We start from the raw sequence: 226,829 nt of genomic DNA on the forward strand, positions 1-226,829 counted from the left end.
ATTCACAATTGTAAAAGTTTGTGCCATCATTTGGTAATTGTTTTTTCTGTATTCTGAAGAATTAGGTTGATATATTTTACAAATTCATCACTACTATGGTCATAACCACTCACTCATAAGACCCCTAAGAGCTTTCAGGAGATGAGCCATTGATTCCCTGGTGGCACAATGCACAACTGCACAGCCACAATGCAGGAGGAGGAGAGTCACGCAGCAAAGATAATCCACTTTCATGGGCCAGAAAAAGCCTTTTGGATCACAACATACAATTCAAAAAGAAGATTTAGGTAGAATTGGATGACTGTGTTTGCTAAAAACCCGGGGATGCACAGCACATCGACACGAATAAAACCTATGATAACGCGCATACAGACGGGGGAAAAAAGCCATGCTGAAACATGCTCTCCTTCGCCTCCCTGCACATTTCCACATCTTATAGCCATTTTCAGTCTATTCACATCCATCTCCTGAACATATTCCAGTGTACGCCTGCTCCCTTTAAAGTCCCTGAGTGATAAACAGTCACCCTCCAGAGGGACTCCATGTTATAACGTCGCAAAGGAGAAGATGTCAACCAGCAGACACCTTTATATGTTATCTGTCTTTATCACAACTCCCTGGGAACTGAGTTGTCATTCTTTTCACTCAGTTACAGGCAGTCACAACACAGACACATGCACACAATACTCTGCAGGAGCACGCCGGGTGAAAATACAACTTTACAATAGGATGAGATACAAGTGTGCACTTAAAAACATACAAGGCCGAACACGCCGTTTTTAAAACTGTGCTGTGATGTGTTTATTATCCCCAGCTTGAAATTCTCCTTGGCTGCTTTTCTGTGAGACTTTGGCTTTTTCATTTGAGCAACAAAGAAACCTTTACGGGGAGCTGTCTCATTCAAGGAAGATGAAATTAAAATGAATAGCGCAGTAATGATAGGCAAGGTCTCTGGCTGTTTTTCCCCTTCAGTTGCCATCCTTGTGTTTCTTTTCAATCTGTCGCATTTCAAAAGATTCACTGCAGAGATTTGATCTTTTAACCTCCACTGAAATCCCAGAAAAGCAAATTAAAAGAATGAACTAGCACCGGATTCTTTGCATGTTAACAGAAATCAATAGCTTTTATTTTGCAACTATACAGTAGACGGTCTGTGCACATAAACCCCTTTGCATTTAGTGCCAAGACATTACATCAACAGCGTGGAGCCCAGAGGACCAGCCTTCTGGATCTGCCACATCCACTTTAGGTGCAGGTAATTAGATAAGACACTTAATGACAACATGTTGAATAGATGAGATGGGAACCACATGGGCACTGTGTGCAGTCTGCCCTCTAATCCGGCCTATTTATTACCATTTTCAGAAGATGCCGCCATCTCAAGAAACACACAAGGGGCTATTAAATGTTTGTCTGCCTCCCTCTCTCATCTCTGGCTACAAGTGCAGTAGTGAATCTAATAAAAGCAAAAGCTACAAAGCCTCAGCTTTAATCTCGCACAAATTAGCCCAACAAACTGCAAAAAGCCGCACTAACCGCTAATAACTACAATCCTCTTTGGTGATGCTGAGAAAAAGTACAATAAGGGGAGAAAGTCACATCTGGGGATCGGATTGCTTACTTTATCATACAGCCATTTGCCTGTTTTGTGAGGGCAGTAAATCACCTCTAATTGAGTCTTGTGTGCAGCATGTGTTTGGAGACTGTAACCCCAACCCCTTTAAACCCCGCTGTGGCTTGATATTGAATCAAAAAAAGAAACAAAACACCTCTATACATCAGAGCGCTCAATAAATGATATGGCCCCTACAAGGGAAGCTGCCTGTATGTATTAGAGAATCAATTTTCAGCTATTATGAAGGATACTAATTAAGCCTGCCGAATTGATGAAACCCATGAAAGAGCTATTTGGATATGTTTCCTGCGCCATACTGCATCAAAGGATGTGGCATATGAAGGCAAACAGATCAAGTAATGATTTCTATATGAGGTGTTATGAAACTGTCACCATTTGCATTTCTATTTCGGTCCGCTCTCCGGCATGTCTCCATGACTGTCGCAGCTTAACAGCTTCAGTGGGATGCTACCTCATCACACAGGAGGGGCAGGTCACCCTAACATCGTTAGATCCGTGGTGGAAGGGTCATATGAGACTGTCGACAGGGAAAAGCTTAGTCCCATTTGCCGGTAAATACGCTGAGTCAATCATACACTTTTGAATTTGATTAGATTTTTCTTTTTTGGGGGAAAGTTTAGAGAGCTGCAATCTATGCCGACAGAAAAAAAGACGACTCTCATTCATCATATAAGATAGAAAAATAAAAGGTGAAAGTGCTCTTATTACCGTTTTTTTTTTTTTTTTCTCTCTTCGGCTGCAGTAATGGTTGTATAATTCAAATTCAGCATCACCTGGGAAGAGGGTAAAAGTCATCAACTGGGACTAAATGGATGGTTGAAAGATGAAGGACGCCACTCACATTCAGTGCAAAAGACTTGAAAAGAGATGTGGGTTATGATGTCTCTCCATGAAAGGCTGCCTCCATGAAAACTAAGCTCCATCCACGAAGGAAGACTGCTGGATGTGTCATATTAAAGATAAAATGTTTACACTCAAACTGATGAATTAAAATGATATGATGATTACTGCATGTTGTTGAAGTTGAACATGTTTACAACCTGTGTGATGGCTAAGATCAGTGTTACACAACATATTACACAACATATTACTTTCTTTCTTTCTTTCTTTCTTTTTTTTTTTTTTTTAAATTTGATTGCAATAAATACCTTTAAAATAAAATTCACTTATGTGGCTCACATGCAGCATACAATCTGCAATGTAACTAATTACTAAATTTAACAACAACAACAACAACAACAACAACCATAAAGTCATAAGTAAAATGTACATTATTTGACTACAAAATGTAGTGTAGTGGAAGTATAAAATAGCAAAAAACGAACAATTCAAGTATATCAAAATTGTGGTTAATTACAGTACTTGAGTAGATATACTTCGTTACATTCTATAACTGGTTACACATTTACAAAACTTACCATAGTTACCTTGGCATACGTAGGTTGCACCGCCCGGCGGGGACGGCAGGTAGCTCAAACCGAACGCTCACACGGTGGAGCCGCGGTTCCAGCAGGTGTACGACGGTGACGCGACCTGAGGAGAAGGGGGCGTGTTTTCTGTCAAAACACACGCAGCCAAAACCCCAACGTAGCAGTCAAAAAGTAAATTAAAAGGCTAATTATAGAGCATGAAGTTCCCAAAGTGAAGAGCTGGATTATATATATTTTTTGCATTGTTGTCGCCGAGGAACGGGGAGGAGAAGGAGAGCAGCTAGCAAGAAGAACGGTAAGTTTAGCATCAGTAACGGTCACACGGGTGTGTTTGTGGGGAGTATCTGCCACAACGAACTATGTTATCCACTCACTGTTGTTATGAAGACATTTCCAGACAACTCAAATAATCGTCCACGACGCTGGAACAGAAATATTTAACTGTGTAGCACAGGAAATATACATTGTCCAACCGTTGACAAAGCTGAGACAGCAACTTCCGTACAAAGATGGCTGACAGTAGTGACGTAGCTGATTCATCTCCATCTCATCTTAAATACATATTCACTGTTGATTTAAAACTGTAAGGGCACTGTATGGCATGTATGGCACTCACTTGTTTGATTGATTATATTTGATTATATTAAGGCTTAAAGTCATACATAATCATGGGTGTGGCTGCTTTGACGGACAGCTAGTGAGCTTTCTGCTAAGCTAATTTGAGTCACAGATGATGACCTCTAACCTGTGTTTTTGACTTTTGATGCGATTTTTAATGCAGTTCTCAGGAAAATGATAATGTTTTGCTGTGCAGATTATTGGAGGCACAGACGCTAGAGTTAACAAGCAACCCTGTTAGTGTTAACAAACAGACAGTTACTGGAACTGGAGACAAACGCTGTCGGACAGCTGTGGGTAGCACCCAGTCTGGAGCCTCTGGAGGAATAAACAACTGGAGTTGAGGAGAGCACAGATGTTGTTGTTGTTTTTTTTTTTGTTTAAAAAACAACTGGGATTGACAAGTGGACTGACCTTTTGCTTTTACTTCTCAATCTGTCAACAGCAACAAGCAGCCAAACAAAGGCGCGGCGGAGAGGAGATGGGTCACAGAAAAGACACTGCGGGATAACAGACAGATCAGCCATCTCTGGTGAGTTCTGACTTTAATCAGAGACAAACTGAACACAAACACACAGATACATACGCCCTGTTGCTGCTCAGTTTCTGGCGGCTGATGCACAGTAAGACCTTCTGTCTGTTTTGGGCTGATAAACCCACAAATTAACCCAAGCTAGGTGGGCTTGTTTAACTAATTAGGCTTGCTTCAGCTCTACCTCTTTGCCCCTTTTCACTTAGCTGGGACTGATGTGAAATCAGGTACTGCTGAGATGGTGGCTGCTGGTACCACACACTTTGAGCTTCATTCTGGCTCTTCAGAAACCTATGTGTGATATCACAGTGGCTCTTACAGTCAGTTACTCCATATTGCCCACCATCTGATAATAGGTAGTATGTTGCAGATTTGTCGGGATGGAATAGGCTGAACCTTTTTTTTAAGGATGGACTCAGATAGTAACTTGTATTCAGCATTGCAGTTAGTTCAGCATTACTCTGTAAAACATCATACTAATACCTTTGCATTAGTCTTTGCAACTAGGGCTACAAATTTGCAGCGATGCAATTTTTGCTTCGACTAAAACTCTCTCTCATGCGTATCAGCAACTCTTAACATTAGTTGAGAGGGCGGAAAAACAAATTTTAATGTAGCTGAATAAATGTTTTATTTTGTGCTAGTTGACATCAAAGCACCGTACTACTACATACCACCACAAAAGCCCTAGTGACTGCCACCACAGGGAACGGTTTAAGTGGTAATAAACCCTTTCAGATAGCTTAATTTTCTGAAACATTCTTGCTCCAGAGACCTTCCTAACCAAAAAGAAAAGAGGCATTATTCAAGGTTACATCACTTGTACAATTTCCTCTTTTGTTGTTGAAGAGGTTTGCATCAAGGCCGACAAGCAGCTTTTTGTCCTCTTTTTTAAAAAATATACACACCAAGTCAAATCAGCTATATCAGATGGATGTGATCGACAGCGTTTCAGCTGGTGTGAAAAAATTCAAGTTCCCACAGATTGCTGTGCTGTGTTCTATGTTCCCATTTTTCATGATTTATCACAGCGCCTTTGCTGTGTTCCCCTGCCAAACACTTTTGAGCCACACGATCCAGTTATGATCAGTTGTTGTTTCACATTTGGTGGAACAAAACAAACAGTAAGACTTTTACACATCGAACATGGAACACAAGCCTGCTGTTGGTTGCTGCAGGCCTGTTGAAAGACAGGACAAGGCCAGAGCAGGGCATGAATCAAGGCTGTGTAACTGGCTAGAGCTCATATGGTGGGTGTCTGGAATATTAAACTGGGCTGACTTGAACTCAGTAAGACCCAGAGCTCAGCAGACATGAGCACACTGTTTGGCCATGATCTGTAAGACATTGTCATTTTAACAGACAGTGAGGAGATCTGTCTCCTGGATGAACACAAAGCTTTGGGGATGCTTGCAGCTTCCAAGACAAGCAACAAACAGATCTGAGGAAGACAGAGATTAAACTGTGCAGCAGGAGAATCACAAGAACTCAGATGCAATGGTTAAAGGACAGCAGTATCTTACCACTCTGTGTATGTGAGCACCAACAGTTATGCAACTAAGTACTGGATGATCATGTTAGCATTTGGGTTATTCGATTCTATTCCAAGCCTTGCAGGGATTACTGATGGGCCTATCATATATTTGGCAACATCATTTTAGAGGAATTATCTAATATTGGCTGTGTCATTAAATAAGCGAGTAGGATGAGAGAGAAGTGGCACAGTTGTGTGTGTTTTATATGCAAAGTAGTGAGACAGATGACAGCATGCATGTGTACAGTGAATTATTATATGCATTGTGTCTAAAATGTAACTTAACTGTTGACTTTTAATAGTGGATGAATATAGTCATGAAGAACAAAACAAGATTTGCACCTTTGATTCATGATTGATCAGGGAGCCTAGCAGTTCACTCACATGCACAAATGCACACTTAAAGACCCAGACAGACACTGCACATAAATACGTAATTTTCATCTGACCCAGGTTTTGTTAATGCATCACACGTAAACACATTTCTGTAAAGCACATTAACCTTTTGAAGGCAGATAGAGAGAAATTTGAAAGAAAAAGCTACATCCATCCTTGTCAGAAATAATCAGCATTTTCAAAGCAGAGGGGTGATTCAAGCACATGTACCTGAGCTTCTTTGCACATGGCTACTCACTTTCATTATCTGGCAAAAAGAGCTGGAAATGTTAATCTGTGTTTCAGCTAATGCAGGATTTATGCCTTCCTGCACACTGATTTTCGTACAAACATACTGATTAGTTAACTAAAATGTTAACACAGTGTCCATATTCTTACTCTGTCACGATGTTTGATTTTTATATTTTGCTGTGTCCACTGTCAACATGCAGTAGGTATTAATAATTCAGGAACACTTGCGTCAAAGGAAACTGGGCCATTTATAGCTACAAATGGCTTTATATTTGTATCTGATGGGATAAAAGGATGCTCCTCTCAGCATTGAAGCAGGAGAAAGTGCAGAGGGTAACAGAACAGAAATCAGCAGACTTGTAGTACTGAGATGAGATATGGCGTATAAATAATACACAAGGCAAGAAAAAACAGTGAATTCATGATTAATAAGAAACCAAAACTCAGAGCTGTAACCAGCTGCAGCTGTGGCAGGTACACAGTAGCAGCAAAGACCAGAGGAAAGGGAGTGAGAGCCTTTATACTTGGGTGTGGTTTGTGCTTACTATGTTTGCAACAATATTTTACAATATATATAAACATGTAAGGAAATACTGCAGTTTCACAGTATACAGTATTCCATAAATATGATTTTAGTGATCGTAAATATCATGATTAGTTAGAGTTAACAACCCTTAAAGGAATGAAAATAGAAGGGATTTCTGGGCATTGAACAATACTATCTGATAATGTCACCAAATACTCTGTTCCGACTCAAATGAAGCTAGATAGAAACTTCAAATATATATATATTTTAAAAACACTGATATGGTTGAATTCAATACTGTCAATGAGCAAATGCACAAGGTGTGAAAACTGTCCTTCGTCTTTGCAAACTCTATCCAACTATCTCATGTCTCACTGACATGTAAGAAAAACACCTAATATTATAGAAATTAACATGAAGAATGAAAATGGCTACTGTTAGCATGCACTGCTGTTAAGCTAATATGTTGGTATTGGCTGCATGTTCTCTTCCATTCTCGTGTGACTAGCTTTCGAATGAATTTGTGTTGCTTTGCGTCCTTGTGTGCACAGGTAAAATGCCTGCAGGCCGGCAGGTATTTCGTTGAGAAGAGAGGTAGCCTGTCAGATTGTTTCATACAGGATTTTTTAAAAAACTTTTATTACCTTTGCCAAGAAAGTAATGTTTTCACTGGTGTCTGATGTTTGTCAGCAGGATTAAACAAAAACTACTGAATGGAATGGATTTCCATGAATCTTGGTGGACCGTCTCAGGCCCAGAATGGTTCTCATTAACTTTTGGTGCAGATCCAGAAAAATGATGGATCTAGAATTTTTCCTCACCTTTGTTAACATTGAGTGGGGTGTTTTTTGGTGATTGAAGGAATAATAAAAGGATCTTGATGGGAAAAAAGGTGTGTGTGAGAACAAAAGGGCACTGTTGGGGTATTGAGGTATTTGCTCTACTGGGTGCCATTCTAGTTTGTCAGGTTGTTGTAGGGATGTCAAGAGATTTTCCTCAAATATTATCAAAAATGCTCCTAGAATACCTTAACGACCCTTAAATATAAACAGCAGAGTGTTTGATTATTATTACTATTGATCGATTTCACTCCTGTGTTGTCTGGTCATGCTGACAATGTCACACAATTCTCACCCACTCACACTCAATTTTCCAGCAGGCCAGTTGCTATGCCAGTTATCGGACCCCACCATGTAATTCAGTCGACAGACCTGAGGCCGTCTGGACCTGCTCATTCTGCAGGGAACTATGGCCGATAGTAGACTTCAATTAACTTTAACACTGTAGCTAAATCTCACCCAATATAGCTGTCAGACTATTATCCTTTAGAGATATGGGGCAATGTTTCATAATGGGAAGTTAGCAAAACACAAAATCCACTAGTTGCAGAAAGAGGGCAGGAAAGTACTTCTTTTAAACATTTTAAATGTAAGTCGAGTTGCATGTCTTCTTTAGAGGAGTCAATCAAGTTGCCAACCAGATTGGGTGTAAAGCCTTTGTAGACTGACATACCCCTCAGGAGCCCAGTCCATCATCTGCTGATCTGTCTCTGAATCTGCACTAGTCCCTCCCTCTCATTAAGGAAATGAAAGCCTTAATTGGAAATTGTGTTAATTCTCTGACATGTTTGAAACTCCATCTCACCTTCATTTCCTCTGAACTGCAGATGCACTTGACAAATTTGGGGCTTCATCTCCACTGATCCATATCCCGGCTAAATGCTTTCATTTTCACCCACTTTCCACTATTCATGCCACATTATGAGCTCAATGATTAATGCCTACAAAAATTACAATCATGCTGGTTCACCAAAACTAATATGTGGTGGATAATTGGTATCAGTAGTGGCGAGCTGAGCTTACAGTCATGCTTAAATAAGAATTTTGCTCTGAACTAAACATTATCTTGGAGATGACTAGCACAGTGGCATAATGAATTACTGCTCCATTCATGGACACTAACACATCATTAATATTAATACATCTACACAGATGAGCCTGGGCCAACTTCAAAAACTCTTTTTCAATATTATTCAAGCCCCTCAGCTGACAAAGCCCCCATTTCTTTTGACCCTTGATGACTAAAAATGAAACATAAAACAGTGTCATCATGCTTTGAGCTGTGTTCTTTGTCAAAGCCACAGAATGAAAAACAGTCTGACAAGCTCCCTCAAAAGGACAAGACAAAAGAGTGAGGCCAACCCTTGTACTGTTAGGTAGGCACCTAATAACTACAATTACACACATCAGGCAATAAGTATGATACATTTGTCTGTAGTGTGGTGCATCTGAACGATCAAGCTGCATGTAATACTAATATGGTCTTCACAATGAGCTCATAAGAAAACACATTCTGTGGCTATTATCAGTCCAAAATATGATCCTGCCTGAACAGTATGTCAGGAAGAAAGCATTATGCATGCGTAGAAGGAGTTAAATAATAACGCGTCCAACTGTTGTTGTGCGTCTTGCATTTGGAAGCAGGAAGATGCCAGTCGCTGATGGCAGTGGTAGATGCATCTGTTGTAATATCGGACTCTAATTATAGTAAAATAGATGATATGGTTTGGAAGATGCTCAGTTAAGAGGACCATTGCTGACAGTACTGGAGATGTAATGTCAGTTTTGAATGTTAGCCTTTAAACATACAGATGACTACAGATCAGTGCTGGTTGTGTTTTGTGCTTTTCAGCAGTGCAAAAGAAACACAGTTATTCCTGGTGTATCGATAATGTAATAATTGAGCATTATATCCATTTCAAATATTCAAAATCAATTTCAGTATTTTTGACAATACTAGTTTGAGGTTTTTTTTTACAAACCATTATACTGATTGTCCAAAAGGGAGCCGTGAAAATGTATTTATTTTTAAAACGCAAAGTGTTAACCTCAGTTAACCTTGATTAATCCGCCAATTATTTTGTCAATTAAATGTTGAATGAAAAAAAGGTAATATAATGTCATAATATAATGGCTGAACCAAATGTTGTATTTGAACAATATAATGCAAATATTCAGTTTACGGTGGTTGATAGAAGGCAACTAATCTTTATATTGGTGAAGCAGAAACCACAGAACAACAGTGTGTGGAGGAAGCGTGGCCTTAATCGTGTGGCCACTTGAAACCAATATGGTACTAAATGACATCAAACCACCAGGTGTACTTACAAGCTTGTATGAAACAATGGCACAAGTAGATCTACATTAATCATGAGCGGTCGCATCTCAATCAGTGTGTTTATAAGAGGATGTAATACCCCAAATTGTCTCTCTTTGCTTCTCTGTGTTTCTCTGCAAAGCATGTGTGAATGTAGTATACTGGAAGGATAGGGAGAGGACAGATTGTTTATCAATTATGGATGTCGGCATTCTCTTGTACTGATTTAAAAAGATAAAAAATAAAAAATACTAAAATGGTTTCCAAATATACTTCAATCAGGAGAGACTGGTGTTAACAGATTATTTTGTTTTTTACAGCAGATGAATTGTAATAATGAGCCTTGTTAGAAAGTCTTTGGCACTTAGATGCTACAGGGAGATTTTCTGGATCAAGTATTGAAATTCTGAAACATATCGGTACTGACTATTTCAAATGGTTTCAGTACTCATTTTTTGGCAGACTTGTTACTGCAGTACTAGCTGTGTTTTTTCACTCTCTTCATAGACAGCAAGTTGACACATGCACCAATGTGTTTCCCACATTGCCCCACTTCCTCTAAAAGTGAATTAACTTAGATAATGCTGTGTTTAACAAACAGTACACAAGCTTTGTTATATTATCTTTTAATAGAAATTGAACATTTCTTTCCCTCAATTTTATCCCCATGGTATGGAATATGATATGGAAAATGCAGTTTTGTAACAACACTACATTTAAGTCTCTGTGTGGGAAACACTGTTGATAGACTTTCATCAGCTTTGGTTGTTATGTACCAATGAATACAACAACTCCCATGATCCCTTGCTGCTGACATGTTTTGTTTTGTTTGTTTTGATTGAGAGATCAGTAGAGAAGACGTACCGTTCTTTTAAGTTATTTTTGGCTACTTGCCTATACTGTATGTGTGCAGGACAAGTGGCCCCACCAAAGGCGAAGTAGAAAAACGTTTGTCCACACAGATGTTCACCTTACTTGCTGTCATACAACCCCAAAATCTGTGTGGCTGTTTAGCATTTGAATGATGAGATACGATAAAAGGAGTTTAGAGAGGGCTGATGATTATGTGTGGCTTTGAAGCGGTTGTTGTGTGATCGTGTGCAGATGAGAGCGTGGGAGGTGTCGTGTGTGTGTGTGTGTGTGTGTGTGTGTGTGTGTGTGTGTGTGTGTGTGTGTGTGTGTGTGTGTGTGTGTGTGTGTGTGTGTGTGTCTGGAAGTGTTTGCTGATGAGGGTGACATTTGTACGCACAGTGAGAGGTTTAACCACCAGCATCTGGGGCTTCTTTCCCTGTACCTTCAAACATCAACCAGGAAAAGGAAGAATCCAGCTCTGCCCGACATGGTTTAGTATGTGTGTGTCAAAGTGAAGACATTGCTTTCCACACACTCCACAGGATTTCAGCACTCTGCACATACACAGTGGATTCATCACCTTAGCAACCAGTCGATTTGAAAGATGATGAATCATGCCAAAGACTGCTAATTTCTTTGCAGTTGTCAAACATGAACAATGGGCGGTAAGATGGAGTCACAGAAACGTCACCATTGACTGAATGTTATGTGTGTGCGTCTTTGTGAACTTGAAAGACTACCATAAAGAGACAAAGAGACAGAGAGGAAGAGAGGCAAAATCAGGCTAATTGGAGGGTAGTGATAGAGCGAAAGAAGAGAGAGAGACATACTGCTTGCTGTAACTTCTTACTGACCAGGGAAATTATGTAAGCTGCCCATGAGCCTGCTTGATTTCTTTTTTTTCTTTTTCTCATCATACAAATATGTATTTTTAAAGCAAATGAGAGGTAGAAATGTTCTTGTACTCTGCCACATGAAGGTTTCTGCTTCTGTACATTTGATTGCACACCAGGGATCAATCGCTGTGCACAAATGCAAATTTAAGTCCAGAAGCAGAAATCCATTTCAGATGCCTGACAAACCAGCCTGAGAAACATGCTATCCCTAGCCCTACACATATCAGATGCGAATGGATGGTGCTAATGCAGCATTATTTGATTTCCTTCAGGTCTTTGGTGAATGAAGCTGTAACAGCCCCTCTGACCTCGTCTTCTCTGCATTTTAGGGTGACTAAATGGGCCTAGATGCTATTCCTGACAAATAGCAGTCTTTGAAAAGAGGGGAGAATGTGAGAAGTCCATCTGACATACATTACTGCCTGCTGAGAGTGCTGACACATCCCCCTCGACACAATAATAGCAGAGATGGTGTAAAAGACATCGATTTAGTTAAAGAAACATCGACACACATCAGCAGCAACTGCACCCGGATTTAAGAGAGGCTCTGCTGCTACACATAATGAATTAAAAAAAGTGTCAGCTTGGCAGTGTCGAACACTGGTGCTAATAATTCAGCAACAAAATGCAAATATTGCTTCAGATGATTTGTGTACAATCAATAATAATTCAGACTGTGAACGATTTCATGTCAAGCAGTAGACTGAAGCTTAACAGCTCCCACTGCTGGTAAACATCCTGAAAGCATGTGCAGCACCAGATTTCAACTAAAATGCCCTTTTATATGCAGCCTTAATTGATTTAGAGGAGGAGGGAGGGTCTTATTTTTTTCCCTGTTAAAAGGTTTTTTTCTCTCAGTATTCTCTCAGTTTTTTCTCACTCAGATCAAGGCACTAAGGACAGAGGGTGTCGCTCACTGTAAAGATTATAAACACAGGAAAAGCTCTGCCCTCCACCTGTTGGTGTATTCTCTTCATGCCTCTCTTCTACCGATACAGATAGAAAAAATGTAGTGAAATGCTGGTATGATGTTGACACAACTGTAATTTTCAGTTCTCTTAGCAGGGAACCGCACATGTGTTGTTGTAAAAATAGTCATGACTTGTAGTCGCTAGATGGGCAGCTGCTGCAGCCTCGCTTGACACATGCATGAGACGCTCTGGTCACGCCGGCAATGTGTGGACGCTCTAACCTGTTAGCATGGAAGCTGAAATGAAAAGCATGCCATGTGTTCAGCTGTAACTGTAATGTAAATTGTTAAATCCATGGTGCTGTTTGGTTGCCAAAACAGGGTAATTCATAGTTCTTAAATCCTCAGTGATATTTATTCTGTCAGTGCAATTATGTCATTTTAGCAAAAAGGTTTTTGTTGAACTGTAAAATATCCTGCCTCCATTGCATATCTTTGGCTCTTAACTGATTAATAGTTCAACAAAATGTGTCATATCAGTCTCATGTTATATGGTTATTACCTGACTTATCTGACATGCCTGGAAGTGGAGTGGATGTTTGTGGACAGTGCTGCCAAACCAGTGACTGCAGTGTGAAACCACAGGAAATTTCTTGAAGAGGGGCCGTGGTGCTTCAAAACTTGTCAACATGACACCACTGAATCTTTTTCAGGAGACCTTTAGACAGGCGAGTTTGTAGCAACTTACAATGACATTTTTGATTGGCGGTCGGGCCATTTGTGGTTGTGTTTGTGGACCAAAGCCTGTATTTTTAGCCAAAACATAATCTTCTCCTAACTAATTGTTATTTCTGCTTAAACCAAATCAGATCTTAAGCATAACTTTATGACAAAAGAAAAAAATTAAAATGTAACCTATAGAAATGTAAAGTTGTAACATAAACAAACTTAAAGCCTTAACTTTCCCGTAGTTTCTTAGAAATTTACATTACAAACATTTATTCTGGTGATTGAGCGGCTTTGTGTGATAACATTTGAAGGATCATTGCAAAAAATGTGGGGACATCAGCCAATATATTTTTAACTGCCTAATATCAGTAGTGGCATCAACCTGAAAAAATGTGTATTTGTTCTGCTCTACTATAATATTCTCTAAACTGTATTCTATAAATGTCAATTTTATACTATATTGTTACTTTACATTATATATAGTGTCACCATTATGAGGAAATGAACCTTTACTGACCACACCTCATTCAGCTGATGATAATTCTGCAGTCCTAATATAAAGTTGCCATACAGAAGCCATATCAGGAGGATGTTAGAGGAGGAGGGTGTTCCCATTCTGCCATCCCCCTCTTCTATATGTAACCAAAACCATGATCAACGGGTAAGGATTAGGGTATGTTTGATTTTGAAATAGTGTCAGGAATGTTATTTTAATCAATTAAGTGCTTAATGGATTTGATAAATAGCAGCAAGGACTATTTTAAGCTCTGAGTTTTTCTGACAGTGAAACTACAAAAATGAATCTTGACATCCTTGACCATAGCTGATGTTATTTTTGCTCTTACGGATCTGATGATGTATAACCCTCAGTGTGAAATGTATGTGGGAGCTGGTGGTGTGGAATGTGCCATGTCCCGGTCACAGTGTTCCCTCCTCTCTACCGGTCACTCAGCAAGAGAGTTCCTGTGGGCAGAGTGAGAGAGCATCACACTCTGCCCACACATTTGTCCTCTCAAAACCACAGTCATCTTCATTTGCACAAAACAAGAAAAAAAGCTGAAGTCAGGCAGTGAATCTGTGGCTGTTTGAACAAGTTTTATTTGTAAAGTGTAATACAAACGGTTCAGACAGAGTGAGACAGAGCTGATGATGGAGTTCTAACACCTAAATACAAGAAGAAGATAGAGTTTAGTAACAACACGGTAGGCTAGTCTTTGGAATGTAAAATGTGATGTCAGCACTAGTCTTGTTGATAAAATTCTGAATCGTGTGTCCTCCAGATAATGTCTACCGGACACATTAGCACACCTCCAGGCAGTAACAGTACCTCTCCTTGTGCTTAAATGTGTCTCCCTTTGGAGAGAAAGCCATGCACTATTCATGAGGATAAGGCTGAATCTTGGTGTATTATTCAGTGGGGAGGTCCTTGTGCGAGACCTCTATAAACTCCAGGTGGATACTTTCTATACACTACCAATTGTCCATATTCAGGATTTTAGAGAAGAGGAGTTTGGTGTAGATCAGCCAGTTCAACAATCAACAAAACCATAGCCACAGAAGAAATGCTCAGAAAAACTTTGTGACACAGTGGGTGATTAAAGTAGCTTATTCATTATGTTCATAACTGCATTTGAAGTCTTACTAAAACTACAGAACTCTTATCAGCGGTCCCAACTAGGCACCTCTTTTTTAATCGGGGTCCCATACCAAAAAGGTTGAGATCTACTGTCATAAAATGTCTTTTTGTATAGATTATCGTATTTTAGTGTAAAAACTTCAAACTAGCTATGGCTCTCAGATAAATGCAGTGTGGTAAAAAGTGTAATATATCTCCCTGCATTGTAGAGTACAAATAGAGTGCAAGCATGAAGTAGCAGAAGATTGGAATACTCATACAAAATGATGAGTACTTTGTATGATCTGCCTGTAGCAATGAAAATATCTTTAATTATCTTTAATTGCACTTCTTTTGGCTTCCTGACGAGGGCAGCAAAACACCTTAAGATCTGCCAGAACACAGTGGAGAGACTTAAGAGCTCAGCAACAGGTCTGTGCTGATCTCCTCCTTGATGTGTAATCCTCCAGCATTTGCATAAATATCTGGTGTAGAGATTGTATCACTCTTGTGTCTTCTCCTGGCTCCAGGGGGTTTTGTCTATGACTAGGTTTTTGCAGTTTGATTAGTTTAGCTAAAGAAGTATATCACACAATAGTAAAGTACTTTACTACTACACTGGTATACCTATGGACAGTGTGATTTATTGTACATCAACTACCAGACTGGGATTGTCTATGTCTAAGATTAAACAGACATGAATCTGTGTGTGAAGAAAGAAAAAAAAATGTAAGAAGAGGGCTGCAACTAATGACTATTTTAATTACGTTTTATGCTGCAGTATATTTTCTCAATTGATACATCAATTATTTAAACATAATTAATATGCCAATTACAAGTACCCAAATTGGCATTTCCAAATTGTTTTTGTCCAACCGACTGACCAAAACCTATCTATGAAAATACTTAATTTTCTGTAATATATAACAATGAATATTGGCACATTTGTGAAGCTAAAATGAGCAAATGTTTTGCTCAGAAAGCTACAATTAATTGAATGATTATAATGATTGATTGATGTGCAAAATTGACATTTTTCCACTCATTGATTATTGACTGTAGGCTTGAGACTCGAGTGACTAAAGTCTGATCCAATGATTTGATTTTATTTGATTTGCTCCTAGTGTGCAGTGTGTGTGTGTGTGTGTGTGTGTGTGTGTGTGTGTGTGTGTGTGTGTGTATACTTACAATACTTACAAGAATATTGAAAACTAACCCTTCATTCCTCATATAGGGATCAGTATTGTTTCCTGCTGTCCACCACGACCTCAGAAACTCTAGCTAATGGTTTCCTTTCCTTCAATCATGCAGCTTAACACCTGCAGTCAACGCAAATCATTTCTGCCGTGCTCACTTTAATTGTAGCTAAAATGTAAGTAATTCATGTCTGTGTAATTTGTTCAGTTAACTGGCTCACATGCTTGGTCCTCTGCTGCTGTACATTGGTTTTATTATTAGTCATATAGTCAGAGTCTTTTCTTCTCCACCAGAGAGCACAGTTTCCTCAGAAAGCAAACATTCTCTTTGAATCCTTAGACATTTGAAGTTATGACACCAATAGTTTTCAGTGCAGCACACCTTTCCTCACCAAAATGTAAATAACACTAGTCTTTAATGACAGGTTTAGTGGCCTAATGATATCCTTAATAATCCAAGACTTTTATTACTGTATTTAAAGGATTGCTTTAACATGGATCAAGGGGTCCTGCAGCCTTAAACAGGATAATCATGCGTAAAAGATGGATTGACTGATGGTAATATATCCCAAAAATCAGCTGGGTTTGAGTCCCTGCACAGTTTTAATTAAAAAAAAAAAAAAACTGAACATGTTAATTGTTAATGAAATAAATTGTTATTTGAAGTCTTATGTCAGATTTAAGGACAGCCACCTAAATACATTTTAGTCAGTATTCAATGAACTGATGCATCAACAAATAAGTATGCATACTAAATACAAAAATATTCCTATGAAATAAATCCTGAAGTAAATAAATGGGGTAAGAAATATATAGTTAAACTCAAATGTAAATATGTAAAAGAGTTAAACCAGTTAAGAAAATCTTTTCCACAATAGTGGACTTGTTTATGATAATACTTTTACAAAGCATGTAAGCATACATAACTATGAGCTGAGTAAATTCCAATAAAAACTGACACCTTGAATGAATACTGACACCATGATAGGCTGTCTAAGAGGTCTAGTTGCCTCCACACATTATGCTGTAAGTAATTCATGGTTTGTCACAGTTCATGCAGTTCAGTTCTACTGAAAGTCTACCCATTCATATTCAGCAGTACTATTAATTAAATAAACAAATAAACTAGAGGAAAGTAAAATTAGAAGATTTTGAATTTGATGACAACAACACCCTGCTGAATGACCCTCTGTGACATGAAAGCCATTACAGGTCTTCGAGAGTAGCACATCCATAAGCCTCAAATCTCTTTAATACAACACCTATTACGAAAGTGCTGAGCTCTTTACCAGCAGCTAAGATGGTCCAACACTCAGCAACACCACTGCCTCTGCTCTACATTCAATGAAGTACAGAGAACTGACTGGTTGCCATTCTATTGCTGGTGTCTTTGTAATGAGACTCCTGTGCAAGAGCTTTTTCAACCTATGTTAAGTATTTTTGTGGTGATAGGAGGCCACTATTGTTGCACTGGCACTTATTTTAATTTATTTATATTTGCTTTACTATAGGTTTCAGCACTTTCAGATAAATCCTGTAATACATTACTATGATTTTACAGTACAATTATTGTACTAATGTATGTCTCAAACAGTTTTTGAGTAGAGCTGTGATCACTAGTCCATTTATTTGACTTATAGAAGAAAACAATAGGCAGATTAATTCACAATGAAAATAAGTGTTGTAATTCCAGCTCCACTCAAGAGTAATTTGTCGTCAGGACGTTTGCTATAAGTTTGTTTTGCTATAATGAGTGATTTTGACTTTTAATTGAGTCTAAAATCACAAATTTACCAGATTTTCTTCACAAATTAGAATTAGACTAAAATTATGTCAAATGACTAAGTACACTGACTTAATTACTGTGCATATTTGAGGTATTGCATATTTCTGTTTTTTTTCCCTCCTCTTCTACTGAAGGCAAATACTTTACTTTTTGCTTACTACACTTGCATGATAACTCTAGCTACTACTTACTTTACAGATCACATTCTGCACCAGAGCCAATAAAAAAAAAAGGATTTATTTAATCAGGTGTCGGATAAAAACACTGATTCCAAAAATTCACAAAAATGCTAAATATATAACCCGATAACTGGTAATATAGAATACAATAAATACATATATAAATACATGTAAAATTAACTCTTATACACTTGATACTTGAATGCATTTTCTGCTTTGCATTTACTCAGTACAATTTATACGGGGGACTTTCACTTTTGCTAAATACCGATTTTAACATAATAGATAGTCACCACTAATGATGCTATAGCTTAAATTCACATCTGCCTCCATCTGCTTGTCTGTGTTAATAGAGTTAGGGGCACCTGGAAGAAAGTCAGAAATACGAAGAGAGTTGCAAAGTATACACAGCAAGTTTCACTCTCACTAGTGTTCATATACTTTGGAATAAAAAAAAAAATTCTTGTATACTTATTTTGCATGCGGTTCCGTGTTGTAATAATGCTTTAAAATAAGCAGTTATTGCATATCCCTATGAAAGGCATGAGCAGGTGTAACCTTAATATCTTGATGAGTGATCAGTTATGTTTGCAGTGGTGGCTGGATTAGATATTAACTGTGGCCTAAATCACTTTGTGCTGACGGATTTGGAAAGTGATAATCCAAGGTGTGCCTTTAAAAGCCAGACCTGAGTTCATTAGTAGCAAGGTCCTCTCCATCACTCTCCTCAGCAGCCAGAAGAAACACCACCGAAGGGCTGATCGCAACCGCAAGCTACAACCATGAACGGCACGGAGGGACCGTTTTTTTATGTCCCTATGGTTAATACCACCGGCATTGTACGGAGTCCTTATGAATACCCTCAGTACTACCTTGTCAGCCCAGCAGCTTATGCTGCCCTGGGTGCCTACATGTTCTTCCTCATCCTTATTGGCTTCCCCATCAACTTCCTCACTCTGTATGTCACCATTGAACACAAGAAGCTGCGCACCCCTCTAAACTACATCCTGCTGAACCTTGCGGTGGCTGACCTTTTCATGGTGTTTGGAGGATTCACCACAACGATGTACACCTCTATGCACGGCTACTTCGTCCTTGGACGCCTTGGCTGCAATCTGGAAGGATTCTTTGCTACTCTTGGTGGTGAAATTGCCCTCTGGTCACTGGTTGTTCTGGCTATTGAAAGGTGGGTGGTTGTCTGCAAGCCCATCAGCAACTTCCGTTTCGGGGAGAATCATGCCATCATGGGCTTGGCCTTCACCTGGCTAATGGCCCTGGCTTGTGCCGCCCCCCCTCTCGTCGGCTGGTCTCGTTACATCCCTGAGGGAATGCAGTGCTCATGTGGAATTGACTACTACACACGTGCTGAAGGTTTCAACAATGAGTCCTTTGTCATCTACATGTTCATCTGCCACTTCACGATTCCACTGCTGGTCGTGTTCTTCTGCTATGGCCGTCTGCTCTGTGCTGTCAAGGAGGCTGCTGCTGCCCAGCAGGAGTCTGAGACCACCCAGAGGGCTGAGAGGGAAGTCACCCGCATGGTCATCATGATGGTCGTTGCATTCCTGGTATGTTGGGTTCCCTATGCCGGTGTAGCCTGGTGGATCTTCACACATCAAGGCTCAGAGTTCGGCCCAATCTTCATGACCCTCCCGGCCTTCTTTGCCAAGAGCTCATCCATCTACAATCCAATGATCTACATCTGCTTGAACAAGCAGTTCCGCCACTGCATGATCACCACCTTGTGCTGCGGGAAGAATCCCTTTGAAGAGGAGGAGGGAGCATCTACTGCCTCCAAGACCGAGGCCTCCTCTGTCTCCTCCAGCTCTGTATCTCCTGCATAAAAAGGGCCGTCAACACAGGCTCCATGATCCATTATCCAAGAAGAAGATTTCTGCTCCCCCCGGGAAACGACTGAAGGCTAATGTCTACAGAAATAACTTCCTTTTTGTATTTTTACAAATGAGTTGGTTCAACCTAAAGACAGTTGCAGGAAAGGTCAGGCCATTACAGAGTTTTTCCTGTATGTACAGAATATCCAACTTAACTATCTGAGATTTTTTTTTTCCAAAGAGGAAAGGGAAGAAATGTTAATCTTTTACAGTTGGATCCTATATGATACTGGCTTATTTTTGAATGTAGAGGCATGTAATCAAGGCAACGTAAAATAAAACGCACTTTGCAAATGAATCATCCTGTTTATGTGTTACTTACAATTTGGTGGCAAAGTTCATATGACTGTAGTATATTTAATCAAATGAATAAATGTGAATGACCTATTCAGAATGCATTTATGTCTTGAGTCAATTTCTACTTATCCATTATTTAAGTGACTGCTACTCTTTTGCTTCAGTACTTGATGATAAAGTAACTTAATACAAAACAGAAACTTAAGTGTTTGAATTACTTTTGTAGAGGCACCTGTGTTGCTACTTTAATCTCATTTCAATCACAGGTCACCTTGGATTTAGAACTTGGAATACCTGAGGGATTATGACATTATTAATCAGGGATGAATATCCACATGACATAACACTAACTCTATCTGATGACTAATATTAATCACATTAATTAAAGGTTAGCAAAGACAGAGACTTACTGGATAACACAAATTGGTATTACCAAGAGACACCTTGATGCAAAGGTTATGGAGACAATACTCCTCACTTGTGTTTCTTATACCTACAATTTATTCAGTGTTTGTACATTACTTAATTGCTAGGTAGGGGGACTTGAAGCAAAGTATTAGCAGTTATCATTGCTAATTAAGTGCTGCACATCAATTATTAGGTTGTGTTCAGCTGTGTAGTACTACACTGTAGTATGTTGCAAATTATTTCTTAAAAAATCCATATAGGCTTACACCTAACAAATGCAAAGTGTCAACTAGAAGAAATACTGGGACAGCTTGACAACATTTCTTAATAGATTTTAAATAATCTTGTTTTGCAGCTGTTAGAATAATAATAAAAACAACATTTAGAGCAATAGTTTTTTGTTAGATACACTCATTCGGTAATTCTCTATAACTCTACAGACCCACTTAAGAGCTAGGCAGGTTTACTGTAGCTTTTTGTTCTTCAAAGACATTAGGATGAGTATTACCAGTTTAAAAAAATACAGAAAATTAATTGACAATGTGAATTCCTCCTCCTCAGTTCTTGGTTTTGTGGCATGCTGCGCTAGAGAAACACAAATGCCTCAGGATCTCTCCCATAATGACCTTCATTGGTAGCTATAGCAATGGTAGATCTTTTGTGGAATACCGATAAACTCACCAAGCAGTCTGAAGTCAAGCTCAAGATGAAAGCTTAAGGGAAAAACAACATCAGTCACTCACTGCTTTTATTAAACACCAAAAAGAAAAGTGTTTCTTGCTTTGGTTGTATAATTATAATAAGGGTATTTGTAGAATATTGGAAGTGCAAGGTTATTAATTTTTGTTCACACGGACATGATACCATTTGTTTTTTTGTAAATTAACACCAATTATAATGTTACGGTACCTTTGCTGTTGCCAGGAGATACGGGGAGTAATAGTTCAGTGACACAACTATTTTGAAAATAATTGATTTAATAATTCAATAATTTATAGATAAATTAATAGATATGCTTATGAAATAAATAAACATGCCTTTGAATTATATCCTGACATGAATGAATGTGTCATTATGAAATAAATGTCCCCTGAAATGAAATATTTGAAAACTTTGACTCTTTAATATATTTACTTTTTTTTTTTTTTCAGGGTTTACTTCATAGGCATAAGTCTTTATTTGATATGCATATTTATTTGTTGATGTATTTATTAATTAATTGAATATTGACTAAAATTCTGAACTTAGGATGCGAGCAATAGATATTAAATAGTTTGCTAAAGTAGTGGATAAATGGTTGGAAGGCCCATATTTTGCTACAGCATGTGGTAGTTGTATGAATGCAGACTTGATCAAACTAAATTGAACTTTATTTGTAACTTTGGTTAGAAAACCTGAAACAATTAGCTTTAGTCCGAGATGTCGCTCCTGGGTAGATATCAAGAATGCTAACAAAACAACATGGTACATAAAATAAGCACAGTGGAAATGTCAGATAGGTTGGACCACTGTGTCCTACTACATATTTTTAAATGTTACAATTGTGGCTGAAAATGACCACAAAAAATAAACAAGTTTTATTTTCTCAGATCTCTGAATGCAAACTAACCACCACTTGTCTACTTGGAAGTGAATGCTGTGGTAAGCGTGACATCACAATTATGACTCTGTAGCTAGCTCCTTTGGTATGTCTCACAATTAAATAACAGAGTTTGAAATGTATGTAAATTGAACACATTTGGAAAATTAATGTTGGTGTTGATGAGGAGGTACTTGAGTTCATCAGAGTGGGCTGTGGGGGTACATCTTTAGAAAGGTTGCGAATTGCTGCAGGAGAATGTAAATGAATGCCCTTGACAGTTACGCAATTTTCAAGTGTTCATATTCATTAATTTGTTAGTTTTTACTATAGAATTATGTTCTATCAATTAAGATGCATTATGTCAGTGGCATGATCACCAAACTGGCTGCAACTTTCCAGCAGTAGAAAAACAATACATTGATTATTCTTTGTTGTAGTGTGTGGGGTGATATAGTCTAGCTTGTACTACCTTATTCCATTATTTGTTCTGCACCATTAAGTGCAGTACAAACAGGATGAAGTGCTAAGAAGAAAAGGAATGTATTATTGTTGACAGCCCATACTACTAGTTTGCTTTTACAGTGTTTTTATGTTACAATTGTGTATTTGATTAGTGTGTAATTATAAGTCAATTTTCCTCCAGTGACTTTAGTAAGCCTTTAAAGCTGCATATAAAAACATGGTCTTACTATGACTGACACACCAGAGTGATTTGATCAAAACGAATGTACAAAAGCCTCTCCAGAGACATTACTGCAAGAACGGCTGTGCAGAAATATGAAATCCTTTTGAATTTGTATGGAAAACTTTATTTGATAATAAAAATAGCATTCACAGACTTCTTTTGATAGCTACATATACATCGTAATCCATCTCAAGGAAAGAAGCTGGATAAGTCCACATCTACTTGTACTTAGACTAATGTTATGTATAGCTTCATGGGTCAAATAAAGCTATGAACAATGTAGTATTTATATATGCATAGTTTTATAAAAAAGATTGGCCCATATACATGTACTGCTTTTATCAACACAGAGACAGCATTATGTCCGGAGCACATTGCAAGAACTAATGCTTGAAGAACACAGACTGCATACAAGTGCTTTATAATACAAAGGCAGGCTAACCATCGAGAGAGATTCAAACCATCAAACAGTTTCCGATTGACCAAATACAGTCTTTCATTTTTAAAATGTCTTTACATACCTGATCCAGAGTAAATCAACATATTTCCCATAAATCATCAGGTCCATTTCAGAGATATAAACACAATATCACATTCCTCACTGCTGAGGTTTTTCATAAATTTCTCTTTTGTACAAGAAAAAGGCAACATTTTATTCCTTGACAGGTTCCTAATAGTTACATTGGGAAAAATCTTTACAGGTCATGGCCAACTGGTTAACTTCTTAAATGTGTTTTTTTTCTTTTCTTCTTCTTCTTTTTTGTTAATACAGTACCATGGCGACAACAGTGATCAAACAATGCATTTGTTGTGGTTTATCCAATATACTTTTAGTTCTCTAATGAAACAAAAAACAGAGAATACACACAAAAACACATTATAAAGCAGCAGTCAGACTCCAGTGGCGTGACAGCATGGCTCAGCATGGCAGATTGGTCGTCTCCTGTACCGGGACTCTCCATTTATTACCAGCAAAACAAACCACATCAGCTCTTTGTGTCAGGACCGAGGAGGTGGTCAGTGCGCAAATGTGGGAATCATCAACATGAGGACAGGGCTGGCAATTACTGTGGGATTACAGTGCATGTTCCTTAACGATAATTTTCGCTCAGACCTATCAGATAAAGTTGTTAAACTACACTTAGATTTACACATGCAGCTTGCACAGGGATAATTTACACATTTGTTTGTTTTAAAGTTTTTTGGCATATTTAATAAATCATATTTTATGGCAGCTTCAAGCTGGTATTCTGGCATAAAGCAGACTCTGCTGAATTGAAATTTTAATGAGCAAGAAATTTAGATAACTTATTCCCACAACAGAGAATCTACTAGAACAGTAGTTCAAAGTGAGTCATGTTCCTTCACTGCTACATCAGTACACACTGAGGAACAAAGGGCCCGAGTATTCAAGTTATTTTTATGACCCTACTGCAAGGAAGTAGGTAATGACACCGTGGCGAATTTCACATCATTTCATATATTTTTTTTCCATAATTACGGGAGTGTGTGGGTGTATTCAGGCAAATGAGGGTGGACTGCCACACAATTCAAGGATGCAACACAAGTAAGAGTACAGCATGCTTCTCCCAGGTACAGTGTGCACTTTCACCTTGGTCCTTCAAAATTTTATGAAGCTTGCTCAGGATAAGTTGCCAAATTAAAAATAAATAGTGAACAAATGCAAAAAAGTCATATATTATTAATATAATTATCACTCTTCTTTTACCATCAGATCATAAATTTAGATATTTGTCTTAAGTCCAACGTGACTTTCACAGAGAGAACCATCAGTGTCTTGTGCTATAGTTTGTTCAGTAAAGCAATTCAGGAATGGAAAAGACATCTAAAAACAAGTTGAAAACAAGCTTAGTAATTAGAAGTTACCACAACTGGAAGAATGTTTCATACCTCTGAGGGAACAAATATTTAGATTCAGCAATGCCTACAAAAAGCAATATCACTGATTTTATATGCAGGCACATACAATACCTTAACTATAGTACAACAACTTCTGTTATGTTCAAAATAACTATAACAATGACAAAACAACCAGTATGAACTGATAGAAGGATTGTACTCCTGCTGTTTTATGAATCTCTGGATGGGATCAAAAGTAGTTAAGTCAAATAATCAATCAATAAACCAGTCGACCAAATAAAGCACAAGAGTTAGTATCCTCAGAAGTCCAATTCCAGTGTATGGTACATAGTTTGCACAGATAGAGGAGAGAGTGGCGAGGGGGATCTCTGCTCTGCTCTAGATGCTGAGGTCTTTGGGGCTCTCTTTGTACAGCCGTCTTTTGGGCTCAGGGAGCTGGTTTGGGATGTGGCCTACTGCGTTATTGTTATGGCCTGTGTTGTTGTAGGCAGCATTGTTGTGTGCAGCGTTGTTCTTCATCATGCTGTAGTAGTCCTTCAGTCTGGGTGCTGCTGCATAGTTCAGCTCGTCCCGGCTGTAGGTGCTGTCGGGGGAAGAGTCCCGCTCCATTCGGTATCTTCTCTCCGGTGTCCCGTTCATCCGAAATCCTTCCTCCCTCCTCTCTGAGGAAGAGTCTCTCAGGAGGTTGCCGTTCTTTGTGGCTCTATCATATGTACGGCCCCTGGAAAGAGACAAGGAATCCCCGTTGTTGTTGGCGCGCTCGGGGGTTGCGGCCTCCCTGACTCGCCCAGGTGTCTGTGAGTCCTTGAGGAGCCTCCGCTCGTAGAGCTTGCGTTCAGGGGTGACTGAGAGGAACCCTCCATCATCATGCTCCCTCTCAGGCGTACGGTCCCGATGCGCTCGCTCTGCCCGGCGGTCCATCGACTTGGCCCGCCGACGATCAGGAGATGAGGCGCGCTTTCGGGTTGGTGAGCGGTCAAGTGAGCCGCGGCGCTGCTGACGAGACCTCCCGTCCAAAGTAGAACTGCTGCTTGAGAGCTCTCGTCCCCTCAGTTTTTCTGCAGCTGCAGCCTTTTTCCCCGAGCTGTCTTTCCTCAGAGTCTTTAGGAGTTTAGAGATGCCGCTCTCCGACTCGGACTTCTTGACTTTGCGGCCTCGGCTCTTCTTGTTGCCACTGCTACTGTTACTGTCGTCTAGAGACTGCTGATTAGGGGTACTTTGACTGTAATTGTTATTCCAGGTGTGATGATGGTGGGGGTTAAATTGCCGGCCTTGGTAGTCCATCTGATTTGACCCAGCCCTGTCCCTGTTCCTGTCCCTGTCTCGGCCACGCGCAGCCTCCTCCTGGCGTGATGGTTTGTGAAGGTCTGGTGGATAACTGGACTCCAATGAAGTGTGATATCTGCTGTTAGGTGGCAGCGTTCTCACTTCCGGAGTGTTTTGTGCCCCGGGTGTGGGAGGGTGCCCGTCACTGCTGCCGTCTGCAGGGGAGGAGAAAGGAGAAGAAGCTTGTTGACTAGAATCACATTGTCGGATTGAGGTTGAGGAATATTTTTACATCAATAACTTGACATTTACTATGACTTTCCACATTGGTTCATGTGAGGTCTTGCATTGACATGACATAAAGTCAATGCAGAGATTTATCATGCAAACATGTGCTCTGTCATATGCTGTATTTACTTCCCTAAAAGCAGTCAAACTGTGATGTATAACATTAATTTTACATCTGTACACATAAAAAGTGTGTGAAGTGTTGAATCACTTCAACATGTTTCTTTAAAGGGCTGCGGGTTGAGACACAAGGAGATGTCAGCAACAACAGCAGGTGCAAAAACGTCGGCAAGTGTAGGGGCAGGATTATCAGTGACACAGCAGGCACCTAGGAAATCATTCAAAACAAAATAGCGAAGAGGTCAATGTGCATCTTTTGGTAGAACAAACGAAAAACAAGAGTGTTTGGCTGCAGGTCTGCCAAATTAGAGACAGGTTGCTATGGCAGCAGCATGTGATGGAGCAGTGGCATTAAATTAGTCCAAGTAAAAATATCTGGTGTGGGGCTAGTGGAGGGGGAGGGTTTGTACATGTACAGATTCACAGAAGTTAATTAAGCAAAGTTTATTTCAGGCAATGACAAGACAAAGCATGCACACTATGTAAAGTCACCCGCGCGCAAACACACACAAAGTGGGACTCAGGTAGGGATGAGCTGGAAGGAAGGGTGGACAAAACTGAAAGGAAAAATATGACAGGGAGAGTGGATTGGGACAGACTTTTGGCTACAAACCGTGGTCTGATTTTGGCCCATTAGGTAGAAACAGGGCTCTCCCATCTTGTCATTCCTCATCGTACCAACAGCGAGATGAGGAGCCATCATCGCTGGAGAGAGGAGGAAGAGCCCAGCAACAAGAGACAATCAGAGAGAAAGAAGGAGGAATAGAGAGGAAGACAAATAAAACAGACAAGAGGCTGTTTTACAGAGCATCTTAATAGAGAGAAGAAGGGGTGTGTTGCGAGAAACAAGAAAATATCACACTTTATACAGAATCAAAAATCCATCGGAGAGGGGAAGGAATAAAATGTCAGAATTAAACCTTACACGAAGCTGAAAATAATACTGAGAGATAGAACAATATGACTCAAAGCGTGATAATCCAACAGCAGAGCATACAGCTCTGGAACATTACATCATCTGTAAAACATCAATGCTACTGATCCTATAGAGTGTAAATCACTAAACAAGCTTTTGTATCAACCATTCATTCATTAATCAGTAACATATGAAAGCTCTACCTTGGACCAAACTATGATAGGTCGTTTTAAATGAATGGATCAGAAGTGCCTTTCTGTTAAATGTTTAGAGTAATAACATTCATGAAAGTGTCCCAGAGAAGCACTAAGTAGATAAGAAGCTTTATTTTAGTGTGCAGTGTATACAGCTGGAACAATAATAAGATTTCAATTGCCGGCAGTAGAAGTGTTATTTACAGGAAGAGGAGAAAAATCACTGCAACATGATAACCTACCATATTCAGGTACAGATCCATCTCCCCGTTTGAGGACGAGCCGCGCCCTACGACCACCGTTCTTGATCAGTTCAATGGCACGTGAATGCTTCATGTTCTTTGTGCTCTCACCATTAATCTCCAGGATCTCATCTCCCACCTAAAAACAGAGAGCATATTATTGTTACCACTGGCTAATGATAGTGTGCAAAGAGGAAATACTGCCTGTCAAGATGCAAAGGAGAGAAAAAGACAAAAATATCTCTCTGTAACCTCAAATATGACTTCTAATGGATTCTTACCCTCATCTTGCCATTTCTGACAGCAGCTCCATCCTCTGCTAGTCTCAAAACATACAGGTCCATGTTGTACTCGCGTCCTCCTCTCAGGCTGAAGCCAAAACCTTTACTGTCACGCTCTAGGTCCACAGAGTAGAACTCAGCATCCTGTGAGACAGAGGACAGATAAAGAGATTCATCAGAGAAGAGCAGTGACAACCCATGGTGAAAACGGGAGTCAAAGGTGAGTCTAGACTTCAGGACTAATCAAGCCATGTCCTACAAAAAACTCACAAAATGTCAATGGCAGTACAATACCCTGGAATGCATGAATAATTAATGCTACATGGGCCTGTGAGCAGGGTACAGATCACTAAGCAAGGGCACCACAAGGGCTGGACTAAGCTCAAACTTAACACACTAATCAAAAGTTCCCTCCCAATAGAACGATGGTCTCTCCCCAAGTCATTTTCTCTGGCACTCACAGGTTCAAAGCCTAATTCATAATCAAACTACTCATTTGAATGCTACAATGTACAGATACCTTTAGAACATCACGTTCAAGCTAAAAAAAAGAGGTCAACCCAAGTAGTGCTGTCACGTACTGGAATTTCTGACTTTGATACAATACCTTGGAAAATATCAATATTCAATACCATGTTTGATACCATAAGAAAAAAAATAACTGCAGCTGTAGCTGTATAACTTCTTTGGGATTAGGGTTTTATGAACCTCATGATGATGTACACTGGACATTTATCCAACTTTTTCCAAGCTACAACCTGGCAAACCCCCCTCTCTCCATCATGCAAGCCTGTGTTGTGATACTCAACTAATTTCAGCACAGAAAACCTGAGTGGAAGGCATTTTTGAAAGCCTCTGTATGTGCAGCTCCCAGTAACTTCTAAAATAATCTCTGGGTTTCAACGTTTTATCCCTCTCCAGTGTACTTTTAGACATCTGCTGTATTTTTACCGTTTCTTGTGTTTTCTGCCTTTAGCTGTGTCAGTATTTGTGTTAAGTTACTACTGGTGAAAACCAAACACTTCCAGATTTTGCATCTGCATGATAAAACCATTTAAAAATCTACGGGGGACTTTTATCGTGAAGACTTTTGTTTATAACAGAATTAGAAGAGCTTTGTTGGTGGCTATTATTTGATAGTACTTAGGAGAGGAAGACTATGTACAGCTGATCCTTTAACTACTCAAGATGTCATTAGTAACAGACACACTTTCAAGTGGATAGTCCTGTTGTAATGGGAATAACAATCACTGGGCTGATGCGCTAAGTCGGACCAAGTCAAGCTGGGCCAGCACATGTGTATGAAAAAGCTTTTGTCGAAAGGTTGAATTAGCTTCAGAAACCTTTTCCTACACACCTCTCCAGTGTTGCATTTTGGGGGATCTGTGTCAGACAATATCTGTGACATTTGGAAATGAACAATCTGACATTTACGCCCACTTAATGTCGTGATTGGCCAAAATTCAGCTTTGCATTCTATTTCTGTCACTTTTCATGTGCAACACTATAAATGCCTTCCAGCTGAGAAAATAAGAAAATGTGTGCCATGTTTTGGCAACCCTGATAGTAAAAAACGGCTTTGTATAGACCTATGATCTGTAGCTTTCCTTTGTTTATTGCTATTGTATGTGTTATGATGTGTGACTAAATGATGATGTAAAACCTAGTTGGTCATCAGCTGTGGAGTGAAAGAAGATCTATTCATACCTGTGAGGTCTGAGTTTGTGTAGGTGGAGGCGGAGGGGCTCCTTTCGACTTTGAGTTATTCCTTCAAAGCACAGAAATCCACATGAATACAAACTGTGTGGTATTAAAGGCATTCATAAAAGGCAGTTGCATTCATACATATTTATAAAATAAATACATCATCACGTACCGGGGCTCTGTGTGAGGTGTATGTGTGGTGGTGATGGTAGCTATCTTCTCTGCATTAGTCAGCAGAGAAGCATTGGAAGATTCTGGAAGGAAAGACAGGAATCATAAATTAGGGAAAAGAAACAACTAAACTAAAATAAAGTGACTGCTTTTGTTAAATGCATTGGCTAACAGCCGTGTTTTTCAAATGACTCCAAGGAGAACAAAATGTTGCTGTCCAGAAGAATCCACTAAACCGCCCACAGGCTACTCTATTCGACCTGATGCTAACTGCCTGTGATGTTGTCATTTGCCATTTGCTCATGGACAACACTGGCCCCAACTGCACGGAAGAGAAAAAGCAGTAAAGAGAAAAAATAACTCATCTGCTTTTTCAGGACAAGACAACTGCCTTTTCTTGTCTGTCTTTAATTCCACTTCATCACCAGCAACACTAACACTACTTTGCACTGGCAGGAGTTCAGTTCTGTCCATGTTTAGCAAGAACATCAGCCTGACTCATTTGTCTCAGGATTCTTTCTCACCCTCCAATCATTACTTGAAGAAATATGACCTCCTCATCGTCAACTCTCCTAACAGTTTTCTGTACTCATACATCTTTCACAGTATGGATGCTATCATTCCCATATTATAAGGCCATGTAATGATTGCTACTATCAGACTTTTCCATATTCAAGCACACACACTTGCCTGTGAGTGAAATGTGTGAGAGTTTGTTCCCAACTTAATTAATGGATAGTGGATCGAGGGTAGTACAGCAGAGCTCTGCTCAGGGATTCCATTGGTTGACCAGTGGTTCAGCCAGTAATAAGCTCCCTTTACAGTGCTTGACATATATAACCAAAATATGGAGCTTTGGGTCTCAAACTGCTTGTACTGCGATATTATGCAGTTCTCATTCCTTTCCTAAACTAAACTGAAGTGATTAACACTAGCAGGAAGCACTTGATTAAATGTAAGCAGTGTTTTTAATCCTTTCAAACTGACAAAATTTTGCACATGGTAAGGGGAAAATAAAAAGAGAAAGAAGACTGTTGTAGTTTCTGGGGGCAACTTCGCCTTACTCCTACATAGTGACTCAATCTCTGATATACCAAGGTTCACACCCTGATGAAAAAAGCTCCTGCCTGTATGGAGAAGCGGTGCCCTTTCCTTCCCACCACATCCATGAATAAGTCACATCATGCTGCATTATGAAACGACCATGTGAGGGGCTGTGAGCCAAAAGCCTTACCATCACCCGGTATGATCCTGAGCGAGACGGTGTTCCCAGCTTCCTTGATCAGGTTGACGATGTCCGAATGTGACTTGTTGGTGATGGAGCAGCAGTTAACAGCCAATATTCGGTCCCCTACTTTCAGCTTCCCGCAGCGGTCCGCCGGGCTGCCCTCGATGATGCGTCCTATTTTGTGGGGCATGGCCACACAAGCATTTCCGGCTTTTGCATTTACATACATGTTTGTTGTGTTGTGGGTGTTAGAAATGATGCATGGTGATGATTTGATTGTGTTGATTGGATATGTTGATTTAGATTTTATTTAAAAAAATAAAAAAGTGGAAAGCCAGGAAGGAAACAGAGAAAGAGATGAAAAGAAAGGTTAATTATCAAAATCATCACATCCCAATCCACCAAAATTGAATGTTCATCCCAAGCTAACGTGTAGCAGTTAGTATGCCAAATATTACAGTAGATAATGTTAAAACCAATGTATGCAAAATGGCCTCTGCCACCTATTTCATTTTATCTTTCTAATAAATAGACTGTTGATATGCCACTGGTCAGAGCCTAAAGTAGTTAAATGCTTAACAGCCACTGTTACAGGATCCCTACACTGGTCACACTACACTGGTCACAGGATCATGACTACACCTCCCTGCCAAGGATCAGTGAGTACACAATTGTTGCTGCACTGTAAGATATTCACGTAATTGAGCTGTGGGATCTTGACCGGTTCCTACAGAAAAGTCGTCCATAGTCATAGTCAAAGCAATAGTCATGTGGTCATTGCACTGCAAGCAACACGAGCTGCACCTGAGTGACAGTGTTCCACACTGCACATCTTGTTTACACAGAAGCTTTGAACACACCCAGGGGACCTCCTCCGGTTCTCCTCCCCCTCCCCCTGTCGCACTCCCTTTTTCTCTGCTCCTCCCTATGCTCCCCCTTCCATCCAGTATTTTTGCATCATCCATATTTATTACATCACCTTCTTTGCAGCTACCCTCCCAATGTCGTGACTAAAGGATGCACTTGTCACTCTATCTGAATAATGAGATGTGGGACATGACAGGGTGTGGCATATGCGCAGGATTTAATAGCCATTCTACTAAGCACAGCACCAACCCCAGGTCACAGTGGTAGGGGATGAGAGGGGGGATGGGCAGTGCTGGACTGGAGATAAAAATTAGTATCCATGATGTTTTGGAGATTGCATGAGCTGAAGCAGCTTTGTTCTTCCCAGGAGTGACAAACATCCAGCACTCCTGGAAGAATGCTCAGGGTATATTTCTTTTTTTTTTAGTAACACACATCCCTCTGTCACATTTCACCTCATGTCCCACATAGTTGGAATCCATTAGGAGAGTGAGCACAGGAAGCTACAGCATGATCCCAGATCAGCGCATGAAGGCACAAAGTCCATTCATCTTGATGTCCCAAGAGGAATAGTGATGCGATAGAACAGGCAGGCACAGCAAGGCAGAAGCAAAAACAGGAACATCAAAAGACTAGAAGATGCGTAGACAAGGTTGTTGTCGACTAGCACTGTCACCGATGTCACTATAAATAACACGTTAATTCTTGCATCACATTTTGCAGAGCAACACCATTAGCCCCTGGGATCAATGAAATTTTCCCTGGGCAGTCAGTGTGGCTAACGTCTCATCCATTCTTGTGTTTTTCCTGTGACACACCACAGTACATCATCATAATGGCTCAGTATACAAGAGACCTTGGCGTGACATTGGTGTTGGCAATTCATCAGTTGGAGGTTAATACCAAGTTTGTTCGAGGAGGACATCTACAATTCCTCATCAATGCCTGGGCAACCTTAATAAATGCGATTAGGCTGTTTTGCAGTGATACGTAAATGGTATAGACAGCTATGGAGTGTGCTGAGTGGACTTCAATTACATGCTGAATGAATTGGCGAGGGCAGCTGTGAGGCATGAATCTATGATGATGGTGCTGGTGATAAAGTCGGAGCAAGCCTGATCCAGCCTGAGTGCGAGTTGCACATGAAGTGATTTCTTTATCAGGAAAATGCTTAAAAAGAATGACATTTAGTTTAATCTAAAAACACTTAACACTATTAAAAAGTCTTCTATTTAATTTATGAAAGTCAAGTCGTAATTGAGTTTTAAAAGTGTTGGTGTCAGGAGACACCTATACATTTAAAGTGGGGTTGTTTCCACAGTATCTTGAGATGCAGAATGCTGTTCAGTCTTTTTGTGGGGTTTCAGCTAGCAAAATCAAGCCTCCATTAAGTAAAATATAATTATTAGAAATGTTGTTTGATACTATTGGAATGTATTACAAAAAAACAATATGATAATTCCTGGCCATATCATCTCTACTGGTTTTCCACCGTATTTTCACACTTTGGACAGTACAGTTGTGAAACAGGTGTCAAGTTCAATCTGTTTGGCACTAAAAAGGTCTTAAAAGCTTGGCGCACCCTACAGAGACGCTATGAAAGTTTAATAGTTTTACTGTCAGTGCCGTCTATTAACCTTTGAAGAATACTGCTTTGAAATCCAAGTATTGCTCTGTTTTGGAAGTTGTTTGTGCTCCTGCTCACAGTCAGAGAGTAAATTCAACAGAAAAAATAATGATCTTCAGAAAAACGTTTCTAACTTTAGACGAAGATTACAATTGCCCAAACGATCCAACTGTTGAGTCTGATTAAAATCTAAATTGACCCACTTTAAAGTCAAACGGCTTGGTAAACAGAGTAAATTCAGATGTCAAACAGAGTAGAAGTCCCTGTCAGTCTTAACTAGCTCCGGCTCAGTCAGCTTACTTACCAAAAGTGGTGCCGGCATCAGGCCTGGAAACAGATGACACAATGACGAAACCAAAGCCCTCGTTTTCTCCACGCTGGATCTCCACATCGTACGGCTGCAGGGAGGCGGGCACCACCGCGCTGCCACTGCCACCCCCACCGCCGCTGCCTATACCGCTGGTAGATCCGCTGCCAGAGCTGACGGTGTTGAGGGAGTTCTGGCTCCCCTGAGGGGTCCGCTTGCCTTCCGTCAGGCTTGGTGCCTGAGTACTGCTGTGGTGGGAGGAGGCTGGTGAAGGGGGGACGTCACCTTCCCCTTTTGACACTGTGGATGAGGAGGAAGCAAGCACATTGGTTAGACTCTTCATGTCACGCACCTTTACAAGGTTTTAAATAGTTTGTGTGCAGAAGAGCGAGCAGTGTTCATTCTGTTTATATAACATTAATGTGACACATGCTCGGGTATGTTAAACTCTCATCACCTCCATATCCGGAGCTCTTGCGTCTGACAGTCAGGTTGACATGGCCCTGTTTGGCGGCTTGCTGCATCAGCTGCACCACCAGCTGGTGAGACTTGCCCACCACCGCCGTGCCATCCACACAGATGAGCTCATCGCCCGACCGCAGGCGCCCGTCCTCATCTGCTGCCCCATACTTCACTATGTGCCCTATGTAGATCTGGGAAAGGCAAGCACACAAAATGCATGATGTAACGGACTACTGATTTTTGTTTAAATGATGCTGTAATTCATTCAACTGAACGGAGGAGCTTTATAATAATGATACAGTGCTGAGGATAATTAAGAGTCATTAAGCTGCAGTGAATTAAACCAGCAGCCAAGAGAAAGTGCAATGAGTCACTGCAACTTAACCCCTTCTTAATTTAAATTAATCTGTTAAACACAAGCCCTCGGGAAGAGCGCCAGACAATTTCACGTAGCGGCCAAACTGTGTAATAACAATGACACACGAAAAGACTTTTTGCTGTAATGTAAGCTTACATTGTGAAAGGCCTTACCATCAGAATTTGATCTATTAGGCCTGATAAGATTTTGAAAGTTGAGAAGAGCTGCACTATCAAAATATTTTATCACCATTCAGGCTAGCTGAGGGCTAAACCGAGAGTTAGCTGACTCATCTGGCAGAAGTGTCTATGGAGAACATACTTGTAATTTTACACTCGGCTGTCAAACTTTTTTTGGGCTTGATACACCACTGAACAGCTCTCATGGGAATGAGCAGGGCTCCGCCTCTGATGCAGTATCCAGTTCTCATTATATGTCCATGGTTGAACATAACAGCGTGTCAGAGTCTACTGTTGCATCACTTCAAGGTGTTTGTGGCTGAGAAACCAAGAAGGCCAGTGTAGCCTACTGGGGCTATGGAGAAGCTTGTGTGCTGTAGGAGCTGTGTGGGAGTGTACACAAAGCTCTGACAGAAACAAGCAACAAACTACCACCCAGCATTTTTTTTGGCACGAACAACAAGTACCAACTCCTGTGGGGTAGACCTGAAGCCTGCTGCCATTATATTTCCCTCTATTCCTCAATATCTGCTCTCCACTCTCCCTCTTGCACCCTCCTTTAAAGACAGATATATGGCGCACAACCAGAGGGATTGAGGATAAGGCCTTTGCCTCTCTTAACAAGCTGTCTATATGATCCTCCGGAGACGAACAGCTTCGGATAGAGTGATGTGTTACGACTCTCAGCTACTCTGGTTTCAAGGCAGACTAATGCAGAAAAGCAGGAGGAAAGACAGAGAAAACTAAAAATATTTTGAGCTGGGGCATTCTAAGAAACGGACAAAGCATTCAGAGATTTCAAATTGAGAGCATTACATGATTGTGTCCCTGTTTTAATTCATTAACTTATGATGGGATTCAGAGGCAGAGGGTTACTTACAGGCTCTCCGGGTTCATTTCCTCCCAAGATACGAAAGCCAAAGCCTGTGTCCTTCCGCCAAAGGAAGATGTCCTGCTCCTGGCAGTCTGGCACTGAAAAACACAAGAGAAACAGTAAGAGGACTCCATGAAGATCAACCACCTAATATGCCAAAGACCTGCAGGCTCCACTTAGTCTTGCCTGATTAGCATCTTTGTAGGCTACTCTCTGAATGCTTGTTGCCTTAATCAACAATGTGTGTGTCCCCCCTTTTTTTTTTTTTTTTTTTTACAATTACCAAAAATCCACCTCAAGTTGTATATTCACTGATCAATAAGGTGTTTTCTATTAGTGTCAGAATGAGAGCAGGCAGGATCAACAGCTGCTCCTTCCCCTGCCTCCTTGTTCTCATGTGTGGACAACAAACTAGGCTGCCAAGTCTCACGCTGTGACCTTCTCATACTCACAGACCTGCAGTCTGAAAAAGGTACTCAGTGGCGATACCTATTATTAGCCCCCATTTATACCTGAACCTCCCTCACACACATGGATGTACAGCCTCACTTTCTGGCTTTTTTTTCTCCTCCTTTCCATCACACACGCACACACATGCACAGATCCTTGCACATTTGCATCCTGCCATGGACAGAGCAGACTGTGGAGGAGGACACAGGCAATTTGGTGTCAGTCTGTTCAGCCCACAGGGCCAGTCCGTACAGGCGGCACAGGCCATTTCTCCATGCACTGCCTGCTGTCTACACGGCTGCCGCGTTAGGCCAGTAGTGAACCCATTAGCTCCAGCTCTCTGATTTCCCCGTTTATGTGCTTGGTGTAAGTTTAACTGCTTTGGCTAAAATTGTAATTAACCCTCCGCTGAGTGATCAAAGCTCAGTGTAAACTAACAGAAAGAGGTAAGGCTGTGTGAAACAGATAACACTGCCGTAATGTCGAGGGGAGCAGAATTCCCAAAAGCTCCTCTTTCAGTCACACTGTCCTGCCACTGAAATATTCTGCACTCAATTGATGCATGTGTTAACTGGTGTGTAAGCAGCATGCACATGAATAACTATAGGTGGGGTGATCAAAAAATAATACCACAATCAATATAAAGGAAGTCACAATGCATGATTTAAATTGCAATCTTTTTTTTTCTCAATCTTTGAGTGCCCTCTAATGCCAGTCTTGAAATGCCAGTCTTGAAATAGCCTATACTTTTCACTTTGCACCATTTAAACACAGAACTTTGACAAGAATTTTGTTGGCACAGGCTCTACATCTGCCATACTACTAGCCATAACACATGCTGCCTTGGAATCTGCCTTTGTCAATCCAAGAGGTATTTCACTGCTGAAAAGAAGACCCTTTCATTATACCGGTCTGTCTTTGCATTGGGTTCCCAACCACTAAAAACCCAGTAGGAACTGGGTAGACACAAATGTTCAAATTGGTGCTATATGGGCAGAGAAAAAGGGCTGTGGTATTCCCTTTTGCTCAAAAGTTGGAGAACGACCAGAATGCACTGCACGGCATGGGACAAATAAACACTCCCAACTGTTTTGAAACAAGGAAACAGCAATATGGCCGGGTAGTAGCAAATAATATTGTTTCACAGCTAAATAGTACATTAAAATGTGCCTTGCTCAAAACCGTGGTCAGTATTTGGTCAGCACTGCCTCGAGTATTTTCACCGTCCATTTTAACAATACTGTCCACAAACTTTCACTGATGCCCCTAAACACTACACTGAAATATGTTTCTGAGAACAGCTTATTTCAGACGATGCGAGTCGCCTCACTCATTCCAAGAAAGAGTCTCTATACTACCAAAATTGCAGCGATACAAAGCTAGGAGAAGATTGTTTTTCTGTTATAAAGAAGAAATACAGAAATGTGTCAAATCAGCATGGACATGTAGTTTGCTAGGATTACTCTATTGGTAAGTGTATGTAGCACAGTAAGTAAGTGGAAGGACATTTAATGCTTTTCACCAAAAAAAGATCGATCACAGTTTAAACAGATCACACACTTGTAGACAATGACAGACTGAAGATAGAGAGTCTGGGCCTCTTTTTTCTGTCTTTGTCTCCTTCTCTTTTTCTTGTTTCATTGTGTCTCCCGTCTTTCCCCCCCTCCGCCGACTCAAAAAGGGGCTGCAGCTCCTTCAGGGGTTATCAAACAGATATACCAATCAGCCGCAGCTTAAAGCAGCCCTCTCTGGGCCCAGTTAATATTTAATCAGCAGCAGTCCTAGATTCTACAGGCAGCCGTGATTATTAACCACCAGCGCTGCGAAACACGGCGTGTCCATGTCTGGCTGGCAACAAACACAACATGAGACAAGCTAACACGACGGCCCTGCCACCTCTCTACAATCACAAAATAGTCGTTTTACAACACTGAGATGTATTTGATGACATATACAATCTATTCTCCCTTTGAATATTACCTACAGTTCAAGTACAGGAGGTCTGTACAGATGTAATTCAGCCAGAGCAATCGAGTGAACCCGCTATTTTGAGGATTCTTTTCTATTTTCGCAGACTCCTCTGTTAGAAACAGAAAGAAGCGGTTTGACACCCTTACAGTGTTTCCCCATGAATAATGTAAGAATAAGCCCTGACTGCAAATGATATTGAGGATTCTCACAGAGAGGCTGCCTACTCTCTTGTGTTCCGGTTTTGGCTTTTGGATTGTCTGTTTTACCGTGACTGAACAGGGCGTAAGAAAAGCTGTTTGGCTGCTGCTGAGGTTAATTTGGTCAGTTTTTAAACATGATTTAAAAGGCTAAGGTCGCCCTGAATGATATGCAGGAAAAACGACACACACGCAAACACACTCACACACGCGATCAAACCACTCATCAGCTAGCACTTGTGTGTTTTCAAGGACACTTCCCTCTTGGAGGCACCTTTTGTCACCAGGATCAGTTGTGACTCAGTGAGCGCGCAGTTGTTTAGCAAACACACAAAAATGCATTAGTGGACACAAACACACATAGACAGAGATGGGCCCTGTGGGGAACACACTGTATTCTTTGCTTTGCAGTTTGAAGAAATACATTCGTGAGTGCACTCTAAACAAAGCATTCAGAGATGTTTCCAGGGTCCAACTGTAACACTGGACAAAATTAAACACTAACAATCCTCCCATCATTTTTTAAAATGCTTTACAGAAAAGCAGGAGAAATAAAACATGTCAAAGAAAAAGATTTTTATTTTTATTTTTAATCTGGAATCAAGTGTCTCTGGCTAGATGACCTCCTAACAGAAGGTTTAAATGTTGATAACATACAGCTTGGGAATACAACTCGTCGGCTGTTTAAACTGTAAAGTCAGCAAAGCTTTAAAATTCCTAAAAATGAGTTAGAGTTCTACTCACATCGGCTCTCGTACATGCTCCTGGACTGCGCCCAAATCTTAAAGGGGTCTGGCTTCTTCTGCAGGGTGAGGGTGCCATCTGCAGGGTCCTGAGGGGGCAGGCCTGGCAGAGGCTGGGTGGGGGCAGCAGGAGTGGGAGCCACAGCCTCACTGGGCATGACAGAGGGTGGGTGGCTGGGAGAATCGGTGTGGGTGCTGCGATGGCTGCACACGCTGTGCTGGGAGCTGCTCTGGCTGTCTTTCCTTTCTAACTGATGCTGGGTGGACAGAAAACAGAGAGAGAGAGAGTGAGAGGTGTACGTATTAAAGGGACGGGGGTGGATATAAGCAGGAGACGGAGGTAGAGGTCAGAGAAAGGAGAAAAAAGTGAGAGTGATAAGTGAGTCAGTGATGAGAGTGAGATACAGGGGAGAAGAGATGAGGGAGAAAGGTGTTGATGGAGGACAAAGCGGTAGAAAAATGCGTCCAAGGTCATCTTTTTTAGACATTGCAGTAGAACATCTCTTAGTAAAAACGTTAGCTGGAGTGTGAGGAGAAATGACTTGGTTTCCATGGTTGCGAGACAAAGACAGATGGAAATGTGAGGGAAATTTAATGAACAAAGATATTACCTTTTATGAATCTTTGTTTATTGCACAGAGTCCCTTGCTTGGAAGTTGTGCATAGAATCAAGGTTGGTCCCAATTAAAACATTAATGTGTAAAATCTCAACAGCAGAGAAGAAGGTTGGTGGATGGGAGAGAGGTACTGTGAGTGCTTTGTTGCTACTCGGTCACTAATTTTTTTGGCCTGTCACTTCTGAAATCTATGTAGATTGTTTTAGGATGGTAAACTGGTACCTGGTGGTAGAAATATGGAATATATCACATCTTCGTGTAACTTTACTCCCTAAGTAATATGTCCATAATGATGGCTTTACCTTTACCTACAGGCAACATAAATGCTGCATTTGGCAGGAGACAGTTTCATTCCCTGGCTGCAATGAATGCAACATCATCCGATAAATGGCGTTCTCAATTGAGACAGAAAGGATAGCAAACGTATCATGTTTGGCACAGTGTCCCAACTGTTTCGGTGTTGTACGTGCAAGGGCACATTCCTGGTAGATTACTTTGTAATGTGAACACCATTTTTCTGCTGTTTTCTCAATGATTGTCACAAGAAATGATGGAACGACTGCTGTTGTGATTTTCACTTTTCCGGTTGTTTTGGCACCTGATGAGCCTTTAAATTTCTGGATCTGTCACTCAAACTGTATTTAATTTTTTTCTCACTAGTGCTTTTAGCAACACATGCCCACCCAACCTCCTTGTATTGTTTTAATACAGGGCTGTGTCTGATCTGAACAGCTGCTTAGACAACATATACGACCATTATTTTTTTTTTTTACAGCAGGTTATTGTACTGCTCGGCACCTTATGGTTTTCTGCAATCTTTGTATTCTGATTCTCTAACCAGAGCATGTACATGTCACCATGTGCAGATGCACATTACAAAACATTTTCCAGCTTTATGATGAATGAGCCTTCCAGAGAAAATGCAATTACTGACACTGAAAAGGCGCCAAAATGACAACTGGATCATTTTTTATCTGATATGAATAATAAACAAGTGCATTAAATGGTAGAAAAGCCACGGCACAGTCTCTCCCTCATCACACTGTACGAGATGAGGGTCAGATTTTTCAGCAATGCTTCCTAATGGGGACAACAGCCATGCAAAATTGACTTCGTATTTGATCACTTGAGACTTGCTTAATGTGCTGAGACAGCACAGTCTCTATCGCATATGTGAGTTTACTGTGAGCATTTATTTAGACTCTGAACTGGAGGCAAAATGGTTGTTCTGGGCTGACACGACGTCGCATGCAGCGTGACATTTCACTGACATAACACAGAGGGGGGAAAAGTGGCTTTTCCTCACTGGAAAACTAATCCAAAGTGACAGTCAGGCAGTGCCACTATTGGTCCCACCCGACCCCCTTACAGCTCCCATCTCTCCTCCATCCTCTGTGCCATGTGACCTGAATAGGTAACACCCACAGCCCAGACTGAAACCATTTCAAACTAATCCTAATTCTAACATCCAGTCAGCTGAGGGGAGGGTTTTAAATGTCAGTCGAGGGAGGCTGGCCGACGTTTTCTTCTATTCAAGTGGTGGGAATTGAACCCATCACTGACCTTGGGTGAGCTTGTCCGGAGGAAACACCATTCTGCTATAACTCGACAGCTCTCCAGGGGTGAATTAGGGTGACAGTAATTTAAAGCTGCAGGGGCATCTTTTCTGAGGTTGCATTGATTTTTTTTTATCAGGTAGAGATAAGTCGTAAAAATGGGGAGGCGTTTGCTTTTTAAACTCCCGAATAACTGCACTGTCCCTTCAGGGACCCTCGTCCACACAGCTGGTCTTTCTGCCTCTTTTTACCCTCTTTCCCCTTCCTCTCTTATCCATCACAACTACGAGTCACATTGCAATCTGTTGCAATCTCTCCTCCAGCTTCCCCAATCCCCCTCTGCTTTGTTTCCAGCTCACTCTCTCGTCATTGCCCCCTTCTCCCTCTCTGTTAGCCTCTGTATCTGTGGGCTATCATTGTGATTCACTGTTGAGGGACAAACCATCTCCTCACTGGTCCTCCCTTCCCATATCCACATCCATTTTTCCTATCTTTGTCTCGTGCATGTCTCCCCTCTTCCCTTGGCTGTGGCTGTCTGCCCTCCCCAACAGCTGGTCACTGTTACACTGTTCTGCCTAGGCTATGCTTAATCAGTCACAGGATGGCAGCGTGGCAGGAGAGGAGGGATGTAGAGAGAAACACGGAGGATAAAACAAAGAGAAATGACATCACTGAGGCAGGAAAACAAGAGAACAACAATAAAAAAAACAGTCAAAGTGGCAGAGTGAGACAGAAGTGAAGAGAAATGGTGGCAGCAGATAAAACGTGAAGATGTATGAAGCTCGGGATGCACAACCGTAGAGCAGGAGTTTGATATGACATCTCTGTTTCTTTTGGTCTTTAAATAGCGCTCCGTTCACTCAGCAGAGAAAACATGCACACACACAAAAGAGTACTCACCACCAGCTTTGGACTCCTCTTGGCTGGCACCACTCCTGCAAAACATCGGCAGAGAGACAGAGAGAGCATTAATGACCTGCTGTGCTCTTCCCTTGTCCCCTCTGATAAAAAAAAAAAAAAAAAAAAAAACTCCCCAGGACGAATGAATGGACCCTGGTTCCTGCTGCAGAGCAGAGCGCAACTGGCCCAGCTGTCTCTCTCTCTCACTCTCTCTCTCTCCTCCTCCTTCTCCTCCTCCTCTTCCTCCTCCTCTCTGTTGCTTTCTCTCTCTGAGCAACACACTGCGCTAGGCTGCTTGCTAATCCAAGTGATCTCCTCCCCCCTGTGCTGTATCCCGCTCCACTCGGCGCTCTCACCCGTGCTATTAGAAGAGGAGCAACTGATCTATCTGCATTACACAGGCTGACTTATGCTGCAGCGGCTCCGGACTGCCGGTCCGAGCTACAGGTCCCCACAAGCAGCCCTGGACCCCCTCCTTCTAGTCCGCTTGCCAGCTGTCTCTAACCATGAGCTCTCCAGCAGAATCTCAACTATTACCCACTGAGAACGGAGCTCAGCAGCTCAAGCGTCATATCAAAGGAAAGCCTGAGCTTCTGCCTTACTATGCACATCTTCTGAGCAACTACAGAGCTGTTTCCTCTCCTCTCCACTCCCTCTGCTTTGCTCAAGGCTTACATTGAGAGGCTGATCTTCTCTCTCTGCCTCTTTCTTCCTTTTTTCCCTCCCCTTCCTCATCCTCCATGCAACATGACTTGTTCTCACTCTGTCTGCCTCGATCTCTCTCTCTCTCTCTCTCTCTGTCTCTCTCTCTCTTTCTCTCACACCAGTTAACTTACTGTAGAGAGTCACCAAGAAGATCAATCTCATTTGTGCTAATGAAATATTAATACTAGGAGCTGGTCGTCAGGGGAGGAGGATTCACAGCATACCAGTGTAGGGAATAATCTAGATTCCCACTTCAACCGCTTTATCTTCACATCCATCACAGCGCCAACATTTGATTCATCACGTTGGTTCCTCTACCTCGAGCATATTAACACCAACCTATTCAGATTTCACTTGATTGTTTACCCTGCGCACTGCTTTCCAAGAAAACGCCTTTCCCTCCCCGATGCTTCTTTTCCTGTGACTTACTATACAGCTCAGTATGTTTAGATAAAAATAGACAAATGAAGGCATGAATGACATGAGTCAGAGTAGAGTTGCAGTTGCCAAGGCAATCAAGTAGTTCTGTATGCAGTCGCAGCAGTCTAATTTGTTAAATATGAGAAGTGAGCGGCAGCCCATTTACATTAATGCCAGACCTTTGATCAAATACAGAGCCATTCACTGTCATTGTGTACCAAACATCTGGTATCAAGAGTGCACAGAGAGAAAAAAACACAACTGGAACTATAAATAGAACGACATAAAGACATGCAATAACATGCGAGCATCCATCTTAGCCTCTTTCTGCTGCATTGGCAAAAAAATCATTAAATGTTAAAACTCTCTGTTGCTGCAAAGCCCCTCTCTCTACACGATTCATAATTTATCCTCGCTATTTTCCCCTCCCTCTCTCTCCCTCTCTCCTCTTCCTCAGATTATGGGGTGCCAGTTACTTGAGCAACTGGAACATCTCGGCCGCTGACGAACGTTGGTGTGTGTTTTGTGTGAGTCTGACCCCAGAATGACACACACACACAGGAGAAGGTCAGATGTCAATAATAAGTGTTTCTCCATTACAACAGCAGGTTATATGACCCAGGAGCCCTAAATTACACGGTGTAGAAGGTCAATAAAAAGCTTCCACTTTGAAACAACCTCTGAAAATCTTCAAACTGGCAACGAGGTCGACATGATTACCTTCAAGTGTATAGAAATTGGATCTAACTACGGCCATATGGCTAATAAATATGGGCCTGGAAGTGGAGGAGAATAAAGATTCAAGGGAATGGACATAGTTCGACCCACACTCTACATTTCATCCACCGCGTCAGCTAGAACAGCTGAAACAAATGCCGCACGGTGTGAACGCATCTTCATGCATGATGCAGTCGTTAACACTTCCACTGGCATTGTGATGCTGATGCATACGTGCGATTCAGAGCTGATTGAATCTGGCTGAATGTAACATTTATGAGCAGCTGAAGCTTGGCGAAAAAGAAATATGGGAATCGCATGTTCCTGCACACACGCAACTGTGTGGAGGCATCCATGAATTCATGCATGCCGTTCAGATGTACTGCCAGCACGGTCGGATATGAAAGAAGGTGAGCTTTTATTTATGCACAGCACACGGACATTGAAGAGAATGCAGGTACACACAGACACACAGAGCATTTACATTATGCTCCTGAGCCATAATCCTGATATTTTTTACTTTGCTGAAGCTGCTGAATGATGGTAAAGCTGCGCTCAGTACTCCACAACAGAACTCTGCTGGATTTAAAAAGACTGAGTTGATCACTGAGGATGCAAGATTGGCTTAATATAGAGGTCTGATTTTATTATATCCGAGGCAACCTTCTTCCGGAATGATTAAGACTGTGTCCATTATCATTCAAATGAGACGGGAAGTAAACAAATTGGGAGTGAAAGCGAGTGCCGTCAGTTGTTTGGTGACCTTAACTGGCTCTAAGCATCAGTGTTGGTGGAGGCTCATTTACTTCTTTTACAGCAGACAGTGAATTATGACTATAATATCTATCAGAATTACACAGAAATGTGCTCATGAGGGAATTACTAAAAACAGGAAGCCTTAAAGACATGTTCATATTATCAACTGGCAATAAGAGCTTTAGTTTTTTCTGTTTAGTAGCCTCTAAAATGTGTGTGTGCTGGTGATAAAGAAATGGGTCAGGCAGTGCTTTGTCTTGATTAGCTTTCAAAAAATGTCCTTCAAGGCTTTCAAAAAAGAAACTTCTCACACAGAGATTGAGTTTTTGAGATTGAATATTTTTCAGTCTCCTGCTCAGTGAAATAAAGAACAATGTGAGGTTGGCTTGCTTGCGTGGCTTCAAAAGTGTATATGTGTGCGACGGGGGGATTTTTTATTTTTTTTTTTCATCCTGGAGCAACAGCTCTGAAAAAGCACGAGCTTTTACAAGCTGAATACGCAGCGTGATGAGTGGCCCACTGTTTCAATATGCTGTGGAAGCTGTGGCCTTGGTGGGTCTTTGCAGAGCCCACACAGCGAGAGAATGGCCCTTCCTCCACATTTTCTACATATATTGTTAGACGGTGTGCAACATGAGTAATGTTCTCTTTTGTTGAGCTGAACCCATAAACATTTGTCCTCGTTCTACTTCTAAGATTGTCCTATTATCCGCAAGTCCTCTTCATCTACTCTAAATTACATTGTCCCACTCCTCCTCCTCCTCGTCTGCTACCATCATATTTCATTCCTGTACCTTAATTTCCTCTACATTTTATATCCCTTCTCTCTGTCTTTTCATTTTCTCTCTTCTTTCTCTCCGTCTCTCCGGGGACAGGAGCGCTGTGCACGATTGTCATGGCAACAACGATGGGAAGACAAGATGGGGGAGTCATAGCTGGCCTGGCCTCCTTTACAGGGGAAGATCCTGTGTGTCAAAACACACCAGATGTTGTCTTTAAAATTTTATTGGTTTAATACAATTTCCAAGACTAGATAGTAGATAGTTTGAACAGGTAGATAATCGTGAAGAGCACTGCAAAAATTACAGAAAGATAAAAATGGATCCTGCGCCTTCACACTTGCATTTCACACATTTGTGAAGTGTTGTTAGATGCAGCCGTTTACAATGAATTAAAAAAACATCCATCTGGCTTGTCAAGCTTCTTTTTTTCTTTTTAACAACTTTCACCACACAGTTCTTTAGCAGGTACTACCTCCGTTACTACACCAACCTGTTCTACCTCTTGTCTTTTTTTCAATCTCGCAAATCACACGTTGCCTTTCTCCCCTCTCCTCAAGGCTCGACGACCACAGACTCGAAACGAAGAGACCATTTGCTGCGAGTTCCAGACGCCAAAATGTGTCTCTGTTCGTTTCAGACACACTGCTCTGCCATTGCATCGAGCATTAAGGTAACATGCACCACAGCCTTCTGCAAATGCTCTGTGACAAAACACATTTGAATTTTTTACTTGTGAAGCTGTGTACGTATCTGAGATTAGCCACAAGCAAACTACACTGACACTGCTCAGTTCAGAGCAATGCTGCCTCCTGGGATGAACTGTTGAGCTGTTGTTGTGTTTCAAAAGATGTTTTCTTTTTTTCCTTATCCAAAACAAGAAGGCAACCCAGGCCCTTCAAGTAAAAGAAAATGGAACAGGAAAGGAAATGTTTAAAAGCCTTTTTGTATAATGGGTAGATCAATAAAAGACAAACCACTGGAAAAGCCAACATGTTTTTAGTCAAGGCTCTAATCTGCATGGTGTGGATACACCAATGGCTCCGTAACATAACAGGTTGAAAAGAATGAAACAAAAAAATAAACTAAGATGGAATGACACAGGGAAAGAAAATTTTACATATACACTAAATGCTGAAAGTAGACATCCAGGGGATAACACAGCGGGTTGTGAATAAAGACGGGATCTTATACAGAAACATGTCAAATATGTATATTCACTGAGACCAAGATATTTTGATGCATCCACTCTTAAATCCCAAAAATGAATCAGACCAAATGACTTCCTCCTATTGGCTGCTACAATAGGTGTAGCCACACCGTGTTGTTTTCTTGTTTGGAGCCCCGATGAAGACCTAGTGGTTGAAAGATATTTACTCTTTAAATGATTTGCTTTTTTAAATGACTTTTACATATTCCCTTCCTGGTTTAAAAGTGCTTGAGTGCCTGCATGGCATTGTTTTCTATTTTTCAGGTACGAGATATTTTTCTTTTCTACGCAGACGACTCAGTTTGAACCTTTGAAGTTTAAGCTACTTTATTTTTGTCAGCGCCACCGACCGATTCACTTTGATGTCGTGCTAACAAAAACAGTCACTTCAAAGTAGTAAACTGCTGTAAATGAAATGCGACAAGCTTTGCATAAAACATGCATTTTAGATGAACGAGATGGATATACCTTGAAATAACATCATGGAAAAAAAACCAGCATTAAATTGTATGTAAGCAGACGCATGATCTAACCGGAAGTCATTGTAAATACACAATGTGAGTTGGTCTATAAAGATTGACTATAACACCGAATATTTTGCATGAATACAGCCTCTGTGACACTTCTGCAAATTAGATACGAAATCAGAAAAATAACAGTTGCTGGGGGAGACGAAAGCCAAGTGTCGTGTTTGAGAGAAATCAATCCCTGTGGAGAATCCTTGTGTGATGTTCAGTTTGTTTGACCTTGTGCTGTGAGCCCTCCTTTAAAAACTGCCTCTGCTGACTCTGAGTCAGACAGCGGAGATTGATGAGTCACAGATGAGCAGATTAAGGCTTCTTCTCCTCTAGCTGAAGTCCACCTTGTTCCTCCTCCTCCTCCTCCTCTCCTCCTACATCTCTAAAACCAATCCCCTCGTACACTCTCCCCTCGCTGAACTTCCAGTGCTGTTCAGCAAATCTCACACTCTCTCCGCTAATCCTCCACCTCCACTTTCTCAAAACATGATCCCTGGTCCTCCTATTTCTCATCCTCAACTCGCTCTCTTCTTATCTGCTTTACCTTGCTCCTCGTAGCTCCCATAATTGTTGTTTGTGAATGATTATGCGCTAGCTGCAAGCGATCACTTGAAAGGTCACCGCATCATTCTCAGACAGAAAGCAGAGCACGCAAGAACTGTTATTGTCGAGTGCAGCTGCAACTAGCTATTATTTTGTGGGTTGATTAATCTGTGATGTCTAGTATAGGATTGATCAAGTAAATTAAAAAAAATCAAAATCACAGTCTTTGAACTACATCCTCCGTCCTTCGTCCTTAGACCCTCAAATCGAGCCAGGATAAACTGAATGGTAGAAAAGTTAAATATGTCTGCAAATAATAAAACTGTCCATCACAATCCCCCAGAAAGCAAGGTCATGTCTTCAAATCGCTTTTTTTGTGTGCCTAATGGTCCATTAGACACACAGACATGAAGGGAGACATTCACTGTACAAAGATATTAGATGAAAAAGAAGCAGATCTTCTTAATTGATAAGTTGGAATCTTAATATTTGTTCTACGTGTCACAATTCAATGTCACAGATAACCGCTGCACACAGTCCTTTCTGAAATAATGTCCCATAGTAGACAGACGACCAGAGATTTTACCACATTTTGCTCGGGACTGTCAGCTGTCATCTCCAAAATCGCAAAATGTGAACTCGACATCTCAGCAAATTATAAAGCATATTACATCAGACTCCTCTCCCATTTTGCATTTGCATCTTTTATACCAGATCCACATCTAAGGGCTGTGTATCAAACCTTAATACAGTGAGTCAGTTGTCTGCTGTTGCTGAAAGCTTGCTTACACTTCTTTACTTTTTCTTTGATCAGACAATTTTTTCCATTTAAACCATAATCCTGCCCATTTAGAATTTTCTGTCAGCTAGATAATCATACAGCCACTGGTGTTTGGAGGACATTTAACATTTTAGAAATGTAAAATGAAAGCCTACTTTTCGAATTCCAAGCAATACTACATCTAACTATTAAGACAGCAGTGACGGTAATCTAAATATTGACTCCTGGCTGCCTGTGTGTTTATGTAGTTTCTGTAGTTTTTCTCATCAGTTGGCCATTCACCTGACCTCATAATGATGACAGGCTGGTGTCAAAGCTAAAAGAGATGATCTGTGCCGTTGTCAGCCTGCCCCAGTGACTTCCTGTGGCCTCCATTGCACTCATCCTCCCCTTTATTTCCTCTCTGTCTTGCTCTTGCTCTATTTGTACATCTCCCTCTATGCTCTGGTAGCAGGAATACTGCCCCGTATCCATATCATTCTCTCTCTCTGCCGAGACACACTGTCACAGGCCCATAACGATGCTGACATTTAACACAATAAGGAGTGTTATTCCAGCAGCAGTGCACAAGGTCAACTCATTAGAGGGCATAATTGATGTTGGGTGCATATTCCAACCTGCCGCTAATAGAGATCTGGGTCAGCTGGCGTAGACTGCAATTTAACAACAATAAGGACCAGACACAAATGAGGGACCTCGAACGTCATTCATTGTCAGCGTGGATACTTCACACTCAGGCAAACAATTTGTTTTGTTTTGACATATCAATGAGAAAAACATCATTCCAGTGGCATGTGTGGCAACCAGAGAATGCACAAACATATAAGACAACAGAATACTCTCACTTGTTGATTGCAGATACAGTATTTTCAAAATAAAGTCACACCCTTCACAGTGACAATTATCACATGGACGAAATAAGATGATAGCATAATGTGGACAGTGACAAAGTCTCTGAGGCCCAATTCAGCAGCATCCGTATTCATAGCAGATACGAGTCCCTGACCTAATGTGCTTCTCCTCCACTCCCCTCTCATTCATCCATCTCGCCTCTTTACCCAGCCTCCCACTCCTTCCCACACTCAGCTGCTCATCGACTGCCATGCTAACTCAGCCCATCGTCTCTGCGCCTCTCCTTGTTTCAGCCCATCCAGCCCGAGCGTTTTCATCCCGTCGCCCACTCTCTTCCTCACTTTTCTCTCCTGCTTTCTCATTGTGTCACTCTCTCCATGCCAACTATTCAAGCTGTTGTCTCTTCTGCAGACAACAGGGCATTCTTTTGTGCGCTTAATCACATATCCTTTCACGTCAAAACTTCACTTCCTGCATCTGTTTATCCGCCCCTGCTGACAAATGTTTGACATCAAGATGTAATACATACCTCTCTGAACCAGCATGGTGACCTCACTGCCTCGGGGACATTTGCTCAGTAGGTCCACCACTTGATTGTGGCTCATATTCTGGACGTTTCTCTTGTTGACCTCCATCAGAATATCTCCCTCCTTTAGACCACGGCAGCGTGGATAGTCCACTATCTGCTTTACCCTCTGCCCTCCTCCGGTTAAGCTGTCGGCAATGGTGAAGCCGAATCCCTTGTCGCCCTTCTCCATGTGGATGGTGATCAGCTCGGGTTGGGTGGCTATGGACGAGGCCAGTGTGACCACATCACTGGAGTAGCCGTGTGAGCTGTTAGACGTCACGTCAGCTGAGGGGCTGTGAGACCGCGGCTCCCTCATGCCGTTTACGGGTCCGGCCTGGTTGGAAGGTGAATCAAACGTCTCCTGTCCGTTAACGATGATAGGCTCCTTGTCTAAAATCGCCACTGAGGTCACCAGGCTGGTGTTAGGGTCATCGGGGTCAAAGGGCAGCGGGTAGCCCCGGCATAAGGCCAGGTCCACCATGGAACCGATGGGGATGGATTGGAAGATCTTCACCACCTGGGCGTGGGTGTAGCCCAGCACAATGGTGTCATTCACACTGACTATCACATCACCTGCACGAGGGAAAGTGACACATTAGTGATGCCATCATTTACACAGTTAACAGCTATTTACTGGGGTTTGAAGTGAATAAATCCGGGTTTTTTCACACTGTAGGTGTTATTTGTTATTACTCTTTAGATGTGTGAAATGAAGCAGGAACACTGCTGACAAAATGTGTGCTGGGATATGATTTAACCCCCTGTAATCTTGATGCATGGCCGAGTTCTAATGTCACCCTCAAAGCCTGATCGCTAAGGTTGTCACAGTTCTTCAAAACTATTAATCGATTTGACTTTTGATTCTAGGGTCATGATTCAATCTGATATTCAGCTCAAACATCTTTTTTCACTATGGGCAGCTATGCTATGGTGTTGCATGAAAACATATTTTTTAAAGTTTACACTCCTTCCAAACAAATCAGTAAAGAGTCACTGGTAAATTTGTCAGTTAAGTTCAGTTTAGTTCTTCCCCCATGGGTAAAATATCTCATATACCATATCACAAACTAATCAATAAAGGATCTCTGATACCATCAGCTGTTGCACAATTCAGTTGATCATCTTCGTGCATTGGTGTTTTTTTTCTTTCTCTGGACGTGCACAAGTAGGCGGAGTGGAGAGAAAAAATAAAAAGGAATAAAAGTCATGATTTCTCTGCCTCTGCTGCTGGAGTCTCTATTTAAATGCAATCTTTTTTCAACTCTCCACTCCATTCATTATAATATAAGAGAGAATTGCAGATCCTGATTTCAGTAACTGAAAATGGAAGCTTATTTTGATTTAAACTGTTAGAATCAAAGCCGTGACACCCATACTAAACACTGACCCTCACAGATATAAAAACATCTTCATAGATTTAAGATATAGCCAGAGGTAGAGATACCGCCTTCTTCTTTTCTATGCATACTCATCAGAACCTGGCGCCTGCATTACTGATGGTTTGGTCTGACTTTGGACTTTCGTAGCGGCTCATGCAGTCTTGAGAAGTCTGGTAACCTCACTTCTTTCTAACTCCACAACCCCCAGTTTTTTTTTATTAGTCTTCGGTCCTGCCCTACTCGGCCTGAAATGACATCACTATAGGCATTTTATCAGACTTCACACAGCTCCCTCTGGAGCCACAAAAGACTCAATATAACATTTTTTTTTTTTCATATTTTCAGAAGTACTTTCTTTGATATGTAAAATTGGTGGAGTTCCCCCTTTGATGGACGTCCCCTGTGACATCACCATAACTGTGTGAGTTCAGGAGGGTGTGAGGGCTTCGAGCGCTGTAGGAGGAGCTGGGACAGCACTTTGTAAAATCACATTACCTGGACAGAGACATTTCTATGCACAGTGAAGTGCAGGTGGCAGATATTTCTGGCTTTATGTAGATCAATGAACGGAATGTTGATTGTTTGCTTTTTATTTATAAGCAAAAACGTATAGTTGGTAAAAATCAATATAAATGGTAATCAGTTTCAAGACAAACAAGTACACTTACAGTATGGAGTGCTGGTTTGCAGTGTGTGCTTATAATCAAGTTTTCTGCATGTTTTCTGGTGCAGTTCCCTTTTTTTTTTTTTTTTTTACTTTTTCAACATCAGCGTTTTACATAATGTTTTTTTTCCTGAAGCAGGGTCTGCAGAGTTGCAGACTTACAGTATGGTAAATGTGCATGAAGGTCCTATAAATGTATCCAGAGAGCCCTTATGCACTTCCTGAATTCACGGTGGGAAAGCCCCGAGCCCTTATGGACTCTTTCTGGAGACTGAGTGCATATGAGGGGACTCTGGAACTGGGCCAATAAGCAGCACAAGAAGTGGATGTGTGTGTGTGTGTGTGTTGTTATATGAAAACAGTGCCCCCTGTGGATGGTGGTTCTGTACTGCACCTGTCTCCATCTTGCCATCCACTGCTGCAGGCCCATCCAGCACCAGACTTTTGATCTGTAGAAACTCATCCGGCTCGTCGCCTCCGACCACAGTGAAGCCGAAGCCACGACGGCTCTTTTTCAGCTTTGTGTTGATGAAGGTTCCTTTGAGCTCTGCTGGGTTTCTCGTGAAGAAAGGCTTTCCTCCTGCAGAGTGTCGGAGAAACAACTCTAAGCCTTGTGTCCAGTCACATATTCTACACTGAACATTCCTAAATAGTCTAAGACATGGTGGTTATTTTTTCTCTAAGATCAGGATCATACTTTAGCTTTCAAGAAAGAAAACATTTTTTAATAAACAAAATCCAAATCAGATCACTTATGTTGTATCTTGTGATATATCTTGGGCCGATATCACGAGACATGACAGAAAGAAAAAAAATCAAGCAGTAGTAGAGACGGAGATTTACGTTTGACTCCTGCAGGGCCGGGAGGTAGAGTTGGTGGGACCTGCGGGTCCCTGTAGGTCTCCAGGTGGTTTGGAGCATAGTTTGCTAACGGAGCTGCTGCTGAGGAGTGCTCCTCTATCCACTCTGCACGGACACAATCACACAAGCACATTAATGGAAACGGGCTCCACACAAAAGATGTATTTCCATGCCACACACATGCAAACGAATAAACACTTAACAGCAAGACACATACAGACACAGGGCAAATATTTAAGCTGATTTTACACATGTTGCCATTTGACTCTCCTCCATTGTAAATTTGTAAAGCTTATTTTAGCAGCTTCCACCATTGTTATATGTTGAAAGGAAGATACTCAGTGTCAGTGTTTTTTCAAGTGTGTTTGATTTCAGCAATAGTGTTGCAAAACATAAGTGACAATCTCACGCTTAGTGCTGTCAAAAAATATCGATCATGCATCATGAAAGAAATGCCTATTTATGAATGTAGTCACTCCTATCATAATCCTTTGTCTTACATATATAATCAAGCAACTCTGTAAATGTTCAGAGGGCTTTAAAGGTGTAATTTGTAGAAGTTTGGCCAGAATTTGAAACTAGCTCCAAAAACAAATGGGACAGCATATTCCCAGATTTACTGACAACTGCAGTTCTTTGCTAGCTATCCTTGGCTTTTGCTAGCTACTGTTATTTAATTGGCACATGGCTCAGTTAGCCGTGGAGCCAGCGGCCCCAGAGTTAGTCTGGACTAGGAACACGGCTGGGCACCGAAGTGAGACTGAACACAGCCTCCAAGACCGACTGAGGTCAGTCTGACAACAGGGGAGACAGTACAGAGGTGATTTACAGAAGCTCTTCAGTGATGACAAGACACGGCAGGCAGGTACGAGAGAGGCGAACGGCGGGAGAGAAGCGGCAGAGAGTGGGTGAAAGCGGCGTGTAGAACTAGAATACTTTCAACATCTTACTCTGTGAATTGAGGATTAATTTTGACCAACCCAGAGGTGATTGTGGAAAGACAAACCAAGACTGTTATATTTAGTTAATGTCAAGTTTGGAATGATGTGTGTTTTATGATGAATCAATGAGGAAATGAAGCTTGTTTTAGCTCAGTAAAAGAGAGAGACTTGAATTCAGAATGTTTATGGTTGTATTTCTCTTGTTTTAGTAGGAAAATAGAATGGTAAGTATATAGTATTTTACACATCCAGCTGGCATTGATCTAGCAGCTAAAACTACAGAGGCTATTAGATTATCGCGTCTTGTGGTATTATTAGATGGGACGGGCTGGGGCTAGCTGGTTAATATATTAACTATAGTCTCCATCATCTCCACAACACCATACATAGACATCTTTCAACTCTCTGTTGATAATGTTTTACATGTTTAAAACTAAAATTCTGGCCATATATTACAAATCGTGTCACAAATTACAAACTGTGAAATTCCCATGGATTCAGTTAGTAAGCTGAGGGCAACAACTTGAGCCCTGTTTTTATTCACTCTTCGCAAATTGGCTCTATAAAAAGTCTGCCGAATTAGCTATGAGGAGTTCCTGTTTGCTAAGTATCGAGGGATGCACACACAACTATCACTGGATTACTTTAATACTGCAGGAAACTTGAAAACATGATGATTCTCAGGCAAGTTCTGGCCTCATAAGGAGAATATTTTTGGGAGAATTTCAAAGCAGATTAATGGATGTTTATCCGCGATGGACACGGAGCATGATACCGTCCTTTGAGAGTAGAAGTCACACTGAATCTAAAAATATGTTGATCAGTTTTCGTGTGACGCATATTGCAGCAACTGGGGCGCCGAGGGTTTTAAAGTACTTTAATAGCCCCCATTAACTGTTCATCTCAGATGCTGCAGCTTCCTCATCCCTTCCTCGTCTTTTCATTGCAAAGCAAAATTAAATGATAAAATACACAATGATGTACAGCATTTATGATTTGAAAATTGTATAAATTAAAAACCTAAACACCAAAGACGTCACCGAGGCTTGGGCCAGCTCTGTTTTAGGGAATCAAGATTGTCACATTTTTGTGATGTCAAATCATGGAAGAGAGAATAGCAGTCTGGCCCAATCCTGGTACAGCACTGGACGAACAAGAAGGACATGACGCTCACAGACATGAAGAAAGAAAGAAATGGTGCCGTGCCAGGGCAGGAAACGAACCTCGAATATACCGCTCACCTTCTGGAGGCTGCGGCTGCTGCTGCTGCTGCTGCTCCAGGATTTTTCGACGCCGCGCCTCCAACACTGGGTTCTCATACTGAGTCTTCCTGTTTATATGACTGAGGCAGACAGACAGGGAGAGGAGAGGAGACAGGTCAGGATTGATTAGAAAATGAGAAGAAGTGAGTTATGGTAAGTCAAAGCTCCATCAAATGTGCTCTTATCAATGTGAGGTTTCATCCTCAGATTCACTGAACAGATTTGAAAGATGATCTTTCATTTAGGGTGTCTACAGATCCTTAAAAGGTGTTTGCAGTCATTGGATAGTGTTAAATTTTTATCTATGAGGTCTTAATTGCCAAAATATATTTTTCTTCTTCCAATATTCATTTTGGGGGCCAGATGTATTAACAAAGTGTAAGCGAAAAATCGTTGCGTATGCCTTTTTCTCACACATAAACTTGTACTTACAGGAAGAATTAGTGATGAGAATGTGTGCATGTAGAGCGGTATCTTTCTGTTTCCTCTTTGAAACCATGACCTCTCATTGTGATTATCTTATGTAATTTATTCTATGGAATGTCACGTTTTTTTTATCTGGCCCCTTAGTTTGTATTAAAGGTTGAATTGAAGTGAATTGAAAACCTTCCTCTACATGGGATCACATATATACTATGTAAACTTATACTTAATACAATGCTTGAATAATGTAAAAAAGATCATTTTGGTCAAAAACAATCTTGGAAAAAGTCTTAAAAAGCTTTTAGCGTGTTCCACGTAGACACTGTGTAATTAGAAGAAACCCTATTTTTCTTTGTGTCCCTGAGGTGATGAACTTACTCTACATAGTACACCCCGTACACTGGGTCTTCTATCCTTTCCCATCCTGGGGGCAGCTCTGAAAAACAGAACACACACAACATTAAACACAGAACAACAACGATTTGAACTTGGTCATTAGCAGAGCTGAGTGAGAGTGCTGTCGGGTTGACTCCAAACATTTAGTGTCTTACACTGCAGTTACAGTAGATATGTTTCATATGTATTTCCAAAGTTTAGTTGATATCATATCTCTCTCTCTCTAATGTCACATTTCTGATTATGGCAACAGAGGGTCAAAGTGAATTTTAAATGGTAAATGGACTGTAAATGGCATTTCTATAGCGCTATTCCAGTCTACTGGCTACTCTAAGTGCTTTCCAACACAGTTTTAATGTTTTTCTTCACAGTTTTGTGGAAGAGTTTGGATCCGTTTTATTGTGTTATCATTCCCTTTCTGGCATGTCAGTGTGCTGCTTTAGAATTCTCGTAAATTCTCTCCTCTTAAAACTTAACAACTGTATCTAATCACAGTACCTTTGTGGCCTGTAATGCTCCCTTTAATAATGTTCGCACATTTTTTCAAGCCCCAAACTGGCTCCTTAATTAACAGTCCACTCACATGTCAGGCCTGCGTTCCTATCAGTAGGTGTTCTCATAAACTAATTTATGACCTGGATCATCTCCTGCTGCCTACAACCACTTTGTTTTGGCCCCTTATGTCTAAATAAATGTGAAAACAAAGAGGCTGCAAACTTCAAACAAGTCTTCATTAGAATCCGCTTAAACACACTCTTCAAACTGTAAACACACACGGAACCACTATGAACAGACGAGGGCTATCAAACTGACACATTCCCACTGAATTGTTGGCCTCCTCCTCACCGCATTTGATAGCAGACAGAGGCATTACCTCCTCGTGTTACTGCGGGGCCTCTCCGAAGTCCAGTAAACACTTTCATCGAAGAGGCTGGATTTCACAATCAATAATCACAGATCGTCTGCATCGGAGCAGCCAGCAGTAATGAAAGCTTACAGCCAGACATGCGAGGCCTTGTTGGGGCTGAACTCTAGGTCCATTACAGGGCGAGAATCAGCAACAACAAAACAATTCTAATTTTCATGCTGTGAACTGTGAGAGCGAGGAGTATTATTGGTATTTGCTTCTTCAGAGGTAAACTGAATTATCCAAGAAAAAGACTTTAGATGCAGATATCGGAATCAACAACATCTAACTAAACCACAGACTAATACATGTGAGGGATCGACACTGCGAGGCCCCATTACAGGCTGAAATTCTAGAAAAGCGAGCAAGAAATGCATGAAACAAACAAACAAATGAACATGTTTACATCAGATGGATTTATTTACCATTTCTAAACGTAGTTTGTTTCTGTTGTGCAGGAATCTGTGGAGTCTCTCTGTGGAGTTTCTCAGTAAACAGACACAGATTTGTATACGTTTACAGCTCTCTGTGTGTATCCTTGGGGTCTAAGAAACATATTGAATCCATCGCTGCCCTGTTTCTGTAGATTTTATGAAACCTGCACTGTATACTCGCACTCTCCTTCGTCTCCTTCTCCTCTTTTTCAGTCATATCGCTGTTTGCGCAGATTACCGCCAACAACTATCGATATGCGCCGCCGCTCTCCGCAGGTGGCACAATCATCTATCATGTCAAACACTCTGCTTGTAGCATGCAGAGCACGAGCTGGTAGAGCAGAAAATACAAACATTATAACACTACTATACAGCTCTGGCCGCGCTCAGAAGCTCAATTAATTCCTTGCAGATATCTTTTATCCTGCGGCCTCCTGACAGAATCCAGAAGCTTGGATTTCGGACATTGTTGTCAGAAGAAAATCCATTTCAGAGATGGATGGTTCATAACTGTCATGTAACCTCATAAAAATTGTCAGCTTACATTTTGTTTTAAAAAAGCAAAAATCTAGCAGTCTTACCAAGATCGGCCTCCTGTTCCTCCGCATGTATCAAGTCTTCTCCAAGTTGGAAGCAGGATGAAACAAAGAAAACCAAATGAAGAGCAGAAGAGGAAGGTGGATAGCAGAGTAGAGGCGGGTCGGGGATGGAGGAAATCAAGGTGTAAATAAAGAATGAAATGAAAGTTTGGAGAAAAAGGCAAATAGGGAAACACCTTAGTTTCAAAACTGACAACAACAACATCCAAAACACACCTGAGCAACGTAGAGAGGCGCAGCATGCCACTCTGTATTTCAACCACATGATGGTGCAATTTAGCAATCTGTGTTTTGAAGTGTGAGCTGTCATGACTTGAGCAAACCTTCACATGTATGTGGGAATGATTTGTCAATTTCTTCAGTGATGCTAGTTGTGCAAGAAAACTAAATCAGCTATACACAGTACGGCCTGTCACACCAAACCGACAAATCTTCTGATCAAAACTGTCAAAACTGGGATGAAGACAAAGTTCTTTCAGCAAAAAAAGATCTGCACACACTGTTCACCTCTGCATTGATAGATTTTACAAAAATACTCACATTCACACGTTCATTATTATTGTTTTTGTTAAAAAAACACAGGGTCTTACAATAAGGGCTTGACCCATGTCTTGTGTGTACAGTACTGAAAAGCCAGTGTTTATAGCTGAGGGGGCTCTTGATGCATGTGACTGTGGACCATAATTCAGTTCTTGGCTGTATTTGAGCTGAATCTCACTTGGAGAATGGGAAGTCTTGAGAAAGGTCTTTGTGACCAAACAGTTGACTGTTTAATAAAATCTATGTATCAATCACTCAGTCATGGCTGTTTCACTCCGAGGTGGAATAAAAGCCATCAACGGTTTGTTTCCACCGTACATGAATTTGGGCCCGATTCTGCTCCAGGTGTAACGTTCTGCCCTCCACCTATCTCCATCATGTATGTCTCAGTTGAGGATGAATAGGCTTCTGATCGTTTCCAGTCTCCAAATTTGTCGGATTCTCCTGAGAAATGTGTTAAAAACACTTGGACTTTCTGGAGAATTGGAGGGAAAGTATACATCTATCAATGCAGGGTTGAAAAGTGTGCAGGAATTCACTCTGCTTCACTGGAAGTCGATCTTTTATGTGCGTTGCCTTCGGCTCATCAAGGACCTAGTTGTTGAAACATGTTGGCTTTTTTAATGGTTTAGCCACTATTTTAATATTTCCTTCCTCTTCTTCCATATGGAGTACCTGGATTACCTTCTGGTTCTAAAGTACAGTTCACTTTTTCCAAGATTACCTGTCATATTCTGGAACTACAGTGGATTACATGGCGCTACCAGACCTCTTCACCATCTAATAAGACATGTTTTATAAATATGCTACTGAGAAACTGAAGGAGGGAATACCAGTCAGCACTCGGTACACAAGAGGAGCACTAACCAACCTTCTGATTCCTAAACCACAACCCAGAAGCGTGACTGTACTCTTTTATCATAGTAATGATGTGTAGCCTCTTACCATCGTCATCACACTCTTCAAGAGGCCTGGAGGCTTTGTCTCTACACCGAGGATCCAGCCATGATGTGGTCTTTGTGTTGTGGCTGAAGGGAAACAAACAAGACAACAGAACAATTCAATACAGGCCATCAAACCGACACATAAAAGCACAGCAGGGGTGCATGAATGCATCAACAAGAACGAGAAAGTAAACCGCGTCAGCAAGTTTACAGAGGACAGCAGGCATCTGCTGCGAAGAGAAATGACAATAACAAAGCGACACAGGCGAGAGAACAACAATAAACAAGCAGACTTTTCCCTCTATTGTTAAACAAGAAAATAACTGTAATTCAGTGATAGCAGAAATGAACATACAAGCTCTGAAAATGCACAGCCATGTCCGGGTGGTGTGCCTTTGTCGTGCTGCAGAGAGGACAGAGAGGTGGAGGTAGTCAGGTGATCAGGATGTGATCTCCTTTAGAGATCGGGACATGCAGGGATTAACAGGAAAGCAGTGGCACCCAGGGGGCTGGGCAGGTTGGCTGGGGAGAGGCCTAAAAACCAAATCATGGGGGAAGACAAGCCACTGGACGAACAAAAGGGATAATAGTGCAGGTAAAACACCAACTACAGTATGAGCTGCGGTGAGAAATGCATATACAGGCAGTGCAAAGAGTGTGTGCAGCAGATCCAACTGTAATATGTTGCAGGTTGTTGATACATACTCTATGAAGTACAGCTCTCCGCTCTCAGTGTAGGCCATCTCCCAGTTATCGGGCAGCGGTCCCAGCGGGTCCTCCGGGGAGACCTGCGGTTCCGCGAGGGTCTGCTGCCCACTTTCTGAGGTGGAGGTGGCCGCATTGTTCAGACCGCAGGATGGAGCATTGTCACGTGCGGGGTACGGCCGGAGGATGCCGCCGCGGCTCTCGTCCTGCTCGTTAGGGTTACCTGTGCACAACAAAGGAGAGGGGAAGAGACTACGCACTAAGGATCCTGGGTCACACAACGGGCACAACACAGAACGACAAAAAAACACCAGAAAAGAACAAAAAGTTTATGTCGCAGTGCATGCAAGAAAAAGAGCAGATGCAATAAGAAGACACGCTCACTGTTTACCACATATCATGCAACTTTAACCACACCAAACTACTTCCCCTTCCCCCTATCTGAAGTTTGGCTCCCACCCATTTCCAGTGTACTGAAAGGGCCCCAGGAATATGCTAATTCTTGAACTCTCTTTTTACCCCCACCCTGTTTTAAATATCTGCCCATAAGCCTCTTTCTCCTCAAGCTAGCCATCCCAACCCCCCATTCCCACTGGCTCCCCAGTCCTGGCCCACTGTTCTCCACTGTTTCCGTGGGCTTTTCAGGGTTGATCAAATGCTAATTCAACACTCTGGCAGCCTGGCAGGGGGACACAGAGAGGGCATACATTCATTCACAGCACCGAGAAAAAGAGAGAGGGAAAAAAAAAAAAAACACCGTCTTGCACTCAGTGGAATGAAGAAAAGGTGGGAAACACTGAAGCTTTGGGATAAAAAAAAAATCTCATACTCTCACCTATTTTCTTTTTAGGTATATACTACAGGATGGATTCACATTCAGATGACAACTCTGCAGAGATGTGTTGCAGTGAAAAAAAAAAAAAACTATTATCACCTGAGGCAGGAATATTAACACCTGATGCTCACAGGCTGGAAGGGAATTCAATGAGCAAGAACAAGAGAAAAGTGAAAGATGTAGATACAAGTTAGAAAAGATGTGAGGCCTGCAGCGCCGAGAGAAGAAAGATGCATCTCGTGAGTGTGGCCTGTAATCTACTTCCTGCTCCACTGCACCCCTCCTCACAGGCAGATGGCAGTGTTTGGAGGCTCACAGGAAAAAAAAAAAAAAAAAAGGAGTAAGCATCACAAAGACATGATGTAACCGCCAGACACCCAGCACCGTACAGCAGGCGAGAGGATCATAAACATACACACTAATCTTGGGCACACACTCCCAAACAAGCGACCACTAGAGAGGAAACGAGATGGAGAACACTCAACATGCACGGACAGAGAGAGCTCCTGAAAACTTCTGCAAACACAGAGGCTGGAGAGGTGCAGCTACACCCTCACCTGTAAAACTGTTGTTCATTTCCGTGGCCTGGTCGTCATCGTCGTCGTCAGCAGGCACTACTCGGGCGTTTTGCATGTCATTGTAGGACTTGGTGCGCTTTGGGGTGGACTGCTGGGAGCCTGCATCACTGAGAATCACTGTCCCAATGATGGGCTGCCTTGGCGGCTTGGGGGTCCCATAATAGTTACCTAGGCAACAAGAAGGACATTAGCATGCTTGAGAGAGAGAGAGACACAGAAGGAGGGTAGAAGGAGAGGCCGAGACAGAGAGAGAGGAAGCGGGCATAAAAACAGGCAGTGGATCCACGAAAACCTCCTAATCTTACGCTGACAGAGAAGCCGTATCACAATGTGACCACGAATCGTGGAAATAAGCAGCTGGTGGGAAAGCGAAACGCTTCTAGTTTGGGTTTGAGGCCACAGAGCCGGATTGTCTGGACTCTGAAAGCACACTGAGCAAAAACAAAAGACCAGCTTACATCACCCAGCTTTCATTTAACAGCTTTTTCTGACCGACGCTGTTTTGGTCTTTGGTGCAAACAAATGATTTATCGAATTTCCCAGATAACAAATCATGTACCCATATATTCTTCGTAAATGTGAGCAAAAGAGGCGACTTTGTAATGGCAATGGCAACATTAAAGGAACAGTTGAGGGTTTTGGGAAATATGTTTGAGTTCAATAAGTGGATTGACACCTCCATTCACGTTTGTGAGTTCAATATGAAGCTAGAACAGCGATCAGTTAGCATAGTTTAGCATAAAGGATGGAAACAGCTAACCCAGCTATATGTATAGGGTTAACAAAACACACCTACCAATCTCTCTAAATGTTATGTCTGATTCATTTAATATAGTGATCAAATATCGCTTTTTCAACATCGATACTAACACTGATTATTAGTAATCGAGCAGACTGCTTACTGATATTTGGAACCAACATACATTTGCAGTAAAATCTAATATTTTGGTGTCAACTTGTGGTACTTGAATATTGTACTTGCACTCTTCAATAATTTGATAACTTTAATACGTTATTTTGTCGATTCAACCCTAACCCTCAATATGTATAAGTCATAACGGCAAAAATGTTATTTCTTCACATTCTGTTGATCATTTTAGTTCATTTTTTAATGTTCTCAACTAAAATTCATAAAAAAAACATTTTGCTCCTTTAAGACTGGAAACAGTGGAGAACAGCCTGCATGTCTGTCCAAAACCAAACAAGATATGATAAAGGGCCACTATGTCATATTGGAGAATACATTCAAACTTTGAATTCCAAAATTTAAATTTTCATTACATCAGTGAGGTTACGATACAAACTCAGAAATATTTATTTTTCCATAATTAATAAATTAAGGAGAATATGGTCCCCAGGAAACAGTTTGCAGCCAGAGAAGTGGCAGGGTCCGCCAGATACAATATAGTTTAGCCTATAGCACAGGCATAAAAAGAAAAATATGATTTTTTGTTTTTATTGAAATTTCTCTCCCAAAACTTTAAATAGTATAAAAGTAAGAATTCAATAATTCTGTATTGCAACAGTAATCACAGTTATAGAGTGTTTGCTCAGTAACCCATGTCTCCCTTCACATAGCTTATGCAGTAACAGAGACAGAAATTGTTCTGTTATCCCTGCCCACTTTATTCAATCAGGACAGGGAACTCCATTTCGGCTTGATGAGCTTTTCCTTTAACGCTTTGAATTTAAAGCTATGGATGTTGTTGCGTGTCATCTCCCATCTTTTCCTGTCAAATCTCTGCTTTTTGCAATTAAATATCAGAGATTTCTCACAAATGAAGGAGAGGAAAGGATATATGATAAATATGCTTCTATAGTCACGCTGTATATCCATTAAGCTCCAGCGATATTTATGAATCAATAATCCTGTCTTCCCCTGGTTGTCTGGATGGCCACAGACTCCTGTGGACAGGTATTTGACATTGTCTGCGTGAAAGGGAGGAACGTGCCAACACACAGCGGAACCGGTGCCAAGCAGATTAATGTCGTAACATTCTCTCCCGGCCGCATGCACACAATCACTCTCAGACACACACACACACACACATGCGCACACACACACAAATTAGACTTAGCCCCTGCGTAACACACACACGCACACACACACAGACACACACAGGCTCACAAACAAACACACAATGCACAAACACACATCCACCCACTCGTGTTTACACACACAGGTTTGTGTCAGCATGAGACTTAGCGCTGCACAACACTGTCCTAATCAGAGTGAGAGGGGCAGATGTGGAGTGACCCGCTGTCTCCTGGATGCATCCCCCCCCCACCCGCCATCATGCACCGTCTAATCGGAATCAACTGAGTGCACGGTCTTACAGCATCGTAGCAAAAAATAAATGCTGATCGCTGTCATGCTCGTTGTATCTGTGCAGAATTGGGACACCTGCGCCGTCATGAGTGTCACTTGTGATCATTTTCATTATCGTCGCCCTCACCGTCATACGTTCCTATTTCCAGTAGTGTGCCGCTCTCCTCAAGTTCTAGGAAGTCCTCCACAGACAGGAAATTGTAATCCACCCCTGGCACCTCTCCGTCTCGAGGGGAGCGGGTTGTACCTAAGGACAGAACAGCAGACAAATAAAGTTTAGCTGGCTGCCAATAACTTGTTAAAATTCAAGCCACGTGCTTACAGTGTGAAGGTGAAATCATATTTTTCCCTCCAGGCGAAGCAACATGTTTAATATGCCTCTCTCACACACACACACACACGAAAGTCTTTCATTAGTGTTAAAATGCAGTCAACATCCAAACATTGATTCAGCTTTTTGAGATGATGACCAGCCGTGTCGAAGGGTTTCCAAAGCGGAGAGTTCGGAAAAATCAAGAGGGTGTGATTGTAATTCAGCGCGGTGATTGGAGGCGAAGTGTCTGGTGAGTGGCTGTGAATATTATGTCAGGAAATTGAATCTCGAGCTACATCTCTGCCTCACGGGAAACTGCCTGCCTGCTAAGTCAGAAGATGAAATAGAGGTCACCTCAAGAAACGGACCTGATACTGTTATCAATCCATCAAACGTCTTCCACTTTGGAAGTGTAAAAATGCACAGACATAATAGTATGAAAGTTGTTTCACTGGAGCCGTTATTGATTGTCAAGGCTGCATTGTGCCCGTTACAGCCGCAATGCTGAACAGCTACACTTACTGCATTCTTAGGTGTTGTTAGGTTTAAGAGCAGTACAATAAAAGCTTTTCTTTCAGAGACAATATAAACCACGACTGATTCTTTTGTGTCACGGTGCCAGAGAAAACATGAGACAGATGAACTCTCAGTCAACTCTTTGAACTCAAATTCTGTTCAAATGTAAAACAACTTTAAAACATGTTGCCTTTGCTGCCTTGAGCCCGATCTCCTGCTGAAAGTTAATGATTACTGGTCTGGCATGTTTCTTCATGGTGGTGGGAAGACTTTGTTGTGGGAATCTGACACCTAACAATAGACAGGAGCCATTTTATCTCTGTCTTTAGAAATAGGAGATGAGATGACAGGCTGGATGGTTAACAGTAGTTGTAACCCATCTGTGATCAGGAGGAGATGTATAGACATGCACATATGGGTCCTCCTTTTGGGTCGCAGTGATGGTAAACAGTCATAAAGTTACTTCTTATTCGAAATGAAACAACTACTTTTCAGCTAGCTGCTCTTCTAGGCTCTGCAAAATAACAACCCCCACGATGATAACTGAAGCCAACATGATAGTAGCCAAAATCCGCAGTTCCTCCAATGGCCACTTGATTCTGGCTCCAAAAGTAAGTAAATCTCCATTGATCCTCATACTAAAATGCACAACCTTAAGGCAGAAATAAACATGTTTACAGCCTGGTACAAAAAACTGTTTTGGTCTCTAATGCTCATTTTCCCTCTTGTGACATCTGTATGGGGAGGGAATTTTTATATGACTCACTTGTTTAAGGCTTAAAGTTATGCATAATTCAGGGCATGGGCGCTCTGAGTGACAAATAGCTTTTAGCTGTTTTGCTTGCTGTCGGCTCCTCTCAGCTCTGTACACTCCACCTATTTGACCAATTTTCGGATAAGCCAAGAGTTCCCTGTAGGCACGGCCAGGATGGCAATGGCTGGAGCCACCACACCGAGCTTCAAAATGGCTTCTCAGACATCTGTGCATGACATCGATGAGACTACAGCCATGTTATATACAATCTAGAAGCCGAACTTGTGCACATCCTTATCTTGTACACGAAGAATCGGGCAAGCAAATGAACCCTGCCCAGACAGAAGATGACGGTAATGCATGTAAAGGCAGTTGTGTTCCCCCTGGTTCTAGCTTTTAGCCATGCTACGAGTATGCCAGTGAATGACCCATCGTACTCTGATCCGTGGGTCTCGTGCTGTCCATAGAGGGTTTAGCATGCAGGGCCTACAGTGGTCCACATCCACAGGTTAAAAAAACCCACATAAAATAACAAATATTTGCTTTCATTAATAACCACAATGAGAGGCCTTGCATTATGGTGTGTACACAAGGCCAAATTGAGTGAATACAAGTGAAACATGACCTTACACTCTGTTGTGTTTTGGGTTATGTGTGCCGCTGGCCACAGCAGCGTGTCTGGTTCTGATCCTGTGCTAACATTTCGCTCCAGCCTGCTGCGTCTTTTTCCGGCACCACCTGCAATCCGCACCACCAGAGCCTAAACACACTACCCCTCGATCAAATAAATGGCAGGACTGGTGTTGTTACAGCTACGCCTGATTTTGTCTAAATAAGGTCTTAGTGTAGTGCAACTTAAACATTTTACAAAGACACAAACTGATGAGTCAAAGGATCATCAGAGTGCTCCTGATCGGACATGAATGTAACAGATTTCACGGCAGTACATCCGCTAGCTGTCGAGGCATTTGGGGCAAAACTGTACATGACTGTTGGGTCTGAGGGAAAAACAGATTACCAGAGTCATTATGATTCGGCCTCTGGGAACCATGAATGTCAGCACAACCTTTTGTGCCAATCCATCAAGAAATTGTGAAAACCTTGACCTTCTGGTGGCACTGCAGGAAAAGTCAGGGGAGCAACCAAGAAATTATGATTCAGTAATTAATAATTTATAAATAATTATGTCTACCAAAGTGACCGACCCAGCAAAGAGACACATACATTCATTTTCGAAAGCTTAAAAAAAAATCATCATTTTTGGAAGCAGATATCCACTACAACCACTTGAACATCATCACTGTCTTCTATTCCAGACGAGTGAGAACGCTCATGTTTGACACAAGACTCCTGGCTTGTTCAAGTGTTTACCCGAGCCTCTCCGAATATGCAAGCTCACACTCCATCCCTCAGGGTACATCCAGCCCACAAACACCTGATAATAAGCACGTCTTCACGGTGCACTGCCGAGTCCAACACCTCCACTGCACCGCAAAGGCAACGCTTTATCGCTTTTTTCTTCCTGCCATTTTGGAAATGACCCTCGAGATAAATGGGTAAGGAGGAGGCGATTTAATTGACAGGACATGGTGCAACAAAACAAAATCGCTCACACCAAGGAAAGAAATGATACATCATCCAACTGGGCGCTTACAGCAGCAGCAGCGCACCAGCAAAGTGCTGCTTTGTATTCACCTCAGCGGAGGGGGATGAGATGAAAGTGAATTTGTCTGGGAGTTTGAGTCATAGGACTGGGTGGTCCCATGGTGGGAGATGTTTCTGAGGCACGGTGCGCTCTAATGACGCTGTCTGTTGAGCAGGGAATGGAGCTGTTATTCCAGGCTATTCCCCACAGTGGACGACTCTGATAGGAAGACTAATTCTGGTATGCCTATATTACAGAATATTGAAGGCTGAACCCTGCCTCATTACAACAGAGCTTTCAACTTCTGTTACGTGTTACGTCATTATCTGTTTGGCATAAAACAAGTTCAGCTATCAGAGAGCTACTTTGCCACCACTTGACAATTAAACTTCCTCCTGAAGCCTGACAGTCGGCGCTTCTGGGTTACGTAACTTCATTTTCTGTTTGTACTCAGTGAAATCCTGCATAATTTAAATGAAATATTTTCAGAACAGTGGGTCACGCTGTGACGTACTTAATGACGCCACAGCCGCGGATGTCAAGATGCAAAGTTTTTTCCAGGGTGTCCTGACATAAGGGGAACCACTAACAGGGTCGCACTGTCTTTATTTCTGGAGAGTGACTCACTGTGTTGAACTCCAGTCACGATACACCAGCGTAATGTTTCTCAAATCAAAAAGTGTTGAATACTTGTGAAAAAAACCCCCCAAAACATTTATTATTGAAGTAAACAATGAGTAATTACTAAAGCTCTACGCTGATATTGTAAAACCACAAGCTGGTGGGCAGAAAAATTCTTCCGTTGACCCCCGAGTGTCTTAATCCTAATCCAGTGCAGCATCTAATCCTTCTGAAGATGGAAAAACAAAACAGAACAGGAATTCAACCTTCTGTCATTCAGTGAGTGTCAGTAGTTTAACACTGGACAATATCAAAAGTAAAACTGACAACAAAAGAAGGCTTGGGCGATATCCCAAATTTTATATCACGTTATTATTTATTTTATTTGTATGTTATGTTGATTAGCAGTATGCAGTTTATGAATAAATGAAGGCGTAAGAGGCGAATATGCTGCTGTACGTGTTTACTGCTCCCTTTGCAGCAACAAATATGATAGTTTTAAATAACAAATAAGAACTTTAAAGCTAGAACTTTAGTACAAAGGAAGGCTTGCAAACATAATGGAATGGCCTGAAGACATTGGTTGGCAAAAACAAGACTTTTGCCGAAGTCACCTTGGACATTTTAATATAAAATCATATAATATAATCAGCAGATCACGCCTTAATTCTTCTATATCAAAGAGATGACAAACAGACTTATCAAATAATACATTGTTCAGTCTAACTCGATGATAAAATTTGATTCATTTCTTCAGATGTTAAAGAAGTAATGACGTCTTTTGAGAAAAGACTGACTCAATTACTAAACTAAGGACATTTTATTATGTTTGGGAGATAATTCCTTTTGAGTACCCGGCAGCTTGTCTTCAGTTGGACTCACAAGAGAGCAAGTCTGAATGCTCTCAGTGTGCGACAGCGAGGTCAGGCTCTTCTCCTTACTATCGCTGTGGAGAGCCTCTATTTTCTCTGGCCGGAGAAACAATGACTGGGCCATGTTCAGTCCTGACCCTGGCTCTGATGAACTTCCACTGACTCTCATCAATGGGCTCCATTCTTTTCAGTGCCAGTGTGCGCATGTGAGTGGAAAAATGAAACGCAAAACCACATTTGGAAACGTCTTCAGTTTTTAAAAATACCACCAAAGGCAGCCGGAGATTCATCGTTGTTCTGGGACAAGTCGGGTGCTTATTCATCCAGAGAGGCAGTATGAAAAATGCATTGCATTCATTTTTATTTTAAACTGTGTTGTACAACCGGTATAAAGCTTTCATAAAGGGCTGCAGAAGGTAGAGCACAATAATAACCTAAATAAATGCAATTCAATGCAACCCAAACCACTAAAAAAATAACAAAAACGAGAGCAATATCTCTGTCACTGCAAAAATAAATAAATAAAATAAACACAAACGTTTTCATTTGGTTTCTGCTTCCTTTATTTCTTATTCTGTGGTTTCCCCAGGTGAAAATATCAAATGCTTCATAAAGCTAACATCTTCTAAAAACAACTGTAATAATTAATCGTGACTGAAAGATCTTTTGACTGACTGAGCATTAGCGGGAAACCAAATGTGATGGTTTCTTTGAACTGCGGGTGCAATGAAGATCTCCGTGTTCTGCTGTCGACTTTGTTTTGCTTTTAGAGGATCAAATATGACAGGCCCGGGCCGACTTCTACAGGCATCAAACATGCTCTCGAAAAGCCACTTCTGCACACTGCATTTCAAGTTTAATGGCGTCAGTGTGATTATTCACTAAAGGAGAGGAGCTGTATCTCTCTCTCTCTCTCTCTGTTGATGGCATTATAATTCAGCACCAACACTTGCTTAAATATACCTCACTGAGAAAGATCTTGCACACTCTTTTTAAAGCTGATGACTTGAGTGGCTCAGGACTTTTTAGGCAGAAGTTGCACGCTCACCTCAGGTGTTTAGCACCCAGAGCAATTTCAATTTTCTTGTGAGAGACAGAAAAAGTGCTTCATGTACCGATCTCGCACGTACAATTCATAAATAACACAACAAACAATACACAGAGAGTGGTGTTATGTAACTGCGATAGGCTCAGACCGTCTTTATGACAGCGTGTAACAGATAGAGAGGCTTCATGCACATTTAAAAGAGGAGGAGGCTGAAGTCTATACAGGAGCGCCTGCCTCAGTGAGCCAAACATACCGATCTTACCCAGCCTGAAGCTGCCACAGGGACACACAGCTGAGAATGTGTTCAAGTATTTATCTGCCAAATGTTACCGTCATGACTGCATTTGGTCAAAAATGATGAGAGGAGTCTTACAGGCAGAATATTTATCGCATTTAACTCATGTTATACACTGACAGTAGCATTTTTTGACCATGGGTTTACAGCTGTGAGACAATGGTCCAGTGTGTAGGATTTAGGGTGATCTCATTGCAGAAATGGAAACCAATTTTGATAATTGTGAATAATAATAAGCACATAATTCATGTAAAATCACTTGGAAGAACCTCTTTTCACCTCAGATTAAGCATTTTATAGAGAAATGTTTCTAAAAAAAGCCCGGAGTGGACACCAAACACTGGATCTAGAGAGGGCTTGCCACATTTTTCGTGAGTAGAGGGGTGTTCAGTTGGTTGCAATTTGCATTCGCAACACTGGATGCCACGAAATCCTGCACACTAGACCATCATTAGGACATGCTACTACTCTTCTTGATTACATAACAACGATGAGACCTGATTTTATTTTTACTTTGTAGCAGAGGTTAAAGAAACGTTTGCATAGAGCCCAGCTAACTGTTTACCTTTAGTCTTTGTGCTAAATTTGTATAAATTGTTTTCATATTTAACACACAGCCATTAGAGAGGTAATGATCTTCTCATCTCACTCTCAATGAGAGAGCAAATATCTCCCAGAAGGTCAAACTAGTCTTTCATCGGGCCTCTGTGCCACATCAGTTAGTTCTGTTTATTTTTGATAATCTTACAGTTACTGTGCTACTAATGATGCCTGTGAATGTTAGCGACGCATTTTACATTTCTCTGACCTGTTCTTTAACGATGGCAGCTTCAGACTGTTTGTACCTCAATAACTAATTCATGTGAAATGGTAATTGTGATGGTGAAAGTAAACAGTAAAGCAGGGCTGCACAATGAATTGAGATGTTACCCAAATTGCACTATCCATATCGCGGAAGCTGCAATATTTGATAGAGGTAGACTGAGTGACAAAACTGCATTATAATGACGCACTGTAGTGCTGCAGAGATCCATGTTTGTTCAGTACAGAACCAAGCAAATGTCACATTGTGTTTTTAATTAGTGAAAATGATATTTCCAAGGAATCTTGAATCATATCATGGCAAATATCAATACTAATAGTGTACAGATTTATCCTCTCAGTGCCAGTTTAATCATTGACAAGTGGGGATGATTACCATAACAACAGTGACGGTCGACGGGCAGAACCAGTGGTATTCTAGCAAATGAATAACACAACACCAGTGCAGGATTCTCAACTGTGAGAATGATCACAGTGAATGACTTCTCCAAAAATGTTCTGGCTTTTGAAAAATAGTAGAATCATTTACACACAGTGTGCTGATTCAAAAGGTGTGGAAAGTCCTGAATGACACACTTCTGGAGTGGCAGCTGTGTGAATTGTGCACAAACATGAACCCGCAGAGACTGAGAGTCTACAGCCACACTCAGGGCTCTGTGAGGCTACATGCTAATGTGCTGATTGTTTACCATTTCAGTCATCTTACTTTAGCATGTTAGCACACTAACACAAAACTAATTAAATTGATCCTGAGGAGAAAAATCAATGTCTGCCACCCATTTCGTGGCAATCCATCCAGTAGTTGTTGAGACATCTCATTTCAAGCTGCAAACATCAACCTCACTTTGGTGCTGGAGGTAAAATCAGAGGATCAGCACAGTCATTAGGATTATTCCTCTGAAATAGGAACGACTGGGGGATGGATTGCCATGACGTTTGGTGCAGACATTCATGGACCCCAGACTGGACCGAGCACTGCAATATAAAAAGAGATAAAAACACTGGGCTACTGCGGTTTAATTGGATGATTTTACCTAGAAAGTAGATTTTAGACGCCTTCGAGATCCATCAAGATCTAGAATAATCAGATCACCCACCCCGAATGTAATCTCTGGCTGTGTTAGGCTGTTGCAGGAAATGCTGCAAACCACTCAGCTGGACTGGATCCATAATATGCTTTTGAAAAGAAAAAGAATAAATCACCCGTGTTATACCCACAGCTCCTCTTTGTTACCCATCATTTTTTTATTGTGTAATGAATAAATATAATTCTCACTGTCCGCTCAGCTTAGCTTAAGAGCATCTTCTGTCCCTCCCACCACCTCTCTTGATGTCTTCTTTGCATCTCCTGCTTTTCCCCGAACGCTCTGTGCCTCACCGTTACATCCTCCTCTTCTTTCTTCATCTTCATTCTTCACTACACGGAAGTTTAACTTCTCTATTTCTGTCTTTTTTCTGCTTTTTTGAAAATATTCATAGGTTTTAGTGGGCGGACGCAGCGGTAGTTCTTTTCTAAGTGTGATGAAGTGTCCACCACAGCGCGGATGTTTCCCCGCTAAGCACACAACATCCAATCAGCATCCATCTCCCTCTTAACAACAACGTCAATCAGCAGCTCCAGTCCGTCCCCATGGGGATGAAGAAGGGAGGAACGCACGGGGCTGTGGTGAACGGCAGCATCTGCCAAATGGTGGAACGGCAGGAAGGAGGAAGATGGAGAGAGCGGAGGAGGACGAGGGTGGCGCACACATGACACGGAAACAATCACCTAATGGGCGCGCGAGATCCCTCGTACAACAAACGGCTCACCACTTCTCCCTCATTCTCACCTCTCGCCGTCTGGAAAAAACCCCCAAAAAACCCCAACAACCGCCACACCGCCGAGAAGCCAAACACAAACACACAACACAGCACCTCTGGCTCGTTGTGCGGCACACTCTCCTCACCGGTTCTCCTCACATCTCTACTTTCATCTTGTCTAGGCATCGTGTTATTGAGTGCTCCCTCTCGTACAAGGATGAAGCTGGGTGTGTGTGTGTGTGTGTGTGTGTGCGTGTGAGAGAGAAGTATTGATCTAAGCACTGCTAAAAGGATAAAGGAGTCCGAGCAAGCCTGTCCGAGCTTCTGTCACGTCATCAACATTGTCTCCATGTCTCTTTTCGCTGCACTGGTAACGCTCTCTCTGCACGACGCAAAACACGTCAGTGCTGTGACCGAAACGCCATGAACCCGTTCACTGATTGGCACAAAATTAATTTATAACCAAGCCAAAAATGCCCAACATTGACAGGTATCTGCTTTTTAAAATACTTATTTTTTTTCCTGCTTTTATCTGTTTTAAAGCAAGGTAGCAGGTAGTAATTATTCTTGTTGTTGCTTAACCTATTAATCATTTTGTCAAGTGATCAATTCACCGAGTCTTCAAAGCATCACAACAATGGCTGTCACAGTTTTTCCACAAGCCTAAGACGACTTTTCAAATGGCTTTCTTGTCTAAAACCCAGAGATATTTTATTTGCAATTATATAACAAAGAGGAAAAAAAACAAAAAACAATGATGAATTCCAAGATGCACTTTTCAGAGTAGTTGCAACACTACAGCATTCAGGAAGTGAACCCAATAATATTATCCGACCTAAAAGAAAACCACTGCCGTGACCCTGCTTTAGTCTGTTTTGGAATGAAATGTACAGCAAACACACGCATGGATTACGGTATGAGCATCCCCGCTGACAGCCACAACCACAGAGTGGGCTAGAAAGACAGATAGAGCAGAGACACATGTGTGTAAACACATATATAGTGTATTTAGAGTGTGGACTATAAATAGCAGGTTGTGGAAGCCAGTTTCTGTCCTCACTGGCAGTTCATAAAAAGCTCCGGAGCAGGGGACATGTGTCCCTGAAGTGGCCTGTTTGAGTGCCTGCTATGACCCACATCCCGTCTCCTAATACTGGGCCAGTCACTCCACTGCTACCCAACACGCATCATAAACTGCAGGGGCATCCGAGCTGTCCTAAGTCATTAATTACAGACCTAGGAGTTGGAAACCTTGGAGAAATGTTATCGACTCACAGTAGGCACGTGTTTGAATCACGACGGACACTGAAATTGTGTGTTTTTAGGTCCCAGTTGTCACGGCACAACGTGAATGTCATTCCACATACAATTGTCTTAAAGGATACTAAGATTGTGTACGAGAAGCTGATTAACCTCACCTGAAGAGACCGACTGGAGTGAAGTGCCAGGGAAACTACAAAACCTATAACTATATATCAGACAGTGAAGGCCTTTATCTGTGAGCAACAGTTGCTTTAATGGATGGCGGCCTGCTTCAGCTGTAACAATTACAACAACGTCCTAATGCTCAAATCATATCAAAAACTGAAGTGTCCATGGTCTCTACTGATTCCATAAAAAAACACATATTTCTTCTCTTCAAAAAAATCATTGAGTTTTAGTTTGCTTCTCGAAATGATTCAGAAAACCGCTTTGGACGAGGCTTTCTGTACAGAAGATGTTTGATTATCTCACATTGAAGTGCACCTGCATGTACAGTAAATAGAAAATCTTCTGAGAGGAGATTGCAAGTCCTGGTGAAAGAACATTTAAAGGGCATTTTATCTGGCTTCAGAGAAAAGCAGACTCCAAGGCCATCTGGCTACTGAATCTTTTACAATGCACAGGGCTCAACTTTCACTGTTTTGCAGCCAGAGATTTATATTTTCCTTCTTCTGCTGCTCCACATCTTCAAAACTACTGACTGAAAATAGATTGACTGAAATGCTACCATACTGAGTGTTTACACCAAGTTCAAGGGAAAAGAGAGAGATTGGGTTTATTTTTATTGAAAAGGCCAAGCACTGCTTTTTACTGTACACTGTATTTATTTTATTTTCATTGTTGCATGGAATTATTAAAAAAGTTATTCTGCAGCCCTTTGTGGTGGGCTGATGCAGGCTGTGTTAGTTTCCACTCTGAAGCTGTTATCTGTGGAGGCTGACTAAATATTTCATTCATGTAGCTGAGTGAATGTTTGTATCGTCTAAAAGTGTCCCGAGCCCGCCAGGGATGTCCACACGTAACATGTACCGCACATGCATGGGAAGGCTAAAGGATTAAAAATGTGATCTGGTGCTAAATCGTAATGTTTGAGCTGAAAATGGAAAGACGGGTGTTGAGTAGGTGTTGAGTGCATCTGAAATTACATTGCATACAGTAAGGCTTCAGGCGAAAGGACATTTCATCATGTACAGTGTTTGTTTTAGCAATGCTAGCAGTGGGATTCAAGGAAGAGAAATGATATTGGAAATCCAGATTGACAGATATCAGCTGCTGGATGAAATGTATTGAGCCACAATGAGGTTCACATTCGTGGTTTATAGTGAACCATCTCAACTGCTGTTCGACAGATCGCATTAGTCTTTTGCTAAGTAGGAAATGTTAGCACGCTAACTCACTAAAGCAATATGATCGCGGCTGTAAACGCTCAATCCCACAACACCACTTGCCACTACCACTTAGCTCTAACCCTCTGTTTTGCGCACTCGTTCCCAGGAGCAGAGTGTCCTGACAGTCCCACATTGTGATGCATTTTAATGTTGCATTTCCCCCCTTTTGACGGCATACAACGCCTGAAATCTAACTCAAGTCCAGCACCTAAGTTACTGCACTTGGTTCCCGCTCTTCTCATAGCAGTGCAGACTGGCATGGCAGGAGCGTGGTTTGCTAATGTTAGCCTATAAAGCAGCCTATAAAGCACCAGTAGTGGCCTCGGTAATGCAGCAGTGTGACGGCTTGATTGCTGGTGTGAAGCTGTGAACAAAAATCAAGCGTCCATGCTTTTATTCTATCTTCATCATTGCCATTGTCAGTCAAGAGGAATCACCATAACTGACAACGCCATGTTGGAATTGTCCCGCAGCATCTTCTTACATTAACACCTTTAACGACTGATGACGTATGAGGGCATTGTAAGGTTGTCTCAAATTTACAGGGGGGAGATTTTAACCAATAGGAAAGAAGAGAGGAGAAGCAGGGGTAAATCCTTACTGGTATTTACAGTATGTATGTATTTATTACATTAAACACAATTGGTATTGATTATTGGGTTTATAAAAGTGTCTTTTGTTAACTCACTTTTTTGAATTACATTGAACAAAAAACCTTACAAAAACCTTAACCTGAAATTTATTTCTATCATTAACACTCACCTGAAAAAGAACCTGATCTCAAACACTGTATTTCTGAAGACTGTGTTTCACACTATTGTTTCACCTGACACATTTTCTGCTGAAGACTCTTGAGAGAGCTGGACTGCTATTGTGTACAATTTGAAGCACGCCTGAGGTTGCATGAGGTTGAAAATACAGATTATGTCATGCAGACGCTGCCAAGCGGAAATTAACTCTTGTTTGAACTATATGTTTTCTCCTCTGTGTTTCAACTTTTATGAAATTTGCTCTGACTCATTTTATTGTTTTGTTTGAACAAACAAAGTTGTAGGATGTCGGGCTAAGGCTGATGTCTATCTCTACATCCTCCGCAGTTCAGTTCGGTTCACTGTTCACCTCGAGCAAAGGACCCTGAACACCTCCCCGTCCACACCCATATGACCTCATGCTTCACTGTGCTCAGATCTTTACTGCTACCGCCACACGCCGTCAGAGGCACGAACTGCTCGTGATTATGTCCAAAATAAAAGGCAGTGAAAGAAAAAAAACAAAAACAAAAAAAAACAGACAAACCATCCACTGATACAAACACACCACCACAACCACACACACAGATCCAGGTGAAAAAACGTCCTCTGGTGTATTAACAATAGGCAGTGGGGGCTGACGGTGACATCTGATAGCCTCAATCGCCTTCCTGCTGTTGATGGTCTGGGGAGCTTCCACTCATTGTCTGACACACACACACACACACACACACACACACACACTTGTAGACACACACAGGGACACAGCCAAACATCTGCTGTTTTAACCCCTGCTGCCTGCGAGTGTAAGCGTGGCCGGGGGGGGCGACCAAGCAACTGACCTGAGAGTGAGATTAGACTGACGGTGGGGCTGAAACTGTGCATGACAACAGATGATTTTATCTGAATTAATTACAAATAAATAGAGCCTCTCTATCTAATACACACAATACAAAGGTTTGGATTATATCTTAAACTTGTCACATCCAAACAAAATCTCACCACTCGATTCCTTCCCCTCCACAACACAAGAAGCCATGGCGACAGCGTGAAGTGGAACGTGTTTCCAGGATAAACACGCGCTCGGTGTTGATGGGAGAGTGTGTGTTATGAAAACAGAGCCTGAGAGGTTGACGCGAGGAGAAAATTACGCGCATATCTCGGAGCAGACGGAGCGAGGGGAGGGGCAGAGAGAGCCAACAGTCACAAAGGGAGTTAGCGGGGAACTCTCTTGGGCCTGTAAGCCAATTACTGGAGCTGCATTGATTGAGGCAGCACTTTAAGGCCTCATCTACACAAGTAGTCCCTTAATACACTGGTCAGATGATGGGAGCGTCTCACCACAAACTATGGATACATGTCCATTTGCGTCCATTACGGTGTCGACCGGACAAATCTCTTTAGAGACGCTAATAGGACTAAATGCAGAATATTAGAAAACATCTAGTCTTGAACTTATTCTAATTAAAAGTTGCGTCCCTCCGTCGTCGTGCTCCTGACGTGGACAGGTACTGGACCTGTTTCCTCAGTCCTGATCAGCCGATCCGGAGACCAAGGTGAGTATTAACGTCCCGAGCGCCGTGGCTGTGTTCAATCAGCACTTCCATCCCCCATTAAAGGGATTGCTGGCCCATAATGATTTATGAAGGGGAACGGAGAGCGAATCAATGTAGCGGAGGCCCTCAGATTAATGATTAAGCAAATACCAGGCCCACTCCCGATCCTATCAGGGGCCGAGGTGCTGCTAAGAGCACGCCATGCTGTAGTAGGTTCAATTAACTACTACGAGGTTGAGGAAGCTTCAGCAAAAGAGCTTTAGTGCCTCCCACAATGAAACTCTTGTTCAGATGGCCTTCAGAGCTCAGGACTGAACAGTTCCTAGAATAGCTTGTGTCGGGTTTATCTTCAGTGTCACAACAAAGGGTCACATTTATGTACGTCAATACTGTTGTGGGACCAACGAAGACGCGGTAAAATGTACTGTTGTTTGATACTCTATTTTACTTATTTCTGGATCAGACATGTCCTGATGTAATTCAGCATTTTGGTATCCCAACACTAGAGCCCGACCAGTACTGGACTGTTGGGGCCAATGCCGATATTATTATGCCAATTTTCTTATATTTACAGGATATATAGATTAGACTTTTTTTTTTTTTTTTTGCAAAAACCCCACTTGACATGTGACGACAAGACACAAAACAAGACATTTGACAGTTTAACAATAAGCTTGACACCAGGGCACTGCTACGTTAAACTTCACTGGGAATTCAATTAATCCATTTATTAAATTATAAATTACCCCAATCATCTTTTTCTGCCATTGGGCATCATACACTGATACCAGTATGCCTGTGACAGACCAATATCAGCACCATAATATGGGCAAACCAATACATATCGGTCCGGCTCTACTTCAGACTGACGGTTTGAACAACAGTCCAGTTTCTTTAAAAAATGAGTTTCAGATCAAATCAAGAATCCCATGAAAATCTGCAAATCATCACACAATAAGAGCTTGAGCTGGGTAATATTTTGGGATTTACACTTGAAAAATGTCAGAGGAATACGATAAATGAAAATGAGTATCGAAATATTATCAGCGTTTTAAAAAGTACGCAGAAGTCATTCCACAGCAAGAGTATTGTCTTAAAATGTTACTTAAAGTAACTCGTACTAGAACTAAAAGTTAAAGCACATTATGCATATCCTTTACATAAATACCTGTGCTGTATACTATGGTTCAGACAGTTATTGGATCAGAGTTTTCAATACCCGATTGCAGATAAAATAAATGTATTTAAGAATGCGCTGACAAGTTGTAGCTAGTAACTGGTCACTTAAGTGGTCAAAGTGGTGGAGCAGAGGAGGAAAGTTTAATTGAAAAAGGATGTTTATATTTTTCAGAGTGAAAGCGTCTTAATAGTGCTCTGTCAGTATCCACAGTATTTTTACTGGAAACATTAAACGACTGTTAATAAATAGAGGGCAGCTGTCTTTATCAAAGAGCCTGTTTTTTGGGGTTTTTTTTTAAAGCACAGGTTCCTCGCTGTGATTGTTTGAATAAAGGGATGATGCAGTTACCCATTAAAGAGGCGAAGGACAGAGGACAGAGGGAGAGAGAGAGAGAGAGAGAGAGAGAGAGAGAGGCCAGACGCACAATGCTGCCCAACACAACAGGCCATTCTTTCAGCTCGCGCCACAACACTCCACACAGCTGAGTCCCAGCCGCTATTCTCCTGCTGTTCCCCCCCCTTTACTCCCACCCCATCTCTCCCCTTTCAATATGGGGGAGAAGAATAGGGGAGGGTGTGTGTGTGTGTGTGTGTGTGTGTGTGTGTGTGTGTGTGTGTGCGTGCGTGTGTGTGTGTGAATATGAATAGTAGGCAAGCGCATACAATCTAGAGCGTAATTAGATGGGGAATCTTGTAAAATTACACAAAAGATGGCAGCTTCAAGAAAGCACTGTTTATAAGGGGAAAAGGGGGGTGCAAGCCAGTGCACAAAAAGAGGGGGGACTCAAGGAGTTAAAAAAAAAAAAAAATGAAGGGAGGAAGATGTGGCAGGCAAACATGCACAAACACACACCCGCCATCATCACAGACACATGGCACAACACATCAAAGCTCGTCAATATCACACCACGAATCTGAAAGGCTCTGATTCCCACAGTCCCTCTCATAGAAAAAAAAAAAAAAATGCACCTGCCTCTGTATTTCTGCCTCTGCTCATTCTCTCCACCCACATCCCTTCCAATCTAATCCCGGAAGCCAGGGCATCATTCCCAGGAGAAGAAGTAAATGTCACAGAATTACCTCTACGCCGCCACTGCCGCTTTCCTCTCTCCGCACGTTTATTCCACAGACATATTCAAAAAGATAAATCCAAGCAGGCTGGGTTCTGCCCTCCTTCTACCGACTGAGCCATCCATGGATCATCCAGCAGTCTGCGAGCGAGTGCTAGCTCCCCAGCTTGCTGGCTCATTCAGGCAGGCAGCTTGCTAGTAGGCAGCTGCCGTTTTTCTTCAAAGCTCCACGAGCAGAGCAAATTAGAGGTCCAGCCCAGCTTAGAGGCTAAGCCATTGTGAGCTATTCACACTCCAGTTCCTGTCTGAGGCCAATGGCTGTAGCCCCCTGCAAACTCCCGCCCACTGCCTCCCTCCCTCCCTCTCTCTCCCTCTCTCTCTCTCTTCCTTTGCTGTCTTTTCTCTTTTCTCCTTCTCCTCCTATCTTGGCCATAAATATAGACTCTTGACATTACCTAACACATGGTCCCTCCTGACAAACAGCCAGTCATGCAGGTCTCGTGACTGAGAAAAACCTCTCAAGGGGGGAATGCTGAGTAAAGGGAAGGTGTAGCGGGCAGCAGGACAAGGAGGAGTACTGTATCATATAGCGTAAAAGATGCTCCTGGTAAGATACTGTACAGATGTGTGAAAATGACCAAGGTTGGTCCCACATAAGGGATTGTAGAGTTTGTTTACTATGCCACGACCGGAGTAAAGCAGAAAGCCTGGACTTGATTGGGAACCATGGTAGATAAAGAGCCCAGTGGCAGACAGAAGGCTTGTACCTGGCGGTGCAGGTCTGTACCTGCATGGACATGGACTGCTGCCCAGGCAACCTGACCACAAAACCCTGGAGTTTCCCCCTGAGGGGAGAGGACTGCAGCTTTCTGTTTGGATTCACATGGTCCTCATTGTGCCACAGCTTCAAGTGAAAAACCAGTGGTCTCACTGGCCGACCTGAGGTGAATCAACAAAATGTGTCGAATGCTGCACTTGTGGCCTGATGAAACTGTACAGCTGGGGATGATTCTCTTTATGGTGACTCAAAATTTCCATGAGCAAATGTCAGACATTGTTTAGAGCATTTACATTAGCTATAACAATGTGAAAAATAACAATTGTTGCTGGGGAAGATCTGGGTTGGACATGTCACATTTGTAAGAAAGTTGATTTTTGAGTGTCATTCCCAACTCATCAACCCATGGTCCCAAAGTGTGTATTTGATGAGTTGGAAATAAATGAGACCCAAAAACAGCTTTCTTACAAATTAGACCGTTAAAAATGAATATTGTCTGTCAACTAACTGATAATTGGTGAACCTGTGTAGTACAAGTGCACTGAGAAAGGGGAAAACCAGTTCAGACGGCAGGACAGTAATGTTAGCAGTAAACGCTTCTACAAACCACTGATCTGTTCATATTTACACATGTCTCAGTCCATGTACTGTATTGACATCTACACAAAATGTGTCGTATCACAGTAACCTGACGTTCATACAGGAGGATGGTGATGGAGTAACAGGGGAAAGTGCTGGCAAGCCGGAAACAACTTCAACATTTGTAAGTGTGAAACCAGTGGATATTTTTTGACAAGGGACCTCTGCGTTTCAACATCTGTAAGCGTGCCACCACTTGATATTTATCAAGGAGAATTTTAAGGTGTTAGTGGCGTCTAAACGGGAAGTTGGGACATCTCAGCTGTGTTCATGAGGACTCATCAGAACATCAGACTTGTTTGTGGCGACAAAAAACAGGTGTTTTAAGCCAAAAGATGGTATTTCCCTACCTTAACCAAGTGTTTTTTGTGCCTAAACCTAACAAGTGCATAAGCACAGTGCGGTCATGACACAAAATTGAAAACTGAAACAAAAAGAAATGTAAACTTTTGACATATTTGTCATTTGTGGTTGGAAAAGCACAAGAGAAGCAATCCGACGTGTGGAGCTACAATAGATTAGCCTAGTTTAATGTAGTCGCTGGGAAACAGCGAGCTTGGCTCTGCTCACCAGCACCTTTAAATCTGACGCTGTACTGTAGGTTTCACAGGGAGCAAACAGATGTCACATGCTAATTATTGACCGTTTTGCCCCCCTGCTTCCAGTGTAAAGCTAAGCTAACTTCCTGCAGGCTGTAGCATCATATTTAGTGGACATACATGAGACTCTTAACAGTAAGATGGTGACGAGGTGTATTTCCTTCAGGAATGAACTACATTTACATAATGGCAGTCATATGGTAGAGGGGCAAATTAAACATTCATGTGATGAAGGTCATTTACAGTTTGTCGAACACGCTACTTGGAAAACCACACATTCAAACACAGAGAAAAAAAACACATTAAACTGCTTTCACTGACTGCATGCGGTAAACCCTCTCATTCTGAAGCACACTGGCAGCCTTGTTGAACCTCTAAACATGTAAATTAGTAGAGTCAACTGCACTGAAGGAGCAGTGATTTGTGTTCCCCTCAAAAACACCAAGTATAAGGCCTTCAGTTAATAACAGAGTGCTAGTCCATGGGAGTAAATATGATCCAAACACAACAGATACTGTAAGCACCCACATGAACACAAAGTTCAGTGAAGAAAGTCATCCGATTTTAGATCAATCTGGCGTCATCACACTCACTGCTTGGAGGCAATCGAGGACTCGCAAACACTGAAGAGCTACAGTATGTGGGCTAGCTGGCCGCCGCAGCGGATCCACATCCAAACCATCACAAGACACTCACTCACAGAGGAGACTCGTAAAAAGACGACATGATCATAACAGAGAATCTTTGTGCGGCCTGTGAATCGGGACAGTTCCATTTCCTTGACCTCGAAGGCAGAGTTACACCAGCACACACACTGAACATCACTAGCTAGCCGTCTGAAATGTGAGAGAAGAGAGAATTCACACCTGGTTTAAGCCACAAGCTCTCGTTCAGTTCCATGCGGACGGGTTTCCGGTATCACTCTGGTCTGAGCAGGCGAGCACGGCAGGCCCCCTCAGCCACACATAGAGAACTACATCAAACATTTCTGCGATTGTGGGGCAAAGATAGTAGCTCGTTAATCAGGGACTGATCACTTTAAAGTGGCCTGAGTGACTCCCGGGTGATCCTGTCAACAGTCTTCACATCTTCACTTTACGAGATCAACGGATGACTGTCTTATGGGAGCATAGCGAGGATGCATGAGTAAGGAATTTGACTGACAATAATATCACTGAGAGCTACACTTCACCTGGTTCCTCGTCAGGATTTGTTTTGCCGAGGTACAGTTTGTTCTTAGGTGCAGAAGCGGAGGTTGTGTTGCTGTTGTAACGGTTTGTTCGGGATCGTTTATCACGAGACGGCTTGAAGTGGGCCTGGAAGACAACATCAGAGACCACAACCTCCGTTCTCCACCTTCCACCCACTTGCCAATCACGCATCAGTGGTAGGAGTAGAGGGAAGACGTGCAGTCCTTTTTGGCCTGTTTGTGATTTATTTTAATGGTGACAAACGACGCCTGTTTGTGACTGTAAAAGATGCTAAATGAGGCAATGAATACACCAACACATGCATTAAACATGACCCTAACACACACACACACACACACACACACACACACACACACAGAGGGAGAGCGAGAGGGAGAGAGAGACTCTGCACCTGTCTTCGTATATCATTACTATGCAAAAACACATATTTGCCCAGCTTCCTCAGTGATCTCGGAGGCCACTTTTTTCTCTGTCACTCGTCGTTCTCCACAGCGAATCGCGCGTCAACGCAGCAGATATCTGGTCACATGAACACGGATCAGAACAGTGCGTATGTGGAAGAGCAGGCAAACACAAGCTGGGGCCCGCTCATCCGTTACAAGAATGAATGGCCATCATTAGCATGAGGCTCCCCGGCAGCACCCTGCAATGCAGCGACACACACAATGGCGAGTGCCACGCTTCCCCCTGCCGTTCCCCCAGAGAAGCTCTTTTGTTTGAGCAGCATCTGGACCTGACCTCCATGCATTTGAGGCTGATGACCCCCCCCCCCCACCCTCCTTCTCTGCTCCTCATCGCTTCTCCTCTCAGAACCTCCTCTTAAAAACCCTCCTCCTCCTCCTCCTCCTCCACCATCTCCTCTCCCCTTCATTTCCTATACCCTGTCCGTTCTTCACACACAGATACCCACTCTCCCTCCCTCTTCCAGCTAAGGAGAGCAGCCATCTCTTGCTTCGTGAAAAGAAGGTCTGTGTACTAGTGGGCCTTACACAAAGCCTGCAGGGTGAATTAGAAAAACCAAAGAGGAAAAAGCACCAGGGCTAGTGGCCATCTGTCCCTCTGGGTTGGACGTGCCTGCCTCGAGTGTGCCTGCGCCCACCCCCCCTTCCCCTTCCCCTCACATAATTCCCACCCCTACCCCCACCTTCCCTGATTCCCTTAGCCTATATACACAGCATCAACCCCACACACACATACACACACACACACTCTCTCTGCCATGCATACATCACAGGCATCGGATGGCGGTGAGAGTGGTGGAAGAAAAAAAAAAAAGAAGAAGAAGAAGAAGGAGAAGACGAGGAGAGAATAAGGAGCTGCCACTTGCCTGGATGCAGAGCGAGCCCGGAGCCAGCAAATCAAGCCGTAATCCCTTTTCTTTGTGTGAGCGGCAAGCAGAGAAATTTTGTCTCCAACAATGATTTTCCCCGAGATCGGCAGTGGAGTGGAAAACAAGGAAGCGAGGGAGTGAAGGACAGCGAGGAGGGGAGGGAGAAAGAGAGAGAGAGAGAGAGAGAGAGAGAGCGATGGGGAGGTGATGGAGGGTGAGAGCAGCAGAGAGGCAGGGAGACGGTGGCAGCAGCTAGAGTGTGACAGAGAGAGACAGAGGAAGGCAGCAGCCACCGCCAAGCCACAGGGACGCTGACACTCAGCGGAGGATTCGAAGTGAAGAGAAGGAAGACGACAGAGAAGAGAGCAGAGAGAGAGAGTGAGAGGGGAGATAGGGGAGAGAGAGAGAGAGAGAGAGAGGGAAAGATCAGGTGGGGGGGAGGGAGGGAGGACTGGTTTTGCTCTGTGGCTCAAACGCTGGGATAACGCCGAGATAACCCCTCATCCCCAAGCAGCAGCTGTAGACGTGAGAAGGGGAGAATGAATCCCACGAGAGAGCGACTTCTCTATCAATTGTGACATTTGCTGCACATGACAACAATGGCCATCTGTAGCAGCGGGGCTATGAAGGAGAGGGGAGGAGGAGGATGGGATGACAGAGGGGGAGGGATTCTGGGGGGGGGTGTGCTTCAATTTAAACACACATGCCCAAAAGGAAGGGGAAAAAAACACCTCGGCCAGTGGTGGAGGGGAGGCACCTGTTCGAGTCAAGTACGGGGGGGGAGCAACACATGTGCTCAGGAGAGGGGGAGGAGACCGGAGAGACACAGGGAGACAAAGGAAACAGAGGGCCGAGAAGTGTGGCTTTTATTTGACTGCTTTTGTCATTCTGCCTCGTCATGCCATGGCAATGTTTGCATGTGTGCGTGAGAGAAAGAGAGAGAGAGAGAGAGAGAGAGAGAGCGAGAGACAAAAAACAGGAGGTGTGGAGCGATAGTAGGTCACCGAGAAAAGGGAGAGAGGGGAGGGACAGGAAGGACGGGTAAACACTTAGAAAACATTTCAGTGTTTGAATCACTGACCAGCGCTGCGTTCTTAAGTTTCTTTTCAGTCACAATACACAAACTATGCCCTGTTGATTAAAGGGTAAGTTCACCCAAAAATGACAATTCAGTCACTATCTATTCATCGGCACGCTGAGGGACAGTCGGGGTGAAGTTTAGTCGGCAAAACATTCCCGGAGCTTTTGCAGTGTTCTTCTAAAACAACTGAGGATGATGGAGACTTGTTACAAAATGTCTCCGTACAAGCTCATCACACTTAATCCAAATCTCCTGAAGCCTCAAGACCCTAGTTGGTTTGAAAGAGCAGTCGAGCTCATGCTGCGCTCCCGCTCTTAGCTTTGCAGCTATGGTGAAGATTTTGGCTTTAACAAAGGGGCGTAAACACCACCTTTTCAAATCAATTTCAGATCTTCAGGCTACGAGACTTTATATATCTTATTCTTTTGTGCCATAAGCCTTCAACACATCAGTGAACCACACCGTTGTTTCACTGGATGACATGTTCCTTTATCAACATGAATGTGGGCACTGTAGTTTATTTTGGGTCAGTCCCACACACGCACTGTAAATACTCACTATCGCACATCAAATCCACGCCTGAAAATAGTCCCAAACAAACACTGTTTACTCCTGAGTGTATAGAGCCTTTTTATATTTGTAAGCTGTTTGGGTGTGTGTCTTAAACACACCACAAGGATCTTTTTATCGGTTAAGAAACCGTTTCAATTCTGATGTCTTTACATGACCTACCTCTACTTCTGTGTGGTTATTCCAGTTAGTCTTAAAGGGTTTCTCTTCTGATTTATTCATTAAAATGTGCTTCCAGTGTGTGTGTGAAAAAGTAGTAAAGAAGAAGCTGCATGTAATCCCATAAACTGCCTCCAGTGATGTCACTCAGTGGCTTGGTTGCATTGTGGGTAATGGTTTTGAAAAGCAATCCTCTTGTCTCGCATGCCAGTCTTACTCATTATGGACGGTTTATAAAAACATTATCAAATTGATGGAGCACAATCAGAGCTACATTTTTTATTCCACACATTCATCTTCCTTGTCAGAACCTGGTGCCTACATTACCCAGATTCTACTAAACCACTGAGTGACATCACTGGAGGTAATTCATCAGATTACTCGCAGCTTCCTTTGGAGCCACAAAAGACTTTATGCTACTTTTTTTCCTCACAAAATTGGTGGAGCTGAACTTTAATGAGAAACAAAAGAGTTTATGAATGAGTGCCACGGGGTAGAGAAGCCACAAAATACTGAGAAAACAGACTGAGAAATTGTTAGCTTATTGTCTTTTCATGGGATTTGTCAACAGCAGTGATTGAATGATGTTTGACCAGAGTGTGCAGAGTCCATCCCGTGTCCATTCAGCCAGTCTTTACTGAGAGACAATGGAGCCTTTTATTAGGAGATACAAACCTGGAAAAAGTGGAATATTTCTACATAATGAGTAATCAGGGACACTGTTGGGCTGGTAAAGTACAGCAGGCACATTCTTCATGCACCTACGTAAACCACAGGTACTTGTTGGTGTCGCTGACTTCTTAAGCACCATTAATAAAGAGGAAAAACTCAGTTGAGTGTTATTTAAAAGAAAAAAAAAACATCATCACCATCATATTATTATAAAGTACAACCTGGTAGCCTTCGATAGCTTTAACTCTAAAACTCCTGATCAATGTACAGATGTAACCATTATCTTGCTCCCCCCTCAATGACTGAGATTTTTTCCACTGTCCTCACATGACATCAGCCGAACTAGAGCAGCTAACAGAGGCGACTCCACTGACTTTGGCCCCTCAGCTTTCTTCATTAACCCCTTAAGCCCCAAGCCAATATTCTATGGTTAGGGGTTAGGGTGTCACAAAGTTTGATGTTTAGTTGTTTATTTGAGTAGTGTTTGGGCTGTGTTTGAGTCACATAAACATGTTTTTCACACATTGTAGCCCAGCTTCTGCTGTTTAATTTGATATGAAACACGACTATATTCTTTCATAATTAGTACAGTAGTTTCTCTGTGGTTGTTGTTCTGCCTTTTCCAGAGATTAATCCATTGAATTTTTTGTATGATGCAAAGTTTAAATATAAAGTGCTGTTAGTTTTGTGCGATGCAAGGTTTTATCCTCTGTACCTCCGTCTGATTTTAAAATGTAAGTGGATTTTAGAGCTGGACCATTATATCTGTTGGCTGACATACGTATATAGGCATACTGTATATTTGCTGTCTGATATGTGCCAATATAAAAACTTAATTTTAACATTAAGATGCAGAAACAAATGAATGAGGTAGTGTATAATTATTCAATTCCCAGTGAAGATTATTGTTTCATGATTTATTCATTTCAATGATTATTGTTAAACTGTATATCTTCGGTGTTTGTTTCAGTGTTTGATAACCACATCTGAGGGAACACTGCATGTATGTATATACAGCATATCAAAATTTTTTACATCCAAATATCAGTATCAGCAGTGGCCCAAAAAAATTGAGTATCCAACCAACTCTGGGATAGTCAGTGACTGTTTGTTTTCCTGGTAAAATAAAATAGAATAAACAAATCTTCGGTGGAAGAAGTAGAAAAAAAGCACAACGTTTTGCTAAAGCACAGTGTTTGCAAGAAAATGTAAATTATCGAATTTACAGACAGTAAAGCAACACAACCATCCTGTTTCACTATAAATCTTTAAATGTTACAGTTACGGCTAAAAATGACAACAAACGGATCTCCGCGATGTAAATCAACCACTAGTCGTCTTCCTGGAACCGACAGTTGTTGTCAGTGTGATGTCAGATTCTGGGACCCTGAGGTGAAAGTCGTCAGTATTTAGCTTCTGGAAAGTACATTTGAGGGAAATCTAGATGCATTAGGAGGAAAATGTTTGCAGTGTTTTCCCAGAAAAGAATGCAAAGAACTGTAAACCGCCTGAAGCATCTGGTGACCTCTCAGACTTAAAATATTCAGCATTTTTCTTTAGTCTTTAGTCTTAATGCAGTGTTAATGTTTAATGTCTGTTCTCTGTTTTTTTTCGCCGAGGCCTTTCCATCGTCCCGTGATCTCCGCGAGAGCCCAACATGCTCATCACATAATCGGGCAGGAATCTATTCTCAATATATCAGAACATCATAATCCCAGGCCGGGCACCGGGGGGAGGCTCAGAGAGGCGGATTTACCGGTCACATGGCTGAGCCCAAGAGAAGGACAGAGATAGAGGCAGGCGAGTGAAAAAAAAGCAAAGAACAAGAGAGACAGCGCGAGGGGAAAAAAACAAAAGCCCCCCCAAAAAACATTAATCTAGTCTAGAGGAGCTGCATTTTGTTATGGAGCAATGAAACGCAAACACGTACAAATGAACACACAGCTAAGGCCCAGAAACAGGAGGAGGTGGTGGCTGACGAGAGCGACGATCCTTTGCTAAGTTAATTAAATCATGTCAAGAGCGATAAAATGCACACAAACAAATCTAATCGCTCGCCCCAGAAACATCCACTGTGTCTTTTTTTTTTATTTTATAAAGCTCTGTTAAATGTTGTGGTCATGACAGCACAAATCTGAAATGACAGTACAGTAGGAAAATGAACTGATTAGAGCTGGACTGTATCACCCGACCGCACATGCAACTGTTCGTGACGTAACCGAGCCCAGCTGTGGAGTTTGGCGCGGCGCTGGGTGTTTGGCTCCAGCCACGCTTTTTGTATATTTCACAGCGATGTGAGGCAGCTGCAAAAATGGTGCTCCGCTCTGCGGATGACGCTCGAGTGGCAGGACACTGATACATGACAAGAAAACTGGAGAAACGTACATTCTTTCATTGACTTTTTCATTTGTGAGAGGAAAAAGCTGGTGAGATTTTTTTTTTTTAAGGGAATCAAAGTGTGATCATTTACGGGTGAATCAAGAGGGAGAGAGATGAGATGAGCAGGAGATGAAACAAGTGAGAAAGAAGCCAAAAGAAAGTGGGTCATTAGGGTAAAGCTGAAGAAATGATGCTTAAAGACAGCGTTCGTCAGCCAGATGTCCTGGTTTCAGCATCCGCATTCACAGTCCTGTCATCGCTTATATTTTTGTACTCACAAGGCACAGCATGGCGATACAGATTGGCTCGGATGATCTTCTGCAGCTCGTGGTCGGGGGAAGACTTCTGAAACCTCAGGCTGAGGTAGTGCTTCAGGTCCTTGTTGAGCCTGTGACCTGGAAATATCAGACGGAGAGAAAAAGAAACTCAAGTAAACAAACCTCGACATCACGAAACATGCTCTTCTGTTGGCAGTGTGCTGTCATTTGACCAAAAGTAACATCGTGAAAGGCCATGACATTTCAACTGTTGTGTTGCTCCTGGACACTAGAACACAAGGCAGACCTTATTCAACCTCCCTATTTGAGAACAGAGGTACTCCATTTTGTAAATTTGTTATTAAACATATAGTCAATATCATATTCGGACAAAACTGTACTTTTTTTATGTTGCAACAAAGCCAAGGCCCTACACACCAAACCGCCATCAAAGATCTAGTGCAGACAAAGGCTGACTGTTACGTTTGGGCCCAAGAAATGCACTTGAACACACCACAAAAACTGCAGCCGACAGCAGCAGACTGTATTCGTCATTCAAAAAGAGAAACCGTGCGACTCAAGACTGCAGATTCACAGACTGTTGCTATGACAGAGCCGATTCAACATGCTATCATGTTCACAAAATTAGTTTAGTTAGCATTGGCTAATGTATCCTTATTAGCCATGAACACAAAATACAGTTGAGGCTGATGAACTGTTAGCTTTGCAGGTATTTATTAAGTTATAAGGATTCATCCTGACACGGACATGAATGTCTGTGCATAAGTAGTTGCCATGACATTTAAATCAAAACAACAAAGGTCAGCCTCTTGGTGACACTACAGAATAAAGTCAGTGCATCATCCAAATCATTAGGATACATCATGAAAGCACCATGGGTGACTGCTCCAAATGGCGCCAGAGGTGGTGTAAGGGCATTACAAAAGTCTGCGATGCTGTTCAGATGTCTGTGCCAGATTTTATAATAATCGAACACACTTTTTTTGAGATATTTAACTTTTGAGCAACTGACAGACATTCTCGTCCTCAGGGTCATGAAGCTAGCAATACTCAAAATTCAGCAATATCATCTCAAATCTTAATCGGGGAGAGAGAAGAAGTGATACTTATCCAAGTTTGACCCAAATCATTGGATGGTAATGGGGCAAATAAACCTTACTGACAGCTTAAGTAGAGCAGAGGAGTACACACAGTATGTCAGGGTGGTTAATTCAGAGAAAAACTTAGCGATAGAGGAGGGTTTGGGTAATTGATTAAAAGAGTCTCTGAGTGGCTGACGCTCCCAGACTTACTCAGCATCCATCCAATCAGAGGTGCTGATGCTGCTGGCTGAGTTTGAACACAGTCCCCGGCACTCACAATGGGGCCAGATGGTCAGAGCTCGCTCTCACGCCAGGGTCTCATTTAGGACCATTTAATGATCTCCAAATATATCATCCATGTCTGGGAGAGCTGGCAAACACTTCTTGGGGGAGGTGCCACGGCCTCCCATCAACCTCTGATCACAGTGGAAGAGTTTCTCCTGGCTCTCTGCTTTGGGATAGCAGCAGGGTCAGTGTGCTGACTGGGTTTACTTTGGAGCTGAGGGGGATTATAAGATGGTTTAAAGTCGCAGTAAAACGGCAGGAGAGCGCATTTGGCCTCTGTTCTTTCACATATTTCAGTGTGGGAAGGAAAATGCCCACAAGATACAGTTACACATTTTCAGGTTTAACTGGACGACTCAAAAGTGGGTGTGTGGCTTTGGAATAACATAGTGATGTGGGGTTATTCCACAACCGACATCTCCATGTAGAGCAGGAGGAGGATGAGGGAGAATTGAATACGTACAAGACCTCAATGTTTGCAAATGTAATATCCAAACCACAAGACATGTTTGTTTGGCAGAGCCCTAAAGAAAAGCCACACCATTACGATTGTCATAATAGTTTTGCAATGACACTGAAAATTGTGATGAAAAAATCATACATAACAATCACGGGCCGCGCGCAGAGCCAGACCTTTGAGAGGAATAAACACCCAGTCGAACCAGATTCTGATCTGATCTGGAGCAGTTTGCTGACAAGAGAAGAGTTCAATAAATGGATTTATCTTCACTGCTGTTTATCAACCTGACTGCAGCAATTACCCGCAGGGGTGACCTCCATTGTCGTGTGTTTATGTACTGCTATGTTGACTGCTGACTGCAGCTGGAGGCAGCATTTACTTAACTGCACAAATGTAGCACTAGAGAAGAGAGAAAGGAAGAGAAGAGAGAGAACCAGCGTCTCTGGTGAGTGCTGAGTTTGGTGATTGACCTGAACGCAAACATAGAGCTGGAAATAATCTGACTGTTTGTGGCGAGTAAACACTCACATGAGTAACACAAAATAAATGCCTTAAACCTGCTTCACTACCACCGTTGCTGATGAAAATCTGACAGTTAGCTGGGGTAAACTTGTGGATATCTCATTCTCAAGAAAGTAAGAATTCTTACATATGATATCTTTAAAGGAAGAGTTTGCGCTTTTGAAACCAAGAATTAGACGGGGAGATTGACATCATTTTCATTTTTGTACGTTAGAAAATTAACTAGACCTCGAAGCAAGCTAGCTTAGCTCAGCATGAAGACTGAGAAGAGGGTCCAAAGGTAAATCCACACACAACTACACTGAAAACTACCTTATAAATACATCATGTCTCATTTCTTGAACTCATACAGTGTAAAAATTACATAATCACCAGGAGACCAGCAGAGCCTCCAGGACGTAAAAAGCCACATTTCAATCTTTATGCTTCAGCATTGTATTCACTGTACGGACATGAAAGTGATATGTATATGTCGCCTGTATGTCCCCAAAATGTCAAACTATTCCTTTAAAGTTAGAATTTTGGGCTTTGAGTGTCGGGAAATTGGCAGGAAGTGCTTTGCAGCACGAGAGGAAGTACTGCTGAGCGAGTCGGGGACAAGGACAGGCAGATCAAAAGCATCCGCGTGGCAGCTGAGAAAGTGAAAACGGTCTTAAAGCAGCAGCACATTCGTCATCTGCCCCGAGGTGTGGCCCTGTGGTGACATCATCATCTGTCAGCACGAGCCTCACATCAACCCCCCCCTCCCACACACAGACACACCGTTAAATGCTGAAGCATGTAACGCTGATGATGTGAAGACCTGAAAGGCACCACACAGCGCACACAGGACGGATATCACATGTAAACCAAATCAGCCACAGACGACAACAGTAATGTAATTTAAGGTATAAATCACATGCAGGGACACAGAAAAGCTAAGACCATGATTCTGGTATGGGGCATTTTCTACCCAGAAGTGGAGACACTGGTTGGTCTACTTTGCTGTATTTTTCCGTTCCCTTACACACACACACACACACACACACACACACACACACACACACACAGAGCCCACTGTGTAATTCAGTGCAAGCAAAGCACAGTCAGGTAATTGTTACCTAGCAACCAGCCAGTGCTGACGACCATCATTACGGTCCCTGCTAGGCAAGCAGCAGTCAGATTGTAAAAGGAAAAACAGATACAACAGCACACTTGCACGCACACACACACACACACACACACACACACACACACACACACACACACATTAAACATATACAGGCATTCGTTCAGTCGGTGCATCCTCAGCTGCTCTGTTTCCGTGTCCGTGGCGATGTGATTTATAAAAACAGCACCTCATCAAAAATAAAATATGTAACACATATATTAGGCTTTGTATCTGCCGTCGTGTCAGTTTTGCTGGCTCAGATGCTCTCACTGAGATAAGGACCGCTGTCAGGAGCACACACCCCCCACTCACACACACACACACACCTACCCCCTACCGTGGGTACGTACAGCGAGCAGAGGGCGGGCCGCCCAGGTGTCATGCTCCATCAATGAGAAAGTCATCAAATATTCAATATTTATGAGGATTAAAGTCGTGTGGATGAGAGATTACAATCACACCACTGTGGCGTGTGTGTGTGCAGTTCATACGCCGTTTACTTCATTTCTCCGAGGATTTTTAATCACAAATGCTGTTTGGCTAAACGAATAACCAGATGTTATGGTGCTGCTGTAGATGCGGCATTGTGCAGATTGAAAGATAAAACCACACTGATATCTGCAGCTGCTGAGCAAAGTAAGTTCCTCTCATTTCTTATCACATGCAGCTTAACCAAAGTATTAAACAGTATTTGAGACTTTTGAATCAAACAATAGAGTTTATTTTTTTCTTGACCCATTTAGAGTGGTTTCCCAGCAGCATGTAACACACACACACACACACACACACACACACACAACAGAGCTTTAAAATCTAACAAAAACAACCAGATGTGGTGAGAAAACAGGAGATATTATCTAAACTCAACAACCACAGCGCTGCAGTGTTCCACAGACTTTCTGAACAATACACACGCTGAATTGTTCAATTCATGTGTATTGAATGGAGATCCTTGTATTGGGCACAAGAAGATACAGCGCAATGTTACGGGGAATGTGCTGGACATTCTCACACACTGTGTCTGCTAATCCACAGTCGCCTGTATAGCCTGAACTGTGCTGATATTTATAAGCCCAACAAAACGAGCTTTTGTTGCAGGTACAATGAGTAAAATAGACACTCGCTGTGTGAGTGTGTGTTAATGTAAGAACCAGAGTCAGTGCTCATAAAGCTCTTTTAGAGCACACATCAATATAATCAATATCACTTTATTAATGCTTATATGTCTCAGCAAAGCCTGACCTAAATAGCCTACAAGGACATTTAGCCTTTATTAAGACAACATGCACTCCAACTGCTCCCTGTTTTTAGAGGCTTACAGTAGCAATGTTGTATTAAAAAAAAAAAAAAGGACAACAACAACTCACTGGTGCTTACTGCAGTGTACCTGTAGCTGTGATGCTAGCTGCCGTGAGCAAGTAGCTCAGTAAGCCACTGAGCTAATACTGTTTCAGTGAGTTGTAGCTTGTAAGTTAGCTTGTTTCAGAAAGAGTTAGCAAGGCGATTCAGCTCTTTTTAGTTTGGTAAAAGAGAAATGACTTGAATTCAGCTGATGTTTTGTTTGGTTTTGTTTTTTTTCCCTGAGGAAAATAAGTGTGAAAATACCACCTTTATTTCTATTTTTGAGTTTTTTGTTTTCTCATAAGACTAAGTAGCAAGTTACCTCTTTAGCATCTCAAAAAGGCTCTCAGACTATCCCCCCATGGCACAAAATTACAGGACATGATGGGCCGGGACTAGATTCTTAGCATGCTAACTTGAGTTGATATAACTTCAGTTTGACATATCCTAATGTCAACACTGCCATTTCTTCACAAACTGTTGATAATATTAGCAAAATACTGGATATATCTTACAAATGGCCCCTTTAAGAAAAATAAATTATTCACACAAGTTAAAAGAAAACATCCCTGTATATGACAGAGAGAAGACGAAGAGCCCTCAGCCATGTTAGCTTATTATGAAACTGTACTCAGGCACAGTGGTGCTTTGAGCTAAATGCAAAGCTCAGGACTCTAAGATAATCACAATGAGAATGCTAACATGCTAACCCTGCTGGAAAAACCTGCATAGACCAGAACCAAAACCAGCACCAAAACACAACATATGCTGGTCTTGCTGGTGACCAGCATATGTTGTGTTTTGGTGCTGGTCAATTTTATTTTTTCCAGCGGTGTTAGCATGTTAGCATTCTCACTGTGAGCGTCTCAGAGTCCTGAGCTTAGCATTTAGCTTAAAGTGTGTGTGTAATAGATAATCATTCACCTTCTTTGTTAAGCTTCTCTATATGCTAACTAGGTACCATGACACACAACGCATACATCAGTGAGGAATTCCCTAGTTTTGCATGTGTTTGATCATTGGACAAATAATGGTCTTATGCATATAAAAAGCCAAGGAATGATGCTAAGTCAAAGCTAAGTCATTAGTCCAGATATTTAGTCTGGACTAAAGTGTTCAAACTGACTGACGACGTTGCCATCCACTGAGCCACGATGGCAAAAAAATCTAAGTTGAAATAATTCATGAATTAGACATCTACAGATCTACAGAAAATCAGTCCGCAACAATAGTTTCAAATGTTTTAAACAAAAACGCAACAATTTCACTGTTTCCAGCAACTATAATATGAATATTTGCTGGTTTCTTAGTGTTTTATTACAGTAAACCGGCAGCAATAAATTTGAATAAGTCATCTTGAGAAAGTGAGGAGACCGAAAATAAACGTTAGCTGCAGTTCCACAAAATGCAATCATTCCATCTGTCAGCAAAAATACTGAAAATACCTGACATTCAGTCTGTCTCGAGATGATAAGATGGATTATTTGAGAGCTTGGAGAGGATATTCTTCCTCCTCCTAACAATGAAATCACTCCATCAGGGAAAATCGGAGACACTAGAGAAATTAGCGCCGTTGAGAGATGTTTCCTGGGAACCGAGATATTTGTGAGGCCGGAGGGTAAAAGACTGTGTGTGACAGCGGAGATCGGTGCTTTTCAGCCACGCAGGAGGCCGAGGAGAGTACAGAGAACAGTGTGAGGCGGTGAGGCCTCTGTCTGTCCTCCTACAGATAGACAGAGTGAGAGAGAGAAGAGAGAGAGAGATGGGTTTAACCCAAATAAGAGTGGATTATACACATCCTCCATGCCTCCAGTCAGCATTACATAACCTTAAATCTAGTTATGCATCCCTGTCTCATTTTTTGGGGTTGGGAAGAGGGTGGGTGTGTGTGCTGTCAAACATCTGAGGAGATAGTGGTTCACACATTCGCTCATATAGATACAGAAACACACACAACATGAATCTGGGTCTTTAAGAAAAAAAAAAAAGAAAGAAAAAACGCTGTGATGTTTTTATTTCATGGGATAAAATCAGTGACGTTTGGAGAGGATTCAGCTCAATCTCTGCATTAAAAAACGCAGCGGCCAGACAGCAAAAGGACACAGACATATGGCAGTGGCTGCTTAAAACATCAGCGGAAGATTGTGAAGCAGCTGCAGCCTATAGCACCACACAGCAGCTGCCATCACTACGAGCCACCGCTACTACCTGTCAATCAGGCCAGATGGTTTCCATTTCACAACAGAGAGCTTGACACTCAAACAGCACTTGTGGTTCTGATTATTGGTACGAACATGTAGACGCATCGAATCAACAGCTAATAGAGAGTGGACGTAAATCTGAAGACGTCAACGTTGAGCGTGTTTGTTGTTGTGCCGAGGTGTGTGTGTTCTGTTCAGCTGCTGATTGGGATTCATCCCCCGTCCTCCGGCTCAACACTGCCCTCTGTGTCTCCGAGCCTCGCCGCCGAGAGTCTGCTTCACACAGAGCCGTTACCACAGCAACGCAGAGCCGGCAAGTGAATGAGATGAAGCGTGTGTGGTCATTATGGGCTGCTGCCCCCCAGTGGTGGATCTCAGATATCAGCACTTATAAAGGACCTCAAAGATGTGATTTCTTTTTTTCATCTCTTGTGGTTGGAGTTGGAGATTCAAAACAGCCTGAAATACTGATTAAATGAACATATATTATTCTTACTTTTTACTTTTTCTGATGAGGATTAATAAATCATTAAATTATAGATAGATAGATAGATAGATAGATAGATAGATAGATAGATAGATAGATAGATAGATAGATAGAATGTAAAGCATTTTTTAACCACGTTTTGAAGATAAAGTTTATTATTATTGAAGCTTATTATGAACAGTGTTGTAAAAAGTAGCCAAAAGTCATTCTTAAGTACAAGTAAAGATATCGTGGTTACTTTTTTAACAACAAAAAATGAGGTCACCCATACAAAAAGTATTTAATAAAAGACTGATATTAAATGTACTTGAGTATAACAAGTCTCAATAAGAATTTATAACTTAATAACAGTTTTACAGGGTGGGGATCTAAAGATATCTGTTCCTCTTCTACTACTGCCACCATGAATTTGTCATGAAGAGCTGCAATAATTTGTCAATTAATGGATCAGTCCATAAGTTCCCAACTATTTGGATAGTTCATAAATCACTTCAGTCATTTTGTAAAGCAAAAATGTGAAACATTCTTCGTCATTTATGAGCATAAATGAAGCATCTTTGGGTGTTTTCTGCTGGTCGGACAGAAGAAGAACAAATTGAAGATGACACTTGTGTGCTCTGGGATACTGTGATCAGCATTTTTCACAATTTTTGGTGTTTTATAGACTAAAACCATTGTTCGCAAAGTAATCAGCAGATTAATCGATACTGAAATCAGCCCGACGTAACGTTCCAAACACGCTTGCTGGCACTCATTATCAGTTGAATGGCAGACACAAGCAATCTGCAGCTCATCTGTAACCAATACTTCTAATGGATTTCATAGAATAGCAAAGCACAGATGTTCTCTTTCTAAGAGGCAGACCACACAGGGATGTGCTGGTTTATACGGGACAGCAGGAAAAAAAAATCCCTAAATTATAGCTGTTCTGTGGGAGAACGCTGTAACGTTAATACTCTGCAATTGGCAAGTGGCTAATTACCGTCATCAAAATACATATTACAAGATAAGATGAGCATGGCAACATTGGGAATGGAACAAACAAACTCTTGTTTTACTACTATTTACACTGAAATAGATTCAAAACAAACACAAACATCACCAAGGAGAAAAGGATCTTTGTAACTACACCCAGTTTCCTGGAGTAATCTGAGAGAGTGGAGAGAAAAACCGCAAGCACGCCTGCCAAGAGTCTGAGCGCACGTGTCTAGTCAGTGCAAACATGGTCGACACATGTTGAGGGGAGCTCTGTTTTTATGTGTCAGACTTGTCTTTTGTGTGTTTCTCTTTCCCCTGGAAGTCACCGCTGGCACAGGTTAGGTATTAAATGACAGGCAGGTTACCCTCACTTTGAGTAGAGGAGAAGAGACAATTGAGTATTAATTGGAAGACACACACACGCACACACTGGTCTACCTAATGAAACACCACCTGTAGTGATGACAGAGAGGATTAAGGTGGAAGACAAGACTCCTTCCTGGGCCTGATCCCCACCAGAGGGTGTTGGACTGATGTGACACTGTCGAGGTGAACCGTCCCATCGCTCTCCAGGACTCATCACACCTGGTATGACACGCTTTAAAAAGGGAATAGTTTGCAATTTTAGGACACAAGTTTGTTTGCTTTTTCAAGAAGAAGAAGAAGAAGACGAAGAAGAAGTGCTCATTCTCACCTCTTAAGCTCACAAATCAACACAAGATATTGTTCCTTTCATCTGGTCGTAAACTTAATTGTAAAAAAAAAAAAAAACTTGGGTGAACGTGTTTACTGATTCCATGGCTGGTATGAATTAATAGGCAGTGACTCCCAAAAATTACTGATCTGCATCCCAGAAACCGGCAGGATCACAGCCCCCGAAAAACAGCAGTAAGTCGTTTCGAAGCACTTCGCACATACTCGCTGTTTCATCCCGTTTACAGTTCTGGTGTTGAGCAATGCTTACTGGATGCCGGCTCCAGCTGTATATTCAGTGCATAGGTATGTGTAAAGAAAAAGAGAAGAGAATTTGAAGGTAGCTCCAGAACTGTAGAGGGCAGCACGGCACACGGACGTCAACACTGTTGTTAACGTCTCACTCTGTTGATAATGTTCGTTCAGTTACATACATACAAACATACAGGGAACTTTAGATGTTTTGTCAATTTTTCAAGGCCCCCGTGGACAAAAGACGTAACGTTTCCACCATCAAAACTACAAAATATAAGGTCAAAAAAGAAAATAACTGAAGGAAAGATCTCCTCCTGCTTCTTTCTTACTGGCGTCGGACTCACTGTACGTAACGTTACCTGGGAAAATGCAAACACAGGCTCTTCCAGTCTGCACGAGGACCCGGTGGCAGGTGTTGAGAAAAGCCAAATAGAAATAGTTAATCTTCTTGCTGATGTTCTTGTTTGCTTGCAGAGGCATCAGTCAGCCATATTTTACAAATTGCCCCATTAACAGCAGACAACACATGCAGATGTGCTTAATATTACACAGAGCATTGCTGTACAGAAGATGTCAGACGCAGTGGTCAGCTGGGGCTTTCACAACCCCGTCTGTTATCACATTTTGATTAAGAGGGCTCCGCTCTGTCTGCATCCTTCCTCCAACCTCTGCGGTGCTCTACTGGGGCACACCAAACACAATTACAGCCACAAAATCACCCAGTGCTCGTCCATTACAGTTTTTATTTCTATGGGGCCGTCTTCTAAATCTTTAAAGTGCCCTTTTTTGTCATTGTGTCATGCAGCTCTCGCACCATCTCAGGCTGATAAACCCAGAGCTCAGACTGAGAACAAAGAGATGGCATTTCCTCCAGAGGACAAATAATATTGTATTTCCTCCGGCCGATTCCAAATAATGGCCGCGGAGTAGGAACTGGAAATGCTGGTTCTTAAACAGTGAATTCCATTGTTTCGGGCGGCTTCCTGTGGGTCTCAGGACATCCCGTCAGTCAACACTGGACTCTCCAGTTACAGATGAGAGCATTTAACTCTACATTATCCAGCAATATAAGGAGTGGCCGTCTGAGAGAGGTGAACACCGGGAGGGTTTGCAACGGACAAAACTAATCAACTACTCTTGCTTTCAGCGATGGGTTTCACTCGGCTCTCTTGGTGTGATAGAGTAGCTGCAATCTCCAGCTATTACACACCCATTATCCCAGCTGAGAGGTCACGGGAGCTGATACAGAAGACAGGGTAATAATATTAGACATGGGACACATTTGGTTACGTTCCTCATGTCAATTAAACACGCTCACACTCTCTCCCTCGGCTTCTCTCTCGCTCTCTCAGATATAAAAGCGGCGGGTTCAGCTCCTTATTGCCGCTTTCCAGGAGCCCTGCAATCAGTGTGGCAGGGGTGGAGAGGAAAAAACAACAATCACAGAGAGGTCCGCCATAAGGCTTTGGACCGGTCCTCTGCCTCCTCCTTCTATAATTACCTCTATAAGCAGCCACACCCGGGGCCGCTCTCGTGTTATTCCCAGTCCAAAGATGTGTTTCAGTCGGGCTGGGAAACCAAAACAGGAGCCCTGAATTGGAGCATCATAACTCAGCGAAAGTCTTTAACACCTCTGTGTTTCTTTAGTTTGTTTAGGCATAAAAAAGAAGATTGTTCTGTTCCCTAAAACTACATAGTGTACCTTCAAATCTTCCATGATATCAAGCCGAAGTGTTTGTCTGGACAATTAGTGTTGTTGCTGTTATGAAATGTCTGCTTTCTCATGTTTAATTGACAAATCAATTGATTGATAATGCAATCTACTCACATTTTGTATTTACCTCATAGATAGTGGCCACTTAAATGTGCCTGATTTATTTCATAAATATCAACGTGTAAATTCCCTGAGAACTGAATGAAAATGTAAAATAAATGAATAAAATGTTCGCAATGTTAAAAGAAAATCTTGGATCAGGATCCATCCCTTTAGTAGCCAGATCCACACCACATGTTAACAGGGTCTCTTGTGGGCCAACACCTTTCCTCCATCCTCGTTTTTTGGAAATACGTTCAGTAGCTTTTTGCAATTCTGCTCACAAACCAACTAATAAAATGGACACAGGTTAAAAAAAAAATCACCTACTTGTTAGCTGCAGCCCTAGAAATGAGTATAGATAGTTTATAAAAGAGTGAATGAGGATGTTTTCTTCAAACACTAGTTTACAACAGACTCTCTGCTTCCGCCTAGTTGGACACGCAGAAACATATGGATGCTTTATGTGAGGGGGCAGACGGGCCAGTTCTGACCCAGTTCTCCAGTGCTGTGCTGCTGAGTCAGAGTCAGCAGTGCATGATGGGAGAACTGGTAAGAAGGAAGAGTCACAGACAAAGACGCACACGGCCACACACACACACACACACACACCGAGGCGAGCAGAGGCGGTGTGTTCCGCTCCAGTGCGCTGCATCTGTTCATTGCTAAATATAACCAGAGGAACCCGGGCCTACCGCTCCCTCCGCTCTGTGTTAATAGCTGAGTAGGCCAAAGGATGGAGGAAGAAGAAAAAAAAAAGAGGAGGCAGGGAGGAGAAAGAACGGTTGGTACGATTGTAAAGACTAAAAGGGACGAGTGAAAGCTTGAGGGGGAGCGGTTGAGAGGACGGTCAGTCTTGAATCACGTGGGCCGCATCCCAGATAAACAGAGACGCTTGCTTATAAATTCTGCACGCGCCAAAAACATTTCAACATAGACTAAACATGGACGACTGTTCCCCTTAAATACTGGAACACCAAACTTGACACACTCCAGATGGCAGGATCTCTATTCTTATCGGACAGAAAAAAACAATTCTCTGTGCCATGTTTGTAAAAAATAAAGATGTACACACAAAGATGCTATTTTAATGTGTCCATTGTATCTTCTTTCCCTCCCCCTGGGCAACACATGTAAAAACAGTGAATCCTCCCCGTCGCTGATGGAGAGCATCAAGCTTCGGTCGGTATGCGAGCATGCCATCAGTTCTAACTGGCTGCCTCTGTTAAATGTCATTGCCTGCCTGGCCGTCACACACAAAGGGCCCCTCTGTGATTAAAGTCCCCTCTTTCACAGGAGCCGATGACCACGGGCAATGAGACGGGGACGAGATACACATCCCCATATCTCGCCTGCCTCCCCTCTGCCGCGGCGGCGGACTGGAACACGTCACACCAAGGGGACGAGTGTGTCACCGCTCGGCCGGCTCGTGTGATGAAACTCACAATGAAAACACAAGACGAGGGAAGCAAACCACCTTATAGTTGAATTATCCCTGCATGTGGATGAAGTGAGTGGAAAAGGGAAGAGCCTTTTCCAGGGCGCGTAATAACCACTAATTTGTACCTTGAGGGCTGTAATTGAAAGGGGGGGGGGAGCCGTGTGCTGTTGATGCGGCACACAAACAAACCAGCAGGGTTGGCTCAAAGGAGAGCCTAAATGGTGGGACATCCAGTGACCTATATATCTGAGTTACACCTAATATTAATTAACATATATGGAACACCCACTCTTACAGAAATAGCCGTTGTAACCGAGGGGCTATCAGTCAGATATACGGAGCTGTGTGTGGGGAGATAGCTGACAGACAGGAGGCCCCACAGGGAGATTCATTAAATTAATCTGTCATGTGAATTTCTTTCAGTTTACCCAATGGTACAAGAATTTTTGTGCTGAGAGGAAGCACTTTTTTTTTTTTTTTTCCCCCGAAATACCAGCTGGGCATGTTCTGTCAGGAGGAATTAGCTAATATGCTTTAAAAAAAAAAAAACAGTAAAGTGAGGCAACAGTGTTCAGAATTACAGTTGAGTTTGAGGAGACTGCTTCAAAACAGATGGAGAAAAAAAAAAGATGCAAGAATGACTCACTTACAGCAGGATGCACGTCTCAAGTCTCTATCAAAAACCGTCTGAAAGCAGAGATAACGCGCGGCGGATTGACGGCGGGGGATCAACAGCTGAGATAAGATTAAAGGGAGGCCTTGGATCTCGGCAGCCGGTCCGCGTTGTTATGATGCTGCAAAACCTTCGCAGGTGTGCATCAGGCCTGCCTCTTCAAACCTAATCATCCTCAGGGAAATTGAAGCGGCGCATCACAACTGACTTCTGCTTCCTGTTTTTTTTTTTGTTGTTGAAGGAAACAGAAAAGGAGAGAATGAGACAAAGAGAGAGAGAGAGGAAGGGAGAGAGAGAGGGTGAAGAGGAATCCTGAAAAAGTGACAGTGGTAATCATTACGTTCCCATCAAAACACGGTCAAAGTCAACCAATCAATCAGACAGTGAATCTAACAGCCCGTAAACAACAACAAAAACTGATGTTCTGTTGTCAGATACTAGTTCCCAGACACGCACCGCTCCTGGCTTTTTTTTTTTTTGGTGATGCAACGAGATTGATTCGTCGGGCGAATCTCCCGAGCGTCCCCATGGGTGACGATGTAACAGATGGTGCCGGGAACAGAGTCTGTCCATTTTGTGAGCGATGTGTGTATTTACAGCAGGAACGCACACAAACGGAAGGACTTCGGCCTTCACAAAAAATGGATCCGTGACCAACCAGAAGCACAATGACAGGAGACAAAATGCGGAAAAAGATTATGATGTTTCCTCCAAAATGTTCAGGACCACCTCAGGACACCGAACGAGACCACCAACGTGTAACTTCGCTGCCTCAAACTGCTCGAGAATAAAGATGAACGTTTGTGTGATGTTAGACGGCCGTCGCACGCTGTTCCCCGTTCTCCGTCAAACCATCAAACGTTTGACCTTTAGACTGCAGGAAATTGCAGATTGTCCTTCACAGACGGACAGCTCCGAGCACAGAGATGATTGCGAGACATTTGAGATGGGAGTGTGTGAACGGAGATAACCACCATGTGACGCAGACAGGGTGAGAGAAAAAAAGGGGTGAGGCCTTTTAAATAAATGGGGGAATGACACCTGCTGAGCCGAATGAGAGGCGATGTGGAGCAGAGATTCTTGAAGATGGAAAGGCCGCTGACAAGTCGCTTCCACAAAAACGTGGGGAAATCAAATCCTGGTGCGGGTCCATGTAGTGCCGATGATGCAGCCACAATCAATACCCGAGTAACTAGTCAATCACTTTTTAAAAGTCAAGTGTAAACATGCAGCAGACCTAAAATAACTACAGGTGTGAACATGACCTCAGCCTTCTATGATTATAACTTTAATAAATTTTAGTTTGGTGATTTTTTTGTCACTGTTTTCTGACATTCGATAGATCAAACGACTGAGAAAAAAAATAATCATTGGACGAAAAATTAAGGCAAACATTAGCTGCCGCCCTGATTCAAAAGCAAAAAGAGAACGGAAATGTGAGAGGGAAGTATCTGGAGTATTGTGATCAAAGCTTCAAGCTCTCCTCTGTTATCTCCCTACCTCCAGCTTTAAACAGTTTCCACTTCTCTGCTCAGACATAATCTTACATAATGAGATCCTGTGGCACAAGCTGCACCTCTGAAACATGAAGGAAAATTAACTGGGAACCATTGATGGTGACTGTTTGAGGGCTGAGAAAAAAAAATGACACACAATGTTGACGAGGGGAAAAAAAATAACACGACAGAATAAACATTTCTCTGGATCAGGAATCATTACACTTAACATTCATGTGTGGATTCTGCCTCCGCTGTGTTTCAGCTGCGGCTGCTGTGGGAGCTTTAATGAGGCGCTGATTCACTGTGTCTGATGTGACATGAAGTGTCAAGTCCTGTCCTCTCCAGTTTTCTCCTAATGAGAGCCTGTTTTCTTTTTTTCCCACCCAAAACCGGCGACCAGATACTTTTCAAGCACGCAGAACATCGCCCCGAATTATGAGGCAGATTTATAAATGGAGCTGATGGCGCGACATAAACAGTCGGCTGGTCCTGTTCACGCCTTAAAATGGAGCCGGTTTCTCATTTTTTCTTCTCCAACCAGCACGGCGTATGCTCGACATTCTAGGCGATAAACAGTAAGAACTGTAGTAATATCTTCTTTTGCAACGTCCTTCGCCTCTCCACCAGAGGCAGAGAGGTGGTGATAATAGTACCGGACCGTTTACAGCGCTCACTCAGTCACGTTCAAGGCAGGGATGAGTTGAAGGTCCAACAGAAGGAAGGATGTGTATTAACTGTGGCCAAACATAGTGAAAACCTTGTTCCCTTTTCAAAAGCTCTTCCTGCTCGAATCGTGCAAGAACGTAAACCAGAAAAGTTCAATCCACACGGCAGATCAGAAACATGAAGGTCTGCATTGATTTCTCTAAACGTGTAGTGTTTAAAGATGAGACACTCACAGATAAACTCACTTAACTATTTATTGTTAAAGCGGAAAGATATAAAGATGGAAAGACTGTTGCAGAGTTTACTGCTTAACTATAGCAGCTTCTTCTTCAAGTTCATCCCAATGAATAACTGTTTGTCTTAAAGTTCTTAGTATCTATTGGTGAGTCGGAGACTAAAAACAACAACAACAACAAAACACTTGTGGTAATTAATAAATATCAATAGTAATTCCAGTTTCCATTTTCAGTGTTCTGAAGACATTTTGGATGTTTTGTCCCTTCAATTGTTAAATATCCTGCCTTCATTTCGTCTGCATCTGTGCATAAGTGCCTCATAACCACATTTGAGGGATAATTGCAAAAAAAAAAATGTGTTTATATAAACATCAGGACTGTCAATCAATTAAAATATTAAAAGTTAATTAATTGCACATTTTAATCCCCTTTTAAATGTGCCTCAAAGGGATGTTTTTTTATGTAAGTAAGCACCATTTTATGTGGAGCAATGCTGTTTGAATGTATTGATGTGCAAATATCTACTTTGAAAACCAACTCAGATGAGCTGGAAAGTGAGTGCAGGCGGCTCAAGAGCAGTGGATGTAAATTTTTTGCCCGTTTACTAAAAACACAGAAAGAAACTTAATTTGGAATCGGCAGGTGAGATGATTTTAAAAGCCCAGACTACTGTGACTCTAAAACTCTTGCTATTGAGGACTGAGTAAGACCAGAGTAATCAGTACACTGTTGAGAGTTAAGACAAAAAAGTTTTTTTTTTAATGCTGCGTGCACTACAAATGAAAGAGAAAGACATCACAGAGAGCAACATCTCCAGACCACAGCAAATGGAAATGATATGCGTGGCTAGACAGAAAAAACCACCAGAGGTGAGTGAGAGAAAATATCTCAGCTGGGTGAACCAATCTTTAAAAAGCTGCAGAATCCATAAGTTTGGATATTTCCATCCTGCGCTCGCGAACAGAAACAGTTATTGGAAAACTTTCTTTAAAGCCGAAAAAAAACTTGTTTGAAGGCTCAAGGATTCTCAGAACCTCTGGCGGTAAATATTCGAGAGGTTGGCTGCCAAGAGGCTTTACATTATGGCATCGCAAATCAAAGACAAACGGTTTTCCTTGAAGAAACCAATATGGACAGTTTTTTTTCCGAGCAGTCCCTGGCTGCAGATCAGCAGGTGATGAAAACTATGAAAATGTTGCATCTCTGCTGGAAATCGATCTTTTCCTAATTGGTCGATTTATAAAGCGTCCAAAATGTGTCGTGGATGGACTGAAACGCGCCTCGCTATGTGTTTCAACTTTCAGCGGTCCTCAGCATGTTAGATCGTCTCCCGTTGTCTCGCTGCACACAAACGACGGCTCAAGTTATCCCGTCCTGTCCTCCGTCTAACCCCGTCCGACCCGCTCGGCACAAAGTATTTCTCTCCTCAGTGCACCCGACTCCCCCACCGTCGCACCTCGCCCCCTCAGCACAGCCAGATGCTGCCAACTTCTGACTAACAGCTGCAGCCCAAGGTCACTCCCTCCCTTTCCGACAGACAGAAAGCTTGCAAACAGTCCCAGACCGTGACGGGACTAATCTGCACTGTGTTTGAATTAGAAGGATATCATGTATGTCTCTCCCTTCACTTTGAGGAGCAGCAGGAACAGATATTTACCCTTTTATCATCTTGCCTGCTGATTTGTTTTAAAAATACGCCGGTGTCTCTGCTCTTCGTTTTTCAAAATAAATTTGCATTTCCAGTGAAGGTTTAGTGATTAAACAGCCTCGGCTACCATATATAACCTCACACCGAGGCTCTATATTGAGAACAGAGACACACATGAAACAAGAGTTTTTTGTTGTTTTTTCCTTCTGAGAGCTCGATGAGATTCGAGTCGGTTTCAGGTTGAGTTTTACAAAGGCAGCGTAACGCGAGATCAGACGGGGACCGAGTTACACAAGTTAAGTGTTCAAAGTGACGCGAGCTGACACGCACAGCTCAAGAAAAATATTTCCATCATTACTTCACTTTATCAGAGAAAAAAAAAAAAGTCTAAATTTACTCTGGAGATACAGTGAATCAGAGCCACACACGGCTGGGAGAAAAACAGTGATTTGATAGGCGGAGGCATGTGTCAGATTGTGGTAGAGTTATATGTGAAAGTGGGCCAACGGACTGAAGGAAAATATTGGTTTTTAGGAAGGTTCACTTGACATGTTTACCCGGTGGTCATGACCGAAGAGTCAGACGTGACTTTTGTACATCAGGACAGCGCAGACGGAGATACAAATAGAAACTCAGACATCTTAAAATGTCTTTACAAGATGAAAGACGACCGGTCAATTAATTTCTTTTCAATTGAAGTCTTTCATGAGCTATTCCGATCATCAAATCATCTTTTAAGTAAAAAGCCAATATGCCAAAAAATGAATAATTTGCTGTTTTTCTCTCTCTGAATATCTCTTGGTTGTGTGGAGAGTTGCTGAGACTAGAGCAAGAAGTTTATGATTAAAGATATGATGAAGGTGAAGACAGAAATTATGATAATATTTCAGTTTTCTGACGTTTTGGTGACAGATGAATCGATCCTGAAAACTACTTCTAGCTCCAGCCGTTTTTCTGACAATCAAACTGTCACAGCTCATGTTTTTTTGGCTCCATGGATGGAAATGTCCATTGATCGGTCTGCCACTCTGATCCAAACGGAAATATCTTAACAACTATTTGATGGATTGCCATGAAATTTGGCGCGGACGTCTGCGCTCCCCAAAGGGGGCAGCCGAATATGACTAATATGAATAATTTGGTGACAGCTCGTCTTTTCCTCTGGCGCGACCGTGACGTCCACATTTGTGGGGCTTCCGTCAAATATTGGACCGGTGCAGACATTCAGGATTAGAAGTGTTCACTTTCGTAACCACCCGACTTCTCATCTAGTACCAGTTTGTCACACACGTAATGGTTTATGACCAAATATTGATTAAAAAATATTTCATGACCAAATATTTCAAAACTAACGACGATCCTATCAACCTCAACCTTACTGACTTTTGTTAGAGCCAACACAATAAACCAAACTGTAAATCTGACAGAGCCACTCGCAGGTGATGGCAGAGTCAAAAAGTAACCAATTTGTTATTTTCTTATAAAAGTTAAACACATTTTCAGCTTAACCAAATCTGGCACACTGACCTTAATAAAAACAGATGTTATCTCATTGCATAATACAGCTCATTCTGCGGGACCCAGACTCCCTTATACAATTGTTCAGTTTTGTGAATTGTGCAATGTGGAGAAGATTAACAAACTTTGTGAAATGCAGACTGTGACAAATTCTTAATTATTCGGGCCTTCTTCTAAATTCGGCAAATGTCGCACACTGCTATTTCTTTCCTTCTGTCACAGCGGTGTAGCTAACGTGTTTAACTGTGCAGAGCGATGAGAAATCGAGATCCGATCACAAGCTGTCGTAACGCACGTCAATATTCATGATGTCAGGTGTGAACCGACAGACCCAGGGACGCGTGCTCCTGCCAGGTGAACAAGCCTCAGAGTTTATAAGAACGCAACACAGCGATAATGAAGAGGGTTTCACATCGAGGAGACGAGCATGTGCAAGGAGGATCTGCATGTCTGTTACTCACCACAGAGACAGTCTGCAGTATATTTCATACACTTGACTGATAAGCCACAAAATTGTTGGGTAATGTTAGGCTGCATGATCAGAGAAAGTTTAACTACTATGTGGATATCCTCACACACTCCATGGGACACGGCAACTACTTTCCTTACTGGTACAAATTTCTTTTAGTTATGCGAGTAATTGCACAGTTTCGTGACTGAACAAACGTAATGTGTAGAAGCAGAAAATGCTGCCTCCTCTCAGATCATAGAAACCAAGGTTTGGGCGAAAAAACGACTGAAACTGTCGAGAGAAGCAGGTTGAAGGATTGATCAGCTTGCTGTGCCAGTCAACAGAGAAATGTCTTATGGGTATTATGCAGATGAGATCCAGCTGCACACACAGCTGTCTACATGCAACACATCAATCAGCCTGTGTGGAGCTGCTCAACACATGAAGTCTAAAAGTGCTTGTTTTTTCCTTATCACGTTAAAGCTCTGTCGACAGCAGCTTCAATCTGTCTCTCTCTCTCTCTTTTTTCATAATGTGTTTCATTTTCATTTATTCGAAGCTGTTTAAAAGAAGCTCCATGGATACACACACTCGAGCAGATGGGCTTCCCTCACAACGCTAATCGCATGTTGTGGCCTTTCCGCTACTGTGACTAAGTCAAACCACCACAAGCGGAGCGGCCTCCCAGCTTCTTGACAATGATGAGAGAATCAGATGGAGGAAGCCAGTTCCTGCAAAGCTGCTTTCATTTAGATTAGACGTCCGTCCACCTGCCACCACGCGCAGATACATGACTGTGAATGGCAGAGATAAAGCGGACGCTGACACACAGGGCTCACACAGGCGTTTGAACCTGTCTGAAGTTGTCAGTCCTCTGGTGTGATTGAACTTTTTCCACCTCCTCTAAGGTAAAAACTCTGGGAGCAAGATCACGGGGAAACTGGACGGGTTCCTCTAAACTTCAAACATCAAAGTCGGCTCTGCTTGCCGACTCTGGCTCCTGTGTGTGTGTGTGTGTGTGTGTGTGTGTGTGTGTGTGTGTGTGTGTGTGTGTGTGTGTGTGTGTGTGTGTGTGTGGGTGTGTGGCTGCATTTATAGGAAACATGGAGAAGTGGCACCTCTCTGTCAGGTTCACACCTCTGTAAACAGCAGCAGTGCTCAGGACAGATATCAATACAGTGATGTAGAAGTTCACGCAGTCAAAACGTGAACGAGTTCATGTTAATTTCTTCCGTTTTGTTTTATCAACCTGTTCTCACAGAGGCTGCCAGCTACTCCCAAACTATAACAGGACCTCGTTTGAACCCTCAGGATTGTTTAAAGTCATAGTTTACATACTGTCGATCGATATCAAGGTGCTTCAGGTTAAAAAGAATGGGAAACTATTCATTCTTTCATTACACCTGATACAGTCTTGTGGAAGTCAGTAACTCTTTCAGACATTCGGTCGCAGCATCTGTTCATGCTCATAAGATGCAAACCAAACAGACAAAGCGCACTGAAGTCACACTGCATCCATATGAACGTGATTAAAACCATGATCAACACATTTCTATACTAACGCAGCAGTGTGTCAGTTTAATAAGGCCTTGTTTGATCAGGGATAGATAAATTATTGCAGATTAAAAAACATGTTTAATTGGCTCTGATCCAGCCTCCTTCCTCGATGTCAACACCATATGATTGGTTACACAGCCCAAGTAACAGCCTATCAAAACTGAATAATCTGAATCTGTTGCGTAATTAGGGACTAAATTCATCTAATAAACGTAGTAAAAGTGGAAGGATAGTGGAAAATGTAAATACTCAGGAACAGCCCCTGAGTATTTAATTCCATCACTGGTTTTCAGATTTTGACGCCAAGATTTACAATTTCACTGCAAACTATACTGACTCTAAATATTGATTATCAGCCTCCTCGATTAATGATGATGGGTATGTTCAGTTCATCAGGTGATCCATACTTGAAATAATATCAAATAATATCCAATAATTTACCTGCCGATCAGCTCAGGTTCTACAGAAGGTGAACACACTCCAGAATGAGAGCATCTTTGAATGCCACTCATGACACAGAGTATTTCCCTTCCACACCGTCCTTTGTAAAAATGAATTATAATCAGTAGCAGGTTTCTAACACATGGTGACTGTAAAAAGTGTGTTTTATTGTCAACAACATGACTGAACAACATGAACTGCACTATTTCAGGACTTTGATCCACCATCATCATGGTACACGATTCCACCACTAGAAGGCTCTGTGCACGAGATCACATCTGTGCTGACAACAGCTTCACCTGCAGTACAGTAACCGTTCCCAGCTGTTTTCTATAAATACATGTTTTCTTTGACTGTGTGGCCAACTGGTGCCGCTGATCTGATTATTGCAATTCAGTGAAGGGTTTGACCTTTCCTGCTCTGTACACCTACTGTAACAGGGAGCTCCGCTTTGACAGGAAACTTCCTCTGCTGCACAGGAAGTGGTGCATTTAAAAAAAAAAAAAATGATGGAGGAAACGACTGTTCTTGTTTAACAAGAGTTAGACATACGGAGCTACGGTCCGCATTGATTGCCTTTAACAAATGTTTTCAACAAACTCCACTGACACATTCTCATGCTTTGACTTCAGAATCATCTGACTGAATACAAAATATATTTAGGTTGTTTTACTTCTTCACAATTCCCTGAAAGTCCATGAGACATATTTAAATGCACAAAAAAGTAAAGATATAAAGTTAACTATCAGATGAGACAAACAGAGGTACAGTGTTTGGCATTTCTTAACAGAAACAGAAACACTTATCAGAATCACATTTTTGCTGTTGATTGTTCAATTAATCATTTAACCATTTTAGTGGACTCAGTTAATTATACTTTTGTCATTTTATAGCAGCAACAGTAGCATCATGGTTACCTGATTATTTTGGGGGTGAAGTAGAAGGGGATTGTTTTAAAATGTTAAAAAGAAAAGATTATGTAAAAAAAAAAAACATAAACTAGCTCCAGAGAGCTTACTCTGAGTCACTGGAGGCCCTGAGATCTCAAAGTGAATTGAGACGTGGTGGAGCCGGTGCACCCACGTCAGACGGGGTGCATGCTAACGCTTCTAGCTTCGCAGCTACAGTGATTCTGGAAAGATTCTGGCTGTAAAGACTGTGGCTTTTCAGATCAGTTTGGGATCTCTTGGCTTCTAGAGACTTGGGTTATGGCTAGACGAGCTGCATGGAGCCATGTTTGTTTCTTTCTATCTTAAAACAAGTCCCCATCCACTCAAGTTGTTTAGGCGAATGTCGCAACACTGTTTTGTTGTGACGCTGAAGAAAAGTGTTGTGGAATACGAAACCGTGTCCGACATTCCATCTGAACGGACAACGATAATGACCCTGATGAAATCTGGGTGAACTTATCCTTTAAGTTGCAACCCAATACCACAGTCTAATAGATTCACATTTGAAAGACGGGATAAAGGGACCAATTTTAGTCCTAACTGCTCCGCTGTGTATCTCCTTCATCCAGGACTGCAGGCTGTGTGCTTCCTAAACCAAACAGATGTCTGCACTGTGTTTACTGAAGCAGATAACCGGAGAAAGAAGGCGAAAGAGTACTTCACAGGGAAATGTTTCATCATCCTCCTCTCCACCATTTTCTTTCTGCACTGTGAGGGGCGAGAACTGCCACTACCTGACCTGAGCGAGTTAAACAACAACATTAAATCACCACTGCTGTAACTCATCAACCCAACTGAAAGCCTCCACCGTTTACTGGCTGACTGACGTTGAGTTGTAGGAAAAAAAACCATCTTGACGTGTTTTCCTGGTACCTACAGTCAGAAGCCCACGTTCAGATTAAATAGCAGTGTGAACATTAGTGTCAGGATATTAGATGATAGTACATAAAGTGTTTTCCTCACTGGTAAACCGAGCAGGGTCAGGTCAGCCTCTCAAGAGCTTATGAGCAACCTGAATCTCTGCAGATTTGACGGACGAGGAGGAGGGGAGGGATAGAGAGATCAGCAGCATGAGAAATCCTCTAAGGATCATCTGCAAACCTTTCACCTCGGCTAAACTACACACCAGGGTTTACACGACGACAGTAATGTCACAGCATTTTTTTTTTCACTTTACAAACAATCAGAACGTGCACGGATGATTATCCTTCGGATATGTTTTTAATCCTTAAGTCCCACTTGAGTTTTTTGAAACCCAGCCTGATGACAGAGGACCTCGGAGAAAATTAGAGCGTCTCACACACTATATGCTATTTTCATCGCGGGGAAGGCGTAATTACTTTGCGTGCAGACCACAACAAAACCAGAGTAACAGACTAAAAGCAGGACTATGATTCATGTGCATGTAACGGAGCCTGTGATGGTGCGTAATCCCTTCCAGATGTGTGAATCGACGAGGAGCGCAGCTTAAATGTCAATTTATCTCCACTGTATGGGAGACTATCTTGCAGTGAATGCACGTGTGTGTGCGTTTGATTGACTCAGTAGGCGCATGTGCGATCGTGTGAAGGTCACTGCGCGTGCATGAAAAGTGCAGCAGAGAGCGACCGAGTGAGATCGACTGAGAGAGAGAGAGACAGAGAGAGAGAGAGAGAGAGAGAGAGAGAGAGAGAGAGAGAGAGAGAGAGAGAGAGAGAGAGACAGAGACAGAGAGAGAGAGAGAGAGACAGAAACAGAGAGAGAGAGAGAGAGAGAGGGAGAGAGAGAGAGAGAGAGAGACAGAGAGACAGAGAGAGAGACAGAGAGAGAGAGAGAGAGAGAGAGACAGAGAGAGAGAGAGAGAGAGGGAGGGAGAGAGAGGGAGAGGGAATCCTACGATGAGCTCTTAAAGCTGTATCCACTGTCACTTACATGACAGTTTACATCTCTCGCCGTCTCAGCTTGTTTCCTGCGTATAGGGAGCCATGTTGACCACAAAGCTCAGAACGTGTTAATTACTTTTGATTCACCTGTTGCGTCGAAACAATCTGGCAAACACTGTCTTGCATTGGTGGCAGGTGACCAACAGGACACATCTGCTACAAAATAAGAAGAAGAAAATCAGCTATGAAAAGCCAGTTTGTCATCTTTGATTTTATGCTTTTATGGTGGAATTTTAAAATAAATACAGCAAATTCTTAGTTGCAGATGAGTGAAGTGACACCAGCATTAATGAATGATCCAAATATAAGTGTGTTAATAAGACAGGCAGAAGGTTTTACATGTTGTAAGGTGTGTCTGAATTTAAGAGCCAAGATGTGGCCTTTAGGTGACAGACCTGAGGACGACCACGATGCCCTCGAAGATTGAGATTGGACCTCACGTCCACTCTATATGTAAACTTAAATCACTGGAACAAACTGACTGGATGTTTTTTTACACACAGATATAAAGAATTTGCCAAATTAACAAAATGTCTCTAAAAGTTAAGCATGTGTTGTGGACAGTGTTTCACAAAGTTTATGAAGTTTCTCTTAACACGATAAGTCACAAAATTGATTATTATTATATTAATGGAAGTCTGGGGACTTTCTCCACAGGTGACAGAGAACTTGCCTATACTGGTGACATTGTTTTGAAGTATTGGATGTGCAACGTCAATAAAATGTTGGCAGGTAAGAGGCATGTGGATGTGTCTCCGGGGCATTCACCTGTATTTACAATCCTGATCACTCAGGACGCATGTTGATTCGAGGTCTGTCTTTGAACAGGGCCTGTGATGTAAATACAGTTGAATTTTACTTACGTTTTCAACAACATGCCTTTTGTTGTTTCAGTCTGGGCTGCAACACAGAAGAAAAAGAGAGGATGTGACTCTACTACGTACGTTAACCTGCTGCCTATCTGCTGCATTCACTCAGCTGCTCAGTGAAAGTGTATCTGTTGGAGGTGAAACGCGATGCATGTGAACTCTACATGAGACAAACGTACTGTACTCCAGAGACCCCGAGGGCTCTCCCTGCTTGTTACTGATAATGTAACTGGCATGCTGCAGAGGAGGACTCGTGAACTTACTGTACCGACATGGTTTCACTCTCCACTATCAGCCGCAGCATTCCTTCAAAGCTTAGGTCATTACAGAAATGTAAGCAGAAATAATGGCAACGACCTACAACAGTCGGCTGTTGGCTCCGACATGAGACTGGATGAAATGAAGTGAACTGATCACAACAAGCAAAACATCCTTTGTCTTTTTATTTGTCTTGGATGATCCCTTGCAAATGGAGCATTTCTGTCTTTGTTCTCTTTGGCACAAAAAGGTGCCACAGTGGGTCTCGAGCAGGTCAAGACAGCCGTTTTTTGGTTTATTTTGTTTTGATTTTTCTTTCTTTTCTCCACCTTCCTCCTTCCGAAACATGTCTTTAAAAAAGATTACAATTTCGGAGTTTATTCGCTTCAGCTTTTTAAATTTCTGGCCCTTGTTGAGAAACCAGTCAAAGGTAAAACGATTAGCGCACACATATAGGACTCTTTCCAGGCGCTGGGGAGACATGTCCATCAAAAATAAAGTTAATCCACTGAATCTTCATTTCCTCCGTTGGTGGTAGTAGATGAAGATGTTCGTACTGGTTCTTGCAGACAACAACAGGGTTTTGGGGATGTTTGTGTTGCTGAGGTCAGCCTCAGCGAGGAAAACAGTTGTTACTGGATGTAACTCTAGTTCTGTGAGTGTGTGTCTATCCATTTAACTGCCTGTTACTGCAGCCTCAGTAAGTAGTGGACACCATCTTTAATGTACTGAAACACTTATCACTGTAATGACGGCATCGCAAAATCCATGTCGTAGCGCAACGTGACTCAGGCGAGAGTGATGAAACTGTGCACACCACCTGACATGATGGGTAGACAGCGGATACCAGACGATGCTCTGTCAAATGAATGGAAAACTTTGGGGCATCACCATGAAACAAACATCAACATCATCATCAACATTTGTCATTTTGGGTTGCTGATTTTCAAGGGATTTACCGACCAAATGTGTCTTGTGTGGGATGGACTTAGGAGAAGACACGACATGACATTAGACGTGACAATTTTTAGTCAATTTCTAGACCGAAGGACCAATCGATTAATCCCTGAAGTAGTCAGATCAATTGATAGTGAAAATGATTGTTAAGTTTAGTCCTAGTGTTGACGCAACAGTTGAACCTCGACACCAGAACCAAAGTGATACCTATTTGAGTTTCTTTTTCTACAAAATCCAATTTTTCATATGTAAAAAAACAAAGTCGACGCCCAACGTCAAATGTCTGAACACGAGCAGCAAGACCAAAAACTTTAAACCAGGGACTATCTGATCCAAGAGTATTGATAAATTACAAAGCTCAATTTTTGGTATTTGCCAAGCAGAGAATATAAAAGGTGAGAGACAGCTACACGGCCACAGTTGACCGTATTATAAGAACGACTGCTCCTGCTTGAGTGTTGCATCCTCACTGCTGATCGCTGTTTCTTGTTTCTTCCCCGCGTTTCATCTCAACCTCATTGTTTCAACACCTGAGGCGAAGTCTCTGAATTACGCAGCTGTTTATTCAAGCTTAAATGACACAAGCTGCTTGTGTGCGCGGCCACTGCTCGCTCCACTGGTATGCCGACCATTGTTAGCGATGTTTGTGAGTCACTCCATCAAGGCCAGAGTACAATTACAGTGTATAAACGCTGTAGAGCAAGTGAAATGCGTGCAAACACGAGTGTTTCAACCGCGCTTTTCAAAACCCATCTCAGACTTGCTGTTTATTCTGTGTGCCCGTTTGCGCCTAAAAAAGCTGAATATGCGGAAAGATAAAAACATAAAAAATAAAACATGTGAGATCGCAAACAGCTGCCTGAAACAAGGAGCTCATGGAGGGATAGTGGATGTGGAAGAGAACTGGGAAGAAGCAAGAGTGGTACAGAGAGAAGGAGGAGAGATAGCTGCAGGATTCATGTCACAAGCCTTTCAGGGATCTACTTATTCACTCGGTTGCACTTAATCAAGACTGACAAATCTTCGTACTTAAGAAAATGTAAGGGACTCGCGTTCTGGGACAAGCACATCACAGACGAGATCTGTGTCTACAAAGCCCTGACATCCTCTCCATGTGTCTAAGCCTTCTTAACCATGCACGAAGACCAGAGACACAATTTCAGTGACACAGCTGCAATCTTTATGTAACAGAGTCGCTTTTAAAAGGGACATTTCACCCAACATTTCTTTTATATATCCACCACAGAGATGTCTTCCAACTCCCACCAGAACAATCTATCCATCTAATCTCTTTCACGTTAGGGTCAAAGGTCCCTATAAGATACAAACATACAGCGTTTTCGAGTGCCCGCTTGCCCCCCTGAACAGAGTTACAGAAGGTCGTGGATGAAATCTCCCCTTATGAAATGGGACAACCCTCCAAGACCCTCGCACATCATCAGCTGTCATCAACGGTGTTCATTTAAACAGACGTGACTGTATAATATGCCGTCTTCAGCTGCAGTTAAATCTTGTGTTGCTGTGGCGATCCCGGTGTCGTCACGATGCTGTTTGCCATTTTTATCTGATGGAGATGCTCGCAATTCACTCACGACTTCACGCTATCGATCAAGCCATCAGATTAGAAAGAACAGCTTCATTACCTAGCCACCAGCGGTGCCAGTCTGCACTGGTATTAGAGGAGTGGTATCAAGTGTGTACCAGGCATCATATGCCATCAAATAAGGGGATGCAACACTGAAATACATCCTGTCGTACACAAATTAGCAACAACATTGTAGCATTGTTAGCTAGTAGGCTCATTAGCTACTGAGGCATCAGCAAACTACTTATGATTGTTTATGCTTGTTATAAAGAAAAGGACCATATTATGAGTTATGAAGCCCCGACACTTGGCCCTACACCTCCATCCCAACAACTACCAAGACACGCCCATCTCCTTAGCATTTAAGTGTGCAAAATGGAGGGGGAGGGTTAAGTGATAATGTGATAATGCCCCTTATGTCAATATTCCCCAGGAGGCCAGAATTTCTGCTTCAAACTGAGAGTGTTATATGTACTCTGATCTGTGTTAGTATCACTTCATTTAACCAGCTGATACTTAACGCTTGTCCCATCCAGTCCCAGTTACTGGAGCCTTGAATATGGTACCTCCATTAGTCTGCACACATGTCACCATTCAAACAGGGTAACATTCAGAGTGCTGAGTTTTTCGCTTATTTACGGTCATCACATCTGACCCTAACCCTGTAAGAGGAGCAGTTAACACTAGTTAACCCCTCTCTCCTTCGTATCCAGCCGCATTTAAGATGTTTTCATAAAAACAGGATTGTGTCTAGATGTCAGACATGGCTCATATGTACTGATTAAAGCAAAACTGAAAACAATCTTAATGAATTAATCGTGATGTACAAGAAGCGTAGGACCCAAACCTCATTCAAACTCAGCTGAAGAGACAAAAACTATAAACATCAGATCAGTGAGGACTCTGTGATGTTCCTCACATGACACTTCCAGGCAGTATATTTCAGAGTTATCTACACTGTTTTCAACCCTTCATTGTACCATCTTCCTCTGCAGTGATTCAGTGGCTCCTGACTGGAACTTTACCACCAACAGCTGCTCATCTCATTAGTGGAAGTTTTATATTTTGTTTGACAAATTTCAGTTTGACGTTGAAGAACAGAGCAATGTGCATCTTTAATTTCCTTACAGTTTTGTGCTACTGGACTGAGGCCACAGTGTAGGATCAGCTATAGGCGACCCCGGAGACGGTATGCACTCTGAGAACATTTCAGCGAGCGAGATGCATACTATCCTGAAGGTTTGAATGATTAAACAGATGGTCTCTCTAACCGCTGTACCACCCTGTCACCGAGGAGTGAACACAGTGACTGCAGAAAGGCGGAGACGATCTGCGGGGCTGCGAGAGATGAGGCAGGAACTGAATGGAGAATTTATGTATAAAAGTCTCAATGTTTCATCGGGGTGGACCAGTGAACTCCTGTCCATTCTCAGGAATGCCTGGCATCCAGCAGGCCACCCTCACTCCCTCTGGGTGGGTTCAAGGGAAGGCGAGATCTGAGGAGACCGAGGGCCATTTGTCCCAGAGATCAGACGGACAGCCGGCCAAACCCACCCGTGACCAGAGCGCCGTAAAAACCAACAGGCCCTGTTGTGTGCTGGAGGGGGGTTTGTGCTTCGCTTAGTTAAAAAACCTTGAATGCAAAGAAGAATGTCCAAGTTGTAAATTAGAGTCATAAAAACTGTGTTTTGTTGCTCTATTGTAAACCAACAAGTATCACTGTAATCATGTTAGATAACCCGATGGACAATCTTTACACCTTTACAGGTGTGTCACCGTTATCAGTCAGGAGACAAGATGGATTCAACCGATGATGACATATGAGAGTCACACCGGTGGGTCACAGTCTTAACACAGCTGAAAAAAACGCCCTTTTTGTACTTTACCCTGAAAATACCAAATAAAACCTTCATTATTTATCAGGGCCTCTGTAAACAAAGCAGAATTCTTTTTATTACATTTCAGCTGACTACAGCCCATCAGAGGGCAGAGGAAGGACTTTGTTGCACAGTCACTGAGTGTATTTGCGTTTAATGTGGACTTTGTGAGCGTGTTCCTCAGCGCTGATTGAGCCAAAAGCTTTTCAGACTGTGAGAAGAGTCGGAGGCGGACACACAAAGGGCGAGACACGAGGCCAGAATACTGCATGAGGTGAAAGAAACATGGTGCGTACTGGTGTTTTTTTTTAAAAAACAAAACAAAAAAAAACAACAGGAGATTAGTTTTACTGCTCTGGCTGCTGATTTGGCCGCTCGCAGAGGATATTAAAACCAACTGTGCCCCATTGCCACAGTGTGTCTGGCCACTCCCACTCCTGCAGTTTCCATTGCAACGTCCTTACAATCTGCTTAGAGGAGTAATAAAAGATGAAAACATTATATTATAGCTCCAGAACCTGCCTAATAATCATCACATTTTCACGTACAGCAGTAAAAAGAGCCCGAATTATCTCGTTACCTCGGCCATGGAGGCCATGTTTTCCCCTGTGTCGCGTTGTTCGATGGTTGGTTGGTTTGTCAGCAGGATTAAACAAAAACAACTTAACAGATTTTCATGAAATTTGGATGGCGGATGGGATTTCTATTTTGTTGAAGATAAAAGAAAGAAATCCGGTGCATTTGGATGGTTATACAGATGTGGGGACTGTGCAACATCTCTCAACGTCTCTGTCAATTTTGTTTAGGGCTGCAACTACTCATTATTTTCATTAGTGTGCTTATTGTTTCCGCGATTGATTGATTCATAACTTATAAAATGACAACAATTGACAAAAATGCGCGTTTCAATTTCACAGATCCATAAGAGACTTCTTCAAATAGCTTTTTTTTTGTTTATTTTGTCCATGTTATCATTCAAAAACCCCACAGATTCTTCATCTACAATCATACATGATAAACAAAACCAGCAGATCAATTCTTGCTTGAGAAATGACTGAAGCGCTTAATCGGTTTTCAAAATAGCAGGAAACTCATTTTTGTAAATCAACTAATTGATCACGACTCATGAAGACGTTCATAAGAAATGAAGCTAATACAACATTATCAAGTGCTATTTTTCATGTTGCTCTTGGAAGCAATGTTACAGCTACAAAATGTAAAATAGTTGATTGTTGAGTCTCAAATACTGCAGCTCTGGGTTGGCAGCTTGTGTCGGACGACTATGAATTTCAGGATTACAGCCGAAGATGGCGGCAGCTCGAGCCTGAAAACGCTTAAGACGACAGAAATATGAAAAATTCATGACGACAATGAGACGGAAAACTCCATTCTGACTAAAACGTCTCTCAAGACTAAAGTTCCGACTCAAAAACCACGTGCCACAGCTGACATTCACTCCAGCGTGCGATTAGAAGTCGTTGTGTAAATAAAAAGCGCTCTCGCATCTCAAGTTTTCTTCACAGAGCTTAAAAAAAAAACCCCAGACACAAAACCACCGCAGTGTAATATTCCACCTTCTCCACAGGAATGCACAGACTTTCATTCAGGTTGGTTTTCTCTCTGCATTCCTCAGTGGGAGCTACACACCTGTGTGGCTGTGGTCTACCACAGCAAAGACCTGCCTACCTGCACACACACACACACACACACACACACACACACACACACAGATAGAGTTTCCACCTCTGCTACCGAGGTGATGCGGCCTCCTGTAATCTGACCCACAGCTCTGTGGAGAGGAGAGCAGACAGAGATCTGATCTGTACCCGACAGCCTGTCATCTGGTCCGGGACAGCTTGGATCGCCATCCCCGGCCGGTTCTGCATGGGGAGCCCGACAGACTGCCGGGCACAATGGAGGTCTTGTGAGCCGCTCAGATAGTCGAAGAATATCCCTCTCCTTTAATTACTGACATGGAGAATCTGCTGACTTGTGCAAGAAACTAATAACCAAATTCACTGAAGTCAGCTCAGGATATCCTTCAGATATATACAGTCAGGGTGCTGTTGCTTGTGTTCACGATTACAAAGTGTTTCAGAATAATTAGAAAACTGTTTATGGATTTATAAAACCCTCCCATGATGCGAGCCCGGTCAGACCAAATGTCGAACAAACGCCTGTCCCGCAGCGTTAGCGCTGAGCTCTTGTCCCCGGGGTCGAGACTCCGGCTCCAGAGGTCAAGCGTTCGCTGTGCAGCCACTAATGGACGTACAGCACAATAGAAAAGCCAACGATGCTACACTGAAACTAAAGCGCTGTTATATAACACAGTTAATGATTTCCCCAGAGAAGAGGCGCTGCAAGCTTTCTGTCAAATATTGTGCGAGTGTGTACAAGCAAGGGAGTGAACGTGAGCCCGTGTGTGTGTCTGTGTGTGTGTGTGTGTGCTGAAACAGACATTCAAATGAAACTAAAAGGATTTCAGTATTCAGGCATCGCAGAGCGTCCACATTTAGCTGAGATGAAGAACAACAGAAAAAGTCCAGGCACAATACACTGGAGACAAAGAAAGAGGAGACAAAAAAAGAAAAAAACAAAAGAAAAAGCCAGAGTTTGGGTCGGTGTGTGCATCCCTCTGCCTCAGACAGATGCAGATGCAGCAGACCGTAGGCAATGGGTCAACCTCAGCTGACACACAAGGAGCACTTCTAGAAATAACCACAACTGCCCATGAGTGGTGTCACACTCTCACAAACAATGCATCCCTCAGTTTGGGCTGAACTTGCACGAGCTGGAATCTGCTGGAACTTTTACAAAAAAATACGTAAAAATAGAGACTTTGACAAACCGCGACGCTGCTGCTGGCTCCTGTTTCAACTTTGTATCTTTGCATTTACAGACTTGTTTGAATTAACGGTTTTAAATTTGTTTATTTTACAGTATTTTTTTCTACCTAAATAGCAACCAGGCTGCGGTCGGGTTGGTGGAGGATTGTGGTCACAACACCGTGATAGTTTGCAGTGTTGGAGGGTGAAAAAAAAGAATGTGTACCGTCAGTTGTTGTCATCAGGTAGGAGCTGTGAGATGAGAGAGAATATAAAAAGCAGTCGTCTCCTGTGTTTTACATTCTTGGTAAAGACCCCAAGACGCTCGGTGACACTGGTGGCGTTGGCGTGACTTGGCCGCTGTTCCTGTGTTTCCTTCAACTGAGCCATTGTTTTTCTAGCTTAGCTTACTCAGCATGGCTTATGGATTATCTAGATGATCTATTATCAGGGCCGATAGTTTGCATTTTTCTGACTGTCCTGATCTGTGTTTTTTTGGGTCTGATGGATGATAAAATAAAGAAATTTACAAATGCAGTGAACTGGCTCAGTTTTCTCAATCAGTGTCCCGCCCTGATTGGTTACGTGTCACAAGCAATAGCCTATCAACGCTGAAAAAGTGTCCCTGTGTCTCTTGGTTGTTTTGTTTAAGTTGTTAAAGGCTAAAGGACGAGACTTCATGCTAGGTCCCTTTCCCGCCACGCTATCGGAGAGAGCAACAACAGCTAACGTCAGTTCAGAAGTCCGAACAGCACACAGAACTTCAACAGAGCCTCTTTAAGAAGAGCACCACAATACATTCGGGGTTAGTTACTCAAGAGTTTCATCCGTCCCTTCCAAATGTCTGTTATCGGCCTCCTCGACCGCTCATCATCTGTTTCGGTGCTGAAAAAACAATACATTCGAAGGTGTCACTTCAGGTTCTGCAAAGTTGTCATCAGGAACCAAACTAGTGACTCTGAAACAGATTCGAAGCAGATTCATCAATGATGAAAACAAGCCCTAGAAAGAAGTTAGATGTTTAACTGCAGATGAGATAGTCTATCGCTATCAAGAGCGGCGAGACACATAAGGTGTCAGGGGTCTCAGGCATCAGAAGTTTGGGAAATTAGCTCCGTTCGGTCGTCAAAGAAGTAAACTGACAGCAGACAGTGTGTCGCTGTGAAGTGTTGGAGAGTGTATCTGAAGCTCTGGAGCTGCTGTCACTGTAAATTGCCTAATCTGTAACCCGGCAGGTCTGACCCACAATGGCTCCGGCAACGTTAGACAAATGAGGGCAGGAGGACTGTCAGGCCAGCTTCATGTCAAAGCCTGTGAGAACTCCAGGCTGCTGCTGCTGTGGAGAGAAGATGAGCAGCAGCAGCAGCAGCAGCAGCAGCAGCAGCAGCACTCATCTGCCCTATTTAACACGCAACACAAATTTGTTATGTGCTTAAAATGCCTGGACACATGGCAATTATAAAACAACTTCCCCTGGGAGTCCTCAACTCCCAACACACACACACACACACACACACACACACACACACACACACACACACAGTTCCTCATGTCTCTCTTACCTTGACGCACAGTTTTCAACCTGACGGGACCTTTGCAGCACTCAATCACACCTAAAATGTCATAGAGGGGTAATCCAGACACGGGCAGCCCCTCCACGTCCAGGAGCAGCTCCCCCTCGCACAGTTTCCCGTCCTGGTACAGCACAGCATCCTCCCTAACTTGCCCGATGTACGGGAACTCTCCATTCTCAGCCCCGCCGCGCAGCTCCACGTTCAGCTCCCCGCGCGCGTCCCGGAGCACCGCGCACTCGTTCACTTTGGTGATCCAGTGGTTCTTCTTCTGAATGACTTTTGACATGGTGACTCGGGTTTAATCCAAATCCCGTCAGTTCCGAGGAGTGGTGTGGGGATCAGCCGACGCATAGCACAGGGGGTCGTCCCGACGGGCAGAAAACTTCAGGGTGTTCGGGTGCCACTCCAAGTTGGAACATAATCACCCTCCTCCTGAGCCGAGGCATGCTGCTCCCAGCGTGCGTTAAAAAAAATAAATTAAAAAAATCTCCCCCCCACCCACCCCCCTGGATCACAACCCGGACTGGAGTTGCTTCTGTTGTTGTTTCCGCATCTTTGGACAACAACACACGCTCTGATTCCTCGCTGTGGGATCTAATCCGCTCTCTGGTTTGTCCCGCTTTACATTCAAAAAAAGACTCTCCTCCTCACTGATCTCCTTCCTCTGTCGAGTGAAAATCTTTTAACAACAACAACAAAAAAAAACTTTATAGAAGAAAACAGAAACTGTTTTTCCTTCACCTATCCCGTGAGCAGGTTCAGGCCGTTCACACACCCGGCGGCGCCTTTAAGCAGGTAACACAGCGAGCTCATCCTATTTGCTCCTGCACTGTGGATGGAGGAGCAGGAGGAGGAGGAGGAGGAGGAGGAGTGGCTGGAGGGAAGGAGGGAGCGCATGCGTCCAAGCTGCCACTCCACGAGGGGGAAAATCCGACTCGACCCCCACACCTACCGGGCCCCGGAGCTCCACCCAGCCCTCCGGCCGCCGCACGCGTTTCGACGGGGGGATTACGGCGATCTGCGCGTCTAATCCGACCCCAGGAGCTCCAGGCTTCAGTCCCTTCCTCATAAATAATGACACCGCAGAGACCAGATTCTCCCCTTCAGACACCAGAGCTGCAGGTTTGACTGAAGTGGAGGGTTCAAAGTCCAAACCAGCAGAGCCATAAACTCTGGAGGAAACTTTATGTCTCACTTCTTTGCAGGTTAGAACAGAACATGTGCTTTATTCAACATAACTTTAATATTCCTCACATAAACAGTGAGATGATTAAAAGTTAAAGGGTTTATAATGTAACTTATAGGCTACATTTACCCAATAACTGAATTTAAAGGAGCATTTTGTGGTTTGGGGGAAGACATTTTAGTCAGAGGAGAACCATCTGCATCGGCTTTTATGCCTAAACAAACTAAATTAACAAACTTAATACTGTTTTGTTATTATCTGGCGGACCCTGCCACCTTTTTTTTTCCCTTGCTGTACTGCTGACTTTTAGCAATTTTCATATTAATCCCCCCTTGTGCTCAGTCTTCAACCTGATTGGACATTTGCAGGACAATAATGATGATAAAAGCCCATAAAATATTGATTATCATTGTTTTTAATGATAGTAGTAGTCGGCAGGAACACTAAACTTAGTTTATTATCATTTCAGAAATCCTTTTTGTGTCTGTGGCAACTATTGAACAAATACAACCAACGTCACAACAGTTACAATCAAAGACAGACATTTAACAACAAAGTTCTTCATAAAATCATCATCACTAAATGATATAAATATACCAAAAAGCAGGTGCCGCACACTTCACACCTAAAGGATTTGTTTAACAGAGCTTTGCTGGAGGGTATAAAGGATCTCTGGTATCCTGCGCCTCTGTCGTGAGGACGCCGGCTCATGTTCAGCATAGAGGGAGTGCGATACATCACCAAGGGATTCACTTTAACGTCTTTCCTTTATCTGCCACTCGGGTCTCACACAGCAGTGACATACTGCATTGACCTGCATTCCTGGGAAACATCCTGGGAGTTTGTTCTTGTTGTTCACTTCAGACGGTGAAAAATACAAAGAAATAAAGCAGAATATTAACACTCTTCAGCCTCCGTCAGTCTTATCCTCACCCTTCCTTAATGATAATGTCTTCATTAGTCCAGACGTGTTGTCAACATAATGTTCTTAAATATTTTTAAACTCTCTTCAAGGTATTTTGAACTTCTCAATATAGATATTGTTTTATAAAAAGTGTTTGTGCCTGTGGGTGATGTTTGTTCCCCTACTATGGGTAAATTAAAAAGTGCATTTTGAGGTACTGTGCAACAGAACTTCAGGATTAACCCTCAATCAATAAACTTCCACCATCTTCCTGTAAACGTCTTTCTGCTGAGGCAGAGTTTGACTGATCAATGTGAGGAAGTCACCCACAGTGACTCAGAGACGCAGAGTTACAACCTTTTAACTCATTGTCTCCTCTTGTACTCACACAAGTAGGCAGTTTTTTCCAGAAGACAGGATTTTGTGGAATTTATTGTTCCATTTAGGCATTTCCATTGTAGTTTATCGTCCTTAGTCCCTCCACAGTGGACATTTTCTTAGGTGAAACTGTTTCTCCTCCAACAATCCTTAAAAAGAAGCCAAACTAATTTGATTTTAGTCAGTGAAAGGACCCTCTGTCGGTGCCTATCAGTAACATCATCTGCAATAATGCAAATATCCCTCTCTCAGGCGTCTGCTGTTTGGACAGAGCGAGGAGGGATCAGGTGAGAAACACATGCCTCTGCAGGGAAAAGACAGGCTCTCTGTGTTTCCTGCCTGCCTGGATAAAGCACACAAACTGGCACTCTACCAGGGGCAGCGAGAGCAGTGGCCTGGATAGCAGCGAATGAAAGACAGCTTTCCATCCCATTTCATCTCAATGTTGAGCGCTGGGAGTGTTCATCGTGATTCAGCTGTGTCACTTTTACCTCTCCTGCCCGTCGTATTGAAGGTATTTGAGATCAACCGCTAGAAAGTGACCGTCGGTCTCTATTTTCATTGTATGGTCTAAACTAGCTTGATTGATTTGTGTCCGTGCGGACGGGAAAACAGCACATACATGACGCTCAATCCATCATTCATTGGATGTGTTGAAAAGTGGGCTCTGTGCTGCCTGTCACATGTCACATGACATTCTCGGGGAAGAACTCAAACAGCTGCAGGCCACCCAACGTGACACACATCCAGGGCGCTGATGTGAACATACAGCGCTGTGATCAAACCGCTGAAAACTTGATTCCATGCATTAAAGCTCTATGTGAGTAAATAAACTCTTAGTCGCAGTCACATGCAGACTTGGGTATTCATTTCAGCATCCTGTCAGAGTTAATTAGCTTTTGTTCATGGAGCCTCTTCAGGCTTCAGATTCACAGCAGCAGTGTTTTTGCGCAGAAGGCACAGCCTGTAACAATTACATAAAAGCGGAGTCAACACATCAATAATTGATAATGATATCTTTTAAAAGAGGCAAATTTACATTCTGTTAAAATGTATAAAAAACATTTCATAAGAAATACGTTGTTTACCGTATTGTATTTATTTAATTTATTAGCTGTTATCTTTGTTTTATATTCTGTTTCCAGTTACATGTCTTTTATCTAATTAACAAAGAAGCCAAACAAAGTTTAAAAGCTAAATCTGAACTCTAACATGCACTGGTTTTTTTTGCACTTTCAACCCGTGTACAGGAGAAGCTGGGATCTAACCGCTCGGCCTCAGATGCTTAGATTAAGACTCCCACGTCTGAGACGTAAAACCGAAGCTGTAGACAGACGTACTCAGTCAACATATAGTGTGGTACATAATCTATAAAACTGCAACTTGTCAACTTTTGTACAGATTAAACAGAAAACACGCTTCATTAGCGACAGATCAGATTGGTGTAAAAGCTCTCCACCACAGCCGCTGGCACTTTTAACATCCTGACAAAAGAGTGGTTGTGTATACATATATTGGTATGTTTGTGCATGTGCACATGTGTGTGTGAGAGTGTGTGTATGTGTGTTTGTGTGTGTATCCAGTCAGATTTCATGTGTACCACTTTGACTCTCACAGACACACTCAATAAAATGTATTTTAAGGCTAATAATATCACTGGCACTAGCAGTGTGGAAAAACTACTCCCCATTCTGAAATATGTGGTATTTGTTTGTATTTAACTATCTAGTGACCCCTGGAACTTAACTCGCAACTGTCTTGGTGGTTCTGACCCACATGTTGAGAATCAACACTTTGAAAGCGCGATTACGTGGGCTTCGTTTTCTTTTTATTCTGCTTGGTTTACAGCATGCAAACATGAGAGTGGCATTGATTCTTTTATTTAACTCAGCAAGAAACTGGAAAAGCGCCCCTTAAATGTTAAAGAGGTCATATTATGTGAGTTTTCGGCTCTATACTTTTATTTGGAGTCCTAGTAGAACAGGTTTACACACATTATTTTTGAAAACACACATTATTTTTGTCCCATGTTTTATTGCTGCAGCGTACCTTTTCACACTGTGTCTTGAATGCTCAGTTTTGGCTACGGAGTGAAACATCTCACCTCTGTTCTAATCTTTGATGAGAGTTGTTGAGCATCAAACAGGCAGGATGTAGCCAATCAGAGGCAGAACAGGGTCATTCCGGCAAGGTAGTGTGATCCGAAATAACCATGGTGGTGTTATATATATTTATAAATATATATATATTCATTTAACAGCTGCTACACAGTGATGCACATATGTTACTGAAGTAAAGGCTTGACTCCAGAGTAGTGCAGGTGCAGTTTTTCTGTGGGAGAGAGTAACTACCATCGGCGTAGACTTTGGGCTTTTTCACTTTGCAGAGCTTTTACGTGCACAGCATTGCCGCATAAAAGTATAAAAGCACCTTTTTTTTTTTTTAAACTATTCCCTACAAGTTTCAAGAGGAGAGTGAGGGACATGTCAGCCAACAAATGACATACTGAAGGTCTTTACCCACCACCACCACCCAACAAGATTTAGCAATGTGAACAAAGTGTTCCTTTCACAAGAATCGAAAGTAAACTGTAACACGTACCCATTTACTCTGTTAACACAAATGAGAAAGGCCTGACTTTGAGCAGTACATAAAGGTGAGGCCCGCAGCAACAACTGGTGAAATAATGCAATTCCTCGGGAATTGTGTAACAGAGAGTGTTTAGTTTTATGAGTGACAGTAATTGGCCGTCCAAAGCTCGGGAATGCCGCAGTCCACAATCAATGCATGTTAATTAAATATTAACCAGCAAGTCAAACATTGTATTGAGCTGTAGCGGCAGTCAGAAACACCGGTGGCAACAAAGGGACCATGCTGGGCGAGATCAATGTGTTTCACTGAATCATAGCATTCAAAATATTCTCTGACTTTATTGAGTAATTTAGTGATTTCTTTAAGGTCCAGTATCACGCTGTGTGAATGTGCTGGTTATGGAAGGGGATAAGCAAGGGCCACATAATAATATATTATATACAACCATAATATAATATTATAGGCAATTTGTAATATTGTAATTATGATTGCATAATTGATTTTGTTTTTTTACCTCCCTTGAGCAGCGAGACAAACTATGAACACAAATACCTCAAACTGTTGATTATTTACACATTGAGCAGTTACGAAGCAACAAATCACTTTCTTTTAGCTCTGTTTTTGGTCTCCACCAGCTCCAGAGGGACATATCCCATACTCATATATACTCTTCAGCTGCTAAATGCTCCACTATGTTATGCTTGTCGCAAACTGTATCCATCTCCTGTTTGGAGCTGTAGCAGGTAGTGTTCGCGGGGGTGGTGGGTTTGCTGGAGAACAGCTGCCTGCTGTGGCTGAAACAGAGCAGTGAGAGTGAACCACATCATTAAATTTGCAGCCAGACAGCTAAACAATAAACTGGAACTTGTTGTAAAGCGCTGTGAAGCTGAGCGGAGCATCAGATAGTGGCGATAATTACCTTTGACATTGTTTTCACGTTTAACATTGTTGTTATAACAACGGTGTTTTTCTCTGTAAAATCATGGGAAACGGACTCAAACGGACTCCTGTACACGTGTGAATGATCAGATGGCTGCAGGCTTTGTTCAATAATGCAGGAGTTACCAGCTGAATCCTCATATTCCAGATGTCTCGCAGGACACCAGCTTCAACCCTTTTCTTTCAGAGAAACCTGCACTGGATGTAGTGAGCTGCATCTACATATTAATGAGTACAGTCTTTACTCGTGTTGTGTATCTTGTGCATACACAAACAACATTTTCTCATGTAAAATAGTCATGTAAAGAAAAAAAAAATATCGCATGATGGGAAAACATAACTGCAAATAAGATGCTGGTTAAAGGAGCAGTTCGACCAGAAATTAAAAATTCAGTCGTTAACTTTTCAGCTCAATGATGATTGAAAGTTTTGTAGTCCAATGGAGTGTCACAGCAAAGTGTTGTCATTCTCCTAAATAAGTGAAGTAGATGGGGACTTGTTTGATAACACAAAAAATAAAAAACATACATAAACATAAAATGGCTGCGAACAGCTCACTTGGCACACTCAAACTCTATGTTAGTCCAGAGATCCCAAACTGATTTGAAAAGATGTTATTTAAACCCTTTATATAAGCCTAAATCTTCACTGTAGCTGCTAAGCTAAACATTAGTGCAAATGGTCTAAACTGGGTTCAGGAGCTCGACGGGACGTTGAGGGTGTAAATCAGTTTGGGATCTTGGAGATTCTGGAGACTTGGATTCACCTGATGAACTGTATGGAGCTGGTAAACTTAGATTAGCAGCAAGACAGTGAACTCTGCCCAAAGCTCTAAAGCTAATTATCAAGTTATATTTTGCTTGTTCAAATTATAAAGAATTAATTGTGAAAATATCAAATCATGGTTTATATTTGTGTTTAAACATGGGAGCCCAAATTACAAATTAATTACAATAATTAAAAAAACACTTTATTCATACCCTTAACATGCAGTCGAGCTTGTGAACCCACATCAGGTGGAGTGTGTGCTTATGCTATTAGCTTAGCAGCTACATTGAGTTTATCTTGAGAAGGAGTTTAAATATGTCTTTTCATGGGATGGAAATGGGATGGAAAGGCTTGGATAACATTGGTCAAGCTATATAGAGCCATGTTGTGTTTTGTTGTGGTAGGTTTTATAACAAGCCTCCATCTACTTCAGTTGTGTAGAAATTGTAAATGGACTTGTGCTTGTCTTATAGCGCTCTTTGACCACTTAAAGCACTTTACAACACTCGTTGCATTCATCAGTTCACACACTGAGGTCAGAGGCTGCCATGTAAGGTGCCAACTGCACATCAGGAGCAATTTGGGGTTCAGTATCTTGCTCAGGGATTCTTCAACATGCAGCTCAGCTCAACCAGGGGGAGCTGGGATTCGAACCAGCGACCTTCCGATCACCAGATTGGAATCACTAGTGGAAGGATGTTGCGACACTATTTTGCTGTGAAGCCTCAGAAATGAAAAACTTCACCTGACTTTTGATCGTCACGAGGGTGAGCAGATAGTGGCTTTTTACTCTTGGGTGAACTGTTCCTTTAAGAAATCTAAAATGTAAAATCATGATTGTCCCGTCAAAATGTCTGCCTGATAAAAGAAGACCAAGGAGTGTGTGTGTGTGTGTGTGTGTGTGTGTGTGTGTGTGTGTGTGTGTGTGTGTGTGTGTGTGTGTGTGTGTGTGTGGGCTGGGGCTGGAGACGAGAGAGATGAAGATAAAGAGCTGATATGGAAACACAGACTGACTCGAATGAAAGTGAAATATCAAAATGGAGAACCGCCTGTGATGATGATTTTAACCTAAATGAGGGCGTCAGTGAGGTCACAACACACGGAACTCAGAGGGCAGGGCTGAAGAGGACACATGATGACAAAGCGACAGGAGTTGTCATGCAGTGGATGTTAACCCCAACCCCCCCACCCCCCACACAGCCTTACATAAGACCCACGCTTGGCTGCGGGCGTAGAAAACAAGGCCTGTCCCCATGCATTGAGCCTTCCCCTTCACTGGTTCTTAACCATGCAGTGCACAACGGGAGCAGACAGTGAGCAATATTGAATTATTCAGGCACAGAGGACATTGCAGAAAAACGGGGCCTGTGTTGACTTTGGACTGGAAACCAAAGCATGAGACTTCAAAAAAAAAAACCAAAAAGACAAAAAAAAAAAGAGGCAAAGCTGGTTATTCATGCAAATTCCCACAGTGCTTCTCTGTGCGCCGGTTGTTGTGAAGATGTTCATTATGCACGTCTGCACCGCTCAGCATGGAACTGTGTTTACTGAAGTGCTACAGAAAATGTCAGTTGTGCTTTTCATAAACTTTAATTCATATTTGATATGAGCAATGGATCAGGCGATCGCTTGTGTTTTGAAAGGTGTTGCTCGTATTGACCGACCAAAACATTTACTCTTCATGCTTTGAGTCTTTTCCTCCCATAAAACCATCAAATCATTTTTGGAAATACTCAAAATAACACAACAAGCTCACCTTTGCACTGCTTGTCAAAGTATGATTAGATAGATAGATAGATAGATAGATAGATAGATAGATAGATAGATAGATAGATAGATAGATAGATAGATAGATAGATAGATAGATAGATAGATAGATAGACTATAAAATGATCATGTAGCCATAAGATGAAATGTTGAGGTATAAAAGGGAACTGGAACACAAGAGAATAAGTTGAGTATTTACAGTTATAATAATTTAAAGCACATTATTTGTGCAACATAGTCTTCGCCTCATTGTGGTGCACCACACTGTAATTCATTTTTTTACTGCCTCTTGTGGTCGAAGGATTAAAAAACACCCAATTCTTGCGTGCGTGACAGTTGTTGACAGCTGTAGTTGGAGTGGCCCATTGTTATAGATCACAGTCCATAAATAACATTCTCATGTTGCATTGAAATGCAGTTTGCATTGCATTATCAATAATAATGCATTTTTTTCGTACTTCACACCGACACACTCACAGTTGTTGGCTCGTTTTAGGTTCTGAGTAATGTGTCCGCCGCTGGTGCACACAAACACGTTGACCGCTAACACGCCAACACTCCAAAACAGATGATGTGTTTTATTAGCAGCCACGAGATTCACATCATGCAAAGACCTCATGCTCAGTTCAAAAATATTTCACCAAATGAGATAACACGTCTTTCTTCCACCTCTGCTTGACATGAGCTCGCAGCTACAAACTGGACATCTGAGCCTGTGGGTGCCGCGGACATGTTCTTTTTAAAAAGTCATCACCGTTTCTCTATAGTAGGAGCCGGTGTGAGGCCTTTGTTGTGAATTTCCTCACACATCACATGTTCGAGTTCAACATTTTACAAGGTGGCGACTGAAATGAGTTCTCACCAACTTTACTGACGTCCAAATAAAATCATGATGTCTGTATGTGTACGTGCGTGTGTGTGTACACGATTTAAACCAAAACTTAGGCTACTGTGCAGGAAGAAATAAACCGCGCTCCCACACTTCCTATTTTAATCTCTTCTATGAAATCTCATGAGGTGCAGATGACAAATAAGGGACATTTCTGCCTTTGAGGCATCCTCAATCCACCTGATGAGGACTGACAGTTTAATAGCTGAAGGTAGAACCATAATGTATCTGGGACAGGGATGTGGGTTTATATTTAGAAAAACTCAGAATGAAAAGAATTTAATTAACCAGAATAGTCGTAACACAAAAGGTAATACTGACTTTCTCTCACAGAGACAAGGCTGTAGCTGCATCTGGGATCGATAGCTGAGATCTTTCACATCAAAAAAGGTGTTTCATTTGCCCTGAAATGCATCACAACTCTCTCATATCATCACAACATATTTGTTTTTTGGCTTTATTGCACTTTAATTTGCTGCCAGAGAGAGCATCGATCTGTTTTAGGTTTACACTAACGCTTTTTAAACCATCTTTTACGTCTATTATATGCGCTCATTCTCAAATGTGGTTTTGTGGCCTGATTTCTTTTAGTCTCCATATAAGAAACTCTTCACATACTGATTTAAACCTTGCAGCCGATGCTGTGGCTGACCAGGCGAGGGAAATATCAAAAAACACCCACTTAAGTCGAACTATAAACTGGAGAGCAAAGCTCGAGAAACAAATTATAGTGCTGAGCCAGAATGTGCCGGAACAAAAAAAGTCATCATCTTTGTGCCAAAAATAGGCCGAGCGTCAGCGTGTGTTTTATAAGATGAGAAGTGCTCAAAGATGTGAAGATCAGACTGACTTGAAGAACGTGCTGTCAGCTGAAGTGAGTGTAACAATTTAGTTGGCTTTACTAACTGTGTGTCAGATAATAAAAATCTTTTATGAGAGCTTGTACAACCCAGATATATCCTTCCTCGTTGTCACTGACAAAAATACATGTGTTTCACTGACAACCCTTTAAAGGATAAGTTCACCCCAAAAATGAAAAGTCAGTCACGTTGTAATCTACTCACCCTGGTGCTGAAATGACGCCAGGTGACGGAGCTTCACAGCAAAAACAGTGTTGCAACAGTCTGCTAAACAAACTGAAGCAAAGTTCAAAACATAAAATGGCTCATCCAGTTGTCCAGAAGCCCTGAAATCCCAAATTGATTGGAAAAGAAGTTATTTCAATGCTTATTAAAGCTGAAATCCATTGTGGATTACAAACCTTCACTTGACTTTTCCAACGGGCTGGAATCATTGGCCATGTGAGCCAATGTTTCACCACAGTTTTGATGTCTGTGTCTGTAGAAGATGTCTCAGACTTTTCCTTTGCGCGCTCTTTTTCTTGCTCTCTGTCCACTTTCTTGCTCTCTCGATGGCCCTAAGGGAAAATCGCTTCATCATATGTATTGATATTTATCAAAGGTAAACTCCATGTAGACAGACAGGGCAGGCAGGAGATCACAGCCTGCATGTGCATATTCACAGCCGCCATGATTTAATCAAGCATCCAGTGTGGACAAAGCTTAAAGTAGATACCGACTAGATTTCCATTTTTGGCTGAACTGCTCCTTTTAAAGGCCTGGAAATATATTTGTTTTCTTGTCGAGAGTTAGATGCGATTGATCATCTACAGCCGGGAGATTTTTTTTTTTCGCGTCACACACAATGGTCCACTGGTGCTCATAAAGACATCCTGTGGTTTCCAACGTGCAAATGTTGAAACGCAGTCTTGAACTGCAGTCACTGGCTAGGCAGCCCCCTGGCCTGAAACTCCCAATGTGAATGTCAGGTAATTATAAACTTCCTTTTTGTATCATCAGGTGTATCACACACAAACACAAGCACACAGTTTAATTTTTGACCAGAACAGGCCTACCTCATAGGGGTGTGGGTGATAAATAGGTTAATGTATTTAAATATGGAACAAAAATATGTTTCAATTTTGATTATACAGAGTTTTGATTATCCAGTTGGGTGAGTTATTGGGATTTTATAAATGTAATGTGCACAAATATAATTTTGGTAACCTCACAACCTCAGAGCAGACAAGGTTGTGCGCACCCCCTGTGATCTCTGGCGCCCTCCTAGTGAACCACCGGTCTATGATATATTCAAGTTTGCATGTGTCGGCGGTCTGCAGAGGCGTTTGAAAATTCTGGCAACACAGTTCAAAATACATTTCTGGGAAACGCAAAGCGACAAAGTGCCTCTTAGCCAAACGAAGAAAAATAAGGTCATAGAGACAACAGAGATGACAACAACAGAGCCGAGACAATGAGACATTCCCATGATCTGTGCTCAGGGATGAGTCATGGCGTTATTGGGAACACTATAGAGAGGATGTTTGGTGAGTGTGAGGATATGGATGCATGTTGTCCAGGAAGTCACAAAGCTGAGCAATTAGAAGAGGATGCCTTTTTTTTTTTAATGAGGATATCCTGTGCTCACAATCCGGTCATGCGATCGAGGTAACCACAACAACCCTGAGAGGGCTGACTCTGTCACGGAGTTGACAGGTATTACCTTTTGTTCAGTGCCACACATATGGACACTGTTGGATGAACGACAAGTGCAAGGGAAGGATTTACGTCAACAAAGAGAGACGGCATGCTATTGATCCCTTCTTTATTAATTCATCTGGAATTTTTTAGTTCACAGTCAATCATTTTTAAAATTCAAAATTAAACTTTTACTGTAAGACTGGAACTTGAAGTTTTTCCCAACTGGGCACATGATGCAAAGATGATATTTTATAATGTTTTGTCTTTCGTTTGTTTCCTCAGAGTTAGAGCAGAACAAGCAAAAAGCTATTCAGATTTGATGCTTATGTAAAATTTTTCCAATACTACAATGTCAAAGCAGTCAAGTAAAGGTCCTGCATTCAAAACTATAATCAGCAAATATACGTGTCAGTATCAAAAGAAACCCCTTTGATTTTTATATCGGGACACTTTGCATAATGTTGGATCATGTTATTAATGCATAATAATATTTTAAACTAATCAAAAGTTTTGTACATGTCATTTTAAAGTTACCATGAATTCAAAATCTTTGTCAAAGTATTTGTATTTCATCCATCTCGCCCTTTATCTCACATTTATGCTGCAGTTTTTGTTTTTTTTAGGCATGTCTAATGGTATTTTAGAGTTTGTTGTTTCCTGGAATACAACAAACTAATAATAATTAAACAGCTGATGACTCATCCTGCACCTGGGAGCATGTACTTGTTGTTTTTTTTTTGTCCAATTAGTGCTTTCTTAATTAATGTGATGCTGCCGTGGATGTATAAAGCGAAGGATGCTCCAGGGCGGGCTGGTTCTCATTATTTCTGTACTGTGACAACACAGAGCTTTATAGTGTTACTCACTGATTTGGCTGAAACTGTGTCTTATAAAGAAAATATCCTTTTGATTTTCCCTCCCTGCTGTCCTCCCAGCAGCTCCGTCTCAAACCTGGGCATATATCTTATCTTGTTGCTAAAGTAGCTGCTCACTACTGAAGATGCCTCCAGACCGGGTACAACAGAGAGGTGTTGGTTTCCCAATGGATGGTTAATGGTAGCTTTGTTGCACAAGTAACAAGCTAACTAACTGAATGTAGCTGCCATTACAGTAGGTAGTTATCTCGGTCAGTCAAGGTAGCAGCCCTCACTGGCGACTGAGCCCTGGAGTGCCAAGAGCTAAAACCTGGAAAGAAAATAATGTATTCCTAGACATCAATCTGGCATGCCGTCTTCACTAAAGTGCAAATGAGTAAATTGACAAAAAAACGTGCATAAAATAACCTATAAAATATGGAACAGATAAGATAATGAAGAAAAGATGTAGTAAATATGAGTATTTAGAGACGACAGTGAATTTCAAGGCCTTAAGTTCCTCAGGTAAGATGTTACAGAGGCAAAGCCAATTCCGTCTGGAAAGATATACTAGACTGTGCTATAAACTTTCACAAATTAGCACAACATGACATAAAATGGAAGAAAAAAAGGAGCATATAAGAATTGAAATATGTTTCTTATGGATTTTTCAGTTTTTTTTAATTCTTTTGATGAACTGGGATTATCAATTTGATTATAAAAAAAACTACTGAAGGAACCAGACTAAACCTTTAGCCTATTTTATTTTATTTTATTCTTACCTTTCTTTGTGTCCATCTTTTACCTTTTGTGAGGATGGACTGTTATCACATGGTCATGTTTTTCATTTGCATTTTGCCTGTATTGCATTAAAATCAAATGAATGGGAATCTACAGAACACAATTACATTTTTGTCTTTGAGCATTTGATAATTTTATTCATTCGTTACTATTATAGTTTAGTCAATCATAACACGATTACGACGGCCCACAGATGGTTCTCACAAAAACAAAATGTCATAATACAACACAGAAGTGTGAGGTCAGATGTAACAGGTCACATCAGGACCACAGACTTTTCTAATGGCCCATATTTTGAAAATTAGGTGTAATCGTTTAAGCCCAGGGGTGAAGTGTTCCTGCTGGCAGTAAACACGGCACGTATTTGACAGGAAGCCTCCATTTAGACAACGCAACAAGCCTTTAATTGCCAAATTTTGTCTGGAATATATCCTGACTGCCAGCAGCCCGAGCGGCCCTTGTTTTTCATATTAGCCAGACTTTGAAGTACAGAACAGTCAGCTTCACAGAGCTATGCGCTGTGGCTTTCCCCTCTCATTTATTGAATCATTTTGGCTTCACTGCTGCCACTGCTGGGTGTCGTTTTATATCAGCTGGCTGCAGTTTGTGTCTTTATCCCGTGATGCTGTGCACAGAGCCATAAAGACACACACGCTCACACACTGGCCATAAACAACACACACAAAACGAGGGGAAGAAATCATGAAAGCCACACTTATCATCTGTTTGCGATGATGTATCACCGCTGCAGTACGTTATAGCGCGTTCTTACATGTTAACATATGTCTGTGTTGAATTTTCTACCCTTTTTTTTTTTTTTTTTTTTAATGAGCATCTTTCACTTCTTAGTCCTGCAGCACCGCCTGTGAACACACCACAAGGCACATACAACAAAACCTCTAAATCCTTAAATCCTGGTAGTATTCGAGGAGTGAGAACTGCGGCTGCAGATGTAAGGGTTGCACCAGCGGACTGTATAAATGAGCAGGGAAGGATGCAGCTTGTCAACAAGACATACGAGACAAACGAGCAAAAACCAGAGCGACGAAAAAGTCATGAGGTGATCCGCGCATACGTTACTGTGTGACTGCGGGCCCAGCTGATATTAAAAATACATGGATCCAGGTGATGGATTGGCACACTTTGTTGTGCCTCGACAAACAAGCGCGCGTTGCCATGGTTCCTCATGTGCACGCCAGATGTTTTCTGTCTTCGATGAGCACCTGTCTCCTAATAGAGCTCCCTGGGATTTGAAGTGTAATTTCACAGATACAAACCAGATATTTCCACACGTTATCTGTCCGAGATAAGCCAGAGATTTTACACACACACACACACACACACACACACACACACGCCACGCACAAGGCGCGAGGGCCGAGCGTGCTTGATACGATGGTGTTTCTGTGCAGCAGATGGATGGATGCAGAGGGGATGTGCAGTTTACTGCTCATACATGTGACACCTTTTTTACAACACGTGTTGACACGAGCGTTGAATGTCTGTCTGGACTGTGACGACATGATCTGAGCCTGCTGTATGTGTAGCAGGTATAATCTCCCAGCATGTTTAAGATCTCTGGATTCTGTTGATTCTTCAACAAAGCAGCCCAAAACTTCCCTTTTTAGACGGGCATTTGGTCAGATTATCAGGTTTTGTATTTTACTCCTGTGTCCCAGCAGCTCTCCCTCTGTATTTGATGAGGTATTGTATCTTGTATCTTCAGCTATTTGTTGTTTTTGACTTTGTTTGACTGTAAAGCACTGTCTGTCTGGTGTCTGTGAAAGGTCCAATGTAAATTAGATTAGATTAATTTAAGGAAATGTTACTCCACCACGAGAGTAACTGATCACTGAACAATAATAATATAGCAAATAAACGAAGTGGAATAAAAAGTACATTTGTCTTCAAATTGTGGAGACGAGGAAGAAACTTTAAATACTCAAGAAAGGTACAAGCACCTTAAAATGTGTTTTAAAAACATTGTTTTGTGAAGCGCAGTACTTGAGTAAATGTACTTGATTACTTTTCATAATTGCTGAACTCCATACAGCTGCTTCCAGGGATGGAAGTCATTCAATGCAACTAGTCAAATTACTGTAACTAAGTTATGAAGGAGTATTTCCTCAAGTCTGTAATTATACTCACAATAAGCGCATTACCCCATGTAACCTACTCAGAGTAAAGTTTGAATTAATATCTAAACATTTAATCTGCATTTTTTAATCACTAACAGGCCAGTGGAAACCCGGTGTATGGACAAAAAACAAACAAACTGTGCAGCCGGTGCAGATTTGGAAAAGTAACTAATACTCTGAATCGCATTTGTACTGTGTTATAATTTTAATACCAGTAGTTTTGGAAGTAGTAGTAGAAGTAGTAGGATGGATTTTTCAAAATCTGACTTGTCTATGAAGAAATAAAAGATAAATCTCTCTAAATTAATATCTGATTTACTTGTTGAGAAGCATCCAGACGCCTCAGGTCATCTTGGACGGGGGATTCTGTGCTTCCCAACTGTGGAACAACTTTCATGATTTCTTGAGGTCCATTAAAAACTGTCAGTTCATTTAAATCAGGGCTTGTTTACTGTGGCCTTCCAATATACATTACGTCTTTGAATCTGTAACTTTTTAGTTGTTTTTACTGTCTCCTGAATGCATTTTTTTAAAATCAATTAATTCATTTCTAATATCTTAATGCATGTTTAAGTCTCTTTGAGGCACTTTGAATGTTTGAATTGGCAATTCATACATTTATTAGATTTTTGCTTTATCTATTTATTATTTATCTTGTGTCTTTATGATTTTACTCATGATTGTACATTTCTGTGTGAAGAAAATAGTGAATAAAGTGAATGATATGGACACACACACACACACACACACACACACACACGCACAGTCATGTTTTCCTTCAGTGCATCATGTGACTGGGGCACAGCGTGACTCCCTCAGGTGAAATCTCAATTCTGTCCAATGCTGCCCTCTGCTGGCCAGGACCGATACAGCATGTTTACACTTCCAAGTATACAAAAAGACACAGACGTATTAAAAACGCTGATTTATTATAATAAGCTGGCAAACACAAAAATATAAAAAATCATGCTCTTGGGAGGGCTACGATAGTATGCACATAAAATATGTTTTGACTGCATCTTTTGGTCCTCATTTCTACATTTTCCACCTCCTGTTGTGAGGACAGTCCCACATATTTTCCTACATATTGTCTCCAGATGGAATCGCAGCCTCATCATCTCTAATTTGGAGTTCATTGGCTTTAAATTCAAAAACATAACTTAGCATAAAATGCATCAGACCCCATTGTCGCTCTCCATTCATTGTGTATGAAGCAACCTCTCACAGTTCAGCCAAAAACATGTAACATGGGGCGTTTTGTGGCTCATAGCAGCTGGTCAGGATTTTAGGTCGAGCTTTTGAGGCTTTGGCAGTCACTATTGTGAGTGATTACTTCCCTCAAGTCCCATGTCCTGCAAACAAACACTGCTCTGCTTCAGATGTCTCTCAACGTGTTGCTTTCTTATCATGATAGATAGCTCACTACCCTACAAGATCCTCTTTCGCAAACTGTGCCTCCGATCTGCGTCTGTCGGCAGAAACTCCGTTGAGGTTTAACCTGCCGCACCTTTTTTTCCCCAACAGCCTCCTCATTTTATAAAACACACATGCTTTGCTTTGATGATCTGAAAGTCAATTCCCTTGCTAGAAACTTCTTTGCCGTCTTGTCAACCTGTCATGCAGGCCCTCTGAGGGGATGTGACTGATACTAAAAAACATATGAACTTAAAATAAATCATTTTCCAGGGGGTGGTTTTATATTTCCCAACAGTGGAGGAGAAGTGGGAGGCCAGGCAGAAATGACGCATGGGTCCATTTAGGGGGTCTGGGAAAGAGACCTGTAATTCATTTAGCCAAGTAGGTCAGGAGTCAGATGTCTGTGAGATTGCCACCGACATGCTCTGTCAATACACACCTGTTAGGCCTAATTGTATGATGGACAAGGCAAGTTTACACTTTCCTCTGATATCACGCTGAGGGTGGAAAGTGCTACCGTGGTGCTGCTGTCTTCCAGAGCGCAGGCTGTCTAAAAATAGGGAATCCGAAAAATTGATACCATTTCACTGTCGGCCCTCCTGTGTTGTGCCGTTCATTTATGAAGGTCAAGACTGCTGTCCACTTTCATCTGAAGGAGAAAAATCATTCCTTTGAGGGCAACAATGTAAGAAGTGTCAGAGACACTATCTTAAAAGGATAGTCTCGCTTTGTTTTTACCTGTGAGCGAGGACCACATAACAAATCCTAATCACAGCACTTCATTGTCCAATTTGTTGGTATGGCAGCAGAAGCTCTTTAAGCAGTTGCCTGACCAGCAACGCTCTAAGTGTGATATCAACAATTATAAATTGGACTCTCTTGGTGGGCAGCAGTGTTTAGTGATAAGGTTTGTTAAAAACATTAGATCTTTTATTATCAAAGAAATAAAAAAGCATGAATAATTAATCTCCATCTGAGGTCTTGGCACGATGAGACTTAGTTTAGCGATATTTCTCAGCTGCTAGAAGCAGGAACAAACCAACAATTTAGCTACATGCTGAGGAGCACAAAGATGAGGAATTTTGTTTGTCATTTTATCTGAGCGAGAGGAAGTAAATACAAAGCAAACAGCAGTGATCCCAAGAAAGAACCATGGGGAACCCCACAGAACTGAGATTCAATTGATGAGACATAAATGTCAACTGGAACTGAAACAGACCTGTGTGAGAACCAATCCAAAGCATTGACGACCCACTGCCAGAGACTCTCAGTTCATATACAGTATCAAAAGCAGCACTTAGATCTTATAAAACCAGAACATTAAAAATGAAGGTCACATTACTGCACAAAGGAAGCACATCTCTTATTGCGCAACCAAAACAGAAAGAACAGGATGTTTTCCTCAGTTGCTATCTCCAGGTGAAGGTGCAACAACTGAGACAACCACTTGACACGGCAGAAAAACATAATCACCTCAGCGGGGGTAATAACTGTACAAACATTACACTGTGCACAACATTTTATTTTACCTCACAAAGTCGTGCTAACGTGGACGAATTTTTTTCACAAACTATCAGCAATTTACCCATCCTACAGAAATAGTTAGCATCATGTAGCTTCATTTGGAGCTATGTCTCTGGACAATGTAAATTTCGGTTGTGAAGTCTAAAGTAGACAACAAGATCATAAGAAAAATGAGGTGGTGATTAATAATAATAATTTAAAAAAGAATCTTAATATTGTTTCTCAGTTCTTTCAGTTGAAACCAATTGAGCTCTCTGCCCTTGGACTTCTGTGAACACTGCTGACATTTAAAAATCAGCTCGGGACACATTTGTTAGAGTCACTTTTGGTTTTGGTTTCCGTTCTTTTGTTCTGCTTGTTATCGTTGGCTTGTCTGTTTTTAATGTCAGCTGCTCTGTCTCTTTTTGCTTTCTGTTTTTATTTCTTAGTGATATTCTGTTCTTGAAAAGGTCCTATATAAATATACACGTATTAACATAATTGGGTTTCCGGGGGGAAAAAAAAAAAAAACTTGTCCATACTGGGAACCAATCTGATATGCAGATGGTATTTTTCTACTGCCATTACACTGTGCAATCAGTATGTACTTAGAATAATAAAGTAAAGCAAATAAAAGTTGTCTAGTGCCGGTTTAAAAATTGCTGGTCCTCAGGCTGAGTCCTTACTGCGTTAACTGTGTCCAGCTGCTTGTTGTTGTACAAAAGGCACAAAACAACAACCTGTAATGAGCTCAAAATAAAGAACTTGTTAACCTTAATAATTATAAGCTCTACTTTTAGATATGATCAGGGTTTGGAGGGTAATTTTAATAAAAACATATTCCAAATACAGTTATGTATTTTTTAAAAAAAAAAAAAGGAAAATGAAATCAGTAACGTAATCCGAGTATCATAACTTGATTACGTTCTCTAATTCTTTGGATTACCTCAATACCAAACATATGCAAAGATGAAAAAGAAAATCAGTAATATGCCTTTTTTCTAACTGTGTATTATTTAAGTGTGTATTTGTGTGTTTGGCTTCACTTAAGGCCAGAGTGCAACTCATCAAGTGTTGCCATTTGTGCACATGTGTATAATTACAGACTCATATAATCATTCTTATCCCAATAGTCGTCCTCTTTTTACTATATGTATCTAATCTAATTTTTTTTTTTTCCTGTAACTTTACCGGAATATTGTTTTGTTTTTTTTGTGGGGGGGGGGGGTTGTATCCTGATTACTCCCCAAACCTGGATATGGTTGCGGCGACAAACATAGTTAATAGTACACATGTGACTGCCAACAAATGCATGATGAGGATGAATAAACAGACTGACCTTGGACAGGACTGGGGCTGCTGGTGGACCTAAAAGCGGAGACAGGGAGATAGGCGTTGAGTTAAAACGTTCATTTTTCACAAAAGCGAAGTTGGCGAGGATGAGATTGAACAGATCGAGCCAGAGTGGAGTGATCGCACTCTGTTACTGGAGGGGAAGCAGGTATCACAGGTGAGCAGGTGAAGGCAGTTGAGCTGATTGCTGGGCAGAGACCTGGCTGAGGTATCTGTGAGCCAAGCAAAAAGACCGTGGCACAAAAAACAAATGGCAGATGATAGTATACTGGAGTAGCGCTGGAGAGTCACTGGATGAGACAGAAAACAGTCTGGCACAGAAGGGAGGTGAAGATCAGGGTTGTGTAGAGGCAGCTGATGAGCTGGTGATTGACAGGTGCCACAGCCACAAGCACACAAACAAAAGGAAGGATCAGGTGAGGGAAAACACAACAGGGAAAGAAAACAGAGAAAGAAAACAGGAAAAAACAAACCTCTTTCTACTGTTTTACTCTGTTTATTTCTGGCGGACCCTGCCACCTTTCTTGCTTCAAACATTGGGGACCTTATTTTCCTCTGAGAACAGCTCGTTTATTCAATCATGGAGAAAACACATATTTCTTGCTTTGTTTTATTTCCTCGTTCACACTGCTAACTACAAAAATTCTGAGTTTGAATTTCATCCCTAAAAGTACATACTGCCCCTTTAAGGCCAGATTTTTCGTGACATGATTTTCATATACACCTTGTTTTAGCCGGAGCCTCCTGAGGCGTCACCTTTCTGCCTTCAGCCCTTACTCCCCTTAAAGCTTTTACTTTATGAACATGTATCAAATAACAAGTTTTCAGTTTGTGTTTCCTTTTTAATATTGCAGTTACTAACCCTCTGAGTTTCATTTTCCCCCCTAAAACTACACATTGCACCTTTTAAACTGAAAAATAGCACAAAACTGTAAACTAAATTCTCTGTAATCCAACATAAAACTTGTTTTATTCTGCTAATAATAACACTAATAAATGTTAATAGGCATCTCTTCTAAGGACTTATAAAAGCCTTATTCCCTTTTAACTTATTTTACTCTATATATTCATTGCCAAGCAGATTATGTTTTTTGCTCATTTGTTTGTTTATTGGTTGGTTTGTTTTTCAATATAATTACACAAAAAGTACTTAATAGATTTCAACAAACCTTGGATGGAGGACGGGTCTCTGCCCAGAATAGACCCCATGAGCTTTTGGTGCAGATCTGGACAAGAGGACAGATCCAGTTTCTATAACATTGCAAGATAGAGCTTTTTTCCACATTTTGATTCATTTCTCAGGGAATAGCTGCTGGATCTCAATGGTAAAAATCTGGCATATGTGGGTGGCTGGTATCCACGACTGATACAGATAGAATCTGACGCGGATCCTAACAAAAATCTGGATCTCGTGGATTTAAATATGTTTTGTTTGATCTTGGATTAAGCTGAATTGAATTTGAGGGGACTGTGTGTCATTTTAATACTTCAGGAGAAAAAAAGAGGGTGAAGAAAGACGCAGACCAAAAATAATCAATCTTCTTGTGCTGCAGGGTTGTTTTTGTTGTTGTAACTCACCCCTGCCTCTATAAGCTGTATCTAACTAGGCTATCGTTTTTTTGGGAAGCTCGGCCCACAGGGAGTATCTCAGCGGCTGACCTCCGACCTCCACTTTGGCTTTCCGAGCTCGCGCCTGACGTAGACCCCCCTCATATCTCCTGGCTCCGCTGGGTGGTCGGTACAGCACCAACTCACGACCCTGTCCTGACAGGACAGATACTGTGGGAATCCTCCCTGTGGTAGAGACCCAGCCAGAACTGAAATGATGAGGTGCGAAGCCTTGTCGAGTGTGAGCATTGCCGCAAGTGGTACAGTCTGAAAACACAACGTGCTGCCAAAATCTTTATAACATAAAACTCTCAACATGGGCTCAGTGTCCTGCCAGAGATCCATATCTAAGAATCTGAACAGAATTTCCACATGTGTATTGTCCCTCGTGCTCAGCTCGCACATGTGAAAATCAATACAGGCTGCATTGAACTTTGCATGAGCGGAGACATCGTAACAATTAAAACAGCGGCGTTGAACCTGCTTACAGATAAGGGATTGCTGGCTGCGGGAAAGAAGAGACACACTAACTGTTTGGAGGGAAAAAAAAAACTGCTGTCAACATTTCTACTTTAAATGAGCCATTTTGTAAAATCTGATCACCCTCATTAACAGATGACACAGAGGAGAAAAATTATGTCTCAGAGTAAGTTTATGGAGTGCAGTCTGCAGCAGCTGAGGTTTAAAGTGACTTGCGGTTGAGTTTAATGAGCGACATCCAACTAATCTGCCCTGACAGCTCTGAGCATCTTTCAATCCCGCGAAAGCTTCCCACAGCCCGGCAGGCTGAGTCTCCGGCCGACCTACGTCAGCAATCTCTGGAGCTCTGCACCCCTGCTTTCTGTCTTCAACGTTTTTGAAGAGGTCAGAGTTCAGACCTCTCACTGGGACCCGTTAATCACGGGAGAGGTTGTGTGACCGAGGCAGACGGGTGGAGAGGTTGGGTTGGGGGGAAGGGTAGCGGAGCTTGTTCTCAAGTGGTCACCTCCAGGAATGCCTCCAGCTCAGAGTGAGTGGCCCACGGGTGAGAGGACATGGTATAAAAAAGAGTGGAGGGACGAGGCAGCGGTCATACACTCGGATTTGATTAAGAAAAAAAAAAAAACCTGGGACTTTATTCACAAAAGAGTCAGAGAGTCACCATGGCACAACTGACAAATTACTGGATGTGTGGATGTTTCCTTGTTCTATCACTGACAGCGACCTCGAGCCATGCCCTGAGAAGGTAAGAAATGTACGCCTCCGTATACATGCCTCCTCTGCCAGAGAAAACCCAGTGCAGCAGGTAGGGTCACTGCAGAAAACATGCTATAGCAGAGTAGTGACAGAAAACAGCAAAACAAACAAGAACAGGGAAACAAATGTGTTTTATTGGCCCATTACAAAAGCTAATGTTTTCAGGGTTAGAGCTTCACATGTGTTTTTGTTCCTCTTTCTGGCTAAGCACTGAGAGAAAAGCAGTCTGTGCTCCATTAAAGCGATTTTGTTACACTGGGATGATGACCAGACATATGTATTGCATATATAATTGCTTTTTTTCCACCCTGCTTTTCTGTTTTCATTCATCCAGAATCAGCCTAAAGAAGATGCCGTCTATCAGGGAGACGCTGAGCGAGATGGGTGTTTCTGCAGAGCAGGTGTTGACAGAGCTGGCCCAGAGGAGCAACGAGGACACGAACAACGGGACTGTTCCCACACCTCTGACCAACTACCTGGATGTGAGACACGCATTTACATTTTCAGCAGCTCTGTTTTTTTTTTGTTTTTTTTTTTTTAAGCTCATGACTCAAACAGGTGCTTCAGCCTTTAAGAGAGTCATCCAAGAGGCTTCATCAGTATTCATGGACGCATGTCAAAATGTCTTCAACAGATCCAGTTGTCTTTGACTTAGTACTTTAATATATCGTTTGTGTATGAGTCATTTTCTCAATGTCATATTTCTTCTGTCAAACTGTATTTGTGGCTTGCTGCGCTAGTAAAAAGAAGTTTTCCAAGACATATTTTAACAGCATCAAAACAGTCAGCTTTAGCTGCTTTTGGAAAGTCAGGAACCATCATAAACTTTTTTTTTTTGGTTTTGCTCCCAACAGACTCAGTACTACGGGGAGATTAGCATCGGCTCTCCGGCCCAGATGTTCAACGTGGTGTTCGACACGGGCTCAGCGAACCTGTGGGTGCCCTCGCAAAGCTGCTCGCCTTTCTCCACCGCCTGCTGTAAGTGCATTATTACACTTCAGTGGCAGTAAAACTATATTTATATATATATCTTATCTCACCAAAAAAAAAAAAAATCATCAAATGACAACCAGAAATTGATGTGACCCTGACGAAGGGAAGTCGTGGAAGCAGAACTCAGATCTAAGTTTTAATACCATACTGTGAAAATTAGAGTCCGACCGACATTTTGGATGGCTGATGTTATCGGACGGTATCAGCTGTATGTCTTCGAAAATTGACCGATATGAAAATGTTTTGGGTTTTAGAACAGAAAAATAGAAAAAGATGCTTGAGATGAAGTTTGCGGTTTCAGTGTGCTGATGTCATTTTAGACAATAAAGTTCACAGTTAAACTGTAAAACCATCCTCCATCCAAAACATTTCCGGGGGGGGGTTTGATCACTGCAAAACGTGCGTTTGTCGGCCTATATATCAATATCAGAATGTTCTTACTTCCTAATAACTTGCAGCGGCTACAAAAACAGCATATTGGTCGGGTTCTACTGAAAATACTCCATACAAGTAAAAGTCCTGCATTCAAGTATTAGCGCAAAATGTACTGGAATGATAAAAGACAGTCAAGTCTAAAGCTGAGCTCTTTTTTTTTTTACTCAAAAGTAGAGTAAAGTCTTTCGTGGCACCAGAGGAAGCATGTGATCTAATAAATTGCCTCCAGTAATGTCACTCAGTGGCCTAGATGCATTGTGGGTAATGTAGACCTAGGTTTCAAAAGGAAGAAGAATGAGTGGAATAAGAAGGTGATCTCTCTGGTTTGTTGGAGTCCAACGGTGTTATAGAAGTGCAATTCTAGACCAGTGGACTACTTTCTAAGTTTACCCACAATGCAGTTCAGCCCTTGGATGACATCACTGGAGGACATGTATGAGATTACATGCAGCTTCCTCTGGAGTCACAAAAGGCTTTAAAGTAAAAAAAAATGTTCTTATATGCAGTTGTACTCATTGAGGTGTAAAATTGGTGGAATTACCCTTAAAGTAGAGGACTTGAGTACTTAGTTACATTCTATCTCTGGAAAAAGCTGTCGATGTCAGTGATGAACCTGCAGAGAATTACCACCCAAGTCAATTTTATGACTCAAAGGAATTTTGAAATTTTAGTTACTCACAACAGGTACGATGCCTCCAAATCCCGGACCCACATCGAGAACGGGACCGGGTTTTCCATCCAGTATGCCGCTGGGAACGTCAGGGGGTTTCTGAGCGAGGATGTGGTTGTGGTGAGTCCCAAATCAAAAGCCCTGCACGAAGACAATAGGCATTGTCATCTGACACTACAGACCTTTGACCTTCAGTCTGTTTTCCCTGCAGGTCGGTGGTATTCCTGTGGTGCAGGTGTTTGCTGAGGCCACCGCTCTGTCTGCCATGCCCTTCATCTTCGCCAAGTTCGATGGAGTCCTGGGGATGGGTTACCCAAACGTGGCCATCGATGGCATCACTCCAGTGTTTGACCGCATCATGTCTCAGCATGTCCTCAAGGAAGAGGTGTTCTCGGTCTACTACAGCAGGTGGGTAGAACTGAGACCACTGACCTCCGTCTGGTTAATTGTATAAATTGAACTCCTGAGGAGGAAAATCAAATTGATTTCAGATCTGGCTGAGACAGGAGAAAAACATGTATGTATTAAATTTCATTTTTTTTATGCTCACTTACATACGTCCATGTGTTGGTGGTTGAAGGAATGGGATAATGTTTTTCTTTCCCCTGGAAAACATCACAAGAATGAAAGGTCATGAGATTAAATCAGCAGGAGCATGCAACCGCTCATGAAGAATCAACAAAATCACATCTTGAGAAAGGACCTCAAGGCACCCAAGTTCACCCCGGAATGAAAACTCAAGCCCACTAGTTAACAATCTCTTCTCATCTGCAATCTCTTCAACTTTGTTCTTTTTTCTTCTTGTAATGCGGGTTTATCTGTTATTTATTTTCTTGCCTCTTTTTTTTGTGTGTGAAGATTCTCTCAGTCATGAAGAATAAACTAGAAAAGGAGTTAAATTGTATTAATTGCAACGGCATGGGAAAAAAGGAGAATTCAGTCATTATCCACTCACCCTGGTGCTGTTTGAAAGTCAAATGAAGTTGCGTAATACACAAAACACTTCTGGTGCGCCACAATGGAACAGTACTGCAGCTTTCTCCCAAACAGCCGAAGTAGATGAGGACTTGTTGTTAAAATGCAAGAACACCATTGAAAAGCGCTGCGCCAGTAGTTCATGGGAGTTCATTTAACAGCAGCTGTGTCCTCGCTGCAGAGGCACAGGGTTCGAATCCGACCGCTGCCGGCATGTCACCCCGTCATATAGGTATCATGTCCCTTGTAATAAAAAAACAAAAATGAAAAGCCAAGATATACGAAATTACTTCATACTTCTGTACAGCTCATCTTGTAGTCCGAGCCTTAAGATCAAACATTGATACACTACATTATTTACAACTTTACAACTTTGTTCAGTCTAAAATCTTTAGTGTAGCTGCTCAGGTAAAAGCATTAGCTCTGAGGACAGCATTAAATGTTTTATGGACTACAAACCTTCCCCCACCTTTCTATTGGCATTGGTGTTAGATAATGAGCTAATTTTCATTTTATGGTAAACTTATTTACCATTTAAGAATATGCAATATATTGTTGTTAATAGTGCCAATTTACACTTGACATTTATAGCTGAGCTTTAATTGACCCAACATTCCCCCCATTAGCTCACGCTTGGGGAAAGCGGCACAGATAAACACAAAGGTGGATTTAATGGCGGATGTTTTCATCGTTGTTTTTCAGGGATCCCAAACACTCTCCAGGTGGAGAGCTGGTCCTCGGTGGCACAGACCCAAACTACTACACAGGAAACTTTAATTACATGGGCACCAAAGAGACAGGCAAATGGGAAGTAACCATGAAAGGGTAAGAGCTCCGTCGTAACTTACTGAGCTCACTGTTTACAGTCAGACACTAAAAGGATGGTTCAATTGCCCGCCGCCTCTCCTTTCATCCCTCCAGCGTCTCTGTCGGGATGGACATGATGTTTTGTGCAGAGGGCTGCACAGCTGTGATCGACACTGGCTCCTCCTACATCACAGGCCCGGCCTCCTCTGTGTCCGTGCTGATGAAAACCATCGGAGCACAGCTGGATGAAAGTGGAGTGAGTTTTTTAACACACGCAAACATGGCTCCCCACCATAAACATTTGTCTGGAGGAAATCATGACAGTCATCGCCCCTTTCTCCCCTCTGTGTTACTGTTATTCACCAGTACAAGGTCAACTGTGACACCGTGAAGACGCTGCCCAGTGTCACCTTCCATCTGGGTGGTCAGGAGTACTCACTCACTCAGGAGGATTATATTTTGTGGGTAAGCCTGACGATGAATGCTGAATCATTTTATCATAAAAACACAGTCATCTAGACAAGAACGTTTACTTTTCTAAAAATGCTACTTGTTCTTTCCCCCCCCGAGTAATTCATTTTTTGTTACTTTATGCCTCTGCGCCACTGTATTTCACTGACATTTTCCCACATGCATCGTACAGCTGCAGTTTCTAGTAAATTTGATTTACAAGCAACCACATGATCCGCTTATGAAATATAATGTGCTATATTTAGGGCCCTGCACAAGCGCGCAGGTGTTATCTGTTTTGTATCTTGTTACACTTGCTATGGTTGGAGCAAAGCTGTGTATGCTGGGATTTGTCATGGATTGACAGTGTAGTATGAACAAAGATAATGTTGGAACTCGACCTGCAAAAACAGTCATCGGAAACACATTACTCATCATCATTTATTTCACTTCTGATTCTTCGTTTTATGCTTCAAACTAAATAAACAAACGCACTTTTTTTCCATGATTACACAAACTGACCGTAAAAGACAACACAATTTCATACTGTTTACTTTTACGTTTTTTATTTAATATTTGTTTATATTTGGCGGACCCTGCCACATTCCTAGCTTCACTGTTCTAGGGCCACATTCAAAGGGACAGTTCACCCAAAAATCAAAAACACATATTTTTACCTCTTGCCTGTAGCATTATTTATCCTTCAAGATCAGGGCAGCCCAAAGTTGGCTCAATGTAAGGTTTGATTTGGCCCACCAGATTTTTCAAGTTAAAAAAGTCAACATCAGCGGCAGCTGTAGCTCAGGGGGTAGAGCAGGTTGTCTAGTGAACGGAAGGTCACTGGTTTGTATCCCAGCGCCACTGAGCTGAGCTGAATGTTGAAGTGTCATTGAGCAAGATATTGAACCCCAAATTGCTTCTGATGTGCAGTTGGTACCTTGCGTGACAGCCTCTGCCATCAGTGTATGAATAAATGTGTGTGTGAATGGGTGAATTATTATCAAAATATGAATCACTGATTTTGTGGATTCCTTTCCTTCCATTTTATCAGCAGGAAAACTTTGTGCAGAAGTAAGCCAATTAATGGAAGTGGGATTAATCGAAAAAATAAATAAATAAATTAAAAAATGCCCTAGCACACAAATAAAAAACCTTCTGTTCTATAAGCCATAAACTCTGATGATAAGAACAAGTAAGGTCAGTCTTAGATTAGCAGAATTTAGTTGCTTCTCACGCCTTCCATATGTATATTAACAAAAAAGTGCAACATAAAACAATATGCGCTCGCTATTTGCCTGTCAAGGTTCAGTTTTGGCCGCACAAGGGAGGATTGTTTTGTATGAGGTGCTAAGTTTTGAAAGTAACAGCCATGAGAGGTCTATCTTTTCTCAAATGTAATGCAACTAGATGGCACTCAGCTTGTGGTGAACCAAGAAATACTTTTTAAGAACTCGGTCCCACTAGTTAAAAGTCTCTTCTCGTCTTCATCTCCTTAACTTCATTCTTTTTTCTTCTTTTCTTCTTGTAATGTGGGTTTATCTGTTATTAATGTTCTTGTCTTTTTTTTTTTTTTTTTTAGGCAAGATTCATTAAACTAGAAAAGGACTTAAATTGTATTAATGGCGATGGCATGGGAAAGAAAGAGAATTCAGTCATTACTCACTCACCCTGGTGCTGTTTGAAAGTCAAATGAAGTTGCGTAAGACACGAAACACTTCTGGTGCGCCACAATGGAACAGTACTGCAGCTTTCTCCTAAACAACCAAAGTAGATGAGGACTTAGGACGCTATTGAAAAGCGCTGCACCAGTAGTTCAAGGGAGTTCATTTAACAGCAGCTGTGTCCTCGCTGCAGAGGCACAGGGTTCGAATCCGACCGCTGCCGGCATGTCACCCAGTCATATAGGTATCATGTCCCTTGTAATAAAAAAACAAAAATGAAAAGCCAAGATATACAAAATTACTTCGTACTATAACTACGTTACTGCACAGCTCATCTTGTAGTCCGAGCCTCAAGATCAAACATTGGTAAAAAACATTATTTACAACTTTATTACTTTGTTAAATCTAAAATCTTTAGTGTAGCTGCTCAGGTAAAAGCATTAGCTTGCACCCTTCTCTGAGAACAAGTCCCCATCTACAGACGTCTGTACAGCATTAAATATTTTATGGACTACAAACCTTCCCCCACCTTTCTATTGGCATTGGTGTTAGATAATGAGCTAATTTTCATTTTATGGTAAACTTATTTACTATTTAAGAATATGCCATATATTGTTGTTAATAGTGCCAACTTATACTTGACATTTATAGCTGAGCTTTAATTGACCCAACATTCCCCCCATTAGCTCACGCTTGGGGAAAGCGGCACAGATAATCACAAAGGTGGATTTAATGGCGGATGTTTTCATCGTTGTTTTTCAGGGATCCATAACACACTGAAAAAACAGATTTTTAAAGTTAAAAAAAAGTTAATATCAGGGGCAGCTGTAGCTCAGGGGGTAGAGCAGGTTGTCTAGTGAACGGAAGGTCGATGGTTCATATCCCGGCGCCACTGAGCTGAGCTGAATGTTGAAGTGTCATTGAGCAAGATTCTGAACCCCAAATTGCTCCTGATGTGCAGTTGGCACCTTGCGTGACAGCCTCTGCCATCAGTGTATAAATGAATGTGTGTGTGAATTGGTGAATGTGGCAATTACTGTAAAGCGCTGAGCGTCATTAGACTGGAAAAGCGCTGTATAAATGTGAGTCCTCTTTACCAATATTAAATTGATAATGTTTTAATTATTATCAAAATATGAATCACTGGTTTTTGTGGATTCCTTTCCTTCCATTTTATTAGCAGGAACAATTTGTGCAGAAGTCAGCCAATTAATGGAAGTGGGATTAATCAGAATAAAATGATTTAGAAAATGACCTAGCTCACAAACAAAAAACCTTCTGTTCCTAAGCCATGAACTCTGATGATGAGAATGTAAGGTCAGTCTTAGATCAGCAGAGTTTAGTTGCTTCTCAGGGCTTCCATATATGTATATTAACAAAACAATGTAATATCAGACAATATGCGCTAACTATTTGCCAGTCAAGGTTCAGTTTTGGCTGCACAAGGGAGGATTGTTTTGTATGAGGTACCAAGTTTTGGAGGCAACAGCATGAGGGGTCTACCTTTTCTCAAATGTAATGCAACTAGATGGCACTCAGCTTGTGGTGAACCAAGAAAAACTTTTTGAAAACTCAGCAATCTCTCCACAGAAATCACGACTCTTGTGTTCAAGATGACCCACTGACCCTGATGTGAGCAGTTTCCCGGAAGGAAATATTTTCTTTCTAACTTGCTTGTGACAGAGTCGAATGCGAACACTAATGGTGATTTCTTCAGCTGACCGTAACGTTGGCTATCTTCCTCCAGCACAGTGACAATGACAGAAAATAGCTCCTTGAAAAACTGCTCACAACAAGGTCTGTGGATGAACTTGAGTTACCGGGTCATGATTTCTGGGAAGAGACATTCCTCGAGTTTTCTATTGTATTTTCTCTGAGAACCACAAGCCGAGTGGCATTTAGTACCATTACATCAGACAGAAGGCAGACATCTCTATGGCCTTCTCCAAACCTTGATAACTCACACCAAAACTGTTGCGATGGATGAATATCACCACAAGTAAGAGGAAAAACATGTCCTTTTGATTGATACCTGTGCTCGAGAACAATTCTGAATGAAGGATTGTTGTTTAAAACGGGTCTGCGTGACACAACATACTTATCTTTTTGGCTCCAGCAATCACAGATCGAGGGAGATGTCTGCACCGTCACCTTCAGGGGCTTGGATGTGCCGCCCCCTACAGGACCAATCTGGATCTTGGGAGCCAACTTCATTGCCCGCTACTACACAGAGTTTGACCGTCGCAATAATCGGATAGGGTTTGCTGCAGCAGTTTGACAGGATGGTAAACGTCCGCCACGTTGGTCTGAGTTCTTTCTCTCTGTCCTTGCTGCTATCTCCTCTTTGGCGTCCTCCGTCAGCTGCTCTTTATGATATGGTGACTCATGATTACATCTGTTTCATTAATTGGTAGCGCAGCGAGCACATTAAGGAATATCATTCCCTGATATCTTGATCATCCTGCTTTCCTGATATGATATTTTGTACCAGTTGCACTGATTGCCTTCTAATCTTTTTTTTTATTATTATTTTTATTTATAAGCATTTACCAGCAAATGCAAAGTTTCTGTGTGCGTGTCTCTACTGATTATTATCATACAGCACCAGCAGAAAGGCATAACTGTATTGTACTGACATAACAAAAATAAACTTGTTCACTGGGATTTGATTTTATTAAGGCCCACATTGTTTCCCATCAAGTCTGTCGAATGCAGAAGTTTAAAACAGACTGCTGATGCAGATCAATCAGACACACCAGAGCAGTCACAGAAATATTTGTCATTGTTTTGCAAGAAAAACTGTATCTAAGAATCTGTATGTTTGAGTGGAAAAGGTCAAACAATCCGACACACATTTTTCGCACTTGTGACAGTCACGCATGAAGCTCCCACTGTCGCTGCCCACGAACAGTTGCTCACTATCTTTGGTAACAGTTACAGTAGGAGATCATAGATTATAGATAGATTACATTTTTTGAATCAAATCATCTTTTTGCACAACTCTGCAGCCCGTGATCCCGTGAGGAGTTGTCTTTCTTCTTTTGCCAGCCAATGTTTTTTTTCTGGTGCAAAACAACCCACCTTAAATGTTAATTTTATCACCAATGTCACATCAAAGTTAAAAAGCAAGTAAGAGCAAAGATGAAACTAAAAGGGAGCCTTCAGGAGTAAACATGCCTCTTCTAGTTATTTTAAGACTCACTGTACAAAGTTGTTTTCCGCTTAACTAGCAGGCTGAAGCGACACTGAGATAACACAACAATAAAAAGCGCACATTTATCAGAAGCCCTTGTCCGATCTTTTTGTCTCATTTTCTCTAAACTGCTGGGGGAAAGTCCCGTTACATGACAGACCTCCTCACCCAAACATCCAGGAATTGTCTGGTTTGGATTTTATCTCTTGACGACAGGTTTAAAGGTGACAGTGGATATCTCCCTGCTGGAATTTAATCAAAACATTGCAAAAAATAAAAAATAAAAAATCTTCTTTCGGTATGAGTCAACACAAATGCTCAGACTGGACACCAGCCCAAGCAGCCACTCAGATGCAATCCAAAAAAACCACAAAAAAAACCAGATGGAAACATTTTATAACCAGGAAATATTGGCTAATCTGTCTTTCATTATGAATTTTACAATCAATGAAAGACAAAGTGGTGCCTGCCTTTCCTCTCATTTGTTGTCATAAAAGGCTAAAGACTCAAGAAAAACCTGATATTTCATTTGATCTCTAAGTTGCCAACAAGCGTAAGAAGAGAAGATTTACACATATGCAGCTGCAGCTAGCAGATGTTAAGGTAGCCTGTTTCTGTCTGAAGCAGTCAAAAAAATTGCTAATTTTTAACATGTTACATCTTGTTTGTTTAATATGTTCAGTGGCGTGTACAAAGTTCAGCACACACAGATTAGTTCACATCAATTTCTTTGTTTTTTTTCATCTGTTAAACATACAATATGTAATGTTTGTGGCTCGGGAGCTCCCTATAAAACCAAAACATAAGAGATGTTCCTGATGACCTGATCCATTTACTGACAGGAGGAGAGCCCAGACATAATTGGTTTAACCTTTTGGGATAAAAATTTTAACTTCACTCCTGTTTAGCAGCCTGACTGCAGCAGCAACCTTGCTGAGGAGACTTTAAAGGTTCCATATTATGATAAAACACGTTTTCTCCGGTTTCTACATATATAAACTGGTCCTCCCTGAGCCTGCCGACTCCCAGAATGGGGAAAACAAGCGATTCCTGCATGGTCTCTGCAGCCCACCCACTGGTAACATGGTGCTCCTACAGGGTGTTCAGATTCAGCTCTTGTCGTTACATAACGAAAGGAGTCATTTTCACAGACAGCCTCCGCTGCGCAGTGATAGGAGATATCCGAGAGGGGGACGTTCATCCCCGAGGTAAAGTTCGGTGTGTCCAGCAGTGAGACAGCAGTGTTTCGCAATGTCGTCGCTCAGAGTCAGACATGGAAATTGCTCTGTTGTTGGTTGTAAAAATCAACATAAGTGCCTATATTCTGTCCCAGCAACAGAACAACAGAAGAGACAGTGGTTGCATTTCATTTTTTAAGACAATGTGCCGGCTGTGGTAACGAGGGTCAGTACAAAGCTGGCTTTGCCTCGACACTGACTCTCGTAATACTGGACCCAGCAACTGCACCCGAGCCACAGGTAAGTGTTGCTGTGGTTTGATTGTATTTACAGTTGCCTACGAGTATGGTGAAGTCACCTTGAAACTGGCTAACTAGTTAGCTCCGTTTCAGTCAGCTATGCAATGGCGTTTGAAGCGAGTTTAATGTTAATAATATTACGATGGAGCTTGGTTGTCACAGTAAAAAGTCTGGAAACATGTGCAGACTGGAGACAGGGACAAGGCGAACAGTGTCCAAGAGTTTGGAGACAGTGCTAGAGACAAAACAGCTTATGCTAGCTGTTAGCCATTAGCTACATGGTTGCAACTGTAACAACACATTGAACAACCTAACATTATTCAGACACACTAACCATTCTGAAACGTTCTGCTGCAGCCGCAGAGTCTGTACTTCTTCAGGAGCCTCTCCTTCTGGGTCCAACTGGTACAGTTGAACGAAAGCATCTCTGCGAGCCATCCACCATATATACATCCACCATAATATTAGCGTATGCTACCGCTAGCATTAGAGGCATCCTGCATAATGCATATCGAATACAGTGTTGTTGGACCTCTGAAAGCTGTGAAATTGATGAAAAACAGTATAATATGGGACCTTTAACTGAATTAATTAACTGTACTTAAGTTCATGGCCACAGCGTTACAGAGAGCAGAGCGGAAAAGAAGAGAGATCTCAGTCAGTTTACCTGATTTCATACACATAGACACACACTTTCCTTTTGTGCCGTTGCTGGCTTTCTAGGCTTGTGCCTAGAGCCTCCTTGAATAAAAATTAACTGACCTAAAACTTGATTTAAATGTTCAGATATTTGTCTTTTTAATACATTTACTTTAGTACTTTAAGGGTACTGTTCCTTTAAATACATGACTTACAAAATGCCTATCAAAACAGAAATATACAGTAAATAAATCAGCTTAGATAAATACCTAAATATCAAAATGAAACTGTGTTTCATTTAGTCCGGTCCTGACAGCAAGTATTAACTGCAATGAAAAAGGAATAATAAAGGATTTGGTGAATACTTACATTTACTATGTCAACAAAATATGTTAACAGACAACCTAGTCACCAAAAATATCTCCGTACAGCTGCACGATACAGATTCAGCTGCCTCTTTTTTTCCCATACAATCGTATCCTTTTCAGTATCTCTGTCATCCAGCCTTGAAAGGCAGGGTCTCTCTGGAGGCTTTGTAAAAGAAACCCATAATGATAAATCCAACACTGAATATCTGCTGTGAACGTTAATCCATCATCAGTGTTGAAAAGTTATTTAACAGTTCTTAGCATGATTGCTAGCCATCTGCTGGCAGTCCCATGCCTTGGAATGCATCCGCCAACCGATTCATTAGGCTGTCCAATATCGCCCACCCCTGGATTTGTAATGAATTGCAATATGATTTTCAGCTTTGGTGTCCTGACTGAGAGAAATGAATCTTTTCTCTTTATCCATTTTACGATGTCTAGTCGTACATACAAGCGTTAGTATCTTCCAGCTAGCATTTACGTTCGTTTCGTGCAGTCTAGTGTGCTCAGTTCGGTGAGCGCTCTCATGCACGACCCCGCCTACAAAAACCAAAGTAGAAACAGACACGCAGTAGAGCGCATACCTCTGCCAGGGCCTAACATGTCCCCTTTAATTCGATCAAGCCTAATCCAATATCATCTCTATCAGTCTAAATTTTAAGCCACCCATAACTGCTTAAACCATAATTTAGGGTCACCAGCCACCTAAACATGCCTGAGTTTATTAGCCTTCATACAGCAGGCTGTCTGGAGGCTGAACTCTCTGAACCTTGTGGCCCCCCAAATGATGTAATTATTCTTTGATGCATATATGTTTAAGTGCTTGCCTGTGCCTTGTGTTCTGTACACTTTATATGTTTGAAGTTTTATCTTTTTTTTCACACCCTGGGTCTGAGGGAACACCATTTTGGATCCTCTGTATGTCCTGTGCAAGAGGCAGACTTAACAAATAAACGTTTATTCCCTCAGAAATGAACTCATATGTAGAAAAAACATTTTATTTCACTATGCTAAAGCTAGTGAGAAAATGACTCCTGGATCTATCCCTTTATCTTGATCCTCACAAAAAGTTAATGGGGTTTATTCTGGGGCAAAGACCTGTCCGCCGTCCAAGTCTCGAAGAAATCTTTTCAGTAGTGTTCGTGTATTTCTGCAGACAAACCAGCAAAAAACTAAAAATTGAAAACAAAGCCTCCAACCTTGGTGGAGGTAAAAATGACACACCGTTACCTTCTGACAGAGCCAGGCTAGCTGTTTCATTGTGCTTAATCAACGTTGGTGGTTTGTGAACGGGGAAGATATGCTTATTTATCAGTAACTCCAACCCCTGTAGTTTTATTCTGGATATTAGCCTTTTTAAATGCTGGGGAACAAAGATAATTATTCTTAGAAACACATTAAAGCAAAATGCATGAAATAGAATAGTAGGAATACAAAACCAGCTCATGTAAAACAGATGGCCACTGACTACATAAATAAGAATGCTGATTTAACCGTGAGCTGTAATACTCCGCTCCCATGATTTGATCTGATTGTCATGTGTGGGTGGTGCACGGAGTCAAACTGAGATTTGACAAACGTTGTGGATTTTTTTCATGCCGTCGAAATGAGGCACAAATTCTGGTCTGAAGACACCTGCTATTTTCCTCTAGATGTCTCGATCATGACGCGAATTCCACATGTGATCACATATGGTCCCAGAACACTCCAGAGAACAGATGTCCTCTGATGTTATTCTATACTTGTCGTACTGGCAGTGAATCCAATGAATGAGCAGTGTTTTATTCTTTTTTTTTCTTTCTTTTTTTTTTTGGCTTTTGTCCTTCGTTCTTTTTTTGTCTTCTCTTTCTCTCCGTGTTTAAAAATGTTGTGCGTATAGAAGTAATTACTAACTTCAGTACGCACCACACTCCAGCCTTGACCCAAACAGGTGACCCGCAGCCACAGGGCATGAATCCAGACCACCGGACCATCAGGACGACACGTGTCTCGATGTGCTGTCTGACTGAAGGACGCCAGATCGTTAACATAGGATAACAACACATGGATTGTTTCAGAAAGGTTGAATAAATTCCTTAACTAACTGAAATTCTGAACAAACTTTTTTTTGTTTTTCCACTAGAACTATTTCTCCCCTAGTAAATTAAACCACACACGGTGCTCTAATGTTTATTTCTGGCAGCGGGACACGTGGAGAATGGATGAGCCGATAATAGAGGTCACAGGGGAATAAGATAAATCAGACACCGCTCGGTAGCGGGATCAAATTTGTCATTTTGGAGGAAAACAAATATGTAATAACATAATGACTTCACCGGGCTTAATCCTGAAAACGAGGCTTGTAAGTTTGGAGTACAGAAACAAAGCACATATTTCTCCTGCAAACGAGACGCTGAATACACAAGAAATGAAACACACCCTTAATTCAATGCACTCAGTGGTTTGGCAGCTCCTGCGGGCTCATGTTATAAAACTGAAGCCTCGATGTTGATGTTGTCTAACCCGAGTCGGTTCACTGCGTCACGCTGTTCTTCAGTACATGTTTCGCAGGTGTTTTTTAGTATCTAGAGATGGAACGCAAGTAATTATACCACCGCTTCAAGTAAATGTCCCACACTGACATTGTACTTCTTATTGCAGAATTCAATCTTCTACTCAGAGCATCAAAAGAAAGTCATTACACAGATGACGCAGATGGCCCCTTCCAGACTGCTTGTTTATTAGATAACGTTGCAGGAAGAGCTAATTAACATTGACACTGGGGGTTAACAACAACGACTTTGACTCTATTTGTATGCAAAAGGTTCATTTACAAAGTAACGGGCAAGAAAAGTGGAACACAACTGAAACGCTCGAGCACAAGGACCTCAAGAATGTCCCAACTGCGGCAGTTAAGAATGTACTTAGTCACTTCCTACCACTGATTAAATGATGAACAATGAAAATAGTAAATATCACAGTACGACAGCAGTGACTCATGAGTTACAAGACTTTACAACTTTAGGTTTACGATTGCAGGAATGAGTTCTTAATGCAAATTGAAGGAATCCACCTCCCAAGTTAATAGATCCCAGGCTAAATTTATACCCCCCCAACCACTCCTGGAGTCCATTGATCTGTTCTAGGAAGAATTTCACATCAAAGAGTAGCTCATTATGGGCACACACCTCTTACTACAGGGTCAAGTCAGGTCTTACAAATGATAGTTCACAGCCAATTTCCCAATAAACGCAGCTTCTATAGTGCAACGTGATGTTGACAAAATAAAAAAACCTAAAGATATCAGGATACTTTGAGCAGCGTGGAGCATCTGCCACCTGCAGAGCCTCTCAGTGAGCATCTTATTTTTCTTCCTTCACTCACTCAAGGTCACTTAGCTAAAAAATGATGTTATTCTGGGAATTCTCATGTGGACCAGCGCTTTATAACAAGCTGCTTTCAAGGGATAGAGTTTCAAGAACAAGACCAGATGTGATCAGCACCAACTTCAGCCTTTTACTGCCCATTTCTTTTTTTTTCTTTTTTTTTTTTAATTCTTCCTTTGCCAGGAGTGTTGAAAAAATGATTTCCAGTCAATCAAACCCACCCCCCCAAAAAAAAAAAAAATTTGTCAGACCACATCTGCAGAGACACAGGATCCTGTGTCCTGTCAGACAGAGGAGAGGTGGGAGGTCTTTAAAAAGGACTGTCTGTCAGCTGAAAACGTTAGTCTCCGCTTGAATTCACTCTGTGCAGGAGGAGCACATCAGGCAATGCACTGAGGAACAGCTCCACATGACGAAGTGTCAAGTTTACTTAACAGCGAATTCCTTTCTGTGGAGTGGAACTGAATACATGAAAAGGATCTCTTTGCTTCAATGTGTGTGACAGAGGAGTCTGGTGTTTTCCATTGTCAAACACGTACCAGATGACCATCCTTGTGTCAACCCTGATTCAGAGCAAAGCTAAGGTAGGTGAGAACTTTCTCTTTAATCACTGCATGACTGACCCCCCCCCTCGAGACAAACATCAGAAACGATACAGTGAGTTAATGGCAGGAGAGGAACAGAGCGTGTCTGTGTCTGCGTGAAGCTCGTTGCGTGATTTGTAAGACGTCGCTGTCCTAAATACAGATATCATAGAGAGCGTGGAGAAAACAAATCATGTGACAGCTGACATTTGCATCATGTGCTCCTGCATTTGCCACATGCCTCTGACATTAATCGTTTTATTAGATTACATTAATGAGATTATGTTTCATCATCATTCATCAAGTGGGTTCCCAATAAGAGTCGGAGGCTTGCATGATAGTCGGTCAGCTCACACGTAGCATCTTGTTTTACTTTGAGGAATCACTCTTTTTGTCTGTTTCAAATGCAATGCACTCTATGAGGAACAGACGACAAAATAAGAGGGAAGTACTTTCATCCCAGCTGGACTGTTGAAAAGAATTGTCTTTTGTGTCCTAATACATCTCAGTAGTCCACCATGCGCAGAATAAATCCCACTGTTGTTTCAGTGCTGTTTTTGGCATCTTTCTTGGCTGATTGTTGCAAAAGCTGCATTGCGGCAACAAGTCAAATGGGTCAAAGGGATTATTGTTAAGGAAGGGCTTCCAGATCAGACATTTTGTCTGCAGTGCGAGTGTGAGCAACATATGCTTGTCACCATCTTTTAATCCGCAGTAGAAAAAGGATTAAATCCATCTGGAGCCCATTTTACTGTTACAGCTGCCAAAAGGTGCTTGGTAGCAAAGGCATCGGCAGCTACAGGAGTCTGTGCATGCTGCTCTCCTGAGCCAAGCCTCCATGGTAGAGGGCATATTTGACCATAACTGGAGCTAATTTAACACCCGTCTAGGTTCCTCTGAGGTCACACACAGTTAAACATCAGTCGCTGGTTATGTTTCAGCACAGAGGCGCCGTGCGTACGATCGGGGAAATATCTTGACTCGAAAAACTGCTATGTTTTCAGGACCCATGCTGGAAAACTGTACGTGCATGAGTGGAAAAAAAGTGTATTTGCTCTTTTATTCGGCAGCTATAGAGAACATTTTGGAAGGGCTTCCATTTAAGTTTGCTTTGAACTTGGGTTTTCCTTGTAAAAGACTTTACTGTGACAATTTGGGTGGGAATCAGAGAGAGAGAGACTGCTATGTGGACGGCATCCATATTGAAATAGTTAAGGTCAGGGTGACACATTTGCTGTGAACATTCCCATGGTGGTGAGTTAGTGGTTGGGAGTATTGTTCGTTTTTCCCTGTCTAGCTTGCTTAATTCCTCTTGTGCTTCAGCCCTCCTTTTTTCCAAGAGAATGCATCGTGAACATAACGATAAGATGATGTATGGTTGTGTCAGTTGCAGGTAAAGTGTCTGTGTGTGCTTATGTTCCTGAGCTTCCCTCTGACTATGGCTGAGGTGCCTGGTCCATGCAGACACTCCATAACCAGGGAGCACCTGCTGACAGTCAGGCATCTGGTAAGGTGTTGAAACGACATTACAAACGATGTGTTGGTATATGTTCGCTGTATTTACACGGCCCAGGCTAACAACTTCCTGCTGTTGTATCCGCAGATGGATAACCAGTTGAGAAATGGGTGCTCGATAACCTACACATTCATCGAACGGAGAAGTTTGGTAAGGTAGCCTTCGTTTTATGAGACAGTTTACAACGAAGCCTTTGAATCAAAGTTTCCATCGATTGTACCGTTTCCATGTTTGTGACCTCGCGATTTGATTCTCTGCAGAGCAATTGTTGCTTTGTAAAAGCTGCTTTACCCTGGATCCTGGAACTCCTCACCACCCACTTCAAATATAGTCGGGGTTCAGTCAATGATGGCTACGTCCAGTCCCTGAGGGCGCTCATCCTCAACATCTACTCTCAGAAATGTGTGCCTCAGATCAATGAGGAGGTTGAGGTGAGTGCATGAGAGCTGAGCATGCAGCCTGTTTCTCGGGCCTGGCAGCCTTGCATCTTCTAACATTTAAAACATGAAAGAGAAACTCACAAGGTGAGAAACTGCCCAACATGAGGAGATAAATCTATAATCCTTGTGAAAATATTCAAGCAATTTCTTTTTCTTGGAATGTGCCGCAGGATAAGCCAGAGAGTTTTGAGATGCTCTACAGGGGGTCTCCGTCAGAGGCACTGCAGAAGGCGTCGGAGGTGCTGTCCGTTTACTGGGAACTGGTGACGAGGAGCGACACGCCAGTCGACTGGAGGTGCCAGAACGAATACACAGAAGTATTTAGCTCGACCACAGAGCTACCCACAGAGTCTTCGGCATACCATTTCACAGGTGGGAACCTCTATCCTTTGGAAAACTCTGCGATGAATTATGCAGCTGTGGGGAGCCACTTGGATCACAGATATCTTGTCTTTCTCTGCAGACAGTTATGGTCGGAACTCAGTGAGGGCCTCGCACAGAAAGCCAGTCAAAGACCTGTACAAGCTCGGCTTCATCATCACCTCCGTCTGCGGAGGACTGCTGTTCATACTCACTCTCTACTGTCTCATTACACAAAAGGTAGCAGGGCTTCTGTTTTGTTAATCCCAAACTCTCATGTGCTCTAGTAAAGTTCTGCCAAACATTCCAGTCATATTGCAATAAAGCAGGCCTTGGCAGCTTTGGTCAGTGCTCTCTGAGACACTCCCTCTTGCAGAAGTACCAGCCCCTCCCACGCTGGTAAACACTGAGCATAACAAAACAAGGTGGAGGCTGGACCTACTGCGGAGAGCAGAAGAGTTATTTTGAAGCAGCACATGAACAAAAGTGCAAAAGAATGCATTTCTGCTCCTACTGCTATTCAAGGCCATTTGGCTATTGTCTCAGATCATGTATTTATGGCCAGAGCGGTGGTTTTCAGCTGGCCGAAGCTGATAGACCACAGTCGTCGTTATTCATTTTGTCAATATCTGCTCGAGTCAAGGGCATTAAAATAGTACTAATAGTGAATTTAATAAGCAGACTCCCCCCCCCCCACATCAAAAACAAAGCATAGACTCAAAAACAATCCATGTCAATCATCACTTAAGTCCCTCGTAAAATTTGTGTAAATTTCTGTACCTGCAGAAACGCCTCCTTCAGCCTGCATTTTCCTGGGCTCTTTTCTTTTTAGTTTCTGGGCATCAGCGATTGTGGAGAAAGATAGTTGATTGATGAGTCTCATTCCCTGGACCGTATGGTTTGGTGTCCCGCCAACCAAATTCAAATGTACAAAAAATACTGACGGGTCTGACAAGTGAAGCCAGTGGAAGCAGGAAAAAATGGCTCTAATTGGCAGCAGGGGGTGACTCTACTGGTTTTAAAAAAGATGTCTGATAGTGTGTAAGCTTATTAAGGAAGAGAACTTACTTCTTCTTTGATTTGTTACCAAAAGCTAAAAGCTACTGAGCAGATTTCCATGAAACTTGGATGGAGGAGGGGGTCTCCCCTCAGAATGAAACCCCTACTTACTCTTTAAGAGACAGATCCAGGAAGTTGTTTCTCACAAATTTTAACATTGTTTTCTTTTTTTTTTTTTTTTTGGGGGGGGGGGTATGTTTCGGTTAATTTCTCAGAAAATAATGGATGGGTCTTGATCAAAAAAATCAAGGTGTTTTTAGGTGGTTGGTATCTATGAGTTAGTGCAAGTGCAACTGCCACCAATTCGCAGCTGAGTAAATGAGGATTCACAGTGGTATCAATATTTTGGGGAATCTTTCATTGTTTTAGAAGTACCTGTATCGACAAAATATGCAATTTCTGTGTAGATCCAGATCTGTGAGGAGCCAAAAGCAGACTAGGCTCAGCTGCTGAATGTTTTGCAAACATTTTAAATCTTATACACAATGCGATCTGCTTGAAATAAGGTTAAGCAGTCATGGCTGGTTTATTTAGAGTGATATCAAGTCTGATATTGAATTATGGGCTTGATTGAATGAAAAAGGACAGTCTAGTTCCCTAATGAATTTATCGATAGTTTCAAGACTCCTTCAATACAGCACGGCATTTATTTTGTAAATAACGCTCCCAATTTAGAGTTAAGATAGACGACAACGCGGGGTTTGCTTCAACGCATGACTACCTTGTGATTGACAAGCCGCTTTTGTCGCGTGTCCCCGGGGTTCTCGGTCAGATCCAGTCAGGATATCCACCCCAGCTACACCGTCAAATCTAAACATGGCGACATCTGGCTCCAACAAAAAAAAAAACAAACAAAAAAAAAAACAAGAAGGCAAGGGCTGTAATGTCAAACTTGAATTTTCAAAAATGTAGGTCACAAACCAAAGTCAATATGTTGACAACCTGGGAAGGTTGTCTCAACAACTAACTATCTCTCTCCATGAAATCATTTACCACACCTGGTGTGTTTTAGAACCCACCACCAAAAGAATTATTGCATAAACTGAATCGTGTAGCATCTGTAATGCCTCAGTGAAAAAATATGAATTAAGAGGGCAATAAAGTGGCGGCTCTGAAATGGCAACAGCTGCAGTTCATTCTTGTTACAAAAACACCAGTTTTCTAGTTAGATGTAATGTGCTAATAGGCCTGTAAATAGGTATAACACTTAAAAGCTAAAACATCAACCTCACGAATTACACCCTGGCCTTGTTCTGTTAGGTGCATGAATTATGTGGATTGCGTGCTATAACATCTAGGCTGTGAAGAAATCCAACAACCTTTCAGGCTAATGAGCTGGAAGTGAAAGCTGGGAATGGTTTTGCATGTGAGAATAAAAGTCTGGAGTAACGGCTGACAAAGCTGCTCCATGTTTCTGATTAGTGTTTACTTTGTGCATTGTAGATAAGCCATATTTTATTAATTCCTCTGGGGAGAAATTAGTTTTTTCTGACAACAGATCCAAACATATGTTTATGTAGGGGTGACGGCAAGCCAAGGCACACCGGCGCCAGGGGACTGTCTTAGATTCTGAAGCCAGACCTTTGGTTGATCGATTACAGGAGTGTGATGTACGCTGAGAGTCATGAGTGTGCAGGTGACAGTGCTAAATCACTGGGTCACAGTGCCATATTGTGTTGCGTCTTCTCGATGTCGAACAACAGGCAGCATTTTGATCACAAGGGAGTTCGGGGGATTTATTTTAGTTTGCACACCACACCAGAACTGAAGGATTACGTCAGTGGATTTCAGCATTCAATCACATTAGAGCTCTTCACAAGTGGTGACTTAGTGGTAAACAAATGGTTTTTCTTTCTTTCTTCACAGCACAGTGCTTATTCTGGGGGCTCTTCCTTGCTTTTATTCACTTTGTCTGACCACACAGGCAGTAAAGCAGTTCGATAAATTTATATGGATGCTAATGGATTTTTTTGTTGTTGTCAGGAGCTGGTTTCTCAAATGCGGAGCATCATGATGTCTCGAAATCAGAGTTGAAATTGACCTATAAAGTGGCAACAGGCAGCTTTTCCTCCCCCCCATTTCCAAGTGTCGTCATATTCGGCACTGCTGTTGCAAAGACAACTAGACTGCGTTTTTTTCTGCATCAGAGTTGCAAATAAGAACAACATGGGACAAAACATTAGTGCATTCAATCCTTTAGTTTATAATAGAAATGGATCGGCAGTTAAACTCCCTTTTCCCGGTTCAAGATTGAAAATGCGAGTGCAGTCGGTTTCATTATTCTATGTCCATGACACTGTGCAAAAAAGATCTACTCCATAACGATGCGCTGAAGTAGAAAATTACAGAATCAGCAAAACACCAACCAGCAGTCGGTAGAAAAGCGAAGAATATGCAGACAACTTGAAGACATCAGTGAGTGACAGCGTTTTGGAAAAAACTTTGCAATTGATTTGTTGAGCAGCAGGAAGAGATACATCTTCCTGTCATAAATTGATCCTGTCTCGCATAGAGTGCAATGTGATTCAGCCTTTAACTGTGTAAAGGCCCCCACACACCGCCCAGACTCAAACCAACAGCCAACAAACAAACTGCCTTTATCCGACCACTCCGTTGCCTCTTGTCTGACCCGTTCGGCAGAAAAGTTGCATTGAACACACCGCTTCGACGTGCTGCCAGCTCCACAGTAGCGTGTACGTTCTGCGCTTGCGTGAGATGCAATAAGTCTCCTTAACAGCAGGTGGCACTAGTCTTGTGCCAGTAATCCAAAACATAAAAACAGGAAATGACGAACAGAATGCATAGAAAAACAAAGCGCACACAGTATTCTGCCCCTCCCACACACCGTGCTGATTCGCCAGCACACCGCCAATCAGAATGGTCATTCAGCTAGCACACAACCAATCAGACAATCTAATGGCTCAGACGGCCGACAGCCAACCTTCTCAGACTTTGCATGTTGAATCAGAGCAGGCACTGTGCGCACGGTTCCAAAAGCTTCCAACGCAGCTGAACACACCGAACAGATTTGTTCCCGAACTCGTCTGAGTCTCTACAAACATCTCAGATGGCCAACGGTTGGCCCGATGTGTTTCAGACTTAACAACCAGGGCAGATGCAAGATGCTGTTTGGGGGGCCCCATTTTGTCGAACTACGATGGATAGATTCCTAACCCTTTTAGGTGATCCACAAAGATGCAACAATCTATTATATTTTAAGAGGAAAACAGGCTAGAGTCTTGAAAACCTCTCTCAAAGTTGACCCACCCAAGCAAGTTGAACTGATAGAAAATGATAATACAAAGTAAAAAATGGGGATCCTAAAACTCCTCAGGTTACCAAGTAAAATAGATCCTAAGCAAATATTCATACTATATAAGTGACTTATGTTACACTGATGCAGAACTTCATAATCTGTTTTTTATTTGGAAGTTTGCAATATACAGCACAGTGTCACTTTAAAGCACGCACCCAATTTCAAAGTTGTCACTTTTAAGCAGTTTTCGACACATTGTACTTGTTAGAGTTATAAAATGAAGATAAATGACTGATGATCACTATATGATATTGAAGGAATATTTTTGTGTATATTTCACAGGGTATTACAAAGTGGACTACTTGGACTAACTGATGACATGGCCTTAAACTATATTCTGTGGGCAGAGCAATAGGTCATGTACAGTATAGTTTACTTTAATTTGACAAAGTAATACATCAAAACATAACTAAACTGTAGGAACGTAGGCAAATTTGTTCAAATTATATTGTCACAATAAATATTCTCATTAATGTGGTAAAGAAAAATGCAACTAACTCAGCAGAGTTAACAATAACCCACTCAGAGCAATAATCCACTGCCACAGTAGTCCATAATAATCCACAATAGGCCCACGACAGACATGACAGACATCTGCCTAATAACACACCCTCCCTCCCAACTGTAATGCCACCGAGCTGGACCTGCTATAATTCACCAAAACGGGTGTCACTTCTGTCAGTCAGTCGTATGGCATTCACAGGTGACAGACATTTTATTTTAGCACTTTCCTAAAGCAAACACTTAAGCTAGCTAAAGATTTGGCATTAGCTCTCCCCTACACCCCACATCATGAAAACAAACCTTACCTTTATCCTGTGAGCAGTTTTTCTTCATCTAGTCTTTTTTTTTTTTTAATCTTTTTTTCTGAACCAGATGAATGGTTCGTTTTGACGCCATGCCGCGAATGACCGGTACCGGCAGCTCTTAGTAGTATTGGTCGTCGTAGCAACGCGGCGCGGTAGACACCAGATCTGACCAATCGGTAGAGAGCTGATCTGACCAATCAGTGGGCCAGGTGCCAGGTACTTTTCATACCTTCTCCGTCGGGTTACTCCTCAGATATTGAGACTGGACTTGCAACTTGAGAGGGCCCCCTAGTGGTGCGGGGGCTCTATGCTCCTGCAAAGTCCGCATATAACAAGAAACGGCCCTGGTGACAACAAGACTAGACACATGGACAGGAAATTGATTATTTACACCCTTGAATGCATCATAACACATGCAGCAGAGTTGGAGGGATCTTGCTAGACAGAGGCTAATCTCCATGCTGGTGTCATTGCTGGAACGTGATAATTAATGTTGCTGCCGTAACCAGCGTTTAAACTGACTGGTCATGTGTTTGTCATGTCATATCTTGGGCAAAAGATATGACTGACACAAAGTGAATAGTGTGAAAATTAGATAATGACAGCGTGATTGGGCAGTTGCATTGAAGGTCCTAGAACAGCATAAATTAAAATATTCCAGGAGCGATACAACAGAGCCTTATCATATCCACTTGGAACTTGATTAGGTGGATAATCTTCCACATGTGTAATGCTGTTCTTAGTCTGGTCACTATTGTTTCCCAACTGTTTCATGCTTTTTAACCAAAGGTGTGTGGATTTATATCGCCCTGTCGACTCAAGGCCCAAGCTCTATGCAGTGAGCTCTCATTGGCTCCAATTAACATCATCGGTGTGCTTGGTGAGAGCGTTCGCCTAAAGGAGGATGCAAGGTCCTAAAATGCTGCAAACAAGAAATTGTAACTGTTTTTATATTACCGCCATTGAGCCATGGCATTTAAACAATAAGCTGTTTAATGTTGTTCTTACATGCAGTTATCTTGTAATCGCTGTCAGAGGACAGACAGATGTGCAGCTGCAGACATTATTCCCTCAGTATGCGTCCAAAAATAAATTCTGTAAAGGCCAAAAAAGCAATATTTATTTGGACATGGCTTTGCTTGCAATAATCAACAATCAAACGTTATCTGGTGAGAGTTTACAGCCATAACTCGGATTTAAAGTGTAAACTGTCTTTGGCCTGTCGCAGGCCTATAACTGCGTCAGGGTCTAAAGCCACAGCTCTACCCAGTTCAAAACAACCCATCGCTTTCAAAAGACATGGAAATCCCATCGCTGCTGTGCAGTCCTGCTGTGGGAGGCAGTCACACTCTTCAAAATCATGAGTGGAACTGATAGGACTTCAAAAGATTGAGACATTTTGGCAGAGATTCTCTCGTACTGACCTGTTACACACCCAGGGTCACCACCCACCAGTTGCTTTGTCTACAGGGGAGAGATGAAATAATGTAAACATCTCACTGGCAGGGGTTTCAAAGTGAAACTCCAACAAAAACACGTATCTTCACCATGAAACACTTACCTGCTGTACATGTGAAAGTGGCTTTAAAATGTTAAAGTTTTTCCCAGTCAAGGGGAATTGGAGGCTTTGGGTGCAGCTGGGAAACACAGCAGTTAAAAAAAAAAAAACAGATTCCAACAAGTATGTCTTACTCATGGTGGAAAACATATGAATCACCCATAAAAAAACATTCTGCTCCTTTATCTTTTAGTACTTTCTCATGCCTCATCACGGTGTCCGCTCAGTATGTTTGTGCTCTGACAAAACAATTCGCCAAAATATACTCTGTCAGTCCCCTGCTGTTTATTGGTTCATGAGCAAAAAACATAAATCAAATCGCAAATCAAGTCACAAAAATGAGGTGTGTGTGTGTGTGTGTGTGTGTGTGTGTGTGTGTGTGTGTGTGTGTGTGTGTGTGTGTGTGTGTGTACATGTATAGATACCTTTAGACTCACCCTGAAGTTTCCTGGCTTTAGTTCATGAACTCTTTTCTTTCCAAACAGAAAACTCACAACAGTCACAGATCAAGATCACACACAAACTCAAGGTAAGAACCCACTGTGCTGTAATAAAATTTAAAAAAAGAAGAAGAAAAATCAGGACATCTCCATGTTCATTGATTCTGATGCATATTTCTGTCATCTGGATCAAAGCAGAGAACTGCAGGACATAGAGATGGAGCCACAATAGTGTGAGTATCCTTTTGACCTCTTTAGTTTTATGCCGTGCTGAGGCTGTAACAGATTAGATGTCTGAAACACACACCTGTCAGTCTTAATGTAAAGCATGCCTGAACATCTTTCTTCTCTTTATAATTCCGGTGTTTCCCTTCTCCCTCTCCCCAGGCAGTAACGATCACCTCGCTGTGGCGGCAGATGGAGCACTCGTGAAGCTGTACATATTATCCATCATGAACATGTTTTCATAACAGTATCGTGTGTGTAATGTATCAGCATCTATTTAATCGGAAGCTTCGCTTTGACCGAGCGCAAAGATGGACCTTACATGGAATAATATGCTGTGTATATTATGTTTATGCATTATCTATTGCAGATACCTTTTCAAGTTCACTAAAAAAAAAAGTTTTATTTTTACACTAGTTATGTATGTTGAATAATTTTGCATTTGCTACCACTTAACCATCTGTTTGTAATATTGTTTGCCAAACACAAGTTATTTATTAGTTTGACTCTCAATCTCTGTATTGATAATAAAAGTTCCATCAATACCAAATCCAAATTGTAATGCTCTCAAGCTGTCCAGCTACCACTGCATTTATATGTTAGCCTGAACCATGCATAAGGAGCAGGTAATCACCACTTTAAACAATATAGGCAACTTTATAGGCGTTATTCTGTTTGACTTTATGGGCAGACAGAGAACCTTTTCTCCTTGCCAAATGGTCTTTCCCACTGCTTTGGAAACCAAAAGTTCCCTTCGTTATCAGCTTACAAGGCTGATCAATACACCGCTATCAAGCTGCCAATGTCTAAAGGTTATCACCAAAGATCTGTGTATTCAGTGTTATTGCAAAATTGTATAAATACTTTTTTCTCCTGGGAATATTCTGTTATTGGTCACACACACTGAGCTGTTGTTGCTGGCAGACGGAGCAACGATCCAGACATAGATATGCACCAGTCGCTGCAGTAGCCTCTCAAGAGACATCTTTGCTGCACGGGGTGTGACAGAAGTTGGTGGGAATAACATGCTACTGCTGTTTACTCATATGCATGCATGACATTAGTTATCGCTGCGTGGTTAGTGGCAATATCAGCAGGCTACTGAGAGAGTGGGAGAGACATATTGACACGACTTTCACCCATATTTACTCAGCAATCGTCCAGCCTCTTGTTTTATAATGACGAGTTGCATAATGTCTGACTTTGAGAACCACTAGCAGCAAAGTGAAACATTTGTGTGTGTGTGTGTGTGTGTGTGTGTGTGCGTCTCGGGATGGACCGCATCCGCAAGTCGTGTCAAAAGATTGCCACATGTGTTCTCTAGCATGTGTGCTGGCCTGTATTTTGTTTTTGAGGAGTCTCTATATGAAGCAGAGGAGAAAGAGGAGAATAAAAACACAGTCCAAACCCAAAGCCCCTGCAGGAACACTTGCTGCCTGCAATATAACATGATCTATAACACACTTAATTAAACGGGCTACTGCTTATCAGTGTGCAAACCACTGTTGCGGCGGCAGTAATCCATTCTTTATCCCAAGACATTGCTCCATTACAAAACAAGGAAAGTATTCCTATAATTCAATTTAGTGCCTTTCTGCAGAGGATTAAAGGCAGCTGTGGAAGATGAAAAGGCAAGTTGTCTTCAACAATAAATATGTGGGAACTGCCTTAGACCAGTCCGAATTGTCAAGAGAGCAGACGCCCTTTTTTCTTTTCTCCCAACCTCTATGCCATTTTTACAACTTCGAATTAAGGGTGAAAGAACATGTTGTTGCTGGAATAAATATTGGTGTCAACCTTTTGCAAACAAACAACTTTGGAAACGTTAAAGGTAATTAAAGGTACAAAGCAGATTTATTTGGTGTGACAATGAGCAATTCATAGCTGAGAGAGACCGTTGGAAATCCTGAAATCTGCTCAGTGACGTCACCCATCTGTCGAGTACACATTCATCTATGATATACAGTAAAATACAAATTGGCTCAGAAACAATGCCCCAAACAGTGGGTGCCCTTAGGTTACAGAAATGTAGATAGAGTTAACAAAATAAAGCTAACAGTGATTAAACGCAGTGGTCTCGAAACTTCTAAGGATTATCGATGCATAATTCAAATAGGAATTCACAAACTCGACACTTGATCATCTAACTTTAAAATCTTAAAATGTAGATTGAAAACTCTTTAAACACAAGTATTCTATAGATATAGATGCTGCACAATCAAGAATAAACGTATTACTGAATGTAAATCACTGATGTTAATGTTGGCACTTCACTGATGACAGCTATTAATTGCTGCTCCACTCGCTGTTTTATCATCCGGTGCCACATGGTGGAGGCAAAGATCCAAACCGAGCCCCCTCGTTGATGATTAGCAGCTGTACACAGGTTACTCTTCAGACGTGGCAAAAGAAGAATTTGCTGTCATCACCTACAGCTATTTTGCTTCAAGGTAGAGACCACCAAAACCTTTTCCCCCTACAGGGCCAAAACCAAAAACATGATGGTTGGGGACGGGCCAAAAGCAAACACCTGTTGTATAATAATGATGCAAAAAGAGCCCCAGTAACGTCCTGTACAAGGTGTCTCTCTGCCTGCTATATGCTGCTATTATGAAAAATATTTAGTAATCAGCAATCCTATGTATTTAAAGAGCATTTTTTTACCAAAGCCTTACCTATAATCTTTTAAAGTCACTAGGAACATCTGGAGGTCCAAATTTAATCTTTCAACAGACAGAGTTTGAGCTGCGTGTTCCATTTTTTAAAATATTTTTGCCAGAATACTGGAGCTGATAAACTGAATAGTTTTTTGAAGAGATGTCAGTCATCTGGTCTTTTTCTCACCGCTCTCTGTGATCCATATGCTTGTCATCTGGCTAAGTGATTTTACGACTGTGGAAAAGTCCGGCTGACTCATACTGGAACTGTTCAATCATTTGGAATACTACTAATAACAGCTTTCATAACAGTGTCACAATGTGTATCATCTCGAAAAATGTTTTGATCGCGTCTGCTGTGAACAATACATGGTAAATCAATTGACAACAAGACTGGAGATGGGGCAATAAAAAAAATAAATTAAAAAAAACCAAAAACCCTGGATGACTTAAGGCATATCAGTTACAGAGACCAGGAAGCGCTACACATCAATAAAGGCAACGTGCCGCAAACAGTAGGCCGCCTCAGCAGGAATGTCTTTGGCACTGATCTCATTGGCATCCAAACGCAGCATTCTCAGCTTGGAGAAGTTTGTCATGTCGACTGAGCTGCAGAAACTGCTCAGGGAGAACTCTGGAAGACACAAAAGGAAAGAAATATGAGCGGACGACAGAACTGCCCTGTATTCTTTCACCTGGGAACCAAGGTTCTTGGCTCCTTCAGAAGTCAGTGGGTAACTAATAGTTAACAAACAGTATCCCTTTGTTTGATACACCCAGTATTTTTCAGTAGTCGTTTGTTTAACTCTAAACTTTGTTTTTATTAGGCTTTATATTGTTTGTATAAAGAATGTATTAGGCATGAACTCCCACAGAAGAACGTGTTTACGGAAAACCCCTACTTCAGGGGAAGGGCATCATTTCAAAGATTGATGCACACAGCTCGACAATCCTGCGTTTGAGGACATCTAGTGGTTCAAAATGATGCTGCATGCTCAGACCCTGCCCCCCCCCCCAAAAAAAAAAAAAAGTTAGCGTGGTGTTACGTCACTGCTGGGTGTGGCCAAAAGTGCAACTCTAATGAGAGGGTGTCAGCAGAGGTATGAGGAAGCCAAATGTGGTTTGAAGCTGGGCGATGTTGCACTTCCAAATACAGTTAATTGGTGTTAGAAAAATGACATGGGGTGAGAGTCACTGCAGTTTAAAATCACAGCAGGGAATGGAGTGCACTCGCTGTGAGGAGAGCATGTGTAGCCCACTTAAGGGTGACCGTCTGGAAAGGAAAATTAGATCAGCTCCTCCAAATCAAACACAAGTTTTCTAACTAACAAACTTTATTTAACATTACTCCTGTAATCTGATTTACATCTGAGTCCATTAGGTCCCACAGGGATGCTAAAAATGTTCCAGCTACATTTGTGCCATAAAAGTTTTGTTGGATTTGGGTGCTGTTTATCGCCGTTCATAACTACCTGAGCGGCGCACATTGTGTCCTGCTGCGCCATACCACCTCATTATAATGGCTTAATGTGAGTTATGTAGCCTCACAAACGATCTGAAATGGAGGAAAATAGCGTAGTAAATCCTGGCTGCAGGGTCCATTTACAGAACTGGGTTCAGAGTACGTAACCGCAGCCATTAACCGCAGTTAAAACACTGAAATCACCTTTTTTTCGACTGGTTGCACTATAAAAAATAATCAGCTGAAAGATTTTATGCCATAATAGATTGTTAAAAATAATAGCTTATTATCAAGTTACAGTTATTAGTAGTCTGTATGCATAATTTATATATTTTCCTTCAGACTTTAAAACTTAAGATGTTTTTATTTTGGATTGCTTTTCTCCAAAAATCTTGAGTAACAGAAGAAGTGTCCATACCTTTGATCTTATTGGCTTGTAAATAAAGGTTCTCCAGGTTCCCACTGACAACAGGGATTTTCTCCAGTTTATTGAAAGACAGGTCGAGCTCGACCAGCGTGCTGATGTTGAAGACATTGGAGGGAAGTCCTTTATCAGTCAGCTTGTTGTGAGCCAACCGGACAAACTGCAGTTTGGGATACATGGTGAGAAAGCCCGTCGGCACGCTCTCTATGTTATTAAACTCCAAGTAGAGCTGCTGGAGCCTCTCGGGAAGGCTGTCAGGGATCTTCCTCAGCCTGTTTTTCCTCATATCCAGCATGTGGAGAGATTTCAGTCCCTTGAACACACCTCCAACATCCTCGATGACATTTGCGTGGAGCTGAAGGGTGTTGAGGTCGGCCATCCCCTCGAATGAGCTGGACTGGATTTTCGAGATCTTATTGTGACCAAGTCGCAGGTCTGTGATAGACTTCGGCAAGTTGGCAGGCACACGTGTGAGCTCGTTGTGCTCCAGGAAGAGCCGGTCCAGGTTCCTGAGCTTGCTGAACACATTCTTGCCAATTTTGTCTGAGTTGAGCTGGTTGTGAAACAGCACAACCCAGACTAGGCTCGTAGCGTTGTCGAACACCCCATCCTGAATGCCTGTGATTTGGTTACGCTGCAGGTAGACGTACTTGATATGTGAAGGGACATATGGGACGTGCTGGAGATTGCGGCTGTGGCAGTACATAGCCGTGGGGTAGGTCGAAGGGCAGTCACACTCCAGGGGGCAGTCCGCTTCGTCGGACTGCAAGCTGGCATGCCGTCGCCGCCCTCGCAGATGGGACAGCCACTGGAGCTGACTATAATGCTGGCCAGTGCTCAGATCCATCAGTCCCATTATGAGGAGTAATGCCACTGTCTGCATGATCACTGATGGAAAAGATAGGAAGAAAAAGATGTCTTTTCAGATTGATGATGAATAACCCAAACACAAATCTGTAATAATGAAATACACTGAATTACAATGAATCAGTAATTCAAAACAAGACATTATTTTTTTGTTGCCCCGTTTTTTGAATATACATTACCACACACCAGGAGGTTGATAAGAGATGATGCCTCCTCCCTTGTTCACGCCGCCTGTGTGTTTCTCAGACTGAATGAGACATGTTGTTGGTATTGAGTGAATATCCCCTCTCCCTACGCACCACCCAGTCTCATTAGGAGCACATACATACATTTTTCCACATGCCTGTAGTAACCGTACAGTATCACCTCCGGCCATGTCAATATCAATCCCATCTGTGTGCCGGTGCAAACATCTGCTTTTTAACAACCTTGTTTTTCTTTACTGTGTCACGGCTTATCATTAGCACAGCCCCCGAAAGGCTGGCATGGCAATTTATTACCTTTGAGGTGAGGTTATGGAGAATGTGTAGGGGTAAGCGTATAGAGACGAGTCAGACAAGACGCTGTAATTGCGGATGTGTTTCTTCTCAGATACAACAATCACGGTTTAAGTGGTTACAGTTTAAAATGCAAATTTGTTCCGCCGCTGCATTCTTTTGTCCTTTACACACTGTTTCAACAAGTACAGGGTATTACAAACCCTGCTATTTGCCTACACTCGTCATCCTCACACATTTTTTCCTTTGTCTGTTCCAGCCTGCCTGCCTTGCTACCTTTGCCAATTACAGTGTTCACAGTGTTTGGAGAAAGTCAACACATGTTTTCAAGCCGGCGCCTGCAGACAGAAGACCACCGTAATCATCCTGCAGATTGTCTTCAGAATGGGCCAGTCATCAGTCAGAAGTATCCACACCATCAGGAAAAGGTCAACCGTCACTTTGGGCCCATAAAAAGGCCCCGCAAAATGTCATATGTCATAAACGTATACAGTATACAGTTGTAAAGTACTCAAAAGTCATAAAGGAGTAAAAGTAAATATATATTGTGTTAAAATACTATTTTGGTAAAAGTGAAAGTCACTCATGCAAGTAGTTCTTGAGAATTTCAATATTTACAAGCTGTTCTCAAGAGGAAAATAAGGTCCCGGAACACTGAAACTATTTGGGTCCACCAAATATAAACAAAGTTAAACAGCATGAAATTGTGTTGTCTCATGACCTTGTCCTTATTTCAGTTTATTCAGTCATGAAATCAAAGACAGTTTCTTTATTTGGTTTTTTAAGGTATTAAAAAAAAAAAAAAAAACAATTGTCAAGACACCATGCACGCTGGCATGGCAGTTCTGACCTGATGAACATGAGGCTACAAGTAATGGTAGTGAACATCTGTATGTTTTCTTGTGATAACGGGTTGATTTAATAGATAACTAGCTTGTGAGATAACGGCATTGAAAAAAATAACTGCAGCTATGGCCATAAAATGCTTCCATTATGTAGAAAATAAAGAAATGGTCTCTTTTGCAATTGTCCTTATGGCAATAAATAACTTTATAGATTTCAACCAATCTTTAGTGGATAAAATATCATTTAATTGGATGGTGATTAGCTCTCAGGTCTATCTATCTATCGCTTTATGGCACAACACCTGTCAGGTTGCCCAAGTGATGTTGCGTCCTTCATTGTTCAGGGCGACATCCCAGGATTCACTTCAAATGTTCCCCACCTGCTAAAGATGAGCTGATTAGGGAGAGAAAAAGAAGGACACACTGAACCAGTTTTATCAAAGAGGATGATTTTTGTCCAAGCGTCATGTGTGTTATATAACAACATGAGACAGAAGATGGCAGAACCACAAACAACTTCTCCAGTTTTGGGCAGCAGCCAGCAGGTTCAGTAAGGAGAAGAACCTGCTGGAAAACCAATATAAAAATGACAAACTGTTCAATTTGGAGAACAGAGTACAGTGTTATACAGAAATTATGCTCTTCATGAGCATCACATTTTACAGTGGCTATGAACTCCAGATGTCTGGACACGATTGCTGTCCAAGGCTGGTGAAGCGATGAAGACACAAGTTGGTCTATTTTAGCCTTACGCCCCAAAATGACGAAATCCGGCCCTGCCTGCCATTCCTGGCCTGCTTCGGAGCAAGGGAAGAGGAGACGGAGCTTCTAGGGATTGTGTTTTTCTCCCCCAGTCTATTCCCCCCAGCCCCTTTGAGAAAGTACGTGCTGATTTGAAAATGGAGGTTTTTCAGTAACTAATAGATCTTAATCACTATACAACTACATTGCAGTGGAGAGGGAACCTGAGGATACACAGATGGGACTCCTCAGCGTTTAGGATTTGGCCGATTTTCAGTCACAACACAACATTCCTTGGTGAAAAAACAATCTTTCATCTGACATTCAAACCAAATATTTGATAGTAAATATCCATTTTTTCCCCCCCAAAGTGCTTTATCTTATGTTTAAGAGGCAATGTCTTTAACTCTGCTGTCAACAGTAATTACAACTGACACTCCTTCCTCTCAAATCCATCCAAAGCAGCAGTGAGTTTGGTGTGGGAAATCATGTTTGCAGGAGATCACTGGCTATAATGTTAACTGTGAGCCAGCAATGTTTCTCTTTGACATGCTCTGTTGACTGAACCTGATTCCAACAAACACAAGCTAACATCCAGATACATAAGAGCTGGAATGAACAACTGGAAGGTTGCCAATCAGCTAAAAGAGACACTCTGGCTGCAAACCTGCTGCAGCAAATACATACTCCTGTAGCAACATAAACAGTTGTTTATTTATTGAATTCCACTTTACTGAGTTTTTCCTCTGGGCCCTCATCTCACTAAATTACACATATTCCCTCCATGTTTTCCCCCGTGTCCATTTGTTGGTTTGTTTGTTGGTTTGTCCGCAGGATTACACAAAACCTACTGAACTGATTTCTGTAAAACTTGGATGGAGGATGGGTCTCAGCCCAGAATAGACCCCAGTGACTCTAAGTGAGGATAAAAGGGACTGATTCAGGATTTTTTTTTTTCTTTTCTTCAACACTGTGAGTTTGCCTGTTTTTTTTCCTCACATTTTAGTTAATTTCACATTGAATAATGCTTCTATTCAATTCTTCTGACTAAATGGATCAAATTATGATAATGAATCGAGTCATTTTGCTCAATTTGTTACGGTCAAAAAGGTGTTTTCCACCGTTTCATAGCTGCTTGTTTCACAAAGTGAGTTTATGGGAAAAGGTTTTTATGGGGGCCCCAGCACATCAGATGACTTTGTAATTACACGACTTGGCCACCAGTGATGCCAGTAACAGTTACTTTTACTCTTAATCTGACGACTTTTTTCAGTAATGAGTAATCTAACGTGTTAATATTTCCAAACCAGTAGTTAGATTAAGGGTACTTATTCAAGTCACTGTGCTTTACTATTATTTTTGTCAATTTCCTTAGCAAAAATAGATATTTTTGAATTCTTCTTGCATCTCAGAGAGAGATGTCATCTACGTGACAAATCACGTTTTCAGCACGAGGACAACTCACGTGTTACACTACACAGCAACACAAACACAAACAACAACGGAGGGAGGACAGAGATGCACATTTTTCATCTTCAGATCGCTTCCTCCTCTCCATGATGCTGCCTCGCGGTTGAGGGTCTTCGTCATCGCAGTGTGACGCAAATGTACCGCAACGCAAAATTTCAGGAAAACCAGAAAGGGAAATGGGAGAATCGTAAAGAAGAATCGATAACGTTGGAGGTGTACAATTCCGATGGAATTGGTCAGTTGGAACCAGTTCTGAGTCAGAACCGGTTCTCGATTCGCACCCCAATACAACGCTGTATGCAGGTCCCGCTTACAGCCATGACAGGAAGTCAGATGACAATGATAATTTGTCTAGAACTGTTCATTTCCTTCAACTGCGACAAAATATATGCATAAAATATATACTGAGTAAAGCTTATGTATGGGAAACATTGGGTTGAGGCGACAAAACTACTTGGTTATGTTTAGGAAAAGATCATAGAATAGGTTTAAAATAGTGCCTGATGTGAGCTGAATACCTGTGAATGAAAATTAAACTCAGCAGAGCAGATCACCAGCATTATTTCTCACTGACTTTTGTGATAACTCATAAAATGACTGAAGAAATGTGTGATTCACGTGTTATTCATATGCCATTTCGTAATACCGGGCCGTGAACAGCTTTCTAGGTTGATCTGTGTTTTTTCTGTTTCTTGGAAAAACCACTAAAGCCGAAGTAAGACAATGAGAGTCGACAATGTTCCTTGAAAACTCTGATGCTGGATTTATCATTCAATTAATATATCAAATATCCCCTAAAATCCACAATAAGACATGAATATCTTCCATCTCTCAAGCCAGCAATGTTTTCTGTATGTGCCCCAAAGAAAAGGCTGAATTAAAACAGGATATGAATATTGAAAATGTCATCATGTAATTGGAACCTCATGTTTTATTCAAAACATACGGCGTGGGCGTCATTTATTCAAGGATGCAATAGCCTGAATGCCTAAAAGGCTAAATAGTCCACTTAAATGACAGCAAACAAACATTCAGTCTGAAGCCATTTACTTTCACTGCAACTACAGATGGAGATGACTAGTAATACAAAATACATGTTGATTTAAAACACATATTTCCTGCTTAGGAATTCTTTTAAGTGGTGATTTTTTTAAAATATGTGCCTGTTTTGAATCTCAAGGACTATACTGGTGCTTGTAATGAAATGTAGTCCCAACTACTAGTACAATGATACTTCAGGTCACTTACACACCAGTTTTACAGATGGAGGACAGATTATTGTATGGATTGTGACTTTACCTAGAAGGCAATTAGTTTCCCTGAGACTAAAAGTCCTATTGTTAACTCTTGAGTCAATGACGCGAATAACATTTTCTGTTGCTAACATTTGAAAAAATGTTTAGATGCATGTTGTTTAGCTTTTCACTAACATTATAGATGGCGTTTCACCAAGCCCCCAGGACTATGCAAGGGGCTCCTTCTCCACAGCTGTGTCAAGATATACTGAAACATCCTTTTTTCTCTTTAGAAAATTTTAGAAGACTCAAACTTTTCCCAATAAATGCTTTTCGCTCCTCTCTTGACCGGCTTTGGTAAGAGTTTGTTACTAATGGCATCCGCAGGTGTTAGACTATGACAGACAGATAGTTTGTTGACTGCCAAGTATTTTATGAAAGTGCCTGCCCTCTTCCAAACTGCTGCTACCATGCAGCACCCTTCCAGATGGTTTTGTCTAACAAATCATCTGCCACACCTTTTTTTTTAATTAAATGTAGCAACTTTGTACCTGTCCATCAACATGACACATTTCTGATTTCTCTTCCATGATTGTTTAGAGACATGTGTAAAGTAACTATGTTTTTATGGCTTCACCTTCAAGAAACCCCAAAAGGACGGCACTACAACATGACAACAAGTTATGCCCAATTCCAGAGTGCTGATGCCAGCAGCCGGCACTGTGCACACTACCTGATTAACAGTGACAGGGAGTAGGTTTACCACTGTGAAGAAATATTCCCACTGACCAACAAGCTTTTCACAAAAGCTTTTCACAAAAAAAAAAAAAGATGCTCACCATCTGTAGAGCACTGTCTTAATTTACTGCTAATGCAAAGTGAACATTTCCTCCAGCTGCAGCTTCACGTGTGAAGCATTTTAATTGTTAACGTGAGTTGACTTTTAATTTGAAGTAGGCTTGACAGTGAATGCAATGTCATGTATCAAAAATGCTTCTTAACCTCAAAACAATGGTCATTTTCTGCATTTCTTGGCAGTGGATCAATCTGTAATGTATCAGGGAGTAGTTTTATTCAGGCTGGGAGAGAACTGAAACAAGAAGGAGCTGTTTGATTAAAGAGGCGTAAGCAACAGGTTGCACATCTCCAGCTTCTCAGGTAGGTAACAAACTCCTTTTCCCTTAACAACGCTACCAGATCACCTATTAGCATCTGCTTTTCAAGCTGAAACACTGCCAGATAGGAGATTTTGTTTTTGGCTTTGTCAACAAATCCTCACCATCGTTCTCAGTTAACTGTCACTAACATGCTTCATGGGATAAGTTAAATGTGACTCTTGCTTCCTGTGCTGCAACTCTGCTGCTGGTCCCGCTGCTGAACAGAAGACACATTTGCTGCTGCAAGTGTAATTGGAGCATCCGTCGTCTGACAAATATTTACTTTTTAAAAAAGAGCGGAACAACAGTGGGTAAGTAATGTAATTGGTGTATGCTCGACCACCGTGTAAAACTGGGCCTAACAGGGAGGCACTCATCACAAAAACTTTCACCAGGAGGAATCTTAGTTTCTCAATAATGTTTTGTCTTAAAAACACATGCAAGAAGCAAAACAGGAAATTAAGCAATACAATGTGCAAGCAATCAGCGTTGAGAAAAGAAAATCAGCTCCTCTCCTCTCTAAGCCCATATCTGCTCTCACTGGCTGTAGCTTCTGGCATTGCCCACCTGACAAGTCCAAACCGGATATCTGGCCTGTTTGATATCTTCCATTTGTCTGCAAGTCATCAGCAAATTCTGGACTGCATCTTTGAACAGTTCACGCATACCGGTCAAGCAATGTTTTCAGAGCACTGAGTGAATGCAGATTTGCCTCTCATCTGTGTGTTTTTGGTGGTGATCTCAAAAAGTTGTCAGTCAGTGGAAAATCAGGCTATATTGTTAACTCGGCATTAGCTCTTTTAATCATGAGACATTTTGTAAACAGCTGTTTCTACTGAACCACAATAAATTGTTTCTCCAGAGCAAATACACCAACGTATGATGGATGATGGAGGAGCCCTGAACCAAGATGTACTGTTGCTAATGGCAAAATGTACAGCTGTTGTCCAAAGTGAAAACTTCTGCTTAATTTCTCACGGCAAATATGATTTGTGGTAACATGCAACCAAAATGATGAACAAACAACTAAGCAGCTGGAAACTGATTTGACTTTAGGCCATCAGTCAACAGCTAATTGATCAAACAACACGCAAAACCACAGAGAATATAAGGAAATTTAATCCAGAGTAAAGGACAGAAAGGATGTGCAACATTTTCCACCATACATTCACTAACCACAGATCAAAACGTTTACTTCTGTCCTCTTTTCTTTCTGTGCCTTTGACACACCAGATCTCATGCACTACTTTCATATAACTAGAGAAATTACTTTGGAGAAGTTCAGTTAGCAGCACAGCTTCCTTAAGCAAATGCAATTATCACACTTCTCACAGGCACAGCAAGTATGATTTATTGCTACAGTTGATTTGTAAGTTTGCACAGTGTGGCTAGAAAACTTCTATTATGTGGTAAGGAAAACATACTTTTGACATCACATCATACCAAACAAAAGTTGGAGCCCGTCTAAATACCAGAAAAACTTAAGAGGCAGAAAACAACACAAAACGTCTGTAAGCTGAGGCCAGCAAAGCTCTCGCAAATGACTCACTCAGTATGTACATCAGAACATACCGACCTATTATGCACACATGCAGTACATTAATGAATAATCTTTGTGTACATACATAGTTCTGTTCAATGCGTAAAAAAGCCCTAAAAGGCACAATTACAAAAAAGCTTAGCTGGCTGCATTTCATGTTTGAAAATAAAAACAAATGAACGTTAAGAAAAAGAAATATAAACTGATAAAAACACACTTTAAAAGTCTTGTTTTAGAGTCACTTATGGTACAATTTCCTCATTAAAGCTCTTCTTGAAATCTATATTTCTACTTAATGTGTGTGCAAGTGTTTGTGTGAAACTAAATACCTCTTAAAAAGTCCTCACTTCACTAGCCTGGAGGTTGTGTGGTTGTGTTTTTTGTCTTCTTTCTTCTCTTCAAGAGGAGAGGATTAGTCGAGTCTTCGATAGTTTTGATTTTAATTTGATCATAGTCCACTCTCATTGTTTGCAGGGCGTTTGTCATTTCCTCCTAATAACACAACCAAGACAGAAATAGTATGCACAATAAGCACATCCAGTTTTAAGTAAAGTAAGTTACTTGGATTTCATTGTTCAGTGACAGTCAGAAATGGACAAAATATGCGCAGAAAAAACATTAAAATAATCAAAAACAAATAAAAAAACAAACCCATGCTAAAACCAATCCTAATTTCTCTAAGGCTCAAAACAAATCAAGCAGCTACAAAGAAACACAAATGAACAGCTCCGACACTCACTTTAACCTTCTCCCAGACGTCTTGTTCTTCCTGTAGCACCCGACTGGTGTGGAGAGGCGTTTGTGGCACTTCGACTGACTGCTGCAGTGGTGAGAGAATATTGATATGTAGAAGTGTTCGCCAAATTTCAAAGGACATCTTTCAAACAGATTCAAGCCTACAGGGTGCTGCTTACATTAATCCAGGGATGGTTTATAAACTCATTGATGCTCATTCTTTGGGTGGGCTCAGTTTTCAGTAAGTCGCAGATCAGCCGTTTGGCTGAAATGGAAAATCAGCAATTCATTATCTTCATGGTCTTTGTAAGTCATTACAGTGGCAACAATCATGTGGAGCGGTTTTAGCTTTCAAATTGTAGCAATCTCAATTCATGTACAAACATTAAATGAAACACGGGAATTCAGAATGCTTCTGTAATGTATCACAGTGCATAAGGAAAACTGACATTTAACAATTATTGCATTGCAGCTGTGCCTCTTATTGAAGCCAAATAATAATACCATGACATGAGTAGAGTAGTGTAGAAATGAGTCCTAAAACCTGGAAATCAGTTAGCATTTTAGCACTTCCGGTTCCCTTGTCTCTTGTTTTTGGTTAAATGTTTTAAGTAATATAAGGCCTGTGGTTACCACAGGCTTAAGATAGTTACACAACGCAAAATACATCATTAAATGTCTATACAAGTGAATCATAAAGTGCTTCAACTTTGGCTGCTAACAAGTGGCTAAATGACACTACGGAAGTTGGCAGGGACATTAAAGGTCAAACCCCCTGAACACGGAGAGTCTTCTGCTCACTAGTCCGTCTTTACAGGTGGACTTAACACCTGTAAAGACTTAAACTCCCACAGGGTTTTTGTCCAGGGAACCAGTGCAATGCAAACTTCCAGGTAAGACTAAAATATACGTCACGCCTGCAGTAGTTGCCAAAGAAAGTTTGTTGTGTCTTCCCAAGTTACGGGTACTTGAGTTGAACGGCATGCGTGAGAAGTAAAACAAAATTAAAAGGCAAGAGTTTACAAATTTGCAATATGATAATACACTTGTTTCAGTTTCAGACTCATCTCACCTTCCTCAGACACATCCGACCACTCTGGGTTAGGGAACTCATATTGTCCGTTAAGGATCCTTCTTTTCATTCCTGGGGATATTGCCAGGCCATGATGCGAGAAAAAGGGAGGATACCCACAAAGTCTGTGCGTAATACAGAAGAAAAAGCTTGAAGACAATATCATATAATTAAGAGAGCTAATTATGACACACTATGTGTCATTGCAAGATGAAAAACAGAAATATTCCCAAACACAGTACAACACATCATGCTGAATGACTTACAGGATATACATGATGACACCAAGAGACCACATGTCACAGGATCTGTCATACTTCTCTGGACCAAGAACCTCTGGAGCTGATGCAGTGTCAAGAAAAATAATCATTGGACTGCAAAACTCAGTTCTGTTTCAAATTCAATGCCTTTGATAATTCTACATGAAACACAGATGACTGGAAAGGGAAATAAATCAGGTCATTAAAACAGGGTTTGCCGTATTTTCCAACCAATTCACAAAATTTACAGTAACCTCAAAGTCCACATCAATACAGCCACTATACAGGAGGTAGACTGCCTGCAGATTTATGTTAAATGCACTCAGGAAATGCCTTCAACAAAAAGACTAAGTGAAGTGAAGTTTTAAGTAGCACATGGCAAAATTATGATGATTTAATCTCTGGTAATTACCACACAAAGAATTAAGAGTCCCCAAATATATTTGTCTTGCAGACACAAAAAAACTTCAACTTTTGTTTGGGATCAAATGATTCTTACCAACATAGTAAGGGGTAAAACAGGGTGTTGCCAAAGAGTTTAATGTGGTGATTTCTTTGGCAAACCCAAAATCTGTCAGCTTGAGGAGGGCATCTGGCCTTCTGGAGGTGTACAGCAGGTTCTCTGGCTGGAAGAGATAGAAAAAGTGACAAAGCAATTGGAGAACTTTTGATAAACAATACGATTCACAAATTGAGTTTTAAGTAAAACATTTGAGAACACGTCAGTAGGTACAGAAGCCTGCTCATGAAGCTGAGTAGGTAGGATAACTTTTTATTGTTATTCCAGCAATAACTTATTTTATACTATATATGTAGGTGGCTTGTAACCATTATATTCCCAGTTTAGTCAATTCAAGGACCCCTGTCACATGTTATTCCCCGATATGTCTTCTCATGGTTCCAGTCTCAATTGAATGGGATGTATTAAACATTGTAGTTTTTTCCCTTTCCTTCAGTGTTTTATATGTTCTTGTCCTTAAAGTGACAGGTGCCTAAACAGAGTGTTTCAGACAGAGGGGGAATACAGAGCTGCAGCACTGGACATAATTAAAAGACTTACTCTTAAAGTAACCCAAAATAAAGTGACGAACCTGAGAATGAGCATGATATGTTTCATTTAACTATCAGCTAATGTATGCCATAGAAATAATCTTTAATGTCTCATTTGGTGACTCCACTCAGCTGACATTATGCATGTTGGACAACCAGTGTAATTAATCTACACTGCAATAGTTCTACCAAGTATCATATGGTAAAGTAATCAAATACAATACACTTCCCAAATTTTGTAAAATATACATTTGTCTCTTCTAATACAACACTTTCTTATTTGTAAAACCTTGGTTAATAATGTAAAGAGTCATGCTCAGTGACCTTATAAAACTTTTACAAACTTCTAAGAAAAAAACTTCCAGTGTTGTTGCCATTAGAAGCTGTCCAATGTGCAGATTAAAGCAGCCATTCATTGTGTGCTTACTCTACATATGTAAACAATTTGACTTTCATATGTACAAAGGTCTGGAAGACATTTATACATTTTAGATCTCTTATTTTCTCATGCCTGTGCTACTTGGCATTAAACATGGGCTCTTTTAATGACCACAGGAAATTTAATTGCAAGTAAAACCTAAGCACAACAGCGCTGCTTTTCTTAGAGAACGCACTCATGTTAATTTCCATTAAAACGGTCCACTATTGCAAAATTTGTTTTCTATTACAAACATATGCAGTGAGGTATTACCTTAATGTCTCTGTGAGCAATGTTGATGGTATGCAAGAAATGTATGGCTTCCCCTATACTTCTCATAATGTCAGAGGCCTCTGGGTAAAAAGGGGAACAAAATGAAATGCACAACACGTAGATCAGACAGACAAATGCTGATTAAACTATACATTCAGCAGCATGTCATCATAAAATCCACCATTATTGGGCAAGATTCAAACTTCCCCCATATACATAAAGAATTCACAGTACACAATGCACCCATGTGATCTAGACTCCCAATTTTCTCCAACCATGGATCCAAAAAGTGATGGCAATCCTTTACTGTCCCCAGAATCCTGGGACTTAAACTGCAGAATATTTAACCAAACTTACAGTTACCACCAGCGAGCAAAAGTGAGCCTGAAATGAAATCTTGCTTGAGAAATTATAATCCCTTTACCTGTTTCTGTAAATGCATGATTGCCTCTGTCTTGGATATGACTGAATAATTCACCTCCATCCATGCTGCAAACAAAAACAGTAAAACAGACAGGAGTACCATATAATTAATGTATAATTTGTAGTAGGACATGTCCATTCACTGACTCTTCAATAGAAACCAATTTATAGTTTATCCTGATACTTTTTTCATTAATTTCTCATTAAATGTAAGAGATGTACTGCACTTTTATGTTTTTTTTCCACCTGCTAGGACAAAAAGTAAAACAAAAACTTCTCCTTAATACAATAAAATAACAAATGTGGCAACATGGCGACTCAATATTAAATATCATTATTAGTCACATCTTTGGCTCAGCCATAGGATTATTCAGTCAGGACATTATATTCATAATTTCATATCAAGAATTAAGAACATTTTTCTTTTCTTTTGCAGTGTTTGAAGCGGCTGTAGATCAGATAGGCGCCCTGCTTATTATATTCTAGACAAAGCAGCCTTTGCCTGCTTTTCATTACTACCGCCTTGAGGTGTTCTGGAAACTCCTCACCTCAGTTGGTGTGCATTAACTAAAGGCTGGCTCTACCAGCGTGCAGAGCTAATACATCTAATACAAGCCACAACTCCTAGGACCCATTTAGTGATGAACAGTTTTAAGGCCAGGAAATCTACTTTTGTCTGACCACACATAAACCATTAGCTTTAATTTGTGTGTGTGTGTGTGTGTGTGTGTGTGTGTGTGTGTGTGTGTGTGTGTGTGTGTGTGTGTGTGTGTGTGTGTGTGTGTGTGTGTGTGTTTGTATTTCTGGGTGCCTGTAGGAGAACACACCACTCCATTACAACGAGGAGACACTTCCTGCCCTGGTAGAGATTCTCATAAACATCTATAATGGGAACAATGTGGGAACAAGACGACACCCTCCAATGGAGCTCTACCTCCCGTCTAGCTTCTGGGCAATCCTGCAACATCTGGCACAAAAACAGCAGAGGAATGAACAAGTCAGAAAGCAGGATGATATTTTACTTTCAAGGGCAGTCATATGTGTTAGTTTTACGAGGTTCGGTGTAAAGATTTATTTGAGGCATGATATGACAGGGGGAATGGAGGAGGATGGTGGCTGATTTTGGCTGATCTTAATCTGTCATTATGCTGTCTGACATTTCTGTTGTAATCCCTAAAATACACACACACACACAAACAAGAACAAAACACTCAAGTCAAATAAATAAACTGTTCACAGTTGAGTGAGTTTAGGAGCCTCACAGCCTCAAGAAAGAAGCTGCTCTGTAGTTTGGTGGTACAGCTCAGGACACTCCTGCAGAAAATAACGGTGCTGCCACCAATATAACTGAGTCTTGGGTTCATCTAACTTAGCTGGTTTAATCAAACACACACACACTCATACACACACACAAACTATATTCTCTCCCTCCTACTTTATGGCAGCTCTTAGGCAACAGTGTTTTTTTGCACTTTCTGGCAAAGGGGGTGGAGGGGTTTAAATAGTGATGTAATGATGACTGACAGCTATCGTCATTTGGATGATGGCATCATCAATCCCACACAAGCCTCTCGTCTGTAAAGAGATGCACGTCTACTTCTGCATGGTGATATGGGTTGGTGGGTTTCAACAGGAATGTGATCACAACAAGGTGTGCTGATAATTTTGAGTCATGAATTCTGGGAAATTGTTTATTTGGCTCTGAAGTTTGTGGTGCAGTCTAGTTCCATAATATTGAGGAAAAAGCAAAATTGTCTATGCATAATATCCGCAAAACTCTGTAACTCACACCAAAACAATCTAGATGGATAAATAGCACGACAGATAAGGGGAAGTTAGCTGCCACTTTAAATATCATAAAGATGCTTTGGACACTGGTTCTAGCTTCTCGTCTCTCCATTTTAAGTCAAACTCAGCCTAGAAGAAGAAAGAAAGAAAAAAAATAGTTGTTTTTTCCTTTTGGACAGAAAGACTATACAGACAACAGTGACACATACTTGTATTACACAAAGTTTGGGAAAAAGATTGGTCATTTGGTATTTGGTCCACTCTGTTTACACATATCAAAACACCATCACTGTCTAATAAAAGCTGAGAGTGTCCTATGTGCATGACACCTTGTCCTGCTGTACCAAAGCAGACGTCATAATCTCTCAGTCATCTGAGGCCTCCAGCATGAAGCTACTTTTAGACACAGGCATGTTCCCCTCTCTCTTTCTGGCTGGCAGCATTTGGATTGGAAAACTCAACACTCTTTCAAAACACACTCTTCAACACAGGCTTGTTGTCTAGAGGCCAGAGCCACTGGACAAAACATGATTTACAAACTTTTGAACAGAAAATTAGAGCCTTACAAAGTCGTCTTTTGTGTATAATCACCTAAATACCAGAAAATTACACATTTCTATGAAAAAACATCTACAACTTTCATCTGAAGCCAACAGTGACCCCAGCTTTTGAACTTTTAGACCTTACTCTAAATACTGCCTGTCAGTCCACATGCACAAATCAGAGCAGGTACTTAAAGTTCAATATGCATCACACACGCCTTAGGAGTGACCAATCCATCCCTGAGGAATGTTGTGAAGCAATGTTATCATTTATCTCCATACCCACTGAGGCTAAAAAGGAGGACACATGGTGACCCGAGGAGAGGAACTAGTAAAAAGTGTATGAAAAGCAGATTTTCTGATATCAAAGATAATAGAGCTCAGCTTGATAATTTATGTCTTCAGATCTGACTACATTTTTTAAATTCTTGGAGTATGACAATACGGCACGAAGGTTGTTGGCAGCCAGGCTTTGATGCTGTTTACTCAACACAAACCGTGAAAAATATTTATTCTATTAAGGTTATACAAATAACAAGAAACTGGAGCAACAGAGAAGCAGCAGCAACAAACAGAGTTTTGGGTTTATGTGTATAAATGGATACGTATAGAACATTATTTTGTATATTTATATTCAAATCTGGGTTATATTCACGCTTAAATCTTTGTAATCTCTGACAAACAACAGATACCAGAGTGACAGATTAGCTGATTTTAACCCAGTAGTTCTCCACCCTTTTTGAGTTCATAACTTCCTGAAAGTGCTTAAATAAAAAAGGGGGGGCAATTTGTGTGTCTGTGTGTACACTCAGAATTCATGTGCATATAAACTTCCACTTTCGAAAAAATAACCATTAAAATCTTTTATAAAGCAAATTATATATTTGCTACTTGCAATGTAATCCAAAAACCTATTCCCCAGTCTAAAATATGTTGTTTTTTTCCTCCAAAACCACATGGAAACCCCTTCAAGATTAACTTGTGACCCTCTTGTGTGTTCCAACCCCCAAATTGAAAACAAATGATTTTATATATCATTACTCTATTTATTTGGGGGGGGCATCAGTCATTAACTTACTCACTGTGTTGCTACTATTTATGTTTCTCCAAGTACCTCCTACAGACTCCTATACGGCTGACACCACATTCTGGCACCAGATCAAGGTTAGCTGAACTAATGATCATTCCGTCTTTTTTAAGGTTCCTTGATTGAGTATAAACATATCTTAAAAGCAGCACCTTACACTGGTGTATAAAATCATTTGTTCTCACTTTGGGGGTTGGAACAGGGTCTAAGGGGGTGTGTTTTCTCCCTGCATCTCCTTCACTTTAATACAGTTGACAACACGGCCTGGAGCCAAAGTAAGATTCGGTGGTGTAATGACCCTTAATGTTTTTTGTGTTCCGTGTACTCAGTAGGGATGAAATCAGAGCAGACAAGAGAACCCTTTCAAACCATATTTCACAGACCAGTAATAATTTGTGGTCTTAACAGTTTCCTGCAAAGTCAGACCACATTTGGTCACAGACTGGCTGACTGTGATACATACATGCATGAATATTCCTAGTGTTGACTGCGTATGATTGTGCAGAGGCCATTGCACTTGCCAAAGACTTAGTCAAGTGTCTGACTCATCCTGAGGGTACATACAAAAACAGCCATCTGAATTCACTCAAACATAGCATGTCTCGCAATCAACCAGATATCCATCACTGTCAGTAGAAGTAGGGCGAAACCCACGATTCTAAAGTTAATCCAGTAAATACTAGGCTACAGACAACATACTCACAAATATGAAATTATAGCCTGCTGGTGCCGGAATAAAAAACAAATAATGGAAAATCATCTTATTTCTGGTTGTTCAGAGCAAAGAAATGGGTCATTTATCTCAATACAGTTAGTGATTTGACCTGCTCAGAAGCAGTTTGTTTTGTTGTTGTAAATCTATGTCATTAAACAACAGTGACAAGAAACTCAGTGAGATCAAGATGACAGTGTGTTTACCTTGAGTGCAAACTTTTCTCCATTGTCTTTGTGGAAACACTCCAACACTCTGCCATTTATCCCCATCCCGAGCACCTGACTTGTTACACTGTAATCGTCTGTAATGACATTCCTTTTGATTTGCAGAGGTTTGTTGTTGAAGGGTTTGAGAAAACACTGAGGGAAAGGTGCAGGGTTCAGATTAGGCTGCTGTTGGATCGGGACAGCCGGCTGGTGCTGATTCGACATGTTAACTATCGGAAACACATGAGGAGTGATGACAGTCCAACAGGTGCGTCTCTCGTCCTCTCACCGCCAGTGGTTAGCTAGTTAACCGTCTTAGCTAACACCTAGCTCATGTTGTCCTTGTGTTGATATTAGCCCACCGCTAGCCGAAGGTAGCAAGACGGTTCTCACTCAAAGTCCTCCACAAGCAGCTGTACCGGCCGGCTGACTTGTCCAAGAAGTCCACTCTCACCCTGTCAGACTGCCAGACAGTTTTAGGAATAACTTGGCGCGGAGCTCACACCGTGTGGTATCAGTTAATGTCACATTAAAATGACACACACATTAAATAGACAGCAATAGATGACACATGACCAAACTTCCGGACTGACATGACGACGTTTAAAGCAGCATCCAACAGTGGCGTGTCTGAAAAGGGGGAGAGGGGTGCTCGAGGGTACCTCACTACCCACCCGCCATCCATATACCAGCTCATGATTGGCTGATGGCCATGGAGGAGGCGGGGCCATCATGCCAGACAGTTATTTAAAAAAAATAATAAATAAATCAACGGTCAAGACCCAAACAATGATTTTTAGATGTGACAAACACCAGCTGCTATCTGACAAAACTGACTGTGCGAATATAAACAAGACTTAAAGTGAAACTCTCACCAAAATGCAACGTAGGCTCTTTTTTTCTTTTCTTTTTTTTTTTTTTGTGAATGTATACGAGTCCAACCTTTGTGTATGATGAGAGAGGCACTTTTACGATTGACCGTATTTTCGTTTTCGGCTCAAACTCATTTTCATTGGGAGTGCATGGGGCACTTTTACTAGCATCAAAATCGCTATTTTTAAAACACTAAAAAGGCTCGACACAGCATGAAACTTAGCTCGTAGTATCACCAGGGTCTCTACACATGGCTCAACTGAACCACATACACTCTACCCAGAAGTGTCGATCCCTGAGTACGTCTGGGCTGCCATGACGACGGCTGGTGGAAAAAGCTACTGCTAACATGAATTGTTCAAAAACTTTATTTTTAGTAAACTGTGTGTACACAAACAATGTTCTCAATGCTCATGTTCATGTGAAGAGATCCTGGTGATACTACGAGCAATGTTTCATGTTGTGTCGAGCCTTCTTAGCGTTTTAAACGTGACTGAAAAGTTTGAGCTGAAAACAAAAATACGGTCAATCTTAAAAGTGCTACTTTCATTGAAATTATGCTTTTACACGAAGGTTTGACTCATATACATTCACCAAAAAAGCAGAGGTTGCATTTTGGCGAGAATTTTCACTTACCTACTAATGTCCTGTAAAAATATAATTTAAAACTTCCATGTTTAACTCAAATGTGTGGGCAGGCTCAGGGGAGTAATGGAATACAAGTGACGGGATTATGCAATGAGGATGCAAAAAATGTCTCTGTATTCCTTTAAAGTTACAGAAAAAAACATGTATTTAGATTAGAGACACATTAAGTTAAAATGGAATTACCAACACAATAACAATTTTATAATATATAAAGACATACCAGTCTATAACTTTGTAAATGTGCACATATGACAACACTACCCACTTTGTAGTGGATAGGATTCTACCCCCTGATTGGCCACTGAGTGTTTCAGTCTGTTTCCAGGAGCAAAATCAAAAGAGGGTTGAAGCACGTATGAATAGCTATATAGTCCGTCCAGATGGGTGGTGGTGACAGTGTAGGACTGACAGTTTGCACTGTTCAAAAATGGCTGATCTGTGCCTGGATTTGTGGTGCATGACCTCACATTCCCTATAAGCTAAATAGTAGCATTTACTCCATCAGCCAGTGGAACTTTATTAATTCCAGTGCTCACCCTATGGTGGTTCTGGGCAGGTTCCATAACAGACATACTTCATCTGGGAAAAATAAAACGTGCCACTTTGATGTAAGGTACATAAATTAAATAGACATGTTTTCTCTGTTAGCTGCTTTCATTCCTGGTGTTATAAATTCTCTTTAAGACCCCATTATCATGAACGCAGCAGGAGAATGGACATTTTTACTGACACTATAGCATTTATTAGAACAGTTGACTGGTGAACCCCCTGCTGGACACTGTTTTTCATGTTACCAATTGGGTTACCAGAAAATAAAAGATAATAAAGTGGGAATAATGTATCGCGTAATAAAGGGTAACAGTGCATTTAAGCGTGGATAATTAAGTACACAACTTAGTTCTGATGCCATATGAGGAATGTTCTCCTCTTGTTTTCCAACAAAAGCCACTTTGCCCTGGAATGGCCATATAACGCTATTACACACACACACACACACACACACACACACACACACACACACACACACACGCACACACAAATGAACATTTCTTTTCTCATCGTGCGTCCTGTGCCTCCTCCTCCTACCGCGGAACTATCAATCGCGTTGCCGCGGTGATGTTTCACGTCGGAAATAAATATATCACGGACCATCATACCCAACGAGGAAGAACAGCTGATTATTGTGAAGCAAATACAAGGAAAACATTAAGCTATACTGCCAGTGTGGTGGCGTTTCTGTGGCTGTTATTATGAAAACAGTTACATTATCTCCGAGGCAGACATTGAATTCGTCGCAGTAGTTGTCGATTCTCTGAGAAGATGTTTGCCAGACCGTTCCGTGTTAAATCCAACACGGCAATCAAAGGCTCAGACAGGTGAGTCAGAGATGCTGCTGCCAGCAATACGTAGACTTTTGCTGGTCGCCATTTATTCATATCTTCAGAAAATGTCATTATTTTTGACGTAGCGGTTTAAAGAAAACTATTCAAAAAGCCCAACTTCAGACAAGTCAGAGGGCTGTCCAAATGTTTCAGCTGACATGGCTCAACTCAAAACTAGAGTCATCCTTTTGTTAGGCTCAATATTTGTTCATGACACCGGTGGACTCAGACCCCAGTACAAGTGTTTTAGTTGATATTTAGCTGTAGTAAGCTATACTGAAGTTCTGTTAAGTCCTTGTCCTGAACTGAGCAGAAAAAAAACAGCTTTTTAGCTGACAGCATAAAGATTCTTGTCCAGAAGATGTTGTTAAGATGCTCTTAATTTAATATGTTATCTGTATGAATTAATTCTGCAAAGCTGGATTTCTGATATCTGAAATGCTTAACACTGTAGTTAGAGTTGAACATGTCAGTCTGGCCGTCCAGTGTTATGAAGAGTAACTTCTGGTATTTATACATGAATTGCCCAGCCAAGTTGAACAGGATCATGCTTACTGGGGTAAACTTTAATTCTCTGCGATGGAAGAATAAGTCTAGCCAAAAAGGCAGAAACAACGCTGACATTTCAGATGATAATTTATTGTACGGAGAGTATGGGTTACTGCGATGGACTGGCGACCTGTCCAGGGTGTCCCCTGCCTTCGCCCTAAGTCAGCTGGGATAGGCTCCAGCCCCCCCGCGACCCTGCAGAGGATTAAGCGGCGTACATAGAATATGTACAGATGATGGATGGATGGATGGATGGAGTATGGGTTATGTGTCATTAGGATCTTTGAAAATAGCAGATGTGCAAACGTGCAATGGTTTTATATGAAAAGCATTCAAAAATACTGAATGTGCAAAATATGAATCTATAACAGCAGTTATTACCTATATGATGACTGACACTTTTGATTTTTGTTCTTTCCTTTAGGAGAAAACTCAAAGCCGACATATCTGCAGCTTTTCCGTCACTGTCTGCTGACGATGTGTCTGAGCTGGTCCCTAACAAAGAGGAATTAAATGTAGTGAAGGTTTACGCACATAAAGGAGATGCTGTGACACTTTATGTTCTTCACAAAAATCCACTGTTCTTTGAACTGGAGAAACGGCTCTATCCTACAGGTGAAAAGCTGGCCAGTAAATTAAAGTCTCATGATTTAGTGGATAAAAGATTATCAGTCAGTTATTTTAGCTGTGCGTTGTTAATTTTTTTTCAGTGTATGTGCTTTGGCGTTACCCTAATCTCCTGCCGACATTCAGGACATGGACACCTGTGCTTCAGAAGTTAATTGGAGGAGCAGGTAAGCTTCTCTTTTAAAAGGTCATAACCTAGACTGATGTTATACACAGTGCACTTTGATATTGATATTGATATTTGATATATTGATTGATATTAAGTAACGAATCCTTTGTTTCCCGAAAGATCTCATGCTGCCAGGTGTGGTGGTGTCTTCAGGTGGTCTCCCAGATGTGAATCAGGGCAGCTGCTGTGCTGTTACAGTGGTGAACAATAGGTAAATGAGATTAGATTGGACTGACATGTTCCCCACAGATTAAAGTGTGACACTGTTCCTCATGTTGATTGCAGAGCTCCTGTTGCAGTTGGCACTGCTGCAGTATCCACTGCAGAGATGCGCAGCTTGGGTATGAAAGGGAGAGGAGTGTGTGTTGTCCACACGTACATGGATAACCTCTGGTGAGCAGCCGCCATCTTTCTGCTTTTTCTGTGAATTAATGTTTTTGATTGAAGTGACAGTGTGACGTTTTCTTTGAGGAGTTGGATGAAAAGATCAATTCCACTATCTACTACTTACTTACTACTTACATCTGTCCTTTCATTATGAAGCCATGGCCAGGAGATGGAAATAGTTAGGAACAGTTAGACATTTTGTGGCTGGTTCTGTCTGAATGTAAAACAGCTAATTTTGCTCTCCAGTTATCAGAAAACATGCTTGTTTAGTAAAGACCCCAGCAAAAGTCACAAGCAACAACATGTTGTGATTCTTATATGGAGTTATGTGCAGGTTAATGTTTTTTGGCAGGATTTAGACTTAGAACGTAGATCATAGGAAACTTTAATGTCTTCTGAGAGGGTATTTGTGGTACTGCAAAGAACAAATAGATCAGATCAGACAGTCAGGCAGACAAAAACAACAGTACCCAGTCAGTAGCAGCCATCATCAACGTCATCACAGTTCAAGCATACATTTAAAAGTTCATATCAACATTTATCTTTAAAAAGTACAAACTCTCAGAAAAACCCCCCCACAAATAAGCATGTTTCCCAAATCATCAGACTGTTCACAACATTGCCCCCTTAAAACAAATTGTCTTAATGCAGAGCTGGTCCTCTGATAATGTAAATAATTGTAGCCCAAAAATATAATTACTTTTCCAGGATTCACACTGAACTACAATTGAGAAATCATTGCACGTGTGTTTTTATGCACTTCTTTTAGGGCATTTGGAGACAAGTCAGGTCCTCCATCTTTACCGGATGCAGAGAGCGCGGAGCAAGGGGTGAATGGAGAGGAATGTAATTTTGATGAGGAAGAGGTGGAGGAGGAGGAGGAGGAGGAGGAGGTCAAGAAGTGTGTGGAGGAGGAACATAGTTCCTGTGACACGGCGACGGATCAAGCCTGTTCTGGTCTTGAGGAGCTGAGTTTGGCAGAGCAAGCGGAGGAGAAGGGTGAAAAGAGCATTGAGGAAGAGGAGGGGAGCCAGGATGACCCGAAGCATCCACAAGGTATCAGATATTTTGCACTCTTACCATTATACTATTAATATGCAATTTAAAATGTTGTTAAATTTGTATGAAGTATTTACCACCACAGTTGCACTGAATCAGCTCAGAACAGGACTGGCCCTCATAAGCACCATTATCCCAGATGATTGCTGTTGTATTTCTGTGACCATATGGTCTCGGTTTGTTAACACAACTGGAGAATATGGATTTTTCATGTGGTAAAATGGGAGCATGTTCAGAGAGAGAAGAGGATGTGACCCAGGTCATACCCTGATTTCACAGAGATAATGGACGCCCTGCTGTTTCAGTGTTTCCTCCATGCTCTCAAGAGCAAGGTGAAGAAGTCAGAGCTCCCTCTGCTGACCAGTACTTTTCTCCGCAACCACATGTTCTCCTGCTGGTAAAGTACAGTTCATCTATTGAGAATTGCCGAACAGTGATTTAATTAAGTACTTTTGATATATTACTTTACTGTATTGTATTTCTATTTATTTTCTCTAGCCCGAGTGGAAAACAACTTGATATCAAGAAATCCAGCTACAAAAAGGTATTTTAGATGTCCAGGAAAAACATAAGTATTTACTTACAAAGTTTATATGTGTACACACACACACACACACACACACACACACACACACACACACACACACACTTATTACAAGTTTTGTCCAACAGTTGTCAAAGTTCCTACAGGCCATGCAGCAGCAGCATAACCTTGTGCGTGTAAAAGAACTGACCAAGGGTGTGGAGAGCATTGTGGAGGTGGACTGGAAAAATCAAGCGTGAGTGAGCCAAGCCTTGCCTCAACTTAAAGAAATTTTTGGTTGAGTTTCAAATGTATGGTTTCCCAACATTCAGCCCGACCTTTGCTTTTTCTTCTTTATCACATTAACACGCCATAGACTGCGTTCCTTCAGCGCTCCTGAGGGGATAGATGATGAAGCAGCTCCGATGCAGGATGGAGGGGAAGGAGAAGCTCCATACTATCCACCTGAGATAACAACTCTGTACTCCGTGTCAGCTCGCCTGGGGCCCCTCTTTCTGGAGGCAAACAAGAGGTGTGTGTGTGTGTGTGTGTGTGTGTGTGTGTGTGTGTGTCCGTTTATGTTATCCTAACCTCGAATCTTGATACATGGTTCAGACGTAGCAGGGAGAGTTGAAGCTTGTGTTTCAGCAAACTCCGATAAGTTTCCAATAGAGATGAATGTGGCAGTTGGTTCCCTTCCGGAGCTGTTCTGTGGTTGACCTCAATCTCTAATCTCCCAGTGAAGGGATAATGTTCCCATATCAGTGAATCATAAGGCTGTTCCTAAATTGCTCCCTTTTTTATACATGCTTACACAATAGGCACATTTTTTGTTCTATCCAGGACTTACACTGCAGCCATTTTGCCTTGTCGCAGTAGGAGAAGCATAAGTGTCACTAATACCATTCACAATAACTGTGACAGCCTAATGAGCATGAAAGCTCGATACCAAGACCATGAACCTGAACTTATTCATCCTGGTGCTTTTCCTTCTATCGAAGCAAAAATGTCTTTGATGAAGAAACACCTGTTGTGCAGTTTTGTCGAGGACATGCTGTGGTGCATAAATATCCCATTCAGACAATACGATGAGGCTTTTTTTCCATCCGTATGGTTCATATTTGCGCAAAGACTCATGTTCTTGAGGCACCCTCTTTTAGCCTCCCTACCTTCTGTTACTGCTTTTCAAAAGTTTTATTTAATCCAAAATTCTCTACTGCTCTCCCTGTTTTCTCACCATATTGCCTGTCTCCAAAAGGACAAACCTTGTCCTGGCACACTTTGCATGCTTCCAGACCATTAGTTACCAAACCCCTAACCTCAGCACCACATGACCCCCCCAAAAAAGCATCTTTAGAGGATTATTTTTCCCTCTGGTGCTTATTTCAATCGCTTGCTAATGATAATAAAACACTATGTCCATGGTCTCGAGGCATGCACAAAAGAACAAACACACAAACCTGTTATTTCATTCTGATTATAGCTTTCTTCTTCACCTTTTCATTTATTAGCACTTTAAAGTGGGCAGTAGTTAAACTTTTGTGATGAAACCTATTTACCTGGTTGGATTTTCCGGTAAGGGAAAAGAGGAACATGTAATCTTTTAAGACTTTTTAACTTAAACACATCAGAGATCAATTACTTTGTCTTTTTTATCCTCCCTACACATTCTCCTTACTACATTAATGCCTTGGAGTGTCGCTAGAATGAATTCATATAGATTTTAGTGAGGCATAGCTGTATCTTTCCCACAACTGTTCTGCCTTCTGGCCGTGATAGCACGGGTATAAGTAACTAATTACATCCACTCAGATTACTGTAATTAAGTTATTTTTTGGTTGTATTTGCGCTCTCATGATTTTTTTTGTCTGTAATTTACACATACTCAAGGCCAACTTTTCAGTACTCTCTCCACCTCTGCGCGATCGTTATGAGCTACTTTATAATTCCCACCCCAAATAAATAACCTTAGATACATAGATTAACCCATAAAAGTAGTCTGTCATTATTTTCAAATTAGTGTTGAATTCAGTACATTACAAAAGTTTTAAGTGACTCCCTAAGCTGATGACACCTTAATGCATTTCCTTCATTTGCACATTAATTCTTGTCTACTGTGGTTTCATGTGTACTTTGATGCCCCCACAGGAAAGGAGCCGTACTGCAGCCTGCTGAAGTGAGAAGTATTGTCACAGAATATGTGAAGAATAATGAACTGGTGGACGAAAATAATAAGAAGTGAGTAGACGCTTAAGATTCAGTAGTGCCACTGTTTACTGTTACAGTCAATCTATGTGCTTGTCAGCTGTCACAGCTCAGTTTGGGTTTCAATAGCTTAATAGTTTGAGTTTTTCATAATTGGCAGCAGCTGTAAAAGGGAACAAATACAGAGCTAAAGGCTATGACTGGGAAAAATGCTTAAATGTGACCCTGTAATTGAAAGAGACGTCACAAGTTTATTTTTAGGTTGTGAAATTTGTGCTTCTTCTGATGTGAAACAAATTGTCAGTGATGGGAGAAATCAAATAAAATCTGTTGTGGAACTGGCATAACTTAACACGGCGGCAAGTTTATTCCGAAGCGCCATCCATCCAACCGTCTGGGGAGCTTTTTTTTTTTTTTCCCAAGAACTAGCTCCAATGCTTTTCACCCCTCTTAACAGTTACGTGACTATAAACCCGACTCTGTGTGACTGCTTGCTGGAGAAATCAGAGTACCAGGAGGTTCAGTCTCTCAAGTGGGATGACCTCTTCAGCAGGTAAAGACTTATTATTTTGTTTTCTTATCTTGTTTTTATGGGACTTTTATTTGCACAGCATAAAAAATAAATGTCGAGTACTTCACCCAAAGCTCGTCAAGTTCCTTTCTGCACTTCTTTACTTCCTAACCATCTTAAAGTGGACCGCATACAGTGCATGTTACATACTGTAGAATCCTTTGAAGACAAATTTTAATGAATAGAAAGATGATAAATAGCTGCAACATCCACTGCACCAATATGAGGCCACATTTGAATCCCTTGCTCATGTGGGCACGTGGAGGCAGTCAGCATCTTAATTGATGGATAAACACAGGAAAAAAAAATAATCATCCTAATGCAAACCTTAATCCCAAACCAATCCATCAACAAAAATAATGCCGCTGCTCTGAAGTCTGATACTCACATCTGGTTTGTAACTACTGCTATAAAAATAAAATACATTATTAGAGAGACAAAGTCCTTAATGTTTTTAGTTGGCTTTGCCTCAAGCAAAATCCATTTTGCTAATTTTTCAGGCACTAATGAGTGACGAATGGAAAACATTGTTTTTTATTGAAGAATTAAAGTGATTTGAAGATGCTTGTTGGATAAAAGCAAAGACCACCTTGCATTGTGTTTTCCCCACTTGGGACTTATTAAGAATTAAACATCATTGTCCATGTGACTTATTTTGTGGTGCATTCAACACATTGAGCTCTGAAACCTTTTTATTTTTAAGGGTAATTTGATTGATCGATCAATTGGTGCCAGTAGGACATTTTGTTAATGTCTAACATTAACAAATTCACTCGGGAAAATTTAAGATGCAAGGCACTTTCAGATCAGCAGGATTCAAAGAAGAGAAGAGAATTCAAATTTAAATAGGACCAGTAAAAACTAAATTTCCTCTATTATTATCTAATGTCTGGAACGGATAATTTCATTTTGCTTGCTTTTTTTGTTTTTCTTTTGCTATCTTATCGTAACAAAGTTATGGTGTCGATTAAACAATGGCACCTTATTTTCACAGGACACTGGGACGAATGCAGGAGTGTTATCAAGTTGTATTCCCCGGACTGGCACCTGTAACAAGGAAGGGCCACATTGAGCCCATTGACATCTCTGTGGCTTCTCGTGGCTCCAATAAGAAGGTGACAACTTTATTTACAATCCCTTAAATTGCCAGCTGTAGATAAGCAGGAATTTATTAAAATGTGTTTTTACTGTCATATATGAGAGTGTAAAACTCAAAAGCGCACAGTCCACTCACACTTGGAGAGACAGACAGGTTCATTCGTGCTCATGGAATCCCTGGCAAATGTGAACTTGGATATCTTATGATACTGAAGTATTTGAGTTTTGCACATTAACACAATGGATGTTAGATTGTTTTGTACATTACAGAAGGCACAAATGAAAGTTATCAAAGTACTGCAGTGCTGCAAACATGCCCTGGTATACAAAACCTGTTGAACAGATTTCGTACAGACCGTAACAAATGTCACTTCATTATGATTTATATAGTAGTTTTTCAATAAGAACCGTGATGTGATTTAATCATAGCACAATTGCATGATTATTACTGTATCATGCAGCCAAACTAAATAGTGCTAAAGACAAAGTACAGCTGAGGATGATGGGGAGGGCAGTTTTGCAGAAATTTGTTTTGGACCCTCAAAGTTATTTCAAGTCATCGTGAATAGCGGACCATTCAACCAAACTTGTTGTCCAAATGTGGTTGTGATGAATTGGCCGATTTACGTACTGAGATCTTACGGTTGAGGATTAAACTTGTCAGTTCTTTGCTTTTCGTCTGTGCAACCTGTCTAATCAAAACAATTGTGTTTCTGTTTTGCTGTATGTTGTTGGCGATCACAAAATACAGATGCGTCATTGGAAAAATATCATCATTCATCTTTCTGCCTGGTTGATAAAATTTTTACGAGCTGTAATTATTTCCATGCGCTCCCTTTAGGTCACGCTTATAAAGAACCTTGAGGTGTATGGTTTGGATCCTGCAGTAGTAGCCACGGCTTTGCAGCGCAGAGTCCAGGCCAGCTCCGTCTTACAGCCCATCCCAGGGTCGAAGGACAAAGTCCTGGTCCAGATCCAAGGCAACCAGATTCATCAAGTCGGCAATTTGCTGCTAGGTTTGGACCTTAATCATACTTGATATATTGTACTGTTTCTCTGGAAAAGGTTTACTCTAAAAAGTACATTCCATTTGTCTAAGCTTTTATTTCATTTCAGATCATTATCGAATTCCTCGCAAGTACATCCAAGGACTAGAAAAAGCTCCCAAAGGTGGCAAGAAGAAGTAGCATATTAACCAACTATTTACTGAATGAAAACAGAACAGCAACGGGTGTAATAAAGTTAATTCACTGTCATCATCTCAAGGCTGAGTAGTGAATTTTTTCTCATTTGTCTTTTCTGAGAAAATTAGAGTAAAGTGACTAATGGGATAATTTATTCCAGACCAGCATTGTTTCACCACAAAGAAATTCATTTCTGATGTTGCAGAGAAAAATAAATTTGGGAGAAAAATCTAATCTGTCAAGAATTCATTGAAAATGATCAAACCTTTTAATGTTGTGTCCAAAAAGTTCAGTCATGTGAGAAGATTGTTTGGATATAATTCAATCAAGTTTCATTACGTGGCTCAATTCTCAAATGATCGTTTTAATTTCTCCAATGTTGGGTGGATGTTTTCACATTATTTTGTCAAAGACAATAGTCGTTTTTGTTTTTTTTTGGAAAATCATGCTGCACTTTCCTCTCTCATCTTCATATAAGCTGGTGATGCTGTACAGTATTCAGAGTTCAGCTTTTACCACTTGATGTTGCAGTTTGACAATGACATTTTTTTCCAGATCCACACGTTCGTAACTAGTTTTGAAAAGAGCTCAAAAAGTTTTACCTGTGTTGATCATCTTTTGAGAACATTTTGGGTGACATTTTATGTCATCTTTAGACTGGCAGCAGTTGGTAGATGACAGGAAATGAGGACAGAGAATAATGTGGAGTACCATCTGCCAAACCACCCCAGCTGGAGAGAAAACGGGAACATTGGTGTTTACGGTTCTGTACCTTCATTCTTTAACCTGTATTTCCGTATTCGTACCTGGAAGCTCAGCTGACACCGCTTAGGATCAGGCCTTGTTTTGGTAGTGCTGGAGTGAAAACGCAAAGAAACATAGATGCAATTTAAAAAGTCACAGAAACCTGTTTCAAGCAGGCCACTATTTTGTTATGTGTTCCTTACAATTCAAAATGGCATTATTTCACCAGGGTAAGTAGCCACACCAAAGGAATTTTTTATATTTCTCCTGTGGTAAAAAAAAATTGTCATGTTCCTCACAGAAATTTGCCATCATTCTTCATTTTGATTTTGGTTGTTTTTGTCGGGGTCTTCTTTTTTAGCAACAAACTTAACTTCAACTGAGGCTGTGTGCAATTAGACAGCCTCAGTTATGTTGAGGTCAGGTCTTTGTGGTAGCCAATCTAGTGTTCCATGTGCAAATGTGCTTTCTGAGCCTTTATCATATTTGTCATTTGTTGTAGTGGTAAAGGGTGGAATTTGTGCCAATCTGTTGTTTCTCTTAAGGTAATAAAGATTTTTTTTCTATTTAAATGTTTTTTTTCCCAGCCTGCGCACCCATATTTTCATCTTCCTCTCCACTCCTCCCTTTATAGTCCATAGTCTCAAGTTCATTTTCTTAAGTCTCTATAAACTCTTTAGTGTCCAGCAACTTTAGATGAAAGTGGATCTGAGTGGATAAAGATGTTGACACACTCATCTGAGTTTTGTCCAGGTATCAGCGTGTGTTCAAAGCAATTCAAAAAAGTTTAATGAGAAGGAACGCGTTGTGCCGCTGGTATGCAGGATGTTCTTCCCTGGTCTTGGCTCCCAGGCACTGATGCGTGATGGTGGTCTGGCACTAAGATGATAGCAGCAAGTCCTATTATTTTTAAGTGGGGCCTCCATCCATCAGACATGTTGTTTTAGCTCATCCCACAGCTGATAGCGCACACCTTGAACTGTTTTGACAATGTTCCTCAAACCATTCCTGGGCCATATTTTTTTCTTCTTTGGCGTTGCAGGGTGCTTTATTATGCAGAAAGAGGCCACCGCCATCAGGGAATACTGTAGCTATGAAGGGTTGTAGTTGATCTGCAACAGTATTTAGGCAGGCAGTACAATGCCGAGACCTTAGATTACACTGCGTCCGCCAGCCATGATGCCATCTCTTCCCCAGGTTAAAAATATAAACACAAATGTGATTCATCAGACCGGGCCACCTGCTTCCATTGCTCCATGGTCCAGGTCTAATGCTCACATGTACTTTTGGAGGTGGACAGGGGTCTGCACGGACTAGATTAACACTTTTAGCTGTTTACAAGAAAATGTTTAGATGCTTTTTTTTTTTTTTTTAATTAAATACTGTCCATTGCTGCAGCACCTCTATTCACTCTCAGCCTGAAATGCTCTGTTTTAGTTCCAGTCTTTTAAAGTCAGATCAGGCTGACCTTTGCTCCCCCTTATGCATTAGTGGTGCCCATGACTCTGTCACTGGTTCAACGATTCCCCTTCATTGGACCACTTGGAGAAGTCGTTGCCGAGAACCTTACACAAAACATCAACTTCAAGAAGTGACTGTCGAGTAGCTGATTCATATACCCAAACCCTTGAAAGGTGTCATGGTTAATGCAACCATAAACGTTAAGACTTAACCTGTCAGAGGATTAACTGTGCTGTTAAAGGTCAGTATGAGAATCCATCATGGGCTCTCCTAACATGTAAACCAGCCGTCCTATGATGGTGACATCAGAAGAAGAGATATCCGATGTCTTGACTGATGTCTGCGGTGGAATGGAAAACATTTTTTCACACCTCTACTGAACTGTCCCTTTTAAGTAAGATGTCTGTCTGGTCATACAGAGATATGGCCATGTTATTGCCCATATGTAGCCTGTGTTCTGGCTGCAACATCGGTACCACCTGTTGACCGTAATTCGTTGCTTAATTTGGGCCGAATGTTCGCAGGCTGTATGGACTGTCACTGGGCCGGACCAGTTTTGCTACAAGGGATTTGTTTAGGCCAAACAGACAAACAAAAGAAAGGCTTTTAGTATTATTCTCTTAGTTGGTGAATAAATAGTTTACAGTACTTCAGGAGAAAGCAGCACAGTACACTTTGTAGTTTTGTATCTATTCTAGCTTTTGCTTTACACATTTCTCGGTGAGATTCAGAGTTTCATTATTATGGTGCCGAGTTTTGTATTTTTAGATCACGGGCCATTGTTGGTCAGTGCTTTCTTTGGAAAAATGGCATGTCTCTTTTTTGTTTCAATTTGAGGGGAGAAACATAAAAGTATGAGCTGAGAATGTAGTTTTATAAAATTGCATTTCAATGATGGATTTTGATTTGGGAGCAGCGTTGTGGTCAAGACCACCTCATCCAAAATAACCAAGTCATTACCAAGACCAGAGTGTATCGAGACTGAGACCCAGTCAAGACTAAGGCATGTCCTGCGCTGCATGACACACAAACAATAAAATCTGGAACATGCAAACCATATGCAGTCCTCAAGTTGTGCACCCACGGAAGAAGAGAAAAAAAAAACTCATTCACCTCTTTTATTGCCTCTCTGGTTTTGGCTGGACATTAAAATCCGGAGTGCTCTTCGTGACCGAGACAAGACAAATATGTCCAAGGAGAGATGACCAAGATTAAAACAATTTCTTGCCCGATCTCATGACAGATCTTGAGTACTACAATGCTACTTTTGAGACTACTGGCGTTAGTTTAGGAAACCAAACAAAAATTGAAACAAATATCAACTTTATTTCAGACCATCAGGAAATCATCAAAATAAGATAAGAAAATTATTTCTGGCATAGCAAACATTAAATGTTCCAAAATCAAATAGTAAAAAATGCTTGAATATGAGAATATCAGTGATCTGCTTACATTTGCAATAAAAACTCCATCCACATAAATTCATGCTAAAACTATTCAAGCATGCTACACATTTATCATGTCTCTGATTTTGCCAACTACATTTGTGCTAGAGTGTTACAAACTGCCGTGCCAAGAATGACAATGTCTGTAGAGTCAGGTCTTGTTTCTTGTTTGTTCTGGATCTGGAAACCATTTGCAGGAAATTAATTCTGAAATTGTCTTTGCCATGTCAAACAGTGGGGATGTGTCTCATGATTGTTAACAAGCAGGTTAAGCCGTCTCACTTCTTTAACAGTAGGTCATGGTGAGAAAAACACAGTAATAAAGAGAATTAGATTGTATTTTATGGAGCAGTACTTCAGTGATGGTCGTTATGTGGTTATGACCTGAATGAGGTAATTTCCTCTGTTCCCAGACACCAGGAGAGTACACATGCACAAGCCACCTTCAGCGTTTCAGTAATTGTGTTTAGTAAAGGCCTAGATGGGTTTTATCCGTCTACAGTCTTGTTTTGCAGCAGAAGGACACCTGTCTGGCGCAAGCAGAGAACTCTTGGCGAAACCTGGACTGGGTGCAGACATATAAGTACATGTTGGCAGCCGCGTTGCTCAGGCTGAGCATGGTGCCAGTGTCCGCTGCTATATTTATCTTGAGGTTATAATCATTACGATCCAAAGTGTACATGTGAGTGGTGCGGAGGATGATCTGCGTTATAGCACGGGTGACGGACAGCAGCACAAAACTCATGGACACAGTGACGAGAAGCACTACAGATTTTCTCTTCCGGGAGCGCAGCAGGGGCATGACTTTGTTGACCCTTGAAGTTAAATCAGCAGTGATATGAACACGGTTGCTGAGGGAGATCAGGCGCAGAGTGAGCCCGTTCAGTGTAAGGATGATGACAAAGGGGAATACGTAGGCTTGCAGCGTTTGAAACCAAACCAGGGTGTGAATTAAGTGCGATGGGGCCTCTGGACTGTAGATACATCTAGTCTGGTTGTTCGTGTAGACTGACGTGTTAGACCAGAAGTAAGGAATGGCACAAAGATGACTGAAGAGAAAAACTGCTGTTATAGTCCATGCCGCACATCTTTGAGTGCAGATTTTGTTTTTCACTTTCCATGTGTGGATAGAAATAAAACGTTCCACTGTAAAGACAACCACCAGCCACGTTGAGGCGTTGTATGCTCCATAGTTAAAAATGTCCCTCAGGCTGCACCATGGCTCGTAACTCCAAAACGGCTCCTGCTGGTGGTACTTAACGGAAAGTTCAAGAACCACAATGAAGAGCAGAACGAGGTTGTCGGCCACAGACATGGCCATCAGGTAGAAAGTGCTGGATTTGGAGAGCATGCAGTTCCTCCTCAAGATAATCAGAAAGGTGATGGAGTTGGCTGAGGAGTAGATAAAGGCATCAATAAAGGCATCTCCCTCAGAGATATCACCGCTACCCTTCTAAAATTAACAGCATCGTTTATAAACCATAAAACAGGAAAGTGTTTTGTATGAGATGAGCCAAAAGCTCTAACTCTTATATGAAGTTTGGATGTACTTACAGGGAATTCCAACAGCTGCTAAAGCAGGGTAGAAGACCTCTTGTAGTGTCACCATCCAGTGTTTCTTTTGAAGGCTCATATTCTCCCATGGACGGTACCGTGATAGAAGCAACATCATAGAAGCATCTTAGCTCAATATGCACATATGGCTTACGCACAAGTTGGTCACTCCCACCTCATCTCGCATACAAACCATGTGTGTAAACAGCCTGGTTTGATCATAAAAGTGGATTTATGATGCTGTGATTGCAGCGAAGAAACATTTTTTGAAGAACTGCCTTTATCTGTATCTGTGAAGTTCATAAAATTGTATAAATATTTGATAACAGCAGGAAACTTAAAACCTGCAGGGCAGCAGAACCAATATATGTCATGTTATGTTTTTTGGGTTTTTGCCTTTCCTTTATTACGTTATGTAGCATTTTTGTACACATAAAAGGTCTGCAATGTGAAAAGGCTCATAGTTCTTGCCAAGGAAGATACTCTCTTCCACAGCAAACACTGCTCCTGCGCTGCCTGACTGAAACACCTGGTTTGGAGTCAGTCTTAAGTACTGTAACTTGCTAACAGGCATTATATAAATATAGGATTTTATATATTTAGTGTAAAATAAATACAGTGATCAGTCAGCAGACATACAGTTTCAACTGCTGTAGTGGCGTTATTTTAGATCACACTACCTTGCTCGGCATGACCTGCCCAAATGTCACTGTCTGTCTCTTTTAGCTCTTTATTTGGTCAAACCAATTCTGAAGGGACAAATCTGGATCCTTTAGCTACTAGATGCTTTACTTTGTTCAACAGATAGATGCTGTTTCGGGCCGAGGAGGTTGTGATCAGAAAGAATAAACTTAATCTTAATGGATAACATGACATAACTTTTTTTTAGCCATCATAGCAGCTAGCTCTACAGATAGCAATGTTGGTCCACAACTTTGGTCCAGATAAACTATTTCCACAAATATTTGATTGATTGCCTTGAGATTTTGAACAGATTTCATGGTCTCTGAAGGATAAATCTTACTATAGAGCAAGAAATCTCAAAAAAACAAACAAGCAGAAGGTTAAATGAGTACGGAGGACGTCATCGACACAGGTTTATATTCTGCAGTAAGAACTGGAGGCGAGTTTCTATCAACAATAATACGCTAGCTAATGTTAACCTTCAATGTTAACCTTTGCTTGGCTGCACCATCAGCTGCTCTGGGATACCTTTTTCATCTGCTGTTGAGGTCGGACTTAGAGTGAACAAACACCCTGAAACATGTTTGATATTAACAGGGCAACCCCAATGAGTCTGCCATTGATCTAGTCATAATCTAGTCTGATTATCTGGTGATTAAGCCTTCAAATCTGATCATTGTCTGTTTTTGTCTCAACAACTATTAAATAGAGGACATCAAAGTTAAAGTTGCCTGCAGGAGAAATTGTTGAGATTTTTTGTCGGCACCTGAGTTTTTTTTTATACTGCCAATGTGTGAATACTTTGGTTTATGACCAAACACATGCAAAACTATGTCATTACCACCATCATTACCACCAAACTGAACCGTCTGATTATTGCTAATAGGCAAATGCAAGGATACTCACACGCTCAACAAAGATGGTGAACACAATAAACATTATTCCCGTTCCCGCGAACATCCAAAACATCTGTGTGTTAACTTTCGTTGTTGTGTTGTTCTTAGCATTTAGCTCAAATCACTGCTGCTATTAGCATGGCTGTAGATTGTACATTTTGGTGATGAACATTCGATACCTCCACTTACATCATGCAACAAAATGTGTCATATGCCACAACAGAACATTACTGTAGTCTTGTGATTCAGCCTGCATATATTTTGTTTGTGGCACATGATGCAATCTTGTGACTCCAAAAAAAACGAAATGAAAATGAAAGAAACACTAAACTTGTTTGCTGCACATCTGCACAAATTGATGTCTTGTATAAAACTGGATATTGGGTAGCGACTTTATCAGGTAGTCCCTTCTATAATGTTATTGACAGGACAGAGTAAGACATTGATCCGTCTAACTTAATCTAGGATAACCTAGTTAAGAAGACGCACTTCAGACTTTTTCGATCCCTGAAATTCAAATTAGAAAAGCCAATTTCTATAACCAACGTGCAGCTCAAGGAATACATGGAGAACACATAATGACGTTTGCAGTCATCACACTCTGGAGCCCAGTCACTCTAGTGCTTGAGTTTCGTAATAGGAGTGCATTAATATGAGAGAGCCCCCAAATCATGATTTCTATCTCTGAGCCAGGACAAAAGAAAGGCCTCAGTCCAAGAATCATGCATTAATATTAATAAGAGCTGATGAGATGCTTTTTTGGCCTGTCTTGTGATTTACTTTCCAGATGAGTCTTCTCTGCTGCAAGTCTTCAATGAGATGTTTCACTTGAATGCGTTTTAGCTTTCCAGAGTTTGACTTTTTTTCTTCTAGGGTTTAGGCTGTTGGCCAGGTCATAGATGTCATTTTCTCACCAATCAATGGGTGAAAAGGAGTGATTTGATACAATCCGGACACACAACGCATTTAATATTAATGCATTTTTAATAAACAGCAAAGGCATCTGTGCAGCAGTGAGGGCATGGCTGTAGCGCTTCATGGCTCAGCAAACTGAAGCTGAGCTCATACATTATCCGTCTCATGTACTCTCATGGGGGAGCAGACGCAAACACAATCAGGAGATTAGCGCGGTGCAACTACTTGCTGTAGTAAGGCATTGCAGTAAGAAAAAAGAGGGTTAAATGAGTCTGGGTCACTGGGGAGATGTGGTCCATGTGTTTTTATTTTTTATTATTCTTCAGTGAAAACTGCTTGATGAGATTTCCAGAGTCTCTCACAAGTAGTATGCTCGCCAACATTGGCCTCAAGGCCACCATACAAAATGGAAATGAGTGTGATTGCTGTTCTAATGCTTTACAGTGAGGAAATAACAAAAGCAGAAGGTCAAATGAGTGAGTGAGTGGGAAGATGCAGTCAACACTGTTTTAAAATCCTTTGGCAAAAACGGGAAGTGATTTTAAGTTTCTGTAAACGGTAGCATGCAGGCTAACGTCAGACTCAAGGGACAGAATGTTTACCTTTCCATAGCAGCACCATCAGCTGCTCTGGGATGCCTCTCTCATTGGTTGTTGTAGTCCAGCTTGGAAAGTGCAGATGTTGTCATCAAGTTTTTAAACTGTAAACACAAAACACGTTTGACATTATCTGGACCGCCCCGGTGAGTCTACGAGCAGTCTGGGATCTATAAACCCCTCACATTACCAGATAATCTGCGCTAGACGGTACTTTTAATAGGTACACATGAAATCAAAAGACACATTCTGTTTCACGTATGGTCTCCACATTTTCACATTCAATTGCCTATTTTCACATGTGAATTAAAAGCTTTAACATGTGAAAATAGTGATTGGCTTATTTCCACATGAGGAAGCATTCTAACATTTATTTTGTTTTTTTTAAAATGGGTATGGCATGCAACAGAGAGCCCTGACTGGCAAGAAAATTGAGACATTGTGGTTATGTGGTCAGCCTTTTATTTGGCTACATGGATGTCCACTAAAAGAAAAAATTGGATTTTCACTCACTTCTGTGTGAGCTTGCAAACAGGAGTTTTGTTTGTTTTTTTTGTGGTCCGTGTGACTCTGCTATGTCTAATCTAATTTGGCTTAAACTCTTGGAAACGGGGGGAAAAAAAAACATTATTCAAGCCAAGAGTTAGCCAAGCCACTGCACACTGGAATATTATTCACATTATCAAAACTGACAGTAATGTCTTGGCTAATTGATGTCACCTTATTACAAGGCTGACACTGATTAAATAAGATGTCCTGTTATTAATGTTTGAGATCTGACTTGGATCTGCTCTTCAGTATCACATGATAAATCTGAAATTGCCTTTGTCTTTTCTTTTCTTTTCTTTTTTCTTTATGAGCAAATCATGTTAACTGAAGCCATCGCTTGTTTGTCTGCTGCTGGGACTCCTCTCCAAACCTTTTGCTCTGTTGTCTTTGGAAGCTATGCTGCACTGTGCACTAAAATACAAGCACTCAACTGAGGAATGGAAATTCTCTCCGCAATCAGTCCGCTCTCCCTCCAGATGCCCCATCTGCTGTGATGATGAAGGAGACTGTCCTTCTCAGAAGCATAATTTAGCTGAAACATAAAACATATGCACTGTATTAATTTGTTTTTCAGCAAGTCCAATCACAGTGATGAGTAAGGTTTCACTAAAAGCAACTTGAAATGTCTGTGCTCTCGTAGACCAAGCAAGCATTCTCCATCCTGATTGGATGACTGACAACCCTAATGTAAGTGTTGTCACTTACAACGTAGCAATGTCCCAAAGCCTACCTAGCATGCCTTATTGTCTATTTTTCTCTAATTAAGACGAGTTGTTTACTAAATAAACATCATGAAGTATTGAAGAAGACTGGAAACACAGCGGGTGAGGTCATAAACTTGCTAAGAAACTTCGAGAGTACTGTAATTTTCTCATAAGCTGGACTTGTTTCTTCAAAGGCAAAGGCCCAACAGTTGCGTTTTATTCACTCAAGCTTCATCCAAAATGGTAATAAGCCTAAATAAAATCCGCAAGATCTGGATTATTATTTGGATCCGCGTCAAATTCTACTCGCTCACAGACACCAGCCACCTAAATACCTCTGATTTTTGTCTGCGGGTTGTCCGTCTGTCCGTCCATCCATACGTACACTATATTGCCAAAAGTATTCACTCACCCATCCAAATAATTGAAATCAGGTGTTCCAATCACTTCCATGGCCTCAGGCATATAAAAGCAACTAGGCATGCAGACTGTTTCTACAAACATTTGTGAAAGAATGGGTCGCTCTCAGGAGCTCAGTGAGTTCCAGCGTGGTACTGTGATAGGATGCCACCTGTGCAACAAGTCCAGTCTTGAAATTTCCTTGCTCCCAAATATTCCACAGTCAACTGTCAGTGGTATTATAACAAAGTAGAGGCGATTGGGAATGACAGCAACTCAGCCACGAGGTGGTAGGCCATGTGAAATGACGGAGCGGGGTCAGCGGATGCTGAGGCGCATAGTGCGCAGGGGTCGCCAACTTTCTGCAGAGTTAATCACTACAGACCTCCAAACTTCATGTGGCTCTCAGATTAGCTCAAGATCAGTGCGTAGAGAGCTTCATAGAATGGGTTTCTATCGCCGAGTAGCTGCATCCAAGCCATACATCAGCAAGTGCAATGCCAGTGTCAGATGCAGTGGTGTTAAGTACACTGGAGCAGTGGAGACACGTCGTCTGGAGTAATGAATCACACTTCTCCATCTGGCAATCAGATGGACGAGTCTGGGTTCAGTGGTTGCCAGGAGAACGGTTCTTGTCTGACTGCATTGTGCCAAGTGTAAAGTTTGGTGAAGGCGGGATTATGGTGTGGGGTTGTTTTTCAGCAGCTGGGCTTGGCCCCTTACTTCCAAGGAAAGGAACTCGGAATGCTTCAGCATACCAAGAGATGTTGGACAGTTCCATGCTCCCAACTTTGTGGGAACACTTTGGGGATGACCCCTTCCTGTTCCAACATGACTGTGCAGGTCCATAAAGACATGGAGGACAGAGTTTGGTGTGGATAGAGTCCTGACCTCAACCCGATAGGACACCTTTGGGATTAACTGGAGTGGAGACTGAGAGCCAGGCCTTCATCACTCCATCCGTCCAACATCACTGTGTGACCTCACAAATGTGCTTCTGGAAGAATGGACAAAAATTCCCATAAACGCACTACTAAAACTTGTGGAAAGCCTTCCCAGATGAGTTGAAGCTGTTATAGCTGCAAAGGATGGACTGACGTCATATTAAACCCTATGGATTAAGCATGGAATGACAGTTAAGTTCATATGTGAGTCAAGGCAGGTGAGTGAATACTTTTGGCAATATAGTGTACGTCCCACATTTGTGAACAAGAACGTCTTGCAGGAACTTAATCAAATTGTGTCTAAATCTCCACTTTGATTCAAGGATGAACTCATTCAATTTCGGTGGACAATGGTCAGTGTTCAAGGTCACTGTGACCTTGTGAACAACATTTTTGGCCTAAACCGTTTTTACGGTATAATTGAACACAAATGTCTGATATTCTATTCTAATGATATTAATATCCTGAGAAAATTAACAAAAATGTCCCAGAAAGTGAGAGAAAATTCCTGGATCTGTGTCTTTATCGGGCACCAAAAGTTAATGTGGTCTGTTCTGGGCTGAGACCCATCCACGAACAAAAACATAACCTAGTACCAAGTATGAGCAAAGAAATATCCAAATGTTGTTCAAAGCTGCAACACACTAAAGATCATTTAAGGCTGCATGTTTGCTTTAAGTGTAATGCATTAACACAATGCTTATATAAGCATAACGTTTACACAAACAAAGGGTTGGACCGTAAGTGAGGCAATGTTACAATAGCAACGATAAATAAAGGCACTTTTACAAAACTCGAGTGGTCTTAAAGATGTCCAGGTCTTCACAGTGCAGGTATGTCTCTGACTGAGAGCGGAAAAAAGGGTGGCCGAAGGCACAGAGAGAAAGAAAAACACCTTCAGACACGTGCGCCGGATAATATAATAGATATCCCTGTTGCCACGGCGACCGGGGTTCACCAATCTGTACTGTACAGGAAAAGGACTCATCTGGAGAGAATTTCGTGTCTCTGGTTGCACGGAGGGTCATCTAATAATTCACATGTACTGGGTATTTTTTCCCATGCTGCCCACAGTGATCTGGCTCTACAAAGCTCAGCGAGCAACAGGGGTCCCTGCTCCTCCCTGCAGCCACCCACAGAGGAGGAGATAGGAGTTTACTGATGTTGTGCCAACAACACTGCACAAAAATATGACTGTGATTACTGTGTGGTGCCGGGGTTGCGTAAGGCTGTAAGCCAGTCATTAGGAAAGATGTTTTTAAACGATTCTGAAATCTGTATTTGGCGCCCACTGGCCTGTTGGTCTGTGGCTATGGTGTCTTTTTTTTTTTTTTTTTTTTGTGGCAGATTATCTCCACTTCACCTTCTCCTGTTAGGGGGAAGCCTGCAGTCCATTTTCCGGTTGATGTTGGCTTGTAGATGCCGATACATATGAAAGTCATTCCAATGAAGTGATGTGGAAAAAAAAATTGTTTGTTGTGTTGTTGTGTCGCTGTTGCATTTTTGTTACCCTGTCATTAACTGAATGTGATATCCAACTGCTATTCATTAAAAAACTATGAGGAGGACTTAATATTCTAAGAAAATGGTCATATTTCAAGTTGTCGGTGTCGGTTGCTTTGACAAATGTGTCCACTTGCATCACTTGTTTTCAGTGCAGATAACAGATTTGCCGATTGCATAACCTGTGTGCCGATGCTTCTTTTAGTGCTTACGTCAGGATCAGAGGTCGTCGTGCATCACTACCGCCCCAGTTTCACAGCTGAGAGGATGAGAAGGCCGACATGATTTTTTGATGTAGTTGTAGGAGGCATTAATCTGATGCATCCGTTTTTTTGCTCATCATCACCGACGACATGTTTTTTTTTTTCATAGCATCTGATAAACCGCAGAGTGTAATTTGAGCTGATCTAATATGGGTCATGAAAATAACAAAAAGGCACATAAAGACGGAGCAAGTGTTCTCAATATAATAGTTTTTGTTATTATTCTCCTTTGAAGAAGACTCTAAGCATCACTGCCAGTTTGTCGACCATTTGCATGAGTAAAAAATAAAAAGATCTCTCAGGAGTTTCTCCTCACAGCACTGGTTTTAACTGGGGTATGAATCCCCAATCCTCCCAGATGAGAGTCCAAACTTAAATTCCAGTGTGCTGTCCAGTGATGGTATTTATTGCCAGGTGATTGAGGGTAGAACAGTAAAAAAGCTCTGGCAGAAACTCCCAGGAGGCAAATGTCAAGCAAGGCTGAAAACATGCCTAAATCCATGAAAACAGTCTGACAAGAACACAAGGAGACAAGGAACTGACATGTATAATATAGTGCTGCATGCTTACACCAGTAGCAAGAACGGTACTGACTAGATGGTAATTCACACTAATGGAAAAGGTGATTGTGGCTCGGGGGTAGAACCAGCATCCTGTTATTAGAAGGTTGCTGGTTCTATTCCCCTGGTCTGCATGTCAAACTGTTCTACTGAACCCCATCCTGCTCCTGATGTGCTGGTTGGCACATCAGCGTAAGTATGTATGAATTACTGTGAATTGCTTTCGACAGAATCTTCTGCTAAATGCCATCACTGTATATATAAAAAAATTCAATAATCAGCAGTGATTAGCCAGAAGATACACGCAGTCTCTGTCGCCATCTGTTGGTCACCATCCAGCACAGCAGCAACACTTTTCAGTCAAAACTGTCAAAAAGCAGAGAAGCAGCAGGTCATATATACATGCTGAGATTTTACAAGACCTGTGCAGCGCGGAAAATCTTTCAACGTGTCGGGCCTGTGTTGTAAACTGTGGGAACATGAGGCTGTAGTTTGCGAGGGGTCTCGCATCAACACTGTGTGCCTCGTGCAGCGAGGTTACTTCTCTACGGAACAGTTTGATTCACTCTATTGTGCCAGTTATTGTCAGAAAAAAAGGAAAACAGATGAATGAATAGATAAAAACTGATTGATTTACATCTAAATGTATGTATTATGCAAATAGCCTGGTTAAAGGAAGAGTAACACATTCGTGGAAGTCCACTTGTTTGTTTCCTTGTGAAGACTTTAATCAGAAGATTGCCGTCGTCATGTCTGTATGATAAATGTTATGATACAAAAAAAAGTGAGACCTTCTCCGTCCCCCTCGGCTGCCCACACAAGCCTGTGGATGATTTGTTGAAGTTGTTGTTGCCAGATTTCTTTGAGAAGGACTCGATTTGCTGAGACAGTCCGGAGGATGGGACATTATGCTCGTTCTCTGCTAACATTAGTTTAGAAACTGAGTTCCACAGAACTCCTTTAAGCCTGGAAATGGGGTTAGTAAGTAACAGAAAACATGTTTCCAGGCAGATTCTATTCCATTTTTGGTGCCAGGCTAGCTGTTATCTCCAATTTCTAGTCCATTCGCTAAGCTAGCCGGCTGCTGATTGTGGTTTTACTGATCTTTTCATCTAAATCTCAGCAAGAAAGTGATGAGCAAACTATTCTAAGTAAAATGCTAACTGAGCAACCTTTGATTGTCAAATTGCCACCTCAATTACAACGCGCCAACCAAAGCGTCAGACTTCCACCAATCGACTCGTCTGAGTTATTCTCAATTAAAAACCTGCAGAAAGAGTTAGCGTAGATAGCCGTTGCCTCAGGTTGAGCTAGAAATACCTCCTTGTTATTCATCTATCCTACGATACAGGCAGCGGCCCCTCAGTTTTCAGGATACATAGGGTGAACTCAGGAGACGCTGCTGCCTGACACTGATCCATCAGACAGGCTACAGTGCGTCATCGTGCTGAGAGGATTGCACTGCTAAAAAAGGGATTACACCATTTGACATTTTTCCTGACCAAAAACTGCTTAACCAGTTTGATTAGAGACCAGAAATTAAAAAAAATAAAATAAAAATTCAGGATGCCACAGATCAATTCAGAATATTTGTAAGGGGGCCTGATTACTGTGGCTGGCTCGCCCCACTGTGGAGACGGATATCGAGCGCCAATCTCAATATCTTTATGGAAGATTTAAAATGGCAAAATAATAACCCATAAAACAAAAAATTAAAGAAAAATACAAATACAATCCACAATGTTTTATGTTGTTTCTTTTCGTGACTTCACCACTTTGTTTTCTGTGCGTTGACAAATATTTTCATTTAAACTTCATATTTATTTAATGCATTCATGCGAAGAAAATATTTAAAACTGTCATATCAGTTTCATTTTATTTGTTTAATGCGTTTTATAGTTTTGCCGTGGTGTCTTTCGCCTTTGGTCCCTGTGCACTGCATCTCCCTCATCCCCCCCCTTGTTTTTATTTCTTTGATCTGTATCTTTATTTAAAATCTTCCATTACCTGTGTCTTGCACTGTGTTCACTCTATGGGATCCAGTATAATATGTTCTATTTAATCGCTGCAATGTAAAAGGCAGTTTTTCATTTTCATTTGACTAAGGGGGAAATGAACAAAATAAACATAAAACCAAAAAATGTCCCTGTCATTAGAGGTCCAATGTGTAGGATTTAAGGAGATTTATTGGCAGAGATGGAATATGATATTCATAGTTAGGTTTTTATTAGTGATTAATCCTTTTATATCTACAGTGGGAGCGAGTCCTCCTTTCACAGAGTCGGCCATGTTAGACTGCCATTTTTCTACAGTAGTCTCCATGGAGAGCCTTTCGTGTTGTTGATGGACGCCGTACGGCAGGCTGATGGGTACTCAACTGGTTGCAGTCTCCAACCTCACCAGATGCCGCTAAACACTACACACTGGAACTTTAAATCACAGAGAAGTAACACTAGACATGTTTTCTATTTAACACACAATTAAGCATCGGTGTCATAATAACAAATCCAGTGTAGTTTCTTTGCTGTCTTTATATTTCTGTACCACAGCTTTGTATTGAAAATATTATGTGTTGAGAGCAAGAGCTTCAACAGCGGTTTGATCTTAATATATTACCCACCCACTGTAGCATATAACTCTACCCATCTGTGGCATGACAACGTGCGACTGGATGTGTTGACTTGTTCCAGATGTCGCCTGCATCCTGTTTTCTATCAGTGGTGCTTTGCCATTCAGCTCGTACTCCGCTTAGTTTACAGTTTGATAAATCCCCACTGGATCTTATGATCATTCGCAGTATTCGTCATATGGTCTGTGTAATACCTGTTACTGTTCCATTTTCAAAGATTAGCAATCAATATATCATACATCCAGAAAATGTCTCCTCATACTTCCCCAGACAGCTGAGATGAAACATTGCGTACAAAAACCCGTAGTCTGAGTCTTCTCAACGTCGACATGAAAACACACTGGATGTTTCAAACGTGAGACAGCAATAAACTGTCAGATGTCAGGAGAGTTTGAACTCGTAAATCACAGCTTTTTCAAGTGCAGCCCGCGGGATTATGGCGGGAACATCATGTGCAGCCCTGGAACATGATGTAAAATGCGTGCATGACTGAAACGTACTGGTTGAAACAAAACTAAAGTCTGTCATCAATATCACTCCCTTACTGATAGCTAAAGTGAATGATTTTGGTGGTCAACTCACGGCAAGACGGACTTCAACCACCGAGTCCTTTGGCACTGGGAGGTATTATCCATTTACAGTAGGAGGGTGGAGTTGTTGGCAACATTTATGTCATTGACGGTGGGATTCACATCTGTCAGGGCTTAAATGGCTTAAATTTGGGGAGGCTGTAGCTCAGCGGGTAGAGCAGGTCGTCTAGTGATCAGAAGGTCACTGTACGAATCAGCTGCGCTGAGCCGTATGTCGACGTGTCCTTGAGCAAGATACTGAACCCCAAATTGCTCCTGATGTGCAGTTGGCACCTTGCACCATAGGAGCTGTGTCTGCCCTGGAGGCACCTTGCATGGCAGCTTCCTCCATCAGTGTATGAATGTGTGTGTGAATGTGGCAAGTACTGTAAAGTGCTTTAAATAGTGGAAAAAGCGCTAGATTCAACTTTATTGTCATCACGCACAGTAAAAGTACAGAAACAAAGAAATGCAGTCAGCGCCTGACCAGAAGTGCAAAAGTGCAAAGTACAGTATAAATAGATATTACATGCAGATATTACAGTATGTACATTATATAAATGGAGAGTATATAAATAATCTGTGTAGTATTGGTATGCAGCAGAAATGTGAATCATTAATTCTGTGATTCTTGCCACATGGACATTTTCTTACAAGACGCCCTTCTCCAGCGTTTGTTTCTGGCAAATTCCTTTATAACAAACTAATATCGTCATATTCATACATGTAGTTGTCTGCACTGCAGACTTTCAGTACAACAGATTGGAAGCCACAAAATCAATTTATCTCTCCTTGAAAGGGATTCTGCAGCACCTTGTTTTTACAGCCTGCAGCTTGCTTTATAAGCCCCTTGGGGACAATCTTAGAGATCAAACTGAGGTCATTCAGGGGACAAAACCATTAAACCACAAAGGCCAAAGACGAAGCGTGTTCACAACATTACAGAGATCAGACCGCGCGATGCCGCGTCCATTCAGAATGTGCGCTCATTTTACTGCAGGTGGAAAGATTTAGATTCCGAGTGTGTGATCAGTCAGATACAGTGTTGGGGTGCTTGAAGGTGAGGTGTCTGCACAGTTACACATTCGGAGCCAAGACTTAATGGCGACAGTTTGTTTATCCTTATGGAGAGGTAAGAAATGTGACCGTGTGTTGTTTACATGGAACATGTAGTCAGCTCTGTGTTTGTGTTAGGAGGTGAGCTAGGGGACGAGGCTGACTAGAATTAATTCATCGCTCATGCCAGTTGTTCAGAGCTGACTTAACGTTAACATTTCCATATACACATGAAGAGACAGTCCTATCCATTTTAGGCTGTATGCTCCAAGGAGTGACCTCCGCAGATTCCTTTATCAGCATACTACACGCCGACGACACCTTTGAGGAAGCCAGCCCAGAAACTACAAAGGAATTTGCACAAAGTTTGTCTTCCTCGCATGCAACTGCACTGACATTGTAAGTGAGATGGGGACACAAATTGCCAGTGCAATTATCCCCCTCCATCTTTTGCGTGAATCATCAGATGGAGCTCCTCCCCTCTCATCCACCCGCCTGTCAACTATTTTTACTCCATGGCCCTGTCATTCTTAATTAATGTACAGCCATTTTGCTCAGACACATTTTACAGAGCTGTCTTCATTTATTATTAACGTCTAATGAGGACTCTCAAGGACAGGGGACGTGTGATGAGTGGCACTTCCAGAGAGAAGAGGCGTGTTCATTGTGCTCAATTTGGGTAGATGAGCAATTAGTACATTATGACGGCAGCGATTTTTCTTTCTGGTATCTATATTATTAATATGATGAGGTAAACATGGATGACAGGCCCTTCAGTGAGAAGCATAGCAATTTCTCTGAGTGTACCGAATCTGAATTTCATCGAAGGTCTATATCTAATGAGCATCCACTACCCATCCTCCATTACTGGTAGATCCTGGGGGAGGGTTTGTAAGAGGCGGGACTGGATCTCAGCTGATCTCAGCAGGGGATAGATCAATGTCTAATTACGGTAGTAGTGATATGAATGTACAAAAATAATACTGGGTTGTCTTCATCCGATAACAGGAGCTGTGATTTTGTTGGGAAGGAGTGAAAATCTTTCCAATATTGTTCACTTCTAATATGATGATCTAAATATGATGATGCTCCTCTAATGTCCAAATTATGAATTATATTTACTGAAAATTATTTGTTTTGTTCCGTCTGGTAAAAATAAAAGAGCTGACATTAAGGAGGGCAAACGTTGAGAGTTTTTTTTTTACCCCCCTCTAAACTGCATTTGTACAAAATCTGTCCTCCATGAAAACAACTGAGCAGCTATTATGATTTTTAATTTTTGAAATCTGCTTCTTACTAAACGGCAAGTCCGAAGTTTTAAAAAGTCTGCCAGTTTTGTTTTCAAGGCTTGTTCCTGCTGCCCCCAAGTGGCCAAAATCACTCAGTTATTGCAGGTTGAAAGTTTGGCAGCTCTCTCAGGATAATGTGGCAGTCTCAGATCAAACCTGCACACCATTATGAAGGCAGATGGGGCATATGTGAGTGATGAGTGATCTGAGCCTTTATTCCTTGGAGATTTCATCCTACATTGTCTTATTTTCACTGTTCCACTCGACTGCTGTGATCCAGATGACTCTCTGTCTCTATCTCCGAGTTCCTTGCTGCCAAACATCAAACTCTCATTTATCTCTGTGATGCTTGCATTGTGTCAAGCCGAGCACATTACAACTTCATCGGACAAATGTATGCCTTTTCATGTAGCTCATCATCTGACTTCACACTCCTAATAATCCCTCCTTCCAATTTCTATCCGTTCACCCATTTAATCAGATTTGTTCAGGTTATTGATGATGACGGCAGTGGTGATTTAAACGTGAAAATAATTTAGGATAGCTGGTCATACATACTTCTTTGGGGAGGATACTAACTTTGGTTTGAATTTGAGTTTTTGGTATTTTATTTTTGTTTTACTTTTTTTGTTTTTTTTTTCTTTTGTTTCTTTTTTAGTTTCAGTCTCAGACTATACTTCTAACCCTAACCCTTAAAAAGAAAATGTTCTTTCACTTCACATTACTGAGAGAAATTAAGCTCAGGGGAGCTAAAGAGCTCTGTTAGTCTCCTGAAGATTAAACATCCTACTTTCATCTCAACACCTTTAAATAGAAACAATGCTTTCCAAGGTCACTCTGGCTGATTGGTACACATGTACACTTCAATATAGTAGATGCTCCCGGGGTATAAGGTATATTTATTTATATATATTTAAGGTTTAGGGCCTTGTCATATCTTTCTTTAAATAAAAAAAATAACAAACATTTTAGATCAGCTGCAGGGCTTTAGTCCATAATAAACCACGGGAACATTTTGACTGAACAGTAGGATCACGAGAGGCAGAGTAACGCAGGTGAGGGGAACGATGAGAGGAAACAAGAGAGCAGAGATCGGGCTGATACGCTGGGAAGAACACTGGGAACATGGCAGGGATAAAGAGGCTGGTGTGGAGGGGAAACCAGGCTGGGGAGGAGCACAGGAACACCGGTAAGTAGTTAAAAAAGCAGGAGACTTCAACAGAACTGAGAGTGGTTTCAATCTTCTTATCCATCAAAATTACTGTATATCCTTAAATATTGTATGAATTCCTTTGAAGAATCAAAGTAATGTTGGTGTCTTTAGCAAGGAACCAGTTACATCATTGACCCACGTCTCACAGAAATGCAGTTCGGCTGCAGGGTGGAGGGGTGACGGGGTGGAGGGGTGGCTGACAGAGGCAGAAGGATCATAAACTATCAATCTCTCTCTGTTGTCAATGTCAAAACAGTAGTGTTGACGGAGTAATTTGGAGGGCAGGAATAGACATTTCCTGTCTCGGGATATCCTCGCAGAGTCTAGCCTCAGGACGAACTCAAAACAGCTCCATCTCTCTACCTTCCTCCTGATTGCTGCCAGAGCCCAGCGTCAGTCGTAAATCTTAAACCTCCCGGGACAGCGCTGTCAATACTGATGAAGCTGCGCCTGTAGCTATTAAGTACTCTTGCACGGTGCACTAAATTTCTAGCCAGAATCTTCACAGTAGCTACTAAGCTAAAAGCATCGGTGCCAGGATGCACGAGCACAAATGAACGTCAAGGATGTAAATATTGTCTTTTCAAAATGATTTAGGATCTTGGATCTTCCAAAGACGTGCATTGTGTGATCAACACAAAGGCGTTGTGGAGCCATTTTATACGTATATGTTTATTTATTGTTATTTATTGTCTGCAACGCCGTTTTGCGTTGAAGCTCCAGAAATGTTTTGTGGACCACAAAAAATTCCCCTAACTTTCCATCAACCTCCATTTCCACGGGGGCGAGTAGATAAATATTGGATTTTCATTACTGGGACGATTTATCCTTTAAGTTAGCCACTAATAATGATGGAGATGAAGAAAACATGTGCAGGCTTAAATAAGAACCGCAAGCGAAAAGAGTTCAAACATGGGTGTCGACAAACGTGGTGTTTCTCAGCACTCTGTGTTTGTTAAGGAAATAAACTTTATTTGGATTACAGAACCACTTGGCCACAGACAAAACTCTTTTATCTAACTTGAGCCGACTGCCCTGATACATTTATTTTTTTTAAATCTTTTCCTTCTCTGAATGCATCCATTTTTAGGCTTAACAGGTGTGACACAGGTTAGATGTCATCTCAGCGCTCGGCTGCCAGAGGAGCTGAGTAAAGAGCCGCGAGCCGCAGAACAGGCCCTGTGATAAACGTTGAAAAAGAAAAAGTGGATTTCAATCCAGCGCTCATGGCCTTAATCTGCGGGATTAGGGCATCGGAAAGTTCTCTCCAGTGTGTTGTCCGTGTGTGTGTGTGCACGTGTGTGTGTTTACACAGACTTCTTTGTAGGTAAACTTGCTTGTGTGTGTGCCTGCATGCTTTTGATTCAAACATAGGTGTAAATGAGCGTGTAGTATCCAGAGCCACACGTGCAGCAGCAGGCAGGCAGGCAGGCAGGGATGGAGGGAGGCAGGGATGGAGGGGAGGAGGAGGAGGAGGAGGAAGAGGAGGAGGAGGAGGGAGGAGAGAGGGAGGTTGGTGCCCATGGGTTAAGAGCTAAAGCCGCTTGGCCCAGATGAAGATGGCTCTCAGGCTCTCTGCCAATCACAACCCAGCCAGCATCCTGCTCTCACTGACAGGGCAGGGAAACGGTGAGTTAGGCCACACGCGAATATATTCTACAGATATAAGGTGCATAAAGTCACAGAGCATTACAGGGAGAGGGACAGTGAGGCCTGCATTCTGAACTGCATTTACACAAAGCTGCTGTAATCGGTGTTTTTATACGAACAGTGGATAAAATCACTCAGTGTATGAGAAAGAGGTATTTGAAAAAAAAAACACAAATCCGTCCGACTGTGGAGTTTCCCTCAGCTCTATTTAGTGTATTTTAGCATAGCAGAAGGTGAATCACTTCAAAGTAACGAGAGAAATAAATCCCAGCCGATGAACTCTAATCTCGCATGAAGATAAAGCATCCGTCTTACACTGAGTC

The 226,829-nt window shown here is 41.6% G+C and overlaps 8 protein-coding genes and 3 long non-coding RNA genes across 65 annotated transcripts; 5 read left to right on the top strand and 6 right to left on the bottom strand.

The window, feature by feature from the left end:
• The first annotated feature begins 3,115 nt into the window (after positions 1 to 3,115).
• LOC119022591 (rhodopsin) lies at positions 3,116 to 75,040 on the top strand. Of its 24 annotated transcripts, none has more exons than XR_005075991.1 (6): positions 3,222 to 3,361; positions 4,130 to 4,216; positions 28,395 to 28,494; positions 44,068 to 44,137; positions 46,423 to 46,535; positions 47,337 to 50,073. XR_005075991.1 is itself a non-coding variant. In XM_037103630.1 (3 exons), exon 3 carries the CDS (start codon positions 19,005 to 19,007, stop codon positions 20,064 to 20,066), a length of 1,062 nt encoding a protein of 353 aa, XP_036959525.1. In that variant the 5' UTR covers positions 3,222 to 3,361; positions 4,130 to 4,216; positions 18,954 to 19,004; the 3' UTR covers positions 20,067 to 20,406. The 24 variants fall into 24 exon arrangements, 1 of the variants encoding a protein (XP_036959525.1); XR_005075998.1 differs by having other exon boundaries at positions 49,163 to 50,073; XR_005075994.1 differs by lacking the exons at positions 28,395 to 28,494; positions 47,337 to 50,073 and adding an exon at positions 72,497 to 75,040 and having other exon boundaries at positions 3,116 to 3,361; positions 44,068 to 44,177.
• On the bottom strand, positions 23,190 to 124,382 carry LOC119022586 (membrane-associated guanylate kinase, WW and PDZ domain-containing protein 1-like). 14 transcript variants are annotated; one of them, XM_037103618.1, is made up of 25 exons: positions 123,921 to 124,382; positions 89,719 to 89,835; positions 64,259 to 64,378; positions 61,782 to 61,970; positions 60,390 to 60,657; positions 60,040 to 60,087; positions 59,686 to 59,768; positions 58,183 to 58,221; positions 56,243 to 56,300; positions 55,403 to 55,521; positions 53,221 to 53,343; positions 52,772 to 52,957; positions 50,296 to 50,907; positions 42,486 to 42,520; positions 39,414 to 39,669; positions 36,058 to 36,149; positions 34,636 to 34,831; positions 34,176 to 34,478; positions 31,384 to 31,587; positions 30,151 to 30,232; positions 29,982 to 30,042; positions 28,275 to 28,418; positions 27,994 to 28,132; positions 27,255 to 27,346; positions 26,241 to 26,448 (listed from the first exon to the last, which is right to left on the bottom strand). In XM_037103618.1, the coding sequence occupies exons 1-25, from the start codon at positions 124,216 to 124,218 to the stop codon at positions 26,392 to 26,394; spliced, it is 3,921 nt and encodes a 1,306-aa protein (XP_036959513.1). In that variant the 5' UTR covers positions 124,219 to 124,382; the 3' UTR covers positions 26,241 to 26,391. The 14 variants fall into 14 exon arrangements, with proteins under 14 accessions (XP_036959506.1, XP_036959515.1, XP_036959503.1 ...); XM_037103611.1 differs by lacking the exon at positions 27,255 to 27,346 and having other exon boundaries at positions 23,190 to 26,448; positions 60,390 to 60,612; XM_037103620.1 differs by lacking the exon at positions 27,255 to 27,346 and having other exon boundaries at positions 23,190 to 26,448; positions 31,384 to 31,551; positions 58,183 to 58,218.
• Positions 113,116 to 115,177, top strand: LOC119022594. Its single transcript, XR_005076002.1, has 3 exons — positions 113,116 to 113,210; positions 114,645 to 114,719; positions 114,882 to 115,177. It is a non-coding gene; the product is annotated as an uncharacterized LOC119022594 (long non-coding RNA).
• A 16,231-nt stretch (positions 124,383 to 140,613) lies between the features above and the next one.
• LOC119022669 lies at positions 140,614 to 149,227 on the bottom strand. Its single transcript, XR_005076039.1, has 4 exons — positions 149,085 to 149,227; positions 148,912 to 149,001; positions 143,947 to 143,975; positions 140,614 to 141,753 (listed from the first exon to the last, which is right to left on the bottom strand). It is a non-coding gene; the product is annotated as an uncharacterized LOC119022669 (long non-coding RNA).
• Positions 143,995 to 156,305, top strand: ren (renin). 6 transcript variants are annotated; one of them, XM_037103803.1, is made up of 10 exons: positions 144,151 to 144,376; positions 145,588 to 145,809; positions 147,139 to 147,286; positions 147,659 to 147,782; positions 148,904 to 149,022; positions 149,114 to 149,310; positions 150,580 to 150,702; positions 150,799 to 150,940; positions 151,051 to 151,149; positions 154,912 to 156,301. In XM_037103803.1, the coding sequence occupies exons 3-10, from the start codon at positions 147,155 to 147,157 to the stop codon at positions 155,071 to 155,073; spliced, it is 1,098 nt and encodes a 365-aa protein (XP_036959698.1). In that variant the 5' UTR covers positions 144,151 to 144,376; positions 145,588 to 145,809; positions 147,139 to 147,154; the 3' UTR covers positions 155,074 to 156,301. The 6 variants fall into 6 exon arrangements, with proteins under 6 accessions (XP_036959695.1, XP_036959698.1, XP_036959699.1 ...); XM_037103804.1 differs by lacking the exon at positions 145,588 to 145,809 and adding an exon at positions 146,769 to 146,793; XM_037103801.1 differs by having other exon boundaries at positions 145,588 to 145,790; positions 154,912 to 156,299.
• On the bottom strand, positions 149,224 to 171,976 carry LOC119022668. 8 transcript variants are annotated; one of them, XR_005076037.1, is made up of 8 exons: positions 171,905 to 171,976; positions 171,483 to 171,558; positions 171,346 to 171,385; positions 169,922 to 171,016; positions 150,726 to 150,925; positions 149,858 to 150,120; positions 149,457 to 149,507; positions 149,224 to 149,365 (listed from the first exon to the last, which is right to left on the bottom strand). It is a non-coding gene; the product is annotated as an uncharacterized LOC119022668 (long non-coding RNA). The 8 variants fall into 8 exon arrangements; XR_005076035.1 differs by having other exon boundaries at positions 169,922 to 171,385; XR_005076038.1 differs by lacking the exon at positions 171,905 to 171,976 and having other exon boundaries at positions 169,922 to 170,280; positions 170,930 to 171,016; positions 171,346 to 171,884.
• csf1b (colony stimulating factor 1b (macrophage)) lies at positions 162,141 to 172,560 on the top strand. Of its 6 annotated transcripts, none has more exons than XM_037103812.1 (9): positions 162,141 to 162,425; positions 163,809 to 163,928; positions 164,025 to 164,087; positions 164,198 to 164,368; positions 164,548 to 164,749; positions 164,841 to 164,977; positions 171,965 to 172,008; positions 172,115 to 172,152; positions 172,307 to 172,560. In XM_037103812.1, exons 2-8 carry the CDS (start codon positions 163,836 to 163,838, stop codon positions 172,149 to 172,151), a joined length of 747 nt encoding a protein of 248 aa, XP_036959707.1. In that variant the 5' UTR covers positions 162,141 to 162,425; positions 163,809 to 163,835; the 3' UTR covers position 172,152; positions 172,307 to 172,560. The 6 variants fall into 6 exon arrangements, with proteins under 6 accessions (XP_036959707.1, XP_036959702.1, XP_036959701.1 ...); XM_037103807.1 differs by having other exon boundaries at positions 162,145 to 162,421; positions 172,311 to 172,560; XM_037103806.1 differs by having other exon boundaries at positions 162,146 to 162,421.
• A 1,313-nt stretch (positions 172,561 to 173,873) lies between these two features.
• Positions 173,874 to 178,984, bottom strand: fmodb (fibromodulin b). Its single transcript, XM_037103797.1, has 3 exons — positions 177,741 to 178,984; positions 176,682 to 177,575; positions 173,874 to 175,435 (listed from the first exon to the last, which is right to left on the bottom strand). Exons 1-3 carry the CDS (start codon positions 177,928 to 177,930, stop codon positions 175,284 to 175,286), a joined length of 1,236 nt encoding a protein of 411 aa, XP_036959692.1. The 5' UTR covers positions 177,931 to 178,984; the 3' UTR covers positions 173,874 to 175,283.
• Positions 178,985 to 179,120: 136 nt separating this feature from the next.
• LOC119022666 (MAP kinase-activated protein kinase 2-like) lies at positions 179,121 to 194,266 on the bottom strand. Its single transcript, XM_037103805.1, has 11 exons — positions 193,606 to 194,266; positions 190,098 to 190,237; positions 189,272 to 189,336; positions 188,848 to 188,927; positions 187,606 to 187,732; positions 187,113 to 187,188; positions 186,847 to 186,971; positions 185,954 to 186,039; positions 185,779 to 185,859; positions 185,369 to 185,531; positions 179,121 to 179,290 (listed from the first exon to the last, which is right to left on the bottom strand). The coding sequence occupies exons 1-10, from the start codon at positions 193,831 to 193,833 to the stop codon at positions 185,391 to 185,393; spliced, it is 1,149 nt and encodes a 382-aa protein (XP_036959700.1). The 5' UTR covers positions 193,834 to 194,266; the 3' UTR covers positions 179,121 to 179,290; positions 185,369 to 185,390.
• A 1,972-nt stretch (positions 194,267 to 196,238) lies between these two features.
• eif2d (eukaryotic translation initiation factor 2D) lies at positions 196,239 to 204,964 on the top strand. Of its 2 annotated transcripts, none has more exons than XM_037105563.1 (15): positions 196,239 to 196,505; positions 197,485 to 197,675; positions 197,771 to 197,854; positions 197,977 to 198,067; positions 198,142 to 198,249; positions 199,013 to 199,299; positions 199,582 to 199,699; positions 199,801 to 199,846; positions 199,984 to 200,081; positions 200,202 to 200,357; positions 201,974 to 202,063; positions 202,488 to 202,583; positions 203,596 to 203,716; positions 204,541 to 204,715; positions 204,816 to 204,964. In XM_037105563.1, the coding sequence occupies exons 1-15, from the start codon at positions 196,450 to 196,452 to the stop codon at positions 204,884 to 204,886; spliced, it is 1,788 nt and encodes a 595-aa protein (XP_036961458.1). In that variant the 5' UTR covers positions 196,239 to 196,449; the 3' UTR covers positions 204,887 to 204,964. The 2 variants fall into 2 exon arrangements, with proteins under 2 accessions (XP_036961458.1, XP_036961457.1); XM_037105562.1 differs by having other exon boundaries at positions 196,241 to 196,505; positions 199,975 to 200,081.
• A 3,499-nt stretch (positions 204,965 to 208,463) lies between these two features.
• On the bottom strand, positions 208,464 to 210,201 carry LOC119023201 (probable G-protein coupled receptor 139). The gene is made up of 2 exons (XM_037104949.1): positions 210,088 to 210,201; positions 208,464 to 209,925 (listed from the first exon to the last, which is right to left on the bottom strand). The coding sequence occupies exons 1-2, from the start codon at positions 210,164 to 210,166 to the stop codon at positions 209,030 to 209,032; spliced, it is 975 nt and encodes a 324-aa protein (XP_036960844.1). The 5' UTR covers positions 210,167 to 210,201; the 3' UTR covers positions 208,464 to 209,029.
• Between the last annotated feature and the right edge of the window lie 16,628 nt (positions 210,202 to 226,829).

Source organism: Acanthopagrus latus, chromosome 7 (genome assembly GCF_904848185.1).
Source record: "Acanthopagrus latus isolate v.2019 chromosome 7, fAcaLat1.1, whole genome shotgun sequence".
Classification (NCBI taxonomy): domain Eukaryota; kingdom Metazoa; phylum Chordata; class Actinopteri; order Spariformes; family Sparidae; genus Acanthopagrus; species Acanthopagrus latus.

Excerpts from the sequence above, each read along its gene's own strand:
- LOC119022666 (XM_037103805.1), bottom strand. The coding sequence starts at position 193,833 with ATGTCGAATCAGCACCAGCCGGCTGTCCCGATCCAACAGCAGCCTAAT. Across the intron at positions 187,733-188,847 it reads TTGCTCACAGAGACATTAAG|CCAGAGAACCTGCTGTACAC; the intron begins GTAATACCTCAC and ends TATCTCTTCCAG. Across the intron at positions 187,189-187,605 it reads TTTTACCCCTTACTATGTTG|CTCCAGAGGTTCTTGGTCCA; the intron begins GTAAGAATCATT and ends ACACTGCATCAG.
- fmodb (XM_037103797.1), bottom strand. The coding sequence starts at position 177,930 with ATGGCCGGAGGTGATACTGTACGGTTACTACAGGCATGTGGAAAAATG. Across the intron at positions 177,576-177,740 it reads CATCTCTTATCAACCTCCTG|TGATCATGCAGACAGTGGCA; the intron begins GTGTGTGGTAAT and ends CTTTTCCATCAG. Across the intron at positions 175,436-176,681 it reads ACAAGCCAATAAGATCAAAG|AGTTCTCCCTGAGCAGTTTC; the intron begins GTATGGACACTT and ends TGTGTCTTCCAG.
- LOC119022586 (XM_037103607.1), bottom strand. The coding sequence starts at position 124,218 with ATGTCAAAAGTCATTCAGAAGAAGAACCACTGGATCACCAAAGTGAAC. Across the intron at positions 52,958-53,220 it reads CGGCCCTGCAGGAGTCAAAC|GAGGAAAGCCTTTCTTCACG; the intron begins GTAAATCTCCGT and ends GACACTCTGCAG. Across the intron at positions 31,588-34,175 it reads TGATGCCGGCACCACTTTTG|CCGGAAATGCTTGTGTGGCC; the intron begins GTAAGTAAGCTG and ends TAAATGCAAAAG.
- LOC119023201 (XM_037104949.1), bottom strand. The coding sequence starts at position 210,166 with ATGAGCCTTCAAAAGAAACACTGGATGGTGACACTACAAGAGGTCTTC. Across the intron at positions 209,926-210,087 it reads AGCAGCTGTTGGAATTCCCT|CCAACTCCATCACCTTTCTG; the intron begins GTAAGTACATCC and ends TCTACTCCTCAG.
- LOC119022591 (XM_037103630.1), top strand. The coding sequence starts at position 19,005 with ATGAACGGCACGGAGGGACCGTTTTTTTATGTCCCTATGGTTAATACC.
- csf1b (XM_037103807.1), top strand. The coding sequence starts at position 162,380 with ATGACCATCCTTGTGTCAACCCTGATTCAGAGCAAAGCTAAG. Across the intron at positions 163,929-164,024 it reads TGCTGACAGTCAGGCATCTG|ATGGATAACCAGTTGAGAAA; the intron begins GTAAGGTGTTGA and ends TTGTATCCGCAG. Across the intron at positions 164,369-164,547 it reads AGATCAATGAGGAGGTTGAG|GATAAGCCAGAGAGTTTTGA; the intron begins GTGAGTGCATGA and ends AATGTGCCGCAG.
- ren (XM_037103799.1), top strand. The coding sequence starts at position 146,711 with ATGGCACAACTGACAAATTACTGGATGTGTGGATGTTTCCTTGTTCTA. Across the intron at positions 149,311-150,579 it reads TTCTCGGTCTACTACAGCAG|GGATCCCAAACACTCTCCAG; the intron begins GTGGGTAGAACT and ends GTTGTTTTTCAG. Across the intron at positions 151,150-154,911 it reads AGGAGGATTATATTTTGTGG|CAATCACAGATCGAGGGAGA; the intron begins GTAAGCCTGACG and ends TTTTGGCTCCAG.
- eif2d (XM_037105562.1), top strand. The coding sequence starts at position 196,450 with ATGTTTGCCAGACCGTTCCGTGTTAAATCCAACACGGCAATCAAAGGC. Across the intron at positions 199,847-199,974 it reads AGAAATCCAGCTACAAAAAG|TTGTCAAAGTTCCTACAGGC; the intron begins GTATTTTAGATG and ends TTTGTCCAACAG. Across the intron at positions 202,064-202,487 it reads GTGGACGAAAATAATAAGAA|TTACGTGACTATAAACCCGA; the intron begins GTGAGTAGACGC and ends CCCTCTTAACAG.